Source organism: Oncorhynchus masou, chromosome 31 (assembly GCF_036934945.1).
Source record: "Oncorhynchus masou masou isolate Uvic2021 chromosome 31, UVic_Omas_1.1, whole genome shotgun sequence".
Taxonomy (NCBI): domain Eukaryota; kingdom Metazoa; phylum Chordata; class Actinopteri; order Salmoniformes; family Salmonidae; genus Oncorhynchus; species Oncorhynchus masou.
In genome coordinates this window covers 57,290,674-57,579,031 of record NC_088242.1, presented here as the reverse complement: position 1 = coordinate 57,579,031, position 288,358 = coordinate 57,290,674, and the positions used below count along the sequence as shown (strand labels likewise).

The 288,358-nt window shown below is 42.9% G+C and overlaps 7 protein-coding genes and 1 long non-coding RNA gene across 22 annotated transcripts in view; 3 read left to right on the top strand and 5 right to left on the bottom strand.

The window, feature by feature from the left end:
* Window positions 1-53,603: 53,603 nt before the first annotated feature.
* LOC135524168 (ras association domain-containing protein 10-like) lies at window positions 53,604-55,760 on the bottom strand. The gene has a single exon (XM_064951437.1). It carries the CDS (start codon window positions 55,417-55,419, stop codon window positions 54,022-54,024), a length of 1,398 nt encoding a protein of 465 aa, XP_064807509.1. The 5' UTR covers window positions 55,420-55,760; the 3' UTR covers window positions 53,604-54,021.
* A 1,334-nt stretch (window positions 55,761-57,094) lies between these two features.
* On the bottom strand, window positions 57,095-101,166 carry LOC135524167 (transcriptional enhancer factor TEF-1-like). 3 transcript variants are annotated; one of them, XM_064951434.1, is made up of 14 exons: window positions 101,002-101,166; window positions 100,467-100,573; window positions 85,944-86,198; window positions 74,015-74,079; window positions 73,578-73,640; window positions 72,757-72,768; window positions 67,599-67,733; window positions 67,428-67,474; window positions 66,209-66,270; window positions 65,851-65,975; window positions 64,937-65,110; window positions 63,479-63,619; window positions 62,026-62,178; window positions 57,095-61,876 (listed from the first exon to the last, which is right to left on the bottom strand). In XM_064951434.1, the coding sequence occupies exons 3-14, from the start codon at window positions 86,164-86,166 to the stop codon at window positions 61,763-61,765; spliced, it is 1,314 nt and encodes a 437-aa protein (XP_064807506.1). In that variant the 5' UTR covers window positions 86,167-86,198; window positions 100,467-100,573; window positions 101,002-101,166; the 3' UTR covers window positions 57,095-61,762. The 3 variants fall into 3 exon arrangements, with proteins under 3 accessions (XP_064807506.1, XP_064807508.1, XP_064807507.1); XM_064951436.1 differs by lacking the exon at window positions 72,757-72,768; XM_064951435.1 differs by lacking the exon at window positions 100,467-100,573.
* A 4,898-nt stretch (window positions 101,167-106,064) lies between these two features.
* LOC135524166 (alpha-parvin-like) lies at window positions 106,065-123,142 on the bottom strand. The gene is made up of 12 exons (XM_064951433.1): window positions 122,872-123,142; window positions 117,841-117,930; window positions 117,567-117,740; window positions 117,243-117,383; window positions 116,049-116,164; window positions 115,696-115,754; window positions 112,120-112,139; window positions 111,884-111,945; window positions 111,730-111,798; window positions 109,946-110,047; window positions 108,868-108,940; window positions 106,065-108,197 (listed from the first exon to the last, which is right to left on the bottom strand). Exons 1-12 carry the CDS (start codon window positions 123,005-123,007, stop codon window positions 108,121-108,123), a joined length of 1,119 nt encoding a protein of 372 aa, XP_064807505.1. The 5' UTR covers window positions 123,008-123,142; the 3' UTR covers window positions 106,065-108,120.
* Window positions 123,143-124,541: 1,399 nt separating this feature from the next.
* Window positions 124,542-209,440, bottom strand: LOC135524164 (F-actin-monooxygenase mical2b-like). Of its 10 annotated transcripts, none has more exons than XM_064951425.1 (35): window positions 209,184-209,440; window positions 195,971-196,335; window positions 193,028-193,235; window positions 189,818-189,934; window positions 188,356-188,457; window positions 187,242-187,397; window positions 179,694-179,794; window positions 178,583-178,840; window positions 170,026-170,141; window positions 169,209-169,335; window positions 163,238-163,328; window positions 162,460-162,607; window positions 155,498-155,697; window positions 152,635-152,738; window positions 152,210-152,281; window positions 151,982-152,107; window positions 148,330-148,443; window positions 148,130-148,231; window positions 147,787-147,873; window positions 147,422-147,514; window positions 147,151-147,243; window positions 144,657-144,843; window positions 144,462-144,538; window positions 144,260-144,341; window positions 137,823-137,931; window positions 137,647-137,717; window positions 136,860-136,925; window positions 135,155-135,261; window positions 134,248-135,016; window positions 133,482-133,564; window positions 131,109-131,204; window positions 130,398-130,494; window positions 127,183-127,288; window positions 127,009-127,082; window positions 124,542-126,877 (listed from the first exon to the last, which is right to left on the bottom strand). In XM_064951425.1, exons 2-35 carry the CDS (start codon window positions 196,232-196,234, stop codon window positions 126,693-126,695), a joined length of 4,788 nt encoding a protein of 1,595 aa, XP_064807497.1. In that variant the 5' UTR covers window positions 196,235-196,335; window positions 209,184-209,440; the 3' UTR covers window positions 124,542-126,692. The 10 variants fall into 10 exon arrangements, 7 of the variants coding, with proteins under 7 accessions (XP_064807497.1, XP_064807498.1, XP_064807499.1 ...); XM_064951426.1 differs by having other exon boundaries at window positions 134,248-135,013; XM_064951427.1 differs by having other exon boundaries at window positions 135,170-135,261.
* A 9,795-nt stretch (window positions 209,441-219,235) lies between these two features.
* On the top strand, window positions 219,236-237,121 carry LOC135524163 (fatty acyl-CoA reductase 1-like). The gene is made up of 12 exons (XM_064951424.1): window positions 219,236-219,395; window positions 223,508-223,726; window positions 224,534-224,709; window positions 224,937-225,116; window positions 226,196-226,373; window positions 226,484-226,528; window positions 226,697-226,824; window positions 226,929-226,996; window positions 227,834-228,005; window positions 232,396-232,525; window positions 233,169-233,296; window positions 234,543-237,121. Exons 2-12 carry the CDS (start codon window positions 223,538-223,540, stop codon window positions 234,703-234,705), a joined length of 1,557 nt encoding a protein of 518 aa, XP_064807496.1. The 5' UTR covers window positions 219,236-219,395; window positions 223,508-223,537; the 3' UTR covers window positions 234,706-237,121.
* A 3,997-nt stretch (window positions 237,122-241,118) lies between these two features.
* LOC135524162 (uncharacterized) lies at window positions 241,119-248,006 on the top strand. Its single transcript, XR_010452911.1, has 3 exons — window positions 241,119-241,191; window positions 241,340-243,388; window positions 247,443-248,006. It is a non-coding gene; the product is annotated as an uncharacterized LOC135524162 (long non-coding RNA).
* Window positions 248,007-257,061: 9,055 nt separating this feature from the next.
* Window positions 257,062-262,310, top strand: LOC135524161 (NADH-cytochrome b5 reductase 2). Its single transcript, XM_064951422.1, has 9 exons — window positions 257,062-257,560; window positions 257,834-257,977; window positions 258,241-258,313; window positions 258,500-258,606; window positions 258,803-258,932; window positions 259,092-259,175; window positions 259,375-259,460; window positions 259,736-259,835; window positions 261,663-262,310. Exons 1-9 carry the CDS (start codon window positions 257,549-257,551, stop codon window positions 261,833-261,835), a joined length of 909 nt encoding a protein of 302 aa, XP_064807494.1. The 5' UTR covers window positions 257,062-257,548; the 3' UTR covers window positions 261,836-262,310.
* Window positions 262,311-267,559: 5,249 nt separating this feature from the next.
* LOC135524159 (liprin-beta-2-like) overlaps window positions 267,560-288,358 on the bottom strand; it is a 126,400-nt gene continuing 105,601 nt past the window's right edge. For 3 of the 4 annotated variants that reach the window (XM_064951418.1, XM_064951419.1, XM_064951420.1), the window contains 20 exons: window positions 285,734-285,795; window positions 285,576-285,651; window positions 285,265-285,371; window positions 284,951-285,018; window positions 284,589-284,672; window positions 284,203-284,263; window positions 281,238-281,276; window positions 280,721-280,859; window positions 279,491-279,626; window positions 279,176-279,304; window positions 278,869-279,019; window positions 278,179-278,290; window positions 277,973-278,061; window positions 277,455-277,577; window positions 277,239-277,364; window positions 274,565-274,753; window positions 273,829-274,026; window positions 270,966-271,031; window positions 268,704-268,763; window positions 267,560-268,504 (listed from right to left, as the gene is read on the bottom strand). In XM_064951418.1, the coding sequence (XP_064807490.1) occupies window positions 268,481-268,504; window positions 268,704-268,763; window positions 270,966-271,031; window positions 273,829-274,026; window positions 274,565-274,753; window positions 277,239-277,364; window positions 277,455-277,577; window positions 277,973-278,061; window positions 278,179-278,290; window positions 278,869-279,019; window positions 279,176-279,304; window positions 279,491-279,626; window positions 280,721-280,859; window positions 281,238-281,276; window positions 284,203-284,263; window positions 284,589-284,672; window positions 284,951-285,018; window positions 285,265-285,371; window positions 285,576-285,651; window positions 285,734-285,795 (2,039 nt within the window). In that variant the 3' untranslated portion in view covers window positions 267,560-268,480. Of the gene's footprint in view, window positions 270,484-270,965; window positions 271,032-273,828; window positions 274,027-274,564; window positions 274,754-277,238; window positions 277,365-277,454; window positions 277,578-277,972; window positions 278,062-278,178; window positions 278,291-278,868; window positions 279,020-279,175; window positions 279,305-279,490; window positions 279,627-280,720; window positions 280,860-281,237; window positions 281,277-284,202; window positions 284,264-284,588; window positions 284,673-284,950; window positions 285,019-285,264; window positions 285,372-285,575; window positions 285,652-285,733; window positions 285,796-288,358 lie in introns of all 4 variants that reach the window. The other variant, XM_064951421.1, reaches the window with a different exon arrangement.

Sequence of the window (288,358 nt, the reverse complement as noted above, 5' to 3'; positions counted from 1 at the left end):
ACCGTCCCATGGAAGGGACACCGATCCCGAAGAAGTCTTTAAGCTGAGGAGGATTGGAGGGAAAGCAAAAGGAGGTCGATAAGACTGATGGATAGAGGATAGGTTTGAATCTGTGGAAGCTAGCAATAACAAGTGAGAGGGTAGGTTGTGGAAGATTGGGGTGAAGTTCAAACACAGTGAGCCGGACCTTAGTTCAAGTTCTGGAGGTGAAGGGGTAGATGGTGTTGTGAGGAGCTTGGAGCCCAAGCCTTGCATTGATGGACATGTTTATGAAAAGGCTGTGTTTGGTGGGAGTGAAATTTTTGAAGAGGGTGGAACCGGGCCTTTTGGCTGATCCATGGGTGGTTTCAGGTTGGGTGGAAAAGATGGTTGTGGTGAGGGAGAAGGAGAGTGATGGAGTGCTGCATCAGAAGACCCGGCTTCCACAATCACCCGACCTCAACCCACTTGAGATGGTTTGGGATGAGTTGGACCGCAGAGTGAAGGAAAACCAGCCAACAAGTGCTCAGCATATGTTGAAACTCCTTCAACACTGTTGGAAAATCATTCCTCAAGAAGCTGGTTGAGAGAATGCCAAGAGTGTGCAAAAAAAGCTGTCATCAAGGCAAAGGGTGGTTACTTTGAAGAATCTCAAATATAAAATATATTTTGATTTGTTTAACAGTTTTTTGGTTACTAGATGATTCCATGTGTGTTGTTTCATAGTTTGGATGTCTTCACTATTATTCTACAATGTATAAAATTGTAAAAATGAAGAAGAACCCTTGAATGAGTATAGTAGGTGTGTCCATACTTTTGACTTGAACTGTATATATTTAAAAAAAACATTCAGTTTGACACTCCCAACCCACAAAGCCTTCTCACTGAGCTCGTTCACTCGACCTGTGTTGATTGACAGTTTGCTAGTCCAATCAGAGGGCATAGTGTGCCAATTCTTTTTTTTTTTGCGAAACTGCCTCTGGCTGCGTGGAGAGTAGTCTAATCTATGGAGACTCTGTGCCACAAAATGAGTGACAAAACCTGGCCAGATAATTTCAGGTCATCAGTCTCAAGTCAAAGTCGAGTCCCAAGTCTTGAGGCTCCAAGTCGAAGTCACGTTATTACAGTTTTTATTGCGTCCAAGTCATCTCTGAGGTATGGTCTCTGTGGGGACGATGTCGTTGATGCACTTACCAGTGACTGATGTGGGAAACTCCTAAATGTTATTAGATGAATCCCAGAACTTATTCCAGTCTGTGCTGGCAAAGCAGTCCTGTAGCTTAGCATCCACTTCATCAGACCACTTCCGTATTGAGCACGTCTCTGGTACTTCCTGTTTGACTTTTTTCTTGTAAACAGGAATCGATAGATTTATGGTCAGATTTGCCAAAGAAAAGGCGAGTGAGAGCCTTGTATCCGTTTCTGTGTGTGGAATAAAGGTGATCTAGAGTTTTGCACAGGGGTTGGGGTGTGTGTCTATTGGTCAATAACAGCTGGTGTGCCATGTCTAGTATTATGGGAGTCTCGAGATATTGCTTGCCTGAGGTAGAGTCCCTCCCTAAGCTGTAGACCAAAATATCTACCAAGAGAGTTGTAATCTATATTTTTTGTAGCCGTCTACAGTATTTACCACCACAAACCGATGCTGTATAAGGTGATAAGTAAACAAGAAATTGCTCATCCAGAAGCGGAGCTCCTCGTGGCCAGGGACTTTAATGCAGGCAAACTTAAATACGTTTTACCTCATTTCTACCAGCATGTCAAAGAAAAAAACTCTAGACCACATTTACTCCACATATAGAGACGTACAAAGCTCTCCCTCACCCTCCATTTGGCAAATCTGATCATAATTTTATCTTCCTGATTATTCCTGCTTACAAGCAAAAACTAAAGCAGGAAGTACCAGTAACTCGCACAATACGGAAGTGGTCAGATGACGTGGATACTAAACTACAGGACTGTTTTGCTAGCACAGACTGGAATATGTTTCGAGATTCGTATCGACAATGTCGTCCCCACAGTGACCTTACGTACATATCCCAACCAGAAGCCATGGATTACAGGCAACATCCACACTGAGCTAAAGGCTAGAGCTACTGCTTTCAAGGAGCGGGACACTAATCCGGACGCTTATAAGAAATCCCGATATGCCCTTAGACGAACCATCAAACATGCAAAGTGTCAATACAGGACTAAGATCAAATTATTCTACACTGGCTCTGACACTCATCGGATGTGGCAAGGCTTGCAAATGCTTATGAACTACAAAGGGAAACTCAGTCGCGAGCTGCCAAGTGACGCAAGACTACCAGATGGACTAAATGCGTTTAATGCTCGCTTCAAGGCAAGCAACACTGAAGCATGCATGAGAGCACCAGCTGTTCCAGATGACTGCGTAATCACACTCTCTGTAGCCGATATGAGCAAGACCTTTAAACAGGTTAACATTCACAAGGCCGCGAGACCAGACGGATTACCAGGACGTGTAGTCCGAGCATGCGCGGACCAACTAATAAGTGCCTTCAATTACATTTTCACCCTCTCCCTGACTGAGTCTGCAATAGCTACATGTTTCAAGCAGGCCACCATAGTCCCTGTGCCCAAGAAAGTGAAGGCCCGTAGCACTCACGTCGGTAGCCATGAAGTGCTTTGAAAGGCTGGTCATGGCTCACATCAACACCATCATCCCGGAAACCCTAGACTCACTCCAATTCGCATACCACCCCAACAGATCCTCAGATGATGCAATCTCAATCGCACTCCACACTGTCCTTTCCCAACTGGACAAAATGAACAGCTATGTGAGAATGCTGTTCATTGACTACAGCTCAGCGTTCAACACCATAGTGCCCACAAAGCTCATCACTAAGCTAAGGACCCTGGGACTAAACACCTTCCTCTGTAACTGGATCCTGGACTTCCTGACAGGCCACCCAAAGTTGGTAAGGGTAGGCAACAACCCATCTGCCACGCAGATTCTCAACACAGTGGCCCCTCAGGGGTGCGTGCTTAGTCCCATCCTGTACTCCCTGTTCACCCACTCTGCGTGGCCAAGCACGACTCCAACACCATAATTAAGTTTGCTGATGACACAGGACAAAACCCTCCCCTTCAACATGATTATGCACTACAGGAAAAGGAGGGCCGAACACGCCCCCATTCACATCAATGGGGCTGTAGTGTAGCGGGTTGATAGTTTCAAGTTCTCTTGTATCCACATCACCAACAAACTATTTGTGGTCCAGACACACCAAAAAGTTCTACAGCTGCACCAACGAGAGCATCCTGACGGGTTGCATCACTGCCTGGTATCACTGCCTGCATTACTACCTGGTACTGCCTTGACTGTAAGGCATTAGACGGTAGTGCCTATGGCCTAGTACATCACTGGGGCCAAGCTTCCTGCCATCCAGGACCTATATACGAGGCGGTAATAGAGGAAGGTCCAAAACATTGTCAAAGACTCCAGTCACCCTAGTCATAGACTGTTCTCTCTGCTACCGTATGGCAAGCAGTATCGGAGCACCAAGTCCAGGTCAAAAAGGATCCTTGGCAGTTTCTACCCCCAAGCCATAAGACCGCTGAACAATTAATCAAATGGCCACCCTAACTCTTTGCATTGATCCCCCACCCTTTATTTTTACACTGCTGCTACTCACTGTTTATTATCTTTGCATAGTCACTTTAAAAAAATGTTATTTAACTAGGCATGTCAGTTAAGAACAAATTCTTATTTTCAATGACAGCCTTGCAACAGTGGGTAAACTGCCTTGTTCATGGGCAGAACAACAGATTTGTACCCTGTCAGCTTTGGGATTCAATCTTGTAACCTTCCGGTTACTATTCCAACGCTCAAACTACTAGGTTACCTGCTGCTGCCTGGTGACTTTACCCCTACCTACATGTACAAATTACCTCGACTAACATGTACCCCTGCACATTGACTTGGTACCGGAACCCCCTGTATATAGCCTCATTATTGTTATTTTTTTTACTTCAGTTTATTTAGTAAATATTTTCTTAAAACTGTGTTGGTTAAGGGCTTGTAAGTAAGCATTTCACGGTATCGTCTACACTTGTTGTATTTGGCGCATGTGACAAATACAATTCGATTTCATTTGTTCTGCCCAGAAGCTGTTTTCGGTCATAGGAAATGATGGCGGAGACATTCTGTACCAAAAAAAAATCTGAATTTGTCAGGAGCCCGTAAAACGTCTGCTATCCACTGCAGCACCATCTTACATAATAATACATAATAATTTCAGCCGTGTGTCAGCAAAGGACCTGAGGGCAGATGAGGTCTCTCTAAAATCACAGTGTTAAGCCAAACAACCTTACATTATACATGCTCTGCTCCAGCTCCCTCCTGTTATGTGAGACTGCAAAAACATGTATTTTATGTCCAGCAGACAAAGACAATCTGTACTGGAACACATTTAATTTTATTTATTTATTTCACATTTATTTAACTGGGCAAGTCAGTTAAGAACAAATGATTATTTACAATGATGGCCTACCACGTATATCTGGGTTACGTACATCAAGTACTGTACCATTATTCATAGCACGCACTCTTTTTCCAGATAGTTCAAACACTTGTCCACTGTAAAGACACAAGAGAGGGTGTGTCCAAGGTCAATAGGAAATGAAAACCAAAGCCGTGGGAAGTAGGGGTGCTGAGGGTGCTGCAACACCCCCTGAAAATATGAATTCAACAAAATGATTAATAATATATATTTTTCTCACAAAGGTAGTGCACTGGGCCTTTACTAGACCTGTATTAACGGACCGATATATCCATTTGTGGCATGAAAAATGTAATCTCAGCATCCACCCTTCGACGAAACATTTACAGCACCCCCACCCCCAAACTACTTGCGGTGGCTATGGTGACAACCTTCAGCGGTGACTTCCTGATGTTGTGAACTGAGCGGTCAGTCTTCCTGTGTAGAGGGTGGTGAATAAAAATCTTCCTCTGAAATGGCACAGAAAATCTTAACTATCATCAGTGGATTACCCAGCCTGTCCTCAGTATTGCAGCTCTGTCATTACAGAATTAGTCTGTGTTGGCTAAACCTTTATTTTTGCATCATCTGCTAATCTGTTTGGCTCCTGCCCTTTGAAGCGGATACCTGAGGGATCTTTCTGTGGTTTTCTGCTCTATTAACATCTCTCTCCAAGAGCAAATTATGCCACAGCTCTCCGAATACTGTAGTTAGGCCTCCCTCGGTCTGGCCTACATAGCTGATCAGCTCCTCGAGTGTCACGTTCTGACCATCGTTCTTGTGTGTTTTCCTTGTTTTAGTGTTGGTCAGGACGTGAGCTGGGTGGGCATTCTATGTTGTGTGTCTGGTTTGTCTATTTCTATGTTTGGCCTGATATGGCTCTCAATCAGAGGCAGGTATTAGTTATTGTCTCAGATTGGGAACCATATTTAGGTAGCCTGTTTTGCGTTGGGTTTTGTGGGTGGTTGTCTCCTGTGTCAGTGTTTGTACCACACGGGACTATTTCGGTTTTTCATGTTTCTTGATTTTGTAGTCTGTTCATGTATAGTTTCGTTATAAAAAAAAAAATGAATCATAACTACGCTGCGTCTTGGTCCGATCCCTGCTACACCTCTTCTTCAGAGGAAGAGGAAGAAGAGAACCATTACAGAACCACCCACCACAACAGGACCAAGCGGCGTGGTGACAAGCGGCCAGCATCACAAGACTCATGGACTTGGGTACAGATGTTGAACGGAGAGGGACCCTGAAAGCAGAGCTGGAAGCAGCGAAAACAGAGAGACGGCATTACGAGGAGCAGAAGAGGTAGCGATGTCAGGATTTCGGGACATGGGAGCAGAATCTGGACTACACAACTTGGGAAGAGATAGACAGGTGGTCGGTCGACCCAGGGAGAGTGCCGGAGCCCACCTGGGATTCGATGGAGCAGTGCGAGGGAGGTTACAGGAGAATGAGGTTGGCGAAGCGAGCAAGGCGGCGCGGTAGGAAGCCTGAGAGTCAGCCCCAAAAATGTATTGGGGGAGGCACACAGGGAGTATGGCGAAGCCAGGTAGGAGACCTGCGGCGACTTCCTGTGCTTACCGGAGAGCGAGAGAGACTGGGCAGGCACCGTGTTATGCTGTGGAGCGCAAGGTGTCTCCAGTGCGGGTGCATAGCCCGGTGCGGTACATACCAGCTCCTCTTATCGGCCGGGCTAGAGTGGGCATCGAGCCAGGTAAGGTTGGGCAGACTCGATGCTCAAGAGCTCCAGTGCACCTGCATGGTCCGGTCTATCCAGTGCCACCTACACGCACCAGCCCTCCTGTGGCAGCCCCCCGCACCAGGCTTCCTATGCGTGTGCAGTGCCCAGTACTCCCTGTTTCTCCTCCCCGCACTCGCCCTGAGGTGCGTGTCCTCGGCCCAGTACCACCAGTGCCGGCACCACGCATCAGGCCTATAGTGCGTCTCAATCCAGCGCTGCCAGAGCCTTCCTCCTCTCCAGCGCAGCCGGAGTCTCCCGCCTGTCCGGCGCTGCCAGAGCTCCCGCCCCTCAGTCCAGAGGCGACAGAGCCCCTCATTCCAGAGGCGCTAGAGCTCCTCAGTCCAGCGCTACCAGAGCTTTCCTCTCCAGCGTTGCCGGAGCTTCCCGTCTGCACAGCGCCATCAGAGTCGCCAGTCTGCCCAGTGCCGCCTGAGCCACACGTCTGCCCAGTGCCGCCAGTGCCGCCAGTCTGCCCAGCGCCGCCAGTGCCACCAGTCTGCAAGGAACCGCCAGTGCTGCCAGTCTGCAAGGAGCCGCCAGTGCCGCCAGTCTGCAAGGAGCCGCCTGTGCCTCCAGTCTGCAAGGAGCCGCCAGTGCCGCTAGTCACCCAGGAGCCGCCAGTGCTGCCAGTCAGCCAGGAGCCGCCAGTGCCGCCAGTTAGCCAGGAGCCGCCAGTGCCGCCAGTCAGCTAGGAGCCGCCAGTGCCGCCAGTCAGCCAGGATCTGCCAGAGCCGCCAGTCAGCCAGGATCTGCCAGAACTGCCAGTCAGCCAGGATCTGCCAGAACTGCCAGTCAACCTGGATCTGTCGGAACCACCAGTCAGCCAGGATCTGCCAGATCCATCAACCTGCCTGAGCTTCCTCTCAGTCCTGAGCTTCCTCTCAGTCCTGAGCTTCCTCTCAGTCCTGAGCTTCCTCTCAGTCCTGAGCTCCCCCTCAGTCCTGAACTTCCCCTCAGTCCTGAGCTTCCCCTCAGTCCTGAGCTACCCCTCAGTCCTGAGCTACCTCAGTCCCGAGCTGCCCCTCAGTCCGGAGCTGCCCCTCAGTCCGGAGCTGCCCCTCAGTCCAGTGGGGCCCGTTGTTAGGGTTCCTAGGCCAAGGTCAGTGGCAAGGGTCGCCACTCAAGGAACGCTAAGGAGGTGGACTAAGACAATTATGGAGTGGGGTCCACGTCCAGCGCCAGAGCCGCCACCACAGACAGATGCCCACCCAGACCCTCCCCTATAGGTTTAGGTTGTGCGGTCGGAGTCCGCACCTTGGGGGGGGGGGGGTACTGTCACGTTCTGACCATCGTTCTTGTGTGTTTTCCTTATTTTAGTGTTGGTCAGGACGTGAGCTGGGTGGGCATTCTATGTTGTGTGTCTGGTTTGTCTATTTCTATGTTTGGCCTGATATGGTTCTCAATCAGAGGCAGGTGTTCGTCATTGTCTCTGATTGGGAACCATATTTAGGTAGCCTGTTTTGTGTTGGGTTTTGTGGGTGGTTGTCTCCTGTGTCAGTGTTTGTACCACACGGGACTGTTTCGGTTTTTCATTTTTCTTGTTTTTGTAGTCTGTTCATGTATAGTTTCGATATAAAAAAAAACATGAATCATAACTACGCTGCGTCTTGGTCCGATCCCTGCTACACCTCTTCTTCAGAGGAAGAGGAAGAAGAGAACTGTTACATCGAGAAAAACCCACAGCATTGAAATGAGACTGTAGTAAATCGAATTAGGCAAAGTTCAGAACGTAAAGTCAAGTGGGAAAGTCTTCCTTTTTTTTAAACAGGAAAGGCTAATGCAGAGTTCCATAGGATAGTTAACACGCATGTCAATGCTTGTTATTGTTTGAAGTTCACTGCAGAAGAGCACTTCTAACCCACCTCTGACATTGATTGAAACGGGTGATGAAATGCGGGCCTAAAGGCTATGAATTGAAGGGGTTTGTCAGGGGAATGGAGATTTGACATCAAAGATGACTCAATGGAAGGCCAAAACCTCAGATATTGCTTTGTTCACTGTATGACAGAGCTGTGGTCTTAGTTGATGACATGTACCTTCTTGCTCCTAGTAAATCAATCTAAGTTGTCTTGTTGGTCATCAGTCAGCTGCAAATGGCTAACTGCTTTCATGCCTTGTACGTTAAAACCCTGTCAATATAAAACAACTACAAAATATAGCACAATTGCAAATGTTACAAAGTGCAACATTCTAGAGTAATTTGCTTCATATTAAGTGAGTATTCCTCTCGTTGCCGGCAAAAACAGAGTGGCCTAAACCACCACCACCGCTGTCCACTAAGGTGAAGAAGCATGAGGACAGTGTGGATTGACCTACATTGGAGGCCAAGAAGCCAAGAAGCCAAGAAGGGTGAGGGAGTTCAGTTTACCAGGGTGATTATGGGGGAACTACTGTATAACAAGGCAGGTCTGGGCCTCACACATCCTCCCCTTCATGAGCCGGTAAATCACAGGAACTATCCAGGACAACGAGGTAAGCCTCACTAGTCTCTCTACAATACTGGCACAGGGCACACACTATATACAGCCTCATAAAAGGGAGATGGATGTACTGTGACAACTAATGCCCCCATAAACCCTAGACCACATTAAATCAAATAAGCATATTGATATTGTCAAAATGTGCCAAGACTGCAAGTCGGCAGAAAACATTACTGCATGGGAGTTTTAGATTGATACAGCAAGGGATGTGGTCAACCTTTTTGTGTGTTTGGCAAAAAGCCTGGAAATGAATGAAAAATTCCCCAGTGCTAAACCTAAGACTTTAGCCTGTCAAGTCGTGGTATATCACAGGCAGATGTATTATAAAACGAACAATACTTTTACGAGCAGTGAAATGGAGTCCCACCCCCCACCAAGACAGCTGTGTAAATTAGACCAGTATTATCTGTGAAAGCAGCACACAGCCCCATAGGCTCTTGTCCTGTTATTGAGATGGCAGAGTCAGATAATCTGTCAGCTATCTAGATCCCAGGGCTGCATACATGTGGTTGGCAAAGGGATTTCCCCCCTGTGTGTGTACCTAGCTTACAGCAGATAGAATGTGCCACCTGAGTCATTGTGACAGGATGCTGATAATATACATTTGTGCGGGACATAGGGGACCACATGTACTGTAGGAGCATGTTCATTTTGTAATGCAAAGACACATGTCTGTTATGTTACAACAACCTGAACATACAGTACATACATCATGTCATGGACTTTCACTCATGCACAACACATCACCGGGGGCAAACTACCTGCCCTCCAGGATACCTACACCACCCGATGTCACAGGAAGGCCATAAAGATCATCAAGGACAACAACCACCCGAGCCACTGCCTGTTCACCCCGCTATCATCCAGAAGGCAAGATCAGTACAGGTGCATCAAAGCAGGGACCGAGAGACTGAAAAACAGCTTCTATCTCAAGGCCATCAGACTGTTAAACAGCCACCACTAACATTGAGTGGCTGCTGCCAATATACTGCCTCAAACCAAAGCCACTTTAATCATGTAAAAATGGATGTAAAAAATGTATCACTAGCCACTTTAAACAATGCCACTTCATATAATGTTTACATACCTTACATTACTCATCTTATATGTATATACTGTACTCTATACCATCTACTGCATCGTGCCATCTTGATGTAATACATGTATCACTAGCCACTTTAAACAATGCCACTTTTATATGTTTAGATACCCTACATTACTCCTCTCATATGTATATACTGTACTCGATACCATCTACTGCATCTTGCCTATGCCGTTCTGTACCATCACTCATTCATATATTTTTATGTACATATTCTTTCATTCCTTTACACTTGTGTGTATAAGGTAGTAGTTTCGGAATTGTTAGGTTAGATTACTCGTTGGTTATTACTTCATTGTTGGAACTAGATGCACAAGCATTTCACTACACTTGCATTAACATCTGCTAACCATGTGTATGTGACAAATAAAATGTGATTTTATGTCCTATGCAGCCTATAGACTATATCGCTGCACCATCCAAATTAATTTATTTGACTGTTATTTTACCAGGTATGTTGACTGAGAACACATTCTCATTTGCAGCAACGACCTGGGGAATAGTTACAGGGGAGAGGAGGGGGATGAATGAGCCAATTGTAAACTGGGGATTATTAGGTGACTGTGATGGTTTGATGGCCAGATTGGGAATTTAGCCAGGACACTGGGGTTAACACCCCTACTCTTACAATAAGAGCCATGGGATCTTTAATGACCACAGAGAGTCAGGACACCCATTTAACATCCCATCCGAAAGACGGCACCCTACACAGGGAAGTGTCCCCAATCACTGCAGTACATTTGACCATCACCAGCCAATGTGATCACACAACTTGCACTTTCTCTCCTTTCAGACTCCCCAATAGTTATTTTGTCTGAAGACAGAAACATGACACATTGCTAGCAGGCTATTTTAGAAATACATGCATATTAATCTACAGTTTATTAGCTAAATATAAGGGCCTTAAAATATTTACCTTTAAAAGATGAAATGGCAGATTCCTATTCTCCCAGGCGAAACGCCAAAGGATTCCTGTGACAATGGACAACAACAGCTAAAGGAGAGAAATACATACGGTGCCCTCGGAAAGTATTCACACCCCTTGACTTTTTCCACATTTTGTTGTGTTACAGCCTTAATTTAAAATTGATTAAATTGCGATTTTGTTTTGTCACTGGCCAACACACAATACCCCATAATGTCACAGTGGAATTCTGTTTTTGGAAATTGTAACAAATTAATTAAAAATGAAAAGTTGAAATGTCCTGAGTCAATAAGTATTCAACCTCTTTGTTATGGCATGCCTAAATAAGTTCAGGAGTAAAAATTAGCTTAAGTCACATAAGTTGCATGGGCTCACTCTGTGTGCAATAATAGTGTTTAACATGATTTTTGAATGATTACCTCATCTTTGTAACCCACAAATACAATTATCTGTAAGATTTCTCAGTCGAGCAGTGAATTTCAAACACAGATTCAACCACAAAGACCAGGGAGGTTTTCCAATGATTCGCAAAGAAAGGTACCTATTGGTAGATGGTAAAAATTAAGTAGGCAGACATTGAATATCCATCCCATTGAGCATGGTGAAGTTATAAATTTCACTTTGAATTGTGTATCAATACACCCAGTCACTACAAAGATACAGGCAATGTTGACTTTAAAACAGTGAGAGTCTAATGGCTGTGATAGGAGAAAACTGAGGATAGCTCAACAAGATTGCAGTTACTCCACAAAACTAACCTAATTGACAGAGTGAAAATAAGGAAGTCTGTACAGAATGCAAATATTCCAAAACATGCACCCTGTTTACAAAAGGGAACTAAAGTAAAATTGCAAAATGTGACAAAGAAATTATCCTCATGTCCTGAATACAAAGAGTTATGTTTGGGGCAAGTCCAACACATCACTGAGTACCACTCTTGATATGTTCAAGCATGGTGATGCATCATGTTATGGGTTTGCTTGTCATTTTAAGGACTAGGGAGTTTTCTATGATAAAAATAAATGGAATAGAGCTAAGCACAGGCAAAATCCTAGAAGAAAACATGGTTCATTCTGCTTTCCAACAGACACTGGGAGACAAATTCACCTTTCAGCAGGACTTCAACTGTATATCACTCCAGTGTAAATTGCTAAATTGTAACTACTTTGCCACTATTGGCCTATTTATAGCCTTACCTCCTCACTGCATTTGCACACACTGTATACAGATTTTTCAATTGTGTTATTGGCTGTTCTTTTATTTATCCCATGTGTAACTCTGTGTTTTTGTTGCAGTGCTTTGCTTTATCTTGGCCAGGTCGCAGTTGTAAATGAGAACTTGTTCTCAACTGGCCTACCTGGTTAAATAAAGGTGAAATCAAATTTTAAAAAATGAAAGGCAACATTTTCTACTGACGCGTTGGCTGGACTTTTAAACACAATACCCAGTTCATATATATCCCATTTAGCAGACGCTTTTGTCCAAAGCGACTTACAAGTCAGCTGGGGCCACTACTTTTGCATATGGGTGGCCCCAGTGGGAATAGAACCCACGACGCTTGGCGTTGCAAGCGCCATGCTCTACCGACTGAGCCACTACCTTTCCTGTTGGAAATAAAAGTACAAGACCTATTCAGTACTCACCACCTGCAGATTTTCAGCACATAACTTTTCAACATGTGTAAGTTTTCTTTAGCAATTATAAACCCCTATAAACTGTAAAACCCTAACAAAGGGCTAAGTGTTTATGACGGGCTGGATTTACACAGCCTCAAGACCCATTTGGACTCATTCAGTTAGTGTGCCTGCCCAGAGAGAACACGAAGCCTGATGCCTAACACTGCTATATGAGACAGACCAGTGGCTGTTTTCCCAGGGATTACAGAGGATCTTGGGTTTTAGTTTGACCTTTGTTTCACACACATGCATGAGTCCGGTTCTCTTTTGGGTGCAGTTGCCGTTCTCCTTTTAGAAAATAGGTCACAAATGACATAAGTAGGGATTTTACCCATTCCCTGGAAAATTCATATAGGAAGCAGATTTTTCAAACAGCCCTTCGGGCTTACAATAAGACTTTCACGAAGGGGCAAAATCTGAGTAAGAACTGAAACATTCCCTTTCAACCAAATACTTGGAGTCCATTTAAGACTCGCTTTAAGATTGTCAATATAGTCTCTATATACAGTCTCAATTAGCCTCGTTCAGCGGTTTTAAGTTACTGATGTGGTCTCTGCCCCCTCCAGATCTGGGGCCAAGTGGAGGAGTCATAAGGGCGTGTCCCAGCAGGGAAGTGTGAGTCGGACCAAAGGAGGGACCCTTCCCACCCCAGATTCAGATGGGGCAGAAACAGGTTGTTTAAAAATCTCCATTTAGACACATCTGTATCGTTGAACTGTGAAATGCACAGCAAGAGCAACTTATTCTCCATACTACAATTCAAAGCTTCAATTACTGATTAATTATAGACCAGTTTTATTTGGAACATGATTTGATTTGAGGTAACCACATTCAATTTGAGGTTACTTCATGTTTTCACTCAGCAATACAATTTGATTTGAGGTAACCACATTCAATTTGAGGTTACTTCATGTTTTCACTCAGCAATACAATTTATGGCTCTGTACATTTCTCTGAGAGGGCTCAAGAGATTTTACTACTTCATAAGTTTATCTGTCATCTGCTTGCCAGAGGAGTTGGCTCCCAGCCAGCAGTGAGAATTTCCCACACAGACTGCTGTCACATATGGGAACCTTTATCAACTTGTACAGTTTGGTCCATAATTATTGGCACCCTTGATAAAGATACTATATAAAATAAAAATGCAATATAAATTAAATTATACAAGTACTGAGCTGCATTGTGTGCTCCAAATAATTGGGTAATTCAATTATTTTACTCTAATACAATTGGTCAGAAAGATTTAGTTTAACAAGTAAAACAAAAGATCAGAGTCAAAATGATTGGCATCACTGTTTTCAATACTCTAGCATCCTCCCTTTGTGAGGATAATGACACTGATAATGAGTCTTTTTCTAAAATGTTTTATGAGATTGGAGAACACATTGGGAGGGATCTTAGACCATTCCTCCATACAGAATCTTTCCAGATCCTTGATATCCTTCGTCTGCTCTTATGGAGTGCCCTCTTCAATTAAACCACAGCTTTTCAATGGGGTTGAAGTAAGTTGAAGTCCTGAAACAGATTGCAAAATGTTAATTTTCTTTGTGGATTTTGATTAGTGCTTGGGGTTGTTGATTGCTGGAAGATCCACTTGCGGCCAAGTGTCAGCTTCCTGGCAGAGGCAACTAGGATTTTGGCTAAAATGTCCTGGCACTAGGTAAAGTTCATGATGCCAATGACCATAACAAGGGCCCCAGGACCAGTGGATGCAAAATAGCCCCATAACATCCAAGGTCCACCACCAAATATTACCATAAATATGAGGTATTTTCCTGCATATGCTTCTGTTTTTCAATGCTAAACTCACCACTGGTGTGCGTGGCCAAAGAGCTTGGGACAAGACGGGATGGGATGGGATTGCAGGGATGGGACAAGACTAACTACCAATTGGATGTCAATTGGATGTCATAAAAGTACACAAAAAACAACAACTAAAAAAAAACACGCCAGCCCATGACCGCCACATCAATCTTCTTCACCTGTGGGTTCGTCTTAGACCAGCCACCCGGACAGTTGATGTAAGTGTAGGTTTGCACAACTGAAGAATGTCTGCACAAACTGTCAGAGACCGTCTCAGGAAGCTCATCTGCATGCTTGTCGTCCTCGACCTGACCGCAGTTCGGCGTCGTAACCGACTTCACTGGGCAAATGCTCACCTTCGATGGTCACTGGCACACTGGAGAAGTCTGCTCTTCGCGGATGAATGCCGGTTTCAACTGTTGCAGGCAGATGGGCGAGCGGTTTGCTGATGTCAACGTTGTGAATAGAGAGCCCCATGGTGGCGGTGAGGTTATGGTATGGGCAGGCATAAGCTACGGACAACAAACACAATTACATTTTATCAATGACAATTGGAATGCACAGAGATACCGTGGCAAGATCCTGAGGCCCATTGTCATGCTATTCATCCGCCACCATCACCTCATGTTTCAGCATGATAATGCACAGCCCTATGTCACAATTGCTGGAAGCTGAAAATGGCCTAGTTCTTCCGTGGCCTACATACTACATATATGTCACCCATTAAGCATGTTTGGGATGCTCTGGTCACAAACAACAGCCTGATCAACTCTATGCGAAGGAGATGTGCCACACTGCATGAGGCTAATGGTGGTCACACCAGATACTGACTGGTTTTCTGATCCACTCCCCTACCTTTTATTTTTAAAGTATCTGTGACCAACAGACACATATCTGTATTCCCAGTCAAGTCAAATCCACAGATTAGGGACTAATGAATTCATTTCAATGGACTGATTTCCTGATATTAACAGTAATACAATGGAAATGTTAGAAATTGTTGCATGTTGCGTTTATATTTTTGTTCATTGTAGTGTAGTGTTCTATTGACAAGCTGTTCCATGTCATGTCTCCCTGGCAGGCAAACAGGCCTCCGCCTCCCTCTCATAACAAAAGCATGTCACACATCTTTGAGCTGGGCCCAGAAGTCTCAAATCAAATCAAAACAAATGTTATTTACCGCTTGCGCAGAATACAACAGATGTAAACCTTACAGTGAACTGCTTACTTACAAGCCCTTAACCAACAATGCTTTTAATAAGAAAAGAAATACAAATAAGTGTTAAAGTACAAAAAATAGATAAGTAGAAAATAAAAGTAACAAATAATTCAACAGCAGCAGAAAAATAACAAAGGAGGCTATATACAGGGCGTACCGGTACAGAGTCAGTGTGTAGCCTATATACAGGGCGTACCGGTACAGAGTCAGTGTGGAGCCTATATACAGGGCGTACCGGTACAGAGTCAGTGTGGAGCCTATATACAGGGCGTACCGGTACAGAGTCAGTGTGGAGCCTATATACAGGGGGTACCGGTACAGAGTCAGTGTGGAGCCTATATACAGGGGGTACAGGTACAGAGTCAGTGTGCGGGGCACCAGTTAGTTGATGTAATTGAGGTAATATTTACATGTAGGTAGAGTTAAAGTGACTATGGATAGATTATAAACAGAGAGTTGCAGAGGTGTAAAAGAGGGGTCTGGGTAGCCCTTTGATTAGCTGTTCAGGAGTCTTATCGCTTGTGGGTTGAAGCTGTTAAGAAGCCTTTTGGACCTTAACTTGGTGCTACGGTATCGCAGAGAGAACAGTCTATGACGAGGGTGGCTGGAGTCTTTGACAATTTTTAGGGCCTTCCTCTGACACCGCCTGATATATAGGTCCTGGATGGCAGGAAGCTTGACCCCAGTGATGTACTGGGCCGTACGCACTACCCTCTGTTGTGCATTGCAGTCGGAGGCCGAGCAGTTGCCATACCAAGCAGTGATGAAATCAGTCAGGATGTTCTTGATGGTGCAGCTGTAGAACCTTTTGAGGATCTGACATGCCAAATCTTTTCAAGTCTCCTGAGGGGGAATAGGCTTTGTCGTGCCCTCTTCACGACTGTCTTGGTGTGTTTGGACCATGATAGTTAGTTGGGGATGTGGACACCAAGGAACTTGAAGCTCTCAACCTGTTCCACTACAGCCCTGTTGATGAGAATGGGGGTGTAATCGGTCCTCCTTTTCCTGTAGTCCACTCTTCTCCTTTTTCTTGATCACATTGAGGGAGAGGTTTTTGTCCTGGCACCACACGACCAAGTCTCTGACCTCCTCCCTATAGGCTGTCTTCTCGTTGTCAATGATCAGGCCTATCATTGTTGTGTCATTGGCACACATGATGATGGTGTTGGAGTAGTGACTGGCCATTCAGTCATGAGTGAACAGGGAGTACAGGGGACTGAGCACGCACCCCTGAGGGGCAACCGTGTTGAGGATCAGTGTGGCGGATGTGTTGTTCCCTACCCTTACCACCTGGGGGTGGCCCATCAGGAAGTCCAGGATACAGTTGCAGAGGGAGGTGTTTAGTCCCAGGGTCCTTAGCATAGTGATGAGCTTTGAGGGCACTATGGTGTTGAACGCTGAGCTGTAGTCAATGAATAGCATTCTGACATAGGTGTTCCTTTTGTCCAGGTGGGAAAGGGCAGTGCTGAGTGCGATTGAGATTGAGATTGCATAATTTGTGGATCTGTTGGGGCGGTATGCAAATTGGAGTGGGTCTAGGGTTTCTGGAATAATGGTGTTGATGTGAGCCATGGCCCGCCTTTCAAAGCACTTCATGGCTATAGACGTGGGTGCTATGGGTCGGTAGTCATTTAAGCAGGTTACCTTCGCTTTCATGGGCACAGGGACTATGGTGGTCTGCTTGAAACATGTTGGTATTACAGACTCAGTCAGGGACAGGTTGAAAATGTCAGTGAAGACACTTGCCAGTTGGACTGTGTGCATTCCTGTAATTCCTCACAGGTCTCGTATTAGTGTCAAGTGGCTGAAACAAGGAGTGGGTCACCTGGGGTCAATGAAGGGATGATGCAAATTTGACACGAGATTACAGAGGGGGAAAGGGAGGACAGAGGGCAGATTTGACTCCTCTTTCAACGAGTTGCTGAAAAGGCACGTCAGCTTTTCAGCACTGACGAGGCCAGTCACCCAGGAGCTAAGGGTCAGTAGGGGCCTGGGGTTACTACAGCTGCTTTGACTGTAGCTGACACTGGTTTATGTATAGAGTCTCCAACTCTGTTGATCAGCTCTGTTCCCCTGATCTGAGAGTCAAATCAAATAGTCACAGCAGACTGCAACTCCCACCAGTAGAGTCCAATCACTCATGAGCAGGAGATTGTAATATCGCTGTATCATATCTAGATTCATATCTGAGTTTTGATTTCAGATTGTGTGAAATGTTAAATCTTACGCGGGAAAACAGTTAACTGTACTATTTTGTAGCTTAGTCAATAGATAGGCTTTTCTTTTGAGCTGCTAAAGACATGTGGTGGTTATGCTGTGTTATTCAATAGAGGTTATTGGTTGTATGCCTGGCGGAGGTTGACCTGTATAGAAGGTTTAGGTCAGGGGGCAGGCCCAGTCTGATGGATGTCCCAGGTCATCCCACTAAATACCATTGTCACATGATACATTTACCAATTTCACCCAAGAATATTGGCAATTTGATCCTTGTTTGGGTTTGTAGAGCTCACATTTAGAATCCATTATTCAGCTTAAACAGGTTTAAAACCATAACATGCATACATAAGGTATATTATTTCATAGACCTCGTGTATATCAACCCAAAGCAAAATACTATTATTTTGTTGTAAATTGTTTGTGTTAGTACTAGTTTGTATGGTGCAGTTTGCTCTTATCTAAAAAACATATTTGGTGGGTGACTAGCTGGCTCCGACCACCACCCCCACCTCCGGTGCTATTTGGTAAACCGGGTATGGCACAGGGAGGATACACCCCTCCCCCTCCCGCGCAGCCCTGCAGGCGCTTTCTCTGCTATGCCCTACACCTGTGGATAAGTAAAACCTCTGATGTTTTATGACACTCACATCTTTATGAGCCAGCGAGAGAGTGGGAAGAGAGAGGGAGAGAGAGTGTCAACATACAGTGCATGTTTTTGTGTAGGCCCTGTGTCAGTCCCTCTGAAGGGACACACTGTAAAATGGTTATCAGAGTTCTTGGCTTTGAACTCTGGCTCAGCCTGAGCAGGTTACCTTTACTTACCTTTGCATCTTTGGAGCCTTTTCTATTATAAGACGTAGCTAGTCTAAATCAAAAGTTGTTTGTTTGTATTCTGTGTGGTGATATACAATAATCTTGTCAACAACGTTGGACTACATTGAACAGTGCACAGCTGAGTTGAACTGATCTATTAGCACTTGTGCATCTCAGATCGGGGATAACTGTGTTGTCAAAAGTGAAAAGGGAATAACCATTATGTTTCTGTTGTGTTCCCAGCAGGCCAGAGCCAGCAGCATTAGGAGGATGGGTTCTGGTCCCGTGGGCAGGGTGGCCCGTAGATGCAGCAGCGCACCAACAGCAGCCAGCCCATCAGGGTCAAGTCCCTCCGCCTGCTCCAGACCAGGACCCCGCAGTCCCTGTCACCCCTCTCCACATCATCCCTCACCTCCCCTACACCCTCCTCCTGCTCAGCCCAGACACAGACCCCTCAGAGCCCATACCCAGGTGAGCTGGAACCTACTGTCGACATGGTCATATAGATCAGTGGTTCCCAAGAAAAGTCAAATTCTTTTGACTCCTCGCCTTTGGAAGGTCGTATCTCAGCTTCTGAATGTCATAGATATCCCTATGTGCATCAGTGTTTTTTTACCACTTATTTCTAGCCTAAAGCATCCCCGAGTAATGCGTCGTTATAGATCGGTATATACAGTCGCAAATCTGTTAAATACAGTGCCTTGCGAAAGTATTCGGCCCCCTTGAACTTTGCGACCTTTTGCCACATTTCAGGCTTCAAACATAAAGATATAAAACTGTATTTTTTTGTGAAGAATCAACAACAAGTGGGACACAATCATGAAGTGGAATGACATTTATTGGATATTTCAAACTTTTTAACAAATCAAAAACTGAAAAATTGGGCGTGCAAAATTATTCAGCCCCTTTACTTTCAATGCAGCAAACTCTCTCCAGTAGTTCAGTGAGGATCTCTGAATGATCCAATGTTGACCTAAATGACTAATGATGATAAATACAATCCACCTGTGTGTAATCAAGTCTCCGTATAAATGCACCTGCACTGTGATAGTCTCAGAGGTCCATTAAAAGCGCAGAGAGCATCATGAAGAACAAGGAACACACCAGGAAGGTCCGAGATACTGTTGTGAAGAAGTTTAAAGCCGGATTTGGATACAAAAAGATTTCCCAAGCTTTAAACATCCCAAGGAGCACTGTGCAAGCGATAATATTGAAATGGAAGGAGTATCAGACCACTGCAAATCTATCAAGACCTGGCCGTCCCTCTAAACTTTCAGCTCATACAAGGAGAAGACTGATCAGAGATGCAGCCAAGAGGCCCATGATCACTCTGGATGAACTGCAGAGATCTACAGCTGAGGTGGGAGACTCTGTCCATAGGACAACAATCAGTCGTATATTGCACAAATCTGGCCTTTATGGAAGAGTGGCAAGAAGAAAGCCATTTCTTAAAGATATCCATAAAAGTGTTGTTTAAAGTTTGCCACAAGCCACCTGGGAGACACACCAAACATGTGGAAGAAGGTGCTCTGGTCAGATGAAACCAAAATTGAACTTTTTGGCAACAATGCAAAACGTTATGTTTGGCGTAAAAGCAACACAGCTCATCACCCTGAACACACCATACCCACTGTCAAACATGGTGGTGGCAGCATCATGGTTTGGGCCTGCTTTTCTTCAGCAGGGACAGGGAAGATTGTTAAAATTGATGGGAAGATGGATGGAGCCAAATACAGGACCATTCTGGAAGAAAACCTGATGGAGTCTGCAAAAGACCTGAGACTGGGACGGAGATTAGTCTTCCAACAAGACAATGATCCAAAACATAAAGCAACATCTACAATGGAATGGTTCAAAAATAAACATATCCAGGTGTTAGAATGGCCAAGTCAAAGTCCAGACCTGAATCCAATCGAGAATCTGTGGAAAGAACTGAAAACTGCTGTTCACAAATGCTCTCCATCCAACCTCACTGAGCTCGAGCTGTTTTGCAAGGAGGAATGGGAAAAAATTTCAGTCTCTCGATGTGCAAAACTGATAGAGACATACCCCAAGCGACTTACAGCTGTAATCGCAGCAAAAGGCGGCGCTACAAAGTATTAACTTAAGGGGGCTGAATAATTTTGCACGCCCAATTTTTCAGTTTTTGATTTGTTAAAAAAGTTTGAAATATCCAATAAATGTCATTCCACTTCATGATTGTGTCCCACTTGTTGTTGATTCTTCACAAAAAAATACAGTTGTATATCTTTATGTTTGAAGCCTGAAATGTGGCAATAGGTCGCAAAGTTCAAGGGGGCCGAATACTTTCGCAAGGCACTGTATATATATATATATATTTTTAAATGTACCCCTCAGATCAAGGCTTGGAGTTCCAGTAACTGGGCTTCTCATTCCAAAGTGTCTTCCTCACTTCAATGTATCTGAAGGCGATGAAATCAGATCCTTGCTCTATTTGCTTTTGGCTTGATAGATTTGATACCTGCTGACAGAAGTGTGGTTGTCTTGTTATTTTTAGTTACAGGGATCACCACTCATATTTAGTCATCATGATATAATGATGGATTACCTCTGCTTCCAGGATGACAAACAAAGGAAAGTGTAAATGTACAGTACCAGTCAAACGATTGGACACCTACTCATTCAAGGGTTTTTCTTTCTTTTTGCTATTTTCTACAATATAGAATAATAGTGAAGACATCAAAACTATGAAAAAACGCATATGGAATCATGTAGTAACCAAAAAGCGTTAAACAAAGCAAAATATATTTTATATTTGAGATTCTGTAAAGTAGCCACCCTTGGCCATGATGACAGCTTTGCACACTTTTGGCATTCTCTCAACCATTCTTGAAAGAGTTCTGATATATGCTGAGCACTTGTTGGTTGCTTTTTCCTTCACTCTGCGGTCCAACTCATCCCAAACCATCTCAATTGGGTTGAGGTCGGGTGATTGTGGAGACTAGTTCATCTGATGCAGCACTCCATCACTTTCCTTCTTGGTCAAATACCCCTGGAAGTGTGTTGGGTCATTGTCCTGTTGAAAAACAAATAGTAGTCCCACTAAGCGCAAACCAGATGGGATTGCGTATTGCTGCAGAATGCTGTGGTAGCCATGCTGGTTAAGTTTGCACCCCCACACCATCACACCTCCTTCTCCATTCTTCACGGTGGGAACCACACATGCGAAGATCATCCGTTCACTTTGCGTTTCACAAAGACACGGCGGTTGGAACCAAAAATCTAAAAATTGGACTCAACAGACCAAAGGACAGATTTCCACCAGGTCTAATGTGCATGGCTCATGTTTCTTGGCCTAAGCAAGTCTCTTCTAATTGGTCTCCTTTAGTAGTGGTTTCTTTGCAGCAATTCAACCACGAAGGCCGAATTCACACAGTCCCCTCTGAACAGTTGACGTTGAGATGTGTCTGTTACTTGAACTCTTTGAAACATTTATTTGGGCTGCAATCTGAGATGCAGTTAACTCTACTGAATTTATCTTCTGCACAAGAGGTAACTCTGGGTCTTCCTTTCCTGTGGCGGTCCTCATGAGAGCCAGTTTCATCATAGCACTTGATGGTTTTTGCAACTGCACTTGAAGAAACTTTAAAAGTTCTTTACATTTTCCAAATTGACTGACTTTCATGTCTTAAAGTAACGATGAACTGTCGTTTCTCTTTGCTCATTTGAGCTGTTCTTGCCATAATATGGACTTGGTATTTTACCAAATAGGTCTATCTTCTTTATACCAATCATACCTGGTCACAACACAACTGATTAGCTCAAAAGCATTAAGAAGGAAAGAAATTCCACAAAGTAACTTTTAACAAGGCACACGTGTTAATTGAAATGCATTCCAGGTGACTACCTCATGAAGCTGGTTGAGAGAATGCCATGAGTGTGCAAATCTGTCATCAAGGCAAAGGGTGGCTACTTTGAAGAATCTCAAATATAAAATATATTTCGATTTGTTTAACTTTTTTTGTTTGTTTACTACCTGATTCCATAGGTGTTATTTCATAGTTTAGACGTAAAATAAAGAAAAACCCTTGAATGAGTAGGTGTGTCCGAACATTTCACTGGTACTGTACATCCCAAATCAAATGGGTCCCAATGAATATTTTGTAATGAAGAGATGAACTATTAAACATTGAACAGTAATCTCTTCTTGTTGTGCAATCAACTGTAACAACACCTCCTGAAACGATAACCCTCACAGCCCCACTCGATTTGAATGTGTTGTTGTTCGCAGTGACATATTTATTGTCTGTAAAAATGCTTTTACACACCAAGCAACCAGTCCACTACTGTATCCCATAATATGCTTCCGTCCGGCCAACCTGTGTTCTGTGCCTTGACCTGCCTGCCCTGAGTGACTTGACATCATGTTGATCTGTTTCAATGCTGCCGTAGGCAAGACTGGACCACTTAATGGAACACAAATAAACCAGAGAGCTGCCTGCCTATAGTGCCGACTCTGTCCCTGGGAATTAATTCTGTGTCTGTGGGCAGCTTGGGAAATCCGGAAGCCCTGAGCATGTGTGGAGGATAATGACAGTTCCTCTTTCTCTGCATGCAGACCAGTGTCAGCCCCCTCCCTACTCACAAACCCTGCTCAGCACTACAGAGGAGATGTATTTATAATCAGGCACATCCCTGGCAGCCCCACAGAGCTCTGCCCTCTGACACACCAACCGACCTCACCCCCAGTTGGAAAGGCCATCCATGGTCCTAGACTAGAGAGGATGAGTCACTCACTGCAAGTTTCAAGTTGTATTGTCACGTGCACAAGTACAGTGAAATGCTTCCCCTGCTTGCGCTTTCCCAACAATGTGTGTGTGTGTGTGTGTGTGTGTACCGGGGCCTGCGAGTGGAGCGGCGGTCTAAGCCACTGCGTCTCAGTGCTACAGGCGTCACTACAGACCTCCTGGTTTCATTCCAGGCTGTATCACAACCGGCCGTGATTGGGAGTCCCATAGGGCGGAGTACAATTAGCCCAGCGTCGTCCGGGTTTGGCCGGTGTAGGCCGGCATTGTAAATAAGAATTTGTTCTTAATTAACCGACTCGCCTAGTTAAATAGAGGTTAAATGAAATAAAATGTTTTGGCGGTCGTTCAAGCCTTGTGTATAGAAATCCACATTGTTTGGGTGTTGTAACCTGATAGTGGATGCAGCTCCGTGGGATGATTGGTGCTGTCATGGATTAGTCTGCAAGCATTTACTTTCCATGTGATCCAAGCCAACCTGACTGACAGACAAACATGCTTTGGTGATGGAAATCACATCGGTAACAACATTTGACAGCTTGCCAGGGACAACCTGACTGCTACTTAAGTGGCTAACTAGCTCAACAGGTATTTTTTTAATCACCCATTCTTTGTATACTGAGCAGATAAATATGGAGTGGAGAGTTAATAATGTGAAACTCATTTCAGCGTTCTATGTAATAACTATTTACATGACTGTTGGTTATTTTCACTCTGAACTATGTGAGAAAGTGTTTCATGCCAGGCGGCTCCTCTTCACCACCATGTGTCTCCGGACTGAACGAGGACTGAACAAGTTGTGCTTCTGGTTCATTCGCATTGTTTTGTGGTTCGCTACTTAACAGGTGTGCAAATAAGTCAAGTCAACCATTCCTCTCCAACAAAGGCAATGTAATTACAGATACAGATGACTGTATTTAAGACTAACTTTATTCATGAAATATGCGTGACAGCTATAACCGCCATTTTAAATGCACAACTAACAACGACACAGGCGCCAAAGAGACTAGCACACTTGTTTGCCTTACTGATTAGTTTGCCAGCCCCACGATCACCCCCGCTTAACTGTACTCATGAAAGGGGGATTGTTATGAAACATACGGTAGACTAACCCATTAGAGAGGCACAGAGAGTTGATGCATGGGAAGAAGAGACTGTGTGTGTGTGTGTGTGTGTGTGTTCAACAAGCGTGTCATATGATACAGCACTGCTGTGTGTTCAGAGAGGTGGGAGCCTGTCTCCTCTCCTGTTCTCTCTCCCCTCTGAGCACTGTGGGAGGAGATGTACAGTACAGGTTCACTGGGTCCACTGGGACCAGATTAGGACATGGCTAGCAGTGATGATAAGGCTGAACACGCTTTAAGTCTGGAACCTGATCACTCACCGTGTGTGTGTGTGTGTGTGTAGTTCGGTAGCACACTCATCCGAGCCGTAGTTATTTAGGGAATTCCTAATGTGTTCAGGTGTAAGGCTTATGTAACCAAACACACAACAACAATAAAGGGGAAGACAGCAACATAGGGAAATGGGGGATAGGATCCGTGATCAGAGAGCTAGCTATTTTATCTCTTCATTGCAACAAAGGAGCAGCGGAGCTCGATGGGAATATTTGTTTATTGAGATGATACAAACTGCACAGGACAACCAGAGCTGTTTGCCAAGAGTAAAAACCACGAGGGAAGACACAGATAGCATTTTATGTATATTTATAAGTGTCTACCTCTGCGCTCCCATGACACCCTATATAACAGTTACCTTAATTTTTTATGACATCACTCCTTATTTCCCAGTATTGGCCTGCTGTTCAGACAGGCTACCGTCTCTCTGAAGACTAGGAACAGAGGGAAATTCAGACAGCGCACATTCTTGGAAACCATGATTCCATGTGAAGCTTTAAAATGTGGGAGTCGCATTGAGATAAGTAATGCAAATTGTTTTCTGCTGTAGGTTTTTAGATTCAGGTGGGAAAAGAGGGAAGAGTCAATGAAGTGGACAACTTACCGATACTTTGGAAGGCCCCACTTGAAGAGAGCAAAGAGTAAATATCTGCCAATGGAAGGGCGTGTTGACTATCACACCCACCTGTTAATCCAGAACATGATCAGTGTCAACGACCTCCAGGCTCGTCACTGCAGTGGTAAAGGTAGTGCCCCTCTCAAAGGTCCTCAGACCTGCCTAGACCCTCTTCCCAGCACACCTGTATTTTCACCTCCTCAACAAAGCCCTGTAAACAGGATGAGAAAAGAGCAACCTCTGTCCCCTGGGTGCTGTTACATACCAGATGTCAGAGGAAAAATTGAGTACTTGACCATCCACCTGTTCAGAGCTTAGCTAACGCATGGTGACTACTATCCCCTTCCCAGAAAAGGGACAATGTTTTTATCAACTGCTAGATAGTGTAAATGTAATTTTTTATTTGTATCAGTTTATTTGGTCTAACTTCAGCTATTTTGGGAAAGTCCTGCTGCTGAGTCAAAATCCCCTCCCTCTCCCCTTTCGTGGTTTCTGCTGCAGTGCAACTGAATTGAAATGATACATGCCGAGTGTCTTCTTGAGCACGAAGGCAATAATTACCTTCTTTGTCTAATGTGGTGACGTGCTCCTCTCAAGGCTAGAGGAAAACTGTAGCAACCACCATTATGCTCCTACGTAGCCTAAATGTTTAAGTAGATCCAGTAGCCACATTCAGCCATTGTGAATTGAGCATGTGAATGTCAGTCATATTATATGGATTTATGGCCAGTATTTTCTTGGCAAAGGAATGTCTCGCCCTTGGTGTTGTAGCTAACTCAGATGCTGTTGTAATGTTAGAGTACTGTAGTATCACATACAACAAAGCATAGATTCAGCTCTGGTAATCCTTCATAGTTGTCCCGGGAGCTGAAATGTAATATGGGAGTGAAAATTGCATCTCATCCCCACAGGTCTGTTCCACCTGTAGTTCTGCCCTGTCCTGCAATCGCTCCACCGAACTCTTACCCAGCCATTCACAGGCTTTCACATCCAGGTTACACACGGCCAGTGTTGCGCTAGAAAAGGCTTCTCAGTATCACTCAGTATCACTCACAAAGGTGTCTTTGTTCACAGCAAGATGCAATATTTGGTCCTCTGTGTGGCAGACTCTTTCAAGTCCTCAGGTCCACTTGACGCATGTAGGACTTTGTGCTGGAACATGTCCTGTCATGTCAACCCCCTCACATGTGTCATAAACCCAAGGGGCTTGTCACACCAGCTCCCACTCTCTCTCCCTGGCACTTGAGGGCGCCAGGCTGCCCAGCACTACACACTCCCGCCACCATCATTACGGACACCTGCTTCCCTCGTCACGCACATCAGCGATTCATTCCTCTCATCTGGACTCAATCACCTGTTTCATTACATCCCCTATATATGTCTGTTCCCCAGCTCTGTTCCCCACTTCAGCCTTAATTGTCGTATGTCGTTGTGTTACCCGGTTCTGAGGCTGTTTCTGTCCTGTTCCGTGCAATATTAAATGTTCACTCCCTGTACTTGTTTCTCTACTCCAGCGTTGGTTTTTACAGAATGCTGAAGCCATCGAATGAAGCGTTGTGGAGTGCTGGCATTTCAGGTTGGTGGTGACGTCGGGTCCGAGGGCCGCCTCCGATGGAACCGGGGGTGCCTCAGCCGGTTCGCCGAGCTTCCACGCCCTGGCTGGCTCAAGAGGTTTCCTTCCCCTGGATGGCTCGGCAGGCGCCCATCCCACGTCAGGCCGCCGCTGGATTGTCAAGGTTTTACGCCTCAGCCGGCTCATCAGGCATACAAGCCTCAGCCGGCTCATCAGACGCCCAAGTCCAAGCGGGATCATCAGGCCGTCACGCCTCAACCGGATCATCAGGCTCCCACGCCTCTGCTGGTTCACCAGGCTCCTACGCCTCTGCCGGTTTGTCTGGCTTCTACGCCCCAGTTGGCTGGTCCAGCGCCCATGCCTCGGCCGCCTGTCAGGCTAGTCCTGGTGGGATGTCGGGTGGTGGAGGGGGTACTGTCAAGACAGCTCCCGCTCTCCCTGCCCTGGCGCTCGAGGGCGCCAGGCTACCCAGCACTACGCACTCCTGCCACCATCATTACGCGCACCTGCTTCCCTCGTCACACGCATCAGCGATTCATTCCTCTCATCTGGACTCAATCACCTGTTTCATTACATCCCCTATATATGTCTGTTCCCCAGCTCTGTTCCCCGCTTCAGCCTTAATTGTCGTATGTCGTTGTGTTACCCGGTTCTGAGGCTGTTTCTGTCCTGTTCCATGCAATATTAAATGTTCACTCCCTGTACTTGTTTCTCTACTCCAGCGTTGGTTTTTACAGAATGCTGAAGCCATCGAATGAAGCGTTGTGGAGTGCTGGCATTTCAGGTTGGTGGTGACGTCGGGTCCGAGGGCCGCCTCCGATGGAACCGGGGGTGCCTCAGCCGGTTCGCCGAGCTTCCACGCCCTGGCTGGCTCAAGAGGTTTCCTTCCCCTGGATGGCTCGCCAGGCGCCCATCCCACATCAGGCCGCCGCTGGATTGTCAAGGTTTTACGCCTCAGCCGGCTCATCAGGCATACAAGCCTCAGCCGGCTCATCAGGCACCCAAGTCCAAGCGGGATCATCAGGCCGTCACGCCTCAACCGGATCATCAGGCTCCCACGCCTCTGCTGGTTCACCAGGCTCCTACGCCTCTGCCGGTTCGTCTGGCTTCTACGCTCCAGTTGGCTGGTCCAGCGCCCATGCCTCGGCCGCCTGTCAGGCTAGTCCTGGTGGGATGTCGGGTGGTGGAGGGGGTACTGTCAAGACAGCTCCCGCTCTCCCTGCCCTGGCGCTCGAGGGCGCCAGGCTACCCAGCACTACGCACTCCTGCCACCATCATTACGCGCACCTGCTTCCCTCGTCACACGCATCAGCGATTCATTCCTCTCATCTGGACTCAATCACCTGTTTCATTACATCCCCTATATATGTCTGTTCCCCAGCTCTGTTCCCCGCTTCAGCATTAATTGTCATATGTCGTTGTGTTACCCGGTTATGACGCTGTTCCTGTCCTGTTCCATGTCTATGCAATATTAAACGTTCACTCCCCATACTTGCTTCTCTACTCCAGCGTCGGTTCTTACAGGGCTTGCATAGCGACGAGGAAAAGAGCACAACAACACCCCTGTTTCCCTCCGCATTCTCAGGAGGTAGTGTCGCTGTCAAACACTGTTAGACTTTCTCTCATCTAATGTCTGTCAGCCCCGCATGAGGATCTCTGGAGCAGTGTATTTCTCCTCTTGCCTCTTATGTAGTGCTCTGGAGCGAGGCGGGCCAGGGCCCCTGCTATTCAGGATTAGCTGTCAGCTCAGACATGTGTAGGGCCCCTGGTCTCGCCGTTCTACCAGACTGGACCAACCTGCTGTCTCCACTGAGGTCAGTGCTGCTTGGGCCTCCATTATCTGCCGGGCCAGACCGACTCAATGGCACTGGCCCACTCTTATCACTTATTAGCGCCAGCACATGGCTAGCTAAATCCAGCGTGGCTAAACTGTTCAGGGTAATCTCTCCTCAGCCCGCTCTTCTCTCCACCCAAATGGATCAGCTCTGACAATGGGAGCTAGGCTAACGCGATGTGCAGCAGCTGTTTAGCACGCTGCAGGCCGCACATCAAAACCCAACTGTTTATCCCCTCAAATAAAGAGGTATTAATGACATACAGGGGGAAAGCCAGGGCTCCATACTGGGGTGACAGAGCTTGAAAAAGGCATTGTGACATGAAGATTTAATTCCAATGTGTATGGAGCTTGATGCATTTGCTGTTAGTGTCATGTACAGTGCCTTCAGAAAGTAATTTATCCTGTTTTACAGCCTGCATTTTAAATTCATCTAAAAACCTACAGTAGAAAACTCATAGCCCTATGCGACTTCCCCATTTCAAAGCTTCACATTTGTGTCACTGATCTACACACAATACCCCATAATGTCAAAGTGGAATTAATTAAAAATGAAAAGCTGAAATGAAATGTCTTGAGTGAAGAAGTATTCAACCATTTTGTTATGGCAAGCCTAAATAAGTTCAGGAGTAAAAGAAAATGTGCTCAACAAGTCACATAATAAGTTGCATTGACTCACTCTGTGTGCAATAATAGTGCTAAACATGATTTTTAAATGACTACTCCATCTGTGTACCCCAAGCACAATTATCTGTGAGGTCCTTCAGTCAGGAGTGATTTTCAAACACAGATTCAACCACAAAGATCAGGGAGGTTTTCCAAAGGTTCGCAAAGAAGGGCCTATTGGTAAATGGGTAAAAATAAATCAAATATAATTGAATACACCTCTGAGCATGATGCAGTTATTAATTACATCTTGGATGGTGCATCAATACACCCAACCAGTTCCTAACTCAGTTGCCAGAGAGGAAGGACACCGCTCAGGGATTTCACCATTAGGTCAATGGTGACTTTAAAACAGTTAGAGTTTAATGGCTGTGATTGGAGATAAATGAGGATGATAAATGAGGATGGATCAACAACATTGTAGGTACTCCACAATACTATCAAAAATAACAGAGTGAAAAGGAAGCCTGTACAGACTAAAAAATATTCCAAAACATGCATCCTGTTTGCAATAAGGCACTAATAATACTGCAAAAAATGTGGCAAAGAAATTAACTTTTTGTCATAAATACAAAGGTTGTTAGGGGCAAACACAGCACATGACTGAGTACCACTCTTAATATTTTCAAGTATGGTGGTGGCTGCATCATGTTAAGAGTACGCTTGTCATCGGCAAGGACTAGGGAGTTTATTAGGAGAAAAACAAAAACGGAATAGAGCTAAGCACAGGCAAAATCCTTGAAGACAAATTCAACTTTCAGAAGGACAATGACTTAGCGCACAAGGCCAAATATACACTGGAGTTGTTTATCAAGACAACATTGAATGTTCCTGAGTGGCCTAGTTATAGTTTTGACTTAAATCGGCTTCAAAATCTATGACAAGACATGAAAATGGCTGTCGAGCAATGATCAACAACCAATTTGACAGAGCTTGAATATTTTTTTGAAAGAATGATGTGTAAATATTGTACTATCCAGGTGTGCAAAGCTTTAAGACTTACCCAGAAAGACTCATAACTGTAATCACTACCAAAGGTGATTCTAACACGTATTGACTCAGGGAGTTGAACACTCATCTAATCAAGATATGTTATTGTTGCATTTTCCATACATTTTTACAAAATGTTACAATATTTCTTACACTTTGACATTACAGAGTATTTTGTGTAATCCCACTTTTAACACAACAAAATGTGAATACTTCTGAAGGCCATGTGTGTATGTCTCTACCACTCTGAATATACCATTGACATAGATGTACTGTATGTGTGTCTCTCCATCCTTAATCATCTATTGGATGATGAGCTCTAAATATAACATGAGCGGAGCCATATCAGGCTATGCTTTTCATTAGGTGCTTTTAATTAAAGCTTCAGTAGGATACAGTTGTCCATGTCTATGTTCATTAACGTGGAGTAGACTGAGGATTCCTTTGAGGCAGAGTTGCTGTATTTAATTAGTAGCAGTACTTGGGGCCCTGTGATGTTCTGTTATCCAGCTCCCACAGCATGGTTTCACCTGAGACTTGTTGAGAGCAGCTCAAGGCTCCATCACCAAGTCTCACCTCCAGGCCCCCTCCGGACCACCACATGCCAACCAAAACCCCTACAGCGTCACAGGCTCCAGCTCCACTGATTGTCCCCAATGCCCCCAAATGCAGCTGCATTAAACCTTCATTATAATTAATGTCGCACAGCCATTGTGTTCTTCTTTTAGAGGAGTCTTGGGGACTGGGGGGCATTGTGTTGCTATGTGACACAAGTGTCTCATTCCCCCTCCGCTCTCTGATGCTTTGTGCGTCACAAATGGTGTGCCCTTCAGTGTTTTGGCATTCAGAAGTCTTTTGCGTGAGAAATGTAAAGTGCTCGTAGAGCCCGAGGACGAGGAGGGAGAGAGCTTCAGCAGCAGGCGTCTCAGTGCTTTTGATGCTCTCCTCTGGTTTGTTTTTTCGAATTCGTCCTCTGTGGAAGAGCAATATCTTTTGCATTTTATTTTAGCATTAGGCTACACGCTCTGTGCAAATCTTTTCAGTCGGTTTTGTGTCTGCGAACTCATTGTGTGTGTTGTGTCCATGTCTCTACATTAATACTCTGTGAACATTTTTGAAGGACGTTGTTAGAATAAGTTGTTACTCGACAATACACATCTCTTGCCTCTTTCAGCCTCTCTTTGTCTAGACTTAGAATTGTTTTGACGGCTAGCTTCTGTTGATTGTAGTTTGAAAGGGCAGAAGTGCAGCGCCACAACACCCAGTCCTGTCAGCCCCATTTACTCACAGGTTGAGAATGTCTTTGTTACTGATCACTCACTTTTCTCTTGTGTCATAGGGAGCTGTCATCAAGATATCATGGCCTGAATGAGACTACCAACCCCTTCAGGAACACTCGGGAGTCCCATCTCATCTGAGAAAGGGAGGACCTGCATTTGATTTTATACACCTGTCAGCAACCGGTGTGGCTGAAATAGCCGAATCCACTAATTAGAAGGGGTTTACACATACTTTAGTGTATATAGTATATATCCCATGAAAAAGTTTTAACAGCACATAGGAGATCCAACCTAATCACCTAATCACTGCTCATAGTTCTGAATATCAATGTCCTAGGAAGGCGATTCTCATATGGGGGACTTCACTGCTCCATCTCCCCTACCCCATGTTGTTTGTTCCACCACTGCTACCCAGTGATTCAGCACTCTCTGGGTAATAGGGCAGTGAGTTTTTATCAATCAACCCTCTGGTGTAATAACAAGGCGACAGTTGGTGGGATTTTCTGTGTCCCATATTCGCAAACACACATCCATCATATATTTTAGTAATGCATGTGGGAGTGTGTATTTAGTGCTAATCCTACTGCTGGATTTCATTGGTGTTGCTCCAGTGGAGTCGTTTGTTATTTTTGTGTCTCTTGTCTTCGTTCTTGTAGAGACGTGTTTTTATTGTATATATATATAAATACTTTTTTTATAGCTGTTTGAAATAATAAAAAATTAATAACCTCACTAATGGTCAGTCATAATTTATTCACGAGGATGTCTCGTTCTGAGGGTGGGCAAATGTGAAGTCACCAGCTGCTCTTCTATCTGTGGTTTGCATTTCTTACGAGGAGGATTCACTTCTATAGCTCAACTCAATACAGCAATACATGAGACTAGAAATGGAAAATCTCTACACGTATAAAGAGGGAACCTGTTTTCTTATGCTGAAATGTGATGAAAGTGCCACTGTTGGACTTCACAGATTCTGTAATAGGTTAAAAAGGAGTGGGGATTGGAATATGTAGAAAATGTGTTAGTTCTGTTGACCCGAGAAGAAGGGCAGCCAGTCTGTTGAGCTAATGTGTCTTTCGGCAGCTAGTGCACCGTCCATTTACCTCTAGACCCTGGATGTTTGACCAGAGGCTCTCGTTCTTATGTTTTCAATGCAAAAGCACAGTGTGGGTGGTAGAGTTGACTGTCTGTCTGCCATTAAATGTTTGAAGAAAGGCAATCAGCCCCTGTAATTACCTGAGGAGTATGTAGGCAGCACTACACAAACACATCCACAACCATACAACTGTGTCACCTTGACGAAACAAACTGGTGACTGGCAGACAAATGCTATAGATTTAACCTGGGTAGTTTTCATTCAAATCTTTTAAGTTAGTTTTTTTTGTTTGTTATTGTGACAGTTTTATTGTGATTTAGTGCTCCTTCCTGTCAGCCCACAAGAAAAACTAAGTCAACTCGAAAAACTGCTGATTGAGGGGTGTGTGCTTTCAACACACTAATACAGCTTATTGTGCAATAGACACTAATTACTTATTTGACATTTGTGTCCCACTTGTTGTTGATTCTTCACAAAAAAAATACAGTTTTATATCTTTATGTTTGAAGCCTGAAATGTGGCAAAAGGTCGCAAAGTTCAAGGGGGCCGGATACTTTCGCAAGGCACTGTAGCAACATTTGAATTAATGTTTATTACATTGGATTAAAGTAGCGACTCAGAACTATAAAATGGTAAATCATAAACTGCATTTGAGGAAACAATGGGAACATAATTCTGCTTTGAAAGTTGATCAACTTGTAAACTCACTTTTGAGAAAACCGTCTTTCAATGTTTTGGTCCTACTATTGGAGAGCCCTTCTTTGTCTACACCCATTCAACATTGTTCACACCCTCTTAAGCCATAGCCCCACCCATCTCTTTAAGGGTTGATCCATGCGTTCTGTACCAACTTGCAAGCTACTTCCAGACATCTAAGAGAGCGAGAACAGCTCACTGAACATTACTCACCAAGGGCAGAGCTGGTTAGGCTGTTACAGTATGCTATCCAGAGCGTTGGTGACTGCAACTGTGCTGTCAGATTGTCAGTTCGTAAATTCAGAGCGTTTCCCGTTCAGAGCGCACACTGGATGCTCTGGCCAATAATAGGTTGACTATACGGCCCGAGTCGCATGCGAGAGCGTTGCAAAAATAAATGTAGAAATCTGTATTATTCAATTATTGCATCCTCACTGCTCGCACGCGCCAACAAGAGTCTGTGTTGCCAAGGGCGAAAATAGAAGTAAGTTCTGTTTCTGACACAGATCACACTGCAAGTCCTCTCCCATCTCCTCATTGGTTTATAGAAGCAGGTACCCACGTGTCATCTCCTCATTGGTTATACCCACGTGGGTGACTGAAAGACGAAATAGGTCGGTGGCGGTAATGCATCTAATTTATGAAAGTTGCCTATAGCAATATAAAGTCAAGAGAAGAAAAATCCTGGAAGTAGGAGAGATGACTAGAAAGATTTGGTTGACCGTTTTATGCGTGGATTAATTGGTGGAGTAGAGGACCTTGTGCATTTCAGGTAAAATAACAACTCAATGTTTATATCCAAGGACAAATGAGCTAGCAACAGCCAGCTAGCTAAATAGGACAAATTAGCTAGCAAGTTCAAGCTTGCTAACTAAATTGCCATAAATGTTTAATGCTTTTCGACCTGTCCCCAAATTAATATAATTGGTTCAGAGTTTGTTTTGATATTTTAACCTGCGTGTCGTGATTGCGTTTGGTGTGGGGGGACAAAATACATTCATGCATGATGGTGCCCGATGACGCACGTGCGCAGCCAGTTTGGGCTCCATGTTAGTAGGGTTGGTCCGAAAGCTCTGACCTCACAATGACAGTCATACACCCAAGCTAACTGGCTAACATTGGCTAGCTACTTCCAGACACATAATGAGAGAACACCCCACTCTGACCATTTTACTCCCTCTATCAGAGCTGCTTAGGCAGTTTTCATGTTATCCAGAGCTTTGGTGACTGTAACAGTGCTGCTGGCAACAATTGAATTACGCTTTGTTGCCGATGTTAACTGACACCAGACATATTCTACGGGTGTTGAGCTTTCAAAAAATTCTTCAGTTATTCTGCATTCTGGCACACTTAGACGAGAGTCTTTTGTTAAGAAATATAGCTAACTATATAAACAATTAATCCCGACGCATGATGTAATGTTAGTTAAAGAGCCAGCCAGCTAACGTTAGCTAGCTAGCTAACAGTACACTAACTTGAAATGAAAATTGTCAAAATTAGAGTGGAGTCTTTTGTTAAGACATGTAGCTAGTTAACAATGGACCATAATCACAATTCATGACGTTACTACCCTGCATGAATCTGCAGGTAGCTAACCAACCAGGTTGTATGGCTATAACTAGTCAAGCAAATGTGTCTGAGAAAATAAGAATAAGATCACACGCAGCGTTAGCTAGCTAACAGTACACGTGAAATGAAACCACTTTCGGTCTAAATTAGAAATGTGTAATATCTGAAAATGTAGCTAGCTAGACAATTTTACCAGTATACATCATGGTTGGTATACAGTATACATCATGGTCTGATGCCATGCATGGTTGCCTTTAGTTTGACGATGTAATCCAGACTGGTGTTTTCTCCATCTCCTTAGCTATCATATTTGAATTCCAAATCTCAGTCTTCCAAAAAGTGGAGAACATACACATAATGTTAGCTAGCGAGCCACCCAGCTAACGTTAGCTAGCTAACAGTACACTTTAACTTGACATTAGGTTTATGCAGTTTTACTACGCAATAAAAAAAATGTAAAGACGTTTTTGACACGATTACCTAAACATACTGACCAGCTCCAATAGACAGGCACGTGCTATATGGCAGAACAATCCAAACTCATCTCTCGACATGCCCAGCCCACTCATTAACTCAGCCAGTCATGCCTAGCGGGAAGGTTGCTCTATTTGTCTGTGGCTAAACCAACTAGGCTCGTAATTTAACAATTTTATTTTTTATTTACAGATGGCATACAAATTTGATATTAAGGCACATGAAAGTTCACATGTTCGATAAGGTGTTTCTGCCCAAAAACGCGTTTTGATAAAAACATATTTTTTACGTTCAAACAGCTCTACTGTGAAGTCGTGACTTGCGACATACGCGTAGTTTCCTGAATTGGGTCACAATTGTGTACATTACCCAAATTATAATTTGTTGTGGCTAACGTTAGCTAAGCTAGCTAGGTGGCTAACATTAGCTAGGCGTTAGGGGTTAGGGTTAGGGATTATGGTTAGGTAACACGGTAGCTAAGTATTTAAAGGGTTGGCTAACTAGCTAATTAGTTTTAAAAAGTATTACGTTTTAGGGTGTCGCCCAGAGTGTCACTAAAATCTCGCTGGATTGATTGCTTTCATTTTACTCTTGTGACTCTTTCAGACTCTTGCTTGTGCGTGTCGTTTTTTTTGGTAAACGCTACGAACACGGAAATGTTTGTAATGACCTGTCAAACACACCCCGGTAATGGCTGAAATGGGCTCAATGCAATACATTATCTTTCCATTGCATCTATAAGAATGCTAAAGTTTCATTGGGGGTTTAACACTTAATCTCGATACTTCTTCACAAGAAAGGGAAGAAAGGTAACTTTATTTTGATGTGTGGAATTGAAAAATAGTAATAATTTGATACAGTTGAAATGTTTACAAATTAGATGCGCTGAAATGAAATGAACTTCCGAAAATGAACACTCGGAGTATTATGTATTATGTCTGATCTCCAAAACAATGTAAAGTAACGAGTCTGATGAGCCCGACCTGAATGATTTACTTCTCTCCCGAGAACAGGCCTAGATCCCCATGATTTGCGTGAAGAGAAGGCGGAGAAAAAGGGACCAAAGGGCGGGCTGCCTTCTGAGAATTCGTGGCGATTCTATAAACCCCCACTTCCTTCCACTCTGCTAGCAAACATGAAATCTTTGGAACATAAAATAGACAACCTACGTGGAAGATTAAACTACCAACGAAGACATTCATTGTGAAAAAAGTGCATTGATGACATCGACACCACAGTGGAAGTACATACATAACCCAACCAGAAGCCAACCAAAAGCCATAGACTATAGGCAACATCCACACTGAGCTAGCGGCTAGAGCTGCCGCTTTCAAGGAGCGGGACTCTAATCCGGAAGCTTATAAGAAATCTCGTTATGCACTCCGATGAACCATCAAACAGACAAAGCATCAATACAGGACTAAGATCAAATCGTACTTCACCGGCTCTGACGCTCGTCGGATGTGGCAGGGCGTGCAAACCATTACAGACTACAAAGGGAAGCACAGCCGAGAGCTGCCCAGTGGCATGAGCCTACCAGATGAGCTAAACTTCTTCTATGCTCGCTTTGAGGCAAATAACACTGAAACATGTATGCATACATATCCACCTGTCCAGTAAAAAAACAGGCTCATTAGTTGGTATGAGGCTAAACTAGCTAGCTGCATTTGCTAGCTAAGTAAGTGAAACTGAAAGTGAAAAAAAGACAATCTCTCTCTCTCTCTCTCTCTCTCTCTCTCTCTATTTGTCTCTTGCTTCTCCTTCACTTTGGGAGAAATTTGTTCAAAACTGTTCAACTACTGTCTTTCTCTCTCTTTGAGTCAACTACTCGCCACATTTTATGCATCGCAGTGCCACCAGAGATTCTGGGTTTGAGTCCAAGCTCTGCCGCAGCCGGCTGCAACCGGGAGGCCCATGGGGCGGCGCACAATTGGCCCAGCGTCGTCAGGGTTAGGGAGGATTTGGCCTGCAGGGATATGCCTTTCTCATTGCGCACTAGCAACTCCTGTGGCGTGCCAGGAGCAATGCACGCTGACCAGGTCGCCAGGTGTATGGTGTTTCCTCTGACACATTGGTGCGGCAGGCTTCCCGGGTTGCATGGGGCATTGTGTCAAGAAGCAGTGCGGCTTGGTTGGGTTGTGTTTTGGAGGACGCATGGCTCTTGACCTTCGCCTCTCCCGAGTCCGTATGGGAGTTGCAGCAATGAGACAAGACTGTAACTACTACCAATTGGATACCATGAATTTGGGGAGAAAAAAGGGGTTGAGAAATACAAATACAGTGCCTTGCGAAAGTATTCGGCCCCCTTGAACTTTGCGACCTTTTGCCACATTTCAGGCTTCAAACATAAAGATATAAAACTGTATTTTTTTTGTGAAGAATCAACAACAAGTGGGACACAATCAAGTGGAACGACATTTATTGAATATTTCAAACTTTTTTAACAAATCAAAAACTGAAAAATTGGGCGTGCAAAATTATTCAGCCCCTTTACTTTCAGTGCAGCAAACTCTCTCCAGAAGTTCAGTGAGGATCTCTGAATGATCCAATGTTGACCTAAATGACTAATGATGATAAATACAATCCACCTGTGTGTAATCAAGTCTCCGTATAAATGCACCTGCACTGTGATAGTCTCAGAGGTCCGTTAAAAGCGCAGAGAGCATCATGAAGAACAAGGAACACACCAGGCAGGTCCGAGATACTGTTGTGAAGAAGTTTAAAGCCGGATTTGGAAACAAAAAGATCTCCCAAGCTTTAAACATTCCAAGGAGCACTGTGCAAGCGATAATATTGAAATGGAAGGAGTATCAGACCACTGAAAATCTACCAAGACCTGGCCGTCCCTCTACACTTTCAGCTCATACAAGGGGAAGACTGATCAGAGATGCAGCCAAGAGGCCCATGATCACTCTGGATGAACTGCAGAGATCTACAGCTGAGGTGGGAAACTCTGTCCATAGGACAACAATCAGTCAATATTGCACAAATCTGGCCTTTATGGAAGAGTGGCAAGAAGAAAGCCATTTCTTAAAAATATCCATAAAAAGTGTTGTTTAAAGTTTGCCACAAGCTACCTGGGAGACACACCAAACATGTGGAAGAAGGTGCTCTGGTCAGATGAAACCAAAATTGAACCTTTTGGCAACAATGCAAAACGTTATGTTTGGCGTAAAAGCAACACAGCTCAAAACCCTGAACACACCATCCCCACTGTCAAACATGGTGGTGGCAGCATCATGGTTTGGGCCTGCTTTTCTTCAGCAGGGACAGGGAAGATGGTTAAAATTGATGGGAAGATGGATGGAGCCAAATACAGGACCATTCTGGAAGAAAACCTGATGGAGTCTGCAAAAGACCTGAGACTGGGACGAAGATTTGTTTTCCAACAAGACAATGATCCAAAACATAAAGCAAAATCTACAATGGAATGGTTCAAAAATAAACATATCCAGGTGTTAGAATGGCCAAGTCAAAGTTCAGACCTGAATCCAATCGAGAATCTGTGGAAAGAACTGAAAACTGCTCTTCACAAATGCTCTCCATCCAACCTCACTGAGCTCGAGCTGTTTTGCAAGGAGGAATGGGAAAAAATGCCAGGATGTGCAAAACTGATAGAGACATACCCCAAGCTGCTTACAGCTGTAATCGCAGCAAAAGGTGGCGCTACAAAGTATTAACTTAAGGGGGCTGAATAATTTTGCACGCCCAATTTTTCAGTTTTTGATTTGTTAAAAAAGTTTGAAATATACAATAAATGTCGTTCCACTTCATGATTGTGTCCCACTTGTTGTTGATTCTTCACAAAAAAATACAGTTTTATATTTTTATGTTTGAAGCCTGAAATGTGGCAAAATGTCGCAAAGTTCAAGGGGGCCGAATACTTTCGCAAGGCACTGTAAATAAATACATAAACTGTACCTAGAGGAGGATGGAAGCTAGCTGTCCTCTGGCAACACCAGGGTGCTAGGATCAAATGTGATTCTCAGAATCTGGCCAGGACCAAGGGGAGGAGGGAGGAGGGAGGGCTGGGAGGCACACATACTTTCCCATACCTGAGGCAGGGTGGAAGTTTGGACATGTGAGGTCACAGCAATCAGCGACTGTTTACATTCCAAAAATATCTCCCCTCTTACCTGCTCAACAAAAAGGACATGGTTTAATGTTATAGCATCATTTTCAGATCAGCTGAAAGAGTATGAGGCCTTGGTTGCATTACACTTCAGCTCCACTGGAAGCGTTGAGTTGCTCTACCATCAGTGTCTTGCTAATGTGATGTTCTACCTGCTACACAAAGTGCGTTGTTTTGAGAGCGGAGAAGAGCAGAGGAGAAGAGCATCTTTATTCTATTTTCTATCTAATTACACATGTTGCTTTTGTTCACATTGTGACTTCATCAATCTTAGTAAAATAACCAGTGGTGTTTAGTGGAGGCCGTATGTAACCAAAAGCAACTTTATATCTCATGATTTTAATTGTATTTTAATTCACAAGATCGTTTGTGTGTTCCTTTTGACTCACCTTATATGTCCTACGGAGCCATTGTACCCGCCTGCGCTAAACAGGTGTTTGCTTGCTCACGAACGTGAGGAGAGTTGTAACTAATGCACAGAGCAGCTGATAAAGAATTTACCTAGTCTCGTTCTTTCTACATAACAGTATTCTCCCTTGAAATCAGAGTTCCTTGAGTTTCCCAGCCGTAGCCTGCCTAGGCTATATGCCTGTGATTGAAATCAACACAGGTGGGCAAAACGTTATGGTTGCCAAATATGTATTATTGGCATTGGCAGTTAAACTTATCAACACAAGACACAATTCCAGATGTAACAATGCATAAATGTCTATTTTCTGGCAGTGTATCCGCTAATTTTACCAGCATTGCTTTGCATAAATGCGAGAAATATAGACCTGCTTTCTAATTTGACGGACTACGACGCCGTTGACGGCATTGACGCTCTTAGCCTGTCTGTTTTCTCTCATTCACTCCTGTGCATTCTAATTCAAATGCTTTTCGTTTGAATTGGGCTTGACGGCATTGCTGGACGCACAATGACTTTAGTGTAGCAGAACCTTTAGGTGAGTTTAAACTTTTGAAATATGTTTTGTGAAACTGAATTCAAAACCCACCCCCCAAAGTTAATTTTCTCACCCTCAAGTAGATCCAACCAATTGGAGTAAAACATTAACATAGAAACTAGAGTTATTTTTTGTCTTGTTTCCCAGAAGTCGTCTGGAACTCCCTAATCTAGTCTCCTATGCTGCGTTTTGGTTTCAATCGTCCTTATATCCTTACGTGTGATCACTCAACCTCATGTATCCATGTAGCAGATACCTTTAGGAAGGTATATCCACCCACAGGAGGCAACTTGTCTTACCGTTGTTCTGGGAAGCTCTGTCAGCTCCTGTTAAAGACATGTTTACATCTGCATGAGCTGGACAAGGAGGCACACACGGTTTAATTATTGACAGCACACTCTTTCACAAGCCCCCCTAGTCAAGGGACTACTGATGAAAATGAGCTATCTGGTGTAATGGCACGTTGTACATGGTCCCTAACAAATAAACAGCCAAAAAGGTTATCTACAATCCCTTTGGAGGAGAGAGTTTCTCAGAAATAGAACTGTAGTCTTAACCTGTATTAACATTATAAGAAAACCTCTGCTATTACAAAATGTTACACAGCAGAGCACAAGAATGACCTTATTGCATATTAATGTACTGGGAAGTGGTGAGCAGGAAAGGGAAAGGTACCATCTGCTTCCTGGCATTCATTTGTTGGGATGAGTGGGACTAAAATCGAAATGAACATCCAGCACATCTAAACTGAACAGACCTGACACACACACACACACACACACACACACACACACACACACACACACACACACACACACACACACACACACACACACACACACACACACACACACACACACACAGATGTACAGTTATGTTTTTCCTCAGTTTATTCTCTGGAAAAAAACAGAATTTGAAAAACAGTAACTGTTTATTATCTCTAAATTTATGAGAAGTGTTGAGTACAAATCCATATGAATGTTTCTCTACTAATAGCCATGTCACTATGTGGAAACCCTGACAGATGCAAGAAATCCACTTGGCCATTAGACCTCTGCAGGCTGTTCCACCCTTCAGAGAGAAGCTCTGCTCTTGTTCCAATTGAATAATATATGATGTCATTAACCTATCCAACAATCCATTAAAAGGAGTTTAAGACACTCTCTTTGTCCCTTCTGACCTGCCCGGTTTGTCCACAGGGACCACACAGTAATGATGACCTACAGTAGCTTTCTCATCCATATAACAACTAATGAAAACATTGTGACTGGACTGTAGTTATTCTGTTATTGTACTGTGAGGTTTTTACTGATGTACTACCTTAATTTAAACAGTTTCTCAGAGCAGGAAAATAATCCAGCAGCAATATGAAATATGAATTATTATGTGGAAAGTGGAAATGACAGACAAAGTCTTTTTAAACCTTGAATACACTACAAGTTTGCATTTCCTGCTGCACAGGAAAATGATCTGGGCCAACAGTGATCAAATTAAGATGGTGTGCGATCTCTAGTATTAAGGAAGTCTTGAGGTTCTGCTTGCCTGAGAATACCTCATGATAAGCTGTAGACCATACTATTTACCAAGAGAGTTTTCATCAGTATTTTTCATGGCTGTCTATTTACCGCCACAAACCGATATTGACACTAAGGCCGCACTCAATGAGCTGTATAGGGCCATAAGCACACAAGAAAATGCTCAGCGGCACTCATAGTGGACAGGGATTTTAATGCAGGAAAGCTTAAATCTGTTTTACCTCATTTCTACCAGCATGTACATTGTAGAATAATAGTAAAGACATCAAAACTATTAAATAACACACATGGAATCGTGTAGTAACCAAAAAAAGTGTTAAACAAATCAAAATACATTTTATATTTGATATTCTTCAGCCACCCTTTGCCTTGATGACAGCTTTGCACACTTGGCATTCTCTCAACCAGCTTCAAGAGGTAGTGACCTGGATTGTATTTCAATTAACAGGTGTACCTTGTTAAAAGTTAATTTGTGGAATTTATTTCCTTCTTAATGAGCCAATCAGTTTGAGCCTCTCAGTTGTGTTGTGACAAGGTGGAGTTGGTATACAGAGGATAGACCTATTTGGTAAAGGACCAAGTCCATATTATGGCAAGACCAGCTCAAATAAGAAAAGAGAAATGACAGTCCAACATTACTTTAAGACATGAAGGTCAGTCAATATGGAACATTTCAAAAACTTTTAACAAGTGCTATGATGAAACTGGCTCTCATGAGGACTGCCACAGGAATGGAAGACCCAGAATTACCTCTGCTGCAGAGGCAAGTTGAGCCTCAGAAATTGGCAATTAACTTCACCTCTGATTGCATCCCAAATAAATGCTTCACAGAGTTCAAGTAACAAACACATCTCAACATCAACTGCTCAGAGGAGATTGAGTGAATCAGGCCTTCAAGGTCGAATTGCAGCAAAGAAACCACTACTAAAGGACCCCGATAAAAAGAAGTGACTTGCTTGGGCCAAGAAACACGAGCAATTGACATTAGACCAGTGGAAATCTGTCCTTTGGTCTGATGAGTCCAAATGTGAGATTTTTTGTTCCAACCGCAGTGTTTTCGTGAGACGCAGAATAGGTGAGTGGATGATCGCGGCATGTGCGGTTCCCACAGTGAAGCATGGACGAGGATGTGTGATGGTGTGGGGGTGCTTTGCTGGTGACACTGTCTATTTAGAATTATAGGCACACTTAACCAGCATGGCTACCTGTCACGTCCTGACCTTAGTTCCTTTTTTATGTTTCTGTTTTAGTTTGGTCAGGGCGTGAGTTGAGGTGGGCATTCTATGTTGTGTATTCTAGGTTTTGTATTTATGTGTTTGGCCTGGTATGTTTTCCAATCAGAGGCAGCTGTCGATCGTTGTCTCTGATTGAGAACCATACTTAGGCAGCCTGTTTTCCCACTATGATTTGTGGGTAGTTGTTTCCCGTTTCTGTGTTTGCACCATACGGGACTGATTCGATTTTCATTTCTTTCCTGCACTTTGTTCTTTTGGTATTTTCTCGTGTTCTGAGTTAATAAAGTTATCATAGACACGTACCACGCTGCTTTTTGGTCCGATCCTTCCTACTCCTTCTCAGAAGAGGAGGAACATCGTTACACTACTACAGCATTCTGCAGCAGTACGCCATCCCATCTGGTTTGCGCTTAGTGGACCTATCATTTATTTAAAACAAGACAATGACCCAAAACACACCTCCAGGCTGTGTAAGGGCTATTTGACCAAGAAGGAGAGTGATGGAGTGCTGCATCAGATTTCCTGGCCTCCACAGTCACCCTACCTCAACACAATTGAGATGGTTTGGGATGAGTTGGACTGCAGAGTGAATGAAAGCAGCCAACAAGCGCTCAGCATATGTGGGAACTCCTTCAAGTCGGTTGGAAAAGCATTCCAGGTGACTACCTCATGAAGCTGGTTGAGAGAATTCCAAGAGTGTGCAAAGCTGTCATCAAGGCAAAGGGTGGCTGCTTTGAGGAATCTCAAATATAAAATATATTTTGATTTGTTTAACACTTTTTTGCTTAGTACATGATTCCATAGGTGTTATTTCATGGTTTTGATGTCTTCACAATTATTCTATAATGTAGAAACTTGTAAGAATAAAGAAAAACCTTTGAATGAGTAGGTGTGTCCAAACATTTGCCTGGTATTGTACGTGAGAATGCTTTTCATTGACTACACCTCAGCGTATAACACCATAGTGCCCTCCAAGCTCATCACTAAGCTTATGACCATGGGACTGAAACCTCCGACCACAACCTAAACTTCCTAATGGGCCTTCCCCAGGTGGTGAGGGTAGGAAACAACACATCCGCCATGCTGACCATCAACACGGGGGCACCTCAGCTGTGCGTGCTCAGTCCCGTCCTGTACTCCCTGTTCACCCATGACTGCGTGGCTGCGCACGACTCCAACACCATCGTTAAGTTTGCCGACGACACAATTGTGGTAGGCCTGATCACCGACAACGATGAGACAGCCTAAACGGAGAAGGTCGTAGACCTGGCAGTGTGTTGTGAGGAAAACAACCTCTCCCTCAACGTGGGCAAGACAAAAGAGATTGTCGTTGACTAGAGGAAACGGAGAGCCGAACACGCCCCCCATTTGCAACTGCTCTGCATCCGACCGCAAGGAGCTCCAGAGGATAGTGCATATGGCCCAGTACATCACTGAGGCCGAACTTCCTGCCATCCAAGACCTCTATTCCAGGCGATAGCAGAAGAAGGACCAAAGAATTGGGGAAGATTCCAGCCACCCAATTCATAGCCTGCTCTTTCTACGTCACGGCAAGCGGTACCGGATGCCAAGTCTGGGGCCAAAAGGCTCCTGAACAGCTTTTAACCCCAAGCCATAAGACTGCCAAACAGTTAATTAAATGGCTACCCGGACTATTTACATTGAACCCCCTTAATTTATCGTTTAAAAAAATGCATGCACTCTCTTGCACACTCACTTTACCCACTCACTCACACATACTACACTGACACTCCAACACACACACACACACACACGCACACACGCGCAAACACACACACACACACACACACACACACACACACACACACACACACACACACACACACACACACACACACACACACACACACACACACACACACACACACACACATCAACACACACACACTACATGAGCTCACACACACAAAACACACACACAAGCATATTCACACCACACACACACTCACACAGACACACTTTCGCACTCTTCACATACGCTGCTGCTACTCTGTTCATTATCTATCCTGATTGCCTAGTCACTGTTACCCCTACCTACATGTACATACTGTATTACCTCAACAACCTCGTACCCCTGCACATCGACTCGGTACTGGTAGTCCTTGTATATCGCCTTGTTATTGTTTTTATTGTGTTACTATTTCCTTTTTTATTTATCAAATAATTGTCTTGCTTTTTAACTCTGCATTGTTGGGAACAATCTTGTAAGTCAGCATTTCCCTGTAAAGTCTACACTGTTGTATTCGGCTGTTGTATTCGGCTGTTGTATTCGGCTGATGTATTCGGCTGTTGTATTCGGCTGTTGTATTCGGCTGATGTATTCGGCTGTTGTATTCGGCTGTTGTATTCGGCTGTTGTATTCGGCTGTTGTATTCGGCTGATGTATTCGGCTGTTGTATTCGGCTGTTGTATTCGGCTGTTGTATTCGGCTGATGTATTCGGCTGTTGTATTTGGCTGATGTGTTCGGCTGTTGTATTCGGCTGTTGTATTCGGCGCATGTGACCAATACAAATTTGATTTGATTTGATTCATTTGCACCATGCCTGTTGGGTGCTGTGTTGTGCAGAGGCTAACATTAGCGCAGGCTCTAATTTAAGACTCGCATAATGGATAAGTTTTGTGGTGTGGCACAAGCACAACTCCCTGCTCAACGTGAGTGACGTGACTGGCTCCTGTGAGAACCAGTTTAAGTGCTGTGAGCCTGTTCTTTACTTCACCATCTCCTCCTTACAGACACACGTGCCAGCTCCAACCTGTTCACTCTGATAGCTCTGATCGCTGCATGGGAATATTAGAAGTAGTAGGACTAGAACATACGGCTGTTGGTATTATATCATAAAAGCAAAATGTCACTATTTACTGGCCTACCAAACTGTTTTGCATAATTACTGTATATCATTTTTTGCAATATCTACTTCAGTGCATGACACCTGTTCCCTTGCGTGGATGATGTGTGGGAAAGTTATGCCAGTTGGTGTGGAAGTGTACACACACACACACACACACACATAGGTATGTAGAGGAACGCCGTGTCCTGCGCTGAGTGAGTCATTATAACGGGTTGCCACACACGGGCGTGTTTGTCTTTGACAGGCCCGTGGAACGTGAGGTCAAGGAAACCTGCTGGATGTATTTACTCTGGTAAATGTTTAATCCATCGAGCCTTTCCACACTAGCTGGACGCCTGTTTGTCTGCAGCTCTTTGTTTCCCAGTCCAGTGTAGCCCTCAGTCCAAATCCTGTGTGATGATCTACTCCCATGTTAAAACTGGACAAACGTACAGTTCATCCCGAAAGTATTCAGACCCTTTGACTTTTTCCACATGTTGTTACGTTATAACCTTATTCTAATGTGGATTCAATTGTCGTCGTCCCCCTCATCAATCTACACATATTACCTCATAATGACAAAGTAAAAACAGCTTTTTAGACATGTTTGCAAATGTATTATTAAAAATACAAAACTTAAATATTATATTTACATAAGTATTCAGACCCTTTACTCAGTACTTTTTGAAGCACCTTAGGCAGCAATTACAGCCTTGAGTCTTCTTGCGTATGACGTTACAAGCTTGGCACACCTGTATTTGGGGAGTTTCTCCCATTCTTCTCTGCAGATCCTCTCAAGCTCCGTAAGGTTGGATGGAGAGTGTCGCTGCGCAGCTATTTTCAGGTCACTCCAGAAATGTTGGATCGGGTTCTCTGCATCATCATTGACCACAAAAACATCTGATATATTTGTTGTCTGCTGTTTGGTTGTGTTAGAATCCAAGTTAACATGTTATTTTACAGACAAATCAATTGAAATTTTGTAAACAACAGGTGTATACTAACAGTGAAATGCTTTGTTTGTTGTCCGAGCACCACACTGTCAGGTCTCTGAGCCCCTCCCTATAGGCTGTCTCATCATCATCATCGGTGATCAGGCATACCACTATCATGTGGTTGACAAACTTAATGATGGCGTTAGAGTCGTGCACGGCCACGCGGTCGTGTGTGAGCAGGGAGCAGAGGAGGGGACTAAGCATGCACCCCTGAGGAGTGGGTTCAGGGTGGAGTGGGTCCAGGGTGGAATGGGTCCAGAGTGTCTGGGATAATGGTGCTGATGTGAGCCATGACCAGCCTTTCAAAGCATTTCATGGCTACAGATGTGAGTGTTACGCTGTGATAGTCATTTAGACAAGTTACCTTGGCGTTCATGGGCACAGGGACTATGGTGGTCTGCTTGAAACATGTAGGTATTACAGAATGGGTCAGGAAGAGGTGAAAATGCCAGTGAAGACACTTGACAGCTGGTCAGTGCATGTTCTGAGTACGGGTCCTGGTTATCTGTCTGTCCCTGTGGCTTTGTGAATGTTAACCTGTTTAAAGGTCTTACTCACATCGGCTACGGAGAGCGTGATCACACAGTCATCTGGAACAGCTGGTGCTCTTACGCATGGTTTAGTGTTGCTTGTCTCGAAGAGAGAATAGAAGGCATTTAGCTTGTCTAGTAGGCTCGCGTCACTGGGCAGCTCGTGGCTGGGTTTCCCTTTGCAATCCATGATAATTTGAAAACCCTGCCACATCCGACAAGCATCAGAGCCAATGTAGTAGGATTCAATCTTAGTCCTGTATTGACGATATCCCTGTTTGATGGTTCGTCGGAGGGCGTAGCGGGATTTGTTATAAGCGTTCTTGAAAGCTGCAGCTCTAGTCTTTAGTTCAGTGCAAATATTGCCTGTAATTCATGGCTTCTGGTTGGCATATGTTCAGTGGGTATAGATAGTCATCACCCCCTTTCAAAACGTTTACCTTTTGTTGCCTTTCAGCCTGAAATGAAAACACATATGGCACCACCCAGACCCTGCATAGATCAGGCTGTCTCTCCAAACTGGATGACCGGGCAAGGAGGAGACTGATCAGAAAGGCTACCCAAGAAACCAATGGCAACTTTGAAGGAGCTTCAGGCCTTTATGGCAAAGACTCGTCAATGTGTGCAATATTACGAGCGCTCCACAAATCTGGTCTCTATGGGAGGGTGGCAAGAATAAAACTACTCCTCAAAAAAAGCCACATCAAGTATTGTTTGAGCTTTGCCAAAAAGCACATTGTAGACTCCGAGGCCAACTGGCAAATGATGCTGTGGTCAGATGAGACCAAAATGTTATTTTTGTCCTGAAAGCGAAACGATATGTCTGAGGAATATCTAATACATATTTCCACCCCAAGAAAACCAAGCCTACAGTAAAGTACAGCGGTGGCAGCATCCTGTTGTGGGGGTGTTTCTCTTCAGCAGGGACTGGAGCACTTGTCAGGATAGAAGGGAAAATGAAAAGTGCAAAATACCGACCATATTATTGAGGAGAACCTGCAGCCCTCTGCCAGGAAGTTTAAAATGGGAAGACGGTTCCTATTTTAACATGACAATGACCCAAAGCACACTGCCAAAGCAACTGTACAGTGGCTGAAGGACAAGAAGGTGAATGTCCTTGAGTGGCCTACAGTAGTCATATCTCTGGCATAAATCCCATTGAGAATCTGTGGAATGACTTGAAGAGTGCAGTCCATGAGCGGTCACCATGCAATTTGACTGAGGTCGAACAATTCCGCAAGGAAGAATGGGAAAATAATGCACAGTCTAGGTGTGCAAAGTTTGTAGAGACGTATTCAAAGAGACTCATGGCTGTAATTCAAGCAAAAGGTGGTTCCACCAAGTATTAACTCAGGGGGTGTTCACTTATCCAAATAGGGTATTTTACAGTTTAAATTTAATAAATGTTCAGAGTTTTTTAGAAATGTTTCTTCACTTGGGTATTGTGGGTTGCTGTGTGTAAATAAACCCGGAAAAAGTCTAATTTTATGTGTTCTCTTTTCAGGCTGTAAGGCAACAAAAGGGGAACATTTTTAAAGAGGGTGGTGACTTTCTACACCCACTGTACATATGGTCACTGTTGGGATGACATCGTCGATGCATTTATTAAGGAAGCCAATGACTGATGTGGTAAACTCCTCAATGCTATTGGATGAGTCCCAGAACATATTCCAGTCTGTGCTAGCGAAACAGTCCCGTAGCTTAGCATCCGCTTCACCGGACCACATCCGTATTGAGTGGATCACTTCTACTTCCTGTTTGAGTTTTTGCTTGTAAGCAGGAATCAGGAGGATAGAGTTATGGTCAGATTTGCCAAATGGAGGGCGAGGGATAGCTTTTTATGCGTCTCTGTGTGTGGAGTAAAGGTTTTCGAGAGTTTTTTCTACTTTAGTTGCACAGGTGACATGCTGGTAGACATTTCAGGATTTCAGTTTTCCTGCATTAAAATCACCAGCCACTAGGAGCTCTGCTTCTGGATGAGCATTTTCTTGTTTGATTATAGCCTTATACAGCTCGTTGAATGCAGTCTTAGTGCCAGCATCAGTTTGTGGTGGTAAATAGATAGCGAAAAGTACAGACAAAAACTCTCTTGTTAAATAGTATGGTCTACATCTTATCATGAGCTATTCTAACTCAGGCGAGCAGAACCTCAAGACCTCCTTAACATTAGAGATCATGCATCAGCTGTTAACAAAGAGACACACACCAACCCCTAGAGTTTACCCGACGCTGCCGTCATGTCCTGCCGATGCATACGATCAGCGCCCAACAAAAACACAAAACAGCAGGCTGGTATTTTAAAAATACATAGCTGGTTTACAGAGCATTAATTGGTCCTATTGGTCCTGCATGTTAGAGCAACCCAGTTGAGCTACTTTGCTTTAGAACTAGGAATGGAGCAAGACAAACGAACCCATCCCTCTATAATAGGCCTATAAATCAATATGGCTGAGTGGTTCTTCAGGTTGTGAGTGAGTTATGGCAGGGCTTGTGAGTGGCTCTGTCTGTGTGTAATTACTCTGTCAGATGGCACCACACAGCCTGGCTGAGTTGTCATCATCAAATATTTATAAGTCCACGCCTTAGTCTGGATGTTCCATGTTCATCCAGCCAGTCTGACTGATAAACAGAGAACAGAGCAGACAGGCTCATCAAGTTAATTAGACACTTTGCTAGGAGCTCTGACAGAACCCCCCCCCCCCTCTCTCTCCCTCTCTATGCTCTTTCTATATCGCCCTTTCAGGGCCACATTCAGTAGGAAAACATTGTCAAACGTTGCAGACAGAAATGTCATGAGCAGAGACTACATGTCCGAGAGGCATGTTCTACATAACATATTTATTCCTGAACGTATTTCAATGTTGTGCCCTGCTGAACATGCACCAGAGTTTGGTGTGACTAGAGGCTCAGCCACCCATCTGACAGGCCACTTGTGGAACACCTAGCTCCAGAGTAGAATAATCCCCTACTAGCCTATCTGGTCCATGGGTACTCCTCTCTAATGGTCTGGACAGGGATGAGAGTGGTTGGCAGTAAGCACTTTGAGATGTGTTATGTTCGGGCTGTCTGTCCGTCTGACGGAATATATGTTGGTTTTATTATATTGCACAGATTGTTTTCCTGACAGTAGTATTTTCTAACGACAGCCACCAGGGCCTATTGGATCCCATACGGATATTAACTGCTGGGCTCATTCCAGCCAACACATTATGAGCCTGGGTCATCTCATCTGAATGGTTTTGCACCATGCATGCATGGGATACATTTGAATATCACACAAGTCTCTTAAATTGGACTATTTATAAATATTTCTGTATGGAGCGATTCTCTTACACTTTGTCACGCATTGATGTCAATGGGAGACTAATGAACAATTCAGATGAAGTGGAAGTCAGGATTCTCCCTAAATGTTTTAGAGGGCTGGTCCTATTCAGCTCGACATGGCGTAAGAATGACCCTGGCCTTACAGGCTGCTGCTCTTTAACTATTTATAGGTCCGCTATCTCCTGAGGTTGATGACCCATGAGAACATCGCCAGGGCATGGTCCCATTCATTACTAAGGGTGCACTGCATGAGTGAAATAAGGGGTTGAAGAGTGCAGAAGGTCTCTCCGAGAGTGTCTTTTCCCTTATGTCTGCATTATGCAACTCCATTATGATAAAATCGTCCTGATAGTGTTATCATACAAATGTAGCAGAAATGACTGCCTCCCGAGTGGCGCAGTGGTCTAAGGCGTCACTACAGACCTGAGTTCGATCCCAGGCTGTGTCACAGCCGGCTGTAACCGGGAGACCCATGAGGCGGCACACATTTGGCCCAGAATCGTCCGAATTAGAGGCGTGTTTGGCCTGCTGGGATTTAGTGAATCCATGTGGCATGCCAGGCGCCTGCAAGCTGATTTTGGTCATCAGCTTGATGGTGTTTTCTCTGACATATTGGCATTGCTGGCTTCCGGGTTCAGCGAGCAGTGTGGCTTGGCAGGGTCATGTTTCGGAGGACGCATGGCTCTCGACCTTCGCCTCTCCCGAGTCAGTAGGGGAGTTGCAGCAATAGGACAAGACTGTAACTACCAATTGGATGTCACGAAATTGGAGAGAAAAAGGGGGTAATAGTACAAAAAAAACGTAGCAGAAATGGTACAGGAAATCCCTGGCACAGATGGTTATGCCTTTTTTTAAAGTACTGCATATGGCATAGTGTATGGATACGTTTGAGGTGAAAATGCTGTTTGAGGATAATGCAATAAGGTTGTGTTTCAGTGTTAGGCTATCGCTAACTGATGGTTGCCAGGGTGCTATCCACTAAAACGCTTTGTCTGTCTGTCTGTCTGTCTGTCTGCCTGCCTGCCTGCCTGCCTGCCTGCCTGCCTGCCTGCCTGCCTGTCTGTCTGTCTGTCTGTCTGTCTGTCTGTCTGTCTGTCTGTCTGTCGGCCTGCTTACTTGCCTCTCACTGGGATCAATTTCATACATATGGCACAACTAATCTCAGTGGTTTAGAGAACCAACATAGTATTAGTGTCACATCTGACACCTGCAAATTGTCAATCCCAGACATGAATGTTTTAGACATAAATGCCTGGATATGAATAACAACCATTTGAAGGCATATTCCATAAGCGGACTCTCCCCCTCTGTTGTCAAAAGTCATATTTAAAGCATCATGTGGCACTAGGCTGTTGGGGACTCAAATCCTCTGGATCTGAAACACAGACATCCCTTCTCACACAGTCCCAGTCCCAGCTCACCCCAAAACAGTAGAACATAAGGCCTGGCCCAGCCTTCATCTCTGACTTATGTAAACTCCACTGTTTTCAACCGAGTGAGCCAGGCTAGGCAGCTGCTCTCTGGCTGCTTTCATACAGCCCTGCTGCCCAGTGCCAAACGCAGCCCAGGGAGCAAACAGGGGGGGGCACAACAACACATAACGCCCAGACACAAAAGCAGACTGGGTTGCATAAACAGAAACAGTCTGGGTTTTGACTTTGGGATGTTGTATGTTGTCTGTCTTAGCTTTCCCAGCATTCATATACACTGCAGTTTCTATTACTTGTACTGACTCCTGATAGACTGATTGGATTAGAGCTCTCAAGTGGTTGTCCTGATATAAAGCATGCTGAGAACTACTGATCCATGAGGTTGATTGGCACAACAAATTGTACTGTAACTGAATAAGGCATTGCCATCAATAGGGTATTGGTATCATGATGTCAAGCAACCGGAGAGAAAGTGAGGATCAACTACACGGATTAATTAAACAATTACTGGGGTAAGGTGACAGCTAGTCTGGCCAATTTGCATTGGATTTGCATCAGCAGACTGGCATCTGACTATGAAAGGTTAGTCATGCTGAAACAACATGATCGATTAACAAAAACCTCCCTCTGGAGAATGTATTTTGATATTTCTAGAAGTTACCCTCTGGGAAACGCTACCTCGGCAGGTTTGAGCCTGGCTCTCCTAGGCAGATAGTGTTACAAAAACAACAACAGAAATCTGTGGGCCTAAAGATGGCCAGCAGATACGGCCTCCAGATGGATCGAATAGAGTTGCAGTTTAATGCACTGGCATCTATCCAACTTTTTGAACACCCACTTCAGAGTACAGTGAAAAGTTTGGAATGAAAATTACAAACCTAACAGTAAAAATGTCTGGAATTCCCTCGCTTGGTTAATAGTGAACCGTTTTCTCTGTTAGTGAAACAGTTTAGTAAAAAGGTATGCACTTACACTAATCATCATTAATGCAGAAGTTCATGCTCTGCTACTCCACAGACTCCAATTAAAAACAGCAGAACATGATCACACACCCCAAGGCATGGCCCCGAAAGGATGCAAAACATCTATCTACCATTTTTGACTTTCTCGTGAGGTAGGACTAATTCCAATGCAAATGAAATGTGTGATTCGCATAGCCAACTCTTAAATCATTTGTCCTACTTATGCATGTACTAAATCAAGCAGATCAATATTGGTTAATACTTTATTTCCACAGTAACCTGTATGTTTATAGTTGAATGTTCATAGTGATGTGGGTCTTTGCAGTTCAATGCAGTTGTTGTTTTCCCTAATTCTAAACACTTTCTGATAAATAGTACTTGTGACACAGAAACAGCATAGCAAGCTATATCCACTTTCCACAACTTTTGTCAGGATTTCAGAACAATTGGAATAATATGATCGTAAATTATATTGCTTGTCTATACCGGCTGAATATCTGAGAGTGGCCTATTTAAAGACAAGCTATTGTGGAGTGAGTTGACTATCATATATGTACGGTGTCCATGCTGAAGCCTTTTGTCCATGCTGAACATATTGTTTAGTGTAGAGGTTTCCACTGTCCCTGAGTTTGCGTTGCATATTTTCAACAGTTCAATAAAGAGTTAGCTACACCAGTGATTCACACACAGGTGTATTGTCAGAGTCCTGGCTATGCATGGAGCTCAGCCCCGTGTCTGAATCTTCGTCGTTCATGTCGCAGGTCTTGGACAGACCTCTGGTCTGCTCCACCCACCCACCGCTCTTCTCCAAGGAAGGCAACATGTCAGTCTCAGTGACACCAGAGTGTGCTTTATCAGCCTCGGGTAACTTTTCCTTATTTAAATTCATAGAGTGCATTTTTGCGAGCAAATCCGTTAGTTCTTTTTCTTTCGCGTCCCATAGCTCCTGGCTTAAGTCCAAATCACCCTTAACAGCCTCTAAATCCGTGTTTAAACGAAGACCAATATATAAACTGGTATCCAGCTTTGATTTGATTATCTTCCCCTCTAAAACCAAGTCGTTCTGTGATATACTGTTCACATCTGGCTCTGGGGCGGCGGCGCCTGACTGTGCTGCAGGCTGTGGAGCCACTGCAGCTACGGGGATGTTCACAGACTCCCCAAAACGTTCTGTGTCTTTGCCCGACAGCTCATCTTGCCGTCTTTTCATCCACCTTTGGTTTAGCTCCTCCTGAATTTCACCAGTGATGCATTCCACGAGAGCCTCGCGCTCTGTCAACTCCTCCTGAAGTCGCAGGACCTCCTCGCACCTAAGAGCGTACTCCTCAAACTGCGCAATAGCCTCCGCTGAACGTGGAACGTCCTCTAATGGATCAGCCTCCACGCTCGGTTCCACCATGTATGTGTCCTGCACATAATTGATACCATGTCTCTTAATTCTGTCAAAGTGCACTTTTGCCTCATACATCTCTATATCCCTATCCAACTCTTTGATCCTTTGGATCTGCTGGCGGATGGTGTGATCTTGCGAGATAACCAAGTGCACAAACGTTTCCAATTTCTCCACTGAGGATTTATCCTTAGGAAAAGTCTCTTCTCTCTTTTTGTTAATTTTGTCCAACTTTCTAAAAGCTTTTCGAACAATCCTCCGCTGCTTTTCTTGCGAGAAAGCCATTGTGGTCTTGGCTGCTCCCTTGAATACGCACGGATTGTCTTTGCTCTGAACGACTCGCGCCTCGGCGCTCCTGGGTCCGTTGTTCGGTAACGATGCCTCATTCTTCACCAACACAAACCTCACGTTTTCCTGCTCATCTCCCCAGGCGCTCCAGAGACGCAGGATTTTGGTTTTATTGGGTAACATCCTCTCAAAGCCTCTCCATTTCTCCACAATGCAGTAAGACTGGGGGGTCCCAGACTGCATCGCCGCTGACGCACCTTGTGGCAAGTTTTGGTCCTCCAGTAGAACTTTTACAACATCCGCGCAGGTGGTGCGTTTGGACAGCCCTGAGACCAGCTTCTCCTCCCGGCAGACCCATACTGATACCTTGCATTCTTCCTGCTCCATACTAGGAAGAAAAAAAACTCCAACCGAATTACTTATCAAAGTTTCTGCTCTCCTCTCGACTCCTCGGTCCCTGTTTTCAGGCGTTAAGAGAAAAGTGTGTCACACACCTTCGTTTGGAGCTGTCCTTATTCTTATGTTGGCATGTCATCATTCTCATGAAATAATCAGCTCAGTACTCCCCTCTATGTAGGATTATTCCCGTAGCAGACTCAAGAGGCACGCTGGGAAGTTGTTCAGCAGGGGGCATTACATTATCCCCGCAGACTTCCTTTTGGAACACTGTGCGCAGAGGAGGAACGGACGTCCTTCCTCTCGGTCGGCACGCACGGCTGTGTGTACATTTCTATGCAAACACTAAAGTATACGCCCTCCGCTCGCAACGGGACTCTCCAGTGTCTGTTGATCACCACACTACACCGCCACACTCCAGACGTTTTTGTATGTAACATTACCCGCTCACTTTGTGCAAATTTTACGCACCAATTTGCTTACTGTACTTTGTTCAAAAATACCATCATTCTGACCTGAAAGATTAAAAAGTGAACACATTTTAAATGGAGTGTTATATTTGTCAAATTAAATTAATTCAGGCAAGGGTCAGTCAGGGGCCCCCTTGTTTCACTCCATTATTTCACATCTTCATTACTTCTGATCGGTATTCTATAGAAACAAATCAAGCAAAACATAAATAAAAAATACAACTATTCATGGAGCTGCTCAGAATATAAATTATCTGCCCTCAATAACATGTAGCACACTTACCATTAATCCCACTTGTCTACAGTCTTTAGGCCAAACTGACCCTGCTAACCAAACCACTCACCCGAAAGAAATGTGAATGTGAACGAAGACCATATTTTCATAAAACAAAACAATTGTTTATCTGTGATTATTGCAGAGGTCTATTGGTGCATGGGGATTGTTGTGGTGGTGTAATATGTTAATGATCTGTCCAGAATCGCAGGTTGTCATTGGTCCCGCCTGGTTTATCTTCCTCTGACCCTGACAGGCCAAGTTTGTTGATGAAATAATATATATATGTATATATTTTTACCTTCATTTTAATAGGCAAGTCAGTTAAAAACAAATTCTTATTTTCAATGACGGCCTTGGAACAATGGGTTAACTGCAGAACGACAGATTTGTACCTTGTCAGCTCTGGGATTTGAACTTGCAACCTTTTGGTTACTAGTCCAACGCTCTAACCTCTAGGCTACCCTTAGAGCTCTAGGGCACTGTGACATATTATATATTTTTTCACCTTGTCGGCTCCGGTTGGTCAACCTTTCAGATGCTGGCCCGACACTCTAACCTTGATGCTACCTGATACACCAAATACTACATAACACCCCAGGCTGGAGGCTAATAATAATGTCAGGCAGGTTATACTCCAACATCAACATGGCCAGGAGATGTATTCAAAGAGAATTGCCATATCCGGGCTCAAGGAAAAAATCATTCAAGTTAATATTTACTCTCATGTGGGTGAACCGTTGCACAGTATCACTGCTCGCGAGGCCTGGTTCTTTTGGATATAGCTCCCCCTGTTGTGCATTAAGAGTATTGTATCGTTAGAGAAATATCAAAGGTAGGCTAGTAAAGAAATACAAATACTTAATTTGAGAGAAATTCATTGATGTTTGTGAGAAATTATGATTCATCATCAAATCAGAAACAGAATTGACCATTTCGTTTTATTGGATATTATATGCATATAAAGTTTCTAGAAAGCTATAAAATATCTAACACTTTAGCAATGAAGAAAAGGTTACAAAGCAAAGACCAGACCCTGCAGTAACAACACACATATTGTCAGTTTCTCTTTTTATATTCTTGTCTGAAGAATTCACAATCTTTAAGAAAATTAAAGATGACATTAAACATGTGTACCAGGACATCTCAGAATACATTCTTCTTTACACAAATCACTTTTTTATTTTTTATTATCTGCACGCAATGCTCTAAGGATGCCATCCAAACGGAGAAAAATGAAAGCCAATGTTGAAAACAATAGACGAAAGTTACCAGTACCGATAGACAAAGAGCACATGGCCCAGAGCTTTGCTGCTGATCTCAAAAATCTCCTTGTGCCCGTTTAAAATAATATCTTCAAAATACTTAAGTGTGAAATTTATATTCCAGGTTGACAGAACAGAGACACAGAGCCCAGCAGTGAAACCAACAGGCTTGTCTCTGGTTAAACTGGAGTCATCACAAAAGCATTGTAAAGTATAGCCTACATACAGCACATTCAAACAGAAACTACTGTGATGGTGGACACCCCAGGATCTAGTAACAATTATTACTAAGTTAGAAAACAGGTCAAAGGTCTTCCAAACATGACATAAACCCTGATCCATTGTCTTTACCCACAGTTTAACATACCACTATACTGCATTATGTTCTGGACTTGAATAAGTTAGTGTGCATACGATATTATGATAACACAATTGATCTACTGTGACAATGATGCTATAAACCTCCACAGGGAGATTCACTGTGAACTGAACATGCATCTAAGGGAACAATCGTTTCCCAAATAATAATAATAATTGGGTGGGTTCTTATATATGTCCTGTTTGACACGTACAAGTACACGAACACTCGCACTTGACTCCCTTATTGAGGAGGAATGTACTTACTATGACTGAGAAATGTGGTTGTCCCACCTAGCTATCTTAAAATTAACTCAATAACTGTATGTCGCTCTGGATGAGAGCGACTGCTAAATGACTAAACTGTAAAGTGTGGATCATACGCACGTGTGAATTGGAAATGTGTTGTTGTTGTTTGTTTTTTTCATTATCCCAACTCCCAGAGACACCCTCGGAGAGTGGGGTCACGACCATGGGGCTGCCATTATCAATGGCGACCCCGGAGCAAGTAGTGTTAATTGACAGATTTTTTTCACCTTGTCAGCTCAGGGATTTTAACTAGCGACCTTCCAGTTACTGGTCCAATGCTCTAACAGCGGGGCTACCTGCCGCCCAGCAATAGTCAAATTGTTGTGGTAATGAATACAGTTCTACAGGGACATGCATTGGAAAAGGCATTCTGGTGATCTCTTCCACCATTTTCTTAGGCTTTTTGGTTTAGCTTCTTTTAAACCTTTTCTTCACTGGAAAGTCATGACCAAAGGCACTTTATGCTACAGTGCAAAGGGACAATTGCACGTCTGAAATGTCTCCAGTTTTTTTGGTTTTTGAAAGGCAAGGCAAAGTTATTACTGCTATTACACACGGATCATGTTCATTGTAATAATCTACGTATGATTTACCAGTTATTTTGTACAACACGGTGAAATAGGTGCACATGTAGAACCACTAATAGTTAACCGTGTATTTATAATGGCCGACAGGACGCGTCACAAAATGTTATGTATTTTTCGATCCAAGCAAACCATTGGGCCATTGGTAGAAAGTTACTCACTAAGGCACTGTACACATAACACTGGGATGTATGGAGATTACAAGGCTGTCTTCCAGCTCAGGAAAGATCTCACAGCTTGAGTGGTGGAGATACAGTATCTGTAAGGATCCCATTCCCTACCACCACGGTTAATGTGCCCAATAGCGTAGGTCACCGATTGACAAGCAAAATAAGGCTGAATAGCATTCAGAACCAGGGAAACACAGATTAATATATGGGAGTGTTTTTGACTTCTGTGTTCCTCAGTCACTAAAAAGAGCAGGTTCATTCAACAAGTTTACTCCACCCTGCAATAACCATACAGAGGAACTAAGTGCTTTGGGATGGGTGACGACGGTAGTAGAGTGTCCATTTTGAATGTTCAATATGTGTATTCTATGATTTCTTTGCCTCATTGTCATACAGGCTAAAACCTTAGCAGCTCAGAGAAAAGAGAACATAGGAGCAATCTCTGATCTGTACACATTGTCTTGCTGTGTTCTCACAGTGCTTTTCCTCTTCGAATAAAATCACGTTTTATTGGTCGCATACACATATCTTGCAGATGTTATCGGGGGTGTAGCGAAATGCTTATGTTCCTAGCTCCAACAGTGCAGTAATACCTAACAATACAGGTTTATTTTTAGTTGGGCACAGGAGATATGATGCAGATATGAGAGAGCTGTGCTGCAAAGTGGTACCTGAATCATCATATATTTTATTTATAGTTTCAAAGTGTCCCTGGAATTATAACTATTACTGGTCTTCATTATAGTTTAGTATTTGCGCTGTTATCCAAAATGTACAAAATGTAAAACCTACATATTTTTTCTTTGGAAAATGTTTGTGTGATAGTGATGTTCACAAAGCTACATGTACACTACATGACCAAAAGTATGTGGACACCTGCTCGTTGAACATCCCATTCCAAAATCACGGGCATTAATATGGAGTTGGCCCCCTCTTTGCTCCACTCTTCTGGGAAGGCTTTCCACTAGATGTTGGAACAATGCTACAGGGACTTTCTTCCATTCAGCCACAAGGGCATTAGTGAGGTCAGGCACTGTGGTTGGGAGATTAGACCTGGCTCTCAGTAGGCGTTCCAATTCATCCTAAAGGTGTTCGATGGAGTTTAGGTCAAGGCTCTTTGCAGGCCAGTCAAGTTTTTCCACACCAATCTCAACAACAAAATTCTGTATGGACCTCGCTTTATGAACGGGGGCATTGTCATGCTGAAAAAAGAAAGGGGCATTCCCAAACTGTTGCCACAAAGTTGGAAGCACAGAATCGTCTAGAACTCTAGAATGTCATTGCATGCTGCAGCATTAATTATTTCCTTTCACTGGAACTAAGGGGCCGAGCCCAAACCAGGAATAACAGCCCAGACCACTATTCCACCTCCACCAACCAAACTTTACAGTTGGCACTATACATTGGGGCAGGTATCGTTCTCCTGGCAACCGCCAAACCCAGATTCATCCGTTGGACTGCCAGAAGGTGAAGCATAATTCATCACTCCAGAGAACGAGTTTCCACTGCTCCATAGACAAATGGCGGCGAGCTTTACACCACTCCAGCTGACGCTAGACATTGCACATGGTGATGTTAGGCTTGTGTGCGGCTGCTCAGCCATGGAAACCCATTTCGTGAAGCTCCCTATGAACAGTTATTGTGCTGACGTTGCTCCCAGAGGCAGTTTGGAACTCGGTAGTGAGTGTTGCAACCGAGGACAGACAATTGTTACGAGCTACGTGCTTCAGCACTCGGGGTCCAGTTCTGTGAGCTTGTGTGTCCTACCACTAATTTGATGGGGTGTCCACGTACGTTTGAGTATATAGTGTATGTAGTAACTGTTTGTATAGTTTTTTCTATTTATCTAATTAAGAAAGGCTATTATGATCTGTAATTGGTTGACATTGGTGATGACTACAGTATAAAAAGCTGGAAACTGATAGTAGTTTCCAAATGTAATCCACAGAACATCTCCCTATGTTACGCAATGCCCCTTCATATGTACACTTTCTACACTACAGACCTGAACTAGTCTGGAAAAATGGCACATGACACAACTATACCACAGATTGACAGCTGCACTCATACAAATATACATTAAAAAGACAAAAATATAATGATAATATTATCCGTGATAGACTTCACCCACAATGTAACCAAAGGACATTGTGGGTGGGATTTGTGTAGAGGCACAGCCACTTTCCATACGGTTGTCAAGTAAGTCATTCTGAAGGCGTGTTTCACTGGGCGGTTGCCTTGTGTCCTCCCCCACAACCCTGACAATACTCAGGGTATGTCCTTCAATGTCTTCCTTCCATCCTTCATAAGCTACATGTCCTTCAGGTTAGCGAGATCTATGTGATAGTTTGTCCCAGTTCTGAATGAAGCATGTTCACACTGAGTGTCAGGGCTAGATTCAATCAGATTGACATTCACATAGCGGTTGTTTTGGCAGTGTCAGGAGGTGGAACTGCAGAGAGCTGTCCAATCCACAAGCGGCTCGTTGCATTATTTTATTGCGGACACCGCCATTGGATGAAACAAAATCACACCCGACTATAATCTGACAAATCCCATACAGCCGCGTTGGAAGTTCATTCAGCAACGTTACAAGTTCAAACACTCGAATTAGACTGATAAGCTATAAATCCCCCCCATCCAAATTAACATGAAAACATGCGATTAGCCTAACATCTACGGGTTGACATTTGAAAGTCATTACTTCTAACATCGATAGAGTCTACACTTCCTCGAACTCCTAACGCGGTAAGGATATTAAGGAAGGGAGGGTTGCTGCCACACAAGGGCAGCCGCTCACCGATATTTCAGCTCATACCGCAGTTACACCTCCAACACCGCCAAAACATCTGCTATGCGGATGTCGGTTAACGTTCGATCTGATTGAAATCTAGGCCGCAGTCTCTTATTCCTTGACTAGCCGGTAGATGTGATGTTGAGCTCCGTGGTCGCTGTTCGACACCTCAAACACACACGCCATGCACAGCAGCGTCTCCTGTGTCTCTCTGTTGGTCACCACCTGAAAACACAAGAGAAATGCAATGTGAGACACGTAAGACACATACACGGAAACACACACATGCGCAGAGAGAAAGACAGACAAGACAGCCAGACACACACTTGTTATAAGTATACAAACAGATGGATGACTGAGTAGGACATCCTTACCAATAGGATGGTGAAGTTCTCCAGGACACTGTTCATCATGTATTTCTCAGGCAGGTGTTTGAGTTTGTGGATGAAGTTGATCATGTATTCACACATGGGGGAGCGACTTATCCTGTAGACAAAGCGTCCGTTCTCGAAGCGAGCATATTCCGTCTGAGGGGGAGGAAGAGAGAGAGAGAGAGAGAGAGAGAGAGAGAGAGAGAGAGAGAGAGAGAGAGAGAGAGAGAGATCACTGAGTGCAGCTCTTCACAAGAAAACAATTAAGTGATAATGCCCGAGAAGCCGGTGTTTGGAGGATATATTGGCACGGGTGTCGTCAAGGGCCGGCAAACCGTGCCAATATATCCTCCAAACACCGGCTTCTCGGGCATTATCACTGTTAATCAACGGGTTACCAACAAAAAAGGTTACTTTGCTGAATTTATTCATTATATTTCATCCTTCGACATGATATAGTCCCGACACAAATCTAGGGTTGCTACCCAAGCCGGCTGGTCGGTTCGGTTGCCAGAGATGCGACCCAGTCATTAAATCTTTTTATTCTGTATCTGTGGATGCGACCCAGTCGTTCGTTCAAAATGTTATTTTGCCATTCTGGCTGGCAATGTTCTTTTCCCTTGCTTGCTGGCTAGCCAACTACAGCTAACTCACAGTCATGTCAAACAGTGCAGCCAGAATAACAACAAAGTAGCAGCATTTGTATTTGTTTAAGCTGTTTTCTAGTGACATTTATTTGGATACATCCATAACAATGAGCTAATGATTTCACCTGAGGTAGAAAATGTGCTCTCTCGTCAGGACACTGTTGTTCAGAGGAGCAGGCCAACAATCACTTAAAACTGAAGCTGGAAAGACTGCAAACTAGCTGCACTTTGTTTCGTTTGACCTGTTTTCTATTGATAGTTCTTTGAATATATCCATAAAAATGATAATGACTCATGATTTCAACTGGCTGAGAAAAGCTATCTGCCTGTCTGTCTCATCCCGACTCCTGACACATTCATTACTACAGCTGGAGATTGAATTTGAATATTGAAACAATGTTGCAAGGTTTATACAAATCTCTGCTGTTGAAAAGTAAATGTTAGTCTAAAATAAATGTGGGAAAATGTCTAGATGCTTTTTATAGTGGAGATTAAGTTTATAAATTGCCTGGCTGGGCTGATGAGACAGTGGAATATGCAGTCAGTTGGAACAGATTAAATAGCCATTTTAAAGTCATAGACACGGGCTGGAATGCGGTTTTAACCAATCAGCATTCAGGATTAGACCCACCCACTGTATACATGAGGAGGAAACCATGTCCACCACAATCAAATAGGTGTTAAAACACTCATGTATGCAATTGTGAGAAACACACAAATATAAAAGTAGGTAATTGTGAGTAATTTGTGTCGTTTTATAGTTGCTTCTCCACCGAGCACACAGTAGTGTGTGCAGGACTAGGACTCACCTCCACCTTCTCAACCACCTGCTTGCCGAAGGAGCACACCTTGGTGGAGCATGTGATGGTCATGTTCTCAGAGCTCTCATACTGGCTGGTCACACCGTAGAAGGCCCCAGAGTCATCCTGGATGTTACAGTTCAGATCAGCCTGCATCGGGACAACATAACAGCAGAGGTTTAACTACATAGTCAAGCAAATGTTGACTAACAACGGCTAAAACAATGAGCTAAATGTTTACAACACATGCTGAAAATTTTTCAATTAAAAAGGGATTTTCTTTAAAATGTCAAGATTAACTTGAGGAAAGCATCTCGATGTAAAGGTTACTAAGGCAGCGAGGCCCTCCAGTGGCTCATGACAATACTTGCAATTATATTATTTGGCATGTCTGTATGCTGAGAATGAGTTGAGTGGCTATCTACCGGTAAACACTGTTGTACAATAATCTTGTGCTTCTGAATCTCAAATGAGGTGGAAAGAGGCTTTAGAAATATCCAAATGGCACAAGGCAGATATGAGAAATGGCCTGAATGGATGTAAAAATAAACTATTTAATAAGAGTCCTCTGAAGGGGAAAGTCTGTTTTCAGAGAACACTGAGTTCATCGTGTGAACAAAGGAATAAATAGCTCCTTCATTAAGTCAGCTGGTTATTAAGGCCTGTAATGATCAGAGGAGGGCGATTGTTTAGAGGGTGAGTGTCCATGTTTGAAATTCAGATGCAGTGGCTCTTCACTAATGTCTGAAGAGAGACTCACCGTCTTGTTTGCGTTTCCCATTTGAATTTCGAATTGAATTCATGTGGATGTGAACTAATATGGTCAAGTCTTAAAACCTATTAGTTGTAGATCATGAAACTATCTTTGTGTTGAACAAAATAAATGGGATTTGACTGAGTATCTCAAAGCTAATAGAGAACCAGCATGTATGTAACAAACAGAGGAATCAGGATGACATTATACTCGAGTTGTAACATTGTAAATCAAATAAAGCTTTTTTTTGGGGGGGGGGTCAATAGACCATATAGGATGTAATAGTAAGTAAAGCTGTGGAGAATGGTACCAGTAAATATTTGCACTTAGAGAGAGAAATGAGAGACAGAGACTCCATTGGCAGGGAGCTACTGCAATCTCCTTAGTTTGCCCCAATCTCTCACACCTGTCAGGGGGTAGGCAGGTGTTCAAACAAAGCCTCAATGCTACCACATCAGACCCTAGGGAAACGCACATACACACACATTCAAACACAAAACCATATCCTCGGCTTCACTCGTGATGCGTATACTTGAATGTACGTATCATTAAAGTTGTTTGTTCAGATGTAAATCGTGCTTTTTTGTGACGCCAAATTGTGTGGACAATAAAGGACGGGATTCAATTCGAGACACGTTATAGAGCAGCGCATTGGACAGCCGACAATGCGCCTTTTAAAAAGCATCATCGCGTGAATGTGCCATTAATCTCACCCAGAACTTGACCAGGAAAAAGGAGTTGTGAGGGCCCTTTCCAAAGAGCTCCTTCAGTCCTCCCTTCTTCTCTGGGAACTTATCGTAGATCTGCCGGATGTCCACAGCCTCCAGTAGGGCGTCGCTGTACGAGTAGTTAGTCTGTCCGATGTGGGCAAACAGGTGCTTGTTGTACTGATGAGAGAGAGAAAACAACAGGTTTAAAATAGATCCCTTCGATTTGCATTCTTTTATGACTTCTCCATTACCTGGAGGGCCAGTTTCTCCAGACACAGATTAAGCCTGGTCTTGAACTAAGAATGGTTTTCAACAGTTAATCTCCATTGAGAATGCATGTTAGTCCAGAATTAGAGTTAATCTATGTCTGGGAAACCGGCTCTAAAAGTTCAATCTCTCGTGACAAGGTTGTCATATCAAAATTCTATATGAATATTTCAAAATGATTTTAGCACGTCATGTATGATCTGGCAACCTCTTTAGAAGAGAAGTTGTTCTTTTCAGGGTTGTTTTAAAGTCACAGATGTGCACAGGCATAGCAGTATAAATACTGGTCTCAGATAACTCACTACCCCAAGATAAATGTCCGCTGTCATAGAACACAAGCAAAAAAGCAATAGCTAAGAAATAGTGACAAAATGACAAATCGGCTGTGCCAAGGTAAACATAGATTTTCCAGAGTCACTTAGGCATCACTTTGTATTTGGAGGGATTCTGCTTTGCTTGTGGCATTATTGTCCTTGTTTTACCTTCTCTGTCTGTGAGTGAAGACATGCCCCAGTTTGAGGCAGTACGGTTGACCTCAGGAATTGCCACTAGTTTGACCTGCTTTGGGACGCTGTCTGAGAAACAACTCCTGGTTTACCCCGGCGTGTTTTACTGTGCGTGGAAAGGAATACAGTGGGGCAGGTACTCACAGAGTCAGGGTCTCTCTGCTGCTCCAGGAAAGCAGAGAACTCCACCAGTCTGAGTTTGGTGGTCCCGATGGAGCGGCCCTGCCAGGCTGGAGCTGTAGGCGCGGGGGCTGTGGGAGGCTCGTACGCTGGGCAGGGTAACATATAACACCGTCAATTCACTATCCACCGTTTACCGACACTAACATCGCACCCCTCACTATCGTTATGGCCATTAGCTATAGCAATAGTAGCATTGGCTATGAAACAGTATTAATGTACTGGTAAATAGGTGCCATTGGAGTTTCCTTTTGAGCGTTGGCCTGAGAGGAATTGAAATGAGCTGATAGAAATAGTGTGGGTAGGGTAAAAGGTTTCTCACCTGAGATGGTGGTCGTTACAGCTGTCTGGATGGGGTAGGCCTGCTGGGCAAATGGCTTAACACTGAAGACAAAAAGACACAGAATCAGGAGGTTGACCTGGGTAAAAGAATGATCTGGCTCCATACCAGTTAGACCAGTGGTCACCAACCTTTTTCTGGGTCAAGATCACTTTCTGAGTCAAAATGCCGAGATCTACCACTCTTGATTTTTTATTTACACGACTTAAAACAAATGTAAGCCTATGCAACATTAACCAATTAAAAACAGCTCTGTAGCATTGAGAGTTGTGTAGTAGGCTATAGGCCCAATACATTATCACCGCATACTGGCTTTGCTTGGTTTTACCTGCCAATGCAGTGTTGTTCGGGACATTGTTTAAAATTATATTTAAACATTTGAGGTAGGCTATATGATCACACCGGGAATAGATGGTTGTATTACTTGTGAGGCACAGCTGAGTGAGCAACATATAAATAATTTGCTTTATATTTTACTGGGCTGACGGTGCATGCATCTGATGGTCAGTCTCACCGGAGGGAGAGAGCAGCAGACTGAGGGTCTGTCACTCAACATCCGTCTGCTCTCTCTTTCCTCCACTGACACTGACCAAAAAGGGCCACCGTCTTCCAACAATAGCAACAACGCAAACCTATAGATACACTTTCCTGCTCATTCATTACTGCTGCAGTGCTTGCTGTCGCGCTGGGTGGAAATAGGAAGAATACTCATTTTATGGCTTATAAAAGTGTTGAATACAAAGTGTTGACAGTGCTGAGTAAGAACTTAAACAAGAACGCACTCATAAAAACAACAGCTCTTTGCTGTATTTGTTGACAGTCTCTCTCTCTAGTCATGGTTTTAAAAATCTCACAGTATCAATTTTGCCGTAGCTTTCTTTTATGCCTGCCACGTTACTGCAGACTCAGTCATCAGCAATCTGATTGGCCAGCGGTAGCATAGTGCACTTGATTTCCACTCCAGGCCCACCGGGAAGGCAGAGTTTGTACCTTCAGACACATGAAATGGCAACAGTTTGCCTACCGGGCGTGCAGGGCAGCTGAATTGGCTGCACCTACTACCAACAGACACGAGACTTGGGTTTTTTACAGAAATGTTTGACTAGAAAAGCCTCGACTAGAAAAGCTAACACATTTGTTATTACTTATTACTTCATCATCTTCTATTATGAATAACAAGACAAGCATTAGGACTTCTTACTCTTGTGAGGATCCAGGCTGGCCAGTGGATATCATACCCTGCCAAAACTAGGGAAAAGGAGTAGATGAACGAATGGACAATCAGGATGGCACAACGCACTTAAAGTAATTTGTCAATTGCCATATTTGTCAATTGTTATGAGGGATGTGTGTTTAGTGACGGGTGTCTTACCCCTGCCGCACCAGGGAAGGTGGGTCTTGGGAAGCCTGGGAGGCCAAGCTTGTTGTGGATGGCGGTGGCAGAGACGATCTGAGCCGAGGACATGGAGGCCATACTCTGCAGTGCCTTGTCTTTCACACTCTGGTCCTTCAGCAGAAAAAAAACACATTGACTCAGCCAGAGAGTGGTGGGCCAAACAACAAGCAACAACAGCCAAACACACAGACACACAACAGAACTCTTTACAACACCAGCAGGCGAGGACATGGATTATCTGAAAAGACCACAGGAACACCAAGACCGCCTATACACCTAAAAGGAATGTACTATTAAGAGTACAGATTTCTATTGCTCTTCATACTTCTCTCTCAGACTGGTGAATAAAAACACAGATTGTGGTGTTTTTGATCCTGTAATTGAATACCAGACCATTTCATGTATTTATCTTCTAAAGTCAGAGTTTGTCCTCTATGAAAACAAACAAGGACATCAGGGCAAGAATCTAGTGTACACTGAACTTTTGGGGGGGGGGGGCACTCTGGTGCTTGAGTTCTCTGTTAAGTGTCACCCTCTGATATGCTGCCATTTAAGTAGCATTTCTGTTCAATTTTAAAAGCATATGTAATATATGCCATTTAGCAGACGTTTTTCCCCCCAAAGTGTCTTACAGTCATGATACATTTTACTTATGGGTGGCCCCAGCGGGAATTGAACCCACAACCTTGGGTGTTGCAAACATTAAGTTCTACCGACTGAGACACACGGGACAACATATGAATTCGTGCAAGCATGGGTTAATGGAATGCCTCACTGTCATTTGCGTGAAAGAAGACTTGGGAGAAGACGAGCATGCTGGCAAAAACAATACACTGAGATGGAGTGGATACAGTGTGATGGAGTGGATACAGTGAGATGGAGTGGATACAGTGAGATGGAGTGGATACACTGAGATGGAGTGGATACAGTGAGATGGAGTGGATACACTGAGATGGAGTGGATACACTGAGATGGAGTGGATACAGTGAGATGGAGTGGATACACTGAGATGGAGTGGATACAGTGAGATGGAGTGGATACAGTGTGATGGAGTGGATACAGTGTGATGGAGTGGATACAGTGAGATGGAGTGGATACAGTGAGATGGAGTGGATACACTGAGATGGAGTGGATACAGTGAGATGGAGTGGATACACTGAGATGGAGTGGATACACTGAGATGGAGTGGATACAGTGAGATGGAGTGGATACACTGAGATGGAGTGGATACAGTGAGATGGAGTGGATACACTGAGATGGATACAGTGAGATGGAGTGGATACACTGAGATGGAGTGGATACACTGAGATGGAGTGGATACAGTGAGATGGAGTGGATACAGAGGGATGGAGTGGATACAGTGAGATGGAGTGGATACAGTGAGATGGAGTGGATACAGTGAGATGGAGTGGATACACTGAGATGGAGTGGATACACTGAGATGGAGTGGATACACTGAGATGGAGTGGATACACTGAGATGGAGTGGATACACTGAGATGGAGTGGATACACTGAGATGGAGTGGATACAGTGAGATGGAGTGGATACACTGAGATGGATACAGTGAGATGGAGTGGATACACTGAGATGGAGTGGATACACTGAGATGGAGTGGATACACTGAGATGGAGTGGATACACTGAGATGGAGTGGATACAGTGAGATGGAGTGGATACACTGAGATGGATACAGTGAGATGGAGTGGATACACTGAGATGGATACAGTGAGATGGATACAGCAAGATGGAGTGGATACACTGAGATGGAGTGGATACAGCAAGATGGAGTGGATACAGTGAGATGGATACAGTGAGATGGAGTGGATACAGTGTGATGGAGTGGATACAGTGTGATGGAGTGGATACAGCGAGATGGAGTGGATACAGTGAGATGGAGTGGATACAGTGAGATGGAGTGGATACAGCAAGATGGAGTGGATACAGCAAGATGGAGTGGATACAGCAAGATGGAGTGGATACAGTGAGATGGATACAGTGAGATGGAGTGGATACAGAGAGATGGAGTGGATACACTGAGATGGAGTGGATACACTGAGATGGAGAGGATACAGTGAGATGGATACAGCGAGATGGAGTGGATACAGAGAGATGGAGTGGATACAGTGAGATGGAGTGGATACAGTGAGATGGATACAGCAAGATGGAGTGGATACACTGAGATGGAGTGGATACAGCAAGATGGAGTGGATACAGTGAGATGGAGTGGATACAGAGAGATGGAGTGGATACACTGAGATGGAGTGGATACAGTGAGATGAATACAGTGAAATGGAGTGGATACAGCAAGATGGAGTGGATACACTGAGATGGAGTGGATACAGTGAGATGGAGTGGATACAGAGAGATGGAGTGGATACAGCGAGATGGAGTGGATACAGAGAGATGGAGTGGATACAGAGAGATGGAGTGGATACAGCGAGATGGAGTGGATACAGCGAGATGGAGTGGATACAGAGAGATGGAGTGGATACAGCGAGATGGAGTGGATACAGAGATATGGAGTGGATACAGAGAGATGGAGTGGATACAGAGAGATGGAGTGGATACAGCGAGATGGAGTGGATACACTGAGATGGAGTGGATACACTGAGATGGAGTGGATACACTGAGATGGAGTGGATACAGTGAGATGGAGTGGATACACTGAGATGGATACAGTGAGATGGAGTGGATACACTGAGATGGAGTGGATACACTGAGATGGAGTGGATACACTGAGATGGAGTGGATACAGTGAGATGGAGTGGATACACTGAGATGGATACAGTGAGATGGAGTGGATACACTGAGATGGATACAGTGAGATGGATACAGCAAGATGGAGTGGATACACTGAGATGGAGTGGATACAGCAAGATGGAGTGGATACAGTGAGATGGATACAGTGAGATGGAGTGGATACAGTGTGATGGAGTGGATACAGTGTGATGGAGTGGATACAGCGAGATGGAGTGGATACAGTGAGATGGAGTGGATACAGTGAGATGGAGTGGATACAGCAAGATGGAGTGGATACAGCAAGATGGAGTGGATACAGCAAGATGGAGTGGATACAGTGAGATGGATACAGTGAGATGGAGTGGATACAGAGAGTTGGAGTGGATACACTGAGATGGAGTGGATACACTGAGATGGAGAGGATACAGTGAGATGGATACAGCGAGATGGAGTGGATACAGAGAGATGGAGTGGATACAGTGAGATGGAGTGGATACAGTGAGATGGATACAGCAAGATGGAGTGGATACACTGAGATGGAGTGGATACAGCAAGATGGAGTGGATACAGTGAGATGGAGTGGATACAGAGAGATGGAGTGGATACACTGAGATGGAGTGGATACAGTGAGATGAATACAGTGAAATGGAGTGGATACAGCAAGATGGAGTGGATACACTGAGATGGAGTGGATACAGTGAGATGGAGTGGATACAGAGAGATGGAGTGGATACAGCGAGATGGAGTGGATACAGCGAGATGGAGTGGATACAGAGAGATGGAGTGGATACAGAGAGATGGAGTGGATACAGCGAGATGGAGTGGATACAGCGAGATGGAGTGGATACAGAGAGATGGAGTGGATACAGCGAGATGGAGTGGATACAGAGAGATGGAGTGGATACAGAGAGATGGAGTGGATACAGAGAGATGGAGTGGATACAGCGAGATGGTGGATACACAGAGATGGTGGATACACAGTTGCTGCTGGTGATAGATACAAACACAGGACATACAGTACCAGTCAAACGTTTGGACACACCTCCTCAAGGTTTTTTCTTTATTTTTACTATTTTCTACATTGTAGAATAATAGTGAAGAAATCAAAACTATGAAATAACACACATGGAATCATGTAGTAACCAAAACAGTGTTAAACAAATCAAAATATATTTGCCTTGATGACCCTTTGCCTTGATGACAGCTTTCTGCCGTCTATTCTCCATTGCTGTGTTTCTTGGCCCAAGCAAGTCTCTTATTATTAATGGTGTCCTTTAGTAGTGGTTTCTTTACAGCAATTCAACCATGAAGGACTGATTCACTCAGTCTCCTCTGAACAGTTGATGTTGAGATGTGTTTGTTACTTGAACTCTGTCAAGCATTTATTTGGGCTGCAATCTGAGGCTGGTAACTCTAATGAACTTATCCTCTGCAGCAGAGGTAACTCTGGGTCTTCCTTTCCTGTGGCGGTCCTCATGAGAGCCAGTTTCATCATAGCGCTTGATGGTTTTTGCGACTGCACTTGAATAAAAGCTCTTAACATTTCCAGATTTTTTTATTTATTGAGATTTGATTTAACTAGGCTCGTCAGTTCAGAACAAATTATTATTTACAATGACGGCCTACACCGGCCAAATCCGGACGATGCTGAGTCAATTGTGCGCCGCCCTATGTGACTCCCAATCATGTCCGGTTGTGATACAGCCTGGAATCGAACCAGGGTGTCTGTAGTGATGCCTCTCGCACTGAGATGAAGTGCCTTAGACCGCTGCGCCACTCGGGAGCCGTTGGATTGACTGACCTTCATGTCTTAAAGTAATGATGGACTGTTGTTTCTCTTTGCTTATTTGAGCCGTTCTTGCCATAACATGCACTTGGTCTTTTACCAAATTGCCCGATCTTCTGTATACCAACCCTACCCTGTCACAACCCAACTGATTGGCTCAAACGCATTAAGAAGGAAAGAAATTCCACAAATTAACAAGGCACACCTGTTAATTGAAATGCATTCCAGGTCACTGCATCATGAAGCTGGTTGAGAGAATGCCAAGAGCGTGCAAAGCTGTCATCAAGGCAAAGGGTGGCTACTTTGAAGAATCTCAAATATAAAATATATTTTGATTTGTTGAACACTTCTTTAGTTACTACATGATTCCATATGTGTTATTCCACAGTTTTGAGGTCTTCACTATTATTATACAATGTAGAACATAGTAAAATTAAAGAAAAACAGTTGAATGAGTAGGTGTGTCCAAACATTTGACTGGTACTGTACATTACACAGTATTTGGGCATTTAGCAGCAGGACACTATGGATCTAAGAGCAGGGACACCTAGCTTTACAGACGGGCCTGAAGCACAGCCAACAGTACAGTATTTTGAGGGTGGTACTTACCATACATGTGACCTGAATGCAAAGAGATGAGAGTGGTTTTACTCTTACAGCCCACTCGTCACACTTTGCTATCCGGACAAAACTAACTACTGTCCGTATTACAACATAGAATGATTACGTTCAGATTGTTAGAGATGACATGGGAGGTATAGATAGTGGTATGTAAAACATGACTTTGTATGCAAGCCAACCTTCAAGTTGAGCACACACACAAACACACAAACACACACAAACAAAGAACAGCTTCAGCGTTAAACGATGATAAGGTCACAGCTTCTGGCTGACTGCTATCTCCAACACTAAGGTGCTCATATACAATAAACAGCGAACACGTCTTGCCAGCATGCTTCTCTTATTGGCTTGCTGTCCAAACATCCTGCAGGGAGATATTGTAGGTGCAATCTACTTTTAAAAAAATCAACTTAAAAAAAAAACATTAGCATTTAAACATTACAGTACTTTCTTGCAAGTTGATGTAAGATATTTTTCTTGAGTAAAATATAATATGAAATATTATGAAACTGAACATGCAATTCAATCCTTGATCAATGAAAGAGAGAGTAGAACTATCCCCTTGCAAAGCCATTCGAGTTCCGCTGAGCGGGTGTACACTTTTGTTAGTCACAGGAAGCAATAAGAAACAAGAGCAACAAACAGGGGGAAGCATGGGACGAGCCCATCGAATGCTAAACAGGAATATTGGATGTGTGGAATCTAGGATACTGGTGTCACAGCATCAGGCATCCCACCCATTACCACAGCAACAGAAACAGGAAGCTAGACAAACAGTGCTTGGAGGTCCAAAAGGCAGTAGCTCTTACCTTTAGCTTGGTGTGAAACTCCCGAGATTTCCGTCTGGCAAGAACCTGAATGTGACTGGAGACCTGTTGGTAGGGAGACAAGGGAACAGACAGTTACCATGGAGATGAAAAAGAAATAGGGCCTAAAGCCCGCCACTGCGGGCACACACTCCTCCCTTGACAACTGCATCCAGCGCTTTGTATCCTTCACTGTTTGACAGTGAAAAGTGCTATGCATCATGCAAAAACGGCCTTCAATAGGAGACCTGTTTTTTTATCCTCCTGCGCATGGCCACACAGGTCAAAGATCATTCGCCTGGCCAGTAGTATCAGGTGACCTGCCCTCCAGCAACCTCTAAGGGCTCCAGAAAATGGCAATATGTGCCCCTTAGGGATTGGACCCGTGAGTGGTTTAGATTTCATTACAAGTGCACAGTATATCTGATGAGTCTTCTTACCTGCTTTCTTGTCCTTGTCTTTCCCGTTCTTAGTTTGATGTATCTCGCTATCAACTCATTGCGACCTGAGGGAAGAAACAAATCACTCAGGTTAGTGTAGGTAGTGGCCTCCTGGCTTACGTGTCCACTCCAGACAGGTGTGTGTGTGGAGGGGGCCTGGTGAGTGATACTAACCCTAACCCTTGTTCACTTGGAGGGGACCATTTTGTTAAGGCAACACGGACTGGCGGATAACATGTGACCTCGGCCGAAAAAAACAGCATCTGGGGGGGATTTAGTGGTGTGACCCTGCACCCAGCAGGCCCGCACTGTAATCTCCCGCCGCCCATGCTGGGGCCTCCCTACTCTCAATCACTCACACACTGTGTACACATAACATGACAATACGGGCATTCATGCAGACGCCCAATTCCCAGATCAAAGGCCCCCAAACGGCCAGCTGTAAGCATGCTTACTGCTGAATAATTCATTATTTTCACCAGCTTGCAAACACACTCAGCGGGACTTGGCAAGAGCACGAAACAAGCGAGAGGGAGAGTGACAGAGCGAGAGGGAGAGAGAGAGGGAGGGTGAGGAAGAGAGGGTGGGTGTGTGAGGAAGAGAGGGAGGGTGAGGGAGGAAGAGAGGGGGAGTGAGAGAGGGTGAGGGAGAGAGAGAGAAAGGGCAGAGAGAAAGGGAGAGACAGACAGAGGGATGGAGAGAGAGAGAGCCAGAGAACAAGAAAGAGGGAGAGGGATGAGAGAGGGAGTGAGAGAGAGAGAGAGAGAGAGAGAGAGAAAAGGGAGAGACTGAAACAGGGAGGGACAGAGCGAGAGAGGGTAAGAGAAAGCGAGAGACAGAGGGAGGGAGAGAAGTTTAAAGACCCTCAACCTAACAGACCAAACCAAGAAATCCCTCCCCCATGATACTCATAAATTAGCCCACTATGAGTTGAGTAAGCTAATATCTATTTCCAGGACTAAACAAAAAGAGTGCACTGCCAGAAGAGAGACAAGAGAGAGAAGTTTCTGCACTGATGGACATTGTTATTGTCAAATGTCTCATTAAGTTTCAAAGAGGTAACACTGCGCCATTTCCCTCAGCTTTCTTCAAAACCAGCTCCATCACATATTCCTGCTTTGTTTGTTGTTTCTGTAAAACCAGCCATTTAAGGGGGGCTGAACTTCCTGATTTGGCCTCATTTTCAGCTTGGTCTTTAAGAAATGCAGCGGCCATGACTGAAGCCAAACGAGAGTCTGTTGTGTGTGTTAGCACGTGGCAAGTGTTTGTACATTCACTCTGCCAAAACAGTACACTGTTACAATTGCTCACCCTTCTAGATAACTTGAAACAGTCTAACCAGGTCTTATGTCTTGAAATTACAGAGGCTAGCTAGTGCTAGCCAACTTCTTTCGCCAATTAGCTTCAGCCAGCTGGTGTGCAACCGTGGCAAAGTTGGTTTGACATTGGATAGATTATCTCTGGGGCTAGTTAGGGACCATCAATAAATTATACAATGTAAATGGGACAATATTTTCATGTTGCACATCTTTTAGTTGGCTCATAAATACGTTCAATATTTGTAAATACATTTCTATAATTTATAGTTGGTTTGAGGTTTTTATGTCAGTTACATTTGGAGCTATTGACATTTTAAAAATATTGTTTACATTGTGTAATTTACTGATGGTCCCTATTTAACCCCATAGGGGTATGGAATGTCAAACCAAATTGACCATGGGCATTACGATCTGGTCATTTGCAGCTGCGCTCCGAATTGATGATTACTTGGGTGCTGCCAGCTTTGGGCAGGATTTAAATAAACCAAACCCAATGAAAACTGTTACAGTAGTAACAGTACCCTTCATTCCATGACATAGACATTTTTCCTATCATCTCGCAAATCTCTGGTTTGGACGAGGCTGACTTTATGACCAGAATTATCCTATTTACACTTTGTAGTCAAGTTTGACACTAGGATAAATGTTTCTGAATAACATCGATGCCACATAGGCTGTTTTCAAAATTTTCACTCTTTAATATCATTATTGCATGTGCCAAGAAACACACATTCAAATGAGTTCTCTCTGAAATAACATCTTATTCAAATACATTGCAAATCCTTCAAGCAAACTGGACAATATCTCCTTTCATTGGCTATCCCTTAAATAATAAAAATGATGAAAACATAATGCAGCCTACAGCAGAGGTTAGAGCAGGGTCGGAGTTAGGGTTAACAGATTGGAGTTCAGTAGGTCGACGAGATAAGTGTTTGTGTGTGGGTTGGAGATGTCTGACTATGTAGAGTTGGAGCTTAGAGCTCTCATTGCTATGGTTTTCCTGATCAGCAGACTGCTACAGTGCTACTTGACAGCTGATAGTGTGTGTGGGCAGTTTTGTGTTCCCATTTCAGCTCCCACTTACCAGGCTGACGGATGGAGCAGGACACTGACCCACAGTGACCCGGCCTCAGTCCTACTGATCCAGGCCAGGGGTTAGAGGTCAGGGGTCAGAGACAAAGGGGAGAGACACAACACCACACAGTACACACAACATAACCAGAGAGAGAGGTAGTTTAGCACCCTCCACTGACACCAACGGACAACTGACACTGAAATTCCAGGATAACGCAGGTTAGTGTTTTCGTAATACACGTAGAAATTATTTGTATTGGTAACAACAACTTTAAAATTAGATTTATTTCGTGTGTGTGTGTGTGTGTGTTTTTGTGTGTGTTTGTGTGTGTGTGTGTGTGTGTGTGTGTGTGTGTGTGTGTGTGTGTGTGTGTGTGTGTGTGTGTGTGTGTGTGTGTGTGTGTGTGTGTGTGTGTGTGTGTGTGTGTGTGTGTGTGTGTGTGTGTAAAGCAGCATGTCTCTTGGCTGAGATCTTTTTAAAGCTCTCATTTCCTTTCCCGGCCCTCGTTTTAAGGATGGACTGACTATACCCCCACAAGGCACTGCACTGCAGCATCCAGGGTGATGTCAGAAGACCCTAGAGAACACTCTGGCATTCTGACAACCTGAGGATCACTCATACACTCACTCACTGCTCTCTTCATGTGGCTTTGCCATTAAACGCTCCTCCAATAAATGTCTATTGCCAGGCAATATGAGCTGTTTCCAACATCCTAACAAGGGATTTAAAGGCTTTTCTCAGAGATGGTTTCCAAGTGTCATTGTGAATCACGGCCATAAGGAAAGACAACTGTGACTTGCCCTGTTCTTGACATTACCAAAGTTGTGAAACACTCAAATGGAATAAAAACCAAACACTTTATAGGCAATGAAATGATCTTGAACCAGTTAAAGAAGCTGCCCTCCGTATTGTACGGTTCTATTCATTTTCCTGCATGTTGCGTTCAAGGTAGTGAGGCTAACAACTTTAAAACGTATCAAAAGTATCAACTCCCAACATTACAAATCCCATAGAATACGCACACGTACAACAAAATGCCTCATCTCTTGGTCCAGTGCTCAAACTTGTCGCAGGCACCCTCCTTTCATAGCCCTCTGACTAGCTTATATTTACACTGCGACGGGCGCCCTAATCCTTTCCGCTCTTTACTCCCCCTTCCCAGAATGCATTGGGCCCCAGGCAAGCCCCTGACTCTCGGCGGAGCGGAGTGAGTGCAGGAGAGACCCAAATCCTCCGGACAATAGCCTGGCTGTCCCGCCGGCCATGATGGATGACTCAAGGGTCTCAGGCCTACATTAGCATCACAAAGGCCTAAGCCAACAATATGGAGCCTTTCAGTGGGAGGTCCCCTGGCTGGCTGGGGAGACGGGAGAGAAGCCCTATAACTACTACAGACTGGAACATTACCATGGCCAGAGCTGCTGTATATTTACTCCTTCCCCAGGGCTCTGTCTGGTCCAGCCTCCATATTGTCACACACAAACACAGAGGGCTACCTTGGGGTATGTTATCGGAATAATAGCCCTGTCCAAGTGATTAGACCTTAAAGCTGAGATCAGCATTTGGTGAAACAGCACCCCCCCCCCAAGATAGCCCTTTGTTTTTGTTTTGCTTTTGAAACAGGGAAGAGGAGCATTCTGCTGTGGTGAGAAAGAAAACAAAGATATCATAAGACACATTGCTGTTCTATCATGCGTGCAATGATTTGCCATGATGTTAGGGGGGGGGGGAGCAATTGTTGTTTGAAGCAACGTCTTTGTTGTTGGAATGTCGTAAACAGACGTGGCAGTTTCACCTCTTCGGATTCCAACTTTAAAGCTCCAGAAACCAACTATACCTAGAATTTCGCGCCCTATGTGGAAGCTAGGTGAATTGCACTAGGCTGTATTCAAAACAAAACTCTCTCCTCCCACGCATCCCATTTCCCTGTGACATGGTGGAGACTCGTGCTTGAGCCTTTTAATTTGGTCCAAAAACTATATTTTTGTTTATTGAAAAGATATTTCACAGAGATATTGGTGGTAAAATTATTCCCTATGCTATTCAGTGTTTGTTTTCCTCATATAAACTGAAATTAAGAGAACAGTGTAGAATTTTAGCAACCTGGAAAAAAATATTTCGACATTGGCCACTTGACCCAATTTCCACTAGATAACACAGCCAAAGTCAAAACAGCTTTTCCCATTTTAACAACAGATGGCGCTCCGGTGGGAGAAATCAATAGGCGAATATCACAGCCAATCACAACACTGGTGGGTAAGAAATACTGTGAAACATTATCATTCCACTATGACTGCAGATACTGTATATTATGGACATTTTCTGACATTTCAATGCAAAAATTCATGTGTAGGCACCTTTAATGCATCCAAAGAGGCTGCAATGTCACAGGCATACAAACTACAAGGTACAAACACACAGATAGAAACAAACATAAATACTGCGTATTACTTCTGGACCTGTTGAATGGAAATAGATCTAGCCCTGGCCCTGTGTCCCTAAACCAGATGGTGCTGTTCTGACCCATCCCTTAGCTTGGAGATAGGGAGCTTAGTCGGATAAGATCTACAGCTCCAATGCAGGTGTTTCCCTCAGAGCAGTCAATGGGTGCGGCCGTCACTCCCCCCTGACAAATAAATCCTCACACACTCACACGTACACACTCCTGGCAGGCTGACATCTGACTCCATCCCCGACCAGCTGCCCATTCTAGATGGCTTAACACAGTACATTATGAACCCCCCCCACACACACACACACACACACACACACACACACACACACACACACACACACACACACACACACACACACACACACACACACACACACACACACACACACACACACACACACACACACACACACACTCCCATTTAGAGAATGGGCCAGAGAGAAAGACTTCAAGGCCAAAGTCAGATGGTCTGAGGCCGTGATGATGGCTTTTCTCATTATCAACATATCCCTCCAGCCCTCCCCTATGGATGTATCCAGCTCGCCACCAAACACAACACACTTCATTACACAAAAAGAGCCACTAGTAAAGCCAAACACAGCAATCAGGGAATATCAAACATCACTTGCAGTTCTAATTGCTAATTTGGGGAAATCTTTGCACAGTAATGCACATGTGAAATGAATGGCAGAAACATCCAACATTTTGATTAAGGCACCCGTAGTATGCAGCAGTGATTTTGAGTTTGTTTATAGAACCATTTCAGTGGTACTTCCAGAACACAAAGGTTTCAAAGTCAGAAAAACATTTTCTTAATGCATGACGTTTAGGATGGAAGGCTGATGTATACCACGATGCCGATAGCCTCGACTCACAATAAAGCACTTCAGTTGTTTTAGAATGACTCCAAACGTCATCTTGAGCCCAGTCTCTGATGAGCTTGGAGTACACTGAGGAGTCCACAAACCACAACGACCACGTCTCGGTTTGGCAAAGGACCACTGTATTCATTCATCGCAATTTTTTAAATTAAAAAGGCACTGTGTGTGTGTTTACGTGTGTGTTTAAGTGTGTGTGTGTGTGTGTGTTTAAGTGTGTGTGTGTGTATGTGTGTGTGTGTGTGTGTTTAAGTGTGTATATATATATACACAGCAGAACGGCACTCTAAGAACCATAATTCACTCTATCCCAAACTGTGGCCCACTATGCATACTCACGGCCTGTGGGAGTGAATGTTGCTGGTTGGTTGCAGCCGTTGGTTGGTTTTAAGGGGACTAATTAGCCATGCTCACCTGTGTGTTCGAGCCTCTCAGAGTTCTGACAGAGGCCCGAATGGAAACATTACACCAGCATGCTGGAAATCTCACATGAAAAAATGTGAAATATCCTCAAGTGAACTCCACAGGCCCTTAAGCTGCCTGACGAAGGTATTTACCTTTCAAGATTTTCTTCAACCTAGTCCCAAACAAATGGTGTGAAGCAAAATGTACTGTACATCGGAATTGTTTAGTCAACCCAAACAAATACTGTACAGTATTGGTGAGAGAGAAAGAGAGAGAGAATGAGAGCGAGAGAAACAGCATTGAGTGTTGTGACCACTCACATATTCTCCTTTCTCGACAATACTTTCTGTCATCATTACCTCTATCATTCTGTCCCTGTGTGGGCCTTCACACAAAGTACCATACATCTATCATGTCTTTCAAAGGAACAAATTGTTCCTGGAATAATTACATCAGAAGGGAGTGCAACATAACGACCTACAGATGAACACCTAGTGCTCTTTTACGAACCAAACACTCCAGACACACACATGCCCTCGATGCAAGAGGCTCTGTTAAGAACACGTTCTACCCCTGAAGGCCACTGAGTCATTACTAACAAACAAAGATGTGCCAAGAGCCTCTTTCACTCCATTTACCTTGAGAGGAAGACAGAGGGAATACCACTGGATAATAATCTCTATGCTTTTTGTTTCAATGGTTATTGTATGAAGATCTCAAATTCTGTTATGTAAACATGGCAGATCTTTGTATGTCATGATATTGATATTTCTGTTTCGTGTGTGTGTGTGTGTGTGTGTGTGTGTGTGTGTGTGTGTGTGTGTGTGTGTGTGTGTGTGTGTGTGTGTGTGTGTGTGTGTGTGTGTGTGTGTGTGTGTGTGTGCGTGTGTGTGTGTGTGTGTGTGAGACGACAGGTACAGGCATGCCCTTCATGGTCACAGCTCACACCCCTCTGGAGCCACACGGGAACACATTACTGCAGCATCCGGGGAACTCTCCTCTTTGAACATTTCCTACCATCCCACTTTCACCACAGCCATTCATTTTGAAGACCAAGAAACAGCGGAGGTCTGTAGTGTATCTCTCATTCAACAGCAATACATTCATTATAAAATAACATTCTTTGTTACAGTACAGCAACCGGCAACTGGAATTCGACTGTCAAGAGTTTCCCTGATTAGGGTTGGAAAGGTAAAGGGTTTAACCACTGCCACAGTACATCCTGACTGTTATAATGCTTCTCCGGGAATCAGCACTATGGTGACAGCAGCCACTACTATTCAAATCCTCGGATGCCGTCTACCAATAGCACCCTTCGCTTTATCACAGGTGACAGTTGTGATACTCGCCACTGCATCCTGTATCAAAATGTTGTCTGGTCCTCATTAAAGTCCCGTAGATCACTTCACTGTTCCCCATTGTTGACAAAGCTCTAGGACACAAGGTTCTGACTTACCTAAACATCGCTGCAGGAATATAAAGACACGAGTTACCAAACTCGTTCACAAGGTGGAACAGTGAAGGTTCCTCTGGTCTCCACTGAACTAGGTGAATTCGCTGTATTCTTTTAAAGCACCTCATTGCTGGAACCAACTACAAAATACATTACAGTTGGATGTTCTGGTGCCGCTCGGGCAATTTCAAATATTGATTTGGGACCCTCTTATTGAGGAATGTAATTGTTTTTCTTTAATATTTGTGTTTTGCTGTATTTTACTTGTTTTATATTGTATTTGATTTAGAGTTTGTCTTATGAAATTGGATAAGCAGAGCTCCCCTGTGAAAGAGACCCTGGTGATTCCCTGCTTAAATAAAGAAAAATGAAAACGTTTAAAAAAAAGAAGAGTTTTGTTGCCTTACAATTCTCCATACATTTCCTAAGTCCATTTTTATTTTACACACCTTAAAAAAAAACCACCCAGACCTTCAGTTGCACATCGTCAATAACCGGCCTCCCTGGCAGGACAAAGTCATGTCGCACCACTCTGAGGTAGTACCATAACAGATAGTAAAATCAAAGCTACCTACCTAAAAACCCTTCAAAAAACAACCCCACCACAAAAGACCACTACTCTTAATACAGAAAATACAAAGAACATGATGTTTTCTGGCTATATTGTTTTCCCTTCCCACAGCCTGTGCAACCATATACAGCAGAATGGTTCTTCAAAAAAAAATGAAGAGGCGCAATTTCTGTGTGTCTCCATCCTTCGTTGAAGATAAAGTGTGCAGGTCACACTCTTAACTCTCTCTTACGTATCATCTTTGCTCTCTAAGAGGCACAATACAATGTATGGGAAATACGTATAGTGTCCAGAGGAGAACTCGGAGGTGAAGTTCCTCAAGGTGTGGAGGAGGTGGGTCTTGCCCACAGTGCCATACAGGTCCACGCCAGGGAGAATGACAGTGGCTCAGTGCCAATACCAACTCTGCCCACACCACGGTACTGTACTGTAGAGAGCAAGCTGGTATGAGCGTTGACTGACAGACAGGTAGTCCATTAGCGGTTTGTACCGTCACTTTAAACCATCTCTTCGAGACTCGTAAGTTTCAGCAGCTAGTATTATAGCTGTATTATTACCTATAGAGGCTACAACTATAAATGCTAGAAGCTGAGGTCAAGGCTCTGTACTGTACCCATCATATAGTGAAGCATACTGTCATATATTACTGTAGTTCCATGATACTGTATGTACCATACAGGGAGAATAGCCTGAGGGAAACCCAGACCCAAGGATGACTCAGACTCAAGCCAACCCAGCATGCTTCACCATTACCCTGAGGGCACGAGGACTATATTTCTCATCTCATACGGCCATGTTGGCAGCTTGGATGTACAGGATCTTATCCTCAATAGCTAGAAGGCAGCGACGAGATATCGTGTAAACCAAATCAATCCTCACGAGTACACAGCTTCCCATGACTCATTTTCAAAGCCTTTTCTTTCCTTTTAAAGAATAATTGAAAGTTGGCTAATCATTAGTGACAGTCACAATGTATCATAGAACTTCAAAGGGCCAAATCCAAACCTGATCCAAAATTCACTACCTATACCTCAGTCACTACCTGCTCCTGAAGCAGAGAGGGGAAATGGCCATGTCACCAATGGTGCTACAAAACTCCAGCCTGCCTCTGCTCTGGTCTCTTCTCCAGCTAAGCCATGCTGGGATATTTGGCCTGGCCAACAGAGAGACAGCAGATTGCTACGGTCTAATGATGATGAGGCATCATGACAGGCCTCTCCACTCACAGGATAAATGGTGGCAGAATGGAACCACCGCGGAGGCCTATCTGCTCCTCATCTAAACCAGATGGAGATTGTCAATACCATTTAAAAAAAACACTGATTTCTCTCTAGAATTTATCGCTCGGATAAAAGATGTGCAAAGTGGATGATACCTTAGCAGACATTGTCCCATTCGAGAGAAACATCAAGCAATCGTACAAGTTGTGGTGGAGGAGTTATACGTTTCGTGATCAGTCAGTACGTGAGCTTTTTCAGGGCCGGGCTGAGGTCATGTCCCTTCCTTCCACCTGCTCAATCTAGTTCCTGTAGAGCAGCCGGCGCTCCACAAAGAGGAAAGAGCCTCTCCCCAGCCCCCCCCCCCCCCCCCCAGGCTGGGCTGGGCACCGTGCCAGGCTCCACTGAGACTCAAAGCACCCGAGAGCCCCACAGGTAAACACTGAGATAAGCTCCGCTGCAACAGGAAAAATAGACATTGTTTAGAGGCAATAGGCAGTTGCTATAGAGACAGTTGCTAATTAACTGCATTGAGTGGAGGGAGCAGAGGGCTGAAGAGGGCCACTCAGGAGGACCTGAGCCTTACTCTTGCTTCACTCCTCCTCCTCTAGTGACTAATCCAGGTCGCTCTGCGTCGTTCCTCCAGTCTCTCAGATGCCAACGCCGCCCAACGCGGTACCGCACTGTCCCTCGTCAAACGTCTGTCTCACATCGTGAAAGCTCAGCAACTGTCTGTTGTCTGGTCAGGATGCGACCCGAGCGGACAGCAAATTAAGTTGTTATTGAATCCAGGCCATCTGTGTGGCTCCAGTGCTAACTAATGCAAACAATTGTATTTCTAGCAATCAGCCCACTTAATCAGCCTGGACCACCTCTCTATCTGTTTCTCATCAGCTGGGATGAGAGGGAGGGCCCGCAGCACAGTGGTGGCCAACAGGATCTGAGTGTTTCGTAAAGGCAAATCCATGGTCTGCTATGTGGAGGATATTAATTGTAGACAAAGGAGATATTAGGTTGTGCTACAGGCAACATGAGTCCACGGTGAGTCACAGTTCAAGCACTAGGACCCAGTGGATCCACGGCTGGGAAGAGAGGTTGGAGTGAGTTCTTCCACAGTTCCAGTAATCACTGCTCATTACTCCAACTCCACATGCCTCTCAACCCCCTCTTTTGTTCTCCCTACCTGATACGCTGACATGCAGATCCCATCCATGAGTTAACGCGTAGCGATTTGTAATACATTCGAATAAACTACAATGACAAAATGCACAAAAGGCCCAGTTTCTGGCTGATGGATGTGTGTTAGTGTCAAACCTACAGAATCAGGTCTTTAAGTGGTGTTTGAGTAAAACCCCAGAGGGATCATTGCTATGTTCTAGAGACGGTAAAGATATAAGCAGCTGAGTCTGGAACATGTTAAAATACTGAGGACCTCTGACCGACCCTGTGCTGATCCCACTCAATACATCACAACCAAGCAGAGATAACACGTCTGTCAACACGCTCAGACAGAGATTGATCTAGTCAGGGCGATATTCAATAAACATAAACTCAAACAATGTAGATGGTCTTGTTTGTGTGTCAAGAGTCTCCGAAACGACCTGAAGACATACAACAACATATAGAAGTATACACATTTATAACCAGCAAAAGTTCACTAGAAGTTCCCAAAGTGCCACAGTGCTGTTACATCCGACTCAAAAATGTTTTTCTAGTTTCTGTATATAATGTCTTGCTTACATCAGTTTTCTGACTCGGTAAGAGGCATAACTTCTTACACAGACTGTGAGCTTGGGTAGTGAGGTCGCACGAGAGCAGACACTGGTCATGTTTGAAAAAGGGGGGGGGGGGTTCACCTCTACTTTCATTGGATGTTGTGTTGTGTGCTGTGAGCAACTATGGCACTCAGAGAAGGAGGAGGAGGGGGTTGTCCTCCCTCTCCCAACATCACCAGCCAAGCCCGAGAAGAGAGGGAGGGTGAGGGAGGGAGTGTGTGTGTGTGTGTGTGTGTGTGAGTGAGAAAGAGGGTAAGGGGGAGGGGGTAGAGTGTACGGCGCAGCTGGTGGCAGCCACACGACCATCTGTTCCTCACTAATGGTTCACACTGGCTTTAGTTCTAAACCTCTGCCTCCCTCCCTCCCTCCCTCCCACAGCACTCCAGCAGACTCACTGGTCATGTCTCTCACTAACTCACCACTCTTCCACTCTCACTAACTCACCAGTCTTCCACTCTCACTAACTCACCACTCTAACCGACTCACCACTCTCACTAATTCACCACTCTCACTAATTCACCACTCTTCCAATCTCACTAACTCACCACTCTCACTAGCTCACCACTCTCACCACTCTCATTAACTCACCACTCTTTCACTCTCACTAACTCACCACTCTCACTAACTCACCACTCTCACTAACTCACCACGGTGCAGTATGTGTTGTTTCTAATAAAATAAATATTCCTCCCACTCTGTCCACTTCTGTGAACAATAGCCCAGTTCTAACTAACTGGAGCCTTTCTTGGAGTTGTTCTCTTCCTCCTTCCTCAGTACTTACCGTACATCTTGCCCTCGTCTGAGAGGATGATCTTCCTCCGCCCACAGGGCGGGTAGATAGCCAGCGCCTCCTGGAAGCTCTGGTCGATGTCGGGGCTCCACACCCCTTCGGGGTCCCCGTCCATGCCCTTCTCGGCCCCGTCGCTCATCCTCTCCATGTCGTCTGCGGGGCTCTCGCTTCCGCTCCAACTGCTGGGGTCCATAGTGGCGGTGCGCTCGTCCATGCCCAGGCCTGGATCACACTAGGGGGAGAAACCTGGAGACCAGCAGCGGAATAAACAAACAGTCAGTTAGTCATGTACAGAGCAGAGTGTAAACCTGCTGCCTCCAGCACCACCACAGAGCGCAGCACAAAACAGAGAAGCGCAGACCTGGTTCACTCTGGCCTGGGCAGCAGCGGTAGCAGCAGAGCATGGGAAGGGAGCGAACACAAGCGAGACAAGGAGGGAAAACTACTGCTATGTTTGCCCAGAGATTTGGCAGGCCGATGCCTGCTTGTCGTTTTTACACAAGTGCTACGTTTGAGAACATTCAAACTGTCGCCAGGACCTAGGCATGAGGATTATTCCTATAACATTTCTCCTCGGCCTAACAAGACATTGTATAGCAGGACAGATCGTTAATGCTGTATACACCTGGTGAGAGAATGTGATCCAATCCCAAAACAAACATCCAGATACAATACAAATGCTATAAAAGAACATGGAAGAAGGAAGCCACAAGCCGAGAGCGAATAGAAGAGAGGCCTTGGGTAGCATTCATCAACACCAGCTGCCATCTACTTGGAAACCAGTATCATAGTCAGTCACTACTCAAAGGCAGTCTGTCACCAAGCTCTTCAATATGGCTGGGGTTCATATAGGGGGGATCAGCGTACAAAGGCTTCGTGGAGCTCCAGAAATACGAGTCTATGTTCACAATATCCTATTCAAAAATCAACTTTGTCACTTCCGAGTCTAAATACAGCTACTTCGACGTCTAAGTATTGTAAACGACGTCCCACCCCAACAAGTAGAACGTTTCCTATAGAGAAAGTGTACAGCTGGAATATACTTTATTCCCCATGGCTTTGTGGAGATGGCCGCACAGCTGCCCCCCCCCCCCCCTCCCGATCCAGTTGCCGGGCAGCAACTCCTTCCTCTCAAACAAGATCCTATTCATGGAGCACGCTTTGTTGTAAAGAGCGACTAGCAGCATATGTTTCCTCTAGAATGTCAGTACACTGGAGGATCTGTCTGTGTGTGTGTGTGTGTGTGTGTGTGTGTGTGTGTGTGTGTGTGTGTGTGTGTGTGTGTGTGTGTGTGTGTGTGTGTGTGTGTGTGTGTGTGTGTGTGTGTGTGTGTGTGTGTGTGGTTGACAGGGGTGAGGGCTGCTGGTAAAGAATCTGCCACAGAGCAAGCGTAGCTTTGACTGAATTTGGTTTTTGTGTGCTGAGTGCTGACATTGCACAACTAACTACTGCTATTGGTGGGGGGGAAACGTTCCATTCCAACCACTAAATGACTCTCCCCCGACTGATCTATGAACTGAGTTAGCAATCACTAATAGCATGCTGATAAATGTGGGTTATCAGAAGGGAGAAAGAGTCATTCAAATTTGAATGAATTTGGCTTCATTCAGCATCTTCATGTAAAATACCTTCTCCTTCAGTTAGTTCGACATAATAGCCTGATTTGAGACATAGTAGCATTATTTGAGACATAGTAGCATGATTTGAGACAGAGTAGCATGATTTGACACATAGTAGCATGATTTGACACATAGTAGCATGATTTGACACATAGTAGCATGATTTGAGACAGAGTAGCATGATTTGAGACATAGTAGCGTGATTTGAGACAGAGTAGCATGATTTGAGACAGAGTAGCATGATTTCAGACAGAGTAGCATGATTTCAGACAGAGTAGCATGATTTCAGACAGAGTAGCATGATTTCAGACAGAGTAGCATGATTTGAGACAGAGTAGCATGATTTCAGACAGAGTAGCATGATTTGACACATAGTAGCATGATTTGAGACAGAGTAGCATGATTTGAGACAAAGTAGCATGATTTGAGACATAGTAGCATGATTTGAGACAAAGTAGCATGATTTGAGACATAGTAGCATGATTTGAGACAAAGTAGCATGATTTGAGACATAGTAGCATGATTTGAGACAGAGTAGCATGATTTGAGACAGAGTAGCATGATTTGAGACATAGTAGCGTGATTTGAGACAGAGTAGCATGATTTGAGACAGAGTAGCCTGATTTGAGACATAGTAGCGTGATTTGAGAAATAGTAGCGTGATTTGAGACATAGTAGCATGATTTGAAACATAGTAGCATGATTTGAGAAAGAGTAGCATGATTTGAGACAGAGTAGCATGATTTGAGACATAGTAGCATGATTTGAGACAGAGTAGCATGATTTGACACATAGTAGCATGATTTGAGACAGAGTAGCATGATTTGAGACAGAGTGGCATGATTTGAGACATAGTAGCATGATTTGACACATAGTAGCATGATTTGACACATAGTAGCCTGATTTGACACATAGTAGCATGATTTGAGACAGAGTAGCATGATTTGAGACATAGTAGCATTATTTGAGACAGAGTGGCATGATTTGAGACAGAGTGGCATGATTCGAGACATCGCAGCATGATTTGACACATAGTAGCATGATTGGAGGAGTAGATGGCAGAGATAATTAGGGTAGATTTAGTAAGGCAAACAAAAAAAGAATGTTTACTAAAAGGGACTCTTTGGCGTTCCAGAATCTGTCAGCAGATGAATTCACGGCGAAAACAACAGTGACACTCAGAAGTGTTTTTGGAGATGCCTAGCTACTATAATTGCCACTGCCCAGCAGGATATCTGTGGCGCTGAGGTTTTCCTCCACACTCCCACAAGTGGCGTTCCCAGAACCTATCTCTCTAGGAAGTAGAAAGAGGCAAACCGCACCTAACGTGATGAAATATTAAGCTCTTCCTGTGGCACAGCCACATGCATATGTGGCACTTACTGAACCGTACTGACACGTGTGGCAACCATAGACCTACATATTACAGCACTGTGAGCGTCCACCAAAGTTCAACAAATAGACATTTAGGCACAGACAGTGATGACTGCCTATGTGTTGTTCAATCCGTTTTGTATAACATGTGAGCAACATTCATTTGGTACTCAGGACAAAAATGAGAATTTGCGTGGGACATGTGTAACACGGGGATGTTTTCTGTATCCCTGTAGAGATAATAGGAAAATCCCTCCAGATTAGCATTGTGGTTTTGAGTTGGCAAAGAGCAGAATCCTATCAGCGTAGCCGCTGCAGTGAAAACTGCATAATTAACTCATCTGTTGAGCTTAAATGTATCACCTCCCTAATCTGCATCCAGAGCCTTGATTATTTCCTGTTAGAGTGGGCCGCTGGGAAAGATTAAAGCACCCCGATACAAACCACATCACAAAAGGCTTTGCAGACAAATACATTTACCCCCCCCTATTCCCATTTCCCAATTATGTAAACCTGCAAAATTAAAGAGGAATCTGGAAGCAATACTTAGGCCCTATTTAATCAAACCGGTAACCTGATTTCTCACATACATCAAATATGCTTTTTATGAGCAACAAGAGGGTGAGTTTTAATAATAAACCTGATACATTTATTTAGTTAATGTACTTTTTTTTGTTGAGTTGTCAATAACATTGTAGACGAATGTATAAATGCTTGAGTTCTTTCAATGACAAGAAACAAAACACAATAAGAAGATCATCTGGATTTACTCATTTGGATCTGATGTTTGGACATGTTTGCCCCGTTATGTTATGCAATTGTGTACAATGCGGGGCAATGTCTCAGCTCAAGCAGCTTCTCTGCTCCACTGATTCTGTACTAATGTAGAGGAGGAGGGAGGGGCAAGGGAAGCCAGAATGTTGTGATTGGTGCAATATGGCCGTGCTAGATGCTGGAGTGGGGCCGCTTGTCCGAGGCCCCAGTGGCAGATGGGAGAGGGAGATTAGTCATGCAACAATATACTGTGGCTACACTTACACTGCACTTCATCCTCCAGGCAGAGACAGCCTTCCAAACAAACGCCATGGCATGAATGCAATTCAACAGAAACAGGGGGCATACATTCTCACCAGGCATCTCTCTCTCTCTCTCTCTCTCTCTCTCTCTCTCTCACCTGCTCTCTCTCTCTCTCTCTCTCTCTCTCTCACCTGCTATCTCTCTCTCTCTCTCACCTGCTCTCTCTCTCTCTCTCTCCTGCTCTCTCTCTCTCTCTCTCCCTCCTCTCTCTCTCTAATTCCAGCTCTTTTGGGGCTCTCTGAGTTTGCAATGTGCATCGCTGCAGGGAGGGAAATAGGGAGGCCGACCAGACAGTGTGTCATAATGAAATGTAATGATATGTATATATGAGCGCTTCCATCACCAGGGGGTTGACCATGTTATCACTGTAACAGTGAACACAAGCAGCAGCATGGTCCTCTGCCCCTCTGCCTCCTGGGCATGCTCTCTCTCTCTCTCTCTCTCTCTCTCTTTGGAAGCTGCGTCCGTCTAAAAGGCAGCCAAAACACAAAACACTGTGTTTTACCAGAACCTCCCTGGCATCCAATCTTCTGCCACGTCTAGGAAATCTGTCCCCACCGGGGCAATGTGAAAACACCTTCACACAACACTACAAAATGGATATGGCCAATGCCTGAAACCTACAAAAGAGAGATGTATCATGGGATTTTTCTCTATTAATCTGACCATTAAACAAAAGCTGGACTCAGAGGTAACCATATAAGCACACAAAGACGCCAGTTACAAAGCCTGAACATATTTCTGACAACTGCACAAACAAGGCCATTCATAATACAATTATGCATTTTGTAATTATGAAATGAGACCTGTATGAATAAGTACAGATTTAATACAAAAGGATTAATTATCTACAAGAGGCAACCATCAAATGATGTTCTTAGATCTTTTCCAACATCTTACAAGCAAATCTCGGAGTAAAAAAAAGGCTTTTATCCCCTGCTGTTCAGTTCATTTCTACTGATAACATGAATTACTTAAGCCCTGCTATTAGTTTATGAGTCTATAAGGCTGGAAATTCAAATTCAAAGGCTGACAACGCCTCCTTTCATGCCTGCCTCTGTCAGATATCTCTTTGCATTTCAATAGCACGATGCATCAGTGGAAGACTGTGCCTGTCTTTTTCCGTTTGTCATTTCAGCATTGGGCTAAGTGAGACACGGCTCCTTTATCTCTCTGGGTAGGCCTCAGCATAATGACATTATTTCAATGTCCCTCCACCTGAACGGGTCTATTTACTGCCCTACTATGGCGTTTAACATTTGCATCTCCTTTGTCGCCGTCATAATTGTTTAAAAAAATGGAGAGGATGAAAAATCTAGAATATTTCTGAAATGCTGACTTCTGCCTCCACATTTAAATTCGCTAAAAACAAAACAAATTTGAGGATTAGGGTTGAATGGCAGGAACCCGGTTACCGAGAGAAATCACTCCCTTTTCCCAGGGATAAATAACTAAGTCCATCTCAGTATGGAGCGCAGTTCACAATGCACGTGTAGACCTAAAGACCGAATGTGTGTCTTATTTACCCATCTCCATCTGGCTTTGGGGGGTCACCTTGTTTTTTCATTGTAAATCAAAAACGTTTCATTGCAGCTGCAGAGTTTTAAAACAGCCTATCACTCAAATTCTCAATTCTTTCTTTGGCCGCCTCTCCTTCCAGTTCTCTGCTGCCAATGACTGGAACGAACTACAAAAATCTCTGAAACTGGAAACACTTATCTCCCTCACTAGCTTTAAGCACCAACTGTCAGAGCAGCTCACAGATTACTGCACCTGTACATAGCCCACCTAGATTTTAGCCCAAACAACTACCTCTTCCCTACTGTATTTAATTAATTTATTTATTTTGCTCCTTTGCACCCCATTATTTTTATTTCTACTTTGCACATTCTTCCATTGCAAATCTACCATTCCAGTGTTTTACTTGCTATATTGTATTTACTTTGCCACCATGGCCTTTTTTTGCCTTTACCTCCCTTATCTCACCTCATTTGCTCACATCGTATATAGACTTGTTCATACTGTATTATTGACTGTATGTTTGTTTTACTCCATGTGTAACTGTGTCGTTGTATGTGTCGAACTGCTTTGCTTTATCCTGGCCAGGTCGCAATTGTAAATGAGAACTTGTTCTCAACTTGCCTACCTGGTTAAATAAAGGTGAAAAAAATAAAAAATAAATAAAAAAAATGCTTTAAATCAGTGCACTCGCGAGCACTCTCTCACAGTCTTTCTCTCTCCATCAACTCCATTCAAATTGTATCCAAAATAGATCATCCTGTTCTAGATGGATATTTAGCCCTATATTTAGATGCCCTAGCCTACCTCTTTTAGGCAATACATTAATAGAGTATTAGCCTTACATTTAGCTAATTAATCATGGGTTATGTATAATAAGCTTCTAACTTATAGCCTCTGTCTCTTGCGCAATATGCAAACACCTGTGTTCTGCTGGCCTCTCTTTAAAAAAAAACACTCCTTAGCTCTTCGAGTCCCATGCAGGAAACATAGACTAGAATAGCTTGCTGGACATCCTTTTTTTGCATTTCTTATACCAATAGACTATTGGAAGAGGGACGCAAGCTCTTTGTTGCTGAATGTTAAATACAGCAACCAGTAGAAATCACGGGTAGTTTGAAAGAAGAGCGAACGCGCGATGGTGGTAGGCTATAGCAGTTATTTATTCAAACCCATAACCATTCAATCTTCGTAAAGAGAAGTGAAAGCCTTCTGCATCTAATTCTAGTCCTATATTATTCAAGGTTGTCACTAGAACAATGAAGATAAGGACAACGAAACTTATTTCACTTAACTGTTGAAAGCGAGGAAGGACTGAAGCAACAATAGAGAGGCAGAATATATGCGTCAGCCAACTAATTGTACAAATTGGCCCTATTATATTTCAAAATTAAAATCAAATTCGATAGCCTACTTGTGCTGCACCAAAATTGGATGCTCTCTTCGGTTTTATCATAGTTTGAATGATGTGTGTAATTCCAGTCCATATAATACAGTATAATACAATACAGTAATATAGATTAGCCTACTGGAGCTATTTTCATTTATTTACCCAAGAGAGCATAGCTAGCTACATCTACGGCCAGCTGTATGGAGAGTTTTGGTAGTTCCAAACTTTTTCCATTTAAGAAGCCTCATCCACCACATACAACACGCATTCTGTCAGTCACGTTCTGTTAAAGGTCCCCTAAGCACACACATCCCTGGGTTGCTCCTCTTTCAGTTTGCTGCAGCTAGCAACTGGAATGAGCTGCAACAAACACTCAAACTGGACAGTTTTATCTCCATCTCTTCATTCAAAGGCTCAATCATTGACACTCTTACTGACAGTTGTGGCTGATTTGTGTGATGTATTGTTGTCTCTACCTTCTTGCCCTTTGTGCTGTTGTCTGTGCCCAATAATCTTTGTCCCATATTTTGCTCTGCTACCATGTTATGCTGCTGCCATGTTGTGTTGCTACCATGTTGTTTTCATGTGTTGCTGCCATGCTATGTTGTTGCCTTAGGTCTTTCTTTATGTAGTGTTGTGGTGTCTCTCTTGTCGTGATGTGTGTTTTGTCCTATACATTTTTATTTTGTATTTTTAATCCAAGCCCCTGTCCCCACAGGAGGCCTTTGGCCTTCTGGTAGGCCGTCATTGAAAACTGACTTAACACGTTAAATAAAATAAAAATGTAAAAAATAACGATGGAGACCATTGTGTTTTTGGGGACCTTCAATGCTGCAGCCATTTTTTGGTACCCTTCCCCAGATCTACAATTCCTTTGAACTCATGGCTTTGTTTTTGCTCTGACATGCACTGTCAACTGTGAGACATTATATAGACAGGTGTGTGCCTTTCCAAATTATTTCCAATCAACTGAATTTACTACAGGTGGACACCAATCAAGCTGTAGAAACATCTCAAGTATGATCAATGGAAACAGGATGCACCTGAGCTCAATTTCGAGTCTCACAGCAAAGACCCGGAATACTTACGTAAATAAGGTATTTTTGTTTAAAAAACGGTTTTCGCTTTGTCATTATGGGGTATTGTGTGTAGATTAATCCAATATAGAATAAGGCTGTAGCCTGTAACGTAACAAAATGTGGAAAAGTTCAAGGGGTCTGAATACTTTCCGAAGGCCCTGTATTTGGCGCATCAGGCTCAGGTAGCATCAGGTTTGAATGTTCATGCTGATCAAAGCTCCAATCAAATCCAGATATTTATATGCTTTATAATGCTTTTGAACGACACTTCCGGTTTTGGCGGGAAATAGCGGGTTACCGGGGAGAAAAGTCATTTATTCTCGGGATGGAACATTTGTAAAATACCAGGGAAAATATTCAACCATAATGAGCATGCCCTCCTTCTCCCAACACCAGACAGAGAGAGACATCCTCATTACCAGAAGAGACTGGTCCTTAGTGAGCACGGCTGGATGAGGCTCCAGTCCAATCACAGCTCCAAATGACATGACAAATGACAACACCATCCTTAGGGGTGTAGCTCTCTGCTTTTGCCTCAACACCACAGAGAGCACCAACCAACCCCAGTCCTAACCAGGTGACTCAGTCCTGTAAGACAGCAGTAACAAGACAGCAGTAACATGGTCATTGATGTGTCAGAGGACTGTTGCCACACTTGTTAATAAGAGACACAGGCTGAGACCCGGGCTATTCACAGAGTCACTGAGTGGTGCTCCGAGGTTTCTATTGAATACAAAAACATGCTAGCTAATTATCACAGGCTGTGAGAGGGGGAAATGCCAGTGTCAATTCAACAGTCAAGTCTGAGCAGATTACTACATACCACAAGCCCTGACTGAACGCCATGGAAATGCTCTTATTAGCAACATAAAGGTAGAGAGACCCAGGGTTTAGAAAGGGCTCAAGCTATGACCCTGCGTGATATAGGATCCAACATAGTATAAGGCAAGGATGGACGACCTATTGACAGTCACTCTGAAGACGAATCCATTTAAGTGAATTTCACAAATATTAGTCTCAGCATGTAGCTTCTTTTTGGAGTCTGATGTCTATCATTGTATAGAGCTAAATTGAATTCTACCCTGATGAGTCATGCAGTTCAAGTTCAGTCAATGCAGTTCAAGGTGGCCTGCACAATAGTGAAAACTTCAGATACATTCATTGTATGCTGGAAAACTGGGACAGCAATATCAAATAGAAATCCTGTGTTCAATATAAAGATTGATACAAAAATGTACATATTGTATTTTCCAACAATCACACACAGTGCTGAAACATTTTACTTTAATAGATGAAACGGATGCCACAAAAATGTTACCATTTTTGTTGGTGATGTAATAGCATTTTAAAAGTGTATTAGGGAAACCCAGCAATTTGAATGGTCTACTTATTGCTACATCACGATACAAAACACTGGGGCGCTGCATCTCTTTAATAAAAACAAACCCAACACACAAATTGGAAATCAATTTTGACTGCACTAAAGCAATAACATGTAGCTGTTTCCAGGCAACAACTTAATTGATGAATGGTTCATGAAAGAATTATGTATAAAAAAAAAATGTAATATTTTGTTGGGGGAAAATAAGATACAAATTCAGATGTAAAAAGCAACAGTACTAGGTGACCCACTCATGCCTACACTAGCCATCCAGTTCTTTTGGCCTCCTTCTACATTTCTCTGGGCTCTGGAGGAAGAGTAATCAGTAAACCCAAGCTAACCTGGCAGCAGCGTAACTGTTAGTGTTCAGGCCCCGATTGACAGCTACAGTATCAGGATATTTCACTAGTCCCACTACATGGGGAAGACAGGAGGGCGCTTGTTGTTTTGTCTGTCTCCCCTCCCACCTAAGTCCTACTGGAATGGAGGTGAAACGCAACCCTCTGGAAACTATTTTGTTCGCTGTCTGACTGCCAGCCAGTGCAGATGCCCAATGGTTCAAGTGAGGCTCATCTCTGTGAACTATGGAAAGGGGTCCACAGTAATACTGTATTTCTTTATTTTTTTTATTTAACTAGGCAAGTCAGTTAAGAACAAATTCTTATTTACAATGACGTCCTACCGGGGAACAGTGGGTTAATGGCCTTGTTCAGGGGCAGAACAACAGATTTTTAACTTGTCAGCTCGGGGATTCGATCCACCAACTTTTTGGTTACTGGCCCAATGCTCTAACCACTAGGCTACCTGCCGCCCCGTATATATATGCTGAACGGTTAGCGTTTTGTCACGAGAATTCAAAACTATCTCCTGCAATTTTCAGCTTTAAGCAACACGTGGTAGTAGCAGCCAAAAAGACTCTGCTTCCCCCATGTATTGTCCATATATCTGTGAGCAGGCCCACTTCCTCCAGGTATTGTGTTGCTGCTGTGTTTCCTATATGCACAACTCCTATTCTTCCTTTTAGGCGGCTATATTGCTGAGTCAGACCCCTCTGTTATCTGTCATCTTCCTGGGGCGTCACTCTCTCCCTCAACAACAGGCTCTACCAGGAAAGACAGGCCTGGATTGGAGTAATATCAACATGCTCCAAGACGTGTGAACCCCAGAGCAGCCTGCTGAGTGTAAGTGTATAATCCTTCCTTGACACTCCGCAGGATAGGAGCATGTGGTTTCAAAGGGGGGATGTGAACCCTGTGTGTCCCTAGGCTAAACACTGATACAACCTCTGTCAGAAAACAGTCACGGTGCTCAGGACCCAACAAAGAGACCGTTTCAGCTCCACCTAACGAAATGTACAAACTCAATTTAGCCCAAATTGTGTTTTCCTTCTCTTCTATTGAAATAGTCAGACACCTTTTTATTTACAGACAAAAGTGCAACCTACTGTGATGGGTGGGGAATCTTTTATTTAAATCCTCTTGCAAAGTATATTTTTGTCAAAAGAGCCTAGATATTCACTGAAGTATTCCCCAAATTCCCCATTTTAGCAGGCGCTCTTATTCAGAGACTTTCAGGAGCAATTAGTGTTAAGTGCCTTGCCCAAGGACACATTGACAGATTTTTCACGTAGTCGGCTCAGGGATTCAAACCAGCAACCTTTCGGGTACTGGACCAACGCTAATAACCGCTAGGCTACCTATCTGTTAGTACTTAACCAACGATGCAGTAGGCCACAGTAATCCAAGTAAAGTAGTAGCATTGTGCCTAATGTTAAATAACATTGTAGGAACCAACAATTGTACTCAATTTATCAGCTATAAGGTATTTTTATTTTCTTGTGGTATAATCAGTACATGTTGCCACTTCTACTGTATTGTAGTCAGTCCAGGGAAAGGAAGTAGTTGGAGCCTGGATTTCCTGTTTCAGCTGAAGCCAAGAACTCTGAGGAGGTTTGTTTGAGCTTCAGGTTCTGACTCATGTAATGACGGATGGGTTGCATATTGCTGTCGTGACACATCGGTCGTAGGACCCATCATCTGTAGCCTAAACAGCTATCAGGATTTTTATTTTGGAAAAAAGACTTAAAACAAAAAGGAAGATAGCATTTCAGCTGTCAGATGGTTCAAATTACGAAGCTGTTAATCGCTGATGCAGCTATTGTATATTTAAGTAATTTAAGTGGTATAATATGGTATACATTTAAAAAAAAGCTTTATGGGGTATTATATTTAATCCCATTGATGAAATAGATGGCACGCCTCAACTTGTTACATTTGGACAACATTTGTTGTTGTGAGGGCTGTTGGTACTAATTTCGAAGGGATAATGAAAGCACCCTTGTCTGTCACCCTCTTTACATTCCTAACCCTGTGGTCTTGTGTGTCCTAACCCTAGAGTTACAGTGGTCCCATGGTTGGTGGACAGGGCCAAAGTGCAGCCAGAAGAAGCTGGCAGCCAGAGATTCCCCACGGCTGCAGCTAGCACTGCCATGACGTCACTGGCTGAGTGCCAGCTGTACGGTTTTGGTGGCACCCACCGTCTGCTTTGTGGGGCTGTGCGCGGCTGAAAGTGCAGCGCAGCAGACCGTGCTGAAATGCTCCCTTTGTGACACAGGGTTTACCTCAGGGCACGGAGGGAGGCCCGGGGAACAGGCCAGCAGAGCGGCCGGCCCTCCTGCAGCCAGGCAGCCATGCCCCTGGAGGACGCCCATTGTTCCCCTGCTCTCCAAACAAAGCCTGCCCCCCGTGCCTCTGCCCCAGTGCTGTGACACACCAGCCCACCGCACCACGCATTGTTGCTCTAACAAACCCACTCCCAAATGTCATTACATATGAATTTTCTTTCTTCTCTTTTACACTCCATTTACTTTCTGTTGAATTGGCTATCCCTCCCAAAAAATACAGCCTTACTCTGTGGCCGCCGCACATTTTGTGTCCTGCGAGTATCAGATAACAAGGTAACTTATCAGGCCAGAGAAATGAGACTTATTTCTCTCGGGCAATCTATCTCAGCGTTCATTTTCACTCCTCTGAGAATAAGACACAGGAATGACAAAAAGGGACCAAATGATACACCGTTTCCACTGACAACTTATTTAGATTCCATGGCTTTTAGTTCAGATGGTCACTTCTAGTGTTTAAGACAAAATCTCTTTTAGAATAGTAGAAGGATGATGATTTGCAATCAGATGAAGTGGTGAGAGATTCTTGTTACAGCTGTGTAGGCCTATCATTCCCACATTCAGAACGCAAATCACCTGTTGATTTGATAACATGCTGACGAGACCAATGGTTCTTCAAAGACATGTCAATTTAACATGTTGTTGTTTGGGATAAAGTCCAGGTATTTAACATAGATTCAGATAGGCTGATGTAATTTAGGGAGCCAGGTTATCCAAGTGACTTTCTAAGGCTGTGGATGCTTCGGTGTGTCAGGCCTTCCCCCTTTTCCCTATACAAAGACAGAATAACAAGGAGAAAATAGCTGGCAAACTCAAAAATCTACCATATTGTAATGCCATTGATAAGCTAAATTAAGCAGATAGCACCGACTGGGCACACAGGAGCCATATGGTGCCTCTACTGCCTGTTGCAGGCATAACAATAGGCTGGCCTAGACAGTGAGGGGCAAACACAGCCGAACAAATGGTCGTTAGTCCACATTTCCACAGCAGGGAGGGGTAAAACCAAACGTCTGGATTTGCATATTTTTTTCCCTCTTCTACAGGTGCTTGAAATACTAAACCAGATGTCAACGGACTGAAGAGTTGGACTGTTTGCACATGGTGATTCAACAGTTTCATACGCACTGGCGTAGCACACAATCCCTGCAGCCCACGTAAGGCGGGGTGGCCCACGAGCCTTTGGGGTTGGGGTCCAACCAGAGGTTGGGGCATCCCAACAAAATATTTAGAATTACAGGAAATTAGCTTTAAAATTGGAACATTTTCTCTCAGACGCATGGAAAAATGTGAAAAATAGCATGAGATTAGCTATTAAACTGCAAATGTTTCTCTCTGCCACATGGCAAAAAAAAAAAAAAAAAAAATAAACATTTCTGTTGCTCGGACCTTCCGGGGGCCCCGCGAAACTACGCTACGCCACTGTCCATATACTCTCAGCCTGAACCCAGCAAAGATAATAAAATACCCTATTTCCCTCCATCCATCCATCCCTCCCCTCTTCCAAAGTTACCCACAGTCCTCCACTCCCTGAAGTAACTGGTGAGTTTTGCACCTCCCCCCACCCCTCTGATTTTAGAAGCGGTTTGAAGTCCCTCTTGGCTAGACAAAATATTTATTTCAAGCTTTATTTTCAATCTAAAAACTAAGTCCAAATTTAGGAAAGTGATAATGACATTAACGTTAGTGACATACCAATTGTCAGATTGAAAAACAGTTTCATAACATATCATATGAGAAAAAAAATAAAAACAAGTAAAGCTGAACACATTTGAACACATTTGACTCAAGTCAGTATTTCACTAAAGAGATCTGTTAATTATCTAATTGAGATGAGATGTTTCACATTATTGTTTAAAAATCAGCAGGTTATTAGAATTTGATTTACACATGATCAAAACAAACTTCCAATCTAATCCATGGGCTCATGGAATAATTGCAGGCATATTTTCTTTGATGAGAGAATGGTGATTAAATTAAATGAAACACTGTACTTATCATAGCATTCATAAACCAAATTACAAAAGATTTCCATTTGCTTCTTGGACTCATGAAATCACAGAAGGGTTTGAGGCTGTATTACACACTTGTACCTAGTCGAATGAATCATTAACGAAGGCAAAGGCTCTCTGTAATATAGACTTTCTCCTTCACACATAATGTACCAGAGAGTAAAAAAAATGATATGTTTGTTTTTTATATGAAAATCTTAAAATAACTTCTAAGAAAAAATCATTCGGTGGTGAATATGATTGCAAAACTGTTTACACATCCAAACACTACTGTAAACAGAAAGATATCACACAACAATAATTCCCCCAAGCAATAAGTTACTGATTAGGATACAATATTACATCATCGACATGTTATATTGTACGAATAAAACGTGTACTTACAGATGTCAAAGGGCCAAATGAAAACCCGAAATGCAACAAGTCCTCTTGACTTGTATGCTTTTTTTTTGCGCTAGGAAAGCAAAATATCCTTGACGGCAACTCCCTCCCTATTGGGGGGAAAACACAATCAAAAGTGTCTGAATAACTTACATCATGTAAAAGCAACAATATGTGTTCTACAGTAATTATACGACGATGTACTGTGGCGCCGTCGCAATATACAAAGGAGTCTTCAGATCATTATTTTTATTTTTAAATGTCAAAGATTTTCATGCAATGCCGGACGACGTCTAGGCACAAAGTGAAAGCGACGGATCTCCGATGTATACTAGTTCAGCCAGCCAATATAACACGCTTGCAGTTTCTACAATCTATTTCACCAGTGGCCTACTTCTATTAGATAGGCTACATATTTGTTTTTATATATATACTATAGTCATCCTTAAATATTTTCCAATTAAATCTGACTACTGATTTTCCAGTTGCCTACAAACGCATCACAATAAGTTATCATACAAAGTAGTTGGAAACTTACCTTAAACACCTCTATTAATGGTTAATTGTCACAATTTACGCTGTTTTACGATTTTGCTGTAAGAACTGAGATGTTTTTTTTCAGATCTGACAAGGTATTTTTTCTCCAGACCAGCCGGCTAGTGCGTAAAATTCGCCGCGTATCTACAGGGATGCGAAGTATGCGCGGAATGGGAGCAGGAATGAAATGAACGCAAAGATTGAGTTTTCGGGGCGGGGCGTGAGTGGCGTCATTCTAAACTCTGAAGCCATTGAGCCAGACCGGTGGGAGGGACTGTACACACTCAACAAAAGAGCAGTAGTGCGCCCAAACTTCCTTCAAAAGACAAAACGAAAAATCTGTGCATATTATACCTAGACTATCCACTAACTCTCTTTGATATTTCTGTTTAGAAAAAAAGACAACTTTGATTCTAAGAATGATCCACGAACTAATAAGACTGTTGGTTGGCATTATACTATCAATAGGATAACTTTCTTTCCAAATAGACATTGTAAAAACAACTAAAAAAAAAACAAACAGTTGTAGGTATTTCTTTTGTAGCAGAAAAGAGAACGTTCCCGTCAAAGCTGATTTTCAAGCTGCCCAGCAATGCACCTGAATTGTTATTATCATGGCATGTCTGTTGGTGTCAAGTCTATAACCTTCCATCCTGCAGCATGTGAATGGAACTGTACCTACAGCTGACCTGATGACCAAATCATTACTTTTGACCATTACAAAAGGCTGTAAGGTCATAAACGGAGAGGGAGTGTTTCACAACCACTTGTTTGCAAACGTGTAAAAGCCAACTCATCTTTCAAGGAGATAAATCATCACAATTAGATTAAGGACATTTTTTGGTTGTTAAATGTTTATACCTCTATCTAATCATACCAACATTTATGAATTAATATGCACCCTTGCAGCACTGCCTCTGACTTTTAAGGAGTTGTTTTTTGAAACTCATCCCAGCTCAGGTTTCAGCCCTGGGGCTCTTAAGCCATGTCTTCAGATGAGGAGGGTCTTGGCACAAAGCCAAGAGGTATTCCTGGGTCATGACCTGAGTCAGCAGCCACAACCTGACACCAGGGCATCCTGACCCCTCTCAGAGCCGGTCTCTTTATCCACAGCAGGGGACAGATAAGATTGTCCTCCCCATTTCTCAAATCGCTCAGCAATACACGCCTGCACACAATCACGCTCACACACTCACACACGCAAATAGAAGCGCGCCGCACGGACGCACACACAGGCACAGAGGATATGACGCTGCGTTGTCAATATAATACACATGCAGAGCAATTTTCATGGAAACCAGAAACATGACTAAAAACAGTCATGATTAAGTAGAGAAACGCTTGCCTCTCCATCATACGTGTGTTGATGTTTAATGTCTCTGCTGGCTTAAATTGACCCCTCTCACCCTGAGGTCAGAGGTTAAATTGGCCTGATTTACTACCCTATACCGGTGACGTATGATCTCTCCTAATCCATCTCCCAGAACAGCCACCAATATAATAGATCCTGGGAGTTAAATACTTAGGGGGATGGACAGGGGATGAAATCACACAGAGAACATTATATATTGTATAATAAACATTATATTGTATAAAATAAAAATGCTACGGTGCTCTGCCTCCATTTCCTCTTCTCTGCCTCGGCCCGTGACAGTCCCTTGGCTGCAGTATCATGAACTGGCTACTTGTTTTGAACATCATTTGCCTTTGACAGAAGAGCTGGTAAATTAGATCTCAGCATGTGAGCAGTCGCCATCTTGTGGTCAGAAGAAAGCAGTGTTGATCGGGGTAAATAGAATGACAGGAAGGGATGTTGAGCATCCAAATGCTTTCAGGTCATTGGCAATTGAGCCTCTGGGACAGTCATTTGAATTTGAACCATAAAGTGATTGAGCATAGCTTAACTTCTTATTTTTTCACAGGCAGCATAAATTCACTTCATTATTACACTGTCGTTATACCACAAGGTCATCTGATGAGACAAACATATGACAGTTGTCAACGGGAGCAGATTTTATGACATTTAAAGCTCGGGGTGGACTACGCAGGATTTATTTAATTGTTTTAAATTTGTCATATAATCCACTCTTTCAATAACTTAGATGGCACCTGCATTCTCTATGCACATCCATGTATATCAAATGGTCTGATAAATGAAGTATACTTCATTGAAGGGTATGTACATTCATGGTCATGGTTCTTCTAGTAGATTGTGTTATAGAAAAACTGGTTAGCTGCAGGCCTTTTCAATGGGACATTTGAAGGGGTTGATGTCACTATACACATACAGTGCATTCGGAATGTATTGAGACCCCTTGACTTTTTAAAACGTTGTTATGTTAAAGGCTTATTTAGTAAAATTGATTAAATTGTTCCCCCCTCAATAATCTACAGACAATACCTCATAATGACAAAGCAAAAACACTTTTAGTATTTTTTTGCAAGAAAATTTATGAAATATCATAAATATCATATTTACATAATTATTCAGACCCTTTACTCAGTACTTAGTTGAAGAACCTTTGGCAGCGATTACAGACTCAAGTCTTCCTGGGTATGATGCTACAAGCATGGCACACCTGTATTTCAGGAGTTTCTGCATTCTTCTCTGCAGATCCTCTCATGCTTTGTCAGGTTGGATGGGGAACGTCACTGCACAGCTATTTTCAGGTCTCTCCAGAGATGTTTGATCGGGTTCAAGGCTGGGCCACTCAAGGACATTCAGAGACTTGTCCCGAAGCCACTACTGTGTTGTCTTGGCTGTGTGCTTAGGGTCATTGTGCTGTTGGAGGAACCTTCACCCCAGTCGGAGGTCCTGAGAGCTCTGGAGCAGGTTTTCATTTTTACATTTACATTTAAGTCATTTAGCAGACGCTCTTATCCAGAGCGACTTACAAATTGGTGAATTCACCTTCTGACATCCAGTGGAACAGCCACTTTACAATAGTTCATCAAGGATCTATCTGTACTTTGCGGCGTTCGTCTTTCCCTCAAACTGACTAGTCTCCCTGCCACTGAAAAACATTGCCACAGCATGATGCTGCCACCACGTTTCACCGTAGGGATGGTGCCAAGTTTCCTCCAGGCCAAAGCATTCAATCTTGGTTTCATCAGGCCAGAGAATCTAATTTCTCAAGGTCTGAGTCCTTTAGGTGACTTCTGGAAAACTCCAAGCACGTGGTTGTGTGCCTTTTACTGAGGAGTGGCTTCCATCTTGCCACTTAGCCATTAAGGCCTGATTGTTGGAGTGCTGCAGAGATGGCTTTCCTTCTGGAAGGTTCTCCCATCTCCACAGAGGAACTCTGTCAGTGACCATCGGGTTCTTGGTCACCTCCCTGACCAAGGCCCTTCTCCCGAATGCTCAGTTTGGCTGGACAGCCTGCTCTAAGAAGAGTGTTGGTGGTTCCAAACAACTTCCATTTTTGAACGATGGGGGCTACTGTGTTCTTGGGGACCTTCAATGCTGCTGAAATTTTCTGGTACCCTTCCCCCGATCTGTGCCTCAACACAATCCTGCCTCAGAGCTCTACAGACAATTCCTTCTATCTCATGGCTTGTTTTTTTGCTCTGACATGCACTGTCAAGTGGGGGTTCTTATATCGACAGTTGTGGGCCTTTCCAAATCATGTCCAATCAATTTAATTTACCACAAGTGGGCTCCAATCAAGTTGTAGAAACATCAAGGATGGTCAATGGAAACAGGATGCACCGGAGTTCAATTTCAAATCTCATAGCAATGGGTCTGAATATTTATCTAAGTAAGGTACTTTTTATTTTTAATAAATTAACAGTTTTCACTTTGTCATTATGGGGTAGTGTGTAGATTGATGAGGAAAATGTTTTTATTCATTTTTAGAAAAAGGCTGTAACATATAAAAATGTGGAAAAAGTCAAGGGGTCTGAATACTTTCCAAATGCACAGTAAATACATGAATGTTTGTGCACCAATCGTCTCTCTGATTCATAGTCCACAGGGCTGCTTGTGATGTTACGGGTGAATGCCTCAGCCTTTGATGTGGCCCTGCTTTCTTAGCAGCATGTGAAAATCCCAACACTTGAAGGAGAAAGGGCAGCCAGGTTACATGACCCCTAGCGAAACGGGCCTAACAGAGCAGACATTGTGTGCGTTTCTATGGAGTTATTATGGTGTTTAGCCTACATGTGTTCAGCTTTTTCCAAAAATGAATGATCAACCTCACATGCAAATAAAGGAGGCCAAAGATATCACATTTTCTTCTTCACATCTCTGCCAATGGTCCCTTCTCTTCCTCTGCTGTACTCTCTATAAACTTACGCCTGCTAAAAGGTGAGGTACGAGAGGCAGAGACTCGGCAGATGCACAAGCACTAGCACTGCTGAGGAAAAGTAATGAAAGGAATAAAGGGGAGAGGGATGTAGAGGGAGAGAGATAGGGGTAATTACCCTCTAATGGGGGTAACACTAGTATTCAGCAGTCAGGGCACCTTACACGACCAGTCAATTACTCTGCTGTCGTTTTCTGTTATTTTCTCTCTATAGGGCGGACGTGTACTCAAATGTACTGAAAGCTCTCTCCCTTAGCTTTAGTGATAATAGCTCAGTAGTGAATGTGTCAGAGTCAGAGCAATTGGAAACTAACATTATGATGGTCGTAGTGGCTTCATACTAGCCGGACTGCCATCTGGCTTCAACTGAGAAATAAAGCACAGCTCTACCCTATTCTTACAGGGAAAACCAAATATCATATAGGTTGCACTAACAGACATGACCTGGTACATTGGTGCACTGGTTTACTTTCCCCTTTAAAATGATCAAATACAGAAATAACCTTGTTTTTCTGCCGTTTTCCCCCCAACAGTGACCACCTGCTCCCAATCTTTAATAGTATCGCAGAGCTGACAATCTTTAATAGTATTGTAGAGGTCACTCAGCTCTATTGTAGAATATATGACAGGAAAGGCTGAGACCCGCTAGAAATACTGCTCTGATCAAACCTCAGCTTCCCAAAATATATCCTATTCTAAAGAGGGAAGTGAGGACGCTGGTAACATTGCAGTAATGGAATAACATTCAATCACCATAATATCCACAGACAATGTTTTATTTCAGAATTAACAGATGAGCAATAGAAACTACGGATGACTTAACTCAAAATACAAAAGCTTGTAGTGTATATCATTTGAAAAAGTGTTTGCAAAACCCCCAATTCTCACACATTTGACAAATCTTTAAAGACCTCTGCATTAGTGAGCGAGGTCACACTTGATTTGGATAGTCCGGATTTTATCCATCTGTAGATGCTCTACAGATAGTATGACTATATGTTGATAAGGTTACGGCGAGGGTAAAGAATAAGGGTCAGGGTTAAGGATATGATTAGTAGGTAGAGTGCATTCAGGAAGGATTCAGACCCCTTCCCCTTTTTGCGTTTTGTTACGTTAGCCCCTTTCTAAAATAGATCATTTGTTCCCTCAATCTACACACAATACTCCATAATGACAAAGCGGTTCTGAATAACCTGTTTTCGCTTTGTCATTATAGGATGTTGTGTATAGAATGATGAGGGGGGGACTATTTAATCCATTTTAGAATAAGGCTGTAAGTCTATAGAGCAGTGATCTCCAAGGCATTCCTAGTCTAATCGCCAAACGTTTCTGTAAACAAAAAAACAGCGGTAAGCCTTGCGTTCTTATTTTATTAATTAATCTTGCGCTGTCAGTGGTACATGACCAGAGAGAGACTCAACAAATACAGCAAAGAATGAGTAGGAAAGTGTATCGATTGGCTTGCGTTATTATTAGCGGCTTCGGTCTTATTTAATATCGAGGAATACCTCACTTTCTCTTTTCATAGGAGTAACAACATGAATTTGTGCATGACAGAAATAATGCGGTGCGACTCGAGTTTCGCCATCAGCTGGAAGACGGTGGCCCTTCTTGGTCAGTGTCAGCGGAGGAAAGAGAGAGCAGAGGGCTGTTGAGACGAACCCTCAGTCTGATGCGCTCTCCCTCAGCTGAGACTGACCATCAGATGCAGGCACCGTGAGACCAGTAAACAGAAAACAAGTGAATTATTTAAAATGTACGCTCACTCAGCCGTGCTACACAAGTAATACAACAACTGATCTATTATTGGTGTGATCCTATAGCCTACATCAAATATATATATACTTTTTTAATGGTCTGAAGAATAATGCATTGGCAGTGATAATGTTCTGTACAAAACTCATTAATACAGTGCTGTTTTTAATAGGGTGATGTTGCATAGGTTTACGTTCAAGTTATTATTATTTTTTTGTACACATGTTCCACAGTAGAGCTCGGCTTGCATTTTGACTCAGAAAGTAATGGACTCCAAAAGGGTTGGTGACCACTGCTGTAGAACATCTACAGATGGACTATCCAAACAAAGTGTTACCGTGAGGGAGACCTTCTGTTTCTTTACAAGGTTGTTTTAACATTACAACATTTTAGGAATTTCAGTTTGGGGTTATTAAAACATTATGAGACATGCAAAGCAGTTTTGAGAATAAAGTAAAAGAGCATATTCAATCACAGTCAGCACTTTAAGTGGTGTCTTCCTAATAAATGGCATGCAGTACAGTCTTTATTTTAAAAAGGCACTTATCCACTAGTGAAAGTAGAAAACAGCTAAGTGAATGAGAAGGTCAGGTGCACACAAAAGCACAATAAATGTAGGTTAACAAACATTTGTTTAGTAAATAAATGAAACAAGCTTTAGCGATGGAAACATGAAGAAATGTCATCACAATATCAACCTTTTGAAATATGACATTAAGAAAAAAAAATGGAATTTTCATCTATTACAATTATAATTAAAAAACCAATGACTGTTTTTACTTAGACTAATATGCATTAATTTAACAAAAATACATATAGTATGTAGTGTATTTTAAAATGGCTAACAGCACATTCAATAGTAGAAGTTATTATTATAGCACATATAATGGAATAATGGAATCTATAAAAAAAAATATTGATAATACCAATGCTGAATGTCCTGAATTGGTTCGTAGTGTTCTTTGCAAGGGACAACTTCCCTTGAAGCATGTAACGGGGGAAAAACGCTTGAAACTTGAATGTGATACCCCATAAAATGAGTCACCCCCAACACAGCATATTCACTCCACGTTTCTGTACCTGGTGAAGAGGTTGTACAGCACCCTCAGGGTTGACTTGAGGTCACAGTTCACGATATCTGGGAAATAAGGGAATTAATAACATTTAAATAAACACAGACTGCAATCTCTCTCCCCAAAAAAAATGTTTTGATAGAGTCAATACCAGTAAAATGTTTATTTTTTATTATATTAATTGAATTCTATCAGGATATGCAGTATAAAGGAAATGTTTTGACCATGAGAAATGATTCAGGTACAACACTGCCAATGAAAAAGGTACACCGACCATGAATGTGTTTCAACACGCATTCACAGACACACTACTACATAATACTAAGGACAAATTAACAAAGACTCACAAACCCCAACAAGTAAACATATCCATTAAGGGGCTTGGTGTGTAGTGCTTTTACTTTAGCAAAGTGTGGCATTTAAGATTTACTGAATGGATTTGTACCATAGAGGAGAATATAGCCAATTCTCTCGGAACAGTTCGAATGGAAGATACAGCGATATTCTCACATAAGTTTTGCTTTCAGGGCTTCTTGCCTGACAGAAGTCTCTCAAAAAAAAAAATACTGGACTTTAAATTAGGAGGCAAATGTATTGCGCCATTATGGTTTTGCACCAAATTTCCAGAATTAATCTTCTTAAAACTAAGAAAAAGGACAAAAAAAAGTAAAAGTAACACAAAAAATAATTGTCCATGGGAACTATATAAACAGCATCCTAAAGGAAAACACCTACCTTCAGGTCTAGGTTTGGGTCTCTCCAAACCTCCGTCTTGCATCAGCTCAAAAGAGAAGGACACGTTGTGTACCTGCATGAGAAACACAATGACAACAACATTACACAACAGAAGAGCAAGCCACACACAGGTAGGCCGAGAGTATGAGGAAACAGCTCCTAAACCATAACACACCTATACAATTCACACAAGTCATTACAGCTCCCCTACCACAGGTTCCTAGATGTGTAAACATCAGCTCCATAAACCCATAAGCTCTTTACAGCTGGACAAACAGTCACTCAGCACCAGGCAAAAAGGAGGAGGGGGGGTTCTATCAGAATTTGGATGTTGTTTGGTTCATGTAAAAGTGTGGTACTGAGTGTCAGTACTGAATGTGGGAAGCCTTGGAACAGACCAGCTAGGAGGTGAAGGCAATTAAGGAAATATGGAGTGGATAATTAGTAGCCAAAGCTTAAGAGTAAAAGAGCACTTGAGACAGAAGAAAGAGTGAGAGCGAAAGAAAAGGAAGAACAAGAGTTAAAAATCAAGCAATACCGAGACTGACCATCGGAGGATTCCTTCAGGCGAGTACCAGGGACTCCTATATAGCAGCTGTCCCTGAAAAGACCCCTTGTCCCTTCTCCCCCCTCTCCCTGCATTAGCGCTAATCTCCTGGCCACTTATTGATTTTCTGTGCAGGAGCAGATTACAGATGCTGCCTGCCGGGTGCCCACTGCCTGGCACAGCACAGCCGGCTGGAGAGGACCCAGTCTCAGGCCTGACAGGGCGTCCCTTTAGAAAGCCTGCTAAGAATAGAGGCTTTGGGTTGCACATTGTCTGTCTGACAATATGGAATAATCTTCATGATAAATACTAATATCAGAAAATATAATTAATCACTGAGGGATTAGCCATCTTGAAGTAAAAAATTATGCAAATGTTTGAATTAAACAATTAGGGCCTGAAAAAAAACAATAATTTGCTGGAAATGTATGAAATGGAACAAAACAAAGACTAGTGTGTTCACTGTCATTAAAGTGTACCACACCGAGCAAAGATAGAATTTGGAAAAATGGAGAGTAAATGTCAACATACCTGTTGTTCAAAGTTCTCAGGAGTCAGGAAGAAATTATAGAGTGGAACAAAGTAGCCCTCCAGCAATCCCATCAGCAGAACAAGGTACACACCGTCAGCAAACTAAAGAATAAAAAAAACATGCTTATTCATATCAATATACAAGAGGTATGATTCTAATTAGATACAGTTGAAGTCGGAAGTTTACATAAACTTAGGTTGGAGTCATTAAAACTTGTTTTTCAACTACTCCACAAATTTCTTGATAATTAACAAACTATGGTTTTGGCAAGTCGGTTAGCACATGTACTTAGTGCATGACAAGTAATTTTTCCAACAATTGTTTACAGACAGATTATTTCACTTAATCTCAATACCAGTGTGTCAGAAGTTTACATACAAAGTTGACAGTGCCTTTAAACAGCTTGGAAATTCCAGAAAATTATGTCATGGCTTTAGAAGCTTCTGATAGGCTAATTGACACCATTTGAGTCAATTGGAGGTGTACCTGTGGATGTATTTCAAGGTCTACCTTCAAACTCCGTGCCTCTTTGCTTGACATCATGGGAAAATCAAAATAAATCAATTGTAGACCTCCACAAGTCTGATTCATCCTTGGGAGCAATTTCCAAATGCCTGAAGGTACCACGTTCATCTGTACAAACAATAGTACGCAAGTATAAATACCATGGGACCACACAGCCGTCATACCGCTCAGGAAGGAGACGTGTTCTGTCTCCTAGAGATTAACGTACTTTGGTGCGAATAGTGCAAATCAATTCCAGAACAACAGCAAAGGGCCTTGTGAAGATGCTGGAGGAAACAGGTACAAAGGTATCTATATCCACAGTAAAAACAAGTCCTATATCGACACAACCTGAAAGGCTGCTCAGCAAGGAAGAAGCCACTGCTCCAAAACCGCCATAAAAAAGCCAGACTATGGTTTGCAACTGCACATGGGGACAAAGGCTGTACTTTTTGGAGAAATGTCCTCTGGTCTGATGAAACAAAAATAGAACTGTTTGGCCATAATGACCATTGCTATGTTTGGAGGAAAAAGGGGGAGGCTTGCAAGCCGAAGAACACCATCTCAACCGTGAAGCACGGGAGTGGCAGCATCATGTTGTGGGTGTGCTTTGCTGCAGGAGGGACTGGTGCACTTCACAAAATAGATGGCATCATGAGGAAGGAAAATTATGTGGATATATTGAAGCAACATCAAGACAGTCAGGAAGTTAAAGCTTGGTCGCAAATGTGTCTTCCAAATGGACAATGACCCCAAGCATACTTCCAAAGTTGTGGCAAAATGGCTTAAGGACAACAAAGTCAAGGTATTGGAGTGGCAATCACAAAGCCCTGACCTCAATCCTATAGAATATTTGTGGGCAGAACTGAAAAAGCGTGTGCGAGCAAGGATGCCCACAAACCTGACTCAGTTACACCAGCTCTGTCAAGAAGAATGTGCCAAAATTCACCCAACTTATTGTGGGAAGCTTGTGGAAGGCTACCCGAAACGTTTGACCCAAGTTAAACAATTTAAAGGCAATGCTACCAAATTGAGTGTATGTAAACTTTCGACCCACTGGGAATGTGATGAAATAAATAAAAGCTGAAAAAAATCCTTCTCGCTACTATTATTCTGACATTTCACATTCTTAAAATAAAGTGGCAATCCGAACTGACCTAAGACAGGGAATGTTTACTAGGATTAAATGTCAGGAATTGTGAAAAACTGAGTTTAAATGTTTTTGGCTAAGGTGTATGTAAACTTCCGATTTCAACTGTAATTCTAGTTCATACTGTACCTGTGTGTCCAGTTCAGCCACCTCCAGATTGAGCTTGTTCAAGTGTTTGTTCACAAAGGTGATGAGAGTCTGTGGAAACAGCAGTCATTTCTGTCTGTGAGGCACGCCAACAGTACAACAGAAAACTCTTCTACTACTAGTATTAACACACTACCTTTTTTACCACATTGAGCTTGTCTGGAGCGTGATCAAACAGGGTGTCGAAAGCATCTCGCTCTTAATGGACGGAGAGAACAGTCATACCGTTACTCACAGAAACTAGGTAAAAAGCATCAAGGTTGTCATATAGTGAAAACAGCGATTTAAAATAAAAAATTAAAATAAGTGTCAAATTTACTGCGACTGATTAAAAGATGCATTAGGAGAGAATAGACCAAGTAGAAGACATACCATGTCTGCCAGATAAAGCCCTGAGGGAAAAGAGAAAGACAAAACAAGATATAAAAGCTCCATTTGGTCAACAAGGACAGCCCACGAAGAACTTCATTAAAATGTCCACATTAGCCTACTTTACATTCTAGTAATTTAGCAGACGGATGCTCTTATCCAGTGAGTTACAGTGGTGAGCGAGTACATTTTCATACTGGTCCCCCATGGGATTCAAACTCACAACCCTGGCGTTGCAAGCGCCTTGCTCTACCAAGTGAGCCACATGGGATTATTCCACAACTACTAATCTTTAAAATTATTACCAATTCTACAATGTAATCCTCACAAATATTCCTGATAGGCATCAGTCTGGAATTTTCTGTAATAACCTTAGTGATCACTGTTTTACAGCCAGTGTCTGTAATGGCTGCTCAATGAAACAACCTGTCTTGATTGTCATAGACACTTGCTAAAAAACTTTAAATGAGCAAGACTTCCTTCATGAACTGGCCTCTAAAATGGTATAGAATCAGCTTGATCCCCTCTGTCGAAGACACTTGGACCTTCTTTTCTTGATATTTTCAGTGGTATTGTTAACAAACACACTCCCATAAAGAAAATTAGTATTAAAAACTGGTCTAGCCCCTTGTTCGACTGGGATCTTGCAGAGTTACTCCACCTCAAGAATTGCATTTGTCGAAAGGCTCGGCACACGCATACTCCGGCTGACTGTTTCTCGTTCAGGCAAATGAGAAATAAGTGCACTTAGGCTATCCGGAAGGCCAAAGTTAGTTACTTTAAGGAGCAGTTCTCTCTCTGTGGGTCGAACCCCAAGAGGTTCTGGAAAACGGTTAAAGACCTGGGGAATAAACCCTCCTCACAGATGCCCATGTCCCTTAAAGTTGATGATGTGGTTGTTACTGACAACAAGCACAAGGCTGAGCTCTTTAATCACCACTTCATTAAGTCAGGATTCCTATTGGACTCAGCCATGCCTCCTTGCCTGTTCAACATTTCCTCATCTCCCACCCCTTCTAATGTGACTATCCCCGATTCTTCTCCTTCTTTTCCCCCTGCCCGCTACAAAGTTTCTCCCTGCAGGCAGTCACTGAGTCAGAGGTGCTAAAGGAGCACCTTAATCTTGACCACAAAAAAATATCTGGGTCAGATGGTTTAGCCCCTTCATTAACGTTGCTGCCCCTGTCATCGCCAAGTCTGTCGCTCCTTTCTGGGGAGGTTCTCATTGCTTGGAAGGCAGCCACGGTTCGTCCTTTATTTAAAAGGGGGAGATCAAGCTGATCCTAACTGTTATAGGCCTATTTCTATTTTGCCCCATTTATCAAAAGTGTTGGAAAAACTTGTCAATAATCAACTGACTGGCTTTCTTGATGTCTATAGTATTCTTTCGTGTATGCAATCTGGTTTCCGCTCAGGTTATGGATGTGTAACTGCAACCTTAAGAAGGTCCTCAATGATGTCACCATTGCCCTTGATTCTAAGCAATGTTGTGCTGCTATTTTTATTGACTTGGCCAAAGCTTTTAATACGGTAGACCATTCCTTTCTTGTGGGCCAGCTAAGGAGTATTGGGGTGTCTGATGGGTCTTTGGCCTGGTTTGCTAACTACCTCTCAAAGAGTGCAGTGCATAAAGTCAAAATCTGCTGCCACTTCCGGTCACCAAGAGAGTACCCCAAGGCTCGATCCTAGGCCCCCCGCACTTCTCAATTTACATCAACATAGCTCAGGCAGTAGGAAGTGCTCTCATCCATTTATATGCAGATGGTAGTCCTCTACTCAGCTGGCCCATCCCCGGATATTGTGTTAAATGCTCTAAAACAAAGCTTTCTTAGTGTCCAACAAGCTTTCACTACCTTTAATCTTGTTCTGAACAACTCCAAAACAAAGGTCATCTGGTTTGTTAAGAAGAATGCCCCTCTTCCCACAGGTGTTATTACGACCTCTGAGGGTTTAGAGCTTGAGGTAATCGCCTCATACAAGTACTTGGGAGTATGGCTAGGCAGTACACTGTTCTTCTCTCAGCACATATCAAAGCTACAGGCTAAAGTTAAATCTAGACTTAGTTTCCTCTATCGTAATCACTCCTCTTCACCCCAACTGCCAAACTAACCCTGATTCAGATGACCATCCTACCCATGCTAGATTACAGAGACATAATTTATAGATCGGCAGGTAAGGGTGCTCTCGAGCAGCTAGATGTTCTTTACCATTTGGCCATCAGATTTGCCACCAATGCTCCTTATAGGACACATCACTGCACTCTATACACCTCTGTAAACTGGTCATCTCTGTATACCTGTCGCAAGACCCACTGGTTGATGCTTATTAATAAAACCCTCTTAGGCCTCACTCCCCCTTATCTGAGAAATCTACTGCAGCCCTCATCCTCCACATACAACACCCATTCTGCCAGTCACATTCTGTTAAAGGTCCCCAAAGCACACACATCGCTGGGTCAATCCTCTTCTCAGTTCGCTGCAGCTAGCAACTGGAACGAGCTGCAACAAACACTCAAACTTGGCAGTTTTATCTCAATCTCTTCATTCAAAGACTCAATCATGGACACTCTTACTGACAGTTGTGGCTGCTTTGTGTGATGTATTGTTGTCTCTACCTTCTAGCCCTTTGCGCTGTTGTCTGTGCCCAATAATGTTTGTACCATGTTTTGTGCTGCTACCATGTTGTTATGTTGCCTTACTATGTTGTTGTCTTAGGTCTCTCTTTACATAGTATTGTCTCTCTTGTCCTATATTTATATGTACTTATTTTTAATCCCAGGCCCATGTAGGAGGCCTTTTGGTAGGCCGTCATTGTAAATAAGAATGTGTTCTTAACTGATTTGCCTGGTTAAATAAAAAATAAAAAATACTATTGATACATTGATATCAACCTGATACAGAGGAATGTTGGTGGTGAATACAGTAATGTTGTTGTACACAAGCGATTAACTTCACTGAACATTAACAGAATGGGCCACTAGGCATTGTCACACATGTTGAGTCAAGGTGCTGCTGCAACATCCCAACAGCGATCACACAAAAGAGGGCCTTAGACACGCACAAACAAACGCACACACGACACCCTTTCTCTTCGTGGTGTAATCCCTGATGGCAGGGCAACGGTCCTGGTCATATGATAACAGCCCTGTGACCGTGACCATGATATGAGCGCTTTGCTCGCCCACTAATCTCCCCAGCTGCTCTGGACCTGCTGGTTCGCTCCAACCTCAGCTGGGGCAACGCTACACTGGCAAGGAACCATCACGTCCCTGTTTATACAATGGTCAACTGTCTTCATACACACTGGTGAAATAATTGTGCTTGAAAAACGTATTAATAGGATGTGGTTATTACATAAAGGCTACAGAGGGGATTGCATTTGAGAGATACAAATCTATATCAAAGTACTTCATATTTTAAATAGGAGATTGCATTGTGTTTTGGGGAAGACAGTGGTATGTGGCTTACTGCTGTGGTGAACCCATCCCTATTTCTGACAAAACAGAGCTCTCACACTGAGTGAGAAGGAGTGTGTTCTCTCAATGACTGGTTCATCCCATCAGAGAAAAACGTGACCTACTCTGTATTGCCCGTGATCTCCTCCTGGATCTGGCGAGATTGCAGAATCCCCTCCCTTTTCTGAGAGAAAATAAAGAAAAAAAGAAACAGGAAAAGGAACAGAGTTAATAGGTATTTTAACAGTCAGATTTAGCCAGAATGTGGTTTTAACCAATCAGCATTCAGGATTAGACCCACCCGTGTTATAATTTGACAAGTATTGTCGTACTTCAATTTATCGTAAAACAGCATTTATAAGCATGTATAGCGAAGTTATTATAACACGTAACAAAACAGGTGTATGACCTCAGAGACTTACATCAAGTTTCATTCATGTGTACTATGCACCAAGCAAAATAAGAGGATTTACAGTACCTGAACCACCACTACTTGGATGGACACGTGATCAGGAAGTCTGATTGGTGCTCTGAAGTGCTGAGATAGCGCCACCAGCAGGTGAAGAATGGCCACTATACTCTTAGCATGGACCGCTGGGCAAGAGACAGAAAGAAATTGGGATTTGCTTTAGTTTTCATTGGTTGGAAGAACAATCAATGAAGGAAACAATGTTTTGATTCCCGCCTAATAAAAAGAAGCTAAATTAAAGGAGAGGCATCTAAAAGCCCTCTGATATCGGCCTGATCCTCTCAGCCTAAGAGGATCAGAACAGAAGTGTGTGTTACATCTCCCTTAAGTGTTTTCTTCAGCTTAAAAGAAAAAGGTTGAAAGCAGGGAACAACGCATTGATTTGGTTAGCACTTGGTTGACAGTATTCTGCTGTAAATTCGATCAAAAACGCCATCATATCATACAAGTGTTCCTCTTTCGTGATGTAGTCATGCATTTACCTCTTACCGTAAGCCGAGATCCACATTAGCGCCACTGGCTGCCCCAGGCGCATTTATTATGGTTTTTGAAAAGCAAATTAATACAAAAAATAAAACATCGCACATACTCTGCTGTTCTATCACGTGCCATGATGTGCCATGATTAAAACAGTGTTGTTTTAAGTCACGTCTTTGTTGTTTGGAATATTACAAACAGACGTGGCAGTTTCACCGCTACGGAGTCCAGCTTTAATGAATATGTATATTTCTGGACTACTTCCCTCAAATCGGTTCATCCCTACAACTCTCTTTCCTTTTTTCATACATGTACGCTAATGATAAAACACAAGCTAGAACGCTATTACCAGTGTCATCATATTCTTGTTAAAAGCCTCATAAAATAGAGACATCACGGCAAACCTAAAGTGCTTTACCTAAATGTACTGTATGGACAAACATTCCTTCTCCATTAGAGACCTGCTCAATGGGAAGCAGAGAAAACTCGACGACCAGTGTATGGACTGGTAACAAGCTGAAGCCCCCATGTATTCCACCTGTCTGACCGCTTTGGCTCACTCAACAACTACTGTATGCTGAGTCTCTCTCACCAAAGAGAGGAAAATGGACTGAAACATGGAGGGACTGTCCAATAAGAACGCTTGTTATAATTTTAGGGTTGCGTAATGTCTTGCTACGGTGTGGTGCCCTAATTAATACGACCAAGTTCTCAGCCTCTACTTACAGTCCACGTTCCATTTGATGCTCCTGGCAGAGACCTTGATGGAGTCGTTGATCCTCTCCAGCACCGTCTGTAGTTTCTGTTTCTGGGCGATCTCCGACTGGGTCACCTCAGCTACGTTTAGCTTCTCCCCCTCCAGCTTCTCTGAAACACATATACAAAGAAAACAGCATGTATTCAATTTGGTCAGGAGTCTTCTTTAGCATAAATACAGGCATTTGCACAATGAGAGAAAGGCCTGAGAGAAAATGGTCAGAGGGAGAAGGCGAGCGGTAGTAGTGATCCTTTAAGTTTGATGGAGAACCATTAAATGGACTTGTTCCTCACCAAAGAGTTTCTGCAGAACCTGCCCGTCGTATAGATCCTCAGCCAGGTCCTTCACGATGATCCTCTCCCCCACCAACACATCATTGATCCAGTCGATCAACACCTTCTGGAGTTCCTGGAGTTTCTGGTCGTTCTTGGAGTTGGGGTCGACCATGGTGCGGACCTCATTCTCCTCTGTAGGAACAGAAAGCAAGATTAGATATAGCCAGTGTCAAGGTGTCTCATCTTCCATGGCCAGGGATCTCAGATCGAGACTTCACTGTACTGCACTTACCTAGCATGGTGTCTTCTGGGTCCAGTTCGTATTGGGTGGGGCTCAAGGGCAGGTTGATGGCGTTCATCCCCTCTTCCTGGAGCTCAGACACTGTAGGGAGAGCACGTCACGTCACTCACAAGGCATCCTCTCAAACCGCCATCTTTCAGTGCAACAGCTAGAAATTCACGTAGGTTGTAAGTGGCTTAATGTTTGTGCCTCCTAACTGTGATAATTTGACCAAAAAAAAGCAGCTTTCTACAACTTAGGCTACTACACGTTTCATACTGCTCAGTACTTTGCTGCTCTTAGCATCAGCTAAGCTTTGCCAGTATGGAGGGGAAATGAGAGGTTGTTGTTAAGGTGGGGGACAACTACTAGAATAGGGACCAGCACATGATACATGTAATAGTGTTCCCACACCACGAACACACTAGCTAACTCCTACCACAGCTATTTGGTCACAGTAATGTACTGGGCCGTATGCGCTACCCTCTGTAGCGCCTTGCGATCGAATGCCAAGCAGATCCCAGCAAACATAACCCCACAGGACAGGGCGTTGCATTCTTTATCATGTCTAATATGGTATATTATTGAGGCGTAGCGGTTTTTTCTGGAAGTGGTTTCACTCGTCAAGGAATATTTTCTTAGAAGCTGCTGCTCATTGGGAAAACACGGCAATTGTATCTCAAGTCCAGGTAATGCCCTTCTGTCCTCCAGACAGGCATTTCCTCATAGTCTACTACTTATTGGCCCTCATCCGTACACTCCTCCTCCCTAGGCTATATCTCACAACAGAGGAGACGTGTTCTAAAGGGGGTGATTCTTATGTATTCTTAAATCAATATCAGCAGCTACAATTGATTCTTAAACCAATATCACGTTTTGTCCTTTGATCACTGCACCACCTCAGCTTTCTGTGTCACCGTTCCTAAAAATCAGCTTTATCTGATCTGACACTGTTCTCAGTTAATCAAGACAATGTACTTTCCCCACCTGTTAGTAGCCTATTTATCACACAGAACTTCCTGGTTTCCCATCAACCCCTGCCTTGCCCAAGCATGCGTTTCACTATACTGCTTCGTGTCAGTTTCAGTGACACCTGTAGTGGTGTGAACATCCTGTGCTGGATTTCTCAGCCTTCCTTCCCAGCGAGGATGACATCCTCATAATCAACACCATCAGCAGCCCTAATTCGGACTGCCTGTGTAGCGTCACATCAAGACTAAGGAGAATATCCTGTGCCTTGACAGCACGACACACAGTGCCTTCAGAAAGTATTCACTTTTTCCAGAATTTGTTGTGTTATAGCCTGAATTTAAAATTGATAAATGGACATACAATTATCTGTAAGGTCCATCAGTCGAGGTGTGAATTTCAAAAACAGATCCAACCGCAAAGACCAGGGAGGTTTTTCAATGCCTCGCAAAGAAGGGCACCTATTGGTAGATGGGGGGGGGGGGGGGGGGCAGACATTGAATATCCATGAAATTATTAACTACACATTGGATAGTATAATGATACAGACGTCCTTTCCAATTCAGTTGCCGGAGAGGAAGGAAACCGCTCAGGGATCTCACAATGAGGCCAATGATGACTTTAAAACCATGAAAGTTTAATGGCTGTGAAGGGAGAAAACTGAGGATGAATCAACAATGATGTTACTCTGCAATACTAACCTAATTGACAGAGTGAAAAGGAAGCCTGTACAGAATACAAATATTCCAACAGTTACCCTGTCTGTAACAAGGCACTAAAGTAGTACTGCAAAAAATTTAGCAAAGCAATTCCCTTTTTGTCCTTAATACAAATTGTTATGTTTGGGGCAAATCAAATATAACATTAGTGAGTACCACTCTCCATATTTTCAAACATAGTGGCAGTGGTGTGAAGTACTGAAGTAGTACTTCAAAGTATTTTTTACCTAAGTACTTTTTGATTTATATTTTTGCCAACTTTTACTTCACTACATTCCTTAAGAAAATAAATGTACTTTTTACTCCATACATTTTTCCTGGCACCCAAAAGTACTTGTTTTGACAGGAAAATGGTCAATTTCACACACTTATCAAGAGAACATCCCTGGTCATCCATACTGCCTTTGATCTGGCGGACTCACTAAACACAAATGCTTCGTTTGTAAATTATATCGGAGTGTGCCCCCAACCAACCACCCAAAAAATGTAATAAAATTGTGCTGTTTGGTTTGCTTAATATAGGGAATTTGAATTAGTTTATAGTTTTACTTTTGATACTTAAGTACATTCGAGCAATTCCATTAACTTATGATACTTAAGTATATTTAAAACCCAAATACTTTTAGACGTTTAAGCGAGTAGTATTTTACTGGGTGACTTTCACTTTTACTTGAGTCTTTTTAAATTAAGGGTATCTTTACTTTTACTCATGTATGACAATTGAGTACTTTTTCCATCACTGCATAGTGTTATGGGTATGATTTTAAATCGCTAAGTACTGGGGAGTTTTTCAGGATAAAAAAAGAAACGGCTCTAAGCAGAGACAAATTCTAGTTCAGTTTTTTTCACCAGACACTGGGAGATGAATTCACCTTACAACAGAACAATAACCTAAAACACAAAGCCAAATCTACATGGGAGTTGCTTACCAAGAAGACAATGAATGTTCCTGAGTGGCTGAGTTACAGTTGACTTAAATCTACAGCAAGACCTGAAAATGGTTGTCAAGGAATAATCAACAACCAATCTGACAGAGCTTGAAAGATTTTGAAAAGAGTAATGGGATTGTGCACATGTTGTAAATGTTGCACAATACAGGTGTTGAAAGCTCCTCGCGACTTACCCAGAAAGACTCACGAATGCTTCTACAAAGTATTACCTCAGGGGTGTGAATACTTATGTAAATGACATATAGATGCATTACATTTTCAATGAATTGGCAAACATTTCTCAAAACATGTTTTCACTTTGTCATTGTGGGGTATTGTGTGTAGATGGGTGACAATAACCTTTGTAATCAATTTTGAACTCAGGCTGTAACCGAGCAGTCACTTTATCCCTACCTACATGTACAAATTACCTCGACTAACCTGTACCCCGGCCCCCACATATTGACTCGGAACCGGTACCCCTTGAATATAGCCTCTGTCATTTTTAAGTGTTACTTTTTATTTTTATGTAAATATTTTCTGAACTCTATTTCTTGAACTGCATTGTTGGTTAAAATTATTCGGCATGTATGACAAATAAAATTTGATATGTGGAATAAGTAAAAGGGTATGAATACTCTGAGGGCACACTATGCCTTCTCTCAGAAATAATTGTATGACTGAAAATTGCATGCATCAGCGTGTCTACAAAACAATTGAGGAATTGTCACTGCCCTCCCAATCACACATTTAAATAATCTCCATAACCAATGTCCTCTTGACCAGCAGAGATTCACACACAGAGCATATGATGCTATAAGTTGGGGTGCTAATCCTGTCCCAGACCTGCTACAGACACTGGGGCTCCATTCCTCGTCTACTTTCCTTCATATGAACTGATGTGAAGGACCTGGATTGGTGAAAGCAAGTAACGGGTAGGTATCCACCACACATTGCTTACACCCATCCTGCAACACCATCTATGTGTAAATGAAGAAAGGGAAAGCAACAAAGGACACCACTTTAGATTGTTGAAATGCAGCCACAGTGTTTCTCCTACCTCTCCTCATGCTCCAGCAGTGGGTGGGTGAATACTAACAGGCGGTCTTACCTGGTGGGCAGAGTGCTCCACAGCCCATCTCTCCATTCTCTGAGTTTCCAGCATCTTCCCTTCACTGACTCATCCTCTCCTCCAGCCTGCTTAACATCCACTGTCCTGTCTCTAACACTCTCTGTCTCACCCTTTCCTCCCTCTCCTGCCGCGGTCCAATCAACAGGCTTGTTCAAGGCCATGCCCCCCCCTCTTCCTCCCCATCGTAAAATGTCAGAGAGCTTTAAATTAAATATACTGCCGCAACGCGGGACCAGAGACGCTTTCCATCAAATCACTAGGAACACACTGCGGACATCCTGGCCAGTGTGCTCCACTGTGGATGTGTATGAGGGAGAGACGGGATAGGGCTCAGCTGTGGTGTGTCAACCACTCAGACCTGTGAACCCTGATTGATACAAACCAATCATAACACAAGTGCAGGGCCGGGGAACCACATTTTGGGGGCCCCCTGGAGATCGGGGGCACTCTGAACAGGACAAACGAAGTGGGAACATTTCCACTTAATGTGCAACTAATTCATTTGATGATGATCCTACCTCATTTGAACATGCTGTATATAGATTTTTATACTGCATTATCGATTGTATGTTTGTTTATTCCATGTGTAACTCTGTGTTGTTGTTGTTGTTGTATGTGTCGAACTGCTTTGCTTCATCTTGGCCAGGTCACAGATGCAAATGAGAACTTGTTCTCAACTAGCCTACCTGGTTAAATAGCAGCTCGTTCATTTTATAGGTGTGTTTATCTCGTAGCAGTGAAATAAAGGACATACACTGGCAGTGCAGCTGCTCCTGGAGTTGTGTTTGCTCTTGCCTCATTCCAGAGTAATTGCATCTGAAGTAGTAGCATACCCTACATGGCAACCATAGCCTGCAGCTACAGTGAGTAACTCTACTAGGCACTGCATGCGCTCCCAGGCTGCCCTGCAGGCCAACTCGGGTCAATACAAGAATGTCGAATTACAAGAAAGTGAGTGTGTACGCTAGTTTACCGATATTTATGTAGTACCCTACTCCATTCTGATCTCTTCAATGAATCTGCAGTTCGGAAAGCAGGCAAAGGCGATATTCCTTTACCAATAACGAATAGACAGAATCAGACAATGGTCGAGGCGTGACTTCATTACACAATGGATTGAAACAATGTTGTAGCGACTAGCTAATTACAATGAGCTACACGGTCGTTCCATAAAATACTTATTTTCTGCTTGTGCTTTGCTGATGTTTTTTATTTGTTTTTTTATACACATGCCACTTAACGCAAGTAAAGTTCAGACATGTTCGTGACAGTATTGTTTTGATCAGAAATGTACCTTCTTTTGCCTTCTTTCTTCTTACCAAAGTTCCTCCAAGTTTTCCCAGGAACGAGTCATCTTTCTTTCTGGAAGAGGGTGATTTCGGAGTCGTCGGCGACGGAGAGGATGGCGACTTTTGCGGCGAAGTAGCCATGATACAATTTATCCAAAAGTACAATCAATATTGTAAAAGTTGAGTGGGTCTCTGAAATAAATAGATTTTCAAGTCAAGTTCTGCTCAAATCAATTTTCACTCCCTAAAGCGGAAACGGAATTTCATCCAGGCTTAAATCCCTTCCTTGTTCCCTCCCCTATTTCTATTGTACATAAAACCCTACTGGCTGAATACATTGTAGTTAGCAACTGGCCCCTGTTTGCTTTGACCAGTGTGCTATGTAACTTTTGATTTATCACAAACACATTTCTTCATTATCATATTTTTCTAGTGATATCAGTAAGGATGCATAGACATTGTTATAGGCGTTATTCTAATACCACCAAAATAGGCTTTGATCCTCAAAAAGTTCTACAGATGCACCATTGAAAGCATCTTGATTGGCTGCATCACCGCATGGTATGGCAACCCAGCAAACATGTCCATATTGGTACGATGTGGGTCCAATGCGGCTTAAAACATTTGAGCTCAAGGGCCCGTGCTGGGCTTGGTGTGGGATAGCCCGTGCTGGGCTTGGTGTGGGATAGCCCGTGCTGGGTTTGGTGTGGGCTAGCCCGTGCTGGGCTTGGTGTGGGATAGCCCGTGCTGGGCTTGGTGTGGGATAGCCCGTGCTGGGTTTGGTGTGGGATAGCCCGTGCTGGGCTTGGTGTGGGATATTCCGTGCTGGGTTTGGTGTGGGATAGCCCGTGCTGGGTTTGGTGTGGGATAGCCCGTGCTGGGCTTGGTGTGGGATATTCCGTGCTGGGTTTGGTGTGGGATAGCCCGTGCTGGGTTTGGTGTGGGATAGCCCGTGCTGGGTTTGGTGTGGGCTAGCCTGTGCTGGGCTTGGTGTGGGATAGCCCGTGCTGGGTTTGGTGTGGGATAGCCCGTGCTGGGTTTGGTGTGGGATAGCCCGTGCTGGGTTTGGTGTGGGATAGCCCGTGCTGGGCTTGGTGTGGGCTAGCCCGTGCTGGGCTTGGTGTGGGCTAGCCAGTGTTGGGATTAACCGTGTTGGGCTGATGCGGGATGGCTGTGGGCTGGCCCATGCTGGGATAGCCTGTATTTGGTAGGTGTGGACTTGTTATGGCTTTTTGTGGGCTTGCCCCTGTCCACATGAGGCCAATGGGGTTATGTTTTCTGGGAATTGCTTGGCATTCGACCGCAAGGCGCTACAGAGGGTAGTACATTACTGGGGCCTAGCTCCCTGCCATCCAGGACCTCTTACTCTATTCCAGGTAATGTCAAAGGAAGGCCCTAAAAATTGTCAAAGACTCCAGCTACCCAAGTCATAGACTGTTCTCTCTGCTACCGCACAGCAAGCCAAAGTCTGGAGCCAACAGTACCCTAAATAGCTCTACCCCCAAGCCATGAGACTGCTAAATAGTTACCAAATAGCTACCAGGACAATTTGCAATTACCTTTTTTTGCACTAACTCTTTTGACTCATCAGATACGCGGCTTCTGCTGTTTATTATCTATCCTGTTGCCTATTCACTTTACCCCTACTAACAGTACCAGAGTTTGGACACGCATACTCATTCAAGGGTTTTTATTTATTTTGCTATTTTCTACATTGTAGAATAATAGTGAAGACATCAAAACTATGAAATAACACACATGGAATCATGTAGTAATAATTAAAAAAGTGTTAAACACATCAAAATATATTTTATATTTGAGATTCTTCAAAGTAGCCACCCTTTGCCAAGGTTTTTTTTAATACTTTTTTATTTATCTAGGGAAGCCAGTTAAGAACAAATTCTTATTTACAATGACGGCCTACACCAGCCAACATTCGGTTACTTTTAGATTACTTTCCCCTTAAGAGGCATTAGAAGAAGACAAAAATGTATGTTACCAATTGAACCACATCTATTGCAGGATAAATCAATGTTAAATTTTACATAGCTGGTCATATATGGATGTTAAATTTTACTTTATGGGTTGGTTATGTAGGCTTCTTCTAACCCATCATGTTCTACTATTAAATTATATCTTTACATTAAAAACCAAAATCTATCAGAATTCCAGTCATTCCAATAAATGTTATACCCCTTGATCTTCAAGAATAGGACTTGGAAATATGGAAGTATAGATTTGCCAAATTGTTTTACCTGAGCATAACCCCAAAACAAAGGATTTATTAGCCAGCCCTACTCTGTTTATGATTTTGTTGTCATGGAGGACTGATTAGGCTCATTGATTCGAGTTGAAAAATAAATGCTGCTCTCATGGAATTGCTTGGTTTGAGCATTACTGAAAAGTGCTATTTACATGTGAAAAATGAATACCATATGCATCATTTGCAATAGGCCTATTGTTTCACTTTTTGTTGGCAACACTTTGATATCTTGATAATATGCAGCTGTTAAAAGGGCAAATCCACAGTGAAACAATAAATAAACAGCCATCCCACCTCTGTTTTGGTAAAAAGCTGAGCGATAGGCCTGGAGAAATGTAACCACTCTCAGAATAACAGACAGAGCTATGGATGCAAGGACTGACCATCCATGATATCAACATGATTGTTTTAGCCATGTTATGAGGTTATACCGTGTTAGTTTACATTTACATTGTTTACAAACATTGGAGAAAAACAAGCTTATATTTTGGGTTCTTATGGAGTGTGACAGTTGAACTAAGATCATGAGGCATTTTCTAAGTTATATTCTTCAAGAATTAATGGATATATATATATACAGTGCCAGTCAAAAGTTTGGACACACCTACTCATTTAAGGGTTATTCTTTATTTTTACCATTTGCTACATTGTAGAATAATACTGAAGACATAAAAACTATGAAATAACACATATGGAATCATGTAGTAACCAAAAAAATGTTAAACAAATAAAATAAAAATCATATTTGAGATTCTTCAAAGTAGCCACCCTTTGCCTTGACGACAGCTTTGCGGCTATCATTTGTTTTTCAACAGGACAATGACCCAACACACCTCCAGGCTGTGTAAGGGCTATTTGACCAAGAAGCAGAGTGATGGAGTACTGCATCAGATTACCTGGCCTCCACAGTCACCCGACCTGGGAACTCCTTCAAGACTGTTGGAAAAGCATTCCAGGTGAAGTTGGTTGAGAGAATGCCAAGACTGTGCAAAGCTGTCATCAAGGCAAAGGGTGAATACTTTGAACAATCTCAAATCTCAAATTCTATGTGTTATTTTATAGTTTATGTCTTCACTATTATGTAGAAAACAGTCAAAATAAAGAAAACCCCTGGAATGAGTAGGTGTCCAAACTTTTGACTGCTACTGTACATAAGCAATATTTTTCTTTGCGAGGGAAAACACATTTGATAGGATGAATCTATGGGTTTCTGTAGTGTTTATAAGTACTTTCCAGTGCAACTGAACACGTGTTCTATATTATTCTATTTATAAGGCTGCATAACATTAAGGTTTTCTTGGTAAAGCATACAGTAATCTCTGAAGGCTGTCTCGGGAGACTAGCCTAAACAAACATTTGATGTACAACCCTCAGGTCCATAAGAGGTGTGGTCCTCAAGTAGGAATTGACAAGTCAAATTGATATACATATTCAAAAGGGTCATCATGCCACGTGCGGCCAAATCCAGTAGGGTAGTCCCTAGTAGTGAAGTCACTTGTCTCTTCTGCCTGTGGAGCTGCATGGTGCTGTAGCCTTTTCCCTGCCCCAGAGGGCTGATTCTCTTCAGGTCCAGTGGAACTGGTAGCCTCTAGACAGTACCAGGCTCTCCGGGTCTCTGTCCTCAGCCCTCTCCTGCAGCCGCTGCTCCTCCAGCAGGCTGACCAGAGTGTCTCTCCTCTCCACCACCTTCATGATCTCCGTCAGCATCTCCTGTTCCTCCGCCAGCTCACTGGAGCTCTTCCTGGAATCTGCAAAAAGGGCCACAGCGGATAAAGAGCAGCGGCGCAAACGTATAACAGTAGTAAGTACAGAATGTGCAACAGCTGCGCACTACATTTGCACAGTACTACGCTACAATCACACAGTATGTGACCCATACCGTCTATGGACATCCTGCATCGTAGATCCCTCTGTAGTTGACTCTGTCTGTCCTCCAGCTCGAGTTCCTGAGCACTAACAACAGACAAGACAACCCATTTTCGAACACTCTTCACTCCATAAGGCGCTCACACTATCTGAGAATGCACTGTGCCTCTCATCTTTTCCTACTTACAATATGACCAGCTCCTCCTCATAGCGTGCCAGTCTGTTCTTCTCCAGGACCAGCTTGAACCACATTTGAAGGAGCTCGTGCTCATCAGAGAGACCATCACCTTTGTCTGATAGTGGGAGAGAGCAAGGTCACAATCAGTTACCCCAACCCCATATAGAAATTTGATCATCCTGTTTCTTCATTCCTCATTACGTCCAAGGTCGACTAATAAGCTCCCTGTCACAAGGTTATACAGTAGACGGACATAGTAATCGTCCAACTGTACATGAGCCGATAACATAAATGGGTCATTCCATCAATTCGGTGCCTTTTGAGAAGTATAACTTGGTGTAATAGAGAGCACACGTTCATCTTTATAAAATGTGTTCTCCCCATCTCAATAAATAAAACATGTAAATTAATATAGAAAGTGCCTATTAAGTGCCAAATAAAGTAACAGGGTTGACGATTTCATCTTAAATCAGCCATAAATCCCCCTGTCACAAGGGGATTGGAAGCTTGTTGTGTGGAACAGAGAGTGGCAATTGAACGCAAGCTTCACAATTTGTATTTATTGTTCAAATATTTCTAGCCTGTCTATTTGTGCGTAACAGGGTTGACGTGTTATGCTCGACCTGCTCAGTTTTCCACCACAAAACACCAGCAAATGGCCAAAAAAGAGTAGAACCAGCTCACTTACTTTTACACTGTGATTTTTCTATTAGATGTTCAAGGTTTCTTTTGAAAAACGTATCAAAATATGAATAGTTTCACCATATTAGAACACGAGTTCAGTTCATGTAACAGAGATGACCTTAAAATGAGGGGCAGACGTAAATGAATCACTAATCACATGAAATAAATAATAATATTCCAAATTGACTTTGCCAAAGAAACAAAATACCCTAAGGCTTTACAATGAAGGTGAACTTGGAGAAATGTTGGGGTTAAGGGAGTTAAAACCTTCCTGGAAGGTCACATGGAGGGGCATTTCAAAATGCAGAATTTTGGAACCTCAGCTTTTTTGGCACTTCAGCACTGGTTGAATCAACATTGTTCCCACGTCATTTCAATGACATTACATTGAACCAACGTGGAATAGACGTTGAACTGACATCTGTGCCCAGTGGGTTCTGTCCTTTTTCAGATGAAAAATCTGATTGATTGAATTCTCCATGGGGTCTATAGTAAAGGGGACTTCATATAACCAACTTTTAAAATTCAACATTGATCCACAATTTCTACTTAAAATATCAAAGGGACGCAAAAGCCAATCACTTCGTGGAACGGCCTAATACTAACGCTAGCGACTTCATAAAGCACTTTATAATGGACCGTCGTAACTATCAGAGGTTAAAGAGTTAACTTTTGAAAATGTAATAGCATGAAAGTGTAACGCGCAGACAACAGGCTAAAGGTATTTATTTAAACTGCATAAGCTCATTCTCCATACTAGTGTGTCATTTAAACAAGTTAGTGGGTGACTGGATCTGGAGCAATTGATTTATATGTCAAAGCTACTAAACATCGAAGATTTAAATTAACTACAGATATGACATATTAGACCCATTAGAAGAGTGTGTTTGATTGAACGACAGCTCCTCGTGCCTTTTCTAAATCTTCTGAAACATTATGCCGTCTTTGTTGTCAGAAGGTTAACAGAAGATTGTTCTCTACCATTGCCACATACTGTAGAGCACTGTGACCCTTGCCTCCAAATACCCCTTCAAACATATATTGATTCATTTTTTCATTTTTTTTTTTACCTAGACAAATCTATTTTGATTGAGGAGAGTCCGATACAAAGTCTAAACTTTGTGTTCCTTTTTCAAACTCAGAATCTTGCCATGCACATAAACCTGTCATTGTCTGACAACTACCCCTGCCCTCTTTCTATCCATTTGGAGTACGTTAATAACGTAAATGAACAAAGAGTCTATTGAGCCAAGAGCCCTTCGCTATAATGCAATTATCCAAACAAAGCAAAAACATCTGCACAATGACGGCCACATCAGAAGAGAATATCTCTGTGTAGTTTTAGAATCAGAATTTGCAAGGTCATTCACTGTACTGAGAGGAGCCTGCCTGCCTTAATGTATCTGTCTCAAATGGTACTTAGACAAGATACACTCAGTCATTTAGTGGAGGCTTTTAACATAGAGCCTGACTATTGAACGAAACGTGAGTTTACACAAAAATGTGCTTTACATTTGAGAATAGAAGAGAGAAAATGTGGATGAAACAATTGCATTACTCAGTTCTGTGTGCTTTTATGCACTGTAATCTAATTTAATATAATGGTAATACAAGTAACAGCTAACTATGCTTCAACTCCCAATAATTATTTATCTGGAGGGTGCAGAAGGAACAAACACATTTCTGAGAAACGTATGAAAATCCCATTTACAATTCCGGCAAAACACAATTTACCTTTGAGGACTATGATTATCAGTATAAAAACATTACTTGTTAAAAGAAATGACTGTTTTTCATTCTAAAATGGCTGTATTTAATGGCTAACTTGTATATCACGATGTGCAGTGGAAATGAAACATGGGTTGCTTTCCCACCACCTTCCTCTCTTCACAAGGCCAATTGCCACTGTAGTGATTTCAAAACAATTTTAGCTTGAGGTTATTTTGGATATTAAGGTTATTTTGAATGCAAATGACTATAATTTGGTGCCATTTTTATTATATATTTTCCTAGCAAAGGCATCAGAGTAGTTCTGACTGTAGACTACTCTAGATAAGGAAATTGAAATAATGATTAGAAAAGCATTGCCACTTTCAAACCTCACAGAAACCGGTCAACTAGAACGAGCATAGGTCTTTCTGAATACAGTATTTACGTGTCTCGGTTATATGTTCTTGGCTGAGGTCAAACAAAGATGAAGAGAGTTCCATTATCAGCCATGCCTTTCTCCGCTCTCTGTTCATAGCGGTCTACACGTGCCATGTCTTTGTGCGGTACCTTCAGAGAATAAGGCATCTCTGATGCAAGGACAAGGATTACAACTTACTGAACATTCTGATTTTGACCCTTCCAATCCATTCTCCTAAACTCATAAAATTCTCTGGCCACGAGTCAGATACGTCAACTGAACGGATACACTTTTATGTACTTCACTCATACTGTACACGGTGCAGCTGTTGGAATCCGCACAGCATGGGATGACAAATGTACAGTACTCGCCAAAGGTACAGTACATGCAGTTAGGACACAGCATGGCTCACCTGGGGATTCGCCTCGAAGGACCTTCTCAATGGTCACCCCTCTCTCCTCCAGGTCCTTCTGCTTCTCCCCCACTTCCTCCAGCTGCCTCTGTATGACCTTCACACAATAAACAACCAGGTCAGAAACAACCAAGACAGGCTCACAATGTAGCTCGACACATCATATTTATATTCCATTCATCTCCCCAACAAATCAAATACGTTTGTGGAAGACTTCATGAGTGATTCAAATGTATCAGGAAAAAAAAATCTATATAGATAGGTTAGTTGACAATGCCACAAAAACCATGTGCACACTTTCATGGGGCAGAAGTCAGCGTGTTGTTGTGATACTGGATGGCCAGATTGTTAGCAAGAATGACAAGAAACTACCATGTGGGAAATCGTAATGGGCTCGTTTCAGCTCGTTTCATCTTGTTATTGATACCATGTCTTGTTGTAAGGTGTTTTGACTGATTTCATGTCAATGCTAATATTCTCAAATTCGATAACTAGCTAACCTATAACTGTAACAATGTATTTGAGAGACAACAAGTGCTCATTGTGTTTTCAATAAACATCAGGGACAAAATATAGCTTACATGTTGCCAGCAATCTAAGCCAACCCATATGTTTTCCCCATAGTTGTGCATGCCTCGGTTTTGTTGCTAAACAACCAACCCGTCTATAAAACATGTAAACGAATGGCAAATGATCACAGCCCTACTGTACCTGGGCTCTGTGGAGTCTCCTCAGCTGCTCTCTCTTGTCCTGTTGAATCACAGTCTCCTCCTGCCTCCTCCTCTGTCTCTCTGAGCTCCCATGGGTCTAAACACAGACCAGCAAGACAGTGTCACATACCACTTACCACTTACCTCACAGCAGAGTTGAACCCTATTTTCGTAGTCACAACTATTAGTGTTCTGTGCACAACAGGGTGATATTTATTTTTATTTTTTTTTACCTTTATTTTACTAGGCAAGTCAGTTAAGAACAAATTCTTATTTACAATGACGGCCTAGGAACAGTGGGTTAACTGCATGTTCAGGGGCAGAACGACAGATGTCAGCTCGGGGGTTTGAACTTACGGTACCTGAGTACCTTGTCAGCTCGGGGGTTTGAACTTACAACCTTCCGGTTACTAGGCCAACACTCTAACCACTAGGCTACCCTGCCGCCCCATCAGTCATGCACTTATCCTGACCTGGCAGATGAAGCAGAGATTGTTCCTAACAGAGAAGTGCAAAAAACAGTGCTCAAAATGAGAGGGTGGGGTGTACGCGGTGAAGCCATGGCCCAGACCTACTGCAACACCAGAGTGGGATTTCCTCCCTGTATGTAAAGTGATAAGAGCAGGTCATGATGTACTCCTTTCAGCCTTCCCAATAATCACTCTCTAATGGAGGATGGATTATCTGTTCCCCACCGGCCTCCTTCTGCCTACTCTGTATCCTCTGCCTTGAGGAGAGGTGCATCTAATCGCTGATCTGACCAGTGGAGGATCCTCGGAGGAGGAAGGGGAGGACCATCCTCAGTGAAATTCATAAAAAATAAAAACTGTAAAACATTAAATAAGTTCTCCTTTTTTAGATAAAACTATACTAAATATATTCACATCACTAAATGATTGATTAAAACACATTGTTTTGCAATGAAGGTCTACAGTAGCCTCAACAGCACTCTGTAGGGTAGCACCATGGTGTAGACAGAGGACAGCTAGCGTCTGTCCTCCTCTTGGTACATTAACTTCAATACAAAACCTAGGAGACTATTGGTCCTCTCCCCCTTCCATGGACTTGCACAGTAACTATGACAACTTCGGGAGGACATCCTGCAACCTATCAGAGCTCTTGGAGCATGAACTGACATGTTGTCCACTCAATCAAAGGATCAGAGAATGAATCTAGTACTGAAAGCATAAGCTACAGCTAGCTAGCTACTGCACTGCAAAAAAAACGTGTTGAGTAGTTGACTCAGAGGTAAAAAGACAATAGTTGAACAGTTTTCAACAAATTAATTTATTGAAAAATGAAGGAGAAGCAAGAGTATTTTTTTCTCACTTTCAGTTTCATTTACTTACTTAGCAAATGCAGCTATCTAGTTTAGCCTATTCAAACACCCAGCTCAAACAGAGGGATGCTATGTTAGCTAGCTGGCTATGACTATCCAACACAACACTGAAACTCTTCCAAATCAAGGTAAGCCTTTGGTTGTATTAATTGCCACCGGGCCTGCCGGTGTAACTGCTAAACTGCTTACTGACTATACACTAACGTTACCTCATGATTGTAGCTGGTTTACTAACGTATTAGTTCTATTAGCTATTTTGACAAGAATGTTACTTGAGCTAATATGGGGTCAACGATGTAGGTTGTGTGCAGCGGTTTTGATATGGTTTGGCTTGGAAAGTGTTTTTTGCCTGGTCACATACAGCTGATGTGTTGAGCATTGAAGTCCACAAACAAAGGGAAAAGGTAAGAGGAGGAGAGTACATAGATGCGAGAAGGAATACAACGTAGCTGCTATAAATGTGAACTGTGTTTACGCGTGATCAGGGTTGTATTCATTCTGCCAATTCTGTTGAAAAACATTTCTTAAACGGAAGCAAGCAAAAAAATACCTGAATTTGTCCAATAGAAACTCTCGTTTGCAACTGTTGGACTAATGACCCTAGATAAGCTAAATGCAGGTAAGAGTGTGCAAGGTGGTATTGAATTTGTCACTGTCTGTCCATGTGTCACTGTCTGTCACCTTTTCTCTCGACCTGTGTGTACCTACCTTGTAAACGTTAATTCTTAGGCTAGGTTATAGCAACCTCATGACGGGTATAGGGAAAATGATCATGTAGTAGCCTAAACCTATCGATGCTACATTGAACTGGGTGAATGGAATATGATTGACAGACATCCAATATTCTGTAATAAAAACAAGGTCATGCTCATAAAAAAAAGGTCCTCCCTCATCTTAAACGGCACTGACCGCCACTGGATCTGACGTGACATGGATTGTTGCCTTCACCCATTACTTAACGTCACGATCAGTGATTACTTCCAAGAAAGGCAGGAAGGAATGATGCATGTAAGAGTATTGGTAGAGGGCCCTTACCTTCGGCTGGGACAAAGGTTTGGCTGGGACAAGCTCATCGTCACTTGAGGAGTTGGACTCATCCTTCTGCTGTTCGCTGGAGGCTGTGTATAGATGAGACGACACAAGGACATTACACTGGGGCAGTGGTCTTCAAACTGTAGTTGTACACTCACTTCAACTATGTGATTTACATTGTTAGGTTCTAATTATCAGAGTAAGAACTCGACGGACACTATGAAAGCTTAAACCAAGTTTATTCTTCCCAAAGGATCGAACAGCTGAATTGACAAAGACATGGTTATAATAGTGGTGGTATATGTACCTCACTTTGGGTGGAGTCTCCTCCTTCTCGCTAAAACATTGAATCTTTATTGCTCGGCAGGAAACAAAGTGATACGGGCAATAAACGGTTCCAATTCCCTTTAACGTGACCTCGACCCCCTTATCCATGGCTCTCTCCCCTTATCAGTACTGCCACATGAGACCGCTTTCCCTGCCCTCAGCCCCTCCCAAGCTTAACGGCACCCACCATAACCCTTCCTCCTACAGATAACTCCTAGTGTAAACCCTCTGCTATGGCACCCCTCATGTCTCTATTATAACTAAAGATTAATAATAGCTTAAGCTCAGAAACCCAAACCCATCGACATTAAACACCAAGTATAGGCTAATATTGTAATCTAATTTATAGCATTTCCTTATAGCATTGTAGCATTTAGTAGCCACGGACGGCAAAGGAGTAGAAGCATATCATAATGCTCATCACATCCTCTTGACCCCTGACCTTTGTTCCTGATGTTGGACAGGATGGTCCTGATGTCCTTCTCCAGAATCCCCGCTCCCACGCTATCCGGCCCCTCTCTCTTTTTCAGCCTAAGGTAGGAGAAGAAGTTGAGCTTCCTGGGCGGCAGTGAGGCCATATCGTCTGTGGTGAAGGATCCCACGGACTTGTTGCTGCCTAGGGACACCTGGTCCAGTAGCATGGGCAGGTCTGCGGGTCTATCACCCATGGAGGCCTTGCATGGGTGTGGGGTCTGCTGGCTCTTCTGACCCAAATCCACTGGTTCGGCCTCCTGGCTTTGGGCAGTAGCCCCAAACAGGGAGCTAAAGCTGAAGGCACCGTCAGACAGAGGCCTGGGCTTGGTGGGCCCGTTGTTGTTCCTCCTGGTGACAACTGCGTTGGAGTCTGTGGTTGTCCCTGGTACTCCAAAAGACCTTCTGAAGGCATTTGCCCAAATCTGGAACATGGACGGTGCCGGCTGGGCCTGAGCTGGGACTGGCTCTGCCTCTACCTGAGGCAATGGGAGGATCTGGTCCCCAGGTTTGGAGTGTTTGGATGGGTCTCCTCCTCCAGGGCTTCCGGCCTCTTCTGGAGTAACCAGGTTCCAGTCCAGGAGCTTCTGTTTCTCAGACAGGGACAGGGTCAGCCTCTTCTTTGGGCCGACTGCTTCCTCCAGCTGTGGCACTTTGGTGACAGGAGGCGCTTCTTTACCCATCGATGGATTCTGATTTGGAGAATCTGGAGGTAGTTTAGGACCATCATGGGAGACCTGCTGAAAAAATGCCAAAGTATTTTATTATTGCTCAGTACCAAAATATTGTTTTATTGCTCAATTGCAATAAGGTTTATATGTGAAATGTTTCTATAACATAGGAAATTGTTGAGTATCTGTATGAATTTTGTGTTTTACTGGTGGTTCAATCACGTTGAATTCAAAGTTGGCCTCTTCAATGATGGGCTCCTCTTTTTCTGTAGCGTTTTCATGTGAGAAGTGCCTCACCAGGATGAGAGGGAGAGCTAAAGGAGTCGAGTACAACATATACTGAACAAAAATATAAACGCACCATGTAACAATTTCAACAATTTTACTGAGTTACAGTTCATTTAAGGAAATCCGTCAATTGAAATAAATTCATTAGGCCCTAATCTATGGATTTCACATGACTGGGAAGTGGCGCAGCAATGGGTGGGTCTCAGACGATCCCGCAGATAAAGAAGCCGGATGTGGAGGTCCTGGGCTGGCGTGGTTACACGTCGTCTGTGGTTTGCGAGGCCAGTTGGATGTGCTGCCAAATTCTCTAAAACAACGTTGGATGCGGCTTATGGTAGAGAAATTAACATTCAAACCTCGTCCACCATGGCTGTTGCCAGTTCCTGCAGTCAGCATGCCAATTGTACCCTCCCTCAAAACTTGAGACATCTGTGGCATTGTGTTGTGTGACAAAACTGCACATTTTAGAGTGGCCTTTTATTTTCCCCAGCACAAGGTGCACCTGTGTAATGAGCATGCTGTTTAATCAACTTCTTGATATGCCACACCTGTCAGATGGATGGATTATCTTGGCAGAGGAGAAATGCTCACGGACAGGGATGTAAAGAAATATATGCACAAAATTGGAGACGTAAGCTTTTTGTGCGCATGGAACATTTCTGGGATCTTTTATTTCAGCTCATGAAACCTGAGACCAACACTTTACATGTTGTGTTTATATTTTTGTTTAGTATAGATAACATACATTCATCAGAGCTCATACAGCAGCACAGTGCTGTAGATCAGACTACAGACTAACACACAACTCGGATGCATTCACATTGACATGCATATGCTGTGTTGTCATTGTGCATAACATTAGGGTCATCACGCATGAATGACCAATCATGTGGGAAATTTTCAAATAATGTATGCAAAACCCTTATGGTTCAAAAGAGTTGAGGAAACCAGAATTATTGCGTTTCATCAGCAAGAGAGCACATTTATGTTGTTTATCCCGAAAAATGACCTTTTTCTAAACACTAATCTAATCTCATTCAATTGTAGACAACGCCAGATAAAAACTAATATTAAAACTCTTTTGCCCAGAGATCAGCAGCTCCCTCTAGTGTGGAGAGAACAGCTCTGACACTCAGGTCTTCTCACTAATTTGCCTGTTTTTCTTGCATGTCACCGGCTTAAAGACGATAAACCTTATATCCATCAGTAGAAAGTCATTAGTGGTCCGATTGGATTTTAATCTCCACTATCTTGCTCTATTGAACCATGGGGCTTTACAGTCGTTCAGGTCTAACTCCATAAAATGGATGACGAGTTGGTATATACAAACTCCAGGGAGAGCCCGCTAGAAGTATAGCTCACTACTGCATTGACAGCGAGAGAGTTGAAGGTCAATGACCCATTGGGATTCTTAAAAAGGCATGAAGTGCGCTTCGTAGACCCCTAACTGCAACAGCTCTTTACAACACTTCTACAAAGCACAAACATCACAGAGCTAGTAAAGCCACAGTAGGGCATAAAAAGGGGTGAGATTATGCCTGTATGATAAGGACAGGGGGTGATGGATAGGCCAGATAATGTATAAGGTTCATGTCAGATTGTCAACAGCAGATAGTCTACTCACTAGCACGGATCTTCCTCTTCCATCGGCTGTTCCCAGACATGAGAGATGAATTGGAACCGGAAGGTTCTACAGGTGTGGGTAGGAGAGGGAGAGAATACGTAATAAGGAACACATGCCACACACAGTACTGATCTGTGCCAACACATTTGAACAGGATGTCTGTCACACAACAATGATAAACGATGCTACAGTATAGTTCTGAATGTACATGTGAACCAAGCCAATGAGGAGACCTCGTTCCAGAGTTCCTCCAACTCAGCCATGGGGTGTCGTAACAAACCTATAACTGAGCCCGGCCAATGTAGCGTGGAGAACAGAACAGATGTGGTCTATAGACAGCCAACAGACAGCCCTATCCGTGTAGCCGAACAGAATGTTCAGGCCATTCACAGTGCTCAGGGCTCCCCATGCCAAGACAACTATTCAATTAATAAGGGAGAATGGCTTTGTCTGCCCCACCCAGATTTCAGAGCCTTAACTGGAGGAGTGGGAGTCTCACACTTGGGGGAACAACGTATGGTGAGGTGCTCCTAACTCACTCAGAGCATAATAAACTATGTCTATATCCCACAGGACTAGGGCTAAATCACTAAACGGATGGAATCATTTCCTACATGCTCCCGACATCCAGACTGATGTCTGTAATGATCCTGGGAGAGAAGTTAGGCTGCTACAAGGCCAAGGCTGTGGACGGTGAGAATAGGGAAAGAGCGATCGCTGTAGCTAGGGAAAAATCAGAAGGCCAATGTGTTTCTCATGGTGGCGAATGTCAGGGAGACCTGCACACCTTTCTTCTCTTGTGCAGAATCTTGTGGTCGGAGAGAAGTATTCAAGTTGTCCTGTTTCTCCGAGTCGGCACTGCAAATGGTCATAGACAACAGACACAACGAGCAAATGGCAAATATCCATTTGGATTGTGAACAAGGACACATTCTGAGCATTGTGCTGTACTAGTGGACTCACGTCCTGTTGGAGTCAGGCATGTCCAGGTCCACGGCCTCCTCCTCTGCCACTTCAGGCACCATGCAGGTGTACAGTCCATTCAACAGGCCCGTGTATCTGTAGTGATGCCCTGTAAACAAACCCATCTTATTAGGTTATACATTCTGCCAGATTTAGTATAGCTATTTATGACACTAAGTTTACTATAAACAAACAAGAATATCTTTGGTGACTAAGCTTTTTTGGAACACGACTACTCTTACTACGTGTAATTACGTCTGGCTCTTTTCTAACTGCCTAGTACACAGTCCCAGGTTGCATTATTGCTATGGTAACAACTAACATTTGACCTTACTTTATACACCGAGTATATAAAACATTAAAGGACACCTGCTCTTTCCATGACATAGACTGTCAAGGTGAATCCAGGTGAAAGCTATGATCTCTTATTGATTTAACTTGTTACATCCACTTCAAATCAATTGAGATGAAGGGGAGGAGAGAGGTTAAAGAAGGATTTTTAAGCCTTGAGACATGGATTGTGTATGTGTGCCATTCAGAGGGGGAATGAGCAAGACAACATATTTAAGTGCCTTTGAATGGGGTATGCTAGCAAGTGCCAGGCACACTGGTTTGGGTCAAGAACTGAAACACTGCTGGGTTTTTAACGCTCAACAGTTTCCTGTGTGTATCAAGACTGGCCCACCAACCAAAGGACATCCAACCAACTTGACAACTGAGGGAAGCATTGGAGTCAACATGGGCCAGCATCCCTGTGGAATGCTTTTGACACCTTGTAGAGCTCATGTCCGACGAATTGAGGCTGTTCTCAATATTATGAAGGTCTTCCTAATGTTTATTATAAACTGGGTGGTCTGAGCCCTGAATGCTGATTGGCTGACAGCTGTGGTATATCAGACCGTATACCATGGGTATGACAAAACACGTATTATTACTACTCTAATTACATTGGTAACCAGTTTATAATAGCAATAAGGCACCTCGGGGTTTGTGGTATATGGCCACTATACCACGGCTAAGGGCTGTGTCCAGGCACTCTGCATTGCGTCGTGCCTAAGAACAACCCTTAGCCATGGTATTTGGCCATATACCACACCTCCTCTGGCCTTATTGCTTAAGTATCCTCAGTGTATATTTGCATGAGTCATTATGCAGTGAAGTCTCATCTATACATTTTATAGAGTTAAATGCCAAAATAATGGAAACACTTGAGTAAATGAGGGATACAAAGTATATTAAAAGCATGTGCTTCCACACAGGTGTGGTAACATTCCATCATGCTTCGGGTCATGTATAAAAATGCTGGGCATTGTAACTAGATGGAGTATAGCGATGACCGGAATTTACTTTTCGTTGCAGGTTAGGAGAGCAGTTTAGCTAACTTTAACCTCGTTCTTCCTAACATGCTACGTTAATTCTCCTAACCTATTGTGTAAGTTTTCCTAACCTGCTACGAAAGTCACGGTCGTAGCTGTATTCCACCTAGTCAGAACCATTATTTTGGCTACCATGGCTATGATCCCCTAGGAAGGACAATGCCCCGATCCACAGGGCACGAGTGGTCACTGAATGGGTTGATGAGCATGAAAACAATGTCAACCATATGTCATGGGAGTCTGTCACCCAACTAAATTGAGATTCTGGAGCGACACCTGAGACAGCATTTTCCACCAACAAAACACCAAATAATGGAATTTTATGAAGGAAGAATGATGTCGCATCCATCCGATAGATTCTACAAGTGTCTGGAACTCTGTGCCAAGGCACATTGAAGCTGTTCTGGCTCGTGGTGTCCCAACGCTCTATTGAGACACTATGTTGGCATTTCCTTTATTTTGGAAGTCACCTGTATATACAGGTATAAACTGAGACTTTGGAAAAGCATGTTAAACATTTGAAACCAACCATGTGACATGAAACATTACAGGGAGAATTCAGCTAGCCGATTACTTACAGAACTAAACTGAAGCCATATTGACATTGTTTTATACATTCTCTTGAGAAGTTCCTCCGATTAGTTTAATTACATTTGCTAACCATAAAGAAAATTTAAAAAAAAACCTATACAAACATTATCTAGATTTATACATAAATATATGGGGCATGCTCAGTATTGGAATCACCCGAATGGATTGGTTTGGTTGTGTAGTATATTGTGGAAGCGGGTGTGATTATCGAGGCAACACAGCTTCAACACACATACATGAACGATAACCTATATGGTAATTCCCCCAAACATTGATTGTCAGATTTATGGTTAGGATTCCAATGCAGAATAACAGAAAAGCACCACTTGTAAATTAATTATAAGCGAGAACTCTTATAATGCAGACCAGATTTGACCCAGAGGTGACCCAACAGGAAAGATGAGAAAGACCCTAAAGACAAAGCCATAAAGTGAAAGGATACGTGCAATGGTCTATTACTATTATTTGATTTAAGTTCATAGTTGAAGCACTATTGTATTAGGTCTAATGTATCATTTGTTGTTGTGACAGTGACTGTGCTATTTGGATAAAAACAAATATCAGAAGTGGTTATGCGCATGGGAATGTGCCAGTCAACAAATGACAATTTTTTTTGTGAACAGAGGTTATGCCTTTAACAGGGTTATTAATGTGAGGCAGCTGGTGCAAAACATATATACAGTGGGGCAAAAAAGTATTTACTCAGCCACCAATTGTGCAAGTTCTCCCACTTAAAAAGATGAGGCCTGTAATCTTCATCATAGGTACACTTCAACTATGACAGAAAAAATTAGAAGAAAAAAAATCCAGAAAATCACATTGTAGGATTTTTAATGAATTTGCAAATTATGGTGGAAAATAAGTATTTGGTCAATAAAAGTTTCTCAATACTTTGTTATATACCCTTTGTTGGCAATGACAGAGGTCAAACGTTTTCTGTAAGTCTTCACAAGGTTTTCACACACTGTTGCTGGTATTTTGGCCCATTCCTCCATGCAGATCTCCTCTAGAGCAGTGATGTTTGGGGGCTGTTGCTGGGCAACACGGACTTTCTACTCCCTCCAAAGATTTTCTATGGGGTTGAGATCTGGAGACTGGCTAGGCCACTCCATGATCTTGAAATACTTCTTACGAAGTCACTTCTTCGTTGCCCGGGCGGTGTGTTTGGGATCATTGTCATGCTGAAAGACCCAGCCACGTTTCATCTTCAATGCCGTTGCTGATGGAAGGAGGTTTTCACTCAAAATCTCACGATACATGGCCTCATTCATTCTTTCCTTTACACGGATCAGTCGTCCTGGTCCCTTTGCAGAAAAACAGCCCCAAAGCATGATGTTTCCACCCCCATGCTTCACAGTAGGTATGGTGTTCTTTGGATGCAACTCAGCATTCCTTGTCCTCCAAACACAACAAGTTGAGTTTACCAAAAAGTTATATTTTTGGTTTCATCTGACATTCTCCCAATCTTCTTCTGGATCATCCAAATGCTCTCTAGCAAACTTCAGACAGACCTGGACATGTACTGGCTTAAGCAGGGGGACACGTCTGGCACTGCAGGATTTGAGTCCCTGGCGGCGTAGTGCGTTACTGATGGTAGGCTTTGTTACTTTGGTCCCAGCTCTCTGCAGGTCATTCACTAGGTCCCCCCGTGTGGTTCTGGGATTTTTGCTCACCGTTCTTGTGATCATTTTGACCCCACGGGGTGAGATCTTGCGTGGAGCCCCAGATCGAGGGAGATTATCAGTGGTCTTGTATGTCTTCCATTTCCTAATAATTGCTCCCAAAGTTGATTTCTTCAAACCAAGCTGCTTACCTATTGCTTATTCAGTCTTCCTAGCCTGGTGCAGGTCTACAATTTTGTTTCTGGTGTCCTTTGACAGCTCTTTGGTCTTGGCAATAGCAGAGTTTGGAGTGTGACTGTTTGAGGTTGTGGACAGGTGTCTTTTATACTGGTAACAAGTTCAAACAGGTGCCATTAATACAGGTAACGAGTGGAGGACAGAGGAGCCTCTTAAAGACGAAGTTACAGGTCTGTGAGAGCCAGAAATCTTGCTTGTTGTAGGTAACCAAATACTTATTTTCCACCATAATTTGCAAATAAATTCATTAAAAATCCTACAATATGATTTTCTTTTCTCATTTTGTCTGTCATAGTTGAAGTGTACCTATGATGAATATTACAGGCCTCATCTCTTTAAGTGGGAGAACTTGCACAATTGGTGGCTGACTAAATACTTTTTTGCCCCACTGTATATATATTCCCCCCCCCCGAAGTCTTTAATATTTAAATAGTTAATTCTGCTGTTAATTTGAAAGCTGTGAGAATGTTATAAATGTAATGGATCAACCATGAAATGCTATATGACAACTGTAAACAGCAAATCTTTAACAGCTTAAGCCATGGATGATAGCTGGTAGATTTTGCAAGTTAAAAAAAAAAAAAAAAAAGAGGAAGCAAGTAACTTCTGTGATCAAATCAATTTATTTATACTTACAGCTTTAAATAGCATAAATTAAGCAACCCGTTTATTCACTATGGAAAAATACAAGGTAGCAAACAAATGATTAAACAACTAAAATGTACAACAAAATATTCTGGAGCTGACATGCAGAATTGTGCCCCCCCCCCCAAAAAAATAGGATCCTCTCAAGCGCAATGAGCTCAGCTTTGTGTATTAGGAGGAACATGAGAGAGCCTTTGAGAAGGTTTCTGAGAGGTAACCACCTTCTGCAACAGAGAATCACAAGGGGACATACAGAGTAGAGACAGGGAGGTTATCATGTGTCAGATGGGTTGAAAAAACTGCATGCCAAAAACGTAGGGGCATGCGGACCTTGAGCATGTGGGTTAGCTTGGAGGAATGGAAGGCTTTCGAGACATGCGTCAATTAACAAACAAAATGTGTGGCTAACTAAATTAACTCGTCATACACAGGACCCATGCCTAGTTTTCAACATGAATAGCACATGTGTGGTTAAGAAGAGCTATGAAGGCAGCTAATGCAAAGCAACACTATTGATCACGTGACCCAAGCAGCCACATCACCTTCCTGCAGCCACAATTCAGCCAATCAGAGGTTGCAGCATTGGAAACTACATATGAAGTGAAATAAATAATGGAGGAATGAAAATGGGGATATATGGAAGGGAAAACAGAAGACACAAGTACTTAGAATCACAAATTAAATAAAAGCTTTGTGGCATCATTGTACCATAACAGATAATAATACTGTACTACTGGAACAAGCTATTGATTGAACATCTACAACACATCAGCACAAACATTTGTGATAATTAATATCTTAGAATATGTGCAGAAATGTGCATTAAATCCAAGGCTTTTGATACCAGCAACAAAAGCAAAAAAACTATAACTAAATATTTTAAATAAAAATATATTTTTGGAAGAATTTGCTACAGTACCTGGTGTAGGAAGTAAAAATTAGAATCCTCTGTCTTTCCAGACATCCGTTTCTACCCCACTTCCCTAATATTTTACAACAATAACAATCCGTTTTTCAAACAGATACATCTAAAATCAAATGTCCATTAAACGGCCGAGACAAATCAAAAATAATACTGTGCGAAAGCTGTTCTAAAACCAAAAATGTACACATTAAAAAAAATAACAAAATAGTCTCCAGAATCATCTTAATAATAGAAAAAAAACTATTGTCAGAAAATAAATACTGTTTGGCATTTCCATTGCACATGTGCAATATAGCAGTGCAGTTCAAGAAGCATAGCAGGACTTCGTTCTCTAACTTCCCACATCACAAGCACACCAGGCACAACGCAGAGGCCTTAGCAGCCCCTCCAACTCAAGTGCTTTTAGTGGATCCTTTTTTTGGATTACTTTGGAGTTAAAAATAAAAGTTGAACCCAAACATAAGCATGGGAATACTGAAATAAAAGATTAAGCAATTGAAAGGATGCATGACCTCAAATGCTAAGGGCCACGTGTCACACTTGCTATAATACTTTGATGAACAAACAGATTTGTTTCTCGGCATCAAATCATAATCATGGAAGAACAAATAAGACTTTTGAAATTGAACCAGTCTGCATAGAGTACTGTACAGACTGAAGCAAGTGCCTGTGCTTTAGCAGCGAGTACAGTACAAGTGCATCATTAAGTCCATGAGACCCAGAGGCACCAGTCTCTGCCCCCTCTAGGTGAGCCTGAGGCCTAGGTGCTGCTGAGCTTAGTGCAGTAGGCTGAGGCTCAGGCTGGCTCAGCCTCCATGTACATCTGGCCCAGGAGCTCGTGCAGTATGCTCAGTAGGGGCATGCCCAGACTCAGCAGCTCGTACAGGAAGCCGTAGTCCTCTGAGTGGTCTATGAGGTGGAGCCCTGCCTGGCCAACCGCCACATGCACCCAGCGGGCCAGCTGGCAGGGCGTCCAACACACTGCCCGGCCCGCGTGCAGCGGCCAACGCAGGCTTCTCCTAAGGAAGGAACTCAGGGTACCTGAGGGCTGGCTCTGCAGGCTGTCTGTGGCCGAGTAGGGGTCACTCCGGTCCGGCGAAGACGTCAGACGTTCCTGGTCCTCCTGCGTGTGATAGACAACATACAATTGAAATCAGACCACGTAAAACACATTAAAATAAAAAAATAACATGAATAGTAAAAATGGCTGTGTTTATGTTTGCTGTTACTGAAATCTGTTTACCGTTCTCCTCAGGAACTTGCTTGAACTTTGTAGGCTGGACCGACGCTGAGAATAATGAGGCTTGCAGTAAAACTTGCCTGAAACACAAAACACTGTAAAAACACATGCCGGCTGACACTAAATATCAAATTAATTCACAAACAGCTTCTGTCCCCAGGTGGGAGAGGGGCTGGTGTCGGTGTGTCAGCATCATGCCGTGTTGGGAGTCGTAGGCGTGTCCTCCCAGGCGTAGTGTGGAGCTGCAGACGTCACAGCGGAAACACTCCCTGTGGAAGAAGTGGCCCTCAGCGCTGAGTCGCTCCATCACGTACACACGCTTGGAGCAGAAGTGACACGTGTCACTGCCTCCCAGGTTCTGAGGGAACTCCTTCCGCACGATACACTGTCAGGAGACAGACAACAGCAGCTGGTTAGTGATACCGTGAGAACAACGTAATAGGCAAGCTGTTACTGTAGTCGTCTACTGCTAACAATGAGGGTGGTTGAGGGCCATATGAAATGAGTCATTGAGCATTGTTGGTTCTAAACTCAGCAAAAAAATAATGTCCCTCTTTCAGGACCCTGTCTTTCAAAAGATAATTAGTAAAATTCCAAATAACTTCCCAGATCTTCATTTCAAAAGGGTTTAAACACCGTTTTCCATGCTTGTTCAATGAACCATAAACAATTCATGAACCTGCACCTGTGGAACGGTCGTTAAGACACTAACAGCTTACAAATGATAGGCAATTTAGGTCACAGTTGTGAAAACTTTTCTACTGACTCTGAAAAACACCAAAAGAAAGATGCCCATGGTCCCTGCTCATCTGCGTGAACGTGCCTTAGGCATGCTGCAAGGAGGCATGAGGACTGCAGATGTGGCCAGGGCAATACATTTCATTGTCAGCACTGTGAGACACCTAAGACAGTGCTACAGGGAGACAGGATGGACAACTGATCATCCTCGCAGTGGCAGACCACGTGTAACACCTGAACATGATTTGCACATCATGTACAAACATCACACCTGCGGGACAGGTACAGGATGGCAACAACTGAGTTAGACCAGGAACGCACAATCCCTCCATCAGTGCTCAGACTGTGCGCAATAGGCTGAGAGAGGCTGGACTGAGGGCTTGTAGGCCTGTTGTAAGGCAGGTCCTCACCAAGCATCACCGGCAACAACGTTGCCTATGGGCACAAACCCACCATCGCTGGACCAGACAGGACTGCACTGAGCACTTTTTTCCCCCCTCCAGGAGTGACATTCGGATTTGCGTTTATCGTCGAAGGAATGAACGTTACACCAAGGCCTGTACTCTGGAGCGGGATCGATTTGGAGGGTCCGTCATGGTCTGGGGTGGTGTGTCACAGCATCATCGGACTAAGCTTGTTGTCATTGCAGGAAATCTCAACACTGCATTACCCTCATGTGGTACCCTTTCTGCAGGCTCATTCTGACATGACCCTCCAGCATGACAATGCCACCAACCATACTGCATGTGCTGTGTGCGACTTCCTGCAAGACAGGAATGTCAGAGTTCTGCCATGGCCAGCGAAGAGCTCGGATCTCAATCTCATTGAGCACATCTGGGACCTGTTGGATCAGAGGGTGAAGGCTAGGGTCATTCCCCCCCAGAAATGTCTGGGAACTGGCCGGTGCCTTGGTGGAAGAGTGGGGTAACATCTCACAGCAAGAACTGGCAAAGTTGGTGCAGTCCATGAGGAGGAGAGGCACTGCAGTACTTAATGCAGCTGGTGGCCACACCAGACACTGACTTACTTTTGATCCCCCCCTTTGTTCAGGGACATATTATTCCTATGTCACATAAGTGACCATAGGTCTGTGGAACTTGCTCAGTTTGTTTCAGTTGTTGAATCTTGTTATGTTCATACAAATATTTACACGTTAAGTTTGCTGAAAATAAACGCAGTTGACAGTGAGAGGACGTTTCTTTTTTTGCTGAATTTATATAGCACCCTTTCTTCTAACGGTGTACAATATTAAGTGGTGGTGTGACCACTTAACAAGTCTCAACACCTAACCATAACGTGGATGTTAAGGCAGGCAGTGACATGGAACTAGTGCAACTGTAGCTGAGTAATAAAACATGGAATGGGAACGTTTTTACTAATGTGTCATTAGTAGGGCATTTCTCCAGTCCAGTGAGGATGATCATGAATCAACAGAGATGAATCAACAATTCTTGGGACCATAGCAGAGAACTAACTAGTCAAATACATTGGTTTCACAAAGCTCTACACAAGATTGCAGTTCGCTTTGCCTGCATAGTGAGGCAAAGCAAAATGCTGTTCACTGCTCTCGACCTGAAGACCTGAAGTGGGGCCAAACACTGTGAACAGGCACCCACATGAGTGCATGGAGTTACTACTGCCGTGGCCCCTGAAGGCCCTTCACACAAAACACCATGGCTCATGACTGGAGAAGTCCCAGTAAGATTCAGGTCAGAATGTTTTACAGTGAACAGGATTATCTTTCCTACTAATAACAGATGTAGTATCCTGAAGCAAGACATGACTTGATTGATGTTTAGAAGGTTACCAAAACTCCTGAAGCTTGGGGTGGTAATAGATATAGAGCCCACTTTTGTGTGTGTGTGTGTGTGTGTGTGTGTATATATGTCTTGTGATGTATATTCCCACTGGGCTGTGTTGGCACAAACATAATCGTTAGTCACACTGTGCTTACCGGCAAGGCATTTGGCCTGTGGTCAGTTTCATAAAGGATGGCTAGAGTTTCAGCCCTAGCGCCTATGTGAGAAGAGACCTTCCCAACTGTCCTCTAACAGAACCCAGTCAGAGGTAGAGGGAGGGAGCCGCACAAAGACAAGAGAAATTAAAAGGGGGGAAAAAAGAGAAAAGGAAACAGAAAAAGTAAGGATCAGAATAGTATAGATGAAGGAAAAGAAAGACATTTCTACTCAGACATGAGAGGAGATGCAGAAAGTTGTTACTCCTACCTGTTTGGCAGGCATAGAGGGCTCAGCAGGATAGCGTTCAGATTGATCAATTGTTTTTTTTATCATTACGCTTGGTGCAGCACTCCCATTGCACTAAAACCAATAAAAACATGGTTAAAGTGAGCTGATTTAATATATATATGTACACTCTAAGAAGCTTCTACTTTTTACATTTCAAATTTTTACCGATACCCGTTGGGCAGACTAAGGGTTCAGCTTGATAACGCTCCGATCTAATTATTCTACTAGAGACTTAGCATTCCCATTGCACTAAAAGCTAAATAAATGATGATGTCAGAGTGAGCTGATACAACAGTGTCTTCTGTTCTCTCATGTCAAATGTAGAGTGAGAATTTTACTGATACCTGTTCGGTGGACTTTAAAGGGCCAGCTTCGTAACTCTCAAATCGAATGATTGGCTTTTGAATACTTGATCCAGCACTCCCATTGCACTTAAATTATCAAAAATACAGTGAGTTGAAGTAAGTCTTTTTTTTCTTCTATTTTTACAAATGAGTTTTATTTTTACTGAAACTTGTTTGTCAGGTTTGAAGGGTTCAGAATGACAGCTTTCGTGTCGATCGATTGACTTTTGAAGGAGTCTACTTAACGTAGCATTCCCGTTGCACTAAAACCAACAACATGGCTGGAGTGAGTTGAGTCTTTCTACTATTCTTATACTTCAAATGCATTTCAAATTACTGGTACCTGTTCGGCAGACATGTCAGGCTTGAAGGGTTCAGCTTGATAACTCACAGGACATTCGATTGGCGTTTGAATGAGTCTACTTGATGCAGCACTTCCATCGCACTAAAACCATTAAAAAAACATTGTCAGAGTGAGCTGATATTTTCTTAGGGTTGGGCTGGTCAGGACCACAAGGTACTGCAAGCGGCAGTCGTTTTCACCTTGTAATGATGCACAGGAGATGTTGGGGTAAGAGAAGAGACGCAAGACAGAGCAGACGGTTCAGGGACAGGGTGTATTGAAGTGATTTTAGGAACAAAGGCAGATCGATCTGTCTGTAGAAAAAAAGGGTTCATATCAGAAATGAGAGCAATCTCCAAAATCTCTAGCTCTTCATATCCCACCCCCAAAATACTGAGGAGATGCAAGCTGAATATAAGTAGGAGAGGAACAATTGGTCAGAGAAATATTCAACAGCTCAAACCTTTATCTCTTTAATGAAGATATGAATGTTCACTCATTAGTATCATCACGGACCACTTTCATCATGCAGAGAGAAGTCACCTGACCTTTAATTCGCAGAGCTGTAACACCATGGAAACAAGACATGCTGCAAGAAAACAACCTCTGCCAACAAATGGATTTAAAAGGGATTACCAAGCTGTTTACCAGCCTTTAAAAACATGCTCCACTCTCAGTAAAATGAGAGTAGGTTTGACTGGTGACATTGCATCCTTCTAAACAGTCTGAGACGGTCAAACAGAACTTGTGTACAGGGTCAAACATACTGTGCCTCATTTCCTTAGATGGAGTTAGACAGGCAGGCAGGCAGGCAGGCAGGCAGGCAGGCGCTACACTTTCACCTTATACTCTTTCACTAGAGGAGTTTCGGACTCAGGAAACATAGAACGCAGAAGCACAGCTCTCTCCTTTATACTCTTCCTGTTAAATTCCCCGGTAGTTACGGTTTGCACTTTTTTCTTTAGAACAGCAACAAGGAAAGGAAAGAAAAGCAAGTGTGAAACTGCAGGAAGTTGGCAAATAAATACTGAACAGCAAACATAATCCGTAAAGCTGATGGTGTGGGGTATGGCAATTTTGTATCTTTTGAACAATTCTGCTTTTGTTGCCGAGTTGTGCTGTCTGCTAGACTTTTGTGGCTAAGGCGCATGTGTATTTACTGTTTTGAATGGGCATAAAAATCTATTTCCACGCAAACAAAAAAAAAATATTCTGAGAGTGCAGAAGTAAGGCATAGCTGTGAATGGGGCTAACATGGTGTTTCCAGACAGATATAATGGAGGCTCATTGTCACCTGGCTCATCTTTCGCTCCAGCTTCTCTAGGCCCTTCCCTGTGGGGCCAGGAGAAGGTTGTTCTGGGTAATCTACGTCATCTGGGGTTTCAGTGTGTGGAATCCACACTCTCTGCTGCACCAAGTCTGCGCACGGAGAGGCCTGTGTTTGATCATCACGTGGGGGAGGACTCCAGGACCTTGTTGGAACGTGAAGGGGAGTCGGTTGCGCCATAGCTGCAGGCTCTTCTAAGAGTCGCATATAGATGGACGGCTGAAAGCAGATATACACACAAAGCAATGTGTAAAGCAGCACGGACCTCCAACCAGTAGAGGGCGAACCTCCAGGGTGACGTTAAAGGGGTGTCTTTTCAATGTCTAGAAGACTATTGGTTCTTTTGTTAACATAGGGCCTATGCTAGGGGGAGGGGATTTATTGAGTTTATGATGCAGCGGCTGACCCTTCATGGTCTCAACACACACCAGATTGACGTGACTGTACCTGCCACTTGGGGCGTAGGGGTGGAGGCGAGGGAAGGGGCTGTTTCTTGGGCTTAGCGAAGCGAGGGTTCTCCATCATATCCAGAGGAGGAGATGAAGGACGGCTTGAATCAGAGTCGGAGTTCAAATCAGACTGACAGAGCAGCAGACACGAGATGAGGCAGGAAGGGAAGGACGAGCAGGAGGAATAGGAGAAAAAAAATAGTGCAGAATGATTTGTTTCAAAACCACACCCTGCCATCATCCACTCATTGCATAAAGTGTGATGGGTCTGATCCTGATTGGTTAAAACCACATTCCATCCGGTGTCTATTCCACAAGTTACCACAGGCTAAATCTATGACGTTAAAATGCCTATTTACTCTGTTCCATCTGACGGAGCAATCCACTGTCTCTTCAGCCCAGACAGGTAATTTCTAAAACTTGATCTGCACTATAAAAAAAAAAAAAAAATTCTGCTTTTTAAACTAACATTTACTTTAACAGCAGAGATTTGTATAAACCTTGCTGTCTGCTTTTTTCAGCCAGTCGAAATCATGAGTCAGTTCTTTGTATATATCCATAAAAATGATGCTATCAATAAACAGACGAAACAAAAACGAAGTGCAGCAAGTTTGCAGTCTTTCTAGCTTCAGTTTGAAGCTCCTCTGAACAACAGTGTCTTGACGAGAGAGCACATTTTATACCCCAGGCAAAGTCGCGCAATATTTGCTCAATATTATGGATGTTGCCAAATAAAATGTCACTAAAAAACAGCTTAAACAAATGCAAATGCAGCTTTGCTGTTATTCTGGCTGCACTGTTTGACACGACTCTAAGTTATGTTGGCTCGCTAGCAAGCAAGGGATAAGAACGTTGCCAGCCAGTATGGCAATGGGACATTTAGAACGAACGACTGGGTCGCGTCTCTGGCAACCGAACCGATAGAACGAAGAACCAGCCGGCTTGGGAAGCAACCCTAGATTTGTGTCGGGACTTCTCTTGTGGAAGGATGAAATGGCATGAATAAATGAATGAAAATATGCAAATCATTATTTGAATATGTTGGTAACCCGTTGTATAAAAGCGATTATACCCTTGAAGCCGGTGTTTGGAGGATATATTGGTACGGCTTGCCGGCCCTCGACGTTGAATCGGGCATAACAGCCATGCCAATATTTACCTCCAAATACCAGTTTCTCTGGCATTATCGTATATGCACCATAACCATATCTATGGTATTCCACACCATAATCAGACAGAGCCACTCAGTCCTTTGATGGGGCTTCACAGGCAGATTATACTGTAGCCACTTCTTCATCAAGGTTCCAAATGCACAACCTGCTTTCTTTAATCCTATAATCCAGGGACATCCTCTTCTTACGATGGAGTAGCTAATCATACTGTGTGACTAAGATAGCGGTCGATATACTCAAAGTATGTTATTGGTAGAAGTAAAACGATACAGTAAATTCATCTTCAATCTCTTCATAGCTTTCTTGACCATCACCTATACCTCGTCAAAACTTTGTACTCAAACTGTACCCAAGGGTAGTGGCTGTGGGTGTGGTAGATTTGTCCCATTGTACAGTCTTACAAAACAATGGGCTCTATTCAGACATGATTATGGTGGCAGTGATGTTGCAGAATTGGATACAAGGACATAAGTGCTCTCCCAGACATAAAAGCAGATCTATGAAATGAATTTCATCCATTTCCAAACTCTCTCAGAATGTTATGTACCATAGAGAACAAGTAGGTTCCACAGAGCCTTCATTATCTGAAATTTCAACACAAAAACACATGTGTATGATTAAACCCCTGCCCCCCACACACACACACACACACACACACACACACACAGCAGAAAGTACTATACAATAGTACAGATTTCTAAAATCAGATATGATCAACCATCAGAGAACCAACAGAAGAGTCATACAGTAACCATTGGCACTGACAGTAACCATCGACGGTTTATTGTCTGTATGTGACTTTACAATGTGTTGTTGTTGCCCCCCCCCCCCCCATTGTCTCTACACAGCAGTGTACAGGGACCTTGACCCCTCGTCAGAGTACTGTACACCTGGAGCTGCTCACCTTATTGCGCAGGGAACTTCCAGGCGATACATTCTCCTCAAACTTGGCCAGTAGCTGTGTGGCCATTGAGCGCACTTTATTCTGCTCCCCACCGTCACCTGCAGGGGGGGCACTCTGACAGGACAACTGACAAAACAATGAATGATCAGTCCCTTTATCGACATTAAAATGGCTGCATCTAAGGCCATACTGGTGACAGAGATATGCTTGTTGTAGTCACTAACACACCTCCTCTAAATAGGTGCTGCCCTTTCTTCGTCTTTTGTTCATCGGGTCGTTCGCCTCCAGCTTCCCGTTATCCTGAGGAAAAGGTAGTACAAAATAGACCTAAAACAACTTCATTCACAGTCATTCACGTCACAGTCAAAGGTTATCGAGTGTGAGGGTAATCATTATGAAAGTATGCCTTGTAGATTATCTAGGTCTATAAGTCTTGTTCACATACAGTACCTTATCTAATCTACATTTCAATTACTTCTCGTAATTTATTGGCACATAGGAATTCCTTTCATCTGTCAAGTAAACATGCACCTATTTTGACACACTTTACGTAGGCTAAAAATCACATTTACATGGATGCCTTTGTTGTTGCAATGCTTTCCTTTTAAAGCCTGTAGATGGGTGAGGAGGAGGAGAGGGTGAGCCCACGGTACCTTTGGGATCCTTTTTTTGGGCTGTGTTCGGTTCATTAAGTTGTAAACAGAGTGTGCAGACGCCGATGAAGTCGCTTCATTGTTCTCATCTGTTTCCCTTGTACCTGTAACAAAGCATAGCAGTATGTTATGGGTGCTTTGATACAAGACATACTCTAATACGCACACTGTTATAAACCAGCCCTCTAAGCCTAGGTCAAGCCAAATCAAGAGGGTAACCAGATAAAGTAATGTGAAAATAAACCCCCAAAACTGTAGTATCCAGAATTCAAAACAGATTCCCTTTGATTAATCGCCAAGTGTCAGAAACTATTATCAGGGCATTACAATAGTCAGTAGGGCTGAATCATTAGTATTTTAAGTGAAGGAATTGTCAGCCATTTAACATAAACTCCTACTGTATTCTATAAAAGGCAGCCCTATAGATCATAGAGGCATTATTATTACCATGGCCCTGTGAGATGACCTGAACTGGGGCCCGAATGCATTTCTTACATACACAACCTGGTCAGTTATGAGAGTGTGGTAACATGCAAATCTTATCTCATCATGACAGATGGAAAAGAAAAAAAAGTAATAACCACTCAGGTCACACTATCCTCATTAAGGGATCAATCTTAAACTCAATCTAACCTTCACAATCCTGCAAACAAATCATTCCTCCGGAGTAGTAAAACTCCAGTTATGGAGTAGTTTATGGTTAATAGTATGTAGTATATATTTTTTTAATTCAATCTAAATTAATAATGTTAATTAACATATCAGACTTCAGGATCCCATTACGTAAACCCTTGTGCATGGAGTTTCAATTTCTGAGGCTTCAGGTGTCACGGGTGGTCCCTCTCCGGCCTCGAGGTCACCAGGCTGCTCGTTATGGCGCTCACCTGTTACCATTGTTACGCACACCTGCGTGTCAGACTGGACTATCACCTCCCTGATTACCTTCTCATATACATATATAAGGGATTGTTTCTGTTTCATGTCTGTGTGCTGTTAGTGTTTGTTTTGTATTATGTTTATTTTTATTTTAAAAAAACTCACTCCCTGAACTTGCTTCCCGACTCTCAGCCCACATCATTACATCAGGAAACAGACTCTTGAGTTACTGCAGGAACTGTTCCTTAGTGTGTGCCATCTCCCTAGACATCCGGGTCACCTCCCACAATTTTCAAAATGTTCCAGCGTTCATGTCTGTACTTAATAGAACGTCAGTTGGCAGAGGAACTGTCACTGCCAACAGTACCTTATCCACTTGAATAAAAATACAAAAATAGTAGCTAGCAAGATAAAGCTCACAGAGGTTATTTTTAGCCTTTTCACGCATGAGTTCCAAATATCTCTAAAGGTTGCGCCCAGCGTGAGTTATACTTGTGATGTGAGAATGCACTCACTGTTCCAAAATGTGATTATCATGCAACAGGACAGTTAACCAGCGCTGCCCTCAAACCAAGACACACGCTGCCTGATAATTATCTACAGGCTATATTTCAACTTGTCAATTTGAAATAATTTTCTAACAAGTTTCTTCTTCCAACAACAGTTTGAAGTGAGTGTGTGTGTTCCACCTCCTCATTAATTCGCATAGAAGTTGCCCATTTCACCGTTGCGGACAATTTATGTTTGAGGCTTTACTGAACCGGACAAACTTCTCTTTCGATGAGAGCCCAAGTACATCCCCAGTGTTTCCCCAGATCAACTATGCAGATGTTTGCACAGTCTAGCATGAACTTTTTCCCCCTGGCACATTTTCTGGCAGGCTCTTGCATTGCCTTCATTGTTGTTCTCCTTACAAATAATAACATTGGACATGTGTGCGTTCCTATCAAAGTAAGTGCCTTATTTTCTGTATATCATGTTGGTGTTTCTACTGTAGAAAACTATGTATATATGGAGCATAATGTATTTACTGTTATTCAGATTTTGAAGTACTGGTGATAAATGATGCATTCGGGCTCTTGCATCATTGATTAATTTACACACGTGTGTAAAATGCTTTTAAGGTTGTACTGATTATGATGATAATGCAAAGATATTTGCCAGCTATTATGGTTACAAGGTTTTTGACATTATAAAAGGCATTCTGGGTGTCATGTAAAAGTCTGTCAGACCAAAGATGTTATAGAAAAAAATGAGTAAACGTCCAGAAGTGAATGATGGTAGACACACAATGAATTGTAAATGGTCATTTCTATAGCTAATTCATATTATGGTTTCTGTCAGCCGAGAGTTCTGTAAATATGACCGCTTGTGTTAGGTCAATCTTTTCTCAGCGCAAGGACTAATGTAGCCTACTGTACATTTTCCGGTTTGGATGATTGTGTTATGCTGTCGCAACTTCTGGGAATGTCTGAGCATTGCATCCAAAAATAAACTGGTCACATTCAGGACATAAGGTTGTAAGGACTGTTTGTGAAAAAAAAGTGTTGCCAGCTCAAACGCTGACTGTTGTGTCAATCGGAACTGGATGTTCTGAGTCGCATTGGTTTGAGAGTACGCTGCAGAGACCACTGGAGAATGATCACACACACACACACACACACACACACACGTGTGTTGGTACGCGTCAAAGGGTTAATGTCTGCATTTCGTAAGTGGCTAGTTTGCATCAACTACCTCCACTAAAACCACTGCAAAGGTTTTGCCTGCAAACTTTGGTTTCGAATAGCGACCTTCTGGCATGTCTGCCTCATGATTTGTTGCGAGAGTTTTCGTGCTGAAGCGAATTCACCCCAAAAAAATGTTGTTTTCCCCCCTTTTCCGAAGTTGCCAAAATACAAACGTCTGTTTCCTAGAGTCTTGTTTTCGAGTCTATACTGCGTGAGGCATCAGAGTGGTGAGAGAATGACCAAAAACAGCAGCCTACCAGTGATGGATGCAGGCGAGTTGCGGAACATCTCGTAAAGCTTGGAGATGTACAGCACCATCATAAGCTTGTCTGGGTCCTGGTCCAGAGCCATCTCGTTCCCCGTGGTCACAGGCTGGACACCAAACTCATGCTCGGCTATGTCAAAGGCCAGCTGGTTGTTCTTGGCCGAGTCCTTCTCATTCAGGGAGTCAAAGTCACTAGGATGGAGGGAGATAGAGACGAGGCATAAGGTTCACCTCCTATAAGACCTTAATAAAGTTGTTTCCCCTATGGAGTGAGAATGTTAGCCCTAAAACGGTTTGTTGATAAGCATTAAAACGTTGGTTTAATGCTGCATTTTATAATCATTATACTTTCCGCACCACCAGACTCCCACCAACAGATGCATTGCACTAGCTGAAAAGGTGAAGTCTAAGTCCCTTAGCAACAGCCCATAGCAATGTCATAAACAGATTGTAAACACATTTCCTTTCCATAAAAAGGATATGATTCAGAATGGACTGTCGAATCACATCTACCTGTGACACAGAGAGGGGGGGAGGGTGATGAGGTCACCACGGCTGCACCCCCTCAGCTCACATGCATTTTGACACACACACACACACACACACACACACACACACACACATATAAAAGACGATTTGAGCGGGCCAAATTCACACCGCATGAAGGATAAAACACCCACTTGTTATTTAGGTAAGACGGAAAGATTTCAAGGCGTGGAGTTGCTCAACCGTGCCATCAGTATCTAATACTGTTAGTACAAATGCTTTATACACATAATTGGACGTGCAATATGAAAGCCAAACCAGAATGCTCGCTTTCTCATTTCTCCATTTAGACAAACCTAGCTGTTGCCCGCAAAGGTCAGTACACATAGTACAGTTCCTAATTTATGAATCCCACACCTAGAGTTTAAACAGAAGTGTTGTCTACAACATAATCAATATCGCTGTTCACATTTTTCAACAGCATAACATGTGACAGATAAAGGCAGTGCATGACCATAGACAAGACTACAATCAGTGTGTGCTTTGATGGTGCCAATAAGACCATGACTGTGTGTATGTATGTATATATACACACACACACACACACGTCAGAAAGTATTCACCCCCCTTTACTTTTGCCACATATTTTTGTGTGTTAGTCTGAATTTAAAATTTATCAAATGTAGATGCTTGTGTTACTGACCTACACACAACATCCCATAATGTCAAAGTGGAATGTTTATTTTTATACATTTATCAGATGAATTAAAAATCAAAAAGCTGAAATGTATTGAGTCAATATGTATTCAACCCCTTTGTTATGGCAAACCTAAATAAGTTCAGGAGTAAAAATGTGCTTAACGAGTTACATAATATATTGCATCTATACACTGTGTGTAATAGTGTTTAACATGATTTGTATACGACTACCTCATCTCTGTACCCCAAACATACAGATAATTGTAAGGCCCCTCAGTCGAGCAGTGAATTTCAAACACAGATTCAACCACAAATGACCAGGGAGATTTTTCAATGCCTCGCAAAGGACACCTATTGGTAGATTGCTTTTTTTACTAGACATTGTATATCCCTTTGAGCATGGTGAAGTTATTCATTAAACTTTGGATGGTGTATCAATACACCCAGTCACTCACTACAAAGATACAGGAGTCCTTCCTAACTCAGTTGCCGGAGAGGAAAGAAACCGCTCAGGGATTTCACCATAAGGCCAATGTTGACTTTAAAACAGTTAGAGTTTAACGGCTGTGATAGATAACTGAGGATGGATAAACAACATTGCAGTTACTCCACAATATTAACCTAATTGACAAGTGAAGAGGGAAGACTGTGGAATGAGTTTGACACACTGTACAGAGGGCCGAGTGGCTGCGGGTTTTCGTTCCTCCCTTGTATTCAACTGATAAATTAAAAAGGTCACTGATTACTAAGGAACTTCCATTACCTGGTTGTGTAGGTCTTATTTGAAAGAAGAATAAAAAAACAGACACTAGGCCCTTTGAAGTTATGCGATAAGAAGAGGGAGAGAAGTTGGTGTGAGAGAGGATGGCGTCAGTTGCTGGGATCGATACTATCTGTATAGTGACCAAGGCCGGGTCTGAGTAGCTGCTTGGCGTAGGCAGCTAGACTAGCTGCCTATCAAGCTAGCTGGGTTGAGGCCTTGAATGCAGCCCGAGATGCGATTAGCCATTGTGGCTGGGACTGCGGATTATCCAGGCCTTGTGTCAATGTAGATCCTTGCTGTTTGTTGTTCTGGTTTCCAATCCTCCCAGCGATCTACCCTGTCTGGAACTGCGGGGAGTAACAGCGTAACCTACCATGACAAAGACCAAAGCAGGCAGGAGTACCGTTGAGGACAGTGATGTCTATCACAGGTGCAAGATCTTTTTAAACTAACAAAAAAAGTGTTATACAAGCAGTTGTTACAACAAGAACAGCTTCAAGTGTTGTCAAAATACTGGTGGAGTCAACTAATAAAATATTGGATGACCTGACCAGAGAGGTCCAGGACCTGTAGAACAGTTTGCACATCTCCCAGGGTCAGCTCGATGAGGTTAAACAGGAGAATGGCATGATGAAAGCAACCTGTAAGTCATTGAGAGAGGACATAATTTCTGTATGTGAATCCATGATAATTTGATTTCTCTGTCATTGTTATCAAGGTGCAATCAAAGCGGAACAACATGGTTGTGGATGGAATTGCAGAATCTCCACAGTGGTCAAAATTCCTGGAGGTTCAAGGACAAGGTAGCTGTTCTGGAAAGAGCCAAGAACTTGAGAGGAACGTACATCTTCCTCAACGAGGACTATCCTGAAGCTGTGCGCCAGAAGAGGAAAGAACTTATCCCAGCCATGAAAGCTGCCAGAGAGCGTAGGGACATTACTTAACCTTCTATGACAGGCTCATAGCCTACCCTCCCTCTCAAAAGTCCGGAAAGGATGAGAGAGCCAAGCCTATGGGTTCGTAGCTTCAACCCCTTCAACCCCGCAGCACACACACACACACCAATTGATGAATGGACTGCTGAACACACACACACACATATACACATACATATTTCTCTTGCCTGGTTTATTCTTCTTTTCCATATTTTGCTCTTATAAGCTACCCAGGAAAAGGATGAAAATATCCCATATCAATATATTTAGCCTTAGAAATAAGGTTCATGAAATCAATAACATTTATATAGACATTTATGAGACTAATTAATTTGATGTTATACACTTTTATTGCTGCTGCTCTAACATCTATAGAAGAGACAGGAATGCTTATGGGGAGGGGTTGACACACACACACAGTTCAAAAAAATAAAGGGAACACTTAAACACAATGAAACTCCAAGTCACACTTCTGTGAAATCAAACTGTCCACTTAGGAAGCAACACTGATTGACAATAAATGTCACATGCTGTTGTGCAAATGGAATAGACAACAGGTGTAAATTATAGGCAATTAGCAAGACACCCCCAATAAAGGAGTGGTTCTGCAGGTGTTGACCACAGACCACTTCTCAGTTCCTATGCTTCCTGGCTGATGTTTTGGTCACTTTTGAATGCTGGCAGTGCTTTCACTCTAGTGGTAGCATGAGCTGGAGTCTACAACCCACACAAGTGGCTCAGGTAGTGCAGCTCATCCAGGATGGCACATCAATGCGAGCTGTGGCAAGAAGGTTTGCTGTGTCTGTCAGCGTAGTGTCCAGAGAATGAAGGCGCTACCAGGAGACAGGCCAGTACACCCGGAGGAGGCCGTAGGAGGGCAACAACCCAGCAGCAGGACCGCTACCACCGCCTTTGTGCAAGGAGGAGCAGGAGGACCACTGCCAGAGCCCTGCAAAGTGATTTTCTGGATTTCTTTTTCTCATTTTGTCTGTCATAGTTGAAGTATACCTATGATGAAAATTACAGGCCTCTCATATTTTTAAATGGGAGAACTTGCACAATTGGTGGCTGACTAAATACTTTTTTGCCCGTATGATTTTTTTAAAATAAATTGATAATAAGATGATTGTGGTCACTGTACCGTTAGATTTCCATGCAGCCTTTGGTATTATTGACCATAACCGGTTGTTAAGAAAACGTATGTGTATGGATTTTAAACCTCTGCCATATCATAGAACCATAGATATCTAATATAACTCAAGGGATTTCCTTTAATGGAAGCTTCTCTAATGTCAAACATGGAAAGTGTGGTGTACTGCAGGGCAGCTGTCTAGGCCCTCTACATTTTTCACCGATGACATGCCGCTGGAATTAAACAATGCATGGGTGTCCATGTATGCAGATGATTCAACCATATACACATCAGCAACCACAGTCAATGAGGTCACTGAAACCCTTAAAACCTCTTGAAGCACTATTTTTATGTTTGAAAAAAAAACGTTCCCAAAGTAAACAGACTATTTCTCAAGACCAGATGCTAGAATATGCATATAATTGACATATTCGGATAGAAAATACAGAACTGATATTGCAGACTAAAACCTGAGGAAAATCCAAATCAGGAAGTGCCCCTGTTTTTGAAACCTCTGTTGTTATGCATCTCTATTGTCCATTTAAAGGGATATCAACCAGATTCCTTTTTCTATGGCTTCCCTAAGGTGTCAACAGCCTTTAGACATAGTTTCAGGCTTTTATTTTGAAGAATGAGCGTGAACGACCATATTGTGTAAGTGGATAGTGGGGGCTCAAAGAGAAAGGCAGCTATCGTTACTCCCGGTCCTAGTGAAAAGCCAACTGTCTCGGTTGATATATTATCGGATAGCTATTTGAAAAACACTGAGGATTGATTACAAAAAACGTTTGACATTTTTCTGTGGACATTATGGATAGAATTTTGAATTTTTGTCTGCGTTGTCGTGACCTCTTTCCGGTGGATTCCTGGGCATAACGCACCAAACTAACGGAGGTGTTTGGATATAAAAAATATCTTTATGGAACAAAAGGAACATTTGTTGTCTAACTGGGAGTCTCGTGAGTGAAAACATCTGAAGATCTTCAAAGGTAAACGATTAATTTGATTGCTTTTCTGATTTTCGTGACCAAGTTACCTGATGCTAAGTGTACTTAGTTTTATTTGACTGTGGCGCTATGCTATTCAGCGTTGCTGATGACAATTATACCGGATCCAGGATGGGTGGTTCAGAGAAGTTAACAAAGAGTTGGTCTGTTTTGGAATGGGTGGCCAGTAATAAACTGGTCCTCAACATCTCAAACTAAGAGCATTATATTTGATACACATAATTTCCTACATTCCACACCATAGCAGAATCTGTTAATGAATTGTGTGACTGTTGAACAAGTCGATGAACCTACATTTCTTGAAGTTACCTTTGATTGTAAACTGTCATGGTCCAAACAGATTCAAATGGTTGTAAAGATGGGTAGTAATAAAGAGATGCTCTGCTTTTTTGACACCACACTCCACAAAGCAAGTTCTGCAGGCTCAAATTTGATCTTATCTTGATTATTGTCCAGTCGTATGGTCAAGTACTGCAAAGAAAGACCTAGTTAAGCTGTAGCTGGCGCAGAACAGAGCCGCATGTGTTGCTCTTCATTGTAATCAGAGGTCTAATAATAATAAATACGCATGCCAGTCTCTCTTGGCTAAGAGTTGAGGAAAGACTGACTGTTTCTTATAAAAACAAGAAGTGAAAATGTGTTGGAAATTCCAAATTGTTTGCATATTCAACTGACACACAGCACTGACACACACCCACCCCGCCAGACATACAACCAGGGGTCTTTTCACAGTCCCCAGGTCCAGAACGAATTCAAGGAAACAGAGTATTATACAGAGCCATGAGTGCATGGAACTCCCTTACATCTTATATAGCGGAGGTGAACAGCAAACCTGGTTAAAAAAAAACAAAATAATGCAACACCTCACGGCACAATACCTCTCCCCCATGTGACCTACTTGTGTGTGTATATACTGACATGCATGTGTAACTGATAGATGCACAAACACACTACATGTTAATGTTTTTAAAACGTATGTAAATCGTAAAGTATTTTGTCTGTATTGTATTTTTTGCTGTGTTGGGACCCCAGTAAGACTAGCTGACGCCATTGGCCTTCGGCTAACGGGGATCCTAATAAATCAACATTAAATAAAATCCATAGAATGGGTTTGACACCCTTGCTGTACAGAACAACAATATTCTGATGACTAAAGTAATAGTGCAAAGCAAATAACTTTGTCCCGAACACAAAGTGTTATATGTTTGGGGAAAATCCAATACATTACTGAGTACCACGCTCCATATTTTCAAGCATAGTGGTGGCTGCATGATGTTATCGGTATGCTTGTCATCGTTAAGGACTGGGGAGTTTTTCCAGGGAAAAAAAATGAATAAATATCAGAATGGAGGCAAACATCCTATAAGAAAATCTGGTTAATTCTGCTTTCCACCAGACACTAGGAGATGAAGTCACCTTTCAGCAGGACAATAACCTAAAACACAAGGCCAAATATACACCGGCGTTGCTTACCAAGAAGACAGTGAATATTCCTGAGTGGCCGAGTTACTGTTTGGAGTTAAATCTACGGCAAAACCTGAAAATAGTTGTCTAGCAATGATCAACTAATTTGACAGAGCTTGAAGAATTTTGAAAATAATAAAAATGGGCAAATGTTGCACAATCCAGATGTTGAAAGCTGACTTACCCAGAGAGAACCACAGCTGTAATCACTGCTAAAGGTACTTCTACAAAGTATCGACTCAGGCATGTGTATACTTATGAGATATTGCTGTATTTAATTTTCAATGAATTTGCTAACATTTCTAAAAACATGTTTTTACTTTGCCATTATAGAGTATTGTGTTTAGATGGGTGAGGGAAAAATCTATTTAAATCAATTTTGAATTCAGGCTGGAACATGACAAAATGTGGAACAAGTCAAGGGGTATTAATACTTTCTGAAGGCGCTGTACATGTGCATGCTCTCACATGAGGTCTGGCCGGAGGCGGTGTATAAGAGCACAGAGTGCTAGGCCACTCTTCCAGGAAGAGGTGAGGTTGGTGACGTCCACACCCCTGTACCCCTGTGTCTGCTTCTGACACCAGGTGAGGAGGCGGCTGGGCCGGATGTCCGACTCTGTGGGAGAAGAGGGGCCAACCAGTCAGTCATCCAATCACGCCATCATCACCAAATAAAAACACAGAAAGATAAATACACCTGGCTACAGTGGCTAGAGAATACAACACATCCCTGTAGTGTAATATGTCTTCATGGATACCTTTTTAAAAGTAGTATGAGGGTATGGGAGTGTAGGCCAACACACGCTTTTGTTGGGCATGTCTGACCCTGCTTCATGTAATGTGACCGCAGTCATTGTTTCAAGTGGGTGTAACTGTGATGAGCCCTTTTATTCACTCTCAGGTGAGGCAAGTTTATGGGACAAACACAGATCAGATTACTAATAGTACATCACAAGGAGCTACTAATCCATAATGCTTGCACGTCTGACTAATCCAAACCGTCTCGTTCAGCTCCTGGCCTGTAGAAATACAATTTCTAGAACAGACATTCCCATTCAAGTCAATGATCCATAATGGGTGGACCTGCAGACGTAATTGCATTTCTATGTCCTGGCCTACATGGGTGTCTATGTCTGAGCTTGTCTAATATAATTAGAGGATGATGCATCAGGTTAGTAATTGAGATGACAGGCCTGAGAAATGACTAGTCTCAGACTGTGGTCAGTTTGTGTTTGTGAAGACTGACCTCGTCTAGAGAGATTGACAGAACTACGTGTGGGTCCACCCCGCTCCAGAGGACAGGAGTCCTGCTTCCCGTCTATGAACAGGTGACGCACCTGTGAGAGAGAGGCATGAGAAGTATATTAGAATATTAAAACTCGAATTACCTGCTTTGTGAAACCGGTTCTTTAGCATACCAATGTCAATACATGTTAAGCAAGTTAACCCATTCACATCCCTGTATTATATTTAGTAAAATATGAAAATAATCACCACAGAACAAATTCTGTTTGGTGTAAATGAATGCAATGTGTTGACACCAGCATATAGTATTGTTATTTGACCTGTTCAAAATAAACTCACTGTTTGTGAACTATAGCCATTTCTGCATCCTACTATACCTTTGGACACATGGGGTTATCCATTGGACACCAATGGTCCAGATGATGTGCGTGTATATACCTAGGGCTGTTGCTGTGACCGTATTACCGGTGGTCACGAGTCATGAAGGCAGTAATTAGGCTTCTCCAGCTCTGATGCTGCTGATGGTCATTCGTATGTCAGAGTTCATATGTTAGAATTTCTGCCCAAGGGGACTAAGTAATGTTGTTTTTGTGAAGTGGAAACGTCATGGAGCAACAACAGCTCAGCCGCGAAGTGGTAGGCAACACAAGCTCACAGAACGAGTCCTGAAGCGCGTAATGCATCAAACCAGCTGTCCTCCATTGCAACACTCACTACCGAGTTCCAAACTGCCTCTGGAATCAACGTCAGAATACATGAGCGAGAGGATTTCATCCACTCAATCTTGTTTCCATATATACAGTACCAGTCAAACGATTTAGAACACCTACTCATTCAAGGGTTATTTATTTTTACTATTTTCTACATTGTAGAATATTGAAGACATCAGAACTATGAAATAACACATATGGAATCATGTAGTAAGCCAAAAAGTGTTAAACTAATCAAAATATTGCATATTTGAGATTCTTCAAAGTAGTCACCGTTTGCCTTGATGACAGCTTTGCACACTCTTGGCATTCGCTCAAACAGCTTCATGAGGAGACATTTTCCAACAGTCTTGAAGGAGTTCCCACATATGCTGAGCACTTGTTGGCTGCTTTTCCTTCATTTTGCGGTCCAACTCATATCAATTTGGTTGAGGTCGGGGGACTGTGGAGGCCAGGTCATCTGATGCAGCACTCCATCCCTCCACTCATGGTAAAATAGCCCTTACGCATCCTGGAGGTGTGTTGGGTCATTGTCCTGCTGAAAAACAAATGATAGTGGGACTAAGCTCAAACCAGGTGGGATGGCTGCAGAATGCTGTGGTAGCCATGCTGGTCAAGTGTGCCTTGAATACAAAATATTTAAAAAAATAAAAATCCTGACAGTGTCACCAGCAAAGCACCCCCACACCACCTCAATGATTTACGTTAAGAAACACATGCAGAGATCATCCGTTCACCCACACAGCGGTTGGAATCAAGAATCTATAAGACCAAAGTCAAGACCAAAGGACAAATTTCCACCGGTCAAATGTCCATTGCTTGTGTTTCTTGGCCCAAGCAAATCTCTTCTTGTTGGTGTCCCTTAGTAGTGGTTTCTTTGCAGAAATTCGACATGAAGCCTGATTCTCAGTCTCCTCTGAACAGTTGATGTGGAGATGTGTCTTATTTGAACTCTGAAGCATTTATTTGGGCTGTAATTTCTGAGGCTGGTAACTCTAAATGAACTTATCTTCTGCAGCAGAGGTAACTCTGGGTCTTCCATTCCTGTGGTGGTCCTTTTGAGAGCCACTTTCATCATAGCGCTTGATGGTTTTTGAGGCTGCACTTTAAGTTCTTTACATTTCTACATTGTCTGACCTTCACGTCTTCAAATAATGAAAGAACGTCGTTTCTCTTTGCTTATTTGAGCCGTTCTTGCCATAATATGGACTTGGTCTTTTACCAAATAGGGATATATTCTGTAGTGTGCTTTTGAACAGTATGTGTGTGTTTGTGTACACACACATACTGTTCAAAAGCTTGGGGTCACTTAGAAATGTCCTTGTTTTGGAAAAAGCACATTTTTTGTCCATTAAAATAACATCAATTGATCAGAAACAGTGTGGCCATTGTTAATGTTGTAAATGACTATTGTAGCTGGAAACAGCAGATTTTTATGGAATATCTACATAGGCGTACAGAGGCCCATTATCAGCAACCATCACTCCTGTGTTCCAACGGCACATTGTGTTAGCTAATCCAAGTTTATTAATTGATCATTAGAAAACCCTTTTGCAATTATGTTAGCACAGCTGAAAACTGTGGTGCTGATTAAAGCAGCAATACATTTTAAAAAAACGAACCTTCTTTAGACTTGTTGTGTATCTGGAGCGTCAGCATTTGTGAATTTGATTACAGGCTGAAAATGGCCAGAAATAAAGAACTTGTGAAAATCGTCAATCTATTCTTGTTCTGAAAAATGAAGGCTATTCCATGCGAGAAATTGCCAAGAAACTGAAGATCTCGTATAACGCTGTGTACAACTCCCTTCACAGAACAGAGCAAACTGGCTCTAAGCAGAAAGAGGAGTGGGAGGCCTCGGTGCACAACTGAGCAAGAGGACAAGTACATTAGTGTTGAGCTTGAGAAAGACGCCTCACAAGTCCTCAACTGGAAGCTTCATTAAATAGCATCCGCAAAACACCAGTCTCAACGTCAACAGCATCCCGGAGTCGCCTCTTCACCGTTGTCGTGGAGACTGTACCTGACAGTTACTACAGTTGGAGTCGGAAGTTTACATACACTTAGGTTGGAGTCATTAAAACTTGTTTTTCAACCACTCCACAAATGTCTTGTTATCAAACTATAGTTTTGGAAAGTCAGTTAGGACATGTACTTTGTGCATGCCAAAAGTAATTTTTCCAACAATTGTTTCCAGACAGATTACACTAATCACAATTCCAGTGGGTCAGAAGTTTACATACACTAAGTTGACTGTGCCTTTAATGAGCTTGGAAAATTCCAAGACCTCAGAAAAGAATTGTAGACCTCCACAAGTCTGGCTCATCCTTGGGAGCAATTTCCAAACGCCTGAAGGTACCACATTCATCTGTACAAACAATAGTACGCAAGTATAAACACCATGGGACCACGCAGCCGCCATACTGCTCAGGAAGGAGACGCGTTCTGTCTCCTAGAGATGAACGTACTTTGGTGCGAAAAGTGCAAATCAATTACAGAACAACAGCAAAGGACCTTGTGAAGATGCTAGAGGAAACAGGTACAAAAGTCACTACATCCAAAGTAAAACGAGTCCAATATCAACATAACCTGAAAGGCCGCTCAGCAAGGAAGAAGCCACTGCTCCAAAACCGCCATAAAAATGCCAGACTACGGTTTGCAATTGCACATGGGGACAAAGATCGTACCTTTTGAAGAAATGTCCTCTGGTCTGATGAAACAAAAATAGAACTGTTTGGCCATAATGTCCATCGTTATGTTTGGAGGAAAAAGGGGGAAGCTTGCAAGCTCAAGAACACCATCCCAACCGTGAAACACGGGAGTGGCAGCATCATGTTGTGGGGGTGCTTTGCTGCAGGAGGGACTGGTGCACTGCACTAAATAGATGGCTTCATGAGGAAGGAAAATTATGTGGATATATTGAAGCAACATCTCAAGACATCAGTCAGGAAGTTAAAGCTTGGTCACAAATGGGTCTCCAAATGGACAATGAACCCAAGCATACTTCCAAAGTTGTGGCAAAATGGCTTAAGGATAACAAAATCAAGGTATTGGAGTGGCCATCACAAAGCCCTGACCTCAATCCTATAGAAAATTTGTGGGCGGAACTGAAAGGCGTGTGAGCAAGGCGGCCTACAAACCTGACCCAGTTACACCATATTTGTCAGGAGGAATGGGCCAAAATGCACCCAACTTATTGTGGGAAGCTTGTGGAAGGCTACCCGAAACGTTTGACCCAAGTTAAACAATTTAAAGGAAATGCTACCAAATACTAATTGAGTGTATGTAAACTTCTGACCCACTGGGAATGTGATGAAAGAAAAAAAGCTGAAATAAATCACTCTACTATTATTCTGACATTCTTAAAATAAAGTGGTGATCCTAACTGACCTAAGACATGGAATGTTGACTAGGATTAAATGTCAGGAATTGTGAAAAACTGAGTTTAAATGTACTTGGCTAAGGTGTATGTAAACTTCTGACTTCAACTGTATTTAATGAACCTGCCACTTGATTCATGAAATGTGTAAAAAACAACAACAGTAACCCCATGTATCCAAAGACTAAATATAGTACAATATAAAAAAACTCACTGTAGACAAATGTTTTGGCTGATTTAAAAATGTCTTCAGATTTGTCCATTAGGAAGCAGAGAACAATAATAAAATAAACTAGACTAAAATAAATAACATTTCTGCAATGGATATGAATGGGTTAATTGTCAACTTTTCTACAGTGCATTCAGAAAGTATTCAGACCCCTTGAATTTGTTACTTTAGTCTTATACTAAAATTTTGCAATCTATATACCCCATAATGACAAAACCGGTTTAGAAATGATTGCAAACTTATTCAAAATAAAAAAAACAGAAATACCACATTTCGATAAGTATTCAAACTCTTTACTCAGTACTTTGCTGAAGCCCCTTTGGCAGCGATTACAGCCTCGAGTCTTCTTGGGTATGACGGTTCAAGCTTTGCATACCTGTATTTGGTGAGTTTCTCCACATTCTTCTTGCAGATCCTCTCAAGCTCTGTCAGGTTGGATGGGGAGCGTTGCTGCACAGCTATTTTCAGGTCGCTACAGAGATGTTAGATCGGGTTCAATTCAGGCTCTGGCTGGGCCACTCAACGACATTCAGAGACTTGTCCCGAAGCCACTCCTGCGTTGCTTGGCTGTGTGCTTGGGGTCATTGTCCTGGACAAAGGTAAACCGGCGCCCCAGTCTGAGGTCCTGAACCCTCTGGAGCAGGATTTCATCAAGGACCGGTCTGTAATTTGCTCTGGTCATCTCTCCCTCAATCCTGACTAGTCTCCCTTCCCTCAATCCTGACTAGTCTCCCAGTCCGTACCGCTGAAAAACATCCCAACCGCATGATGCTAACACCACCATGCTTCACCTTAGGGATGGTGCCAGACGTGATGTTTGGCATTCAGGCCAAATAGTACAATCTTGGTTTCATCAGACCAGAGAATCTTGTTTCTTTAAGTGTCTGAGAAGCGGCTTTCATCTGGCCACTACCACAAAGGCCTGATTGGTGGCGTGCTGCAGAGATGGAAGAACCTTCCAAAAGGACAACCATCTCCACTAAGGAACTCTGGAGCACTGTCAGTGACCCGCAGGTTCCTGGTCGCCTCCCTGACCAAGGCCCTACTCCCCCGATTGCTCAGTTTGGCAGGGCGGACAGCTCTTGGTAGAGTCTTGATGGTTCCAAACTTCTTCCATTTAAGATTAATGAAGCCACTGTGTTCTTGGGGACCTTCAATGCTGCATATTTTTTTTGTATCCTTCCCCAGATCTGTGCTGCGACATAATCCTGTCTCCGAGCTCTACAGACAATTCTTCGACCTCATGACTTAGTTGACAGTGCATGTCAGAGCATAAACCGTGTGCCTTTCCTTACCAAATCATGTCCAAACAATTGAATTTACCACAGGTGGACACCAATCAAATGTAAAAACATCAAGGATGTTCAATGGAAACAGGATGCACCGAAGCTAAATTTAAAGTCGTAGCAAAGGGTTTTAATACTTATGTAAATAAGGTTTGTTTAAAAATAAATAAGCAAACATTTCTAAAAAATGTTTTCTTTATGGGGTATTCTGTGTAGATTAATGAGGGGGGAGGGAGGGGATTTAATCCATTTTAGAATAAGGCTGTAACATAACAGAATGTGGAAAGTCAGGGGTTCTGAATACACTGTAAATAGGACAACACAATGTATCTGTTTAAAATGTAAGGTATTCTCCATCTCAGACGAACCTGATGTGGCTTGACACAGCTGGAGTTGAGGTTGGGGTACCGTGTTACCGGGTCTATGGTGTACTGATCAAAGTTCTTTGAGATGTTCTCTGTCGTTGTTTGGGGTAATAGCCTGTAGAGGCCTTCCCTACAAACATGTCATGAGATGAAATCATTCATTTTCTGTTAAAACCAGAGCAACAGATTACCTGTCATACTGTGGGACAAACACAAAATCACCATCACTTCCACTAATAGGATAACCAAATGTTTCTAACATGTAGCAATATGGATCTAATCATAATTTGAATGTAGACACCTGACAGCAATTTTTTCCAAAGTGACTGGAACCGGTCTCTAACCTGGATTAAGAAAATGTCAATATAATCTATTTTTTTTATTTTTTACATTTACCCCTTTTTCTCCCCAATCTCGTGATATCCTATTGGAAGTAAGTCTTGTCCCATCGCTGCAACTCCCTTACGACTCGGAAGAGGCGAAGGTCGATCCTACTTCTTGACACTGCTCACTTAACCCGGAAGCCAGCCGCACCAACATGGAGGAAAGACTGTCCAGCAGGCGGCCGAAGTCAGCCCCGCAGGCGGCCGAAGTCAGCCACAAGGAGTCGCTAGAGCATGATGGGACAAGGAAATCACGGCCGGCTAAACCCTCCCCTAACCCGGACGACGCTGGGCCAATTGTGCGCCGCCTCATGGGTCTCCCGGTCACGGCCAGCTGTGACACAGCCTGGGATCTAACCCGGGTCTGTAGTGACCGCGGCGCCACACAGGAAGCCGTCATTAGAATCTCATATGTAAACATCTCCAGCCTACTGTACCTTTCTGCCAGGATCTCCAGATGAGTCTTGCCCTGCGCCCAGCCCCTCACCATCCACACCGTGTCAAAGGCAGCCAGGAACCCTCTAGCACAGCCTGTCCCCGTGGGCCAGAAGGGCTATAGACAGAGAGAACATGGGTCAACACACTACACGCATACAAAGCAGGACACACGGATTGTTCAGCGACATCAAGCAAGCTAGGAATGTTCTCAAACTGCCTATAGGGAATATGTGTGGGAAGAAAAATCCTCATCTGATCTACTGTAAGAAGAGGTGACAAGCCACCTGGTACTAACAACCTGGATGCTAAATTAGTGAGGTTGGTAGCAGAATACATTGTGACTCCGGTTTGCCACATGTTCAATTTAAGCCTAGAAGACGGTGTGTGAACTCAGACCTGGAGGGAGGCAAAGGTCATTCCGCTGCCCAAGAATGGCAGAGCACCCTTTAATGGTTCAAATAGCTGACCAATCAGCCTGTTACCAGGGCTTAGCAAACGTTTTGAAAATAATCGTGCTTGATCAAAAAGTTACTTTACAATGGACTTTCAGCATGCTTATAGGGAAGGGCACTCAACACTGACACAAATGACTGATGATTGGCTGAAAGAAATTGATAGTAAGAATATTTTGGGAGCTGTTTTGTTAGACGTCAGTGCAGCTTTTGATATCATTGATCATAAACCATTGCTGGAAAAAAATTACTTGTGTTATGGATTTGCATCATCTGCCTTATGGATTGAGATTTACCGATCGAATAGAACACAGAGGGTTTTCTGTAGTGTACCACAGGGCAGCCGGCTTGGGCAATTGTTTTCTGTTATTACTAATGACTTTCCAATGTCCTTGAATAAAGCTTGTGTTTCAATGAACGCTAACGACTCAAAAGTAAACATGTCAGCTACGACAATAAAATAAATAACTAACACTTAACAGAGCTTCAGTCAGTTTTAGAATGGGTAACTAGCAATAGGCTGGTGCTAAATATATATAAAAAACTAAAAACATTGATTTTTCCCAAAAACTCACTCAATGCTAAGCCTAATTTAGGATGTAATATTGAATGACGTGGTTATTGAGGTACACATCTGTTGTTCTGCCCCGTTCCTAGGCAGGCATTGAAAATAAGAATTTGTTTTTAACCGACTTGCCTAGTTAAATAAAAAAGTTAAAAAAAGAAAAAAAAAAGAGTAAGCTGTCATGGTCAAAACAGACTCGGTTGCTGAAATGGGTTAGAGGTCTGTCCATGTGATGACCCTCCCACTCTGTCTGCCGTATTATTTTTCTTGACTCTTGTTTTCCTTATTAGGAAGCGGAGCTGGGAGGGTCGTCAGCGATATGGGACACACCTGGGCCCGGGTATGTCCGAGATAAATACACCTCTTCCCCATTCATTGAGGAGACTCTCTCCATGCAGACAAACTGTTAGTTTTTTGTTGTTTGCTTTGGCTCCTTTCAACACCCCTCATTATCACATTTATGCACGCAACCACACACTTACATGGAGTACTGACTACACACCACTGTTAATTGTATTTACATTTCCTCAGTTAAGGAATAACAAAAATATATTTATTATCACCACCTATCATCACCTTTTTGTTGCGTACCATGAGCCGTGTCAATGTTAAGGAGTTGCTCCTTGACATCTCAGTCGACCAGACAGGTGGGGGGGGGGGGACTGCCATTTTTTACATGTTTTGTATGGTCTCTGCCCATTCATCACCATTGTACCGGTTGTTGTCTTCACTGATTAGGGGTTGCCTTAGCTAGCTCTCCCAATCAACACCTGTGATTGCTTTATGCCTCGCTTTGTCTCTCTCAAATGTCAATATGCCTTGTACACTGTTTAGGATAGTTGTCGTAGTTTACTGCGGAGCCCCTAGTCCCACTCAACATGCCTTAGATACCTCCTTTGTCCCACCTCCCACACATGTGACCTCACCCAGCATAACTAACCCTTCCAGAGATGCAACCTCTTAACACTCAGTGCCTGGGTTTAAATCCACTGTACCCGTACCGTCTGTACATTACACCCTGAATCTATTCTACCACGCCCAGAAATCTGCTCCTTTTATTCTCTGTCCCCAACGCACTAGACAACCAGTTTTGATAGCCGTTAGCCGTACCCTCCTCTGTTCCTCGGGTGATGTGGAGGTTAACCCAGGCCCTGTGTGTTCCTAGGCACTCATTTGTTGAATTTTGTAACCGAAAAAGCCTTGGTTTCATACATGTTAAAATCAGAAGCCTCCTCGCCAAGTTTGTTTTACTCACTGCTTTAGCACACTCCGCCAACCCTGATGTCCTTGCCGTGTCTGAATCCTGGCTCAGGAAGGCCACCAAAAATTGAGATTTCCATCTGCAACTACAACATTTTCCATCAAGATAGAACTGCCAGAGGGAGGAGTTGTAATCTACTGCAGAGATAGCCTGCAGAGTTCTGTCATACCTTCCAGGTCTATGCCCAAACAGTTCGAGCTTCTAATTTTAAAAATGAATCTCTACAAAAAATAAGTCTCTCACTGGGGGGGAAGTAACACAGGGTTCAATTCTCGGGCCGAATCCAGAAAATCACATTATATGATTTTAAGTCATTAATTTGCATTTTATTGCATGACATAAGTATTTGATCACCTACCAACCAATAAGAAATCTGGATCTCAGACCTGTCGCTGGGCAACACGGACTTTCAACTCCCTCCAAAGATTTTCTATGGGGTTGAGATCTGGAGATGGGCTAGGCCACTCCAGGACCTTGAAATGCTTCTTATGAAGCCACTCCTTCGTTGCCCGGGCTGTGTGTTTGGGATCATTGTCATGCTGAAAGACCCAGCAACATTTTTATCTTCAATGCCCTTGCTGATGAAAGGAGGTTCACTCAATCTCACGATACATGGCCCCATTCATTCTTTCCTTTACACGGATCAGTCGTCCTGGTCCCTTTGCAGAAAAACAGCCCCAAAGCATGATGTTTCCACCCCCAAGCTTCACAGTAGGTATGGTGTTCTTTGGATGCAACTCAGCAATTCTTTGTCCTCCAAACACAACAGTTGAGTTTACCAAAAAGTTCTACTTTGGTTTCATCTGACCATATGACATTCTCCCAATCTTCTTCTGGATCATCCAAATGCTCTCTAGAAAACTTCAGACGGGCCTGGACATGTACTGGCTTAAGCAGGGGGACACGTCTGGTACTTCAGGATTTGAGTCCCTGGCGGCGTAGTGTGTTACTGATTGCAGGCTTTGTTACTTTGGTTCCAGCTCTCTGCAGGTCATTCACTAGGTCCCCCGTGTGGTTCTGGGATTTTTGCTCACCGTTCTTGTGATCATTTTGACCCCACGGGGTGAGATCTTGCGTGGAGCCCCAGATCGAGGGAGATTATCAGTGGTCTTGTATGTCTTCCATTTCCTAATAATTGCTCCCACAGTTGATTTCTTCAAACCAAGTTGCTTCCCAGCCTGGTGCAGGTCTACAATTTTGTTTCTGGTGTCCTTTGACAGCTCTTTGGTCTTGGCCATAGTGGAGTTTGGAGTGTGACTATTTGAGGTTGTGGACAGGTGTCTTATATTGATAACAAGTTCAAACAGGTGCCATTAATACAGGTAACGAGTGGAGGACAGAGGAGCCTCTTAAAGAAGAAGTTACAGGTCTGTGAGAGCCAGAAATCTTGCTTGTTTGTAGGTGACCAAATACTTATTTTCCACCATAATTTGCAAATAAATTTGTGTACCCATGATGAAAAGTACAGGCCTCTCATCTTTTTAAGTGGGAGAACTTGCACAATTGGTTGCTGACTAAATACTTTTGACCCACTGTACCACCCACCACTGCGTCCTGTATGCTCTAGTCGACTGGCCCTCGCTACATATTCATCGCCAGACCCACTGGTTCCAGGTCATCTATAAGTCTATGCTAGGTAAAGCTCTGCCTTATCTCAGCTCACCAGACATGATAACACCCACCCATAGCACACGCTCCAGCAGTTATATCTCACTGGTAATCCCCAAAGCAAACACCTCCTTTGGTCACCTTTCCTTCCAGTTCTCTGCTGCCAATGACTGGAACAAATTGAAAAAAAAAAAAACAACAAAAAAAAAAATCACTGAAGACATCTTTCACCAACTTTAACCATCAGCTATCTGAGCAGTAAACCATTTGCTGCAGCTGTACATAGCCAATCTGTAAATAGCCCACCCAATCTACCTACCTCATATTTTATTTACTTTTATAATCTTTTGCACAACAGTATTTCCACTTGCACATCATCATCTGCTCTTCCATCACTCCAGTGTTAATTTGCTAAACTAATTTCTTCACTACTATGGCCTATTTTTTGCCGTACCTCACCATTTGCACCCACTGTATATAGACTTTTTTCTATTGTGTTATTGACTGTACGCTTGTTTATTCCATGTGTAACTGTTGTTAATTGTGTCGCACTGCTTTTCTTTATCTTGGCCAGGTCGCAGTTGTAAATGAGAACTTGTTCAACTAGCTTACCTGGTTAAATAAAGATTAATTAAGAAATTAAACAAATTGCAATGTATTACCTATTGTATTATGTAGGTAGTTGGCCGGAACAGCTCATAGGGCTGGAGCCATCTCGCGTTTCTGAAGCTTGAGGGAGAGGCAGAATATTATGTATGTATTGTGGTGTAGAGCAGGTCAGCTAACAGAAGATGACATTGAAACCTACTTCTGTACATTTGAACAGACAGCACTACTGGAAGGATGGCCGAGGCAGAAGTGGGCCAGTCTGCTGGCATCACCAGGGGATGGCTCCTAACCGACGTACCCACCTCCTCCATCCTAGACAAAGTGGTCCAGGATTGCATCCAACGGGCACTACCCCACGACATGAAGAGGGCAGCGAGTCTATGCACGCCCCAGACCTTGGAGGGCCTCCTGGAAGCAGTGGAGATGCATCAGAACACTCAGGCCCTGCTAAGTGGGAGCCGGGCAAGTCGGCAACCTATTCAAGGAGTCGGAAGAACAGCCCCACTGCTGGGTACCCCGAACCGACAGTCGGCAGTGCCAAAGGACCGCAAAGAGATGGCTGGGTTCGGGCCGACCCGCCACGAACAACCACAGGTAGATAAAGACCAAAGGAGGTGTTTTGAGTGTGGCACATGGCCTGGAATTTCCCGGCTTCAGAGGAGTCGATCCCATCAGCAAGTCCAGGAAGTGAGGTGGGTCACGGAGTGAACTACATCACGAGTCAACTGCACCCATGGTCCCGGTGAAGGTTGATGGACATGACACAGAAGCTCTATTACAATGGCAGAAGCATGTTTACCCTCGTAACCACGAGCCTGCTGAACCGGGAGACCGAACGATCGAGGGGCCAGTCAAGACACCCCCTGGGGGCCAATTTGGGATGGCCCAGTGGGAGGACCCTAACTTGAAAGCTGCCGCAGCCCAAGTGATAGCGGTAGATGGACAGCTACTTCCGGGGGTGAGTGACTGGCGATATCCCCCCCATTTCCAAATCAAGAATAACCTTTTGTATCAGGTGTCGGGCCAACAGGGGGAACTTTGAGAGGCATTGTTGCTGCCCCGACGGTATGTGGGAACTGTTCTTCAGCTGGCCCACACTCACCTGTTGGGGGCGCACATGGGAATGGAGAAGACCCGGGAACAGATCACCACCCGATTCCACTGGCCCGGGATGAGGAGGGCCGTGGAAGAGTGCTGTCGCAGCTGCCCGGAGCGCCAAATGCCTGCCCCAAAGGCATACTTCCGAAACCCACGGGTCCCCCTACCGATCATCAGGGTTCCCTTTGAATGCATCGTCATGGACATAGTGGGACCCCTGGTAAATACAGCACGAGGACACTGGTACATCCTGTTAAATCGTAGACTATGCCACGCGGTATCCCGAGGCCATTCTCCTATTGGTGGCGGTGGCCAAGGGAATCTCTCGGGAGCTGTTCCACTTCTTTAGCTGGGTGGGCATCCGGAATGCAATCCTGACAGACCAAGGTACGGAGTTTGTCCTGCCTAATGAAAGATGATCTGCAGGAAAGCACACAAGCAGATCTGGACCTCCTTTCACCCGCAGACGGATGGGCTTGTCGAGCGATTTAAAATACTTTTTTTTTTTAAACGCTCAAGTAAATGCTGTGAGGACGGTCATCGAGCAGGATGGGAAGAACTGGGACCAGCTACTACTCCACCTAATGTTCTCAATCCAAGCAGTACCCCAGTCCTCCATGGGTTTTTCCCTTTTCAAACTCCTCTACAGGAAGAGGCCACACGGCCTACTGGACCTCACCAAGGAGGTGTGGGAAGCCCGACTGACCCCCTTACGCAGCGTGGTAGAGCACGTGGAGACAATGAGGGAGCGGATGACAGCCATATGGCCAGTCGTGAGGGAACATATGGAGAATGTAGGCTTGGGCGCATTGGGCAATCGGGGAGCCCAGCCCCGAGAACTCCAAGTGGGAGACAGGGTGTTGGTCTTGATCCCCATGGCCAAAAGTAAGTTCCTGGCAACAAGGCACGGGCCATGAGAGGTGATCGAGAAGCTGGGACCTATCAATTACCGCGTGTGGCAGCCCGGGTGATGGAAACCAGATTTACACGTGAACCTGTTGAAGAAATGGCACAAGAGGACAGCCTTGGCCATGTTATGGTCGGGAGCCAGGACACCAGTGGTGGTCCCGAGCAATGAGGACCTCGACCTGGCCCAGAAGCAAGAGCTCAGGGAGCTTGTCGATCGGAACATTCTCAGAGAATCCGGGCCGCACGACCCTCATTGAACACCACATCCATACCCGGCCCGGGGAAACAGTACGAAAGAGGCCATATCGGATTCCGGAGGCACAAAGGAAGGCCGTGAAACAGGAAGTGGAAGTTATGTTGAGGATTTGGGTCGTTGAAGACCAAAGGATCTTCGCAGGTACCGTTGGCAGCCTCATCCCGGGAGAAGACGGCGTTTTCAACACCAGACAGATTGTATCAGTACCAGGTGCTCCCGTTCGGTCACCACGTAGCCCTGCCCACATTCCAGAGACTGATGAACAAAGTTCTTCACCCATTTGGATGATATCCTCATCCACAGGCAAGGTTGGAAAGAGCACCTGACCAGACACAGGTCAAGTCCTTCCTGGGACTGGCAGGATACTATAGCCGGTTTATCCCCAACTTTGCGGCTATAGCTTCCCTCTCAATGATCTAACCAGGGCCCGCCTCCCGAAAACAGTGAAATGGACGGACGAGAAAGAAGCGGCGTGCAGCCGCCTGAAGGACGCGCTTTGCTCCCATCCGATTCTCGTATTGCCCGATTTCCAGCTGCCGATGTTGGCCCAGACGGAGGCATGAAGTGGGACTAGAGGCCGTTCTGTCCCAGATACATGTTGTGCTCCTCCCCACCGTGTACATCAGCCGAAAGCTGATACCCAGAGAGAAAAAAAATACTATATTGTTGAGAAAGAGTGTCTAGCGGTGAAGTGGGCGCTAGACACTCAAGTATTACCTGTTAGGTACCCACTTCACACTGGTCACGGACCATGCACCCCTGGTCTGGATGGCCAGGGGAAGGGACAAACGATCCGGTCACCAGGTGGTTCTTGTCCCTTCAACACCTCTCTTTTTCTGTTGTGCACAGGTTAGGTGCGAAGCATGGAATCGCGGATGCATGAAACACGGATGCCCTATCGAGACGGGCGACATACCTCGCACTGATGACAGTTCCTTTCCACGACAGAGCTAGTGCGGGGGGGGGGGGGGCGTGCAGCAGGTCAGCCACCAGGGGGAGACTCAGAGGCCTGGTGACTGACGGAGAAGACATCACGAGGCGATGGCTCCATCAATCTGCTGGACGTGCCTGGTCTCAACAGGCTCTCCAGCCAGGATTAATTGGGGCTGATTGGGGATTGGTGAGTAATCAAGGGCTGATTGCTCACCAGCTGTACAAGTCCCATAAAGCCTCAAGAAGAGCAGCACACAGGGGAGAGACTGGGGGAGGAAAGGACTCCTGTATAGTTGGGGACGGTATCAGAGGTAACAGGAGAGAGTTCAGTTTTTAATCCCCACAAGATACAGAAAGACCCGGAGCCCAGAAGACAGTAGCCCTGAGAGGGTCTCTTGGGGGAAACCTGTTCTTTTAATAAATACCTTTGATACTGAGCTAATTCTACTCTGTCTGTGTCTGATCTGTGTAAACGTTTTGACCCAACCCCCTGGTCTGCCGCAGTATATTATTAATTTTCTTTGTGTTGTTTTTCATGTTTGGACCCCAGGAAGAGGAGCTGCTGCCTTGGCAGCATTGGGGATCCCAATAAACTACATTTACTGTTGGCTCCTGTGACTTGAGAGGCATTTAGACAAAGCTTTGTGAATTAACTAGCATGAGAAATTAAATGAACAGTAATCTATATCCCGGCACACCATACGGATGAAAACAGACTGAACAGGGAGGGGGAAACCTGAAGTTGTCCAATAAGAAAGGCATTTCTTTGGTTTCTGCTGCAAAATGTTTAACTCCATTTTGCTATGGTGTGACAATGTGTATTAATTTCACCCACAACATCAGTATGACGTAAAGCCCCCCTCACCTCCAATAGACTGTCCCCCACCAGAGCCACCAGTAGCTGATGTCCGCACTTCTCCCTGAACAGCGCCGCATTCTCTGAGGCGCACATGCAGGTGAAGTCGAACATGGCAACATCGGGCTGGTTGCAGTGGTTGATGGCGTAGTCCAGAGAGGGCAGCTGGTAGTTGGTGCCAAAGTCGGCCGCCTCGCGGGCGTAGGAGAGAAGAGCCTCCTGGTTCACGTTGTCTTGGCCCAGCAGCTTCTCTGTTTCAATGTAATCCTGCAGGACCAAGAAACAGGGCGGGTTGATGGAAAATGAATAGTATTGCTCCGAAAGAATCAGAGCACCACCTCTACCAAGTCCTAGTTGGAGCCTATAACTGGGGCTTAAGATTCTCCTGGTCAGATCATATGGTCAGGAAAACATCAGGGCCCTACCTACCTACCTCTTCATCATCATGTGTAGATTAGACTGAGGTGATGGCAACCGGCCCTAAAGACTTTAGTTGCCCTAGATAGTTTTGTTCAACATTTCTGAACACGTAAGCAGACTTTGAAAAACTACGTAGTACAAGTCTGTTTCAGCAGCTGGTTAAAAAACAACAACAAAGGGACAGGTTTCACCTCAGGTAGCAAGCAATTACAGGGATTACAAGTCTACTACATTATTGTTATGGATCAGCGCCCTCACATGCAAATCCCCATCATATTCTTTTATCAAACATTTCTATTGTACAATTTAAAATATAAGTCAAGAGCTCACTGACAATTTGAACCAGTCAAGGCAGCAGTGCTATGACGAGAGTTTAAGACTACACAGAGGTCACATTCAGTGCAGGAAGGATGAGGAGTCCATCTTCACTGAAGGAGAAATTAAATGAAAACGAGCCTTCAGAGACCAGACACACACAGGTGCCAGATTCCTTCTCACCCAGCAACACCTCTTCCTCTCTCAAATGTATCTTGTTCTGTGCTTTTATTCCCAGTTCAAACAAAGGGCTGAGATTTAGCATCCTCTGGCAGATAGGGCACAATGGCACAGCTGTGAATAGCTCAACTGTTGGGGATTAGAAGAGTGGGGGATTGACATATGGGGAAAGTGAAAACAAAGGAGCAAAACAAACATCACTCACATGGATGATGACCCCCTTGTCCAGCAGACTCTGCTTCTTTGCAGTCATCACAAAGTAGTGTGTGTTGTCTCTGTAGTACACAATGTTCTCCAGGTCAATCCCTGCAACAACAAGACAAAGATTAATTAACACCTTTATGTCCTTCATCATGGTGACCAGGTTGACCGTACAACCAGTGGGGTGGGTGAATTAGTTGACCAACTGTACAGTAGGGATTAGCCCAGTGGATCATGTTTCACATACAGTGTGCATCTTATGATCCATGTGAGTGATGGGGCCGAACCTTTCATTAACTTCTTCGGGCTAGTGAGCAGTTTTCGGAAGTTTGGATGAATGAGGTGCCCAAAGTAAACTGCCAGTTACTCAGGCCCAGAAGCCAGGATATACATATACAGTGGGGAGAAAAAGTATTTGATACACTGCCGATTTTGCAGGCTGTCCTACTTACAAAGCATGTAGAGGTGTGTAATTTTTATCATAGGTACACTTCAACTATGACAGACAAAATGAGGGGGTAAAAAAAAAATACCCAGAAAGTCACATTGTAGGATTTAATGATTTTATTTGCAAATTATGGTGGAATATAAGTATTTGGTCACCTACAAACAAGCAAAATTTCTGGCTCTCACAGACCTGTAACAACTTCTTTAATAAGAGGCTCCTCTGTCCTCCACTCATTACCTGTATTAATGGCACCTGTTTGAACTTGTTATCAGTATAAAAGACACCTGTCCACAACCGCAAACAGTCACACTACAAACTCCACTATGGCCAAGACCAAAGAGCTGTCAAAGGACACCAGAAACAAAATTTTAGACCTGCACCAGGCTGGGAAGACTGAATCTGCAATAGGTAAGCATCTTGGTTTGAAGAAATCAACTGTGGGAGCAATTATTAGGAAATGGAAGACATACAAGACCACTGATAATCTCCCTCGATCTGGGGCTCCACGCAAGATCTCACCCCGTGGGGTCAAAATGATCACAAGAACGGTGAGCAAAAATCCCAGAACCACACGGGGCGACCTAGTGAATGACCTGCAGAGAGCTGGGACCAAAGTAACAAAGCCTACCATCAGTAACGCACTACGCCGCCAGGGACTCAAATCCTGCAGTGCCAGACGTGTCCCCCTGCTTAAGCCAGTACATGTCCAGGTCTGTCTGAAGTTTGCTAGAGAGCATTTGGATGATCCAGAAGAAGATTGGGAGAATGTCATATGGTCAGATGAAACCAAAGTAGAACTTTTTGGTAAAAACTCAACTCGTCGTGTTTGGAGGACAAAGAACACCATACCTACTGTGAAGCATGGGGGTGGAAACATCATGCTTTGGGGCTGTTTTTCTGCAAAGGGACCAGGACGACTGATCCGTGTAAAGGAAAGAATGAATGAGGCCATGTATCGTGAGATTGAGTGAAAACCTCCTTCCATCAGCAAGGGCATTGAAGATGACATGTGGCTGGGTCTTTCAGCATGACAATGATCCCAAACACACCGCCCGGGCAACAAAGGAGTGGCTTCGTAAGAAGCATTTCAAGGTCCTGGAGTGGCTTAGCCAGTCTCCAGATCTCAACCCCATAGAACATCTTTGGAGGGAGTAGAAAGTCTGTGTTGCCCAGCAACAGCCCCAAAACATCACTGCTCTAGAGATCTGCATGGAGGAATGGGCCAAAATACCAGCAACAGTGTGTGAAAACCTTCTGAAGACTTACAGAAAACGTTTGACCTCCGTCATTGCCAACAAAGGGTATATAACAAAGTATTGAGAAACCTTTGTTTTGACCAAATACTTATTTTCCACCATAATTTGCAAATAAATTCATTAAAAATCCTACAATGTGATTTTCTGGATTTCTTCTCTAATTTTGTCTGTCATAGTTGAAGTGTACCTATGATGAAAATGACAGGCCTCTCATCTTTTTAAGTGGGAGAAATTGCACAATTGGTGGCTGACTAAATACTTTCTTGCCCCACTAACTATTTGATACATCAGAAAAGCAGAACTTAATATTTGGTACAGGAACCTTTTTTTGCAATTACAGAGATCATACATTTCCTATAGTTCTTGACCAGGTTCACACACTGCAGCAGGGATTTTGGCCCACTCCTCCATACAGACCTTCTCCAGATCCTTCAGGTTTCGGGGCTGTCGCTGGGCAATACGGACTTTCAGCTCCCTCCAAAGACTTTTTATTGGGTTCAGGTCTGGAGACTGGCTAGGCCACTCCAGGACCTTGAGATGCTTCTTACGGAGCCACTCCTTAGTTGCCCTGGCTGTGTATTTTGTGTCGTTGTCATGCTGGAAGACCCAGCCATGACCCATCTTCAATGCTCTTACTGAGGGAAAGAGGTTGTTGGCCAAGATCTTGCGATACATGGCCCCATCCATCCTCCCCTCAATATGGTGCAGTCATCCTGTCCCCTTTGCAGAAAAGCAACCCCAAAGAATGATGTTCCCACCTCCATGGTTGGATGGTGTTCTTGGGGTTGTACTCATCCTTCTTCTTCCTCCAAACACGGCAAGTGGAGTTTAGACCAAAAAGCTCTATTTTTGTCTCATCAGACCACATGACCTTCTCCCATTCCTCCTCTGGATCATCCAGATGGTCATTGGCAAACTTCAGATGGGCCTGGACATGCGCTGGCTTGAGCAGGGGGACCTTGCGTGCGCTGCAGGATTTTAATCCATGACGGCCTAGTGTGTTACTAATGGTTTTCTTTGAGACTGTGGTCCCAGCTCTCTTCAGGTTATTGACCAGGTCCTGCCGTGTAGTTCTGGGCTGATCACGCACCTTCCTCATGATCATTGATGCCCCACGAGGTGAGATCTTGCATAGAGCCCCAGACCGAGGGTGACTGACCGTCATCTTGAACATCTTCCATTTTCTAATAATTGCACCAACAGTTGTTGCCTTCTCACCAAGCTGCTTGCCTATTGTCCTGTAGCCCATCCCAGCCTTATGCAGGGCTACAATTGTAGCCCTGATGTCCTTCCGCAGCTCTCTGGTCTTGGCCATTGTGGAGAGGTTGGAGTCTGTTTGAGTGTGGACAGGTGTCTTTTATACAGGGAACGAGTTCAAAACAGGTGTAGTTAATACAGGTAATGAGTGGAGAACAGGTCTGGGAGAGCCTGAATTGTTACTGGTTGGTAGGTGATCAAATACTTATGTCATGCAATAAATTGCAAATTAATTACTTTTTAAAAAAATTCATACAATGTGGCTTTCTGGATTTTTTTAGATTCCGTTTCTCACAGTTGAAGTGTACCTATGACAAAAATTACAGACATGCTTTGTAAGTAGGAAAACCTGCAGTGTATCAAATACTTTTTCTCCCCACTGTAATTGGTAGTATTGGACAGAAAACTCTGAAGTTTCCAAAACTTAAAATAATGTCTGAGTATAACAGAACTGATATGGCAGGCATAAACCCGAGGACAATCCATCCAAACAAATAATAATTCAGCTCACCTCTGATTACAATGGCTGGAAATGGGAATATAAAACTGAGTCCTGCCAGATTGCAGTTCCTAGGGCTTCCACTAGATGTCAACAGTCTTTAGAAATGGTTTCAGGCTTGTTTTTTGAAAAATGAGCTAGAATTTGTTGTTTTTCTAAGTGGCTCCCATTTTGGCTGTAGTGTATTCCGGTCTCCGGTATTCTCAGTCTTAAATTATATCATTTATTTACATAATAGGGTACCTGAGGATTGATTAGGAATGTTGTTTGACTTAACTTTATTGGTAATTTACGGGATTCATTTTGAACGAGGGAAACTGGTGGATTATGGAGTCAAGCGCGCTATTGAAGCTTACTTTTTTGGGATATAATGGACTTTATCGAACAAAAGGACCATTTGTTATGTAGCTGGGACCCTTGTGATTGCAACGAGATGAAGATCTTCAAAAGTTAAGTGATTTATTTTATCACTATTTCTGACTTTCGTTTCGCATCTGCTTGGTTGGAAAATGTACAGTGCCTCGCGAAAGTATTCGGCCCCCTTGAACTTTGCGACCTTTTGCCACATTTCAGGCTTCAAACATCAAGATATAAAACTATTTTTTTGTGAAGAATCAACAACAAGTGGGACACAATCATGAAGTGGAATGACATTTATTGGATATTTCAAACTTTAACAAATCAAAAACTGAAAAATTGGGCGTGCAAAATTATTCAGCCCCTTTACTTTCAGTGCAGCAAACCCTCTCCAGAAGTTCAGTGAGGATCTCTGAATGATCCAATGTTGACCTAAATGACTAAAGATGATAAATACAATCCACCTGTGTGTAATCAAGTCTCCGTATAAATGCACCTGCACTGTCTGAGGTTCGTTAAAAGCGCAGAGAGCATCATGAAGAACAAGGAACACACCAGGCAGGTCCGAGATACTGTTGTGAAGAAGTTTAAAGCCGGATTTGGATACAAAAAGATTTCCCAAGCTTTAAACATCCCAAGGAGCACTGTGCAAGCGATAATATTGAAATGGAAGGAGTATCAGACCACTGCAAATCTACCAAGACCTGGCCGTCCCTCTAAACCTTCAGCTCATACAAGGAGAAGACGAATCAGAGATGCAGCCAAGAGGCCCATGATCACTCTGGATGAACTGCAGAGATCTACAGCTGAGGTGGGAGATTCTGTCCATAGGACAACAATCAGTCATATATTGCACAAATCTGGCCTTTATGGAAGAGTGGCAAGAAGAAAGCCATTTCTTAAAGATATCCATAAAAAGTGTCGTTTAAAGTTTGCCACAAGCCACCTGGGAGACACACTAAACATGTGGAAGAAGGTGCTCTGGTCAGATGAAACCAAAATTGAACTTTTGGCAACAATGCAAAATGTTATGTTTGGCGTAAAAGCAACACAGCTCATCACCCTGAACACACCATCCCCACTGTCAAACATGGTGGTGGCAGCATAATGGTTTGGGCCTGCTTTTCTTCAGCAGGGACAGGGAAGCAGGGACAGGGAAGATGGTTAAAACTGATGGGAAGATGGATGGAGCCAAATACAGGACCATTCTGGAAGAAAACCTGATGGAGTCTGCAAAAGACCTGAGACTGGGACGGAGATTTGTTTTCCAACAAGACAATGATCCAAAACAAAGCAAAATCTACAATGGAATGGTTAAAAAATAAACATATCCAGGTGTTAGAATGGCCAAGTCAAAGTCCAGACCTGAATCCAATCGAGAATCTGTGGAAAGAACTGAAAACTGCTGTTCACAAATGCTCTCCATCCAACCTCAGAGCTTGAGCTGTTTTGCAAGGAGGAATGGGAAAAAATGCCAGGATGTGCAAAACTGATAGAGACATACCCCAAGCGACTTACAGCTGTAATCGCAGCAAAAGGTGGTGCTACAAAGTATTAACTTAAGGGGGCTGAATAATTTTGCACACCCAATTTTTCAGTTTTTGATTTGTTAAAAAAAGTTTGAAATATCCAATAAATGTCGTTCCACTTCATGATTGTGTCCCACTTGTTGTTGATTCTTCACAAAAGAAATACAGTTTTATATTTTTATGTTTGAAGCCTGAAATGTGGCAAAAGGTCGCAAAGTTCAAGGGGGCCGAATACTTTCGCAAGGCACCGTATGTAATGCTTTTTCCTGCGGGGCGCTGTCCTCAGATGGGGAAAGCATGGTGTGCTTTCCCCGTAAAGCCTTTTTGAAATCTGACAAAGCAGGTGGATTAACAAGATGATAAGCTTTTAACTTCTTATGGCTTGGGGGCAGTATTGAGTAGCTTGGATGAATAAGGTGCCCAGAGTAAACTGCCTGCTACTCAGGCCCAGAAGCTAAGATATGCATATTATCAGTAGATAATTTGGATAGAAAACACTCTGAAGTTTCTAAAACTGTTTGAATGATGTCTGTGAGTATAACAAAAAACTCATGGCAGGCAAAAACCTGAGAAGAAAATCCAACCAGGAAGTGGGAAATCTGAGGAGTGTAGTTTTTCAACTCTTTGCCGATTCGAGTGTAAATTTTGGTCCTAAAATTTGAGGTCATTCAGGCATGCTCCTGTGAGAGGTAGCTGTGTTCCATTGCATTTCTAAAGACAAAGGAATTCTCTGGTTGAAATATTATTGAAGATTTATGTTAAAAATATGCTAAAGATTGATTCTATACATCGTTTGACATGTTTCTATGAACTGTAATGGATTTCTTTTACTTTGTCTGGCCTGCGCGTCGTGAATTTGGATTTGTGAACTCAAGGCACGAAAAAAAGGAGGTATTTGGACATGAATGATGGACTTTATCGAAAAAAACAAACATTTATTGTGGAACTGGGATTCATGGGAGTGCATTCTGATGAAAATCAAAGGTAAGGGAATATTTATAATGCTATTTCTGACTTCTGTTGACTCCACAACATGGCGGATATCTGTATGGCTTGTTTTGTTCTCCGAGCGCTGTACTCCGATTATAGCATGGTGTGCTTTTTCCGTAAAGCTTTTTTAAATCTAACACAGTGGTTGCATTAAGGAGAAGTTTCTCTATAGTTCCATGCATAACTCTTGTATCTTTATCAATGTTTATTATGAGTATTTCTGTAAATTGATGTGGCTCTCTGCAAAAATCACCTGATGTTTTGGAAGCAAAACATTACTGAACGTAATGCGCCAATGTAAACTGAGATTTTTGGATATAAATATGAACTTTATCGAACAAAACATACATGTATTGTGTAACATGAAGTCCAATGAGTGTCATCTGATGAAGATCAAAGGTTAGTGATTCATTTTATCTATATTTCTGCTTTTTGGGACTCCTCTCTTTGGCTGGAAAAATGGCTGTGTTTTCTGTGACTAGGTACTGACCTAACATAATCAGTTGGTGTGCTTTCACCATAAAGCCTTTTTGAAATCGGACACTGTGGTGGGATTAACAAGCTTCTTTAAAATGGTGTAAAATAATTATGAGATTTGTTTGAATTTGGTGCCCTGCACTTTCACTGGCTGTTGTCATATCGATCCCGTTAACGGGATCTCAGCCGTAAGAAGTTAAATGATGTATGACCCTTGTATTTTCATGAATGTTTAATATTACGATTTCTGTAAATTGAATTTGACGCTCTGCAATTTCACCGGATGTTGTCGAGGTGGGACGCAAGCGTCCCAATGATCCGTAAGAAGTTAAAAGGGGATTGGACGGGAAGGGATTCCAGCCTGTCTTCACTGCTGAGCCAACTGTCCTCACAAAGCCAAGCAAACAGAAATCAGCAGCACAGGATCCTCCATGGTGTTCTAGCATGGCAAAGCAGATCTTATCTACCCGACAGGCTGGTACGTCATCGTAAACGCAACACTCCCATTTTTGTAGGAGCTACACTAGTTTGGACTGATGTGATGACACCTAGGGAATCAGAATTCCAAAAAAGGTAAATAGCAGGTCATTTAGCCTGGTCGCAGATCTGTTTGTGCTGTCTTGACAACTATGGTCATTGGCAAGACTGTACAAAGAGATCACAGACCAGGCTATAGGTCATTGCCCTGGAGAAGGGTAAATGCAGGTGTGTTGGGGGTCAGGTTTGATAGAGGACCCACCTGTCTCCTCTTTGAGCTCCAGGAAGAACTTCTGGTTGAAGATGAAGGCCACTCCGCTAATCTCCTCTACCTTGGCCTCGGCGGTGGTGTTCCTGTTGACAAAGTTGGCTGTGATGGCGATGGCCAGCTTACCCCGGAACTCCTTTCTCTTGAAACCTGAGGGGAAAGTATTGTTATTGTTCTGCTTAACATTTTGGAAGTCAATCATTTTATATTAAACTGGGTCAGATTGATTTATTACATAGAGTAATAATTTTATTGTATTATTCTTATAGCACCATGTAATAAAACAGACTGATGAAGGTTCAGATTAAGCAAATAAAATTAAAACGATGGTAGAATTGCAAAATACTACCTTTGAACTTTGAGTAATAAATTGTCTGGGTGATGATTTACCCATTTACTTTAATTTTTAGGTGCAGTCAGACTACTCAAGACTGATGCCAATACTGCAATTGACTTTCACCTGTCACATGACCAGGGTAAGTCTGTATACAAGCCATTTACCTTCAGGCTCCCAGGTAGACCTCTGGGCAAAGTGCTCTGATGCAGTTCAAATGTTGCCAGTGCTAACTAGAGTTAACTGCAGATGAAGAGTAGTAGACACTACCAGGGGTGCAACTTCAGTTTTAGAAGTGGGGGGGACATAATTAAAAAAAAAATATTAATTTCCCCCCCTTCCCCAGTGAAAGTTGCACCCCCAGTCACTACAATCAAAACCAGTTAGCCAATGTGCCCTTGGAGTGCAGCTCAAACTGTCAACAGGAAGGATTTTGAGCTACAAAAGGAGCGTTGCACCATCTCGCCCCAAATCAGCAACCTCGGTTCCTATAAAATGAATGACTTGTGCTTTGAACCATAGCTTTAAAGGGCTCCCTCAATGTATGCTAGAAGCAATCCACTGTGTAAACGTGCATGTATTTCCTCAGGCTTTTTTCCTTGTTTGTGTGCATTTCTATTGGACTTTCCCTGTCTAGTATTTTATGGATGAGTGAAACTCTGTAGTTGAAAATGTTCAGGTGTGAAACAACTTTTAGCTGTGCCCCAAGGGTCTTCCAGGCTCCTGTCAATGTTAAAACAGTCAAACATTAACATCTCCATCGTGTGTTCTCACCATCTAGCGTGTTTCTGCGTCCATCCGCACCGATCACCACGTCAAATTCATAGTCAGTGAGGGGGTGGTTTGATGGTCTAATCTCAGCTCTCCATCCAAGCCCTGGGAAAAGGAGAAGATACAGTATTAGACAAGCGTTCGAGAGAGCAGCAAGTCATGAATACAGCAATATATTGTAAACATTTCCTGTTTTCCATGACTGTTAAGGTTTCATCCAAGTTTGTTATTGGATGACAAGTCACTACATGGTGCTTTTAGATTAATGTGAGGGCACGGTTAAATACATAGCCAAGTTCTCTGCAACTATTTATTTTATTTGTATTTAACTAGGCAAGTCGGTTAAGAACAATGACTGCCTACCCCGGCCAAACCCGGACGACGCTGGGTCAATTGTGCGATACATCCTGGATTCGAACCAGGTAGTGACGCCTCCTGCACTGAGATGCAGTGCCTTAGACAGCTGTGCCACTCGGGAGCCCATATAGCTGGAGTCTTGCTGGGGGTTTGCAATCTTTCACAATGCAGCGTGGTAAGTGGCAATGATGCAGAGCGAAAAGTGACCCTCTCCATATCAGCTCAACACTCGTGCCACACCGTCTTACAGAAACGCGCCAGGCCCATTCTCCTGAGGTACCCCCTGAAGGACACTGTCACTGCTGCAGAGAAGGACACATTGCAACCCTAAATTTAGGCTAGCCTTCCTTCTGTCTTCTATATTTATCCATCTAGTGACAAGTCTGCCACCACATGCTACTGAAGACATAACCGGGAGAAAAACAGGACGCTTGTTTAAATCTAATGTTCAAAATCAAAAGAATGGGACAGTTGGTGAAGCTTTGGGACTCTGAAGAACTTTGAAATACAGCTTCATAAATATACAACGGGCTTGTTTTTGGCATCAACTCAAATTAGGCAAGCAACATTGCAAGCTGATAATTCGCAGAATAACAACGCAAAAAGCAGATTTATGACAAATATGCAAGCATGAAATAACAGTAAAATAACCAGAAATAAATTGTTTGTTGTAAACACAGCTGTTTAGTGATTGCCATGGCATGAAGGCCAGGCTTGTGACAGTCATGGAATTTTGAATGATGGTTGTTGTTCAGCCAAATGACCCTCGGTCACCATTATATTCATTTGAATAGCAAAATAATTAAGCAAGAAATATATAAATGTGCTGCTGCAGGGAGGGGGGCATTGCCTAAGCAACCAAATACTTGTTTGCTACACCATTTTACCCCTGAAACCGACTCAACAGCCCAAATGGTGGTGGGGTTCATGATGTTCTTCATCCATAATCGTAGGTTACACAATTATACGGTACTTGTGCAAGCCCTAATGGAGGTTTGAAGTTCTGATACTTCCCTTCACAGACTGATGCCGGACCTGATACCACTGGGTCAGATTCAAAAGTGTAGGGACCGAAAGCTGTATTTTCGGACAAAAAATAAATAGTTACCTTCATTCTCCTGGTTGTCCAGTGGTTCCAGCAGTTTAACAAACTCCACATTAACATGGACCTCCACTCCCATGATGAGGGAGACCTTCAGCAGCATGAGCTGGAGCTGGCGAATACCTTCATAGACAAACAGATCAGGTATATTTAAAGTGGCAGTGCAGTTAATAATATATATTATTTAGAAATAAATAAATATTTTTAAAAAGTGATTTTACTGATACAGTATTTTCCCCATTATGAAAAATATGTTAAAGGCCTTTTTGTGTAAGAGCAGTTTGAAAAATAATTTCTAGATTTTCAGCATGTACAGGTGGGATGGAGTTTTTGGCCCATACCATATCATATCACAATCTGATCTGATCATTCTGACTATCACCACCATCATCTTTTATTTGCAATATGCATCCTCCTACTTTGAAGGCGAAAGAAGGGTAGGCTCTAGAGTCTAAATGATACTATCCGCTGTTAGATTGGAAATAAGCCCACGAACGGCTAGTAAAAGCTCAAACCAAGTTAATTCACCAACTGGGTATCACAGCTACCTAAGAGAAAGCCTTACATCTGGACAACCAATACATCCGTTGCTAGACAGGATTTAAGGGATGCCTGTTCTTTCTCACTTCATCTGACCTGGGCCCAAATTCCTCCCTATCTCACAGCTGTCCTACCTTATCTGTTGACTGAAACCAGACTGTGGCCCTTCTCTCCATAGGATACCTAATATCTAACAATATGTTCTGACAGAATGTAAACTTTCTGCATTAGCCTCTCTCCCTCAGTAGCATGAATAAGGATATTTCAAGTTTAGAAGTCAGTACCCATCACCGCCAATCGGACTTATGTAAATATATCTACATTTGTATCAACACGCCCACACAATCAGACTGAGCATTTCAATGGCAAAATGAGGCTCAGGGAAATAAATGAGAAAAAATTAGTGTTATTTTCATGAAATAAACAGTGATCATTAAAAAAAACTGCATGGGGGCTTTAACACATATCCATCAACACACAATATCCAATAACCTGTGGCCTTGCTAGGCTTAGAGACAAGGTTAGTGAAATGCCACATGACTGATTCCATTCTGAGGTATAGGTGTAGCTTGCTAGCAACTGGTAAGTCTGTTTTCAACTTCATAAGTTAACGTGAGAAGCAGTATTTATGACCCTGATAAAGGACACCAGAAGGTCACGATCTGGCAGCATTGGTTTGAAAAACACACATTTGCATTTATGGGCTCCTCCACTTTGCATGTTATCTAAGGCAAGGAAGTAGCAGGGAGATGTATAACTTTCACACAATCATCAGATCTCTCGGCAGAGCGACCTGGAAATACAGTACCAGTCAAAGGTTTGGACACCCCTACTCCAATGGTTTCTCTATATTTACTATATTGTAGAATAATAGTAGTGAAGACATCAAAAACTATGAACACATATGGAATCATGTAGTAACCAACAAATTAAATGTGTTAAATCAAAATATATTTAATGTTTGAGATTCTTCAAAGTAGCCACCCTTTGCATTCTTGCAACCAGCTTCATGAGGTAGTCACCTGGAATGCATTTAAATTAAACAGGTGTACCTTGTTAATTTGAGGAATTTCTTTCCTTCTTAATCTGTTTGAGCCAATCAGTTGTCTTGTGACAAGGTAGGGGTGGTATACAGAATATTGCCCTATTTGTTAAAAGACCAAGTCCATGTTATGGCAAGAACAGCTCAAATAAGCAAAGAGAAATGACAGTCCATCAGTACTTTAAGACATGTAGGTCAAGTAATGCAGAAAATTTCAAGAACTGTTGCAAAAACCATCAAGAGCTATAATGAAACTGGCTCTCATGACACCGCCACAGGAAAGGAAGACCCCAAGTTACATCTGCTGCAGTTGTTAAGTAGTGTTACCAGCCTCAGAAATTTCAGGCCAAATAAATGCTTCACAGAGTTCAAGTAACAGACATCAACTGTACAGAGACTGCGTGAACCAGGCCTTCATGGTCAAATTGCTGCAAAGAAACCACTACCAAAAGGACAGCAATAAGAAGACTTGCTTCAGCCAAGAAACACGAGCAATTAGACCGGTGGAAATCTGTCCTTTGGTTTGATGAGTCTAAATTAGAGATTTTTGATTCCAACCGCACGTCTTTGTGAGACGCAGAGTAGGCGAAAGGATGATCTCCGCATGTGTGGTTCCCACCGTGATGCATGGAGGTGGTGTGATGGTTATTTGCTGGTGACACTGTCAGTTATTTATTTAGAATTCAAGGCACACTTAACCAGCATGGTTACCACAGCATTCTACTGCGATACGCCATCCCATCTAGTTTACACTTTATAGGACTATCATTTGTTTATCAACAGGACAATGACCCAACACACCTCCAGGATGTGTAAGGGCTATTTGACCAAGAATGAGAGTGATGAGTGCTGCATCAGATGACCTGGCCTCCACAATCACCCAACCTCCATTTTTATTTTTTTAAACACACCTTTATTTAACGAGACAAGTCAGTTAAGAACATATTCTTCTTAACAATGACAGCCTACACCGGCCAAACCCAGACTATGCTGGGCCAATTGTGAGCCGCCCTATAGGACTCCCAATCACAGCCGGTTGTGATACAGCCTGGAATCGAACCAAGGTGTCTGTAATGAAGCCTCTAGCGTTGAGATGCAGTGCCTTAGACCACTGCGACACTAGGGATGGTTTGGGGCGAGTTGGACTGCAGAGCGAAGGAAAAGCAGCCAACAAGTGCTCAGCATGTTTGTGAATTCCTTCAATACTGTTGAAAAAGCATTCCAGGCGAAGCTGATTGAGAGAATGACAAGTGTGCAAAGCTGTCAAGGCAACGGGTGGCAACTTTGAAAAATATCAAATATATTTAGATTTGTTTATCACTTTACAGGTTACTACATGATTCCATGTGTGTTATTTCATAGTTGATGTCTTCAAAATTATTCCACAATGTAGAAAATAGTAAAAAGAAAAGAAAAACCCTTGAATGAGTAGGTGTCATAACTTTTTTGGACTGGTACTGTATATTGAAAATCTAACTGAAGAACATGGGAGTGACAGATCATGTACAATGTTACCATCTGAAAAATACCTTAGTCTGTTTTCCCCAGCAGTACACCAAAACAATGAAGAATAATATTACTTAACATACTTCCCAATGAGATAAGAATGGCATTACGAAAAGTATGAAACTTACTGATGTGGTCTATGGCTCCGGCACAAAATTTGCCATAGAACTTCTTGGCCCCGAGGCCCCTGAGGTCGTGGATGGTGTAGGGCCACAGGTGGAGCACGTTGTTTCTGGAGAAGGTGTCCCTCTTCTCAATCACCACCACCTTGGCCCCCAGCAGAGCCAGCTCGATGGCTGTGCGCAGGCCACAGGGCCCTCCTCCAATGATCAAAGACTGGGCGGGGGTGGGAGCAGAACGAGAGAAATCAGTATACAGTAAAAAACTAATTAAAAACACAACCAAGGTAAACTGTTGCAAAGGTGAAATGAAGTGTGGTTATAGAAAATGTGATCAGCTACATCGAAGGCGTTTTCTTCTTCTATATAAGTTATATTGTAGTGCAACCTCTGGTATACTGTGGCATGGTTTGTTTAACTTTACAATCAATGGTTTTGGTTTGGCATTCATTTTAAAGTAAAACATTGAGTCTCAGCACCATTCTGTTAAAACGTCTTGGTGACAGGGGGCAGTATTTTCACATCCGGATGAAATGCATGCCCAAAATAAACTGCCTGCTACTCATCCAGAGAAGATAAGATATGCATATTATTAGTAGATTTGGATTTTTTTTTAAACACTTGAAGTTTCTAAAACTGTTTGAATCATGTCTGAGTATAACAGAACTTATTTAGCAGGCGAAACCCCGAGGACAAATTATTCAGATAAAAAAACCCATTGAGGTCTCTTTTCAATGGCTTTTCATTGGGAATCCAGATTTCTAAGGGGCCTTCTTGCAGTTCCTATCGCTTCCATGTCAGTCTTTAGAAATTGGTTGAGGTTTTTCCTTTGTGTAATGAAGTATGGCCATCTTGAACGAGGGTAACTTGAAGTGTACTGTTAGAGGCGCGTGACCAGAAAGCTAGCCATCTACAGTTTGTATTCCTCCTGCATTGAACACAGATCGTCCCGTCTTCAATTTGATCAATTATTTACTTTTTTTAAACCTAAAGTTGTATTACAAAAGTAGTTTGAAATGTTTTGGCAAAGTTTCCAGGCAACTTGAGAGATATTTTGTAGTCCCGTTGCGCAATTTGGAACCAGTGTTTTTTCTGGATCAAACGCGCCAAATAAATGGACATTTTGGATATATATCGACGGGATTAATCGAACAAAAGGACCATTTGTGATGTCTATGGGAAATATTGGAGTGCCAACAAAAGAAGCTCGTCAAAGGCATAAATTATATTTTTATTTTCGAGTTTTGTGTCGCGCCTGCAAGGTTGAAATATGCTCCTCTTTGTTTACTATGGTGCTATCCTCAGATAATAGCATTGTTTGCTTTTGCCAAAAAGCCTTTTTGAAATCCGACATGTTGGCTGGATTCACAACAAGTGTAGCTTTAATCTGCTATCTTGCTTGTGTGATTTCATGAAAGTTTCATTTTTATAGTAATTTATTTGAATTTGGCGCACTGCATTTTCACTGGCTTTTGGCCAGGTGAGACGCTAGCATCCCACATATCCCAGAGAGGTCATGGAATTGCTAAACATGCTAGAAAACATGGATATAAAATGGGCAGAATCATTATTTTTAACAGTCTGCATTCTTTGTTCCAATTCTTGCAAAAATCAGCAAATCTATCACAAAAAAAATGCCTTGGTAGGTTTCATATGCTTTCTTTGTTTAAAATGATCCCATAGACGTGTGCAGCATAGCGTTTCATTTCTCCACATTGCTCACAAGCATCTACCAGCTGGGTGTGCAGGGATATCACATCAAGACAGTGATACATGATAAGAGAGACACAAGCTCTGTTTCACCTGCATCACAACATTACCATGAGAAGTCACGTTATGAAGTTACTGTACAGCTCGTACTCTAACATACTGTAAACCATATAACTAAATAGAACTGTTCTATTTTTTTTTATTTTACTAGGCAAGTCAGTTAAGAACAAATTCTTATTTTCAATGACGGCCTAGGAACAGTGGGTTAACTGCCTGTTCAGGGGCAGAACGACAGATTTGCACCTTGTCAGCTCAGGGATTCAAACTTGCAACCTTTAGATTACTAGTCCAACGCTCTAACCACTAGGCTACCCTGCCGCCCCTATGTGCTTCTGTTTTACACTATACAGTAGTATGGAGGGTCATAACATGCATCTACACTTCCATTTTACAGACTGTTACAAATCTACACAGGGGGATGGAAGATTTCCATGTGGGCTATTTGAATAGTTAGGCCTTTCTTATTGGTATATTAACCAATTTACCACCTGTTGATAAATATCTCACCAGGCAGGCAAAAATTCCATCCAAGATGGCCTTTTCAAACAGAATGTTAAAAGGGTATCATCGTATTTTTCACAATTTCATAGTATTATTCCAGCTATGAAATAATATTTAAAAAACAGGGAACCCAAGTTGACTGCACAGGCCTTTAATACAAAGTAGCCTTTTCCATCCGACGGTGACCCCCTACATCTGACACAGGAAAGGTTAACACTTTATTTGGATAGTCCCAGGTAGATGGTTTGTAAATGTTTAGTACAGAGCTGAACTACCGCATTTAGGGCTCTGGGGCACCTACTTCCAGGGCCCCCAACCCCTGTATTCATATGTTATCTGGGGGGGCCCCGTTTGGTAAACCAGCCTTAGTTTAAATGTTACTGAACATCTGCTGAACCATCTACTAATCCTAAGCAAGCAAAAAATCAAAACCCAACCACCTATGAATCCATCTTTATACAGATATGGGATATTAACATGGGCATGATCTAGTCAATCCCAATGTGGGAGGTCTGCACAATGGCAAATACAGGGTTTGTTCATTTAAAGCTTGTTCCTTCATTCTAGACGCTTTATTTCTCGTATCAAATCTAAATGACTTCTAACCTATGTGCTATCTGCCACAGATGCGAGTGGGACTTGTGCATTTGCAATACTGTGATAGCTTGACTAACTTCTTACCCTGGTGCCCTCACAGGCTTTGGCTTTCTTGTACTCCTTGTGGCTGGCTCGCTTGTCCAGTTTGGTCCAGAGGGCCTTGGCCTTCCAATTGGTGACCGTGGCTTTGAGGTTGCTGTAGAAGTTCCTGTAGTCTAGCGGGTCCAGATCCATCTGCCTGCATAGGATACTAAAGGCCTGCAGAGTGCCCTTACATGTGGACGCCTGGACAAAGTTCTCAAAGAGTTGCCCTGCCTGGGCACTCCTCTCATCCTCCTTTTCACCCATCTTCTGTTTTGGAGACTTGATCTGTCAGTCACTCCCTCGCTCTGTCTACAGCCGCTCTCAGGCTGAGTTAGACTATGATCAGACTGCCATCTCAGCGGGTTCTGGAAAAGGAAATGGCATTGGATTTTACTACAGTATCACTCTGCACTCAGACTGTGGTACTACAGGCAAAAATCATCAAGACATTCTCTGTGAAATGGTCTCCCAGTAATTAATAGCACTTAAAACATTCAATCTATTACTGAAATGAAAAATGACTTTGCTTAACAAGTCCACATAATATTTATTAGTACACTGTAGCATGATGCGTTACTGAAAATGTTTTCATTTAAAACATTGTCACATTCTAACTGTACAGAATGTCTGAGGCTTAAAATAGACTACATGCACTCCTTGGTATTCAAACCCCTTCCTTTTTTACATGACATCCTTAGTATAAAATGGATTCAATCATTTATTTATCAAATTATAAACAGAAATACCCAATTTACATAAGTATTCAGACCCCTTGCTATGAGACTCGAAATTGAGCTCGGGTGCATTCGGTTTCCATTGATCATCCTTGAGATGTTTCTACAACTTCATTGGGAGTCCACCTGTGGTAAATTCAATTGATTGGACATGATTTGGAAAGGCAAACACCCGTCTATATAAGGTCCCATAGTTGACAGTGCATGTCAGAGCAAAAACCAAGCCATGAGGAATGGTCCGCAGAGCTCAGAGACAGGATTGTGTCGAGGCACACATCTGGGGAAGGGTACCAAAAAAAACTTCTGCACCATTGAAGGTCCCCAAGATGGCCACAGTGGCCTCCATCATTTTTAAATGGAAGAGGTTTGGAACCACCAAGATTCTTCCTAGAACTGTCCGCCCGGACAAACTGAGCAATCGGGGGAGAAGGGCCTTGGTCAGGGAGATGACCAACAACCCGATGGTCACAGACAGAGCTCCAGAGTTCATCTGTGGAGAACCTTCTAGTCACATGACAGCCCGCTTGGAGTTTGCCAAAAGGCACCAAAAAGAATTTCAGACCATGAGAAACAAGATTCTCTGGTCTAATGAAACCAAGATTGATCTCTCTGGCCTGGATGCCAAGCGTCACGCCTGGAAGAAACCTGGAACCATCCCTACGGTAAAGCATGGTGGTGGCAGCATCATGCTGTCGGGATGTTTTTCAGTGGCAGGGATTAGTCAGGATTGAGGGAAAGATGAACAGAGCAAAGTACAGAGAGATCCTTGATGAAGACCTGCTCCAGAATGCTCAGGACCTCAGACTGGGCTTCACCTTACAACGACCCTAAGCACACAGCCAAGACAACGCAAGAGCGGCTTCGGAACTAGTCTCTGAACGTCCTTGAGTGGCCCAGCCAGAGACCAGACTTGAACCCGATGGAATGTCTCTGAAGAGACCTGAAAATAGCTGTGCAGCAACGCTCCCCATCCAACCTGACAAAGCTTGAGAGGATCTGCAGAGAAGAATGGGAGAAACTCCTGAAATACAGGTGTGCTAAGCTTGTAGCATCATACCCAAGAAGACTCGAGGCAGTAATCGCTGCCAAAAGTGCGTCAAACAATGTACTGAGTACTTTGTTGAAGCACCTTAGGTAAAATGTGATACTTCCATTTGCAAAAAAATTCTAAAAATCTGTTTTTGCTTTGTCAGTATGGGGTATTGGGTGTAGATTGAGGAGGGGGGGGGTGGTTATTTAATCCATTTTAGAATAAGGTTGTAACGTAACAAGATGTGGTAAAAGGGAAGGGGTCTGAATACTTTCTGAATGCACTGTAAGGTTGTAAAGCAAAATTTCCATTGAGCAGTTACAGGGAAACAGGAAAACTTGAAATAGAACGGCCTGTTTCAAGCATGAGGATGATTTTGCATAAATCCTCTAAAATACCCCTAATTTGCATAGCTGAAGATATTAAATCAGCTCATAATGACAGCTCTGAAACCATTAAAAAAAGCCCAGGGATGAGATAAGGGATCTTTCCTCATTACAACACCGGTATACCCTACACAACTTGCTACCTGCAGCCTCTCCCATTACCTGTGTACAGTGCCTTGCGAAAGTATTTGGCCCCCTTGAACTTTGTGACCTTTTGCCACATTTCAGGCTTCAAACAAAATGATATAAAACTGTATTTTTTGTGAAGAATCAACAACAAGTGGGACACAATCATGAAGTGGAACGACATTTATTGGATATTTCAAACTTTTTTAACAAATCAAAAACTGAAAAAATTGGGCGTGCAAAGTTATTCAGCCCTTTTACTTTCAGTGCAGCAAACTCTCTCCAGAAGTTCAGTGAGGATCTCTGAATGATCCAATGTTGACCTAAATGACTAATGATGATAAATACAATCCACCTGTGTGTAATCAAGTCTCCGTATAAATGCACCTGCACTGTGATAGTCTCAGAGGTCCGTTAAAAGCGCAGAGAGCATCATGAAGAACAAGGAACACACCAGGCAGGTCCGAGAAACTGTTGTGAAGAAGTTTAAAGCCGGATTTGGATACAAAAAGATTTCCCAAGCTTTAAACATCCCAAGGAGCACTGTGCAAGCGATAATATTGAAATGGAAGGAGTATCAGACCACTGCAAATCTACCAAGACCTGGCCGTCCCTCTAAACCTTCAGCTCATACAAGGAGAAGACTGATCAGAGATGCAGCCAAGAGGCCCATGATCACTCTGGATGAACTGCAGAGATCTACAGCTGAGGTGGGAGACTCTGTCCATAGGACAACAATCAGTCATATATTGCACAAATCTGGCCTTTATGGAATAGTGGCAAGAAGAAAGCCATTTCTTAAAGATATCCATAAAAAGTGTCGTTTAAAGTTTGCCACAAGCCACCTGGGAGACACACCAAACATGTGGAAGGTGGTGCTCTGGTCAGATGAAACCAAAATTGAACTTCTGGCAACAATGCAAAACGTTATGTTTGGCGTAAAAGCAACACAGCTCATCACCCTGAACACACCATACCCACTGTCAAACATGGTGGTGGCAGCATCATGGTTTGGGCCTGCTTTTCTTAAGCAGGGACAGGGAAGATGGTTAAAATTGATGGGAAGATGGATGGAGCCAAATACAGGACCATTCTGGAAGAAAACCTGATGGAGTCTGCAAAAGACCTGAGACTGGGACGGAGATTTGTCTTCCAACAAGACAATGATCCAAAACATAAAGCAACATCTACAATGGAATGGTTCAAAAATAAACATATCCAGGTGTTAGAATGGCCAAGTCAAAGTCCAGACCTGAATCCAATCGCGAATCTGTGGAAAGAACTGAAAACTGCTGTTCACAAATGCTCTCCATCCAACCTCACTGAGCTCGAGCTGTTTTGCAAGGAGGAATGGGAAAAAAATTCAGTCTCTCGATGTGCAAAACTGAGAGACATACCCCAAGCGACTTACAGCTGTAATCGCAGCAAAAGGTGGTGCTACAAAGTATTAACTTAAAGGGGCTGAATAATTTTGCACGCCCAATTTTTCAGTTTTTGATTTATTAAAAAAGTTTGAAATATCCAATAAATGTCATTCCACTTCATGATTGTGTCCCACTTGTTGTTGATTCTTCACAACAAAATACAGTTTTATATCTTTATGTTTGAAGCCTGAAATGTGGCAAAAGGTCGCAAAGTTCAAGGGGGCCGAATACTTTCGCAAGGCACTGTATATAAGTTTCACTAGACAGCTATTCAACAAGTCACCATTCAGTAGTTTATCCTCTGTGCTTGTCTCCATAGTTAAAGGACTACTAATTTCAAGCAGCATATTGTAGAAGCATGTGGTCAGAGTGTATCTATTAGGAAAATCAAATATATATTATTCAATGACCTTGTATAATACATTCTCAACAATGACTTCTCTACCCTTCATGTCAATTGGAATGTAAACCTGGATGTGTCAAAGGAAGTTGACAAAATCCCAATACCATCAAAGCACTACAGTAGTGGCAACTCTTCTCCAGAGAGGAGAGAGAAAGCATTTTCCATGAGGCCCGAAACAGGAGCTCCTTCAATAGTGGAAAGGCTATGTGCCCAATGCAACATGAACAAGTGAGAAGTCTGGCTGCAGTGGCTGAGGCCTGCCAGTCCACAGTCGCTCCCCTCTCCCCACTGCTTTTAGTGGACCAGAAGGGGTGTCATCTCTCATACGTAATCACATTCGGCAGATAGCAACAACATCTAATCTAACACGGACGGAGTCTCTCGCATTGAAAGACAGCTGCTCTAGCATTGAAAAAAAAACAGTAACACACACACTTCCAGGGACTCGGTGTGGTATGGAAGTGTTCACGGCCTAATCTATATATAACCGATTGTAGCACTGTGCGTTGTGGGAATTTGCACAGGAAGTGCCTAGCATGATATCGCGCTCACAATCTGCCTCTATTTGCAGAAACCGTTTTAAATTGAGTACAGGAAAAACAAGACATTTTTATATTTCCACTGAAGTCCCTGCGTTTGTAATTAGACATGCACTCAGGGGAAATGTAGCTGCCTCCCTCTGTCATTCATATGGTCTAAACACTGTCCAAAGGATTTCACGTTACTGGAACAAAGACACTGTTCTATGTCCTGTGTGGCGTGTGAACATGTCAACATGTACCAATGTCCAGCTCACGTTCAATGCAAAACAACCACAACGTAACAGAGGTCCATTGACGCGAGAGAACATAGCTTATCCAGAGAGAGCTTCATCTTGAGAGACCTTAATGGACAAAGAGTAGAAAGCAACGTTGATCAAAAGAATCAGAATCCAGAAATAAGCCCAGTCTAGTCTCTATCAACAGGGAGCAGCACAACCACTAGCCTCCACAGAGACTCTCATGGGCAGTGGTGTGATGGAGCCAAGACTCCAGGACCCAGCAGGGTTATATATGCTGCCAAGTATAGGACAACTTTCCTTGCTAAGACACAGGTCACAATTTCTTAGCATTTCACCAAGCCTCGACTGGAGCTCTTCGACGACAGGTCTACGGAGTAAGAATGGTGGACCATTCTTGATACATACGGCAAACTGTTGAGCATGAAAACCACAGCAGCATTGCAGTTCTTGACACAAACCTGTGCGCCTGGCACTTACCACCATACACCGTTCAAAAGGCACTTACATTTGTCTTGCCCATTCACACTGAATGGCACACATACACAATCAATGTCAAGGCTTAAAACGTCTTAAACCAGTCTCCTCCCCTTCATCTACACTGATTGATGTGGATTTAACAAGTGACATCAATAAAGGGTAGTAGCTTCACCTGGTCACTCCATGTCATGGAAAGACAAGGTGTTCTTAATATTTTGTACACAGTGTAAGTTACCTGGAATTTGCCTTAGCTAGTGGATAGAGTATATACATCCAGGTAACGAAGGAGTACAATGCACAGGCAAGACATGGGTATCAGTTACAGCAGGAAGGGTTTCATTTGTAACAGCCAGAACTACCGAAAGTCAAATATAATTACCTAAAAATCTTTACTGTAAGACATTCCCTCAAACTCCTTTTTTTTCTTTAAAGAGTTTAATTGGACGACAAAGCAAAATGAGTTGTAGTAGCACAGAGTGTTAATGTGTTAATGTCAAGAACAGAACAGTGTTGTCTGCCCAGCAGACACAGTGCGAGGCAGAGAAAGTTGTGCCTTCTCAGTGTGAGACAGGAATCAAAGGAGAGCCGACAAGTGCCTGGCCAGACAGACTGTGTGCCAGCAACACCTTTGAAAAACGTGGCTCACTGGCTCAGAGCACCAATTAAAGAGATTCACAAATACTTCTCTTCATACCACTACAGCCTGTGTAAACAGATCTTTGTAGAGTCCAGTACAGGCAATGAGAATATCGTCAGACACAATCTGGAGCATAGCACATTGCTTTTCTGAGGGACGATTCAATGGTGTCACACTAAGGGTTAAGGTTTTAGGCGTGTCAGTGGTGGTGTGGTGAAAGGGAATTCAAAGCGGTTGGCTGGTGACATGCAGGTTTAAATATGATGCTGATTAACTCCAGCACGCTTTGTTTCCTCTGAGGCAGGAAACATCCACTGGAGGAATGTCAGAGAAATATGGACCTGATTCAGGACAGTTTGTTCGAGGAGAAAGAGAAGAAGGAACACAGAGAAGGTCTAAGGCCATTATGAAATATAATCCTATTATTCAGGCCAGCCGTTATCCTTTCGTCCAATCAGAAAACAACAAAACTTGACAACAAAAAAAATAGCATTGCAGTCAGAAATTAAATGTAATTAATACTATTCTAACTTAGATTCATCATGAAAATAATACAGAACAATCCATTGAAGATCATAGTCTGACTCAGTCACAGTCCTCTTAATTGATTAGCATTTAACTTTATCAGAGAACTTCCTGCTTGACATGGCCTCCGGTCTACCCACCCAATGGACAGTTTCATACGTTAGCCTTAAATGACCTGGGAATGTACAGTCATGTTTGGACACACCTACTCATTCAAGAGTTTCTTTATTTTGACTATTTTCTACATTGTAGAATAATAGTGAAAACATCAAAACTATGAAGTAACACATGAAATCATGTAGTAACCCCCCCATAAAAAGAAAATGGGTTAAATGAAGATATATTTTTAGATACTTCAAAGTAGCCACCCTCTGCCTTGTTGGCAGCTTAGCACACTCAGTACAAAGCTCTCCCTCAACCTCCATTTGGCAAATCTGACCATAACTATCCTCCGGATTCCTGCTTACTCGCTCAATACGGAAGTGGTCAGATGATGCAGATGCTAGGCTGTAGGACTGTTTTGCTAGCACAGACTGGAATATGTTCCGGGATTCTTCCGATGGCATTGAGGAGTACACTACATTAGTCACTGGCTTCATCAATAAGTGCATCGATGACGATGTCCCCACAGTGACCGTACGTACATACCCCAACCAGAAGCCATGGATTACAGGCAATATCAGCACTGAGCTAAAGGGTAGAGCTGCCGCTTTCAAAGAGCGTGACTCTTACCCGGACAATTAAGAAATCCCGCTATGCCCTCCGACGAACCATCAAACAGGCAAAGCTTCAACACAGGACTAAGATTGAATCCTACTACACCAGTTCAGATGCTCATCGGATGTTGCAGGGCTTGTAAACTATTACGGACTACAAAGGGAAGCACAGCTGTGAGCGACACAGTGACACGACGAGCTAAATTACTTCTATGTCCGCGACGAGGCAAGCAATACTGAAGCATGCATGAGAGTACCAGCTGTTCCAGACGACTGTGTGAGTATGACCTTTAAAAACAGGTCATCATTTTGGCCACAGGGCCGAAAGGATAACCAGGACGTTCTCGGAGCATGCACAGACAAACTGGCAAGTGTCTTCACTGACATTTTCTACCTGTCCCTGAACAAGTCTGTAATACCAACATGTTTCAAGCAGACCACCATAGTCCTTGTGCCCAAGAACACCAAGGTAACCTGTCTAAGTGACTACAGACCCTTTGAATGGTTGGTCATGGCTCACATCAATACCATTATCCCAGAAACCCTAGACCCATTAAATTTGCATACCATCCCAACAGATCCACAGATGATGCAATCTCTATTGCACTCCACACTGCCCTTTCCCACCTGGACAAAAGGAGCACCTATGTGAGAATGCTGTTCATTGACTACAGCTCAGTATTCAACACCATAATACCCACAAAGCTCTTGACTAAGCTAAGGACCCTGGGCCTAAACAACTGGATCTGCAACTGAATCCTGGACTTCCTGTCGGTCCGCCCCCAGGTGGTAAGGGTAGGTAACAACACATCTGCCACACTGATCAACACAGGGACCCCTCAGGATTGTGTACTCAGTCCCCCCTGTACTACCCGTTTACCCACCCATGACTGCATGACCAAGCATGACTCCAACACAATCATTAAGTTTGCCAATGACACAACAGTGGTAGGCCTGATGACCGACAATGATGAGACAGCCTATAGGGAGGTGAGAAACCTGGCAGTGTGGTGCCAGGATAACAATCTCTCCCTCAATATGATCAAGACAATGGAGATGATTGTGGACTACAGGAAAAGGAGGGCCGAGCACATCCCCATTCTCATCGATGGGGCTGTAGTGAAGCAGGTTGAGAGCTTCAAGTTCCTTGGTGTCCACATCACCAACAAACTGTCACGGTCCAAACACCAAGACAGTCGTGAAGAGGGCACGACAACGCCCCCCCCCCCAGGAGACTGAAAAGATTTGGCATTGGTCCTCAAAAAGTTCTACAGCTGCACTGGTTGCATCACTGCCTGGTATGGCAACTGCTCGGCCTCCGACTGCAAGGCGCTAGAGGGTAGTGAGTACGGCCCAGTACATCACTGAGGCTAAGCTCCTGCCATCCAGGACCTCTGTGGCAAGCGGTGACAGAGGAAGGCTCTAAAAATTGCCAAAGACTCCAGCCACCCTAGTCATAGACTTTCTCTGCTGCCACACGGAAACAGTACTGGAGCGCCATGTCTAGGTTCAAAAGGCTTCTTAACAGCTTCTACCCCCAAACCACAAGGCTCCTGAACAGCTAGTAAAATGGCTACCCAGGATATTTGCATTGACCCCCCCCCCCCACACACACACAGCTGCTACTCTGTTTATTATCTATGCAGTCACTTTAACTCTACCTACATGTACATATTACCTCAAATACCTGGACTAACCTTTGCCCCCGCAGAATGACTGTACCGGTACCCCCTGTACATAGCCTCGTTACTGTTATTTTATTGTTGCTCTAATTATTTTTCATTTGTTTACTTAGTACATACTTTAACACATTTGTTCTTAAAACAACATTGTTGTTTAAGGGCTTGTAAGTAAGCACTTCACTGTAAGTACCTGTTGTATTTGGCACATGTAACAAAACATTTGATATGTAATTTCAGTTTGTTACAAAACAAGCAAACTGCTGTGAAATATATTGTCAATAACCAAAGATATTGTATTTTCAGCTGATGTACAAAGCTTAAAGTAAAAGATGCAACAAAACGCATAGAAAAGCGCACATAGAAGCAGTAGATCTGTTCTTAGACTTGCTTTCAATGAGAATGATAGATCTATAACTCACATTGTAATGTGAATTTGGTCAGGTTGTCCAAAAAGTTACATACTGCAGCTTTAAAATGGATCACAACATTTTATTTGCAACTTTAGGTAGAAAACCAATAGCTTTTGCTCATGATGAAAATAAATGGTGTGGTCATCCTCACAAATCAAGTCAGTTCTCCATGAAAGCAATTCAGTGTCCTTCTTTTAGCAACCGGATGCTTCAACCAAACTCTCCTTGAGTCCAACAAATGTCAGCTTTCTGAGAGGGCTATGGTTCAATTCTCATATGAAGACTTTCCCTACAAGCACAAAACTTGAGATATGGGCTAGTGACTAAAATGTTGTGACAAACCTAATCAAATAATATTAAATTTTAAACCAATGCACGAAGAAAACATCTATTTAGTGTAATTAGTGACATTTACCATTAAACCCAACCCTAATACCATTGCAAAACATGCGTGTTTGGGACTTACCATTGAAGACCATGACATTGAAGCCATTATAACTGCTGTAGCCTAATGGTTTGCTTGTTCACTAGGAATGGTCTAACTAATCTAGATATTTCTTAAGGGAATAAACCACAAAGGGCTATTTCCTGGACACACATTTAGCCAAGAGAAGGATGTACTGAATTTCTTTCATGGAGGACTGGCTATAGGGATGGCAGGTAGCCTAGCGATTAAGAGGGTTGGGCCAGTAACAGGAGAGAGAAAAAAAGCCTGCTGTTCTACCCTTGAGCAAGGCAGTCAACCCCCAATAACTGCTCCCTGGGTGCTGTTGATGTCGATTAAGAAAGCCCCCACGCACCTCTGACTCCTCTCTGAGAACCTTTGAAAAGGACAAACATCTCTGCAGCACTCCAACAATCAGGCATTTATGGTAGTGGCCAGACGGAAGCCACTCCTCAGTAAAAAGGCACATGACAGCCCACGTGGAGTTTGCCGAAAGGCCCCTACTCTCTGGTCTGATGAAACCAAGATTCTTTGGCCTGAACGTCAAGCGTCACGTCTGGAGGAAAGCTGACACCATCCCTACGTTGAAGCATGGTGGTGGCAGCATCATGCTGTGGGTATGTTTTTCAGCGGCAGGTACTTGGAGACTAGTCAGGATCGAGGGAAAGATGAACGGAGCAAAGTACAGAGAGATCCTTGATGAAAATCTGCTCCAGAATGCTCAGGACCTCAGACTGGGGAAAAGGTTCACCTTCAAAACAGGACAGTGACTACACATAGCCAAGACAACACAGGAGTGGCTTCCGGACAAGTTTCTGAATGTCCTTGCCAGAGCCCAGACTTGAACATCTCTGGAAAGACCTGAAAATAGCTGCAAGGCTCCCCATCCAACCTGACAGAGCATCTGCATAAAAGAATGGGAGAAACTCCCCAAATACAGGTGTGCCAAGCTTGTAGCATCATACCCAAGAAGACTCAAGGCTGTAATCACTGCCAAAGTTGCTTCAACAAAGTACTGAGTAAAGAGTCTGAATACTTATGAAAAACTGAAATATCACATTTCTAAAAACAAGTTTGATTTGTCATTATGGGGTATTGTGTGTAGCTTATTTTATTTAACTAGGCAAGTCAGTTAAGAACAAACTTTATTCTACACTGTCCAAACCCTCCCTTAACCTGGACGACACTGGTCCAATTGTGTGCCGCCCTATGGGACTCCTGATTACGGCCGGTTGTGATACAGCCCGGGATCAAACCAGGGCCTGAAGTGAGACCGCTGCGCCACTCAGGAGCATTGACTGAAAAGCAATTGAATTCATTTTAGAATAAATCTGTAACGTAACAAATGTAGACAACTTTCAGAACACACTGTATGTGCATTATGTGATGCTTTGCGACATACAATGTCCAAAAGTTATCTAGTAAAACACACAAGCAATCACAGTTATAATACTGTAAAAGGAAAACGTCCGTCTCCCACTCACATGCTTCTATCTGTATGAATATTTTGGTCTCTGTCAACATTCCCAGAATATATATTGGCCTCTGACAGAAACCCATCCGGTTCAACAGTGACACTGACACCACTAGCTTCTGGTGTATTTTTGGCTTGCCTCAGGGCTGATATGCAGGCACAGCCCTTATAAGACACTTATAAGTGACAGGAAGTAGTGAGACCTTGTGTAACTGTTTTTTGTCTCCCTCGAATGGGCAAGGGAGAGATTATTCTGAAAAACTCACATGAAAAAGGTAGAAGATTAACATATCTGCTGTAACAATGGGAATAAGGCCCTTACAGAAAAAATCCTTTGGCCATTGAGAGGGCTCAGGATTAAAGTCAAATTGGCAGGAACTACTGTACATCCAGTAAGAGCCAGGTTCTGCTCCCAGGAAATCTTGACCTGGAATACAATCATATAATTTGAGATGGTTTGGTTCCAACCGCTGTTTCTTTGTGAGACGCAGAGTATGTGAACGGATGATCTCTACATGTGTATGTGACAGTACAATTTTCGTCCGTCCCCTCGCCACTCAAACCCTCTGCACACATCAACAACTGCCTCCCACGAAGCATCGTTAACCATCGAACCACAAAAGTCGCAGCCCTTGCAGAACAAGGGTAACAACTACTTCAAGGCCTCAGAGCGAGTGACGTCACCGATTGAAACGCTATTAGCGCGCACCACCACTAACTAGCTAGCCATTTCACATCGGTTACATGTAGTTCCCACCGTGAAGCATGGAGGATGGTGTGGGGGTGCTTTGCAGGGGACACTGTTGGTGATTTATTTAGAACTCAATGCACACTTAACCAGCATGGCTACCACAGCATTCTGCAGCGATACGCCATCCCATCTGGTTTGCGCTTAGTGGGACTATCATTTCTATTTCAAAAGGACAATGACCCAACACACCTACAGGCTGTGTAAGGGCTATTTGATCAAAGAGACAGATGACCTGGCCTCAACCCAATTAAGATGGTTTGGGATGAGTTGGACCGAAGAGTGAAGGAAAAGCAGCCAACAAGCGCTCAGCAAATGTCGGAGGAAACACCGTTCAACTGGGTTCAACTGGCGACTGGGGTCAGCCTGCAGGCACCCGGCCCGCCATAAGGAGTCACTAGAGCCCGATGAGCCAATTAAAGCCCCCCCCACTTGATTTTGGATCATGATCTTTTCAAACTATGACTGGTGGAAAAGTTCTCAATTGTCATACTTGAGTAAAAGTAAAGATGCCTTAATAGAAAATTACTTAAGTAAAAGTGAGTCACCCAGTAAAATACTACTTGAGTAAAAGTCTAAAAGCATCTGGTTTTAAATGTAGTAAGGTACAGTGGTGGAATAAGTACTAAATTATCATACTTGAGTAAAAGTTAAAGTAAATGCTTTACATCAAATTTCTTATATTCAGCAAACCATACGACACGATTTTTTTTATACGGACAGACAGGGGCACACTCCAACACTCATACATAATTTACAAACTCCGTATTTGTGTTAATGGAGTCCGCAGGAGCAGAAGCAGTAGGGATGACAATGCGTTATCTTGATAAGTGCGTGAATTGGACCATATTGCTGTCCTGCCTGAGCATTTGAAATGTCACGAGTACTTTTGGGTGCCAGGAAAAATCTATGAGAGTAAAAAGTACACAATTTCATTAGGAATCCGTTGGAGTAAAAGTAACAGTTATCACAAATATAAAAGTACAGATGCCGCAAAAAACTATTTAAGTAAAAAGGTTTTGCATTACTACTTACTTAAGTACTTTACACCACTGGGACTGTGTAACCTACCACTATTTATACAGTATTCAGAATCCGATAGCATCTCCCAATAAATGTATAAATATTTCAGTTACCCGCTTTGAACAGAAATAATACGAGCTAAAGTTGAATAGAACACACAGGCAATGCATGTTTAAAGTGTTAAAAACTCACCTGAAAAGTCGGTCAGTCGTACACTCACGCTCAAATGAGAAACAGACTGTCATTCACTGACATCTGTGTGTCAATTGAAACGAACTTCAAAATGACAGCTGTCCTATTCAAAACGCCTTGTTTTATCCAGAATAAACAACGTTTCCACCGAGCAATAAACTTCAAGGTATCCAACTTCTATCTCAGTCAGTTGACTACTGAAAATGTTATGAAGTTGTAGCCGACAAACCGGAGCCGGATAAAGCCTGACAAAGTCTTTAGAGGAGGTGCTACGGAGTTATGACGTCCAATGAGAAGCTGAGCGATAACCTTGGAGCGTAAATTTGCTGCCAAACGAATCCTCGGATCAACTGTGAGCAACTTTCTCCCTGTAAATTGACCTCTAAAAACATTTTAGAACCTAATGCATTTGAGAATAAATGGAGGAATAGTTAATGCATTATGTTGTCTAGCATAAAGAAGTTGCACAATTTGTCGTGACCGTCTTGACAGTGGGTAACGTGTGACAATAGATGCCCAAGGCAGCCCCAAATAGTTAACTCCAAGGAATCAATGTCAATGGACAGGATAGACATAATAAGAACGCACTCACACACACGCGCGCCCTTCTCCACATTGCAGGGTATTTTATTGCCCTGAGACAGCTATGCTTTTGGACGACTTCAGTTACAGAGAGCGAGCAAACCCTCCACACACTGACATAACAAATTAGGGCTTCGGAATGACAAACCAGCCTCATAGTAAAGTGAACCTAGAGGATCAAGGAGCTAACATTTATAACCTGCCACAATAGCCTATGATAAGTACATCTCCAGGATGTATCACAACCGGCTGTGATTAGGAGTCCCATAGGGCGGCGCACAATTGGCCCAGCGTCGTCCGGGTTTTGCCGGTGTAGGCCGTATTTGTAAATAAGAATTTGTTTTTAACTGACTTGCCTTGTTTTATTTTTATTTTTTATTTAAATCCCAAGACAGGGCCTAAGGGGCCTCTGTGAGTGTTTAAGAGTGAGTTATCCAATACATTTGGAAAACAGGCCCTATGGAAACATATTGTAAAAATAATATTTTCTATGATAATTTGATTGTGCAAAAAAAGCAACTTTTTTGTTGAATTTTCAAACAGAATCCGAGACTGATCATATGCCTTTGACTCGATGTGTGGAAACATAGGATTAGCTGTCCATCTACAGGACAAAAGGTGCTATTGCAAATCCATAACAACTTGCACAGCACAGCCAACATGGTCGACTTCTCTCTCTGCCAGTGGCGGCTGGTGGGAGGAACTATAGGAGGATGGGCTCATTGTAATGGCTGGAACAGAGTTAATGGAACGGAGTCAAGCATGTGGTGTCTATATCTTTGATGTGTTTGACACCGTTCCATTTACTCTGTTTCAACCATTACAATGAGCCCATTCTCATATAGCTCCTCCCACCAGCCTCCACTGCTCTATGCGTTATATGCAACAAATATTATTTTTATAAAAAAATATATTTTATTTTTATTATTATAAAATATCAAATTACAAATGAATAACAAAAAAACATAGGACATCACCTTATGTATTTTTCTCTGAAGAAACATAAAATAACATTAAAATAACATTATGAATGTATTATTATATATTATATTTCTTATCCAGCAGGGGGCAACCTGCTAACATAAATTGTGCATCTATCTTAACATGTTCTTCAAAACACAAATGAGATTTAATTAATTGAGTAAGTCCTGAAAATATTGATTTGTATATAGAATTCAATTCTTTTTAATGTACTGGAAAGTTATATGTTTCTGAGAACTTTCTATATCGCCCGAACAGATCCACAGATGATGCTATCTCTATTGCACTCAACACTGCCCTTTCCAACTTGGAAAAAAAGGAACACCTACGTGAGAATGCTACATTGACTACAGTTCAGCGTTCAACACCATAGAGCCCTCAAAGCTCATCACTAAGCTAAGGACCCTGGGACTGAACACCTCCCTCTGCAACTGGATCCTGGACTTCCTGATGGTCTGCCCCCAGGTGGTAAGGGTAGGTAACAACACATCTGCCACGCAGATCTTCAACACATGGGCACCTGAGGGGTGCGTGCTCAGTCCCCTCCTGTACTCCCTGTTCACCCATGACTGTATTCTATACTATCTATTGCATCTTAGTCTATGCTGCTCTGACATTACTCATCCACATATTCATATATTCTCATTCCATACCTTTACTTAGATTGTGTGTATTAGGTATTTGTTGTGAAATTGTTAGATATTGCTTGTTAGATATTGCTGCACTGTCAGAATTAGAAGCATAAGCGTTTTGCTACACTCGCAATGACATCTGCTAAACACATGTATGTGACCAATAACATTTGATTTGACTCTATGCCCAGGCACGACTTCAACACCATCATTAAGTTTGCTGACGACACAACAGTGGTAGGCCTGATCCCAGACAACAAGGAGACAACCTATAGGGAGGAGGTCAGAGACCTGGCCATGTGGTACCAGGATAACAACCTCTCCCTCAACATGATCAAGACAAATGAGATGATTGTGGACTACAGGAAAAGGAGGACAGAGTACGCCCCCATTCTCATCGACGGGGCCTGGTATGGCAGTGATGCCCCCCCATCCCCTCTTTTACGCTGCTGCTAGTCTCTGGTTATTATCTAGGAATAGTCACTTTAACTCTACCTACATGTACATATTACCTCAATTACCTCGACTAACCTGTGCCCCTGCACATTGACTCTGTACCGGTACCCCCTGTATATAGCCTCCCTACTAATATTTTACTGCTGATCTTTAATTATTATTATTTTTAAACTTTTCTATTTTTTACTAAACACTTATTTTTCTTAAAACTACATTGTTGGTTAAGAGCTTGTAAGTAAGCTTTTCACTGTAAGGTCTACTACACCTGTTGTATTTGGCGCATGTGACAAATACAATTCGATTTGATTTGAAGAGAGTATATTTCCATCTTTGCCAAATAAATCAAGCACAAATATACAGTGCCTTGCGAAAGTATTCGGCCCCCTTGAACTTTGCGACCTTTTGCCACATTTCAGGCTTCAAACATAAAGATATAAAACTGTATTTTTTTGTGAAGAATCAATAACAAATGGGACACAATCATGAAGTGGAACGACATTTATTGGATATTTCTAACTTTTTTAACAAATCAAAAACTGAAAAATTGGGCGTGCAAAATTATTCAGCCCCTTTACTTTCAGTGCAGCAAACTCTCTCCAGAAGTTCAGTGAGGATCTCTGAATGATCCAATGTTGACCTAAATGACTAATGATGATAAATACAATCCACCTGTGTGTAATCAAGTCTCCGTATAAATGCACCTGCACTGTGATAGTCTCAGAGGTCCGTTAAAAGCGCAGAGAGCATCATGAAGAACAAGGAACACACCAGACAGGTCCGAGATACTGTTGTGATGAAGTTTAAAGCCGGATTTGGATACAAAAAGATTTCCCAAGCTTTAAACATCCCAAGGAGCACTGTGCAAGCGATAATATTGAAATGGAAGGAGTATCAGACCACTGCAAATCTACTAAGACCTGGCCGCCCTCTAAACTTTCAGCTCATACAAAGAGAAGACTGATCAGAGATGCAGCCAAGAGGCCCATGATCACTCTGGATGAACTGCAGAGATCTACAGCTGAGGTGGGAGACTCTGTCCATAGGACAACAATCAGTTGTATATTGCACAAATCTGGCCTTTATGGAAGAGTGGCAAGAAGAAAGCCATTTCTTAAAGATATCCATAAAAAGTGTTGTTTAAAGTTTGCCACAAGCCACCTGGGAGACACACCAAACATGTGGAAGAAGGTGCTCTGGTCAGATAAAACCAAAATTGAACTTTTTGGCAACAATGCAAAACGTTATGTTTGATGTAAAAGCAACACAGCTCATCACCCTGAACACACCATACCCACTGTCAAACATGGTGGTGGCAGCATCATGGTTTGGGCCTGCTTTTCTTCAGCAGGGACAGGGAAGATGGTTAAAATTGATGGGAAGATGGATGGAGCCAAATACAGGACCATTCTGGAAGAAAACCTGATGGAGTCTGCAAAAGACCTGAGACTGGGATGGAGATTTGTCTTCCAACAAGACAATGATCCAAAACATAAAGCAACATCTACAATGGAATGGTTCAAAAATAAACATATCCAGGTGTTGGAATGGCCAAGTCAAAGTCCAGACCTGAATCCAATCGAGAATCTGTGGAAAGAACTGAAAACTGCTGTTCACAAATGCTCTCCATCCAACCTCACTGAGCTCGAGCTGGAGGAAGGAGGAATGGGAAAAAAATTTCAGTCTCTCGATGTGCAAAACTGATAGAGACATACCCCAAGCGACTTACAGCTGTAATCGCAGCAAAATGTGGCGCTACAAAGTATTAACTTAAGGGGGCTGAATAATTTTGCACGCCCAATTTTTCAGTTTTTGATTTGTTAAAAAAGTTTGAAATATCCAATAAATGTCGTTCCACTTCATGATTGTGTCCCACTTGTTGTTGATTCTTCACAAAAAAATACAGTTTTATATCTTTATGTTTGAAGCCTGAAATGTGGCAAAAGGTCGCAAAGTTCAAGGGGGCCGAATACTTTCGCAAGGCACTGTACCAGTGGAAAGAGGGGAACCGGCCAGGCAGAGACAGCAAGGGCGGTTCGATGCTCCAGAGCCTTTCCGTTCACCTTCACACTCCTGGTCCAGACTACACATATGACCCACTGAAGAGATGAGTCTTCAGTAAAGACTTAAATGTTAATACCGAGTTTGCATCTCTCTCATGGCTAGGCAGACCATTCCATAAAAATTGAGCTCTATAGGCGAAAGCCCTGCCTCCAGCTGTTTGCTTAGAAATTCTAGGGACAATTAGGAGGCCTGCGTCTTGTGACCGTAGCGCACGTGTAGGTATGTACGGCAGGACCAAATCAGAGAGATAGGTAGGAGCAAGCCCATGTAATGCTTTGTAGGTTAGCAGTAAAACCTTGAAATCAGGCCTTGCCTTGACAGGAAGCCAGTGTAGGGAGGCTAGCACTGGAGTAATATGATCCAATTTGTTGGTTCTAGTCAGGATTCTAGCAGTCGTATTTAGCACTAACTGAAGTTTATTTAGTGCTTTATCCGGGTAGCCGGAAAGTAGAGCATTGCAGTATTCTAACCTAGAAGTAACAAAAGCATGGATACATTTTTCTGCATCATTTTTAGACAGAAAGTTTCTGATTTTTGCAATGTTACGTAGATGGAAAAAAGCTGTCCTTGAAACAGTCTTGATATGTTCGTCAAAAGAGAGATCAGGGTCCAGAGTAACGCCGAGGTCCTTCACGGTTGTATTTGAGACGACTGTACAACCATTAAGATTAACTGTCAGATTCAACAGAAGATCTCTTTGTTTCTTGAGACCTAGAACAAGCATCTCTGTTTTGTCCGAGTTTAAAAGTAGAAAGTTTGCAGCCATCCACTTCCTTATGTCTTGTGTCTCACAGGCTTCTAGTGAGGGCAATTTTGGGGCTTCACCATGTTTCATTGAAATGTACAGCTGTGTGTCATCCGCATAGCAGTGAAAGTTAACATTATGTTTTTGAATGACATCCCCAAGAGGTAAAATATATAGTGAAAACAATAGTGGTCCTAAAACGGAACCTTGAGGAACACTGAAATTTTTATCAGAGGACAAACCATTCACAGAGACAAACTGATATCTTTCCGATAGATAAGATCTAAACCAGGCCAGAACTTGTCCGTGCAGACCAATTTGGGTTTCCAATCTCTCCAAAAGAATGTGGTGATCGATGGTATCAAAAGCAGCACTAAGGTCTCGGAGCACAAGGACAGATGCAGAGCCTCGGTCTGATGCCATTAAAAGGTCATTTACCACCTTCACAAGTACAGTCTCAGTGCACTGATGGGGTCTAAAACCAGACTGAAGCATTTTGTATACATTGTTTGTCTTCAGGAAGGCAGTGAGTTGCTGCGCAACAGCCTTTTCTAAAAAAATTGAGAGAAATGGAAGATTCAATATAGGCTTTATTACTGCCACTTTTAGTAAGTTTGGTACACATCCAGTGGATAGAGAGCCGCTTATTATGTTCAACATAGGATGGCCAAGCACAGGAAGCAGCTCTTTCAGTAGTTTAGTTGGAATAGGGTCCAGTATGCAGCTTGAAGTTTTAGAGGCCATGATTATTTTCATCATTGTGTCAAGAGATATAGTACTAAAACACTTGAGTGTCTCTCTTGATCCTAGGTCCTGGCAGAGTTGTGCAGACTCAGGACAACTGAGCTTTGAAGGAATACGTAGATTTAAAGAGGAGTCTGTAATTTGCTTTCTAATAATCATGATCTTTTCCTCAAAGAAGTTCATGAATTTATTGCTGCTGAAGTGAAAGTCATCCTCTCTTGGGGAATGCTGCTTTTTAGTTAGTTTTGAGACAGTATCAAAAAGGAATTTCGGATTGTTCTTATTTTCCTCAATTAAGTTGGAAAAATAGGATGATCGAGCAGCAGTAAGGGCTCTTCGATACTGCACGGTACTGTCTTTCCAAGCTAGTCAGAAGACTTCCAGTTTGGTGTGGCGCCATTTCCGTTCCAACTTTATGGAAGCTTGCTTCAGAGCTCGAGTATTTTCTGTATACCAGGGAGCTAGTTTCTTATGAGAAATGTTTTTAGTTTTTAGGGGTGCAACTGCATCTAGGGTATTTCGCAAGGTTAAATTGAGTTCCTCAGTTCCGTGGTTAACTGATTTTTGTCCTCTGAAGTCCTTAGGTAGACAAAGGGAGTCTGGAAGGACATCAAGGAATCTTTGTGTTGTCTGTGAATTTATAGCACGACTTTTGATGTTCCTTGGTTGGGGTCTGAGCAGATTATTTGTTGCAATTGCAAACGTAATAAAATGGTGGTCCGATAGTCTAGGATTATGAGGAAAAACGTTAAGATAGGTCCAGAGTATGACTGTGACAGTGAGTAGGTCCAGAGACATGTTGGACAAAACCCACTGAGTCGATGATGGCTTCGAAAGCCTTTTGGAGTGGGTCTGTGGACTTTTCCATGTGAATATTAAAGTCACTAAAGATTAGAATATTATCTGCTATGACTACAAGGTCCGATAGGAATTCCGGGAACTCAATGAGGAACGCTGTATATGGCCCAGCAGGCCTGTAAACAGTAGCTATAAAAAGTGATTGAGTAGGCTGCATAGATTTCATGACTATTATTAGCTCAAAAGATGAAAACGAGCAGCAGACTCGAGCTGCAGAACCCCTCCTGCAGATCCCCTCCTGTCCATCCTCATGAAGTTATGCAGGACACAGGTAGCCTTCACACACCTGTATTCCTCCAGCAGGAAGTCCCAGATGGCCCTGGACACCCAACCTTGCAGTGCCCTGCACGTTAACTGTAGGCAATCGTTTTGAAGGAATCTCCAGTTACAAGGTATCTGTAGGAATATGGAAGACAATGTAATTATTAGACTTTTACATCACCAGGTCATTGTGGATTACCAAAGTATAATATCCCTGATATCAATCCATTGTTATCATGATTTGTTAGATGCATGGGCACACGTGTGCATGTGTAGCATGTGACAATAACAGGATCAAATCAAGGATAGCATCACAAATGAATAAATAAATATCACTTGAAGCTTGATGATGAGTTGATCATTTGAGTCAGCTGTGTAGTGCTGAGGCAAAAATAAAAATGTGCACCTCTTTGAGACATCAGGACTGAGAAACACTGCTTTTCATTGGGACCACTTCATTTGCAGACAGGTTTCATAGCTCTCTTTATCTGAGGACGTCATTTAAAAAAAAATATTTCACCTTTATTTAACCAGGTAGGCTAGTTGAGAACAAGTTCTCATTTGCAACTGCGACCTGGACAAGATAAAGCGTAGCAATTCGACACATACAAAAACTCAGAGTTACACATGGAATAAACAAAACATTCAGTCAATAATACAGTAGAACAAAAGAAAACAAAAAGTCTATATACAGTGAGTGCAAATGAAATAAATAGGCCATGGTGGCGAAGTAATTACAACATAGCAATTAAACACTGGAATGGTAGATTGGCAGAAGATGAATGTGCAGGTAGAGATTACCCATCAAAACACAAACGAGAATAGCCAGGCACTTCTGTGGAACAACAAAGATATTGTTGTAAAAAACCAAGTCTTTGTTCTTTCCTAAGTGATTTGAAAGAAATACTGTATTCTCTGCCTCTAACCCTATTACAGGGGCTGAGTCACTGGCTTACTGGTGCTCTTTCATGCCGTCCCTAGGAGGGGTGCGTCACTTGAGTGGGTTGAGTCACTGATGTGATCTTCCTGTCTGGGTTGGCAGCCACCCCTGGGTTGTGCCATCTTTGTGGGCTATACTCGGCCTTGTCTCAGGATGGTAAGTTGGTGGTTGAAGATATCCCTCTAGTGGTGTGGGGGCTATGCTTGGGCAAAGTGGGTGGGGTTATATCCTTCCTGTTTGGCCCTGTCCGGAGGTATCATCAGCATACCAGCATACCACCCTGCATACCACTGCTGGCTTACTTCTGAAGCTAAGCAGGGTAGTTCCTGGATGGGAGACCAGGTGCTGCTGGAAGTGGTGTTGGAGGGCCAGTAGGAGGCACTCTTTCCTCTGGTCTAAAACATATCATAATGCCCTATATAGGGTGCTGACTTTCAGATGGGATGTTAAAAGGGTGTCCTGACTCTCTGCGGTCATTAAAGATCCCATGGCACTTATTGTAAGAGTAGGGGTGTTAACCCCAGTGTCCTGGCTAAATTCCCAATCTGGCCCTCAAACCATCACAGTAACCTAATAATCCCCAGTTTACAATTGGCTCATTAATCCCCCTCCTCTCCCCTGTAACTATTCCTATCTGGTGAATGTAAGTATGCTCTCTCTTTCTTTCTCTCTCTCGGAGGACCTGAGCCCTAGGACCATGCCTCAGGACTACCTGGCTTGATGACTCCTTGCTGTCCACCTGGCCCTGCTGCTGCTCCAGTTTCAACTGTTCTGCCTGTGATTATTATTATTTGACCATGCTGGTCATTTATGAACATTTGAACATCTTGGCCATGTTCTGTTATAATCTCGATCTTTATAAGAGCCCGGATCTCAATCCCATTGAGCACGTCCGGGACCTGTTCGATCAGAGGGTGAGGGCTAGGGCCATTTCCCATTGAGCACGTCCGGGAACTTGCAGGTGCCTTGGTGGAAGAGTGGGGTAACATCTCACAGCAAGAACTGGCAAATCTGGTGCAGTCCATGAGGAGGAGATGCACTGCAGTACTTAATGCAGCTGGTGGCCACACCAGATACTGACTGTTACATTTGATTTTGACCCCCCCTTTGTTCAGGGACACATTATTCCATTTCTGTTCGTCATATGTCTGTGAAACTTGTTCAGTTTATGTCTCAGTTGTTGAATATGTTCATACAAATATTTACACATGTTAAGTTTGCTGAAACTAAACGCAGTTGATGGTGAGAGGACGTTGCTTTTTTTGCTGAGTTTATGTACTTTATACATATTTATATATTATATATACAGTATATATGTAGTATATATGTTTTTCACTGTAACCGCCAACCACGGGAAGACCCAGGAGCCCTCTCTCAATGAGAGTATACAGCCAGCTGCTGCCATTCTGCTAATCATCAGATGAGGGGAGGAGAGGAGGTGGGGGGCTGATATGGGTCACTGGGGGCTGCCTTGATTGGGTAACTTATTCATTTAAAATATATATAAAAAACTTTATAGTAAATACATGACACTGGTCAGTTGTGTGAGTCAGGAGCTTGACCCAAGCCCATATGGTGCCTAAGTAACAAAAATAGTAAATTAACAATTACGTAATTTTTGTAATTATTATAATTTATGCTGGGCGGAGGGGTAGGAAAAAAATAAAAAACAAAGCTCCAGGGCCTATTATTTCTTAGTCCGGTCCTGCACACTGTGTAAGGAACGCCCCGAATTGCAGTGTTCTCAGGTTTCAGGCCTTTTGGGCGGGTTTTAACTTGGCATCATTCGTATAGTTGAGCTAGAACCTGGGAAGCCAGCCCGACCGTCAGCCGTCACGTTTCCTGTGCTCACAGTCCGCAGAAATAGAGTAATTGGGGAGCTGTAGCTACTCTTGTATCCGGGAGATACCTCTGTTTTAACGCAAGAAAACTCAGCCTCGTCCAGATTTCAGGTATATCCGTCTTTCACATGCTATTTTCTCTGGTTGCATTATATTTAGCGCTAAATGTTCAAAGATGACTGGGAATGGCTATCGTTCGTTAACGACGTGCGACAGCATGCCACGGAAGAGATGCGCAAAAGGGAGGGGTAGCTGGCTAACGTTAGCTAGCTAAATTATTTCCAGAAAGTGTTGTAGGTTTGTGTTAAGACTCATTGAGGTCAATCCTTTTCAGAAAGTGTTTGCATTTTTTTGTTTTGGTAGTGCTGTTTTTGCTGTCAGTCATTAGCTAACTAATGGGAATTGCTCACTGCCACCACACCAAAGAAGTTGACATACTAGCTAACGGTTAGTTAGTTAGCTGGCTGGTTGGCTAGTTAGTGTTCTTGCTGTGTGGGGTGACACGGCCACAAGTCGCTGCCAGTGTCTTCTTGAGCAAGTTTCGCTAATTGACTTGTGGGCTGTGGTGTTCAAGCTTAAAATCATTATCACCTTGTACGACAATAGCGTTCTTTCTAAATTCATATGGCGTGACACAGGATTTATTTTAGCCATATAATTTAAGCCACAAGTAAGTTGTTTGACTTTAATCGGGGTCACAAGATCTCCAGCCCTTTTCCGTTTAATGCCATTTGACATATATTCCTTTAACTCATTGACGTGAGTGTTAGCCAAAATGATAGCCACCCCACCCTTCTCTAATATTTGGACAGGTATAGCTGCTGGTCTATACTAGGCCAACATCACCTGCTCTGATTTTGAATCACTGCTGAGGTGGCCTTGTCAACAGCGTTCTCTGATATTTGCAGAGGGGGGTCTTACTTCATACGTTACCTTTTGCGATTTGTTGTTTTCACATCTCTCAAAATATTTACTACAGCATTCAAGTGCCAAGTCCAGGGACATGCATGTGTTTTAATCAGTTATTCCAATAGGAGATGTGGTATCTGGGATCACTTGCTTTTACAGCAGTAGAGACTTGATCAAGGTGAATGCACTGTGTAGTTTACAGTGCTGTACGGTGAGACCCAAGTGATGTTAGGTTGTGTGTTATTCTTGGCTGGTGATCGTTTTCCTAGGTTGGCCAAAGAGGAGGATGCCGATCTCAGTCCCCCAAGGAGGACTGCAGAGTTGAAGCTGGATCTACAGGTGTAAAGGCTGTCTTGGTCAGTTGTCCCAAGTGAAATAGAACATTCTCTCCAGGGGTCCAAAACATTTGAATGATTCTGTAGCAGCAGCACTCTGTCTCAGTGTTTTTAGTGAAGCGCCAGAGTCTCCTTTGCACCACTCTCATATCCACTTGATAAGCAAGATTACCTTTTACCTCCATTCCTCCAAAAATAGGTATCAGGTTTTTCCATGGTTGGTGCTTTAGTGAATACAGTTGTTGCACACCAGTCACCAGGGATTTCTTGATGGCTTTTTATGTCCTTACTCTACAGTTGAAGTTTCTTTTTGTGACACCTGTTATCAAATGGTTTATTTGGTTTATAATAAGCACACACGCATACAGTAGGCCTATATATAATGTGAGGGAAGATGGCACTGCATGCCACAACTGCCTTGCCGCCTGGGCAGAGACACTGTCTCTGTTTGACAAGCTCACAGCTGTCACAGACTTGACACAGGCTGTTATTTACTGCTTATAACCAATCTGCTCTGCCACATTGACCTGAGAGAACCTATCCTGCACGTAAAAATGGTGCTCTGATCAGTGCTGTACAGTACCCATATGCAAACAAATTGGTTTAAGTGTGCAGACGAACTCGAGGGATGCCCCTGGCACTGACGGTGGAACACTGTTTCTGTCTGAACTCGGAATCAAATATGCTTCCCAAAAATAACATGGTCGCTGTGGTGAAACATTTATTTAGATGTATCCATGTAAACGGGATTATTAGGGTAATCGTTATTCTTACAAAGCATGTAAACGTTTTCATCAAACTATATTAATCGAACTATCCACAATAATCACATTGTGTGCATGTAACCATATTTACTCACTGTTGGACAGAAGTGTTTTAGTGCGAGGTTTGAGTGTTACGTGTTTAATGATCTTGGTGGGTGATATCTGTTTTGAATAAGATATAACATTGTCTTCTGTGTCAATCATTAACCAGTTATCTGTCTGAATAGCGTGATGTATCAACAGTAGCATGCCGTCCACCCGGTCACTATCACTCACAGAGATAAGACTAGTAAAATATATATTTTTTTAAATGGCCGTATTTAAACTCTTGAGTTTTAAAGATGCACTTTGTAACTTTTTTGGGCGACCTGACCAAATTCACATATGTGCGCGATTTCTATGCTTTCTGTTCTGAAGTTTAGGTTTTGCGTGTCTTCCTTTTGGTTTTGTACACATGCTTCAAACAACTGAATATACAATATTTTTGGTAATGGAAAATATATTACTCAGCAGTTTCGACAATACAATGATTCTCTACACAATGACAGCTTGTTTTGTCACATAAACTGAATGTAGGCAAACTACTACAATTTTAGCAACCAGGAAATGGCAGTGCGATTTCCGCATAGTGCATCTTTAAGTCAGGCTCATATCTGGTTAACCGGATATTAGTGATGCAATTTGATGTTGTGTAGAGAAGATTTCAATTGACTTTACTGGAACTTTGCCAGGAGTGCTCATCTCTGTTCTCTAGACCTTTCAGTAGATTGTGTGAATGAGAAGCAACTTTCATGAGAAAATTTAAAGTTTTAACCGTAAACCAGGTGTTATAGTAAAACACGTCGATTCTGGTCTTCATTTTGACAGTTTTTTTGGTAAAGTGATATATTTTGGTCTTTTTAGTAGTAAATCTAGCTATTTGTTCAACTTTACCATTGAAATCCTGATGTAGACTACAGGCACTTTGAGAAGTTGCCTCTACGTCATCTCAAGGGAGGGGTTCAGTATGAAATACACTCCCTTCTATGTGCTGGGTGGCACCAACTCTAGGCTTACTATAAACGCAGGTGACAGCGCACCTTATTTGGCAAATCTCTTGCTGAGTAGTGTGCAAATAAATTTAGCATGATGCTACCTTGACTAGACTACTGACGGTACACTAAATTCAAAAGGCATTAAGGCACCTTTGAGCATATGACCAAATTAAATGTTTTTGCTTAGTTTCATACACCTGTGCTTTTTTAAGAAGGAAAAAAAGACATTTAGGCAATGAGGATTGTACATTTTTTTTATATTTGTAGCTACATTCATAACAAGAAATAAATGACCATGGCGTTCATGTCAACTCATTGTATTGTTTCCCCATCTGCTATGACTGATTGGTGGCGTAGTCTGCTAATACAGTTGGCTCAATGGTTGTGAGACCTGCATGTGGGATTAGAAATCTTTATATGCCTTACAATATTCATCCCGTGCCCACACACACCTCTAATTCTGAAAAGTGAGAGTGGTCGCCCTGGTAGTAGTTGTAGGTTTTTATACAGTACCCAAGACCAGTCTGAGTTAATTTGAGCAGTGAAAAAGAGCTACTGTGTAAATACTGCAGTAAGGGTTGGGTTAAATTGAGCCCCTAATTATCATTATTGCACTTTTTTCCCCTCCAACACAGCAATAAATGTGATTTTAATTTGTATTTTTATTTTATTGTGCTCCATGGGGGATTCAAATTTACACTGCAATTGCCAATAATGTCAGCAGGAACTCGGGCGTCTTACTACTTTGAGCTAATGGTGCAGACATATTTGCTCGCCATGCACAATTTTATTAGAGCGTATGCTTTAGTGAGAAAGTGTTGGTCAGGTACAACAATGTTTACCCACCCCCAAAATTAATTCTTGTGAGCAATCCCCCCCCCCCCCCCTCCCACACAAAATGTTTTTTGAAGGGGTTAGGCAAAGGCTGATATTGGAGTTGAGAGTTAACCTTTAAGTAAAGATCTTGAGCCCGTCGCTCATCTTAATGCCAGTGTGGATTAGACAGGATAAGAGTTACTTACAACGGTGGCGAGGCTGAGTAAGATACAGGAACCAACATACTGTATGTGATAGAGTAGTTTTTGTCTTTTAACTGGGGTCTGTGTTACTGGTGAAATTCTGTCCCACTAGTCGGTAGGTACTACAATAACTATGCTAACTATGATGTAAATCTTCCGTAGGTTGAGGAGGGTTGGAGCACACCTGACAAAATGGTGACCATTCCGGAATACTATGAGGGGAAGAATGTGCTTATCACGGGGGCGACAGGCTTCATGGGAAAGGTCCTGCTGGAGAAGCTGCTGCGGTCTTGCCCTGGAATCAAAGCCGCGTATGTTCTGGTCCGGCACAAAGCAGGGCACGCTCCCCAGGCCCGCATCGCTGACATGATCAACTGCAAGGTGAGCAGAGCTGGAGAAGGATAAAGGTCTGATGGGGGCAAGCCAAAAGGGGATGTCTGTGGGGTGATGGATCATACGCTCTTGACCGTTTGTTACTGGAGATCTAAAACCCAACAATGCAGTAACACTAAAAATAACAAGTTTGAAGAAAAAATAATGAGAACACAATAAAGTAAATAAGCATACTATATACAGGGTCAGTTCCAGGACCATATTTACAATGTGCTGGGATACTGGAGTGGTAGTTGGATATGTATAGGGGTAAGGTATGTGAGTGGGTGTGTTTGTGTAGTCAGTGTAAATGTATGTGCATATTATGTTCGTGAGCAAATAACGGAGTGTGTGTATTGAAGTATCAGTGTGTGTATTGAAGTATCAGTGTGTGTATTGAAGTATCAGTGTGTGTAGTGTGAGTGCAAAGAATAAAACATAAAGGTCAACTCAATCCATGCAGCCATTTTGTTAGCTATTTATCAGTCTTATGGAAGGGGAATAGAAGACTTGATGCACCGGTACTGCGCGGAAGCGGAGAGAACAGTCTAAGTTGTGGGTGGTTGACGTCTTAAACGATTTTCCGGGCCTTCCCTGTACCCCGCCTGGATGGCAGGTAGCTTGACCCCAGTGACGTAGTCTAAACTAAAAGGATTGCTTTCTTGGAGTGCTTTCAAAACACATCACTCCACCAACACATTGCTGTCATTAAAAAAACATTGAGTATGTTAATTTTGATCCTCTTATTGGCAGTGAAAGTAGCATGATTTGAGTATTACATTTTTTTGCCAACTGTTGCAGCTGTTTGTATTTCAGCTTTTTGACAGGGTACGAGATGAGCAGCCAGACTTTGCTGAAAAGATAGTGGCTGTTAACAGTGACCTCACCCTGCCAGAGCTGGACCTGAGCACAGAGGACCAGGAAACGCTTGCTGACTGCATCAACGTAGTCTTCCACTGTGCTGCAACCATCCGATTCAACGAGCCTCTCAAGTGAGCCATTGTTTCTCTCCTAATGCTACTCCCCAGAGCTTTGCTGGACAATTCTGCAAGCTCAGATTTTTCTACAGGGAGATCTTGTCATTTGCTTCACCTGCAGAGAAATGACTCGCTTCCTTTTAGTACTTAGTGTAGGTTATCATTCTAGAAGTATTTCTAACCCTTGTGTTTTGGTTTTTAATGTTTTTCATGTTTTATGTGACATTTTTCTTCCTTCTCAGAGATGCTATGCAGCTGAATGTTCTAGCCACCCAGAAGATGGTGGCTCTGGCCCACAGAATGAAGCACTTGGAGGTGTTTCTTCACGTGTCCACAGCCTATGCCAACTGTGACCGGACGCTCATTGAGGAAGTGGTTTATCCTCCTCCTGTTGACTACAAGAAGCTCATCGACAGCCTGGAGTGAGTCCAAGAAATGTGACTTGTTTTTCATAACCCTTCCCATTGCGGACTTGTTACCTTGAAGTTATTTGCAGATTGGTAGAAACGGAAGCTATTTATTTTTATTTTACCTTTATTTCACTAGGCAAGTCATTTAAGAACAAATTCTCATTTTCAATTACTGTATTAAGATGAATGTCAGTAATACTATATACCAAGAGATTATAGTAATTTACAGATAGGCATGTTTGACTAATGCATAAGCTTGGAATTTCTCAAGAGTTCCTCAATGCTGCTTCATGGACTGAAACTTCGTACCAACACAGGGAGCGTCTGATTTGAAACTTAATGCAGTTTGGTTACTGATTGAATGGCACTCATTTGTAAACTATATTTAATAAGGACATTTGCTTTACTCAAAATGTTAGGTGGAACTTCTGACCTCTCTTGAAGGTGGCCCAATATGTAACCCATGGGCAAAACGGTCACCAGTTGTGTAAAAGTTATTGTTCTGTTGTAATGTTTCCACCCTTAAGTATTATGAAAGGCATGTCAGAATCTCTTCAGAGATTTATGTGGGTGGGGCAGTTAAGGAAAGTTTTTTTTCTACAAAGCAGAGTAGATTATTTTTTTTCTATACGTTTTTGCTGTCATTATTAGGATTTTTTTTTTTAAAGCAATTCAGTGTAAAATGAATTTTAAATTACCAAATCCAGATATAAAGTATGTAGAAAAGATAATGGACTGATTATTAAAAAACATATATCATCTATGAAAACTAAAAATCACCAAAATAAAAGCTAGGCAGTCAGGGAGAAACTAAAATTCAAAACATGCATTCGGGAGAATTTGTGTCATGAAATAGGACCTCCGTTGATTTAGTGATGTTTGAGTCACTCGGATAGCATAAGCCATGGCAAAATGTGTGGAACTGCAGGAAATTGCTTTAAAATGGCAACATTTTGTCACTGGCCAACAGGAGGGCCTCAAATTGTTCTTCAGCGAGTGCACCATTGGCCACTCCCATGGCCACACCCACCATCTAAGCTACATTTTTATCCAGAAAAACCCTGACTTCATTGTGTTTTCATGTTGGTTAGGTGGATGGATGAGAAACTGGTCTCAGCAATGACCCCAGGGCTGATTGGAAAAAGGCCCAACACGTACACCTACACCAAGGCCATGGCTGAGTACCTGGTCCAGCAGGAGTGTGGAAACCTCAACGTGGCCATCATCAGGCCCTCTATAGTAGGGGCCAGTTGGAAAGAGCCCTTCCCAGTGAGTGTTCTCATGTACTGAGCAGGCTGTCTTTTAAACGGTATCTACTGTAACTGACCGTAGCAATTTAACTCTGTATACTGGTCATAACATGTTTTCACTTTTCTTAGGGCTGGATTGATAATTTCAATGGACCTAGTGGAATATTCATTGCAGTAAGTAATGGAGAAAATAAAGTGTGCCGAGTTCTCTTCTCTTATGTAAAATTATCAGAGATCGGACCGCGATCATGACCACGTCAACATTGTGGCTACTCATTATAACATGAGAAAGCACTTTCCGATGACCAAGTAATGAACCGGACACTTCTCTGCCCGATATAGGCAGGAAAGGGGATCCTGCGCACCATGAGAGCATCCAACAACGCAGTGGCTGACCTGGTGCCAGTGGATGTGGTCATCAATACCACACTGGCTGCCGCCTGGTACTCTGGCTCCCAGAGACACACCAGGTCAGTCGCGCACACACACACAGAACTGGAGCTGGACGAATGATATGATTATGAAATGCAAATATTCCTTCTGGTTTCTATTTTGTCCCTTTTTGTGTCCACAGGCCTAAGAGCATATTGGTGTACAATTGCACGACAGGTGGCATCAACCCGTTCCACTGGGGTGAAGTTGGTATGAACCGCTTTCCTTATCTTACACCCGGAGTATATTTGGATATTTGTTCTCAGATGGTCTAACAAAGCAGAATGATAAATTATGATTAGCAGTTTCGCTTCTGAGGGCACACCCACTCTTATAACTGTAGTGAGTGTGAGCAGGTGTTGGTTTACTCACACACTCTTTGGGGTATTAAACTCCCTGGATTCGTGTTTACTGTACATATTCTAGGTAAGCCCTCATTGTAAATGAGTTTTCTTAACTGACTTGCCTAGTTAAATTTAAAAATGAATACATCTGAATGCTAGCCATCTGAGAAAGATCAACATTGTGCCAGGTTTAAAGGAAATGGGTGAAACTATATAACATGACTCATATGCTTGAATGAAAGTGTATCAGTCATAAATCCAGTATTTGTTTAGTGGACAAAAGATGGATGGTATTTTCATAGTGCCATTTTGTATAGTTCCCTTTTAAGATGCTAACCCGGTGTGTTTGTAGTAAATGTCAAATATATTTTGTCGATATTTGCTACTCATTTACCGTAGATTGTGATGCTGCGTAAATATTTCAGGTGAAATCACTTGTTTTTTTTGTTACATTGCTTTTCTACATTCATTAGGCTTACTTTGAAGTCTAGATTTGTGGTATTATGTAATCTCCCCAGACTCCTGCAATAACTTGTACTGTTAAATAATAATAATGGTTCAAAAGCACTTCAAAGATATATTGTCTAAACCGAAGATCTGGCTTTGTTGCTGCTTTGTTGTATGCTTGCCGCTTAGCTTTTTCTTTCTACTTTGGAGAAATGAGTTGTGCCAACAATTCACCCTGTTGAACCTTTTCTCCTAGAGTACCATGTAATATCCACTTTCAAGAGGAACCCCCTCGAGCAGGCCTTCAGACGGCCCAATGTAAATCTCACAACCAATCACCTTATCAATCAGTACTGGATCGCTGTAAGCCACAAGGCACCAGCCTTCCTTTATGATCTCTGCCTCAGGATGACAGGAAGAGAGCCCAGGTAAATGACGCCCCGCTCGGTCACACCCATCTCCCTCCACCCCCCCCCACCCCCCCGCGTTCTCGCTCAGTGTAGCCCAATGTGTACTGTACCTGTGACGTGATGCTTCTGTCCGGTGTCATGGGGGTAAGGGTGCATAAGCCACCCATATACCATTAGGGCTGGGTTCTGCACTCTTACCCTCTCGGTGTTACCTCGACCATGTCCTGGAATTGAATGTCCTTGTTAAAGGGCTCCTCCCTCCTGTGATGTCATATTCTCTCTGCAGAGTACTGTATAAACATGACCTTCAAGACCAACCCCTTAGAGCAGGCTTTCAGGCGCCCCAATGTTAACCTGCGGTCCAACCCCTTTACCAATCAGTACTGGACCACAGTGAGTCACACTCTGCCCGCCCTGCTGTATGACGTGTATCTCAGGGCCACGGGTCAGAAGCCCCGGTAAGGTCTACTACAGTGCCCGTGCCCTCTCAACCCCCTCTCCCCTCCACCACTGGGTGCTGGTTGTGTGGCATGGTGGGTGGGGAAGAAGCAACGCCTGGCTGTTTGCTCGACTTCGTGGACTCGGCTGGCTGCTGACAGGCTTCTGTGTCGTCATGACAAGCATGGGTTCCTGTCCAAAGCATGCTGCAATAATGTTTGAGTTATTTTATTTTGTCGCCCTTTTGTTTGACCTTTCTGCCTGTTACTGCATTTGTACTTTTTTGATGCAGTTGGAACTATTTGGCTTTGGAAGTCATTTTTTTAAAATTATTGTGGAATTACCTCCCTTTTTATTTTTGTCGCCATTTTTAGTTTTTCTGAGCCATGCCTTTAAGTCCGGTGTTTTCCCAAATTAGGGGTTGTGTGAGAGACTCTGAAATATAAAAACAATCGTGCTTGGTTTGTAGAACCTGAGCTTACTGACCACTAGATGCGGTTGTAATAAACAGAGCGGTTCTATTTTCTTCTTACAAATCTGCGTATTTCTTGAAAGATTTAAGCTACAAAATAATGACCACATCACTGAAAGAGAAGACTCCCGGGAACACGTGTGTTTTCTGTTACCCTCTCCAATGCCCACAAGTCGTGCATTACTCATTAGAAGTGGACAAGGCACGAAGTCAGACTGGGGGGGGGGCATTATTAATGTTCTTTTCAACACAGATTATCATACAAAATTATTGCCTAATTTATCTTCTGAACTTCCCGATGCATTTCAGTCCCTTCAAACCATACTTTCAAAAGTACTGTCAGACCAGTTTTGTAATAACTGTCATAGCCCCAATAAATAAATGTCAAGTGAGCAATTAGCCTTTGATTACATCACACTTTTTTTTTTTTTTACATGGTAGAAAATAGAAGAAAAAAATATGCAATTCAAATTGGGTCACAGGCCAGAAAGTTTGGGAACCCTAGCATTAAGTCTTCTGAAGTGACCTGGGATTGATTGGTCCTCATTCTTGTTCTCTATTCTTCAATAATCTCTCCAAATGAGAGGAACCAGTGAACGAGTTGTCCTTTATTAATTGGCCCATCAACACTTCTATTCCTGGTGGTCCTATTCCTGGGCTTCATGAAGCACATTGTGGGCAGATTGGAATGCACTTGCAGAAATTGATACGCTCAGCCAATGGCATATTGAATTAAAATGTATCGAGTTGAGTGGGCTACTCATAAACCCCACCTTTTATGCGTTTCATTATGCATCCAGACCACGGTTCAGTCTAATCAAGTTTTTGTTACCTGATAGACAGTATTGATCCTCACAAGTTTACTGTAAAGCAGAAACATTTCAGCAATAATAAACTTCTGGTAACACATCTCAATTAGTGAAAATGCATTTGGATTAGTATTCAACACTTCCTATGGGTGAAGTGAATAGATGGGTGTCTCACCCACTGAAAAACTAATACCTTTTTAATGTTTGACTTTCTACATGGTCCACCATGCATGTTTTGTCACCTTCCTCATGGAACACAATGTATCATGGAGGGGGAATCTGAGCTCTGATTACAAGCATGGTTGCTTTTGATGCAATTTGGCATGGCCATTAATCCTCAAACCAGTTTGTTCATGAAACTTTCAACTACAATTAGTACATGTTTTCCTAATGATGACAATGTAATTGGTGCATGTTTTAAAACCTTAAGCTACTGGCAGTCAGACATGCTCAGGTGCCCTCAAAGATTGGACAAGCCCTCCATTTACATTGTGTTCAACATGCAGTACATTCGGTAAGTATTCAGACCCCTTGAGATTGTTACGTTACAGCCTTATTCTACAATGGATTTTTTTTTTTATGTATCGTCGGTCTCCACACTACCCCCGAATGACAAAGCAAAATCAAGTTTAGAAAATGTTGCTAATGTATAAAAAAACAACCGATCAGATTTACATAAGTATTCAGTACTTTGTTGAAGCCCCTTTGGCGGCGGTTACAACCTCGAGCTTTCTTGGGAATCAATCAAATGTATTTATAAAGCCCATACATCAGCTGATGTCACAAAGTGCTGTACAGAAACTCGGCCTAAAACCTCCCACAACAAGCAATGCAGGTGTAGAAGCACGGTAGGACGCTCCAAACTTGGCACGCCTGTATTTGGAGAGTTTCTCCCATTCTTCTCTGCAGATCCTCTCAAGCTCTGCCAGGGTGGATGGAGAGCGTTGCTGCACAGCTATTTTCAGGTCTCTCCAGAGATGTTTGATCAGGTTCAAGTCCAGGCTCTATCCTTGAGAGGCCCAACCATTCAGAGACTTGTTCTGAAGCCATTCCTGCGTTGCTTAGGGTCATTGTCTATTGGAAGATGAACCTTTGCCCCAGTCTGAGGTCCTTAGCGCTCCGGGGCACTTTCATCAATGATTTCTCTGTACTTTGCTCTGTTCATCCTGACAAGTCTCCCAGTCCCTGCCACTGAAAAACATACCCACAGCATGATGGTTCCACCACAGTGCTTCACCTTAGGAATGGTGCCAGGTTTCCTCCAGACGTGACGCTTGGCATTCAGGCCAAAGAGTTCAATCTTGGTTTCATCAGACCAGAGAATCTTGTTTGAGTCCTTTAGGTGTCTTTTGGATTGACTTCCGTCTGGCCACTGTCATAAAGACCTGATTGGTGGATTTTGCGATGAGACTTGAAATTGAGCTCAGGTGCATCCTGTTTCCATTGATCATCCTTGATGTTTCTACAACTTGATTGGAGTCCACCTGCAGAGATGGGCGAACCTTCCAGAAGGACAACCCATCTCCACAGAGGAACACTGGAGCTCTGTCAGTGACCATCGGGTTCTTGGTCACCTCCCTGACCAAGGCCCTTCTCCCACAATTGCTCAGTTTGTCCGGGCGGACGGCTCTAGGAAGAATCTTGGTGGTGCCAAACTTCTATTTTTTTTAAAGAATGAACGGAGGCCACTGTGTTCTTGGGGACCTTCAATGCTGCAGAGTTATTGGTACCCTTTCCCAGATCTGTGCTTCGATACAATCCTGTCTCGGAGCTCTACAGACAATTCCTTCAACCTAATGGCTTGGTTTTTGCTCTGACATGCACTGTCAACTGTGGGACCTTGTATTGACAGGTGTGCCTTTTCAAATCATGTCCAATCAATTTAATTTACCATAGGTGGACTCCAATCAAGTTGTAGAAACATCTCAAGGATGATCAATGGAAACAGGATGCACCTGAGCTCAATTTCAAGTCATAGCAAAGGATCTGAATATTTATGCAATAAGGTATTTCTGTTATTTTGTATACATTTGACAAATGTATAAAATATTATTTTCACTTTGTCCTTATGGGGTGGTGTTGTATAGATTGAGGATCAAAAATTTATTTTATAATGAGGCTTGTAACAAAATGAGGAAAATGTCCACGATCTGAATAGTTTCTGAATGCGCTGTATGTGTCAACCTAACAATACTCAACCCAATGGAGACTGGTATGAGTTAGTGTAAATGATCTTATAATGCTCGTATGCTTACTCTTACCGGTGTCCTATTTTTCTATTCTAGATTGTACTGGATTTATACAGTTTATTTTAAAGCTGTGAAGTGTGCAAGGGTCAGATGATTGCAAATCTATGTTTCATTTATAGCTTTGACATACACTAATCTTTACTTTGGTAATGAATTGGCTTAGAGGGCACTTTTACCCTGTACAAAAATACTTTGAATAGGTCATTCTCATCCATTGTTCCATCTTGTCTGCTTAACAGACCTCAATCCCCTGGTCTGTCCCTCCACGTCATAATCCAAATCCAGTTGGCTGGGGTTACTTTCCAGCAGTTGGATATTAAAGCTTAGTGCCCTTAAGGGTTAAAGACGGCACTGTGCTGTCAGCCCTGTGCCATCTCCCCTTCTACCTCCTTAATACCTGTCACTTCCCTGTTGCCATGGCGACCACCACTCCACGGCAGGATGATGAAGACCATCACACGGCTGCACAAGGCCATGATGGTGCTGGAGTACTTCACCAGTCACTCGTGGGTGTGGAACACGGACAACGTCACCATGCTGATGAATCAGATGGGCACTGATGACAAGAGGGTACGCTTTACGCCCACCCACCAGTCACTGGTGCACACACACTTGTAGGATGCACACACATACTTGTAGGACCCACACATGCATACATGGGTAGGAGACACACACACTTGTAGTGTGGCAGACACAGAAATGCTATTGAACGAATGGAGTATGTTTGCATTTGTAGTACGAGCACAATTGAATAATTCAGCTTGGTTTTAAATGGAGTCATTGTGTTGGATAGTCAGGGCCTGGCTGAAATGTACAGTGGATGTACACTCAGTGGACAGTTTGTTAGGTACACCAATCTGTTCACGACAATGTTTGAGTCACTTGACCGCGGCTTACTACTATATAAAGCAGGAAGACTGGTATCGAGGCATTTTGTTACTGTTAGAATGGGACAAAATGAGGGACCTAGGTGACTGAGCATGGTATGGTTCAGAATCACAGAAACAAGTGTCTAGAGTTTACTGAGAATGGTGCCTGTGTCTGACCCTGTACTGGATGGATGTACCTAATAAACTGTCCACCGAGTATGTTGGTCCAACACACCAAGTGTAACACTTGAAGTTGTACTTTTTGTGTCAAATCTTCCTTGGTTCAACAAAACTTGCTCAATGTCCATCCTTACAGTATGAATCCCCTTTATTTGTTTGTCCAGATGTTCAACTTTGACGTGCGACAACTCAACTGGGCAGAGTACATGGAGAACTACTGCATGGGTACAAAGAAGTATGTCCTGAACGAGGCTGAGTCAGGACTGCCAGCCGCACGCAAACACCTCAACAAGTAAGAGTAATGTCTCTACCTGCACATGTTACGTAACACAACTATCCTCTTATTGACAATTCCCAAGTGATCTTGAATATTTAATTGTAATGGCATTGAATTCATGTTATTTTTCATTCTTTGATGCACACACTTTTGTTGCCGAGGTTTAGCGGTTTGTTCACCAGCCCGCAAAGTGTAATAACCTATCCTCAACTGCCTGTGTTTAAAGACCAACACTTTTAAATGATGCATTTGTTTTTGTTCAGTATAGATACATGCAGGTTTTCTTATGTCAGCTGTTGCCCGTGAAGACTAAATGAACCCTTGCTCACCAGGATGTCATATATTCTAGAATGAATGCTTCAATCTAGTTGACATTGGTCAAGTTTTCTGTCATCTCTGCTTCTTTCACGGAACAAAGACTTCGACCTGGGGAGAAAAGGTTAATTACTATAAATATTTTCTGAGCAAAATGTTCAAATAACATCAGTTTGACCGGCTGTAAGGAAATAGAAAGCTGTGAAACCGACCCAACGTGTTTCTGATAAGATTTTAGTTAGACTTGGATGTGTATTTTATTCTGCAGGAGTTGAGAGGTTATAGACCTACTGTCAGTATCCATTTTACCCATCTGGATACAGTTCACTTGACATGCCATAGGCCTATTTTAAGTCCCGGTCTAGTTACTTTGGAATTTGTATATCGCCTCTCAATCATCACACGCAACATAGGCACTGCCTTTATCCTCTTTTACCACTTCACCAAATCTTTCCCAAACGTGACTTTTCTAGCACCCCTTCTCCTTATTTTCAACTTTCCATTTTGCAGCTTTTCTCTTACTGTGTTAAACATTGTACTTTTTTGCCTCAGTGGATCGACGTTCCCAAAAGCGTTTGGCGACTTAATCGCCAAAGAATAAAAGCAAAGCCTCGGTGTAGCCTATAGATTTAAAAATGGTGCTATAATTGTACATTTATGGATTATTTTTTGGGGGTGTGTTTTTCTCTTTATTCAACCCGACCGCCAAACACCCGCCCTTCAGCCACGGAATATTTCATGGCCCTAAAACCATGTATTACTAGCACATATCTCTCTACTTTTCTGGATCACCAGCAAAATATTTCCCTGGGTAAATTCAACGGGTAAAGTTCTACTTAAATCCTTCCGTGAATGCCTGTTCACATGCAAGCTACCCAGGACATGTCATTGTATTTCTTCAGTTACCACCTTCATAATAAAAATAAAACATTTTGGGTTTTTTCAGGTTGAGGAACATCCGCTATACTTTCAACACGGTCCTGGTCGTGTTCATCTGGCGAGTGTTCATCGCGCGGTCCCAGATGGGCAGAAATATCTGGTACTTTGTCGTCAGCCTCTGCTTCAAGTTCCTGTCCTACTTCCGAGCGTCCAGCACCATGAAATACTGAGGCCACGTGGCGTGTTCACCCTGAACCTATCCACCCTCTCTCCCTCCTGCCCGGCCCGCCTGCGGACAGCTATGCATTGGACAATGCTCTTCAAACCCTGGGACTATTTTCAGTCACATCAAAGGGAGCCTTCAGGATTTTGGCAGTGACGCCCTTTATCTACTTCCCTAGAGTCAGATGAACTTGTGGATATCATTTTTTTTATGTCTCTGCTTGCAGTTTGAAGGAAGTTGATAACTAGTGTTGACTGGAAGGCTGGTAACTGCTAGCAACGTGAGTAGATGCCATACACTTTGTCATTGCGCTAACGCTAGTTAGGGTTGGCTGGTGAAACTACTGCTTGCTTCCTTCATCCTGGATGCAGAGACTTATACATTTGTATCCATGAGTTCATCTGACTCTGGGGAAGTAGATAAAGGGCTTCATTGTCAAAAAATCCCAAAGTATCCCTTTAAAAGTCTGACATACCATTCATCCTACTGTATGTGATGTGTCCCCTTCCCTCTGCAGTGTGTTCCCTGGTGTGGGAGGTAGTACTGCATTCAACTGTGATGTAGTAAGCATGAATCCAACCAGACCCCAGGTCCTGTGATGCTCCCCTTGCACAGTGATGGTCAGACAGAATTGTCATCGATTTATTTTTTTTGGTTGTCATGGTCATTGAGCTCTGCTTTGCTGACTGCCCCAGGGTGGTCAGGCGGTGGCTTTGACTAACGGTTTAGATTTTCTTGCTTGAATAGGGATGAAGGCACCCATGTGCTCTATGCTTGCTGGTGGCAATGACTAATTCCCAATGACATGATCAAGCACAAGTTAGATGGTAATGAGATGGCATTTTTTTTACTGTGCCTAAAAGGTTTTGATGATCTTGCATCAGCTGTCCTTGCAGAGCTCGCTTTTTAATTGTCATTTTTCTCCCTATGTTGCATTTAAGCCATTTCTGACTGGACTGTCTGCTTATGATTTCTGACCCAAATACCTCATCTCATGTAGCTCAGAACAGGCAACTGCTCAGAGGACTTGATGTTGGGGTCGTCTGCTGTTCTTTACATTGGTTTTACTGAGAACAGCTTTTAGGCAAAGCTGTGCTGATCTATTTAAGTCTTTCCCCATGTTGCACAATGTCATGGGCATTTTACTGCCTGGAATTCAAGCTTTGATTACGGCTTTGCGTCACGTTTTGCCTGTTTTTTAGTTTGGGATACTCCATGCATGGGAGAGAACTCTCCTCTTCCAACCCTAAACTCTTATCTTTGTCTTGCTATAACGCTCAAAGGTGGTCTTTATCCAATGTTGGCCTGGGTAGGTTGTGCACATGGGATGTTTTTAAATGTTTGTACCTCTCCCTTTTTTTAAACGTTTTCTTGTACATATTGTCTAAGATGTCAGACTGACAGCGCACTTTGTGGTTGTGCATTGTATGTGTCCATTTGCCATATAGTTACTTATACCTACAAAACTCTATTTAGGTCGACTTCAAATCTGACTTACAAAGTATTTTTATGCTGTTAAAATGTTTCATGGCTTTTTATTTACTAAAGAAAAAAGCTTGAAACTAATTCAACTGAACCTACTTCAGCTGCTGTATACCATTTTACATCCGTGATTTATTGCATCATGTTGGAAACTGTTAGTTCTTTTTAAGTGTACAATGTTTCTGAATGTAGTAGTTAACACAGCTTGACTCATTGCACAGCTCACTAAATAGCTACCTATGATTCCTGAATCCAAATTAAGTTAATACTGTAGTGGCTTGTATTTGAATATCGATGAACAAGTTGTCATGTCCATTGTAATAACTGTTTTGAGCAGCACATGTTGAATGGTATCCTTGCTTTTGTCGTCTCTTTTTCCTTGTGGTGTTGGATTTGAAGAATTTAGTGTGTAAACAGTTTATTTCTGCTGTGGCTTTGCTATTCGTACTGTAGTATTGTTACACTTGTGAAGCAATGGAACAGCAAATTTGGGCTTTATGAACTTGCTGTGCCAGTGGTGAAGTAAGAGAGTGGAACAGACCCTCTACTACTTCATATTGTTAGGGATCCATGTTACTGGGTCATTCTAATGGTCTTTATATTGCACATCTCTAACATTTACATTCGTTCTGGTTTTACAGCATATCACAATGCCCATCTGGACTGACATATGATTTAACATATTCCTCTTGCCTTTTGTCTGCCTGCCAAATCTTTGTATTTTGTTGTCCTTTTCCCTCTTATTTTACAATGTAGTCTTGCAGAAAGAACTGTCCTATAAACCAATTTGTTTGCCATGACCCTCACTGAAGTCTCCCGAGGATGCGCTCTACAGTTTGAGGGTTTTAAAGTAATTGCCACTGTAAATGTAAAAATAATAATCAATGGGTGCCTTTTGTTTGTAAACCAAAAAGAAGGAATAAACTGTTAAATCCTCTGTGCGGAAAGTTTTGTTCTTGAAGCTCAGTATTTTATGTTGTTGGGTTGAAAAATAACTCCATTAACATGGCTTTGATTGTATAAGATTTTTCTCACTCCAATGATCACTCCTTGGTAGAGAAGAGCTGGTAATACTGCTTGAGCATTCCAGTAATGCCTTCGGTTTAAGTACCAGGTACAATCAGCAGGGATGGGCAACTTTGATGGGGTGGGGGCCACGTCAAAATCTGAACTTATCATGAGGAGCCACAGTGACTCGCGGGTCTTCTTACCCACACGTGCAGTCAGCCGGCCCTAAGTGAAATGTGTTTTTCTTCCCCTTCAACATCAGAGAGAAATGTTAATTCTACTAATTTCTTGCAATTCTACACATTTTGCCATTGGGTGTAGAGAAAATGTTGCAGTTTTAAAGTAAGTTTGCATCAATTCTACACCTTTTGCGATGGGGTGTGGCGAGAAATGCAAATTTACAGCTAATTTCTTAAAAATCTCCACATTTTGCCATGGGGGGGTCAGGAGTTGCCCATCCCTGAGCTAGAGAGATAATAAAGCTTAGCTTTATATAGACGTCTGACTAGAATCTTTTCATGCTTAACAGATCTCCCTCACCACTTAGCATACCAGACATTTTGTCATGTTTCTCTGATTCTGTTCAGATGATGGATTTAAATTTTAACACTGCCAGCCAGGATTTGGTCCCCTAATATCAGGTTCACCAGGACTTCTAACTGGAGCCCGATCTTCTGGCTGTGCCAATTCCTTGGTTTACCGTTGTCGCCTAGAAATTTGACCCAAGAGATTCCGCTATGATATCATTGCACAGGGGAGGTTTTGTTTTATGTGCAAAAGAGTTGATACTGCACAGGACTAGAATGGAGTCAATTATTTACTGTACTTAGCTACAGCAGCTGACTGAATTAAATACCTGCCTTAGAGGAATATGTCATTTAGTGACTTACATACTTACTTAATTTTCTTATAGTTGGACTTGGACACCCTGGCATTGCGAACACCATGCTTTTACCACCTGAGACACCAATAAGGCTGCCAATGTATTTAAGGTATTCATAGAATTTTCCACCAGGGGATAGAAGTTCAAAATCAATATTGCATTTGAACTTCAATTCTTTGTATTGAGGCAAATGGTGTATTTCTTGGTGTGATCATGGCATCAGAATATGTCGTGTTTTATGATTGGCCATTTAGCCTTTCCTAACATAGTCTGGTTCAACTAAACTGTTGTCTTCTGTTTGTGGAGAAGACCCCTACTGTTTTGAACGACATGTGGCATCTTTTCCACTTCTATAAATTGGCCTAGTAAAGTAAATTGAAACAATGGAAAGAAAGCGTACCCAAATGCGCTTCAGCCCAGCTTGAAACAAAATCAGGTGCTCAACGGAGGGACCCAAATGCCCAAAACATTCCTTACCTCAGGACACTTCAAAAAGTGCACTCTGTTTCTGCATAAATCATTGGATGTTTATTGACAGGACATGAACAGGCTTCCAATTAGAAACGTAAGCCTGTTCATGTCCCGCCAATAAATATCAGTGTTCCTTTCTCTTTATTTCCTGCGATAGTCACCTGTTGAAATGACCTGGGGTAGGGAACGTTTTTTAAATTGAGACAATGTTGCCAACCTCTCCTGAAGAATTAATTCATCCTAATGCCCTCTAAATCTCTTCTTTTACCCAAGAAAAGGCTGACATGAATGCAGTGGTGTTGACTTTGAGCCATAGAACGACAACAGGAAAGAAAGAATGGATCCCTATTGTAGGATGCTTTCAGATATTCACTCTTCACCCATTCTCAAAACCCATGATGGTCAAAATGCTTCAGAGCTTCTCAGCAATCTTCTGCCAGAGGCAGTTTCTAGAATCAGAATAATAGAATTAGAAACACCGGGCTAGTTGCCACCAAGTCATTTGTGAGATTTGTGACAATTGTGAGATAAGAAGTGTAATGACAGTTGTGCATGAATTCATGCTATTTATCCAAATCAAGATGCATAAGGTAGATGGTAACCTGGCAACCATGGTCCGGGCTGAGTCACTACTGAGCGTGCTCATTGGGAGTCAGACCCCTCGGAAGGGTAAACAGGATCCACCATCTCAGGGGCTTAAGACAGTGGGATGCCCTCATACTTCGATGCAAGACACACATACACTTTCAGCACAGATATCCCTGTTGAGCACACTAGGAAACATACAGGAGTAGCTTAGCTGACAGTAGGTCACAATACTTGTTCAGAGCAGATACATTTGTGTTCAAACTGGGTTCATCTGAATGTAGTCTGTATAAAGCATAGGACATTCTGACACTTTCCCAGAGGTTGCTTGTCCTATTGACTGATGTTATCATTGAATTCTAATTTGTCCTGACTATCAAGCATACTACTCCACTGCCCCTGGTAAGTAAACCCCCATAGACAGTCTATCACATTAGATTTAACTGAATGTAGCATCATGTGACAGTCTTTGTTTGTGTAAAAGGTATATCACTGTTTTCTACGGAAGATCATACTAATTTGAACTGTATTGTTGGAATGCCATGCTTCCTCAACTGTATCAGTTCCCTGATGGTCAAGCAAGTCCCATGTGTTCTTGTGTTTTGGTATGCTTGAAATGTTATGACTGAAAGGGTGTTGAACAAATTTAAGAGCTTCTAGAGCAGGGTCGGCAACAGGCGCCCCGTGGGCCTAAAATCAGCAGGAATTCAAAAACAATTAAAACATTAAAATTGAGGTAATCTGTTCCCAAGAGACTTGATCCTATTTCAATTTAATCAAGGTATGAACCTATTGTTATTTTCAAGTACAATCTCTGTTTGGGTTCATTTGCAGTGTACACATTATTATTGTTTTCCTGCCCCCCGACCTCTGAGAAAATTGGCCTGTCAGATGGTCCAGCACCATCACCAGACAATTGCTTTAATTTTTGGTGTAATTCTCATTTCTGGAAAAGCTTAAAATAAAGGTACAAATGTAGGTCATGTGACATGATATCCCAAAACACAGAGCCCTAGTCATAATCCTTGAGTCTATTGACGCACCCATGCGTCAATCTAAGTAACATAATAAAATAATCCCCATCAAAATCTGTTTAGCGGATAAGAGCCACCATAAATCCTCTATCCCCTCAACATCAGGATATGAATTCAGTGTGCAGAAATGGCAAAGGAGTTCAGGAAGTCAAATTAACTGCCTATTTCCTGTTCCATGACTCGCAAATTTAGCTTCAAATGTCATCGTGACCATCATGACAGGGTAGCCTAGTGGTTAGAGCGTTGGACTAGTAACCGAAAGGTTGCAAGTTCAAACCCCCGAGCTGACAAGGTACAGAACTGTCGTTCTGCCCCTGAACAGGCAGTTAACCCACTGTTCCCAGGCCGTCATTGAAAATAAAAATTTGTTTTTAACTGACTTGCCTGGTTAAAGAAAGGTTCAATTAAATGAAGTGGTGTCTTGTAGAACAAACATGCCTTTGACATGTAGAATAAGGAGGAATCATGTCGGCTGTGTATCAGGGCAAAAGTTGCCTGAATTTCATGAATGCTCTTACTGTTTCAATAGCCTATATATTAATATGATTAAAGTCAGCCTTTAAACTCTCAATATCTCAGTTTTCTAACCTGCTTAAATGTTTCTTGTTGTCTCTACTCCTTGTGTGTCTGCAGCTCCTTCTACAGATTGGATCTAAGGTTTCTCAGTATTGTCCAGGATGATTTATGGTTGTCTTGGTTGATTTGTATGGGGTACTCATGCCTGTGTTACACTGGTAAAGCCTGCCCTTGATATAAAGACACTGGCAGAATAGTTGGAGTCAGATTACAATGCTATGGACCAGTTTCAATTCAGGTTCAGTTTACAAAGAAGGAAAAAGCATGGTCAATTCTTCTTGGCTGTTTGTCTCCCACTGTATCAAATGAATGGCAGTTCACTGGTGATAGTTGTTGTCAAGCTCTGAGGGGAAGTCACCCTGAGCACTGTTGTCTGAGGCAGTATGCGAGTGAAGACCGCTGCGATTCTACTCTGTCTGTTACTTTCTCCAAACGGGCATTTCAGATCACTCTGGTAAGTTATGAAATGTATACCAGTAATAGGTAGCAGGGTATACAGATTCAAAGAAACATTGATTGGATTGTGGATGTTTAACTTGAATGTCCAATTATTTTCAGTGTATTTTTTTGTTGAACAAGCCCTGTCTTTTTTCCACCTACAGGTCTAAAGTGTGGACTTCCACAGGTCCAGAACCGCCTTGACTGTTATTTGAGAATTGTTGGAGGCAAGATATAGATAACCACCCCTGGTTGGCAAGTGACTTCCTTTTACTGTACATGTGACACCTTCCTTTTGAGAAATATGGCTATAAGGATACAGTGCATTTGGAAAATATTCAGACCCCTTGACTTTTTTCACATTTTGTTACGTTACAGCCTTATTCTAAAATGGATTTTTTTAAATTGTTCCCCTCATCTACACACAATACCCCATAATAACAAAAAACTGAAATATCACATTTACATAAGTATTCAGACCCCTTACTCTTACTCTTTGTTGTAGCACCTTTGGCCGCAATTACAGCCTTGAGTCTTCTTGGGTATGACGCTAAAATCTTGGCACACCTGTATTTGGGGAGTTTCTCCCATTCTTTTCTGCAGATTCCCTCAAGCTCTGTCAGGTTGGATGGGGACTGTCGCCGCACAGCTATTTTCAGGTCTCTCCAGCAGAGATGTTCGATTTGATTCAAGTCAGGGCTCTGGCTGGGCCACTCAACGACATTCAGAGACTTGACCCGAAGCCACTCCTGCGTTGCTTGGCTGTGTGCTTAGGGTCATTGTCCTGTTGGAAGGTGAACCTTCACCACAGCTTGAGGTCCTGGGCACTCTGAAGTAGGTTTTCATCAAGGATCTCTCTGTACTTTGCTCTGTTCATCTTTCCCTCAAACCTGACAAGTCTCCCAGCCCCTGCTGCTGAAAAACATACCCACAGCATGATGCTGCCACCACCATGCTTCACCGTAGCGATGGTGCTAGGTTTTCTCCAGACGTGACGATTGGCATTCAGGCCAAAGAGTTTAATCCTGATTTCATCAGTCCAGAGAATCTTGTTTCTCATGGTCTGAGAGTACTTTAGTTGCCTTTTGGCAAACTCCAAGCGGGCTGTCCTGTGCCTTTTATTGAGGTGTGGCATCTGTCTGGCCACTCTACCATAAAGGCCTGATTGGTGGAGTGCTACGAAGATGGTTGTCCTTTTGGAAGGATCTCTGGAGCTCTGTCAGAGTGACCATCAGGTTTTTTTCAGCAGGAGCTTTGGCCAGACATTATTCTTGGCAATGTAGGAAATCTTTTCTAAAGTACATCCTCTGCCTGCTTCTGTGTTCAGACCATATTTCTACCTCTGCCCAATGAGCGCTTCCTGCCCAGGACCAGCTGGCCTGTGAGTGGATTGGAATTGACAATAGAACGTAAGGCCCACATTCACTTTACCTTCAGTTTGACATTTATTACAAACTAGCACTTCAATATGGACACCTGACTCTTCACTTGGATTTTCTGGATGTTTTGAAGATGGAGACCTAACTCGATCCCAGATCTTTTATGTAGTAGGTGTGACAATGACCACACGGATTTGGTAAGATGGCACCAACGGATATGGGATCAGGCTAATGGAAACCCACTGTACCCACATTCAGCTGGTCGTCTACCTGCCATTCCGAGAGGAGCAGCTGGAGTTGGTGGAGCCAGCTAAGTGCAAGTATGTTCTCCAGACCCTGAGACCCCCACAGCAGGCCCGCTGTGTACTGGACGAGAGAGAGAGAGGGAGAGGGTAAGGACACCTGCCAGGTAGGCTACAACGCAGCATGCTGTCTGACTCGGCATGTCAAAATCTATAACAGTGTTATTATGCTTCAGTGGTCTCTGTCCAGTGTCTGGTGGAGGATTCTGGGTATTTTCAGGCATAACAGTTCCTGTTCAGACTTCCCATCATTCCTTTGAGAGGTCCTTTATCAGATAGTGTTGTATTCTCCCATCTCCAGCGGGACTCTGGGGGTCCTCTGATCTACCCCAGAGAGGATGGCCACTGGGCCATGGTGGGGGTCACCTCCTGGGGGAAAGGCTGTGACCAGAGCCGGATCAACAACAATGCCGAGTCCCCAGCCAAGGTGGGATCCCCGGGGGTCTTTACTGATGTCAAGATGCTCCTGCCCTGGATCGAGAGGAAACTCGGAAGGTCATCTAACACGGTTTAGTCAGTGTGAGCCATGCAGGTCTGGATTTGTTTAATTCATTGGTTTAACACATGGTCTAACAAATTGTTTGGTTTTGTTCATCAGCAGACACTTCTTCTCATCAATTCCACACTGCATTTACTTGCATGTTTTGAAACTGCGCCCACATCCTCTTTGTCATCTGATTAGTTACTACATTTCTATTTACACAATAGCACACTTATGCAATTTATACATTTAACCTTTACTGTATGATGTGACTGTCGTCTTTGAACAGTGCATTTGATACTGATTGTGTGTGTACTGTGCTGTAGGACTTTGCCGTGAGGGATAGGCCTGTGAGGGTCTCAAACCCAAACCTTACAGTCTGTCTCGACAACAACAAGTGGGTGTCAGTGTACAGGCCCGTTGCATAGGGGGAGGGAGAGCTGTGCTGAATTGAATGCTCTTATTGAATATACTTTAATTAAATACGCTTTTAGGCCAATTTACTCACCACTTGACAGCTGTCATGGGCAGCAGGTAGCCATGCTGTTAGACAGGCGAGCAGGCAGCCAGAGGGTTGCTGTTATCAAATCCTAGATTCCATTGCCTCTGTTGTGCCCTTGAGCAACAGCCCCCTGGGCGCCCAGTGTGGAAGCCCCCCCACACCTCTCCAAAAACCTGTATGCATGTACTGTAAGTCAAATTTTGGTTGGACCTTGTGTGCAATTGACCAATAAAGTGATCTTAATCAGTTTAGTCAAAAGGTGGAATACTTGTGACAGTTTTTTTCACAAAGTAATAGATTGACCCTGTAGGAATAGATATACTTTAGATGAAACTGTTCTTGGAACATCAAATGCATCCAATCAGTTTTCCATACTGATTTTTTGTCTCTGTCTCTCTCTGTGTACAGTGGCAAGAAAAAGTATGTGAACCCTTGGATTTAATAACTGGTTGACCCTCCTTTGGCAGTAATAACCTCAACCAAATGTTTTCTGTAGTTGTGGATCAGACCTGCAGAATGGTCAGAATGAATTTTCAACCAGTCCTCTTTACAAAACTTTCAGTTCAGCAATATTCTTGGGATGTCTGGTGTGAGCCGCTCTCTTGAGGTCATGCCACAGCATCTCAATCGGGTTGAGGTCAGTACTCTGACTGGGCCACTCCAGAAGGCGTAATTTCTTCTGTTGAAGCCATTCGGTTTTACTTCTCTGTTTTGGGTCGTTGTCCTGTTGCATCACCCAACTTCTGTTGAGCTTCAATTGGTAGACAGGTAGCCTTACATTCTCCTGCAAAATGTCTTGATAAAATGAATTCCCAAGTTTTCTGACAACGATGGCAAGCTCTCCAGGCACTGAGGCAGCAAATAATGCTCCCTCCACCACACTTGACAGTTGGGATGAGGTTTTGATGTTGGTGCGCTGTGCCTTTTTTTTTTTTTCTCCACACATATCTTGTGTGTTCCTTCCAAACTGGACTTTCATCTGTCCACAGAATATTATACCAGTAGCGCTGTGCAACATACTGGTGCACTTTGGCAAACTTCAGACGTGCAGCAATGTTTTTTTTTGGACAGCAGTGGCTTTCGTGGTGTCCTCCCATGAACACCATTCTTGTTTAGTGTTTTACATATCGTAGACTCGTCAACAGAGATGTTAGCACGTTCCAGAGATTTCTGAAAGTCTTTAGCTGACACTCTTCTTCACCTTATTGAGCTTTCTGCGCTGTTCTCTTGCAGTCATCTTTGTAGAAGGGCCACTCCTAGGGAGAGTAGCAACAGTGCTGAACTTTCTCCATTAAGAGACAATTTGCCTTACCGTGGATTGATGAAGATCAAGGCTTTTAGAGATACTTTTGTAACCTTTTCCAGCTTTATGCAAGTCAATACTTATTAATATTAGGTCTTCTGAGATCTTTTGATCGAGGCATGGTTCACATCAGGCAATACTTCTTGTGAATAGCAAACTCAAATTTAGTTTTTTTCATAGGGCAAGGCAGCTCTAAACAACATCGCCAATCTCTTCTCATTGATTAGATTCCAGGTGAGCTGACTCCTGACTCCAATTAGCTCTTGGAGAAGTCATTTTCCTAGGGGTTCGCATACTTTTTCCAGCCTACACTGTGAATGTTTAAATGATGAATTCAATATAGACAAGAAAAATACAATTTGTGCGTTATTAGTTTAAGCACACTGTGTTTGTCTATTGTTGTGACTTACATGAAGATCAGATCAAATTTGATGACCAATTTATGCAGAAATCCAGGAAATTCCAAAGGGTTCACATACTTTTTGTGTATATTTCTGGTCCATCAACGTTCCTTTAGGGAGGAATATTTTTTTTGTTTGAATTTTACCCACTTTTCTCCCCAATTTCGTGGTATCCAATTGTTAGTAGTTACTATCTTGTCTCATCGCTACAACTCCCGTACGTGCTCGGGAGAGACGAAGGTCGAAAGCCATGCATCCTCCGAACCACAACCCAACCAAGCCGCACTGTTTCTTAACACAGCGCGCATCCAACCCGGAAGCCAGCCACACCAATGTGTCGGAGGAAACACTATGCACCTGGCGACCTGGTTAGCGTGCACGCTAGTGCGTGATGAGACTTTTGGGTGTCAGGGAAAATGTATGGAGTAAAAAGTACATTGTTTTCTTTAGGAATGTAGTAAAGTAAAAGTTGTCAAAAATATGAATAGTAATGTACAGATACCCAAAAAACAACTTAAGTAAAAATACTTTAAAGCACTACTTTTTTTTTACCCCTTTTTCTCCCCAATTTCGTGGTGTCCAATTGTTGTAGTAGCTACTATCTTGTCTCATCGCTACAACTCCCGTACGGGCTCGGGAGAGACGAAGGTTGAAAGTCATGCGTCCTCCGATACACAACCCAACCAGCCGTACTGCTTCTTAACACAGCGCGCATCCAACCCGGAAGCCAGCCGCACCAATGTGTCGGAGGCTACACCGTGCACCTGGCAACCTTGGCTAGCGCGCACTGCGCCCGGCCTGCCACAGGAGTCGCTGGTGCGCGATGAGACAAGGACATCCCTACCGACCAAGCCCTCCCTAACCCGGACGACGCTAGGCCAATTGTGCGTCGCCCCACGGACCTCCCGGTTGCGGCCGGTTACGACAGAGCCTGGGCGCGAACCTCAGCACCCTTAACCACTGCGCCAGCCGGGAGGCCCCTTAAAGTACTACTTAAGTATTTTTACACCACTGGGTTCTCTTAGGAAGCCCCCCCCCCCTCAGCCCCGATGCTAAACGATTTCCACAAGGCCTCCACTTTGTGTCTGACCTCAGTGGAACAGGAAGCGGATTTGTTGCTAGATTCCGAGGTGTAACCGCTATGTCAGGCCATGCATACTTGGCTCGCCAAGCCTAACCCCACCCACCCCAGGGATAGAAAAACTCTCAGAGTTAACAACAGAACATTAAACCAGTTACCTTTGCAGAAGTGCTCTATGTCAAAACTGTGTTTTTGGATTATAAAAATGACAGACTGAAACTGATGGCTGGATCCTCATAGCATTTGTTTTCTGCTAAATAATTATTTAGTTCTCTGTTTATACTGCAAATACCTGTGTATCGTGTTCGTGACATGATGATAGAGTACGGTGTTTGGCAGAGCTATGTGCTGGGTCTCATGTTTCATCACCATGCCTGATGACTGGATGTGTCTAGTCCCTCAGAGTTCCTGACAATGGATAGGCTCCCTACTAACCTTGTTAGCCACACACCCTCCAAGTGCTGCTAGTCAGACATGTGCAAGTATGCACACACGCATATACACACATCCATATGGGGCTAACTGAATTCTAATTTCAAATTCTATAGCTGACTCTCCCATAGTTACAGAGCATTCAGGGGGCACACAGCAGTCCCATGACCAGGCAATGAGGTGCAGAGGGTCTGTGATAAACACAAACTCCTCTACTGTAACTACACCACCACGTGGGTCAGAAACAGGAGCCAAAAGATGGCTGGCTGACAGTGTTTGTGTTGTATGGAGGCACATGTATTGTCAAGGGTTAAGTGTGTGACAGGGTGCGTGTAGAGCCACAGGCAGGGCTTGTGGCTAATAATATGTCCTTTGTGTTTGTGCAGCGTCGGGATGTGGCACCGTGGCACTAGTCCAGGATCAGAGGGCCGTTCAGAGTTTCAACTACCCACAATCCTACAGCAACAACTCTGACTACCACTGGGTCATCTATGCCCCCAGGATCATGTTGTCAAGGTGACACATGTTGACCTCAGTACAGGTGCATCAAAGCTGGGACAGAGAGACTGAAAAACAGCTTCTATCTCAAGGCCATCAGACTGTTAAACAGCAACCACTAACATTGAGTGGCTGCTGCCAACACACTGACTCAACTCCAGCCACTTCAATAATGGGAATTGATGGGAAAGGATGTAAAATATATCACTAGCCACTTTAATCAATGCTACCTAATATAATGTTTACATACCCTACATTATTCATCTCATATGTATACGTATATACTGTACTCTATCATCTACTGCATCCTTATACATGTATCACTAGCCACTTTAACTATGCCACTTTGTTTACATACTCATCTCATATGTATATACTGTACTCGATACCATCTACTGTATCTTGCCTATGCTGCTCTGCACCATCACTCATTCATATCTTTATGTACATATTCTTTATCCCCTTACACTGTGTATAAGAAATTAGTTTTGGAATTGTTAGTTAGATTACTTATTACTGGTTATTACTGGTTATTACTGCATTGTCGGAACTGGAAGCACAAGCATTTCGCTACACTCGCATTAACAACTGCTAACCATGTGTATGTGACAAATAAAATTTGATTTGATTTGATTTAGTCTGATTCCTTGATTTGTACTTGGAGATGTGGACGCAAATCAAATTCTATTTGTCACATACACAAGGTTAGAAAATGTCAATGTGAGTGTGGTGAAATTTCCTACAGTACTATAATATCTAACAAGTAATTTAACAATTCCCTAACAACTACATAATACACACAAATCTTAAGGGATGGAATAAGAATATGTAAGTATATGGATGAGCGATGGGCGAGTGGCATAGGCAAGGTGCAGTAGATGGTATAAAATACAGTAAATACATGTGATATGAGTTATGTAAACATGATTAAAGTGGCATTATTTAGAGTGTATTGTATAAATTGACTAGTGATCCATTTATTAAAGTGGCCAGTGATTGGGTCTCAATGTAGGCAGCAGCCTTGGTGTTAGTGATTTGCTGTTAGGCAGTCTGATGGCCTTGAGAGAGAAGCTGTTTTTCAGTCTCTCAGTCCCAACTTTGACGCACCTGTACTGACCTCACCTTCTGGATGGTAGCGGTGTGAACAGGCAGTGGCTCAGGTGGTTGATGTCCTTGATGATGTTTTTGGCCTCCCTGTGACATCGGGTGCTGTAGGTACCATGGAGGGCATGTAGTTTGCCCCCGGTGATGCGTTGTGCCGACCGCACCACCCTCTGGAGAGCCTTGTGGTTGAGGGCGGTGCAGTTGACAGGATGCACTCGATTGTGCATCTGACAGGATGCTCTCGATTGTGCATTTGTATAGTTGTCAGGGTTTCGGGTGACAAGCCACATTTCTTCAGCCTCCTGAGGTTGAAGAGGAGCTGTTGCACCTTCACCACACTGTCTGTGTGAGTGGACAGTTTCAGTTTGTCTGTGATATGTACGCCGAGGAACTTAAAACTTTCCACCTTCTCCACTACTGTCCCTTTGATGTGGATGGGGGGGGGGGGGGGGTGCTCCCTCTGCTGATTCCTGAAGTCCACGATCATCTCCTTTTGTTGACGTTGAGTGAAAGGTTATTTTCCTGACACCACACTTCGAGTGCCCTCACCTCCTCCCTGTAGGCTCTTGTTGTTGTTGGTCATCAAGCCCACTACTGTTGTGTCATCTGCAAACTTGATGATTGAGTTGGAGGCGTGCATGGCCACACAGTCGCGGGTGAACAGGGAGTACAGGAGGGGGCTGAGCATGCACCCTTGTGAGGCCCCAGTGTTGAGGGTCAGCGACGTGGAGATTTTGTTTCCTACCTTCACCACCTGGGGGTGGCCCGTCAAAGTCCAGGACCCAATTCTGCAGGGCCGGGTTCAGACCCAGGGCCTCCAGCTTGATGATGATCTTGGAGGGTACTATGGTGTTGAATGCTGAGCTATAGTCAATGAACAGCATTCTTACATAGGTATTCCTTCTGTCCAGATGGGATAGGGCAGTGGGGCGGTATGCAAACTGAAGTGGGTCTAGGGTGGCCGGTAAAGTGGAGGTGATCCTTGACTAGTCTCTCAAAGGACTTCATGATGACAGAAGTGAGTGCTACGAGGCAGTAGTCATTTAGTTCAGTTCTTTGCCTTCTTGGGTACAGGAACAATGGTAGCCATCTTGAAGCACGTGGGGACAACAGACTGGGATAGGGAGTGATTGAATATGTCCGTAAACACACCAGCCAGCTGGTCTGCGCATGCTTTGAGGACGCGACTAGGGATGGCGTCTGGGCCAGCAGCCTTGCGAGGGTTAACACGTTTAAATATTTTTACTCATGTCAGCCACGGCGAAGGAGAGAGAGGGGGGGGACGCAGTCCTTGTTAACGGGCCGTGACGGTGGGACTGTATTATCCGCAAAGCAGGCAGAGAAGGTGTTTAGTTTGTCTGGAAGCGTGACGTGGCTGGATTTCTTTTTGTTGTCCGTGATTTTCTGTAGATCCCGCCACATGCATTTCAAGTCTGAGCCATTGAATTGATACTCCACCTTGTCCCTGGACTGGCTTTTCACTTGTTTGATTGCCTTGCGGAGGGAATAGCTACACTGTTTATATTCAGACTTATTCCCAGACCTCTTTCCATTGTTAAATGCGTTGGATCGCGCTTTCAGTTTTGCTTGAATGCCGCCATCTATCCCCAGTTTCTGGTTAGGGTAGGTTTTAATAGTTACAGTGGGTACAGCATCTCCAATGCACTTTATTAACGCACTCACCGACTCAGCGTATAGGTCCATGTTGTTCTCTGAGGCTAACCGGAACATATTCCAGGCCACGTGATCAAAACAACCTTTTGGTCGGACCAGCATTGAATGGTTCTCGTCACTGGAACATCCTGTTTGAGTTTCTGCCTATACGACAGAAGGAGCAAGAGAGGAGATGGGTACAGAATCTGATCCTAAGAGCAATAAGTCAAAACACCTATCCAAATTGATAAGACTTTTAAGCCACATGAATAATTGTAATAGACGCTGAAATATAAATGAACAAAACATTAACTCTCACCTACAGTACACACACACAAACGCACACATACAGTTGAAGTCGGAAGTTTACATACATTTAGGTTGGCGTCATCAAAACACATTTTTCAACCACTCCACACATTTCTTGTAAAAAAACAATATTTTTGGCAAGTCGGTTAGGACATCTACTTTGTGCATGACACAAGTAACTTTTCCAACAATTGTTACCAGACAGATTATTTCACTTATTGATCATTGTATCACAATTCCAATGGATCAGAAGTTAACATACACTAAGTTGACTGTGCCTTTAAATAGCTTGGAAAATTCCAGAAAATGTCATGGCTTTTGAAGCTTCTGATAGGCTAATTGACATAATTTGAGTCAATTGGAAGTGTACCTGTGAATGTATATCAAGGCCTACCTTCAAACTCTGTGCCTCTTTGCTTGACATCATTGGAAAATCAAAAGAAATCAGCCAAGACCCCAGCAAACAATTTGGAAGATTGAAAAAATTGTGAAGATGCTGGAGAAAACGGGTACAAAAGTATGTATATCCACAGTAAAACGAGTCCTATATTGACATAACCTGAAAGGCCGCTCAGCAAGGAAGAAGCCAATGCTAAAAAAAAGCCATAAAAAAAGCCAGACTATGGGGACAAAGATCCTACTTTTTAGAGGAATGTCATCTGGTCTGATGAAATGAAAATAGAACTGCTTGGCCATAATGACCATCGTTATGTTTGGAGGAAAAAGGGGGAGACTTGCAAGCTGAAGAACACCATCCCAGCTGTGAAGCACAGGGTGGCAGCATCATGTTGTGGGGGTGCTTTGCTGCAGGAGGGACTGGTGTACGTCACAAAATAGATGGCGTCATGAGGGAGGAAAATTAGAGCACTTGGCCTTTATTAAACTAAAAGTAATCACTTGAAGTAATCATGTTCAAATTTCCAACTGTGGGGCCCCCATTGATTTTGTTAGTCACTCTCACTCAGATATCATATTATAAACTGTAAACATTTCTCTCCAACAAATTGAAAATGTGTAGAATTGCAGGACATTTAGCTGTAAAACGGCACATTTTTCCTGGTTTAAGCACTTCATGTGTAGGTTGGTCTTGCTGAAAAGGATGCACAATGGTACTGGAAAAGCGCCTTCCTATCAATGGAATACAATATAGTCTAAAGTAGGATACTGTACTGGTAAATTGAACAGTTAGACAGAAGAATACAATTGATTCTATGGGATCTTCCAATCTTTACACCGGTGTGTTCGAGACCAAAGACCGGAGCAAATCGAGAGGAGGGGAGACAGAGTCAAGGCCGGGAGGGGGTCAAAGGGGATCGAGGCCGAGACAAGAAAAATGCAAGTCCAATTCAAGACCATGATTGTAATTTTGCAATACCGATTTGTTGAGTTAGTTAGCGATAACTGGTATATATCATACATTTAAACGTGTTTTTTAACCTACTGGCTACCTGGAGTGGCAGGTAGCCTCGTGGTCAGAACGTTGAAGATTGCCGGATCGAATCCCCTTGCTGACAAGTTCAAATCTGATGTGGGCAGTTAACTCACTGTTCCCAGGTAGGCTGTCATTGTAACTGGTAATTTTTCTGTGAGCTACTCCATGCCAAAACCAGTTGAGAGCTGCACACTTTTGTTGCCTGCAGATGATATTCTGATAACACTAGGCTGCGGAGCGCATGTGATTATTTCACGCGATTGTGTAGGCTACTATGCGATTGTGTAGGCTACTCTGTGCATTATTCTCTATTGTACTACATCACCGTACACTACTTTGATACGCCTCAGTAGAGTTTAAGAAGTGAGTAAAAGCAATGCCCACTGTTTTACAAAAAGTGCCCTCTCCTACATGAGTGCGTGGGTATTACTGTTGCTGTCCTTTCAGAAACACAAAACTGTCACACACTGAAGGCCTATAGGTTCGCAAACATGTCTATAAAATATATGTAAAGGCTGTTACTGTATTAATGTTTGAAGAAAGGAGTGTATATATTTGGCCTGGCTAAACTGTTTTATGGGATTGGAAGCTGATAATTCAGAGTTTTATTTACTCCGCTGGTCTCTGGAAGAAATTAGGAGTCTTCACTGTCCAAGACCTAGTACAAATTATCCCACACGGAGACACTCTATGGTCTCGAGTACTGCAACACTGCTTTACACTAAACATTTGTTTGTTTATTAACTTTAAAGTCCATTTGGAGTAACACCCTTCTAAATGAATGTAGGTTGGCCTTTTCCCAGTTTCTGGTTGGTCCAAGCTGTGGGTGTGTCTCATCTGTCCAATCACTATTGGTGCTTCTCAACTCAGCAGTGAGAATAGACCAATTGTTGTTTACAGACGTCGGATCAAAAATGTATCATTCTTCTGTATCATTCTTTTGTCACAAGCAACATTTGAAAAGTGACTCAAATGCTAAAATGCACGCATTTTCACCCCAAATGACACAAAAACGATTTTCTCTTTCACACACTCAGTCACAACACAAGTGACTGGTTGCAAAAGTGCATTGTGAGGAACGTCAGCAGCAGGCCAGCAGCAATTTCAGAAAATTGCAAATCATTGTTGGCTGACTGCAGCAGGGTTCGAGGAGCCAAACCCAATGAATATAGTTAGTCACGAATGTTTGATCTTGAACAGAACTAACAACATCAATCAACATGTCGCAATCAAAACTGTACAGCCAGAAGTACAGAAAAGACTGTGAGTCTGTACCTGAACAAATGTCAAATCATATTTTTTCGCTGAGATGGCCAATCAATTTGAGTAACGTTATTGTGAATTCTACCCAATGACGCAGTTTTACGTTATCACGCAATGACATCACAAAGTCATTTAGCAACTTTTAGCAACAAATCAACCTGCCTCTAGCAATTTACCCTGAAAATTACTGCAACAATCAAATGTACCAACATATATCTGAAATAAAGCCGTACGCTTCAACAACTCTAGTTTTAAATAGCTTCATAACACAAGATACAGTGCATTCGGAAAGTATTCAGACCCCTTGACTTTTTCCAAGTTAGAGGCATAAAGTTAGAGGCATAAAAAGCATAGAAAGTTAAAGCATAGAAAGTTAGAGGCATAAATATCATACCCCCCCCAAAAATGCTAACCTCCCCTGTTATTGGTAATGGTGAGAGGTTAGCATGTTTTGGGACTTATGATCTGTGTTCCTCTAACTTTCTCACTCATCACTATTCACGATTCATTCATGATTTTCCATAATCATGGTAGAATCCACATCAACATAGAAGTGTCCAGAAACATATCATATTCTTATGTACAATAAGTGACATTTCTAAACAGCTAAACAGATATGTATGAAAATATCCTTAAATAAAAGGGGGCATTCTGTACTGTCGCCTCATATGAAACATTTGATCTCAAATCAAAAATGCTGGAGTAAAGAGCCAAGCTTTTGCTACACTGTCCAAATTCACATGGAAGGGAGTGTAACTGTGTGTGTATGTGTGTGCGCCTGCGTGCATGTGTGCCTGCACGTGTGTTTGTGACCTCTCAGACTCGTGTGGAATGTCTCATGTCTGTGCGCCTCAACCCCCAGTGATTCTTTGGAGGGAGAGGGCGTCATAGCACTCTAGGCCCTGAGAGGTGCGCCTCAGCCTGGACATTGAACATATCTGCACTGGGGCCATTATCCAGCCTGCCTGGGTCCTCCTAAGCCTGTGAGTGTCACACCAACACATATCCTATACTTTTTCATCTGTGAAAATGTTAATAAAAACAGATAACACACATCCTTTAGTATTGTATTCATTTCGTGCAAAAGAAATGGGGTATTTGAAGAGTTTGAAAACTCCTGCCCTCTACTTTTTCATAGATGAATATAAATATTCATAAAAAACAGTTCATAACACCAGGTAGAGACCCAAAGAACCAGGTAGGAAGCATCCTCAGTCTTCCTATCCCTTACTCAGTGTGTCAATCTCCCCCCACTTGACAAACACACATACATACTGTGGCAGACCAGGGGGTTCGGTCAAAACGTTTACACAGATCAGACAGTAGGATTAGCTCGGTTTCAAGGGTGTTTTATTTGAATAACAAAAGAAAAGGTCTCCCCCATGAGACCATCTCCGGGATACCGTCTTCTGGGCTCTGGGTCTTGCTGTATCCTGTGGGGAACAAAAACTGAGCTCCCTCCTTTTACCTCTAGAACCGTCCAACTATACAGGAGTAACCTTTCTTCCCCAGTCTCTTCTCCCGTGAGCTGCCCTTCTGGCAGCTTTATGGGACCTGTCCAGCTGGTGAGCAGTCAGCCCTTGATTACTCACCAACCACAAGCAGCCCCAAATAGTCCTGGCCGGAGAGCCAGTCGAGACCTGGCACGTCCAGCAGAGGGAGCCATCGCCTCGTGATGTATACTCCCATCAGTCACCAGGCCTCAACGAGTCTCCCCCTAGTGGCTGACCTGACATACAGCTACAGCTGTACCCCCGCTGCACCTCACTGAGCAAGCCCAGATCTATCTGTCCTGCTCGGGACAAGAAGTCCCACCCTTCCAGGTCTGCATAGTCTCATCGTGGGAGGGTCAGACAGGTACGTACAGTTTCGTGCCATACTGTGTTTAACCCATAACAAGACACCATGACAAAGCAAAAAGGTAACTTTAGCACGATGAGCATTGTTCTTAAAAGTTGAAGTGGAAACGGGTTATGTGTATGTATAAATATGACATTGCCTCATTAAAATGTCTGCACATCAGGGAAATATTTGCTGGAAATGTGTGTGTGTGTGTGGCAACATTCCCCATCCAACCTTACAGAGCTTGAGAGGATCTGCAGAGATGAATGGGAGAAACTCCCCAAATACAGGTGTGCCAAGCTTGTAGCGTCGTACCCAAGAAGACTCGATGCTGTAATAGCTGCCAAAGGTGCTTCAACAAAGTACTGAGTAAAGGGTCTGAATACTTATGTAAATGTGATATTTTTTAAATATTTTTTATAAATATGAAAATATTTCTAAACCTTTTTTGCTTTGTCATTATGGGGTATTGTGTGTAGATTGATTGAGGCAGAAAAAACTATTTAATCAATTATAGAATAAGGGTGTAACGTAACAAAATGTGGTAACAGTCAAGGGTTCTGAATACTTTCCGAATGCACTGGATATGATGTAAATAAGAACAGTAGTCTATTTTGTATTTTTGTGTATTATTAGGTATCCCCATTAGCTGCTGCCAAGGTAGCAGCTACTCTTGCTGGGGTCCAACCACATTAAGGCACGTCATACAAAAAAAGAAAACAGTACATCATGTAACATTACTACACCATTACATATCCACTACATAAAATGTACAGTATAAACCGGGTGGTTTGAGCCTTCCATATCTCCATACAACAATACCACAGTATGTGTGGGTGTGTGTGTGTGCCTCTTCACAGTACGCTGTTCCATAAGGGGTAGTTTTATCCAGGTTTTTTTCAATATGATTTTAATAGTGCACAGCTATTTTCAGGTCTCTTTCAAAGATGTTCGATCGGGCTCTGGCTGAAGAACATTCAGAGACTTGTCCCGAAACCAATCCAGCTGTGTGCTTAGGGTCTTTGTACTGTTGGAAGGTGAACCTTCATCCCAGTCTGAGGTCCTTAGTGCTCTGGAGCAGGTGTTCATCAAGGATTTCTCTGTACTTTGCTCCGTTGATCTTTGCCTTGATCCAGACTAGTCTCACAGTCCCTGCCGCTGAAAAACATACCCACAGCATGATGCTGCCACCACCATGCTTCATCGTAGGGATGGTGCCAGGTTTCCTCCATCGTGACTTTTGACATTCAGGCCAAAGAGTTCAATCTTGGTTTCATCAGACCAGAGAATCTTGTTTCTCATGGTCTGTGAGTCTTTAGGTGCCTTTTGGCAAGCTCCAGGCGGGCTGTCATGTGCCTTTTACTGATGAGTGGCTTCCGTCTGGTCACTCTACCATAAAGGCCTGATTGGGGGAGTGTTGGGGAGATGGTTGTCCTTCTGGAAGGTTCTCCCATCTCCACAGAGGAACTCTAGAGCTCTGTCAGAGTGACCATCGGGTTCCTGGTCACCAAACTGTGCCTCGACACAATACTGTCCCTGAGCTCTGTGGACAATTCCTTCGACCCTATGGCTTGCTTTTTGCTACTCTGTGGGACTTTATATAGACAAGTTTGTGCCTTTCCAAATCATGTCCAATCAGTTGAATTTACCACATGTGAACTCCTATCAGGTTGTAGAAACATCTGAAGGATGATCAATTGAAACTGGATGCACATGAGCTCCATTTCTAGTCTCATAGCCAAGAGTCTGAATACTTGTGTAAATAAGGAATTTCAGTTTTTTATTTGTAATCAATTATTACAATTTCTAAAACCTGTTTTCACTTTGTCATTATGGGGTATTGTGTGTCAATTGATGAGGGGGAACAAATAATTTAATCCATTTTAGAATAACGCTGTAACATAACAAAATGTGTAAAAAGTCAAGGAGTCAGAATACTTCCCGAATGCACTGTATACCAAATTGTATGAATCTAGTTCAACAGTCCAGAAGTTATACGCCTAAGTGTGCTATAGTGTCATAAATTGCTTGGAGCTATTTTCATTGATCAGACCATACACATGCACACACACACTTTCTAAACCAGTGTCCCAACCCCCGAGTGATCTGAGAGTGGCGTGATTTTGGACCATTCACCTCTACATGTATGGATTACTCAGCTGTGCGTCGTCATGGCTTTGTCATAGTGATTTCTTCTCTCCTATTGGTCCGTTAGCCCTCTATTACCTTTCCTCCAGCTGGCTCCCCCCTCCCCTAGGTGTCCTTGGTGCAAAGGTCTGACTCCAGGGCCAGAGCCTAGCTCAGCCCAAACTCACTGCCTGGATCCTGATCACACTGACCACACTGCAGAGGCAGACAGAGAGCAACACACCTGACACGCACTTACCCGTCATGGAGAGTCTGGTGAGAATGAGTCTTTACTCTTTACTCTACTTTATTTGCCACTTCTTTCCTTTCTTCCTATTTGCCACATACACTCAAATAAAAGGTGACATTTTGCACTGTCAACTCATTTAAAATATTTGATATCAAATCCAAAATACTGGAGTAATAGAGGCAAATTCAATGTTTTCGCTTCACTGTCCAAATAAATACATAGAGGGGAGTGAATTTGTCAGTCCACTGCTTTTTCCACCGTATTCTGTATTCATGGTTGTCCATGATTTTGATTGGCAGACAGTACCTGTTGTGGTTGGAACGTCTGTGGTGGTCCTCTCTGGGCTCTACTTCCTCCTCCGAGGTGATAAGAAGAAGAAGCCGCTTCCACAGACACTACAAGATTCTACAGTTAAATATCCACTGCCACTCATAGAGAAAGAGGTTCGCCTAGAGTTACATGCCTTTCTCTACTTGTTTTAGATTTAGTATGATCCTATACCTGCAAGGAAATCATTCTGGTAATTCTGATTCTGACACAGGATTGTCACAAATAATTGATTGATTGAAATAATAGTTCAAGTTTACCTTTAAGCTGCTATTAACTGCTGTCTGCCAATGATATTCAAATGCAGGATATTCCCACCCACAAAGCTTTTTGAATGGCTGAAAAGTTACAGTACTCCCATTTTGCTGTTTCTGCGCAGGATATAAGCCATGATACAAAGCGCTTTCGATTTGGCCTTCCCTCTCCCACCCATGTCCTTGGACTGCCAGTAGGTACTGAGGCTACACTACACACCCACCTCATTCATCAGGCAGTGCAACAGCACCGATATCCTATCAGGCTAGAGACCTACTTATCTGGGCATATCAGGACTTATAAATACCACAAGAGCTGGATGAGACGATAGTACTATCCCGCTCCTGCCCCTTTCACCCCATGTACCCTTTCTACCCATCCAGGACAGCATGTGTACCTGTCAGCTAAGGTGAATGGGAGCCTGGTCATCCGGGCCTACACTCCTGTCTCCAGTGATGAGGACCAGGGCTTTGTGGACCTGGTGGTCAAGGTACTCTTATTCAACAGCTCATTCAACAGATCATTTGAGTTTGTTCAGACTTGTTACAATATAACAGCAAGGATCTGACACCATAAAGATGGATGGATGTGTATGAATGGTTAGAATTGCATTTCAATCAGTGGAATGACTTGTAAGACTATTCATCATTTGACATTGATCTTAACTTGTGCCCATGTTTTCCAAGGTGTACTACAAAAACACTCATCCTAACTATCCTGACGGAGGAAAGATGTCCCAGTACCTGGACGCCATGAGCATTGGGGACAAAATAGATTTCAGAGGACCCAATGGACTCCTTGTATACACAGGAAATGGTGTGTGTGTCTGTGTGTGATCGAGACATTCTAGTCATGCATACTATGCTGTTTCATCATGACATTATCATTTTGTAACCCAACAGAGGGCAGTGTATTACAATGTACCAGCCCTTTCTCAATTTACTTAATTTTAAACAGATTTCTCCTAATTTTAAGGCAAATTTGCCATTCGACCTGATAAGAAGTCTGAGGCCAAGGTCCGCAAGTTTAAACATGTGGGAATGATCGCTGGTGGAACAGGTATGGACCTCATATCTTTAAAATGTACGTGTCATGTATTTATACAGAAATATGTGGGTAGCATATATCTTTTGGGATGAGATGTCTTTTTCTTCTTGATGAAAACATGATTTGTGTAACTGTTTCAGCACAATTCATGTGTTCTGGGAAGCAGACCTGAAAATTATAAATTGGCATAAATGTCCCGGTGCTTTTTCAGGGATTACCCCCATGCTGCAGCTGATTCGCAGTATTACAGGAGACCCTGCAGACAACACCAAGTGCTCGCTCATATTTGCTAACCAGGTCAGTCGCACCAGTGCACAGGGAAGTGTGGATTCTTGTCCAAATCTGAGGAAGAACCTGAGTCATATCCCACACACTATGAACCATCATGGTGGATTACCAATGAAGTGGGCACAAAGCTTGTCATGAATACAAAATCAATGACAATCATCTGATGATAGACAACCAAGACCAGTGTCACCTTTTAGAATGGTCTAACAAAACTCAATGACATACGCCAGCGACATACATATGTCACACCTGTAAACCTTAATCTAATGATGATTCTCCCCCAGACTGACAAGGATATCCTACTGCGGGATGAACTAGAGGAGGTGCTGAAGAGTCACTCTGACCAACTCAACCTGTCCTATACTCTGGACAAGCCTCCACAGGGTAAGACCATAGTGTTCCATAATGACAAAGAGAAAGCTACGGGGTTGTCATGGGCTAATGCCATTCTATCGTCCTTTTTGAATGGCAACAAACCATTTTTACCATGCTTTCTTACCATATTATAATACCCTTTGTATGGTGACAAGAACAACAAAAAATCTCAAAAGGTGCACCTGCAGCAACCCTTTTGGACTGATTTATTACATTTTTATTGTTGTACAGTAAACTACAAGCTGAATGAATGGAAAACATTTCCCCCTTCAGTCATATCCCAACATTACTATGTTCTTAATGTTCTATTTATATTATGTTTTCCCCTTTGACCCTCCAGCTCTACTGTAGCTTCCTCGTATGGTACAGTATGCAAATGAAGCTACAGCTAATTGTCTGTCCTGGAACTCGTTAATTAGTTCCACAAGAAGGAAGCTCACAGTTCTCTGATATACGAGTGAGATGTATCACTATGGGATTTTCTCCAGGCGGTTCACTACTGGAAATAACCAATCACACAATGTATTTCAGAGACAAACAGGTTGAGTGGTGAATAGGTGAGCACCTCCCCCTTTATTAGGTTGTACTCGCCCCTCCTCTGGTTATTCTCAAGCATGCCTGTCTTCCTTGCGCTTTTGCAAGCAGAGAATTTTTATTTAATATAAATTCTACCCCCTTTTCGTGGTATCCAACTGGCACCATGGAAAACCCTGGTGCCAGTGTGTTGCCCTCTCCTTGCCGCGAAGCCTTGGCTCGTGGAGGGGTAGAATGGGTTGCCACGGTACTCAGGTCTGCGGGGCAGGCAGAAGTTGAAGGCTTCACTTTCCTTCCTGCAAAGTTCTCACTTTTGTCACATGGTGGTGACAACGGGCCCAAACAGTTCCTTCAGCTCGATAGGAGCATCAAGGGAACCTGCATTTTCTTTGTCCGGAGGCTGGACACGTGCCCATCTCTAGCAGCAAATCATCCTGGTAAGCCAACAGTAGCGACGTTATGTTCAACGCCCGTACTGAATGTGCCGCAGACATGTAGACCATTAAGGACATGGAGGAGCTTGGTTTTGCCAAATGTCTGGTAGTTGAGCCGTCACTGGCCAAACACCTCAATCCCAGTGCCTCGTAACTGACCGGCACTACTCTCCTTGGGAAGACTACCAGAGGTTTGCCAAAGCCCAGCTCCTCCATGTCCTTAACGTCCATGTTAGCAAAGTGTCTAGCCTCCTAGACAAAGGCTTGTCCCCAGTTGTCTAGCTTCCGTTTGCGGGCCAGTAAATATGGAACCTGGCCTCTGCCTTTCCAGGTAGAAAAGCTAGTTTGGTGGTTTTGTTGGCCTTGTTGTGAGCTATCCAGCTTAGCTAAGCCTTTCAGCGAGAACTAGTCAAGTTTCTGTCGCTAGCCGTGTGACGCTAGCTACTACAGAGACTTAATGAGTAGAAAAATGCAAAAGAGCTTATTTTACACGAAGCAAAAACATTCCTTTCGGTTGGTTTGTTCAACATAAAAGATGAGAGCTAAGGTCCTACTTTCAGCGGCGTTAACCACAAAGGTTTGTCTGAAAACAGTAAAGCTAGAAGACCGGGATCATGTTGTGCTGAAGAGAGCTTCCGGAGCGTAGTGATCTTAGCAAGGAAGAGAGGCGAGAATAGCCAGAGGATGGGCGAGTGGCGCATTATAAAGGGGAAGGGGTTCAACCCACAGTGATACGTCGAAACAAGTATTTGAAAGCGAACATGTCTTCGCTAACAAGGTGTTATAATTTCATTGGCCTGCATAGCTGATCCTTATCTGTTGATTAAAAGCATTGGAATTCAGCTTGTGTCCTTTCCTCTGATTACAGACTGGAAGTACAGCTCAGGATTTGTGAACGCTAATATGATGAAAGAGCACCTTCCCCCGGCATCCAACGATGTGCTTATTGTCATGTGTGGCCCACCCCCCATGATCCAGCATGCATGCCTCCCCAACCTTTCCACTCTGGGCTACAAGACAGAGAACACATTCACATACTAGTAACTCCCAGGCCCTGCCAACTAGGCATAGAACCCCATATATACATTAAACTGCACCAGGACATTTGAGACCATTTGTTATATTGACTTGTCTGTGTAGAATATAATGTAAAAGCCTACACTACAAGACCAAAGGGATATTTTCTAGGGGTTTTAATAAAAGAAATGTAATATTTGCATGTTTAACATTCAAAGAACAGTTTGAACTGTTTTGTGTTAGAAAGACTGTAATAAGGTTGGTTGGGTTTTGGAATGTTTGGACTGTTCCAGTAACAATTTGTCTTGATGAGTATTGTATCTAAAGATTTAGGACGTGTTATTTTTAACCCTCCTGCTGTGTTCGGGTTGAATTGGACCGATTTACAAGTTTTCTCTCTGAAAAATGTAGTTCATTTAATCTGATTGTCATAAGGTTCCATTACTTTTTCCACACAGGGCATCTGAACACACAAAATACATTTTTTTAATGATTTTCATTACATTTTGGGTGTTTTATTTACGGTTTGTACACCTGTAGTGTTCCCGGTCATTAGAAATGAATGGGTGAGATAACAATTAGTGTATACAAATGAGTTCAGGCACATGCCTTTTCATCAGCTGGACACACTTCTTCTCCCAGACCCCCACATGCATGTGTGTTTGAACACACACACACACACACACACACACACACACACACACACACACACACACACACACACACACACACACACACACACACACACACACACACACACACACACACACACACACATATTTATATACCACTTACACATAATTTCTATATAAATATACCACTTACCACTATTAGGGTAATAATTCAAGTGGCACTCCATTCTCATTTTCACCTAATTTAACAGCTGATTTACACACCTCTCAATATGTGGTCCAGGTATGTCATATTATAGTGCAGGTAGGGGGGGGGGGCTTCCCTCTTTTTTTCTCTATTTCTCCTCTATCGGATGCCCTACTCCTTGATATTTGCAGTTGTGTCTAAAATACACAATTTTGCTCAAAACATATATATATTTATTTTCAACAGTAAAAGTTCAAACATCTTTAAGAAGATTAAAGCCACTGGAACATGGTTCCATGCCGATAAGCTATTTGGAAGGGTTGCCAGAAAAAAATACTTTATTGCGCATCCAACAAATGTAAACGCCTGGGCCTCATTTATCAATCATACTTAGGCACAAATCTGTGCATAAACCATGCGTGGGATCATTTCCACACAAAGGGTGAGATTTATCAATATGAACATTTTCTTGAGTGTGCTTAAATTTACTTACAGCCGTGTGTACACACAGTACCAAATGGTGGAATAAGGGAACTGCTTGTCAAGCATAGAAAGGGCTTGTAAAAATTTGCTTGGTGTCTCTATCTTGAATGGTTCAAGAGATATTGTTGTTGAGTTATTTTATATGATTAGACCGAAATATGCAATCAGAAGAGATCGGGTGAAATAAGAAACAAGTGAACGGAGACAGCTTCACTATATCCAATCAGAGCAGCAGGATCAATGTCATTTTTAGGGCCTTCCTCTGACACCGCCTGGTATAGAGGTCCTGGATGGCAGGAAGCTTTGCTCTAGTGATGTAGTGCCTTGTGGTCGTAGGCCGAGCAGTTGCCAAACCAGGCAGTGATGTAACCAATCAGGAGGCTCTCTATGGTGCAGCTGTAGAACCTTTTGAAGATCTGAGGACCCATGCCAAATCTTTTCGGTCTCCTGAGGGGGAATAGGTTTTGTCGTACTTTCTTCACGATTGTCTTGGTGTGCTTGGACCCTGTTTGTTTGTTGGTTCGTTTGTTGGTGCCAGGACACCAAGGAACTTGAAGCTCTCAACCTGCTCCGATACAGCCCCGTTGATGAGAATGGGGGTGTGCTCGGGTCCTCTTTTTCCTGTAGTCCACAATCATCTCCTTTGTCTTGGTCACGTTGAGGGAGAGGTTTTTGTCCTGGCACCACACGGCCAGGTCTCCTCCCTATAGGCTGTGTCGTCGTTGTCGGTGATCAGGCCTACCACTGTTGTGTCATCGGCAAACTTAATTATGGTGTTGGAGTCGTGCTTGGCCGTGCAGTAATGAGTGAACAGGGAGTACATAAGGGGACTGAGTACGCATCCCTGAGGGCGGATGTGTTGTTACCTACCCTTACCACGTGGGGGCAGCCTGTCAGAAAGTCCAGGATCCAGTTCCAGAGGGAGGTGTTTAGTCTCAGGGTCCTTAGCTTATTTAAACACAAATCCATTAATTTACAATTATGTAAGCCACATTAATAACTTTATTTGTGTAGAGCTTTTCAATACAAGTAACACAGTGCTTCACATCGTAAAATAATACAATTAAATAAAAGTACTGAATGTTAGCTTTAATTTGTGGGTATTTTCATCCATATCGGGTTAACCGCTTAGAAATTACAGCACTTTTTGCACATAGTCCACCCATTTTAGGGGACCAAACATATTGGGACAAATTCACTTACAGTATATGTGTATTCAAGTAGTAAAAAGTATTTGGTCCCCTATTGCTTCTAAACACTTCTACATTCATGTGGATGCTACCATGAGTGCGAAAGTTACAGACGCACAAATATCATACCCCCCAAGACATGCTAATCTCTCCCTATTACAATAACAGGGGAGGTTAGCATTTTGTGGGGTATAATATTTGTGCCTCTAACTTTGTCACTCATCATTATTCAAGATTCATCCAGGATTATCTGTAATCATGGTACAGTAGCATCCACATTAATGTAGAAGTGTTTAGAAAAATATTCTCCAAAATGACACTACATTATTTACCATTCATTTCTATTGGGCACAAAACAATCTGAAACACAACCAAAATAAACTGCAAATGCATCCAACAAGTTTGTAGTCACAAGCTTGACGTAATCATTTTGTGCTAGGAATAGGGGACCAAATACAAAGTATTGCCTACTGTATTACACATAAGAGAATTTGTTCTGATAGTTTTGGTCCCCTAAAATGTGGGGACTATGTACAAAAAGTTCTGTAATGTGTCAAAGTCAAATAAGACACAATGGTTTCTGTCCGTAGGTTTCACATTGATGGACAAATCTGGGTTCTAGCAAGGTCAGGGCCAAATAAAACAACCTTGGATTTCTTATCATTGAGTTGGAATAACAATTCAGACATCCAACATTTGATGTCAGCAAGACACTTATGGGGGGTTGTTAAACAAAATCTCTTTCTCTGAGCATTTGTATTAGTATAAAATAATATATTTCATTGGGAGATGACTGTATATGACATGAGGCTATAGCAAACCTGCATATTTAAACACAAATGATTTATTTACAGTATGCTACTTACCACTGAGCATAATCCTCAACATTAGAGGACAACCGATTAATCGGCTTGGCCGATTTAATTAGGGCCGATTTCCAGATGTAATAATAATCTGTAATCGGCCTTTTTGGATGCCAATTATGGCCGATTACATTGCAATTGATGAGGAGACTGCGTGGCAGGCTGACCACCTGTTACATGAGTGCAACATCAGAAGGACCTTGTGGCTGCAAGGAGCCAAGGTAAGTTGCTAGCTAGCATTAAACTTACCTTATAAAATAACTATAAATCTTCACATCATCACTAGTTAACTACACATGTTTGATGATATTACTAGGTTAAATAGCTTGTTCTTAATTGCATATAATGAATGCGGTGCCTGTTATTTTATCATCGAATCCCAGCCTTCTTCAACTTGATGATTTGACAAAAGTGCATTCGTGAAAAAAATAATGTACCTAACCATAAACATCAATGCCTTTCTTAAAATCAATATAAAAGTATATTTTTTTTAAACCTGCATATGTAGTTCAAAGAAATTGATGTAAGCAGGCAATATTAAGTAGGGAAATTGTCTCACTTCTCTTGCGTTCAGTGCAAGCAGAGTCAGGGTATATGCAGCAGTTTGGGCCGCCTGGCTCGTTGCAAACTGTTGAAAGGCCATTTATTCCTAACAAGGACCGTAATTAATTTGCCAGAATTTTACATAATTATGACATAACATTGAAGGTTGTGCAATGTAACAGCAATATTTAGAGTTAGGGTTGCCACCCGTTCGATAAAATACGTAATGGTTCCACATTTCACTGAAAGAATAAACGTTTTGTTTTCAAAATTATAGTTTCCGGATTTTACCATATTAATGACCAAAGGCTCGTATTTCTGTGTGTTTATTATATTATGATTAAGTATATGATTTGATATTTGATAGAGTAGTCTGACTGAGCGGTGGTAGGCAGCAGCAGGCTCGTAAGGATTCATTCAAACAGCAGCTCTTAGCAATGCTGGGATGCACAGTGCTGTTTATGACTTCAAGACTATCAACTCCCGAGATTAGGCTGGCAATATGAAAGTGCCTATAAGAACATCCAATAGTCAAAGGTATATGAAATACAAATGGTATAGAGATAAATAGTCCTATAATTCCTATAATAACTACAACCTAAAACTTCTTAATCTTAACTGGGAATATTGAAGACTCATTTTAAAAGGAACCAACAGCTTTCATATGTTCGCATGTTCTGAGCAAAGAACTTAAACATTAGCTTTTTTACATGGCACATATTGCACTTTTACTTTCTTCTCCAACACAATGTTTTTGCATTATTTAAACCAAATTGAACATGTTTCATTATTTATTTGAGACTAAATGGATTTTATTTATGTATTATTTTAAATTAAAATAAAAGTGTTCATTGCTCATTCAGTATTGTTGTAATTGTCATTTATTACAAATATATATATAAAAATCGGCCGATTTAATCTGTATCAGCTTTTTTTGGTCCTCCAATGATCGGTATCGGCATTGAAAAATCATAATCGGTCGACCTTTACTCAACATACATATTCCTTTTCTATACAAGATAACTCAAGACATCCAGAAATACATATTTTATTTCCAACTCCATCCTCTTTTTTTTCTCCATTTTTGTTTCATTAGTTTTAACAAAAAATAATCCACCTTAATCAAATGAACAGTCATTGACTTAGAATCATGTTATGGGCGAAGATACCGCAATGTGATCAGTCATTAAATCCATCATAGAAAATACAAAAATATTTTATGGCAAATCATATTTGCTGTATTGTATGCTGTAAAAAGGTTTTAATGTCATTTGGTAGTGATAAGCGAATTTCCACACTGGTGCGATGCCAGTGAAATGTTAAGCCCATTAAAATAAATACTAAACACAAGGGTGTGAGCAGCTGTCAGCAGGCATGGGTCAGTCGTTTACACGAGACATGGACACGGGCCAATTTCAGCAGACTGGATCCCCGAGTCCCAGGCAAGCATAAACCCACCAAGCACAACAGTCCCCCCCCCATTTGAAACTCTACAATAGACACAGAGAAATGTAACAAATGGTTGCACGGTTATCGATCATACTGGTCAGGTAAACTTGATGAGCAGAGTTAAAGGGTCACCATCTCTCACCGTTCCTGTGGGCGTATGTAAGAACATGGACCCTTTTAAGGAAATTCTCAAATAGTGCCCGGTTGTTCTTATTCTTCCTATAGCATTGTGACATTTGTTGCTCAGCACCCCATAGATGTTGCCAGAGTCGCCCTTGTGGCCAAATAGGAGAAAGAAGGAGTAGCAGTCATTACCGATGGAGGTGCAAAAATACACCACCATCTCTGCCTTGTTCCTATTAGCAGTATATAGATTCAGTATATATCTCTGGGGGGGGGGGGGGGGGGAGTCCTCTGTCGTCCCTCCCCCTCTCAGTCAGGTGCAGGATCTGCACGGCAATCTAGATGCAGGGGTTCTTGGTGGGCCTCTCCAGCACAGCCCACGCCCAGTCAGCACCCAGAAAGATGTGCTGCTGCTTTTGTCATTGTGGTGCAGTTGGAGGAGTCGGTCATGTGGAGGTGGCTGCTCTGGGTAATGTAGGTTATTAGGAAGATCTCGTTGAGAGCTGGAACATGTCCTCCAGGTCGAGGGAAACAGGAGGTACTCCTGGGTCCTGGCGGCAGCTATCCCCACACAGTATTTGGATAGAGGGACAAAATCGTTGGGCTTGTTAAGGATTCTCCACAGGGCTAGTGGCTTGCTCTCTCCTCCCCCACAGGGAGGAGAATACACTGGGTATGTCTGGGGCTAGTGGCTTGCTCTCTCTCCTCCCCCACAGGGAGGAGAATACACTGGGTATGTCTGGGGCTAGTGGCTTGCTCTCTCCTCCCCCACAGGGAGGAGAATACACTGGGTATGTCTGGGGCTAGTGGCTTGCTCTCTCCTCCCCCACAGGGAGGAGAATACACTGGGTATGTCTGGGGCTAGTGGCTTGCTCTCTCCTCCCCCACAGGGTTGAGAATACACTGGGTATGTCTGGGGCTAGTGGCTTGCTCTCTCCTCCCCCACAGGGTTGAGAATACACTGGGTATGTCTGGGGCTAGTGGCTTGCTCTCTCCTCCCCCACCGGGAGGAGAATACACTGGGTATGTCTGGGGCTAGTGGCTTGCTCTCTCCTCCCCCACAGGGTTGAGAAATTGAAGTTCATGTTGGGAATGGTCATGGTCGAGGCTGGTGGTTTCTCCCACTAGGTTGAGATTATCTTGGGAATGTCCAGGGCTGGTTGTTTGCTCTCTATCTTCCCCATGTCTACATGATTAGGTCAGAGGGTGGTTTCCCTTATGACCTGAACATTTGATAACAACAGTATAGTTTATTGTTGTAGAAATTATAACTTACATGAAAAAAAGTGACATAGGTTATACTTCTGTAATAACATGGATTGAAGGTACATAAGGGTACTCAACCCTAAAAATACTTTAATTATACTATGTTTGCTCTAGAATGGTGAAACAAATGATAAAAATAAGTCAATTAAAACTCACCAGTATGGGTCTGCCTTTGATGTTTGGAACAGCTTCAGCCCCTCTCTCCTCTCTGAAACCCTAGTGAGATATTGTGATGTGCTGGGTTGATGCAGATTAACCTGCAATAGGATCCTCATACTGTACAGGTTATACCTGGGAATGGACATGTCACTGGGCTACCTAACTCCCAGGGAGCAGGCTTCCCTTAGTATTTCTTCTGTTACAGAAGCAATCCTCCATTCTGGTGACTGTTAAAGGGACTTACTTAAAGGACAACATCTGCCTATTCAATTATATGCGAATTATGTGTTGAAACATAGAAAAAAACTGTTTCTTATTGGTCATATACAAATTAGCTGTATTAAGTGTTGGTGTGTTTGTTTGCAGTATGTCTTAGTGCCTTGTTTGAATCATGGATGTGTCCAGGTAATGGGTTGTTCCACGAAATGAGTCCCCTTTGCATCCTTTTGATATTTGAAGAAGAAATTGTGCATAAATATGGAATTTTAAAAGACTCTTAAATTAAATGCCCTTTAATATAGACCACATTGATAATTCAATGCATCTGGTTTTAAATATGCCTAAAGACTTGCTAAAGGGCCAAAATTCTGCATTTTGACATGTCCCTCTGTGATTTAACCCCAACATTTCTCCAAGTTTTCACCTTCATTGAAAGCCCTAGTTATTTTGTTGCTTTGTCAAAGTAATTTCTGAATATTATTATTTAATTCATGAGATTTGTGATTTATTTTAAGGTAAAAAAAAAGAAAGAAAGAAATGTCCCTCATTTTAAGGTCAACCCTGTTACATGTACTGAACTCTCATTGTAATATGGTGAAACGATTCCTTTTGGAACATAAAAAAAAGGAGAAACATTGAACATCTTATAGTCAAATCATAGTGTAAAAGCAGGCGAGCTGATTCTACCCTTGTCGGTCGAACATGACACGTCAATCCTGTCACCCACTGATAGACAGGCTAGAATTGTTTTTAACAATTTCCTTTTTTTTAAGCTTGCATTCATTTGACCCTCCCCGTTGCACAAAACAAGCTTCCATTCCCCCTCTCACACGAGGATTTATGGCCGACTTAAGATGAAATCGTCAACCCTGTTACAATAAACCTGGTTACTTTATTTGCCACTCAATAGGCACTTGCTATTGTCTTTTGTTTTTCATTTAACCTCTTGAGATGGGGAAACATGTTTTTTTATTATGTTGAACATGTGCTCTTCATGACAGAAAGTTAAAATTAGGTTAAATATATATATTTTTTTAAACCAAATTAAACTACCCAAAAGAGACTAATTTAGTGGAACGACCCTAATCTAAAAAAAAACATACAAAAAAGTTGTCAAATAGTACAAAATAATACAGTGTGTGCAATCTTACAGGCTAATTTGCATAGGGGAAAAAGCATGTCCTAAAAGCTCAAGTGTTGTAGACCTATACCTTTCACCAAAAATATAAAACACATGCTATTTACTCTAGTTTGGGGAAGCGCTACACACCAATGACGCATGTAAAACAGAATTCCTTCACCGGTCATTGTGTTCGTGCCACTAATACAGAAGTAGTATTCATTATAGTCCTGTATTATGATGAGGTAAGGGGTATGGCCAGTTGAGATTGCTGGTAAAGCCTCCTGCATTGAGGTTAGGTTGAGGTATGAGGCAGATAGAGGTTTCCCTTGGTTGATTGGCTGCGTTAATTAGTGTGGCCAGCGTAGCGTCCTCTCAGACTAGTGCTGTTTGAGCCCGTCTCATCTCCTTCAGAACTTCGTCTCGGCTTAGCAAATACTGAAAGCAAGAAGGGCCAGGGGCTGGGGTTAGCAGGAAGCATTATTCTGCAATGTTTGTCAGTTAAAGGCTTTAGAGTAATGTCCCTAACTTTAAAATCTACTTGTCGAAACCGCTTTATTCAGTTGAAACCTCCACTGTCAGGAAATATCAGAACAACATAGCACTGTAGCATTGAGGAGAAATACAAAACACAACAGCCAGTGGCGTAGCGCAGTTTTGCGAGGCCCCACCTGCAAAGTCTGAGCAAGGCACCCCTTGGGGGGGAGGGGCAGCTAACTTCCTGAAATTCTACCACGGGGCAGGGAGAAGTATTTGCAATACCTCCAGGAGGATCCCAGAGCTTGTGGGCGCTGCGGGGGTGCATCCTACACCAGTGTTAACAGCGTAACAGAAAATACTTTGTTAACTGGTTAGTTTATTAATTATTTACAGTACTGTCAAAAAGCTTGTTGAATGAGACGGATTGAGGAACTACTTACCGTGAGTTGGTTTATTCCCTCAGAAAGAGCTTCTATCTGCAGTACGGTCCCCTCTGTCACCGCCATCTGCAAAGTCAAACACAACACCTAGTTCCGGGGTTACTGTACTACTGACAGGCTAGGACATCAATGACATACAGGTAACTGCCAAGATAATGGATACAAAGTATATTGAAAGCAGGTGCTTCCACACAGCTGTGGTTCTTGAGTTTAGTAAGCAATTAACAATCCATCATGCTTAGGATAATGTATTAAAAGTATTGTGTCTACCATAGCTATGCCCCCATAGGATGACAATGCCCCAATCCATAGGGCACGAGTGGTCCCTAAATGGTTTGATGAGCATGAAAACAATGTAAGCCATGTGCCATGGCCGTCTGTCACCAAATCTCAACCCAATTGAACACTTATGGGAGATTCTGGAGCGGTGCCTGAGACACCATTTTCCACCACCGTCAACAAAACACCAAATGATGGAATTTCTCACGGAAGAATGACGTTATATCCCTCCAATAGAGTTCCAGACACTTATGTAATCTATTACAAGGTGCATTGACAAGGTGCTGTTCTGGCTCGTGGTGGTCCGATGCCGTATTAAGACACTTTATGTTGGTGTTTCCTTTATTTTGGCAGTTACACGTTGTTACTTCCATGCATGATGGGATGGGAGGGTAGAAGGATCTACTGTAGGTGCTGAGCAAGCACCACTGTTCAAGTCATAGGTCACGTTCCAGGCCGACTACATTGCAGTCGTTGCATTGCATAAACCAATGATTTAAGGCAGGTGTCTGCAGTGAAGTCAGCCTGGAACATGGTCATTATGGATTTATGATAAAGATGTACCTGCAGATGGTTGAGCCCCTCCCCCCAAGGTGCATGATGGGATAGTCCTGTTCCAACATGCACTCCTCCATCTTGCATACAATGGGCCAATCATGATGATCAGAAGCATTGATGAGGGCTAGTTAGTGAATGATACTGGTTAATTAATTATGCATTCAGATGTCCCTGTACCGTGCAACGCAAATCCTTACAGTGTATCTTTGATTCAAGTTCTTAAAACTGTAAATATTGATAATGGACAGAGATGATTTCAACATAAAACCGAGACAAGACAACTTTCTCTTTTTCTAATATGAGAAGCACGCTTTGTACAAAGATTGCATGTATTAAATAGGTTATCAGGAAGTATTCCACTCCTTTATCACACTTATGATTTTTATTGACGGATTTGGATAGTACTATTTACAATTAATGACAACAAGAGGGCTTCCTTGATTGAAGCGTAATCTTTAACTAGAAAAATATTATAACAGTCACATTTGTAAAGAACAGTGCATGATACTCACAATCTGGATTCTGTCAAAATGTACACAGCTACACAATCTCATTGTACTTTCCATTATACTTCTTTCAATTTACCAACATAAATATATACCTCCATATGCAAATATTGCACAAGTTCATTCCACAACTGTCTGACAAACAAGCAACATTGCTTTCTACTGGTTAGAAAAACATTTTTTAAACAATGGATCAATACCATTAGGTGAATCTCAAATATGTGTGTTAAAAGGATCAATACAATGATGCACAATGTTGTTTACGTCAGTGGTATAATCTTAGTGCATTAAAGGGCTGATGTGATAATATCAGAAGCGTCATGCTCATATGGGGCACAAGGGCACATGTAAAATGATTTACTAAACTTCAATTTTAAGCACACATTTTATCGTAATTATTTATAAAATATCTCTAAGCAGTATTTTGCAGAGGGGGCACACTGACTGGTCCAGGCAAAGAGTACACCAGGCAAAGAGTACAAGTTGTTTCCCTGTATTACTAGCCAACTTACAATTTTATGAAGTTGGTTCCCGGTCTCCCAACCTCATAACAAGCAATCAAGCCATTTCGGGCTGTCAATCAAGTTAGAGTAGCTTGTCCAACTATCTTAGATGCCTGCTGGCAAGGTTGCCAAATTTTGGAAATGCAAGCAATTACTAAATGTACTGAATAATGTACTGACTCAAATTCCTTCAGTCTTTTACCCAGATTTATGCACAGAAGCACATTTAGGAGGATACTGACAGCTCATGAGGTATGCTTAGATATGCAGAAAAATATTTGGTTTAAATGTAATCTGGCACCTTATGATAATATAATGATATTTGTGTTGTAATTAGGATGCCATGATATGTTCCTGTATTGATGATGTGTGTTATGATCCCACGTGCTGTGTTGTAATGTGGAAATAACATCCTAGGCATGTTAGTGCAATATATAGATAACCGATGCAGAAAAACTGTCTTTTTCTTTTAACATTGAATTAGGCATAATGATTATGGCTCTAGATGCCAGGAAAAAGCTGTTTCAGGTGTTTGAAAATTGCAAAATTCTTCAACTTCCAGGGGGACACCACCCGTACATCTTTACATACTTCGTGCCACCTCTAAAATAATGGTACATGACACCTTTGGCTGATATATCACAGCTGAACACTAGGCTTGTAGATCCACAGAGAACATAGGAGGGTTTTTCACTAATAGGTATTTTGACCAATAAACCCAGCTCTGAAAAATATCTGTTGTGATTGGTCAAAAGACTGATTAGTGGAAGAAAGATCAGAATTGGGCTTCCTGTGTAAAACAACCTAAGTATCCAGAAGCAGCTCATGCCCCAGGCTAGGTTTGGTTGTTGGGTGTTAGATGATGGCACGTGAGGGGTGTGGAGGTGGGTGTGCTGGAGTGGGTTTTGGGTAGCGTTGGATGGGCATGGCAGGAAGAGGTGGGGTTATTGGCTGCAAGCTGAGTAGTGATGGGTAGGTAGATACAGTAGTGTGACATCATCAGCTGTATAGCCCCACCTGCTCTCGTCTGTCTGGGTCTCTGTCCAGGATTGGGCTGAGGCCCCTAAAGCCGGAGTAGGGCCGGTGGGCCCCGTTCACCACCGCCTGGAGCTGAGCCTGGGCCTGGGCCGCCTCCAGGGGGCAGATGTAGTCAGTCGAGTCGTCACATCTCTTCTTCCTCAGGTGGCCGAAGTTTGAGAAGCCCAACTTCTTTGGCTGAATGGGAGGACATGCTTTATGAACAGACTGAGAGAAAGTTGTGTATCATTTCTATTCTGTCCCTTTAACCATAATCAGTGAAAATATTTCTAAACAGCATACAAATGGACAGTGCTGTTTAAAAATGGTTCCTATAACCCTAATTGTGCTGCCTAAGTGCATTATGCTATCGCTACATTTTACCTCCGCACATTTTCTACTAGCCTTAAAAAAATGGTGGGTGTTCGAGATACGTGGTGCTACAAAAGCTTGCTGCCCGAAAAGCTGCTTGGAGCAGCCCTGGTCTTAGAGCTTAGCCAGGTCTGAGGGGTCACACTAAGGATTAAGGTGCCTGTCTCCTGAAAGAGATGGGGGAAAGGGAGGGGGATAGGGAGATGAAGATAGAAAGAGGAGACAGTGAGAGAGGGGGATGAGAGAGTAAGAAAAGGAGATTGAGAGAGGAGGGAGGGAGAGAGAAACAACAAAAACGAGGGCTCCTAACAGGGTGGTGGTTCAGCCCTTGGCGTTACTACAGTACAGTACTGTCATCTCTTACCCTGACTTTGGCTGTGGTGCTGAGGGGAGTGTAGCCAGACGACTCCATGAACTCCCTCTTCTCCTGCTGAGCCTGGGAGCCCACCAGCATGTTGAAGTTGGTGGCCAGGTGGCGTCGCAGCAGGGTCTTCTGAGGGGGGATGTTCAGCAGCATGGCCAGGGTGTCTGAGTTAAAACGAGGCTCCAGAATCTGGGGGGTCATTAGAGAAGATTCAGAGGAAGATACAGGGTGGTTGACATTTATTGTCATGAATCATGCCCTGGAAGCAGAACTGAGCGATGTTAATAGTTTGCCTAATGTCAGTTTATATGACAAAACAAGCAAGTACAGTGCCTTCGGAAAGCTTGCAGACACCTTGACTTTTTCCGCATTTTGTTAGGTTACAGCCTTATTGTAAAATTGATTAAATCGTTGTTTTTTTTTCCATCAATATACACACGATACCCCATAATGACAAAGGAAAAACCTATTTTTACACAAGTATTCAGACCCTTTACTCAGTACTTTGTTGAAGCACCTTTGGCAGCGATTACAGCCTCGAGTATTCTTGGGGAGAAGGTCAAACTTGGCACACCTGTATTTGGAGAGTTTCTCCAATTTTTCTCTGCAGATCCTCTCAAGCTCTGTCAGATTTGATGTGGAGTGTTGCTGCACAGATATTTTCAGGTCTCTCCAGAGATGTTTGATCAGATTCAAGTCTGGGCTCTGGCTGGGCCCCTCAACGACATTCAGAGACTTGTCCCGAAGCCACTCCTGCATTGTCTTGGCTGTGTGCTCAGGGTCGTTGTCCTGTTGGAAAGTGAACCTTCGCCCCAGTCTAAGGTCCTGAGCGCTCTGCAACAGGTTTTCATCAAGGATCTCTCTGTACTTTGCTCCATTCATCTTTTCCTTGATCTTAACTAGTCTCCCAGTCCCTGCTGCTGAAAAACATCCCCACACATGATGCTGCAACCACCATGCTTTACCGTAGGGATGGTGCCAGGTTTCCTCCAGACGTGACGCTTGGCATTCAGGCCAAAGAGTTCAATCTTGGTTTCCTCAGACCTGAGAATCTTGTTTCTCATGGTCTGTGAGTCTTTAGGTGCCTTTTTGGCAAACTTCAAGTGGGCTGTCCTGTGGCTTTTACTGATGAGAGGTTTCTGTCTGGCCACTTTACCATAAAGGCCCGATTGGTGGAATGCTGCAGAGATGGTTGTCCTTCTGGAAAGTTCTCCCACCTCAACAGAGGAACTCCAGAGCTCTGTCAGAGTGACCATCGGGTTCTTGGTCACCTATCTGACCAAGGTCCTTCTCCCCCGATTGCTCAGTTTGGCTGGGCGGCCAGCTCTTGTAAGAGTCTTAGTGGTTCCAAAATTCTTCCATTTAAGAATGATAGAGGCCACTGTGTTCTTGGGGACCTTCAATGCTGTAGATTGCGCCTTGACACAATCCTGTCTCTGAGCTCTATGGACAATTCCTTCAACCTCATGGCTTGGTTTTGCTCTGACATGCACCTTATGTAGACAGGTATGTGCCTTTCCACATCATGTCCAATCATTTAAATTGACCACAAGTGGACTCCAATCAAGATGTAAATACATCTCAAGGATGATCAATGGAAACAGGATGCACCTGAGCTCAATTTTGAGTCTCATAGCAAAGGGTCTGAATACTTATTTACTTAAGTTATTTCTGTTTTTTAAATTTTTCATACATTTGCAAATATTTCTAACAACTTTGTTATTATGGAGTATTGTGTGTTGATTGATGAGGATTTTTATTTATTTAATACATTTTAGAAGGATTAAAGGGGCCTGAATACTTTCCGAATGCACTGTATAGTGTAGAGCAGGGGTGTCATACTCATTCCACGGAGGGCCTGATTTTTCCTTTCAATTAAGTCAGAGACAACCAGGTGTGGGGAGTTCCTTACTAATTAATGACCTTAATTCATCAATCAAGGACCAGGGAGGAGCGAAAACCCGCAGACACTCGGCCCTCAGTGGAATGAGTTTGACACCTGTATTATGGCTTAAGCACAGGAAGCATAGAAATAGAGGATATAGAATGGATCTACCGCTTCTTAGACTTGCTATCGATGAGAATGACAGTTCTGTAACTCACATTTCTATCTGAATTTGGTCAGGTTGCCCAAAACGTTACATATTGCAGCCATAAGGTTAGGGTTAGGTATTAGGGTTAGCAGTGTGGTTAAGGTTAAGGTTAGGGTTATGGATAGGTTTAGGTTTAAAATCAGATTTTATGACTTTATGGCTGTGCCAGGTAGTGACCATTGCAGTGCTGTCTTCAGAACAAGATTTATGAGGAAAAATGCTAACCTGCCTACATACAGGTGATTACACAGAAAGTTGGGATGGAATGAATTGGAAAAATAGGCAGCGTCTACACAGGCAGACCCTGATTTTATTTTCACTAATTGTTATTTTGAACAATCAGATCAGCTCTTAAAAAGAGCTGATGTAAAAATATCTGATGGGATTGGTCAAAAGACCAATTAGTGGAAATGATACAGTTAAAAATAAAAGTTTCTTTAGGGATAGTCTCTTAGGAATTGTATGTAACTATACATGTCCCATTATGGACATATTTGTCACTATAACGGCCTGAGCTGAGCTGAAACGCAGTAGAAAGGTATAAGAAGGGGCTGATTCAGTCATTGGGCCCTTGTACTTACGATAAGGCCCCCGTGCACCCCGCTGCCCCTCAGGTTGGGAGCGTACTCCGCCAAGTCCACCGAGCGAAGCCACTCCATCACTCTGTGGTTAGACCACTGAACCACCTCCGAGGGAGATGTCTTGTTCTAGTAGGTAATAACACATCTTAGCAAACACAACTACATACGTGTGTACATGGAAAAACTCCCACAAACGTGCACATGCACGTGTCTCACCTCATCTCCAGGCCTTCTCTTCAGGCAGTTGGGGTTGAACTTGTTGACGTGGAGGACGTGGATAGCACACTTCACACTGAGGTGATGGAGCTGACTGGTCACTTTCAGGAACAAGAGGTTGTTCTGAAGGAAGTGAATCAAATATGTTGTGCATGTTTTTTCTTTTTTTGTACTGGATTTAACTACACTCCTAGGAAAAAAGGTGCTCCATAGGAGAACCCTTTGAAGAACCCTTTAAGGTTCCAGGTAGAACCCGATTGGGTTCCATGTTGAACATTTTCTCCAGAGGGTTCTACATGGAACCCAAAATGAGTTCTACCTGGAACCAAAAAGGTGTTCTCTTATGGGGACAGCTGAAGATCCCTTTTGGAACCCTTTTTTCTGAGTGTAGGAAGTCCCTTGAGATCCCTCTTTTTCGAGGGAGATCTGAAAGCCTTATGAATTATATACAGTGGCTGAGACACAACAGTGAGGCAAAAACTACTAAGACTACGATGAAAACCGATGGATGTACTTACCACTGTCAAGTACTGAAGCATTCTGCCGTCTACCCTTCCCTGGTGAAACTGATCCTTGTACTGAGGTAAGCCAATGTCATCAAGCCAACCTTTGAGGATAAACCACATAACAACCAATTATACTGGATCGATTACACAGAATAATCGCATCAAGTTTGCTGAATGTTGAGTGAATATGTTGATGGCCTCTACTGTGTCCTACATACGTGTGACCCAGATGTGGTCCAGTTCAGAGGATTTCTCTGTCAGTTTGGTGCTGAACGACTTCAGGGCCAACTGCAGCTTCTTTCTGTGCAGTGGATTCTTAATCCCCATCTCCTGATATCAAGATTAAAATTAATCCAGGTTATGAGCACACTATTTACTCCAAAGTGAGTGCTGCAAATGACAGTTTTAGTAACTGGATTTGGAGTCACTTGGCACACTATTTCACAATTGTGATCAAGATTTAAACAAATTAGTTTGCCCTGCTAGTTTGAGAACAGCCTACATATATATTGATATGACGTTTGGTACAGGAACCTGTCAAATGCAACAACAAAAACATAGCTGAAACATAGCTCCTCCAAACTAGCTCAAAACAACAACAAAGGTTGAGCAACATGATGTGAAAGACGGAACGAAATGACGTCTTGAGAACTAGACAGGTAGAACTAAATGGTGATGAGAATGTTGCAATGACTAGACAGGTAGAATGATTGGAGGGGACGAGCTAAACATTGCTTTGACAGCCATACTGATGGAGATTATACAGTGTGTTGTTAGAGGAACACCCAGCTAACACAGAACGTTCCCGGGAAGGATGTCCTTGCCTTATTTGACAAATAACTTTCCAACAGCGTTCTGGGAACCAAAATACGTTAGCAGAGTAATTTGTGTGACTGTACAGTGTGTACCTTCTCTAAATCCTGTGGTGAGGCAGAGAGGAGAGTTTGCCCGCTGTCGGCCCAGTGTCGGGCCAGAATCACATACTGGCCCAGCCCATACTCTTCCAGCCAGCAACACACCTGCTCCGGAGTCCACTTGGAGAAGGGCGTCTTCAGATCCCTGCAGGAGAGGACAGACAATTGATTGGATCATCAAGACTGGAATATTTTGGAATTCCTGCTCATCTAATGAATACATTGGCTTTTTTGGTATATTCTTGATCACATGCACGTTTAAGATAATACACTGTATTTTATGATAGTGTCCATCCCATACCGCACAGAGGTCAATGTCTCTCCGGCCCGGGCCAGGCGAGGGCCGGCGGTGGCTCTCAGTCCCCCCCTCTTAAACTCTCCAGGCTCAAGGTCCTCTCCCTGCAGGCTGCCAGACGGTGTCTTCCTTATCCTAGGGAAGAGGAGATAGAACACATCAGTACCATTACTAGTCCACCACCTCTACCCAGGATGACAAATATCAGATCGTTTTGCATTTATACCAATAGTCTCTGAATAAATATCTCTAGAAAGATCTTCAGCAGTGTGCCCTTCGTGTGTGTGTGTGTGTGTGTGTGTCAGCTGTACAGGTACTCACTTTCCCCAGAGCTTCTTGATGCTCCGGTGGTTCTTCTTGTTCTCTGGAGAGACAGGGGACTGCTGTCCTGAGTCCACTCCAGACGACAGGGGAGACAAGTCTGACAGTGTGGACTCATCCAGTCTCTCCGACTTTCCTGTGAGAGCAGCATATGGAGATTTAGTAAGTACTGGAATCTATTTAAAACTGTCTTCCTCATTTAAGTCATTGTTCTATTAATTAAAGTAAGTCATGCAAACGCTTTAAGGACACTGTATTCCTTCAATTCTTTAGGGTCTAAAGTTGAGGTATTATCCATGCAGGACCCACCCATATCAAACAGATCATGCTTTCCGCAAGATCCTGCTGTGCCAAAGGTTAGCCAAGCGAAAAGTGAAACATGAAAGCATTAACATTGTTAGTGCGCTCCAGCATTTTCAGCAAAATTACACACAAAATGTAAATGTTGTCTTCATGGATGCCAATTAAAATCTTTGAAGACAAATTCGTTTTTCGCTTATCTAATATACATGTTTAATACACTGAAATGAAATAATGGTCCGAGGCGAATGGGATGTCAAGTTGCATCTGTATATGTTTACAGTGTATGGTTAAGCCAGATCAACCATGGTCGACCTCTGTGCACACAACCCTCGCCTCACGTGACGAAGCCGAAGGAGCCCTGCTTTTGAGGTCAATGTGCACTTTGTGCACTGCAACACCAGTCACACATGCGAGAAAAAAGAGCCAGGCATAATCGGAGATGCCTCTCTCTGACTCACTGAGGATCTTACTCCTTCCAACACAGGCTGGAGTTATCAACTTTAAGTCACAACTTGAATCCATAGTGAAAACAGGGGCCTGGTGCTTTGACACGGGGCTTCTGCCTGTGAGTCGTAGTACGGTACCTAATGCTGGAGCACTGGCACTCCTGCAGCGGTCTTCAGCCATGATACAAGCAGAAAGCCACACAGAACAAAAAAAAAGAGAGGACAGCAGAAACAGTACAACAGCAAGTGGAAGATTAGTACAGAGTGAGCGAGAATTGAGGATAGCCACCCCATGCAAACCAACCACACCGTGAGAGAAGTGTGGAACAGTGCAGTTTTTGAAACAAACCATAGAAGTGTATTTATTAAATTTATAATATACATCCACGGGAAGGTTTTGTTGTTATTTGTTGTTTGAAACATTCCAGAAGGCTGTTTGATAAAAAAAAGACAAGCAGCAGTGTTTTAAGATGTGACTTACTTAGGTGAAACTCACTGTCCTCGCTATCGTCAGGGGACAGCTGGTCTGGCGTAGAATACTGCTCTCGATCCCCATTCATGTCAGGTCGAGACAGCTTCCCTGGTAGGGTCTGATATTTGTTCATTTCGATGTGCTGATTCTGTGGGGAGAGGGGAGGGGGCATGGTTACAGGCAAGTCCCAAGTCTATCCAAATGGAATTAAATGGCATCTGTTGACATTAGATTTCAGTTGAAATGCTGCTAAATTACAGAACAGAATTTGAGAATCAGATTTATATTTTGTCCTTTCATGACCATATCATTGTTAATTCGATAGGACTGCCACTGGAGTCACAAGTGTTCAGGAGACAACAGACAAAAGGCCAATTTCAAAAGCCTTAGGGGCACCTAGAGTATGATCGCTACTACATTTGACAGTTTCGGCTGAACCTTTGGCTCTGTCCCGGTCAGATAGGATAAAGTTAGCTTGTGAGAGATTAAGGGTTAGTGGTGGTGAGATCATGCAAGTAGAAAATACCTCTGAAACCGGTTCAACTGGTTGACCCACCACGACATGCTACAGGAAGGGGGAGCGTGCATGTAACGAAGAGAACACACACACTGTTAGTATAGTAATGTATCGGCATCATCAACTCAACAACAACAGTCTTTGAATACAAGCACAGTACCGTTCAAAAGTTTGGAGTCACTTAGAAATGTCCTTGTTTTGGAAAGAAAAGCACATTTTTTTGCCCATTCAAATAACATCAGATTGATCAGAAATACAGTGTGGACATTGTTAATGTTGTAAATGACTATTGTAGCTTGAAACGGTGGATTGTTTATGGAATATATACATAGGCGTACATAGGCCCAATATCAGCAACCATCACTCCTGTGTTCCAATGAAACGTTGTGTTAGCTATTCCAAGTTTTCCAATTTTAAAAGGCTAATTGATCATTAGAAAACCTTTTTGCAATTATGTTAGTACAGCTGAAAACGGTTGTCGTGATTAAAGAAGCAATACAACTGGCCTACTTTAGACGAGTTGAGTATTTGGAGCATCAGAATTTGTGGGTTCGATTTCAGGCTCAAAATGGCCAGAAAAAAAGTACTTTCTTCTGAAACCCGTTAGCTTATTCTTGTTCTGAGAGATTTTGGGTATTCCATGCGCGAAATTGCCAAGAAACTGAAGATCTCGTACAATGCTGTGTACTCCCTTCACAGAACAGAAGGCCAGCATCCAGGAGTCGCCTCTTCACTGTTGACGTTGAGACTGGAGTTTTGCGGGTACTATTTAATGAAGCTCAAACTAGACACTCTAATGCACTTGTCCTTTTGCTCAGTTGTGCACCGGGGCCTCCCACTCCTCTTTCTATTCTGGTTAGAGCCAGTTTGCACTGTTCTGTGACGGGAGTAGTACACAGCGTTGTATGAGATCTTCAGTTTCTTGGCAATTTTTCACATTAAATATTTCTAATCAATGTTATGTTATTTTAAAATACAAAAAAATTAGATTTTCTTTCAAATAAATGACATTTCTAAGTGACCCCACACTTTTGAACGGTAGTGTATGTGTTTAGCTGTTTTTGTTAGGATAACAGTCATCAGAAACTAAATGGTTATGTATTTTTGTTAGAGCACCCATACCATTTCTAATGTGTTTGGTCAATTACAAATGAAGCACATGCTGCATGTCTAAGATGGATATATTGTAATCGTAAAGTTAAATCAAAATACAGAAATATCTACTTTTGGAAAGCTCATATTCCGAGCTAGCCATTTAAAAAGGATGGTCCCCTGATCTAATTGAATCTGAACAACCCTTTAACTGGAACAGCACAGGAAAAATCCTAGAGGACAACCTGGTTCATTCTGCTTTCCAACAGACAGCTGCAACATCGAGAGCATCAGGACTGGTTGCATTACTACCTATTACGGCAATTGCTCTGCCTCTGACCGCAAGGCACTACAGAGGGTAGTGCATACGGTCCAGTACATCCCTGGGGCTTAGGTGCTTGCCTTCCAGGACCTCTACACCAGGCGGTGTCAGAGGAAGGCCCTAAAAATTGTCAAAGACCCCAGCCAGCCCTGTCATAGACTGTTCTCTCTACTACCGAATGGCAAGCGGTACCGGAGTGCCAAGTCTAGGACAAAAAAGCTTCTCAACAGTTTTTACCCCCAAGCCATAAGACTCCTGAACAGGTAATCAAATGGCTACCTGGACTATTTGCATTGTGTGCCCCCCCAAACCCCTCTTTTTACACTGCCACTACTGTTTGTCATATATGAATAGTCACTTTAACTATACATTCATGTACACACTACCTCAATTAGCCTGACTAACCGGTGTCTGTATGTAGCCTCGCTACTTTTATAGCCTCGCTACTGTATATAGCCTCGCTACTGTATTATAGCCTGTCTTCTTACTGTTGTTTTAATTCTTTATCTACATATTGTTCACCTAATACCTTTTTTGCACTATTGGTTAGAGCCTGTAAGTAAGTATTTCACTGTAAGGTCTACACCTGTTGCATTCGGCGCACGTGACAAATAAACGTTGATTTGACACAGGGAGACAAATTCACCTTTCAGCAGGACAATAACCTAAAACAAATATACACTGGAGTTGCTTTCCAAGACGACATTGAATGTTCCTGAGAGGCCAAGTTGAAGAATTTAAAAAAGAATGATGTGCAAATATTGTACAATCCAGGTGTATAAAGCTCTTAGAGACTTACCCAGAAAGACTCACAGCTGTAATCACTGCCAAAGGTGATTCTAACATGTATTGACTCAGGGGTGTGAATACTTATGTAAATGAGATATTTCTGTATTTCATTTTCAATCCATTTGCCAAAACTTCTAAAAACATGTTAGAATTATGGGGTAACATTATGGGGTATTGTGTGTAGAGGGTTAACGAAACAAATCTAATTCATGCATTTTGAATTCAGGCTGGAACACAACAAAATGTGGGATACGTCAAGGGGTATGAATACTTTCTGAGGGCAGTGTTCAAAGCTGTCATCAAGGCAAAGGGTGGCTACTTTGAAGAATCTAAAATATTAAATCTATTTAGATTTGTTTAACACTTTTTTGGTTACTACATGATTCCATGTGTGTTATTTCATAGGTTTGATGTCTTCACTATTATTCTACAATCTAGAAAAAAAGTAAAAACAAAAACAACCTTGAATGAGTAGGTGTGTGAAATATTGACTGGTACTGTATATAAATAAGCATATATATAGGGGGGATCCCACTTCTTTTTGTTTTTTCTTCTCCTGTTTATATGTTTATACTGAATGTATTATTGCTTAAACTGTTATGCATTTCTTACTGTTGGTTTTCTTTTGAGTGGCAGCCTACGGGTTCATGTTTAATAAAGTAATACATTTAAATGATGTACCTGTAATTTAAATAATGAACAAAAAATGACAAAACAAGTCAAAACTTGGTAAAAAAAATATATCAAATGAACACGGCAAAATCATGAAACCTTTGGTAACGATCCACTTTGTAACTCCTCCAGGCTACTTGAAAGCATCCGTGGTTGGGACCTATTGAGAAAAACAACATTGAAACCAAACTAGCAATACAACACTATAGTATTGCTGGCCTCTCCGCAGTAGATTTCTGAGTTGGCAGTGGTTGGCAGCGGCCTGTGGTCTTTGGGATGCCCTACCTCTCGGAGGGGATTGTAGGTAATGTGATGTGACAGGCTGGGCTCTACAGGAGAGGGGGGCTGTGGGGGCTGTTTGTGCCAGGCGGGGACTTCACAGTGACAGGGTCACTCACAGCCACTTTAGTGGGCCCTTAATTAAAGACAACCAAAACAACGAGTGGGCCTGGCTGTCACACCCACACAGACTCAGCTCTACTTGCCATTCTCCGCTGTAGAAGCAACCAGCATCACTCTGGGAGACCATCACCATCGACGTCTCCAGGGAGGTCTGGATACTGCGGCAGCTGGGACACAGGGACAGGTCCAATATAACATGGTAAACCTGAGGGAGCACGGCTGGGGCACAAGGGTGTGTGTGTGTGTGTGTGTGTGTGTGTGTGTGTTTGTGAGAGCGAGTGTGCTTGCAAGTGTTTGGGTGTACAGGGGCACAAGTGCCTTTTATTCACTTTCGATCAACCTCTCCCAAGGACATCTAATTTCAACAACAACAATACAAGCCCGTTGGGGACTTCTTCCTCCATGTGTGTGCAATCAGTGGTTGTCAGCTGGCTTGTTTATTTACCTGGAGTCCAGCTCTTTCTGGAAGGACGAGGGAGACACTAACAGGGGAGAGGAGCCTCTAGAAGACATCTGGGTAGGGCGATATCACACAGACACTTTAGAGCAAGAGTTTAAACACTTTGAGTATGCACACTAAATAGTCTGCTAATACACCGGCATGGTATATGAGAGCAGAGGCATGGAGTGTATTACTAGTCAGAGTGTTAGTACTATTCAATGAAAATATGATGAGTGGGCGAGTACTTGAGAAATGCAAGGTTGTCATTGTACTGTGTTGTGTGGTTCACAGAGGAGGAGCAGACAGAGCTCTCTTACCGCTGACCGGATGATGTCTGAATGAGCTTTATGGGTGAGAGCCCTCATCTTCAGACTCCCACTCAGTTCCTCCTCACTGCTCCCAACCAGGAGCTTCTCACTGGACCCTAAATACACACACACACACACACACATATTCAGAATTTATTCAATGCCTCTTCAACATTCTTGTAATTATTTATTTGAAAAATGTCAAGCTCTCAGCTTGAGTATATGAAAGCAGCGTTTATCACTTTTGAGTAAGTGTGTATAAAAGCAGTGAATGTGTATTATCTCTGGGAGGGAGTGTTTATAGGCAGTGAGTATATTACCTTGAGTGAGGGCCATCACCTCCTTCATCTTCCTGTACTGTCCCAGGAGAACAGTCAGCTCCTCTATGTGACGGTCCTAACACAAATAGAAAGGACTTTAATAACATACCTTCACTTTGTACAACTTCAAAAAATTAGAATATGACACATTTACTTACTTTCTCATAATTAGTTGCTACTAAAGACTCCATCCCCATTTTCAACCTTTGCAATTCTTGGTCTGAAAACAGAAAAGAAAATGTATTTTTGTGACTAATGAGAGTAATTATGTTTAAATATCAACTGTTCATAACTCCCTGGGATAAAGCAAAAACAAATCCCATGAGTGAAACTGAAGTTGATCTCAGATCGAATGTCTGCGGGGCCAAGTTAACCTTTTATGTAAAGCAGTAATGACCATCATGCTTTTAGGGAAAGAGGATAATTTTGTACATGTATTAAACTGCGAGTTTGACCAATCCCAGTCCCATTTGTTAGGGGGTCCGGGGTACTCCCCGGAAAAGGACATTCTACTCCAAAATAAATGTTGAAAAAATGAGGATGCTGACACCATCTACAATATATTTTCCAACTCCAGAAATGAGCCCAATAACATATTGGTAAAAATTACGTTAAAATTATTTTTACATATTGGACCATGTACAGTGCCTTGCGAAAGTATTCGGCCCCATTGAACTTTGCGACCTTTTGCCACATTTTGCCACATTTCAAACTTCAAACATAAAGATATAAAACTGTATTATTTTGTGAAGAATCAACAACAAGTGGGACACAATCATGAAGTGGAACATCATTTATTGGATATTTCAAACCTTTTTAACAAATCAAAAACTGAAAAATTGGGCGTGCAAAATTATTCAGCCCCCTTAAGTTAATACTTTGTAGCACCACCTTTTGCTGCGATTACAGCTGTAAGTCGCTTGGGGTATGTCTCTATCAGTTTTGCACATCGAGAGACTGAATTTTTTTCCCCCATTCCTCCTTGCAAAACAGCTCGAGCTCAGTGAGGTTGGATGGAGAGCATTTGTGAACAGCAGTTTTCAGTTCTTTCCACAGATTCTCGATTGGATTCAGGTCTGGACTTTGACTTGGCCATTCTAACACCTGGATATGTTTATTTTTGAACCATTCCATTGTAGATTTTGCTTTATGTTTTGGATCATTGTCTTGTTGGAAGACAAATCTCCGTCCCAGTCTCAGGTCTTTTGCAGACTCCATCAGGTTTTCTTCCAGAATGGTCCTGTATTTGGCTCCATCCATCTTCCCATCAATTTTAACCATCTTCCCTGTCCCTGCTGAAGAAAAGCAGGCCCAAACCATGATGCTGCCACCACCATGTTTGACAGTGGGGATGGTGTATTCAGGTGATGAGCTGTGTTGCTTTTACGCCAAACATAACGTTTTGCATTGTTGCCAAAAAGTTCAATTTTGGTTTCATCTGACCAGAGCACCTTCTTCCACATGTTTGGTGTGTCTCCCAGGTGGCTTGTGACAAACTTTAAACAACACTTTTTATGGATATCTTTAAGAAATGGCTTTCTTCTTGCCACTCTTCCATAAAGGCCAGATTTGTGCAATATACAACTGATTGTTGTCCTATGGACAGAGTCTCCCACCTCAGCTGTAGATCTCTGCAGTTCATCCAGAGTGATCATGGGCCTCTTGGCTGCATCTCTGATCAGTCTTCTCCTTGTATGAGCTGAAAGTTTAGAGGGACGGCCAGGTCTTGGTAGATTTGCAGTGGTCTGATACTCCTTCCATTTCAATATTATCGCTTGCACAGTGCTCCTTGGGATGTTTAAAGCTTGGGAAATCCTTTTGTATCCAAATCCGGCTTTAAACTTCTTCACAACAGTATCCCGGACCTGCCTGGTGTGTTCCTTGTTCTTCATGATACTCTCTGCGCTTTTAACGGACCTCTGAGACTATCACAGTGCAGGTGCATTTAGACGGAGACTTGATTACACACAGGTGGATTGTATTTATCATCATTAGTCATTTAGGTCAACATTGGATCATTCAGAGATCCTCACTGAAATTCTGGAGAGAGTTTGCTGCACTGAAAGTAAAGGGGCTGAATAATTTTGCACGCCCAATTTTTCAGTTTTTGATTTGTTAATTAAAAAAGTTTGAAATATCCAATAAATGTCATTCCACTTCATGATTGTGTCCCACTTGTTGTTGATTCTTCACAAAAAAAATACAGTTGTATATCTTTATGTTTGAAGCCTGAAATGTGGCAAAAGTTCGCAAAGTTCAAGGGGGCCGAATACTTTCGCAAGGCACTGTATATATCATTTTTATTTATTTATGCCGCACACAATTTTAGGAGTAAAGAAATAAATGTGGTAGCAATAGAAAGCTGGTATCCCCCTCTTTTTTCTTAACAAAGGCCAATACTGCTTTCAAAAGTATTTTTTCCCACGATTGCATTAAAAATTGTTCTGAATTGACTGCTTGTCAGAGTACGTTTCTCTCCCTATGCTCTCGCAACTTGAATGTGCCTTCAGAGGAACATTTATCTTGCATAGAACACAGTACAACAAGCCGACTAGGTAAATAGGTCAACTATTCTACTACGGGGTGGTCTGATTTTGTTTTAATAATAACATTAAATGGCAAAAATAGTGGCACTGGAAAGTTAAACCTGATTGATAAAGTATAGGCTTTGAATTACTTTGCCAGCAGCTACAGTAGGCTTTTTGAGTGTCAGCAACAATCATGTATGTTAGCTCAGTGCACACAGCGTAACAAGAGAAAATAAAATATTGGACAATATATTT

Excerpts from the sequence above, each read along its gene's own strand:
- LOC135524161 (XM_064951422.1), top strand. Across the intron at positions 258,933-259,091 it reads CCTTGTATACACAGGAAATG|GCAAATTTGCCATTCGACCT; the intron begins GTGTGTGTGTCT and ends CCTAATTTTAAG. Across the intron at positions 259,176-259,374 it reads AATGATCGCTGGTGGAACAG|GGATTACCCCCATGCTGCAG; the intron begins GTATGGACCTCA and ends GTGCTTTTTCAG.
- LOC135524168 (XM_064951437.1), bottom strand. The coding sequence starts at position 55,419 with ATGGAGCAGGAAGAATGCAAGGTATCAGTATGGGTCTGCCGGGAGGAG.
- LOC135524164 (XM_064951425.1), bottom strand. The coding sequence starts at position 196,234 with ATGGGTGAAAAGGAGGATGAGAGGAGTGCCCAGGCAGGGCAACTCTTT. Across the intron at positions 147,244-147,421 it reads CCTCTATGCCTGCCAAACAG|AGGACAGTTGGGAAGGTCTC; the intron begins GTAGGAGTAACA and ends GGGTTCTGTTAG. Across the intron at positions 130,495-131,108 it reads GGAGACTCCACAGAGCCCAG|GTCATACAGAGGCAGCTGGA; the intron begins GTACAGTAGGGC and ends TATTGTGTGAAG.
- LOC135524166 (XM_064951433.1), bottom strand. The coding sequence starts at position 123,007 with ATGGCTACTTCGCCGCAAAAGTCGCCATCCTCTCCGTCGCCGACGACT. Across the intron at positions 116,165-117,242 it reads CATCAAATGGAACGTGGACT|CGGTCCATGCTAAGAGTATA; the intron begins GTAAGTAGAGGC and ends TCTCTTGCCCAG. Across the intron at positions 108,198-108,867 it reads ACCCAAACCTAGACCTGAAG|ATATCGTGAACTGTGACCTC; the intron begins GTAGGTGTTTTC and ends CTTATTTCCCAG.
- LOC135524163 (XM_064951424.1), top strand. The coding sequence starts at position 223,538 with ATGGTGACCATTCCGGAATACTATGAGGGGAAGAATGTGCTTATCACG. Across the intron at positions 232,526-233,168 it reads TGGGCACTGATGACAAGAGG|ATGTTCAACTTTGACGTGCG; the intron begins GTACGCTTTACG and ends TTGTTTGTCCAG. Across the intron at positions 233,297-234,542 it reads GCACGCAAACACCTCAACAA|GTTGAGGAACATCCGCTATA; the intron begins GTAAGAGTAATG and ends GGGTTTTTTCAG.
- LOC135524167 (XM_064951434.1), bottom strand. The coding sequence starts at position 86,166 with ATGGACGAGCGCACCGCCACTATGGACCCCAGCAGTTGGAGCGGAAGC. Across the intron at positions 73,641-74,014 it reads AGACAAGGACAAGAAAGCAG|GTCTCCAGTCACATTCAGGT; the intron begins GTAAGAAGACTC and ends CCCTACCAACAG. Across the intron at positions 66,271-67,427 it reads CAGCCTGGATCCTCACAAGA|TGTTAAGCCATTTGCCCAGC; the intron begins GTAAGAAGTCCT and ends TTTTGTCTTCAG.